General features: G+C 38.0%; 1 protein-coding gene and 4 pseudogenes across 10 annotated transcripts; 2 read left to right on the top strand and 3 right to left on the bottom strand.

Annotated features, from left to right (window-relative positions):
- The first annotated feature begins 47,117 nt into the window (after positions 1–47,117).
- On the top strand, positions 47,118–243,464 carry COBLL1 (cordon-bleu WH2 repeat protein like 1). 10 transcript variants are annotated; one of them, XM_053596894.1, is made up of 16 exons: positions 47,118–47,349; positions 48,025–48,142; positions 165,520–165,708; positions 188,895–189,096; positions 190,977–191,205; positions 192,279–192,317; positions 196,947–197,044; positions 197,145–197,381; positions 219,369–219,522; positions 220,231–220,293; positions 221,463–221,579; positions 223,648–223,882; positions 224,905–224,999; positions 231,255–232,816; positions 234,604–234,780; positions 242,228–243,464. In XM_053596894.1, the coding sequence occupies exons 1-16, from the start codon at positions 47,340–47,342 to the stop codon at positions 242,312–242,314; spliced, it is 3,612 nt and encodes a 1,203-aa protein (XP_053452869.1). In that variant the 5' UTR covers positions 47,118–47,339; the 3' UTR covers positions 242,315–243,464. The 10 variants fall into 10 exon arrangements, with proteins under 10 accessions (XP_053452869.1, XP_053452874.1, XP_053452868.1 ...); XM_053596899.1 differs by having other exon boundaries at positions 47,119–47,349; positions 223,780–223,882; positions 231,252–232,816; XM_053596893.1 differs by having other exon boundaries at positions 47,119–47,349; positions 231,252–232,816.
- On the bottom strand, positions 100,619–103,211 carry LOC128590401 (MAU2 chromatid cohesion factor homolog; annotated as a pseudogene).
- On the bottom strand, positions 107,738–108,340 carry LOC128589954 (thioredoxin-like; annotated as a pseudogene).
- LOC128590400 (40S ribosomal protein S27-like) lies at positions 114,885–121,369 on the bottom strand (annotated as a pseudogene).
- On the top strand, positions 122,578–122,993 carry LOC128590399 (40S ribosomal protein S20-like; annotated as a pseudogene).
- Positions 243,465–288,358: the final 44,894 nt, after the last annotated feature.

Here is a 288,358-nt window from a genome sequence, read left to right as displayed (position 1 = left end):
CAAATGTCTGAAAACATACTAGATTTTAAATGCTTTTCACCTTAATTCCTAAATAATTTCTCTTCAAAGATGTATCTCTTGAGGTGTCTCACATCTAGCACTCTGGGAGGCTGAGAGAGGTGGATTGCTTGAGCTCAGGTGTTCCAGACCAGCCTGAGCAAGACCAAAACCCTGTCTCTATTAAAAGTAGAAAAACTAGCCAGGCATTGTGGTGTGAAAACTAGTGACAATATCTGTGTCACCAGCAACTGACAAAATTAAAAATAGCAATGTTACAAAACTGTAAAAAAAGCTCAAGATTGGGAGCTAATGTGAAGTACTCAAAATGTAATCTGTCCACTGCACTCAGACTGTAATCAGGTTCGCATGCATACAACAAAGTTTCTGCAGATTATCAGATAAATAAAATTTGAGTTATTTTATGGTAGACTAGTCGGGATCGCAGGCTCACTATGGGTGAGTGAGGCTTGGGCTTTCCCTAAAAGATAATTCCTAGTTCCACTGTCACTCATGGAAAACGAGGACATGAAGCTTAAGCAAAAGAAGCCTTAGAATGGGGCGAGGGAAAAACAACTGGTCTTTTCCTAGAGCCCGTATTCTGTTTGGACTCTCTGGTTTATCAAGTCTTGCAAATTCTTGTGGTGAGAATGAACTGCCCTGGTCAGGAAGAGCCAGTAAAGAAAAAACTGGAAACCAGTGGGTCTGGACTGCAATCGTTGAAACATTCTGTGTATTTACGTTCCATTGCATAATGCTCTGCTTTTTTGTTGTTTTCTGTAGAAATATAATCTTGTCTCCACTGTACAATGAATAAGTAGAAAGATATCTGTGCTTCAGTATGGAATGGAGAGGTAATGAGAACAGCACGTCCTGTCTGGAGTGTGGAATGGGGAGCTCAGCCATAGCCACCTGAGGGATCCAGTCTCAGCTGCATCAGTAGTGGCAGCTTAGGGGAAAAAATGAGGGGAAACAATGGGGCAGAGCACAAAGGCAAGGCTTCCTTTTTAAGTAGCCCTATAACAATAAACTAAGAAATTCTCCAGAAGAGCCAGAGGTATCCGTGGGGACTCCAATCATTGCAGTTCCAGTTACATTTATGTCCACATCAAATTTAAAGAACATTGAAAATATTCCATCGAAGGTTCAGATAATATAGAAAGCTGCACAGTATATTTTATGGATGCCAATTCAACACCAGTAAACATTTGTCCAATGTCTTTATGTATGTGGAAGGAAAGAAACTACAGAATATATTATTAAGGAATTTACAGTCTACACTAAAAATTTCAAATGAAAATAAATCATAAGGGCCTTAAGAATAACTCAGAATTACGGAGAAGGGGGGATGGGTTCTCCCACTTAATGGGCACAATGTTAGGGTGTATGGCACACTTCTTGGAGGTGGACACAATTATAAGAATGACTCCATCTAACAAATGCAAACATTGTAACCTAATTCTTTGTACCCTCAAATTAACCTGAAATATAAATAAAAAAATAAAAAATTTTAAAAATATAAAAAAAGAATAACCCAGAATTATATGGGCATGCCAATGAAAGAAAAATATGTCTCTCTGCAATGGCTGTAAACTGGGGATTTAGGTAAGGTTGAATTTGCTTCATGAAGAAGCTTCAATGTGCTGGGCACAGTGGCTCACGCCTGTAATTCTAGCACTGTGGGAGGCTGAGGCAGGTGAATTGCTTGAGCTCACAAGTTTGAGACCAGCCTGAGCAAAAGTAAGACCCCATCTCTACTAAAAATAGAAAAACTGAGGCAAGAGGATCACTTGAGCCCAGGAGTTGGAGGTTGCTGTGAGCTGTGATGCCACAGCACTCTACCCATGGTGACAGCTTGAGACTCTGTCTCAAGAAAAAAAAAAGCAGCAGCAGCATTGATGGTTGATGTAGTCAAAAAAGCATCGGGGGCCATAGGCCTAAGTAGACGGGCCATGTCCATTATGTGCCAGGTGGGAACTGTGTTCAGGTGCTGGTCTGAAGGAACCAAGTTGAGTTTTATAGCCTTTTCACGCAATACGAATTTCTAGAATGATAGAGTGTGGCCCCGGCACCCCTGACATTTCAGGCTCACTTCGTCTTTTTGCTTGACTTTCCTGAGGGTTTGTCTCTCAACCTAACAGTCCCTGAAGAGTTTCCGCTTCTCCAGCGTCTCAACCCAGCTTCCTAAGGAATGGAGGGAAGGAAGAGACAAGGAGAAGGGGACAGAGCCAAAAGCAGGATGGTGAAATGTTCCCTTAATCCCCAGCAGGGTGCCAGTAAGTCTCCGAATAAGTCAGGTCACAAGGCCACTGGCTCCTTGCCTTAGAAGGGAGGCTGATGTGCAGTTTTTTGTTCATTTTTGTGTTAATGATGTTTAGCTGGTCACACTTTTACCTCCCACCCCAAATCAAGATTCTGCGATAGAGAAAAATGAAAAAAGGAGTTGGTAACTACCAAGATGTGCCACATACCAGTTTCCCCCCCAGTCTGAAATGGTGGTAATAACATCCTCCTAGGTGAGTAGGGGAGGATGAGAGATGGTCGCGTCCACCTCTCATGTTCAGCACGGTCCTGGCATTTTCAGAGCGCACAGTGAGGTATAGGTGCTGTGATTATTGGTTGGTTCATTGGTTGCTTGCATAGGAATTAAAGGAGTCAGATTTCATTAAGTAAATAGTAAACTACTAAGTTTTAGATGGAGGGAATAACATTGCAAAGACAAAGAATTAGGGAAGAAAACATTAGGAAATACAGTGTGTTGAGGAAATTTTGCATAGTTTGGTAAGACTATCGATCATACGAAAGAGAAGACACTAGATGGAAAAGCTGGAAAGTTAGTTTGGAATTGAGGGATAAGCCATGTTCGCAGTGGGGAGGGAGAGAGCCACGCCAAGGAGTTTGGATGCCCTTCAGCAGATAGTGGCGAGGCACCGAAGGTTTTGCGGGAGGAGAAAGTCCAAACGGTGCTTTATCACAAGGCAGCAATGCATGAAATATACTTGGGAATTAGAGAGAAACCAAAGCAAGGAGAGGATTAGGAAGCTAATTTATACCCAAGATAAACAACAAAAGGCTGAAGTCTGATGGTGGCAACAGAATCGAAAAGAGAGACTGAGTCAGGAGTCATTTTTGCCGCCATTAATTACAAAATTTGGCATCCAACAAAAAGTCAGAGAAAGGATGGTGCCAAGGTAGTGAGCTAAACTTTGAATTTAGTGGTGACATTTCCCAGGGTGGAGGGTAGAGAACAGGCCAAGGAGAAAAAAACCTCATTAAAAAAAGTGAAAGGAAAGAATGGAGAGGAAAGTTGAAAGGAGGGGAAGAGATGGAAAAATACTGAGAATAGAAATGTTTATTAGTAGGAAATAAAATGTATAAAAATGGTTACATTTTATGGGGTCACTTAATCCATAAAAGGCATTTTCTCAGGGAAATTAACCAGTAACACCTAGATGCCTAATCCTAGGTGTGTACTACTCAGGCTGGGAGGAACCACCCACATACACTTTAGACATTTATCTGCTCTTGCAACTACATTAGCATAGAAATAATTCAAAAGTATACAAAAGGGTTTCTGGAGGAAGTTCTCACTCCTGAGTTTTTCTGCTCTGATTAAAATGCAAAATTATTCATGTGGAAATATTTGGGCACAGTTTACCCTCTCTAGAGACAGAAGGATGAGTTAATTTACCTCTTTGGTGTCTCTTGCGATGTTCAGATCGTGTGACCAAGGGCTCTGGGCTCAGTTTCAGCAGTTAACGGTCACAAATGGAAACCCAACACTAAAGCAGACTGGGGAATCAGTGCTGGGATCAAGGCCCTTTGTCACGTTCAGAAGAACAGAGTAAGGAAAATAAGCAGTCTATTGATAAAGCTATTTGCTTATCATTTTTAGCACCAGACATTTAAAACTGGGCAGGAAACACCTTTGAAAAATGATAATCCCAAATATCCTAGAATTAATAGAGGGCTTTCTTCTCCATTTCTGGGATTTTTTTTGTCATTTGGATGTTGGCATCTTATACAGTCTCAAATTATGTAGATGTATTTCAAGGTGGCAGAAAGGAACAATTACATTTTAGAATTTTTGAAGAATTATTCATAAAACAATTTTAGTGAAAGATTTTATACAGCTATAATTATTTTCATTGACTATTTGGTATTATTTCAAGCAATCTATTTCATTAAATGTTAGTTCATTTTAAGCCTCAGAACTCCCTTTTAAAAATGTGATATGTTTTCTTCTAGTATTTTGGTGTGCCTTACAGGTAATTATTTCTCCTCTAAATGAAGTCACAGGGATTTATTGTAGTATTTAATTTGGTACTTATGCTAAGGCACTTACTTTGCATTGGTCAAATAAGGCAAAATTTTATTATGCTAAATTATCTCACATGTAATATATGATTAGGACTAGTTTCAGAAGTCAAAGTTTATAAATATCAATTTATAAATAAATTCACATTAGAGTGCAGAATAAATGGAAATCATGTTTTCTCATCTTCTTAAGTTTTATTATCTGTGAGTTTACAAGATCACATGAGCCAGGACACAATTCAGACGCAGTAAAAGTGCAAAGGTGGGTGTATACTAATATCCATAAATAGCCTTAGAACAGCAGGAGTTTGTGGTCCATTCTCCACTTGGCAGCTATTTTCTTTCCTCCTTCAAATTCATGAAGTATTCTGTTAGTCTTTGATTCTCATTCTGAAGTTCCCAACTGCTGAAATAATGTCTCGAAATGTATATAGGACCTTCCTTGTAGAGTTCATGGGCATAAATACCAATGAAGGAAACAGGATATATCTGTTATAATCTTCCACATTTCCATAACTACATGTTTTATAGACTTAAAAAGTAAGGGTTACATCAAGGTCATCCAGTTAGAGATTAATTTTTAACACTAAGTCTAGTGTTCATTCATTACCTTATCTTTATTAACTTAGAAGTCCCACTCGGCATGTATTATAAGTTTAAAGTTTGTAAAACACAGGTTAGTGTCTGAATCAAGGCATCATGCCTTCCGAACAGATTGTTTAATAAATCTGGCATTTGCTCAGAACTTAATGCCAAGTTAAAAGAATTCAAAGAACTCGGATTAGGTTGCTTTTAGTAGTTCTCATTACGACCCACTAAATTAAATTACAAATTGAAATGCAGCTGAAATAACTCTATAACGAATGTTGTTATGACTGATGAAAAGCTTTCAATGTCTAACACCCATCTCTGGAACATTTATTTTCATGATCGTGAGTTCCATTTGCCAAGTATGAGTGAGACATTTGTAAGGCTAAAACTTTGCGTTTCACTTCTTAAAAAAATCACAGCACCCAGCTCAGAGAAGTGTAGGATATAGATCAGGCGTCCTCAGACTTTTTAAACAGGGGGCCAATTCACTGTCCCTCAGACGGTTGGAGGGCCGGACTATAGTTTAAAAAAAAACAACTATGAACAAATTCCTATGCACACTGCGCATATCTTATTTTGAAGTAAAAAATAAAACGCGAACAAATACAATTCACACTGCTTCATGTGGCCTGCGGGCCGCAGTTTGAGGACGCCTGATATAGATGGTATTCTAATTAGTGTGATTTCAATTAGCACTGATTTTATTTAGTGCTATTGATTTTTTGCTACATGCCAGAGCCTATGATAGGTCTCTTTATGAACATTAGGACTTTGAATTCTCCCCCAGACATCATGGGACAGGCATGGCAATCCCAACATCACAAAGGCTTAAACTTCAGGATTCTAAGATTTAGTTTGTTTTGTCCCTTAGCTTAACATTAGCATAATAAGTAAATATTGTCAGCACCTTGCAATGAGGCCCAAGGAAAAACTAATAAATGAGGACATTGTAATTTTATTTAATTCAAATTTTGTCATTTGATTTATTTATAAATTAGGCTGACATTATTAGCAAACAAGTGAACTGAAACTGAAATAAAATGGAACTTTGGTGTGCTGCAGCAATGGAATAGATTCTGGAACTCTATGTAGTTATATTAATGTATAGTTTAACTGTTTGTTAGAGTAAATACTAGCTATAACTAAAAAAATTGAAATATAAGAAAATGTAAAGAGGATTTAATTAGATTTCTTTAAAATTTGTCAATATCTACTTATTTTAATTTGATGCTAGGTCTCCATGATGGTATGGTACGTATATTAATTATACTTACTACATGCTCTTTATGTCCTATATATCAACTCATTCAATCCTTGCAACAACTCATTGAGTTACAGATTGTTACTATTTCCATTCTGAGATATAGAAATTGTAGCACAGAGGGGCTAAGGAACTTTCCAAATATACACATCTAACATGCCTGTTGCTCAGTGAGTAGGGCAGCGGCCCCATATACCAAAGGTGGCAAGTTCAATCCCAGCCCTGGCCAAACTGCAACAACAACAAAAAAAGAGACACACAACCCAACTATTCTGTCTCTCTAATACAGGTACTGTAACCCTTACTCCCTTTTGCCCTGCATTCTGAACTCCCTATAGTCTAGTTCAATGACCTCTGCAGAAATATATAATTTTGATAGTGGTGCTTTGGTGCTGAAGTTCAAAATTCTTAATCCTTGACTTAGAATTAGAGAACCAGATCACTCTCAATACAGTTCAACACCTATTTATTGGTGGTCTGTCATGTGATAAATAATATTCTGGAGGCTTAAGGTAGTCTGGTTGCTTTTGTGCCACTGAAGTGGTAGAAGACAGAATCCAAAATTGTTTTGGATTCTACATGAAGTAGAGTCTGCAACAAAGTCTTAATAATGAAAATAGTTAATTTAGGAGTATGATCTCTGTGTCCAGGAGTTAGACACTGGGGGAGTGAAACAAAAATCATGGCAGAAAGATTTAAGGGATGCCCTGAATAAGCCACGACTATGTGAGGAGGTGTTCTATCCCACGTGACATTTTGTGAAAATCATTCCTCCTTACCTATTTGAACTCATTTTTTTGCTCTTTTCTTATTCCAAGAAAACATACTTCCTACCCTTAAGCCTTTGAAATTGCTAAATTGCTATTTTTCTCTGCCTGAAAGGATCTTTCCACCAGATATTGGATGACTAACTCCAAGTCCTGAAGACTTTTCTCGAAAGTCACTTTCTCAGTGAGGCCTTCCCTTCCCCACCAAGAATAGCACTTCATGGCTTGGTGCCTGTGGCTCAAGCCTCTAAGGCGCCAGCCACATACACCTGAGCTGGCGGGTTCAAATCCAACCTGGGCCCACCAGAAAACAACAAAAAATAGCCAGGTGTTGTGGTGGACGCCTGTAGTCCCAGCTACTTGGTAGGCGGAGGCAGAAGAATCGCTTGAGTCCAGGAGTTGGAAGTTGCTCTGAGCTGTGATGCCAGGGCACTGTACCCAGGGTGGCAGCTTGAGGCTCTGTCTCAAAAAAACAAAAAAAGAATAGCACTCCAATTGCCCTTCCCTCCTTCATTCTTTGTAGGGAGTCACCCCCACATGACCGGTGAGTGTCCCCAGTGTTTTGTGGTGATGAGGGAATGAGGAAAATAAAGACAAATTCTAGAAACAGACTAGAATTTATAGAGTGGGCCCAGGAGGTCAACACCCTTCGTGGGAGAGACAGTGAAGACCTGGAACTCTGGACGTACTTGGTTTTTATTATCTTTCTTGATTAGTTAATGGGTGTTTGTAATAACAATAATATATATTATTTTTGTGGGTTTTTGGTCTTAATTTTGTATTATTCACCCAATGCCCCTTTAGCTATTTTTTTATTTTTATTTTTTAAGAGCTCTATTAATTATAAACAGGATTATACAAAACAAAGGAAATGGCAGCATGGACTTTGGAGCTAGACGTCACCCAGAAACTGTATTTAGAGCACACAGACCTGGGGGCAACCAGTAGGCATAACCCATAATGTGGGATCTATAGCACCAACGAGGATTGAGACCGGATATACTTATGGAAAAACAATTAGGTTCTAACTTAAGACAAACAGTCCACTATTTCCTTGCCGTAGTTAATTTCCCTTTGTTTTTTGTAGGGCAGATTAATTGACCTATAGTGTGTTCTTTTTGGAGGCTCATGTCCTCTCTCATTTTCCTGCATATCTAACTCTGATCACAATCTTTTGTGTAATTATTTTATTAATTTAGCTGTCTTTTTATAATTTTTACTTTTCTTATGTTCACCCATAATTCTTCTCCTTGGTGTTTAACACTTTCTAATATTCTCCTCACCTGTCTTATTTATTGTTTCCCTCTAACCCACAGCCCCAGACTGTGCCAAGCACGTGAATCATGCTCAGGAAATTTTTGCTAAATGAAAAAATAAAGTTTCAGAGGCATCTATTTGCCTTCAAGATTGTTGGGATGATCTCAGCAGAGGTCCACAGAAAGGAAAACATTCACCTTTTAACAACTAAATGTAATTTTTAAGTATACACATAGTCAATAGGCTTCAATATCCAAAATTGCTCTGAAACAACATTTTCTCCAAATTTCTTTATCTCCAATTTATATATTAAGAACAACGTCAAGCAAATTGGATTGCAGGAGTTTTTGATAGACCACAGGGAAGAAGGAATCCATAATCTGATTCAGTAGATTTTTTTCAGAAAAAAAAAATCTGAGGAATAAAGAGCAGAAAAACTTTCCTTTCTGAGAATGGTGATAGTGTAAAGGAAGAGAGGATTAGACAACATGGGTTAAAATCATGGGAGGGTGGAATATTCGTTAGGTTGAGAGGAGAGCCCTAACTGAAAAGTGTGAGCCCGTCTGCTATGTGGTACCCAGGGTATAGGCAGCCAGGTGACAAGCCTCTCACACTGATGAGGATGGGGAGGGAGGAAATGACAGTGGGAAGGCAGGGGAGGGAGGTGGCAGTTACACCTCTGGCAGGATTCGTGGCTCCCTAAAGCCTGCACACAGCATGAAAGTGATCCAGAAGTCCTGTCTATTTCAAGAGAGTGTTACCAGTCTTTCAAAGTTGAGTTGGGTGCTCACCCAATGTGGTTACAATGAGGAGGTCAAAGTCCTCATACAGCCAAGGATTTACAGGTGAGCACACAGACCTGGGAGCAACCAGGAGCCCTAATGAGAACAAATGTGGGATCTATAGCACCAACTAGGATCGAGACAGGATATACTTACGGAAAAACAATTAGGTTCTAACCTACGACAAACAGCCCCTATTTCCTCGCCATAGATTTCATTCATGAACACCAGCAGAACACTCACAGATCAAACCAGACTGACCTCAGCGGCTGAGCCCAAGCATCACAGACCACCACGAGGTGCTCACCCTTCCCGAGAGACTCTAAAGCTTTCCACCGAGATGCCCTCTTATAAAGAAGGCAGGTGTAGGACAAAGAGTCCTAACGAAGAGTTGAACTTTAAATTGACTAAATGTTTACCCAGATTGTTTTAATTAAAAACAAATTGTCTAAACCAGGCGTCCTCAAACTGCGGCCCGCGGGCCACATGAGGTGGTGTGAATTCCTTAAAGTTTTGTTTTTTACTTCAAAATAAGATATGTGCAGTGTGCACAGGAATTTGTTCATAGTTTTTTTTCTTTTTAAACTATAGTCTGGCCCTCCAATGGTCTAAGGGACAGTGAATTGGCCCCCTGTTTAAAAAGTTTGAGGACGCCTGGTCTAAACGTTAAAAGTTGACATACCTTGATGGGCAATTTGAAGTTTTGAGCCCTACCCTCATTACCCCCACTGGTAAATTTAGGGCCCAAGAAAACGTTATACCACTTGCTATGAAAGAAGACAAAAATGTAAAGAAATTTTTATTAGTTACAAAGTCCACACCATATTTTCTCATCTATATAATAATCAGTGAATGTTCTATCCTACAACTATAGCATATACATCACCCTTTGCCTCCCTCAATAGTTCTGAACTGAAATGCTGTGACCCATCTCAAACCAAACAAGGCAATTTCCTATGTGCTACTTCACATTGATCCTTAATATGAAGGATTAATTAATCCTGCATTTCCACCATGTCCAGGATCTCAGAATCTGCTAATCTGAGAAGATACATAGAGAGGAAAAATAAGCGTTTATAATGATGGGAGTGTTGGCTCTCGATATAATCAGGAATATACTGAATATGAAAATACACAGGTAGAAAAAGACACATAGTCTACTTTCTTCTATCATGATTCCAAGGAGATTCAGACCAGACTTTCTTCCATATTAATCATTCAGTCAACTAATATCCAAAGCAGAAATTGACACTCTGAAGCGTGGTTTCCACGTGGAACACCAACCAAAAATGTTTCCATGTGACTTCAGTTAAAAAGAAGGAATCAAGACATCCCTTAACAAGCATAACAGTACTGAATGAAAAAAAATCTTGCTTTGATTTAATGGCAGTTTGTTCCTTTAACTCTGTTTATCTGAGAAAGACGACTTCCATATAATCTGGAGCAGGATCTCAGCTTCTGTACTGATCAGGTAATAAAGGAATTTAATCTAATCTGTGGTGAATCTAATTGCTATTTTTAAAATAAAAAGGAGCCACATCCTGTTGTTGTTTTTGCTTGTGGAGGAGAGTTTCCTAGCTAAATGATTAGGCTTATGACATAGCAATTATTTAAATTATAGATTCGAGTATAAGACTCACTGAAGACCTGTTGACTAACCAAGACCAGCTATTCTACTCATCTTATAAAATCTCTCTACAGAATAAGACCAGCAAGAATAACTGAAATATCATTTGACAACCTACCGTTTGGTCTAGGTACTTAAATCATTTTAAATACTGTAATTGGATTTAATGCATACACAAAATGAAATATTCTATAAGAAATCCAAAAGTAAAGTGAAATATATACACATACCATTTTTATATGTGATTTACTACAAATGGTTAATTTTCTCCATGAAAAACACTTTTTAAGAAAAATTTCTGTCTTCTCACTAATACTACTTTCTCTCTATTGCTCCTACTCATGACATTCTACACTTAATCATTAATATTTACTTCTTTTCCTCACTGTCAATTACAGTTCTCACTTACCCAATTACTGTTGCTCCTAGATGGTAGTACATTGTATTCCAAAGGCATTCTCACTAAGGTTTCTTTAAGGTAAAAATGACCAGAAGTGAATGTAGATATCAGAGTAGCAATGAATTCACTCATTGGAAAGTACTCCTGAAAGTTTAAGACAAATAAAGAAATAATAAATGATCAAGAAATAGATATGGTGATTTTTATGTTCAAACAGTAATAATTAACTAGCTGATTTAGAGAAATATGATCTTTTCCCCTCATTTAACATTTCAGAAATTTCTCAGACCAAGAGCATGGTAATCAACAAAGTAGAACAGAGTGTTTCCTTTAAGATTTAAAAAATTAATAGTTTGAGGGCGGCACCTGTGGCTCAGTCGGTAAGGTGCTGGCCCCATATACCGAGGGTGGCGGGTTCAAACCCGGCCCCGGCCGAACTGCAACAAAAAAATAGCCGGGTGTTGTGGCGGACACCTGTAGTCCCAGCTACTTGGGAGGCTGAGGCAAGAGAATCGCTTAAGCCCAGGAATTGGAGGTTGCTGTGAGCTATGTGATGCCATGGCACTCTACTGAGGGCCATAAAGTAAAACTCTGTCTCTACAAAAAAAAAAAAAAAATTAATAGTTTGAGAGGAAAAGTTAAACAGTGTTGGAATAAAATCTCAAAGTAAATACTATCAATCAAAATAAAATTATAAAAAGGTAGATGTGAGGGCGGCGCCTGTGGCTCAGTCGGTAGGGCACTGGCCCCATATACCGAGGGTGGCGCGTTCAGTCCCGGCCCCGGCCAAACTGCAACTAAAAAATAGCTGGGCATTGTGGCAGTCGCCTATAATCCCAGCTACTTGGGAGGCTGAGGCAAGAGAATCACTTAAGCCCAGGAGTTGGAGGTTGCTGTGAGCTGTGTGAGGCCACGGCACTCTACCGAGGGCCATAAAAGGAGACTCTGTTTCTACCGGAAAAAAAAAAAAAAAAAGGTAGATGTAAAACCTACACTGAGTTTCATTTTATTTTTTCATAATGTATCATTTTCAAAAAGTTGAAAACATGACTAATACAAGAATAAACATGTGTCAAAGTTTTATGCAGCTTATGTGTATGAATGAGGGAAACAGAGGATGCTAAAAGCATCCTCTTGTTTACAAAAGCAGAAGTACCCAAACCCAACATTCCAGATATCAAAACTTCTTTTCAGTTGGCATAAGACATTTTCCAATTCACTTAAGCTCACAAATACACAAACAGCAATAGCAACATATCCTTAAAGATTCTTGAAAACGAAAGGCTGGTCTCATTTTATCTTGACATGTGAGTGTGGCACAAGATGTTAATTAACCTCTTTGCCAAGGTCAGCACACATAGAGCTAATTAGTGTTGAACAACTACATAGGCCAGAAAATGAACATCTGTGAAGTTTCGTGAAGAATCTCAAATTGTGTGTTTAATAGCATTTACTATTCCAGATTTTAAAAATTGCTGTTTTGGGCTGTTTTAGTCTAAGAAACCAAACTCAAGAAATTCATCTCAACAAAATTCACCTGTAGTATCTATGAATTGGGGGTTATTCTTCACTACTCAAGGTACTTGGAGTACAAGGTGTCTGGCCTGCCAAGTGTGATGGTATTTACAGTTTATGAGCTCTCAAACACATGTCAGACCAATTTTCTGAGATTGTTTTATGAGCATAGGTTTTACCCATGAAGTGCAACCTTTGTTCCTTCATGGTGGGCTTGTCAGAACTTATGAAATGAAATATATTCCCACATATAACACTTCCAGGAATGGTCTTGGTTGCATAATCAATTTGCCTAATTAAGCCCTGGTCAAAAGGAGTACAGATTCTTAAGTTTTTACAATCAACAGTATTATTTAAAAAATAGCTAGAAGACTCGGGAAAGTGTTCCTTAACTCTGAAGCCTCAGGGAGAATAAGTTAGCATTTTAAGAGTGTTTCATTTCAACTTTAAAAAGTATATATAGCCCACTAAATTGAGGGTTAGAGAGAAATCCAGGAAAAAGGGAGGTTTTCTCATATACTCATTAAATAAAAGAAAAATAAACATAATGTCAGCAATTATATTTTCCTCCTCTATAAATACTAGTTAATAGGCCAGCAGTTTGTGTTCATGAGATTGTCCCCCTCAGAGCCAAATATAGTATTTAGAATCCTGACTTCGTCTTCTAGAACCATCTGACAGTCATCTAAGTGATGATACCTTAAGATGTATATCACAAAATCAGAAGTCTATATCTTAATGTATTAATAGTTAAGAGTGCACGGTATAGTCTTCATTAGTTTTCTGTTGCTGCATAACAAATGACCGCAATGTTAGCAGCTTCAAAGAACATCCACTTTTTATCTTACAGTTCTATGGGTCAGGAGTCCTGGTGAGCTCAATAAGGTTTAACGCTCAGGGTCTCACAATGCTGAAATCAAGGTGTTGGTTAGCTTGGAGGCTTGAAGAAGAATCCCACTTGCAAGCTCATTGATATTGGCTGAGCGCAGGTGCACGCAACTGTAGACCTGAGGTCTCCTTGCTTGCTGTCGCCTGGAGCCCACTCTCTCCTCCACCTAACAGTGGTTCTCAACTTTCCTAATGCCACAACCCTTTAATACAGTTCCGCATGTTGTGGTGACTCCCAACCATAAAATTATTTTTGTTGCTACTTCATAACTGTAATTTTGCTGCTGTTATGAATCGTAATGTAAATATCTGATATGCAGGATGTATATTCATTGCTACAAAGGGGTCGTGACCCACAGGTTGAGACCCGCTGACCTGGAGGCGTTCTGTCTGGCTTCTCACACGACCCTCTCCTTCTTGAAAGTAGCACCAGTTGACTGACTCCTACTTATGCTTCAGCTCTCCCTGATTTTCCCTGCAGCTTCCAGCTGGGGAAAACGTTCCTGCTTTCAAAGAGCCCCTGTGATTTAGATTAGGCCCACCTGGATATATATGCTCTCTGTTTTAGGATCAACTGATTAGTAAACTTTATACCTCAAGAATGTCCTTTGTCAGGAATACACCATAATCACACGCCTGATGTCTCACAGTTCCTGGGGGTCATAAGAGAAATCCTGAGGGAACGTGGCATTTCAGGACTCTACCACACTGTCCTTCCCAAAACCTCTGAGACTTTCTTTTTAGCCTTTAGTTTAGAACATAACCGTTAGGCAAGGAGGGAAGGAAAGGAGAAACCATGTATGGATCATGTGACTGAATTTTTCTATAACTAACAATATCAGAATAGGAAAGAATAAAATTCTCCACTAAGGTGTCGCTTATAACCCTTTCATATGGATTTGATCAATATTTCCCTCGAGAGAGAACATTCTATGGACTGTGTCCATTCTATGGACAGCATTGACAATTCTCTGGGGCCTTCCTGTAAAGTATAATCAATGAAATGTTTTAATAAATAACATTTAAGTATAACATAGTTACATTCATAGTATTTAGGGCAAGTACAGATTCTCTTTGCTATGCCAACTATTCCCAAGCGTATTTTATAATAGTATGGAATTACTTAAGATACGTAAAATATAACAAATAACTCTTGTGTAGCATCCTATTTTTATAAAGTAAAAGGAAAAGATTTTTGAATTGCCCATGGCCCTGGGAAATCTCCAAAATAGTTTAAGTTAAAATGTATATTAAAAATGATATTTTGTAAGTTGTGGGGTCTGATCTTGAGAAGGTAAAATAAAATGGGTTATCAGTAGACATTTGGTCACTTAAGAAAGGATTATAGATGCCTGAGATTAGTGAATGGTTTTAATCTGCTACCTATTAATCAAAGTGACAATAAGATATTTAATAAAAGATGAGCAAAGTTTGTTTTGTTTGTAAATGATCAAGGGCGTGAAAATGAAAACAGTAACACAAATTATCAAAAATTATTAAGGTGAGATAGCAAGCCTCTGTTCTCTGAATAGATTACACAGAAGAATAACTCTTTTTCTACATCTTGTTAAGAAAGACAGGATTCTGTAGCATTTCTTTGCAGTTTAAGAGGGCGTAAACCAGGCCAGGTGCGGTGGTTCACACTTGTAATTCTAGCACTCTGGGAGGCCAAGGCGGGTAGATTGCCTAAGCTCACGGGTTTGAGACCAGCCTGAGCAAGAGTGAGACTCTAAAAACAGCTGGGCATTGTGGCAGGCACCTGTAGTCCCAGCTACTTGGGAGGCTGAGACCAGAGAATCACTTGAGCCCGAGAGTTTGAGGTTGCTGTGAGCTATGATGCCATATCACTGTACCAAGGGCGATAAAGTGAGACTCTGTTTAAAAAAAAGAGGGAGTAAACTAAATTCTAGTTTTGCATAAATGTAATATTTGACAGCAACTCATTTACAAGCTTCTATTTTAAAAAATTATCTTATGAACAAATTCATTAAACCTGAGTAAATTTGCCAAAAGTTTAACACTTTGTTTTTTCAGACTTACTGTGTAAATTACAAACCAAAGCAAGTGAATTATAAAATTCACTTTCTACAAACCTTCCACAATTGCCTGTATCTATTCATACTTATTTTTCACTTTCTTTCATACTTTGGAACAAGCAGACATTTTACCTTAGGATAATACTACATTTCCTCTCTTTTTATCAACTAAAACATGCTCCATTATCTTGATCCACAGTCATTGTTCTCTGCCACAATTATTCCTACTACAGTTTCAGCCACTAATATTAATTATAACCTTAACCAAAGGTTAAGGTTTTAGTGCTGCTTGTAATTTACTCAGGATCCAAAGGAAGAAATACCTGGGCTTAAACAGTTCACGAGTTCTACTGCTTTCAATATTGTATGATATAAATGGTCCTGGTCAGTGAGTCCCTTTGGGCAACTCAGCGTGACAACTTCTAAAACTGTCAAAGTATAATTTTCAAAATATAACCAAACAAGGCATTCATATGAATACAGAATAAACATGTGTCAACATTTTATTTAAGTTATTAATGAGGTGGATAATAATTGTGATTTCAAGAGCACATGAGGAGACTAAAGAAAGAAAGAACATTGGAATAAAATGGCTAGGTTAGACACAAAACCAGTTAATGCCCTGTAGGACAGTCAAACAATCATTTGGGAGCTATCTTTTCTATTAGACTAATCCTTTGCATTTGTACCCAACCCACAAGTTAACAGGTAACATGGCAGTCCTTGATCTAATCAATAGTAAATAGTACATCAAACAAAGGGATATTCTCCCATGGGGTTAAATTATCTTCTAGGCAAAGCTCCAGTACAATATTGAAAGGATATGTAATCCTTTTTGCTCATTTCCAAGGTTTAAATAATTTTTCTTAACAATTTTAAGAGTTTCTGTGTCTTCAACTAATCCAAATATTAAAACTTAATTAGGTGTTTCTTTGAGACAAAATTCACAATGTTTTTCAAAAGTTCATACTAGCTGTTGTCAGATAATGTCAATGTGGCTTTCCTTGGAATCTTAGGGGTCAAGACAAAAAATTTGACCATGAGATTAGAGAGGGATCAAACTGATATGAATAATATTAGTTTTCAGAGAACAGAAAGAGCATCTTAAAAACCAGAATTTAACAATTGTTTTTCCCAGAGAGTAATATAGGGTACCAATTTAAGTCCAAGATGGAACTCAGTGATCCCCAGACATGTCTAACACATTTACTGCCATGTGAGTTGTATGTAACTCATGCTAGTTTTGAATCCAGGGACTTATGAAGCATATATAACTCGCATGTCTCTTGACCTTGGGAGCCGCATGGTGCACAGGTAACTCACACTGCCACATAATAACATACATGTTTCATTATGGGTGGCCCTCGGGGCAAAACTGCAAAGTTAATTCATGAAAATCTTGTCAATGTTCCTATTGTTATGATTAATATTAACAATTTAATTGTAAAACCATGGATTACATCAATAGAAATCAATAAATTGCAATTTTCTTTTTTCTTTTTTTCAATTCAAATTTATTATTTTTTTTTTTATTAAATCATAGCTGTGTACATTAATGCAATCATGGGGTACCATGTGCTGGTTTTATATACAATTGGAAATATTTTCATCACACTGGTTAGCCTAGCCTTTCTGGCTTTTTCTTAGTTATTGTAATTGGTGGGACCACACCTATGGTGCATTTTACAAGGGTACATGTGAAACTTACTAAATGTAGAATATGAATGTTTTAACACAATAAATTGCAATTTTCTATTTATGTTTACCTTGAAATTACACTTAAGCCTGACAAGTCAAGAGAAACACTTTACCCTTATGAACTACTTTTTAAGTTTTTGCATTACTTTTTACATTACTCATTTTCAAATTATTATATGACTTTTTTATTGATGCATGTTTAAGATTGTTTTGTTTTTAAACTTTTTATTCTGCTTTCATATTAATACAACATGGCCCCAAGGAAAACATTTTTTTCTAGTGTGGCAGTCAGTGTGCTAAAGAAGTAATCAGGCAGCCCACAGTTGACATCATGAGTCCCAGGGTAGGAAGAATTCTGAACAGAAGCTGAGGGAGTTTGAGAAATACAGGGATTAGAAGAGCCACTGTGGCCCATTGATGTAACACAAAGTTTGACCTTGGAGTATCGAAGACTCCAGGAATGGGCTCCTCCCTGGCATCTTGAGAATTTACAACTTTGACGGTACCAGTGATCAATTTCTACAATCCAGAGGGGTATGTGTTCATGGTGGGGCACTGCAGCAGAGGTTGTGGAGAGCTCTGGCCCTCAAGTCCTTTTGCAGGCAACAAGAATTCATAACGGAGAATCAGAGCTGAGTAACATAAGAAGACAATTCCTATTCACTAGCTCAGATCGAGTAGTTTCACCTCTAATCTGAAACTCTAAGAAAAATATGAGTAACAATTTGAGAGGCCAGAGCGACTGCATTAGCAAAGAGGCACCAAAATATGACTTATTAACAGTTAGGTGACCACTTTTACCCAAGGGTGGAGGGTCTAAGGGGAAAAAAAAGAGTTATGGAAAGAAAAATAGGTTGGGCCATTTCTGAGATTTGAGATTTAATGAAAAGTCAAACTTACATCAAAATCTAAGCTTTTTCTTTTAACTTGTGACCTAAAAAGGACCTCCATTGATGGGGTGTTGTGTTTTGTTTTGGAGGATATTTTTTAAACAAATGTCTGAAAGCATCTTATTATACCTCCTTTTCCTTATCTCTGCTGAGAACATTAAAAAAAAGAAAAAGGAAATAGGAACAAGAAAGGAAGTGATATTTGGAGTTGCCCAGATGATAAAATGGGTTGGAGTGTTATTGTTGCTGTTTCTGAGTTTATAGTTAGGTGAGTGGATGGAAAGTATGTTCCTCAGAATATTTGGGGTGAAGGCAGTCCCTGAAGGTGCTCCAATCTGGAGTATTTTTCAAACTATTCATCCCATTATTTTCAAAAGTAATTCCTGGGAGATTTTTGCGGTCAGGTATTTGTCATGCTCATCAGCTCATTTCCCTTGGGCCTTCACCACAATATTCTCTGTGCTCTGGATTGTTTGGTTGTACACACGATGGTGTTATCATTGTCTCTGGCCACCAATTCAACCCCTGACACACATGCACAGGTACAGTGCATACATAGAAACATTCTGTGACAAATACATTGCTACTCCATAATCTCATACTCAACACTCCTTATCCGGAAATGACATTTTCAAACCAGTTGGAGTCATGAAAGCATTTGTGTGGGAGATTCTTACATGTTTTGTATCTTCTTCAAACCTCTCAAATAACAAAGAGTTATCGAATACCAAACTTTTCCCCACTTGACAGTTTCTCTGATCCAGTATCACTTCTATTACTCCCACAAAAGTTTTTCAGAGAAAAACAATAAAGGTTCAGCTACACTCCATTTTTTTCTTTGCGTTCTTGCTGTTAGAGTTACACCAAATCACTATCTTCTTTTGAAAAACCAACCAGGTAATAACAATTTCTATTCTGGAATAGCTTTTTTTTATTAATAGAAAGAGGAAGTGGCCACCTGAAACTCCTATTCTTTTCTCTTTATTCCTTGTCTGTGTCTCTCATTTTTAATTCATACTTGCATTTACCCCTCCCTACATTATCCATAGAGCAAAAAAATGCCCTACATCACTGGAGAACAAATACTGTTACATTAGTTTTAAAGATCATTTAAAAATGTTTGAAATGCTCATGTTTACTAAGAGTCACAAGGTAAAAGTCATCACACACAAAAAGGTGCCATCTTTGTTTCTGAAGATGATGCTAGTAAGAACTGTCCATAGTACGTTCAAGAATACATTATTACTTCAATGGTGCTGATAAAATTACATAAATCATCTACAGCTTTATACTGTATATTTTTATACTGCTGTTAATATTCAACATGTAGGTGGGGTTCAAATCCAGAATTCACTGCCAAGGTAGAGATCAGGAAACAAAGTGATACACGCAAGAATCTGTAGTTTAGTAAAAGAGTATGAGGTGTTGGATTCATTCTTTTCATTGTCTTTCCCCCAGAAATGTATACTAATGTACGTTAAGAAAGAAAACTTGATATGGCACAGTGACAAGATAATTCACTGTACCAGTGCGGCGTAAAGACACGATAATTCACTCTATTAGCCAACTTTTTCTGTAAAGGGCAGACGGTGAATATTTTAGGTCTTCAGAACCCTCCAGTTTTCATTGCAGCAACTATTTGATTGTCTTGCAGCCATTGGCAACATGCAAACAAATGGGAATGTTTTTGTGGGACACTACAGCCCCCAAATTCCACCTTCCAGAGGGTTGATAAGGGTGAACTATAGTAAGTCAGTCATGCTGTTCTTGGGTGATTTTCTTACAGTGAAAGGTAAGAAAATGTTAGTGTTACACTAAATTTCGCCTGAGTCTGTCTATCTTAAATCCCTATTTAGGGAACTGCAACCTCAGATAGTACCTAAACAAACTGAAAATTCAATTTAGGAGTACATGTATTTTTCTAACAGTTAGCTGAGTCTCAGCCAATCACAGCTGCTAAATTTCAGCCAATCATAGGCTGCCAATTGATCAGCCCTTGTTCCCATAAGGCAAACACTGCGTGGTAACCAATCAGGGTGTTTCTGACCATCCGTGCAGCTCGCCCACCTTGCAGAGAGTTCTCTGAATTTCTTGTGCTTCTGAGGGCTGCTGGTTTTATAAATGCAAGTCATTCTTTGCTCAATTAAACTCCGTTAAATTTAAGTTGCCTAAAGTTTTTCTTTTCACATTAGTAATTGCTATTGTTATCTTGTTTGTCATTCACTCCCAAATATTTTAGCACTTACTATGTACAAATTACTGTGATAGGTACTTTGAGTGCTTGACATCTGGGAATATAGATACATTGAAAAGGAATAAGAGAAGTGCAAATAAAGGTAGTGCAAGACAGTATGGATTGCGAGACCATGCCGCTAATCGGGAGGTAAGGACACATCTGTTTGGGGTTGTGGTGTAGATTGTAAGGAAGGCTGCCTAAAGAAGGTAGGATTTGATGTGGACTTACAGGAGAGGTAAACTGTCAATAATAGATTTTGGGAAAAGGATCTTCTGGTTATAATTTGTCTAATGAAGCAGCGTAAAAAGCACCCTGCACATGTTCAAATCTCCTTTTTTCTTAATAAGTGTTATTTATCCACTAATCATCTGTGAACAACTCAAATTTCAGAAAGTACAAAGAGCAACACTTTAGGTATTCATTCCCCACAAAGCCCCCAAAACCTCTGTATGACTTTGAATGGGAGGTGGTCAACTATGGAGGTTCTACTATACTTAAGGTTTTCTCTAAATGTCTTATTATTACTAATTTACAGTTTTATTAAATATGAGTAGGGAATATAGTCTATGATTTCAAATCTTTTATTTATTTACTTTATCAGATCTTTTAAATATGTTGAGATTTGTTTCATAGCTCAGCATGTGATTTATGCTGGAGAATATACTCTGTGCATTTTATTTTATTTTTTTTCAAAATACATGCAAAAGCTAAGATTTATTTACTGTTTTCATTGTTTCATGTTAACTGAGGGTACAACAAATTAGGTTACATTGTTTGCATTTTTTTAAGTAAAGCTCCTCTTGTGTGCCACACACCCTAACATTGTGCCCACTAAGTTGGAGCACACCTACCCTGTGCGCTTGAAAAGATGTACTCTGCATTTGTTGTGCATAGTGTTCCATAAATGTCAATTAGGTCACAGTGGTTTACAGTGCCATACAGATTATCTAGTTCATTAGTGATTTTGTGCTGACTAGTTCATTAGTATTAAATGTGATATAATTCCTCCTTTTTGAACCAGGCAAGTTCTTATAAATGACATGTTTAAAAAGGAAAAAAGGGGGGGGGGAAGAGGGGGCAACAATGTAAGAAAGCTATACCTAGATTCAGAGGACTTTAGAACCAAAAGGGAAAAGAAGTGATTCATAGACCTGAAAAAGGCCTTTCTGGTTTCGTGGTTTCATTTTTTGGTAAGATACAGGCAACGGCTAGCATGTTTCTTAACTTTAAAGAAAATGCTAACAACCAAAGACATCAAAGAGAGCCACCCTTGCATTCTTAGCCAAATCTATCTCAGTTCATAGGCAGCTGAACTCTGTCAAGTTCATTTACAAGAAGATGCGCTGGAAGATGACAGAGAAAAAGTAGGAGGAGGATGAAATAGTTACACAGAATCAGAGGATTTGTTTTTACCAACTTTCTGACACTTTTTTCTCTCCCCAAACGAAGAGCAAGCAGTGGTTGATCATCCTTGTCTGCCCTGTCTAGAATAAGCTCATTCTGTTTGATGCCGCTGTGAGCTTAATGGAAGGACAGCTGAATCATTCTAACCCTCAGGAGCCCCCACTCTGTGGATGACCTGGCAGGGGAGTGGTGAGGTAATCTTGCTGATCCACGTATCACTTTTAAAATATTTATTCTCTTTCAGGCACATGTTCAGTTTTTCAGATTTTTATCTCTACAATGTGGCCTCCAGGCAGATAGGAGCTTATGTGAACTCATGGAGTAAAGGGACAGTGGTGCCCGAGAGCCACTCCTGTGCTGCCCTGTGCTGGGTTCTACGGCTGGGCCCATCCTGTACAGCTCTTGTTACATGAGCACATGTCATGCACTAGAGCTCTCCATCCTGACCTCAGGTCAGCCGCATCAGCCTTCCACTCGCTCACCTCCTTCTAGGAGCTTATGACCTGCACGAAGATAGAGACATCGTGTTGGATTTACTGTCTCACCCAGGCCACACCACAATGGGACATTCTGTGTGTCACCAAGCTGCGTCCTACTAGAGGCCTCAGGATTCAGGCCACACACTTCAGCCTTCTCATGCTACCTTCCACTTTTCTGAATGTTTCTGACACATTTTCCCTTTCTAGAAATGTCCAGAGGACACACACACACATCCCCCTTTCCCTCTGCCTCTATGAGTTTTCCCTGCCCACTCCCTCAGGCTGAGGAAGACCAGGTTTCTACTCTTCTTCCTCTCCCTCTCTGGCAAACACTTCAATCGCATTCTCTTTCCCTCAGGAATACTTAGCTTCCGGCAGGCTGCCCAGTGGAGGAAACTCTCAGACCTGGAGATCTCAGGCACATGCTCAAAATGCAAGAGGATCTGGAGATGACCATGCAGGAAGATATGCTGGTGTATTGCGCCAAATATAGTATCTCTGTGACAGATGTTTCAAGGTTTCTAACATCTGGAAACACCCCGACACACACACACACACACACTTCCTTTTTAAAGCAGGGTAAAAGGTTTATAAGGGAGACCATATACTTGATTCTTTTCCTCTAAAAACATGGATGAGGTTATAGATTGTGTGAAAGTGAGAGCTGTTTCGAGTAAATATGTATCAACATGCCTCAAATAGTTAAAGTCTACACCTTAGAAAAATCATGCTCACTCATTTAACAGACACTTATTGAGCATCTACCATGCTCCAGGGATTGTTCAGAACGTAAGAGATGGAACAGTGAAAAAAGCTTTCAGATTAGAGCCTTTGCATGTGAGCTTTCATCTGAGCCAGGGAGAGGTCCACCCAACAAGGGTGTAGGAATAAAATATAATGTCCTTAGAACTTCATTAGGCCACTCTAGGAGCCATACAGACATGAGTTCCCAGGTAATATTATTATATTTCCTTATAGGACATCAAGTAATCCTTTCAGTGGAGTGAAGTTTTTATCAAAAAATATTTTGTGAGTAATGGCTGCAATTACCTGATCAGGACCACAGACAGTCTCCCTGCAGATACTCGCAAAGGTTACGAGAGTGGTTTCTGCCTTTCACAGGGCAGGTTTTTCATCTGCGGCATGTGAGATGTGTGTTCTGCCTAAGAGGCATGGTCCAGGGGCAGAGCTAACTGGGTGTGGCGTCTCCACATCTCAGGATGCAGCTGGAGTGAGCCTGAGCAGGCAAGATGGCACTTAAAATCCTGCTGACGCTCCTGTTCTGCTCAAGCCTTGAGGACCAAGAAAACTCCTTCGCTATCAACAGCATCCAGACAGAGGCCCTGCCCAGCTGACAGGGAAAGACAGGCCAAACCTGACCCTGCAGCGCGTCATGGAGTCAGGGCCACCTCGCACCTGGGGCTGCCTTGCAAGGATGATGTGCATCTCTTCCATGGAGAACACAGAGGTGTTTATTTCCCAAGCCCAGATCTACGACTTGGGCGCTTACAGATTGACGGGGATTCTGAACAATGAGAAAACCACTCCAAAGTGCCAGCTGCCAGTGGAAGATGTGCTCAGTCCCAAGGTGACGCTTGACAAGAAGGAGGCCATGGAAGGTGGGGTGTGACAGTTGTTCTGTCCCAGAGGAAAAGGGCCCAATACATTTCACAACTGGAAAACTTGACCTAAATGCAAAGTTGTCAATCACAAAAGGGAGAAGAATTCTCAGGACCAGAGTTTTATGACGCTGAAATTCCCCATTGAGGATCAGGACTTTGTTTTAATATTCAGATGTTCAGCTAGGATCATTTTTAGGATCAACGCAGAAACCTCAAAATCCACCTTGAGTAAACTGGTCACGTGGAAGAGTCAGAGTCTTGTTGCCTTTCTCTTCATTCTTTGTGGTTTCTGGTTTGGTGTGAGAGAAAGAGTCCAGAACTGGAAAGGTGCCGGGCCTGCTGGCTGGGCTGTTGTTCTCAGAACATAATCCCTGTTCTTTATCATTTTAAGCCAGTACTTTTCAACATTTTTTTTTGACCCTTAAAGAGTTAAAATACATATAATTTAAAAAATTTTTGATGTCCTGTTTATAGTCAAGGAATGAAACTGCTAAGATGTCTTTTCTGACTGCTGCAATGATTATGAAGTCATTTTCTGTCTCAAGGTGAAGAAGCTGACATATATTTTTTGCTAAAATTAATTAAAAAACATCTTTGGAGATGCACACACTACAATAATAAATGTTTGTGAAATATTAGCTTCAATATTTGTTCAATGTCACCACATGCAGGGTGATTTGAACCAAACATTAATAGATTTAAGTACTAAATTGTGAAGTATTGCTGAGGATAGGAAAGTGTCAGCAAAAATGGATAAGAGATTGAAAAGATTGATAAGAAATGAAGACATTGGTTTCAAAAGGTGGGGATCTAAGTTATTCAAAAGATAGAGATTTATTTAATAGGAGAATTAGGAAAACAGCAATGAACTCAGATTTCAACTTGAGAACTTTCACAATTTAAATATGCAAAGACAGGTCTTATTGCATGTGGATATATAAAATTGGGAGAAATATTGGTGTAGCTTATGGAGTTATTAAAAACAGGTGTTAGTGAAGCTGTGAAAGTAGACAAACTTTCTCAAAAAGCATCCAAAGTATATAAAACTGAAAAATACTAAAGTATTAGGATTGAACTCATAAGTGAGAAAAATGAAGTCAGCAAAGATATTTTCAATCGTTTAGAAGTAAGTTTTTAACTGTCTGCCGGGTAGAGTTACTAAATATAAAATGTAGCAGGATAAATTATTAATAAATTAATTACCTTTCTCTGACAAGGACTCATCAGCAAAAAAAACATATACTTATTTTCACCTTCTCTCTCTCACAAGGAAGATTTCTAGGCTCTTTGGTTCCCAGTTGCAAACTTCCTGAGGTAGGGAGGGAGAGAATGCTGTAATTTTGCTCTGATAGGCTATGCCCATAAGAGACTTAATAGTGTTGTTCAACAAAGGGGAGGGAATGCGTGCTGGTAATTTGAGTTGAAGTGGATGCGTAGCCCATGCTCACTGGCCTCTAAACTAGGAGAGGGGCTTCGATTGTGAGATGTACTCAGGTGGCAGTAACCTGGGGGTTACTCAAGAATGTGATGCCATAGCCTTTGGGAGCACAGAAGTGCCAAAAGCAGAAAAACCTGCAGGTGAGTCCCCTAGCTTGCAGTGAGGAGCCACTGTCCTTGACAGCAAAGGCAGAAAGAAGCTCCAGTAACACCATTGACCAAAGCAAGCCCAGGATGAGCCCTTCCTAGTTGTCTTGAGTTGAAAGTCCTGTGTTCTGCTGCAATTACTGGGAGAGGCACAGGCATGAGACGGAAATTGACTGGTGGTAAGTTTCCCTCCAAGTTGGTTGCAGAAGGTTGGGAAAGGTTTAATTTGATTCATAAAAATTAAAGCAATGTAACTTTTTTGCACTTCATATAAGTTGCACAGTGAATTAAGATGCAGCCTCGGCCTTCAGACAAGTATGGCATCAGGACAAGTTTATGTCCAGTTAAGTATGGTGTGATAAATACTACGCACAGGATGCAGACGGAGAATGACATTGCTTAAGAAAAGTGAAAGGAAAACATCAAACACCAAAAACGATGGCACTTAATATTTTAAGTTTTAAAAATCTTGAAGTATTTAACTTTTAAAAAGGAATCAGCTTTTTCTGGCTAACTCACTCCATAGTCTTCTTGTCTACAAAAGTATTAGGAGTCAAAGAGACAAGGAAAATTTTGTCGTGACTGCACCTGCTCTTTGTAATCTTGAAACATGGCAACTAAGAACGCAAACACAAAGAGAAGTCACCTGTTCTAAATCACACCATGTTACTTAAGGGGATATCTGATAAGCAGGTAAAAAGTTCATTTAAAAAATATAATTCTAAACTTTGACCCCCATATCGTTTGCATCTTTCACATTCAAGAACTATAAATCTTTTAGATGTAACCTATGATTGTAAGCCCTGAAGCAAGAAGATAAGAATAAGAGGAAAAAGACTGGAAAGAAACATACTAAAGAACATTGCATAATGCTGTAAGAATAAGAGAAAATATGCAAGTTGAATCTTTCCATTTAAAAATTCCATAAATTGCACTGAGCAGATACTGACTCCCTTATAGACTAAAGAGATAAATTTCAGGTCTTGGCCAGGCATGGTGGCTCATGCCTATAATTCTAGCACTCTAGGAGGCTGAGATGGGGGACTGCTTGAGCTCAGGAGTCAGAGACCAGTCTGAGCAACAGTGAGAACCCACCTCTACTAAAAATAGAAAAAAATAGCTGAGTGTCATGGCAGGCACTCTCAGCTACTAGGGGAGCTGAAGCAAAAGGATCTCTGGAGCTCAGGAGTTTGAGGTTGCTGTGAGCTGTGATGATACCATGGCACTCGACCCAGGGCTACAGAGTGAGATGGTCTCAAAAAATTAAAAATGAATAAATAAATAAATAAATTCCAGGCCTCCCTCAACTCTGACCCTTTGCTCTATGGCAGGAGGGGATTGGTTTGGAGCTAATGGAGGGAGACCAAAGAGGAAAGTGTGCAAAGTGTTGATTTACCTGTTTTGTGTTCCAGAATATGATTACTTCTACCCCACCAAAGGCCTGGTATAGGATTATAGAGAAGGGACTTTAAGGAGCCTTAAATTTATAAGAAAATAATTAACCTCTATTGCCACTAGGGCTTACTTTATACCTATTTTTTATATAAATTGCAATATTAACATTGAAAAAAAGCTCAGCCACATGAGGCACTTTAAGCCCTCTGGTCTGAGAGACAATTTCCCAGTGCCACTGGGTGTTTTTGTTTCATTGATTTGTTGATTATTTTATCTTTATATACCACAGCAAAACTATATGATCAACTGGTCTCGAGATAGAGAAATTATCTAAACTGCAAGTCATCTCTTCTTGCTGTTGTTGCTGTGGTTACAAGATAAAATAAATAATTGACCTTAAACCAGGGTAAAGGACCTAAAAGTTTCAGGTCCTATACATATTTGCCATATATGTCCTAGATAGAAATATATATGTAATAAAATAAGCACCTGGCTTTGTCTGAACAGAATTCCAGTTTCATTCCTGCAAGAAGTAATAACTAAACAACTTAATAATTATTGTTGGGGAGACTATTATTCTAAACTATGGTTAAAGTTATACCAGGGTTAGGCTGTGGTTGTATTAGAGTCATTTACAGAGTAAACATTTACATAACCAGTGGGGAAACACAAGATTGGTTGTCTTAATTATACATGACACATATCAGAATTGGTCTGTTCTTCTCAGGTGACTTTCACATTTTGAATCATGATTATTCATAATTATGTTAAATACTGTAATCACAAGTTGGCAGGTAAAAATCAGTGGTGTGGTGACTATGATTCATTTTCATATGAACCTTGCATACAGCAAGAATCTTTTGGTGGAGCAAAATATTCAAGTTAGCAGAAAGGGGTTATTAAACTTGAGAATTAGAAATGCCTACCTAAATTTATCACTGACTTAACTTTATTTTTACTTTTCTCATGAATCCTTGATGTTATATACTCATTTATTGAGGGTAAAACAGTAAATATAAAGTAATATTGCCACAACTTTGCCTTCTCAAGTACATAAATACACATATGCTATAGCACTAAATAAAAAATCAGCTATCATCATCTTTCTCAGAGAAGGAAGTGGCTCTTTTATATGCATATAAAATGGTACACAAACCATTTTTTAAATAAATATTTTTAAATGAGAAGGATGATTGATATTACACATTTTCTCAGCAGGAAAAAATCATTAAAGGAGCAAAAAGGTATCTATATCTTTTTATTTGTTTGGGGAAGGAATCTTTAAGTAGAGATAAAAAATAAACAATTTCCTAAAATTAATGAGGCTTGCATTGAGACAAGTAGATAGAATTTGAGACAAATCTTGATCACAGAAGATCCCCGATCTTAGGGATAGATGAAAAGGATGAGGCCTCTCTGTCCAATATTGATTAATAATCTTGCTAATAAATCAATGCAAATAGAGACTACTTTGAAATTTTTCTTTGGACAACTTTGAACTTTACCCTACAGGAAAGTTAAAGGTTGGTCCAGTATGAAAACAGAAAGCTAAACTCATCTTATGGTACCTTAAGCCCAGAATTATGCAATAATGTTTAATTACATAGTTAATAAAAGTTGAAAAAGGATAAATGTTGACTTGGTGCCTATAGCACAGTGGTTAGGTAGGGTATCAGCCACATACACCAAGCCTGGTGGGTTCGAACCCAGCTTGGGCCAGCTAAACAACAATGACAACTGCAACCAAAAAATAGACCGGAATTGGGGCGGGTGCCTGTCCCAGCACCGTGGGAGGCTGAGGCAAGAGTATCGCTTAAGCCCAAGAATTGGAGGTTGCTGTGAACTGTGACACCACGGTACTCTACTGAGGGCGACATAATAAAACTGTCTCAAGAAAAAAAAAAAGGATCAATGTCATTCTTTTCCATTTTGTCTGGCCAATGCTTCCTTTATTTAAATGTCTTATACAAAGGCAATTATGCATATTTTATGGACATATACTTAAATAAGGTTGGGACAGAAATAAAAAAGAGTGGTAAAGAATTAGTCCTTCATTTGCTCATCACTGGCCGTGACCTTCTTTTCTTGATGAGAAATACTGAGTCATCTCTTACTATTTGTATATAAAATTGGCAGTATTTTCTAACAAGAGCCTATCATAGTATTGTGCTACCAAATTTCACATTTGACAAAAAGATACTAGCTCATCTTTGTTGTATTATAATATTCTGAAGCGGTTTTTGTAATAATGAATATAAGGTTTTTCATAAAATTAAGATAATAATGTTAACCATACCTTAGTTTTATAACTATTAAATGAGACAATGTCCATAAAGCACTCATAATACAGTGACTGGAACCTAGTTAGTCTTAAATATACGGTAGTTATTGCTATTATTTTCTTGGCTTCTTTACAGAAGACAGAGATGACGAGATTAAAAAGACTGCTTAAAAAGTGAACTGCAAAGAAGGCAACTTAGAAGATTTAAATAATCTTTGACTCTCGTCCTCCCCAGAGCTTGCTGGCACTGTCTAGTAGATTCATCATGTATTTGCACTGTTCATGGTTGCATCAGAGCTTTCTGTTCCTACACGCTGTTCTTCAATTGCCAAACCAGAGTTTCGCCCGGATCAGAGTTCTCTGAGTACAGCCTTCATCTGCTGATATAGAGCCAAGCAGGGGGGACAGGTCTGGGTTCTTTAAAGGAATCACAGCTTACAAAATTAGTTGAACTAAACTTGAATTTCTTCATGGAAAATTTAAATTACTTTTTCCAGTTTTCAAATATGACAAGGCAGTGATATCCAAGAAATAAGGCTTTTATGAAAATGGATTTGCTTCCCCCCACCCAATTTCTTCCCTAGGAATCATAGCTGTATAAATAACTTGGGCCTGAAACTATTATATGCATGCTGCTGCCTGTCTTAGCGTCAAGTTCATCACAATTTCTACAGATAAATTCTTTGCAGAGTTTACATGACTAGTTTCTAATATCCTGTAGTAACACAGTTTGTGCCTTCTGAGAGTGATTTTCAGGGCTGTTTCCATAGGTTTCTGTCCATGGCCGGCCAGAGAATAGAAATAAAACAGGCAAGTGTTATAATGGAAGAGACCCTGAGATAAGAAATGTAGGCCAAAGAATGTGAGGTAGAAAACTGTTACACAGCAAATCAATTTCTATTTTAAGGCATTTTGAAGATTGCTTTCTTTTCATTTCAACCAAGAAACACATAACAATGAAAATTCACTGGAAATTACATAATTCTGAATTTTGACCATTGGTAAGCATAAGTGGATACAAACAAAAAGGCTGGCATCATTTCGTTTCCTCCCAAATAGCCTGCTTTGGGAAGACAGCTATTTCCCTTTGACTTCTCTTGGGTGTATATGAAACTCTCAGTGCTGTATCCTGAATACTCACTCAGTTACCGATTTTTAAGATTATCACCTGCATTGGGTGGCGCCTGTGGCTCAGTGAGTAGGGTGCCGGCCCCATATGCCGAGGGTGGCGGGTTCAAACCCAGCCCCGGCCAAACTGCAACAACAACAAAAAATAGCCGGGCGTTGTGGCGGGCACCTGTAGTCCCAGCTGCTTGGGAGGCTGAGGCAAGAGAATCGTGTAAGCCCAAGAGTTAGAGGTTGCTGTGAGCCATGTGAAGCCACGGCACTCTACCGAAGGGCGGTACAGTGAGACTCTGTCTCTACAAAAAAAAAAAATTATCACCTGCAACATGAAGTTGACCTTTCACACGGTAGGTATACATTTCACACCCTGGTATTCAAGATCCTCCTGTAGCTTTGACAAGATTTTGTTCAATGTTCTAACAACAAATGCCCCTTTAGACTGGGCTTCTTGGAGCCTCTCACTCTGAGAGCTCATTCGAGCACTACACATTAGTCTATACTGTTTCCATACCAAGGAACGCTTTTCTATCTGCATTTTATCTCTCTACATTTACATCTGTCCAGATCTCTCTCCTGAACAAAGGCTTCACAGATTTCTTTTTTCTTAAAACTTCTTGAGCACTTGCTTTCTGAGCCCCATAAAGATGTATCTGTATACTGTTCTCATATCATGTGTATATGTCTCTCTACACTCATGAAAGGGAGCAATCTGCTCGAAGTCAGGAAACTTGTTTTATCCTTATTTTTTATATTGTCAATTCTAATAAACATATGATTCACCTTGTGCATATTAAACTCTGTGTTAAGCACTTGGAATACTGACATCCTTAGGAAGTTCTAGGTACAGACAGAATCTCGCAATCATCCAGTATAGTCTCCCAATTTCTGTTTCAACAGACAAATGAAGGGTAATAATTTTTTTTTTTGACTAATGCTTAGCTCATATTTTGGCTTGGAGGGGCAGGACTGGAGAGTATGTGTTGATTAGGAATCCATATTTTTAACTTATACACCAAACGGTTCTGCTGACCAGCCAGGTATGAAATCCTGTACCATTTATAAAGACCAAATATAGGAAATTTCACCAAATTATTAAATTTCATAATATGGCTTTATCTATTTGTTTCTTCTAACCACTGCTTTGAATAAGAATCTTTTAATATTATTAATGGCCAATGATAAAACATTTTAAATATATATTTAATTTTATTATTTCTACTTCTTATTCTGGAAGTCTAGGCATAGTGCATTATTTATCAGAGATTCAAATTGGGGATTAGAGTAGTGACCCTTCTGGATATTGGTCAACTGTATATTAATCTTGGAATTATTTACTGGTACAAATCACTATAGCAGGCATTTATTAAATACCAAACAATGTGTTTTGTTTAACTCTGAACATTAATTTTCTATGTACACATTTTTATTACATATCTAAATGGTAAATGTAAATAAATGCTAAGTGTAAATAAATATAAGTAAATAAATAGCAAATACTAAATACCTTAATACATGTTATGGCAATTAGTAATACTTAACATATTCTAACAACATAAAAATAGTTACCAGATCCTATTCCCCTCTACCAAAATAACAGTTCTCAATTTGATTGCTATATTCAGTAACAAAAAGCCCTGGGTACTTAATATGTCTCCTATCAGCTTTTACATAATATACTTTAAGTAAACTTAAATTAAGATAAATATTGTTTGTCTGTAAGTGCCATCTACCTATTAAGACAAATAATATGACAAAATTAAATAGCATTTTGATATGTTCCTTAAAGAATAATTTATCCTTTCAAAATTTCTTAAAGGATTTCAAAATACATAGTTTTTAGATTTTTCATTTTAAGATTTTCATTTTAAAATTTATTCTAAAGACTCAGTCTTTAAATCATCAGTATGTTTTAATTTTCTCATAAAATAGCACTTTGGATAATGTCCTCCTGGAATGATTAATCAAATCTCATGATTTGAGAAGTATGAAGAACATTTCAACCTGTTCCTCCTCCATTTTGTTGTTTTTATAGTTTGTTAATCATTACTAATTAGAATAACACTAATCTATTATAAAAATAACTGGAAAATAATTTTTTTTTAGTAATTTAAAAATAGTTCTGGTTATCATGCTTAATGTACTATGCTCTTTATTAAAAATGTGGAGACTTAGTAATACTCTTCCACAAATTTGTGTACACTTGGGCTAAAAATACAATAAATGTGAGTTGCATTTTGTTCATCTTTAAAATAAGAATAATTATGCATCCTTATCTTTAAGCATGTAGGAAGAATAAATTATATGCTTAAAAGAGCTCTTTCGGACCTTATAAGCAAATATACAATGAATACCACATGTGTTATTACTACAAATTGGTAAGAGACTTTCTTTATGACTTGCTTGAAGGCACTAGGTGTTATACTTTGTATTCTTAACAAAATATCTGCTATAGAATTTTTAAGTCTTTTATTTGATCTTACTTGATTATATTCTCTTGCTTCATATTTTTAAAGAATAATTTTACAAGATAAATTTATAGTTTATAATTAGCTACATCTCCTACTCTTCCTAAATAACACAACTCTTACAACAAAGATTTTTAGACTTGGAGTACAACGTATTTATTGGTCCATCTTCCCACTCTAAGTGGGCCTCATTTCTGTAACCTGCCTGATAAATTGTCTTCTAAATCCTACTTAACTATTTCTCAGGGACTACTGGAAAAATCAATGTATTACATTTTAAAAATTACAAAATAAACATCATGGAGACTATGCCAAAGGTTAGTTATTAAAAAGTCCTATAAAATTGATAAATATCTGGCAAGATTAATAAGAATAAAAATAGAAGATAGAAATAAATGCATTCGGAATGAAAAATGCAACATGTTTATAATTTGTTCAGAGACAAAAAAGTGGATACTATTATCAATTGTATCGGAATAATTTTGGAATATTATATGGTTAAATAAAATGAAAAAGATAAATTTACTCAAGGAGAAATGAAGATTTTAAAGAGTTTTGGGCCATAGTTAGCTCAGCAGGTCAGACCGACCCAAGAGCCCCAGCCTCAATTCCCAGGAAGGACAGCTCCCTAAGGGATAGCTCTGTGTCCTTCTCTGTAACTGAGGATGGTTGATTTACTAGCACTTTGGTGCTAAAATCTTGGCTATTTTAAAGTTACACCCAAAAGTGAATATAGGAAGTTTTTATCACCATATGGAAACATAACACATTATGTAATGATTAAAAAAAAGAAAGAGAAAGAAAGGAAGAAGGAAGGAAGAAAGGAAGGAAAGAGGGAGGGAGGGAGGGAGGAGGAAGGAAGGAAGGAAAGAAGAAAGAAAGGACAAGAAAGAAAAGAGCCTTGTTGTTGAAATGGAGAAAGTTGTAGTGGTCTGGATAGAATCCCAAATCAATCACCGCATTCTCTTCAGCCAAAGCCTAAGGTTCTAACTCTCTTCACTTCTATGATGCCTGAGAGAGGTAAGGAAGCTTCAGAAAAAAGTTCTAGCAGTTGATTTATAAAGTTTAAGGAAAGAAACCATCTCTGTAACATAAAGGTACAAGATAAAGCAACAAGTGCTTATGTAGATAAAAGCAAATTCTCCAGATCTAGCTAAGATCACTGATGAAGATGGCTGCACTGAACCATAGATTTTCAATGCCTTCTATGGGAAGAAGATGCCATGTAGGACTTTCATAGTTAGAGAGAAGTCAATGCCTAACAACAAAGCTTCAAGAGACAGGCTGACTCTCTTGTTAGGGATTAATGCAGTTGATAATATTAAATTAAAGCCAATGCTCGTTTATCATTTTGAAAATTCCAGAGCTGGGCAGCACCTGTATCTCAGTGGGTAGGGAGCCGCCCACATACCCTGAGGCTGGCAGGTTTGAACCCAGCCCAGGCAGCTAACCAATAATGACAACTACAACAACAACAACATAAAAATAGCCAGGTGTTGTGGTGGGCACCTGTAGTCCCAGCTACTTGGGAGACTGAGGCAAGAGAATTTCTTGAGCCCAAGAGTTTGAGGTTGCTGTGAGCTGTGATGCTACGGCACTCTACCGAGGGTGACATAGTGACACTCTGTCTTGGAAAAAAAAGAAGAAAAAAAAATGAAAGAAAATCCCAGAGCTTTTAAGAACTATGTTAAATTAAGTCTGCCTGTGCTCTATAACTGGAATAACAAAGCTTGGATGGCAGCACATCTGTTTATACCATAGTTTGCTAAGTATTTTGGGTCTACTGTTGAGACCTACTGCTCAGAAAAACAAATTCTTTCAAAATATTACTGCTATTGACAATTAAACTAATCACATAAGAGCTCTGATAAAGTTGTATAAGAAAATTATTATAATATTATTTTCATGTTTGCAAATACAGTATCCATTCTATAGCCCATGGATCAAGCAGTACTTCTGGTTTTCAAGTCTTTGTTAAGCAATATATTTTGTAAGATTACATCTGACATCTGATGGTTCTTGGTATAGTAAATTGAAAACCTTCTAGAAAAAATTCACCATCCTAGATGTCCTAGTAAGAATGTTCATACCAGGTACAGTGGCTCACACACATAATCTCAGAACTTTGGGAGGCCAAGGCAGGAGTATCACTTGAGGCCAGGATTTCAAGACCAGCTTGAGTGACATAGCAAACCCTTGTCTTTACCAAAAATAAAAAAAATCAGTGGGTGTGGTAGTATGCACCTGTAGTTCTAGCTTCTTGTGAGGTTGCTGCACATTGGAAGAAGAATAGTCTTAGACCATGTATTAAACACATAAATACTAACAAAAGCTGATTAGCAAAAAAAGGTCCATGCATAATTTTCATGATATCCAACATCATAAATAAGCAAAAAAACTCATCACAAAATCAGCAGCTGATCATTAGCATTTTTTAGAATAAAGTATTTTTAAATGAAGGTATATACTTTTTCTTAGGTATAATGCTATTGCAAACTTAATAGAGTGTAATGTAAACATAACTTTTGTATGCACTGGAAAACCAAAAAATTAATGTAACTTGCTGTATTTCAATATTCACTTTATTAGAGTGGTTTGGAACAAAACCTGGAATATCGGCAAGGTATGCCTGTATTCAGAAAATATGCCTGCTATTCAGTTCCAGTTAACAATGATTATCAGTAGGGCCACAGTTTTATTGGGGTGGGGAAGCTCTGATTTGTATATGAGAGCACCTTTCAAAGAAAGAATAAAGACATTCAGAGCATTGTAACTAGAGTCAATTAATTCTAAACTTTCTATTTGAAATAATTAGATGATTTTCAGTTTGTTATGAAACATGGCCATTTTTCTTTTCTAAAAAATGCTACTATATTACATCATCCATTGTAGGAATGATCTGCAAACTCTGTAATTGTTCAGTTTCTATTCTTGCATTAGCATATAATTTAGGTATATATTCTTTGAAAAGAATTATCATACCCCATAAAACTATAAAACTCCTAGAAGAAACATGGAGAAATAGTTCCTTGCCATTTGGCAATGGTTTTTCTTTGATATGATACCAAAGGCGCAGGCAACACAAACAAAAATAAACAAATATGACTACATCAAACTAAACAGCTTCTGCAAGGCTGGGTGTGGTAGCTCAGATCTATAATCCTGGCACTCTGGGAGACCAAGGCAGGTGGACTGCTTGAGCTCACTAGTTCAAAACCAGTCTAAGCAAGAGTGAGACCAGTCTTACTGAAAGTCAACAGACCAGGGGCATTGTGTTTTTTTTTTTTTTTTGAGACAGAGTCTCAAGCTGTCACTCTGGATAGAGCGCCGTGGCGTCACAGTTCACAGCAACCTCCAACTCCTGGGATTAAACGATTCTCTTGCCTCAGCCTCCCAAGTACTGGGACTACAGGCATCCACCACAATGCCTGGCTACTTTTTGGTTGTAGTTGCCATTGTTGTTTGGCAGGCCTGGGCTGGATTCAAACCCTCCAGCTCTGGTGTATGTGGCTGGCACCTTAGCGGCTTGAGCTACAGGTGCCAAGCCAAGACCAGGTGCATTGTGTCAGGCACCTGTAGTCCCAGCTACTTGGGAGTCTGAGGTAAAAGTATCACTTGAGTCCAGGAGTTTCAGGTTGCTGTGAGCTATGGACATGGCACTCTACTCAGGTTGACAGAGTGAGACATTGTGTCTCAAAAAAAAAAAAAGAAAGAAAGAAAGAAAAAATAAAGAAAAGAAAAGAAAAAGAGAAAGTAGCTTATGATTGGCAGAAAGTATCTATAAACCACCCATCTTATAAGTGGTTAATATCCAAAACATATAAGGAACTTATAGAAATCAATAGCAAAAAGAAAAAAAAAAAGAGAATCTGATTTAAAAATGTTCAAAGGCCTTAAACAGACATTTCTCAAAAAAAGACATAAAAATGGCCAACAAGTATATGAACAGATGCTCAAGATCATTACATATCAGGGAAATGTAAATCATTACAATAAAATATCATCTCACACCTGTTAAGTGTTATTCAAGAAATAATAAACATTGGCAAGGATGAATAGATAAGGGAACACTCATGGGAACACTTATACACTGTTGATAGGTATGTAGGTTGCTACAGCACTGTGGAAACAATATGGCAATTCCTGAAGAAATTAAAAATATAACTACCCCCAGCCCCGGCCAAAAAAAACTGCACACAAAAAAAAATAAATAAATAAAAATATAACTACCATGCGATCCAGTTATCCCTCTTCTGGGTATCTACTCAAGGAAATTAAAATCACTACCTTACAAAGCTATCTGCACTCCCATAGTCATTGTTGCAGTATTCACAATAGCCAAGATATGGAAGCAACCAAAGTATTTGTCAATGGATAAATAAAGAAAATGTGGAAAAAAAATAAAAAAAAGAAAATGTGGAATGGAATATTATTTGTCCTTAAAAAGTAAGTGAAATCAGCAAGACACAGAAATCAAATTACTGCATAATCTCACTTACAAGTAGAATCTTTAAATAAATCTAGTACATAGAAACAGAGAAGAGAATGACGGTTACCAGGGTTGGAGGGTGAGAGTGGGGAAGAAGTGAAAACGTACAAAGTTATGGTTATATAGGATGAATGAGTCTAGAGTTCATCATGTACAACATTAAGATGAAAAACAAAGAAATAAAAAGAATTACGATACCACTATAGGTAGGTAATATATAAGATATCCAGTTAAATTTGAATTTCAGATGGACAGCAAATAATTATTTGGTATAGGCAAATATTGCAGGGGACATACTTGGCCAAAAGTTATTCATTGTTCATCTGAAATCCAGTTCTAACTGGGAATTCTGTTTTTCATTTACTAAATTTGGCTATCCTATTTATAAGCCTTAGTTTTCTAATGTATATAATGTGGCGTGAGCATGTGATTCCTAAACTCTCAGATTTAACATAACATGATCTCTGTTACAGTCAGATATTTTTAACAAGGCATAATCATTTGCTGTAGTTATTCTTACATCAAATCCTCTGACACAAATGTCATACTATTGTATTACTGCTATTGATGAGTAAACTAGAAATGAAAAATTATTTTCCAAATTTTTTTCACATATGAGATGATGAATTCCCACTAATGAAACAATAACTGTAAAATGCCTAACTTCACTGAATTAACTTTGAAATTTAAAAGACATGTTGGGTGGCGCCTGTGGCTCAGTCGGTAAGGCGCCGGCCCCATATGCCGAGGGTGGCAGGTTCAAACCCGGCCCCGGACAAAACTGCAACCAAAAAAAAAAAAAAAAAAATAGCCAGGCGTTGTGGTGGGCGCCTGTAGTCCCAGCTACTCGGGAGGCTGAGGCAAGAGAATCGCTTAAGCCCAGGAGTTGGAGGTTGCTGTGAGCTGTGTGAGGCCACGGCACTCTACCGAGGGCCATAAAGTGAGACTCTGTCTCTACAAAAAAAAAAAAATAATAATAAAAAAAAAATAAAAGACATGTTAATGGGCTTGGCACCCATAGCTCAGTAGTTAGGGCACTAGCCATATACGCTGGGATGGCAGGTTTGAACCCGGCCCAAGCCTGCTAAACAACAATGACAACTACAACACAAAAATAGCCGGGAGTTGTGGCAGGCGCCTGTAGTTCCAGCTACTTGGGAGGCTGGGGCAAGAGAATCGCTTAAGCCCAAGAGTTGGAGGTTGCTGTGAGCTGTGACACCACAGCACTCTACTGAGGGCAACACAGTGAGACTCTGTCTCAAAAAAAAAAAGGACATGTTAATGCTGAAATAATTTAGATAATTTTTTGTTTTTTGCTAGATTTCTATAATATAATCCGTCAGTTGATATATAGAACACAAATGCAAAGACTGTGTTCAAAATACACCATCAGCACGATCCACCATCTTCTTAACATTCTCAACTTCCTCTAACATTGTTTTTTATAAAAAAGTGAGATATTTTAGAGAGAACTGGATGAAAGCTCTTGGATGTTGAAACAGTGTTCATGGCTCAGCTTGTTCTATGGTATTGACAGACTGCAAAATTTACAGCATGGATAAGAATCATGCCTGAAGTGATGAGGCAATACTTAATCCATGTCAAAATATATAGAGAAAGAAGGAACCTTGCATTTGTCAGATGTAAAACTATATTTTAGCATTGCTCCAAATTAAAAGTCACTGGTGATCGTAAATCATTTCTGTATCAGTGGTTCTCATGCTTCCTAATGCTGCGGCCCTTTAATACAGTTCCTGTGGGTCACCACCCACAGGTTGAGAACCACTGTTCTAATACAGTCAGGAAATTGAGAAGTTTCCTTTTAACACCCTCAGGAAAGAAAAAATCGTAATCCCATTTTCATTCCACAAAATAAGCATTTATTTACTTAGTGCATTCCCAGATTTCTGTATGAAAATATTTGTTCTTTGCTGATCAAAATAATTCATTTACGACAAAAGAAAATTATAAAGATCTAGACATATTATCCCTGAAATACATATTATCCCTGAAATATACATAGCAGCTCCTATAAATATGCAATCATATAAAAACATACCAAACAGAAAAATCATCTTACTCAAATAACCATATTTCATTACCTGCTTGTCTTATGATAGCTTTCTCCTATAAGCTCAGGAGAAAATATTTCAGTCAGCAGTGATTGGCACAGCTCTTTGTAGTACCTTGTTAATTGCAGACTTAGACCCATAAGCTAGAGCTGACCGAGTGTTCTCTATGTGTTATATACTCTCCTAAGTCTGTTCACCATGTTATCTTGTTAAATTTTCTCAACCACCTTATGAAACAGGTTAAATAGGTATTATTTTTCCCACTTACTAGATGAGCTTAACAAGGGCACACTTACATATATGCAATACGTTTGAAATGCCATCCTTTTTGCTTTTCTAAACACATCTTTCTCCTTCTACCAGTCAACAGGATAAAATAGGTACAATAGCCAATAATATTTTAAATAATTTCAAAATCATTTTATTTGTGCCCCAGATAGTAATTTCAACACATATCTAGGTCAACTTCTGACGGTGCACTTTTTTGATCCTACTATTAATAATCGAAATAGACATTTTGTGATTTATTTTTCTTGTCTGGCTGTTTCTGATATTTCTAGGTAGATTTTCTTGTTAGTAGAGGGGAATATGAGTATATAGTGTAATTACTTCCACTGCAAATCTCTCATGGGTGGGTCTTATGAGGAATACTGAGGGATCTGATTCAACTTAGCCCATTCTCAGTTTTCAGATACCTTGGGTAGCTATGAGTTGTTAATAAGAAGAATTCACATTTTATAGCTACCTTTTGTTCTTAATATGGTCAAAGTTAGTTCTTAGAGTGCTGATTGATCACCTCAGAATGCATCTGATTTTCTAGTCATGCCTAAGTTTTAGCCTCTATTTTGTCTCCCCAATCTTCATATTCTTTAGAAGAAACTGGATATAACTGCAACCTTAAAGTGTCCTGAGACTGAAGTGGGTCCTTTGGGACAAGGCAGGTTCAGGAAGACAGTACCTTTAAAGAATACCTAGGGTTCCGAGAAAGGAAAAAATAATATCATACTTACATGATAATATTTATTTGGCATGGAGTAACTTTTTTTAATGTGCTATGATTGAAACAAGGTAACTGTAATGTTACGGCAAAATAAAAAGTAAAAGTCAAAAGAAATAACATTTGATCCTAGTCTTGATACTTTACTAGTATTAAAGCTTTGGGAGAGCCATTTACTTTAATTTCCACAATGATAAAATAAGGATATGAGTGTCTATCTAGTCAAGCTCTTAAAATGCTCAAATTTGACTTAGTGAACATTCTTTGTAAAGGGTATCTTTGGCATCCTGTTATTAATAGTACATATGTATGAATTCAATAAAAACAAACCCAATGCTCTTGATTATTCATCATTGTGAGAAAAAGAAATCAAAGATCATAGAATATTTACAGATTTGATATATAGATAAGAAAATTGAGGATTGCACAATGGTGTGACTTGCCCAAGGTCATCACAGACAAGAAGCCAGAGGTCTCAGCGTGGAGCAGGATTTCTGCTCTACGGCTGAAGCCTTAACCAAGACACAGCAGACTTCCATTTGTAACATTTATTTTTTAAAAAAGGCTTCTCTAATTCTCATTGGACACTTATTCCCCCTTTACTGAACCCTTATTCTTTTTTTTTTTGGTTTTTGACCAGGGCTAGGTTTGAACCTGCCACCTCCAGCATACAGGACCAGCGCCCTTCTCCTTGAGCCACAGGCGCTGCCCTTGAACCCTTATTCTTTGCCAGCGTCAGTGACTTTCTTAATGTCACCCAGACAGTAAGAGTCAAATCCAGGGATGTGAACCCAAATCTGTCTGGCTCCACAGCCTGAGCTCTTAACCACTGTGGTACTTAGTTAACCACACACATGCTCAGCCTCCCAGAAGCAAAGGCAAAGCAGGGGGCAGGGAGCCCTGCCAGGGTGAAATATGCTGAGACTTGTTAGATTTTATGCCTGGAAAGACGAATCAGTGGCCACCTGGCTCCAAGGTGTACATTTTGAGATACACGGAAGAAGACAACCAGTTAAGAATTTAAGAAGCTCTTTAAGCTTATAAAGGAAGAAATGCAGCTCCCGGTTATAGGGGGAACTTAATAAGCAATATCAAAATACCAAGCTTTGGTTAATTTTATCATATTAAATAGATGAAATTTGATTTATTTTTTTTGTCCTTAGCCTGTGTTTTTTTCTTAAGAAATATCCATATTTGAACGGCATTTAAATTTTAAATCACCAGGGTACTTTTAACAAAATTGATTCCTTAAGGGGATAAAAGGGTTTAGTCACTTCCAATGAGTAAAAAAAATTATTGCCAACAGAACTATAGAATGTGAAAATAGAAATTCATTCTGACAAAGGACATCTTAAAGAAAGAATGAAAAAGTAAATTTTGGACAACTTGGTATTTGCCTGACTCTGAGCGTGAAATGTGAATGGGCACCGAGAACTCCGTCCCTTGCAGACCCAGGTGTCTGTGTGCCTGGGCACGTCTGTCTAGGCCTCGCCTCTGCTTTGGAATGCCTGCATGTTGATGAAGAGTCTTTGCCTACAATTGTCTATAATATTCAAGTATAGAACCATCTGTAAAAGACACAGCATAGTAAATGCAGGCATTTCTTCTTTTAATATTGTTTGAAAAAGTGTTTATGCTTTGGAAGAGAGATAGAGAGACCTACATGGATGACTGACCAATTTTCTTTAGATTTTTACTCACCTGAGAGCCACAAAGATAGTACTGATGAGTCCAGTGGTCTGTGAGCCCCTTAAGGGCAGAGACAATATCTTTGTGATCTTTACTTCTCTGCTCTAATGCTTAGAAAAACAGACATTGAATACGTACTCCTTTTATTGAAATAAAATTTAATTCATGAATATATAATTTCCTTGGAAATTGTGAGAAAATGTACAGTGATTTTCTATGTTTCAAAGTATAAAATATGATAAGTTAAAAACTCATTAAAATTGGCATTTCAGCACATCTATTTTGGTACTTTTAATCTCTAAAGTGCTTAGTTGTAAATTATCTCCAAAAAGAGAAAAAGAATAATACATTTTAAATTCCAAACGTAGGGCCATGGAAAATGGTTATATTTGTTCTTTAAAAATAGTATTGTTCTCTTGGCTTGGTGCATATAGCTCAAGCAACTAAGGCACCAGCCACATACACCAGAGCTGGCAGGTTTGAACCCAGCCCGGGCCTGCCAAACAACAATGACAATCATAACCAAAAAGTAGCCAGAAGTTGTGGCAGGCACCTGTAGTCCCAGCTACTTGGGAGGCTGAGGCAAGAGAATCGCTTAAGCCCAGGAGTTGGAGGTTGCTGTGAGCTGTGATGCCACAGCATTCTACGCAGGGCAACAGCTTGAGGCTCTGTCTCAAAAAAAAAAAAAGTATTGTTCTCATTTTATTTAAACTTTGATATAAGTAAATATTAAACTTTACACAGAAAAAATAGGGATTTACTTATATTTTAGGACCATATTAGCCAAATTTGGCTTCTCTTTCTTCTGTTAAATACTATAGAAATTACTATTTAAAATATCTTCCATACTCATTTGCCTGTCAAAAAAATACTTGTGACCCACAGTAAAACTTGACAATGTGAATAGCTATATCACCACTTCATTTGAGTATGTCATTTATTTAACATATTATAACAGATCTCATGAGAAAAAAATTGGCTATGACTACCACGGTTAACAAAAATTACATAAACAATACAGCCTTTAGTTATCATATTTGCTTTTAAAATTTATAATTAACAATTGTCCTTCAAGTAATTTGGGTAAGTAAAACTAACCTTACCAGTTTTTATTGTAATTGCATACATTGAGGATTATATTAAACATTCAACTCATTTAAAAGCTGTTCATGCTTTTTCATATTTTCATATTTTTCATATTTATGTTCTCAATGCAAAAAGGAAAAGGGTTTTTCAATGAATTAAAATCAAGAGAATTTTTCATAAATGGCTATTTCTGTATTAAAGAAACTATATTTTAGCACCCACAGCTAGAGTTTTTCACACTTAGCTATTTCTGTGTTAAAGAAACTATATTTCAGCACACATAGCTATCAAATTTATTATCACTTGTTAAACAATTGTTGGGAAGTTTGAAAACAGGCATCAGAATAAATTACAAACAGGAATAGGAAGAGAGGGAAAATCAGACATACCAATGAGAAAGATTCGGAGAGTAGTGATTAAGTATAAAATCGGGCCTAGGATTCCCAGCAACCAAAGGAAAAAATTTTTGGTACATAGGAATAAAGCTCTCTCATTGAGCATTTATACAGGGAACACTGAATTCTGACAACATTTTCTGTGGTTTAGCACATGTTGGAGAACTCTAATGTATAAAAGAACTATGGAAAGATGAAATTATAACCAATTATAAGGCATTCGTTAAAATTGACATGCAACAACTCCAATCTTGCTATTTAAAACCACACCCACACTATCTATGAAGACATAAAACAGGTACTTCCTCTAGGTTTTATTGTGCAAAGTGGAATGAATAGAAAGATATAAATTACCAATGAAGTGTGATTTTTCAGTTTCAAATAAATCTTTTCAGCACCACTTACAGCTAAATAAAAATATACTTAAACATTTAAGTTTTTTTCACTGTTCCAAATAATTTACAAAAGTATTTAGACAAACCCGAATTCTATTTTTCCAACAATTTTTTATGGCCTAATCAGTATTTGCTTGTTTTTAGAGGATGACATACGAGTATATATTTATTAAGCTTATAAACATGTAAACCTCTTTTCTTACTACTCTCCAGCAGGGAACTGAAACCTAGATTATAAAAGAGATATACAGCTAAAGGGACCTTCGTTCTACCTGTTGATTTTGGCACCAACCCTATCAGGTAACCATGTGGAGAGTTAAGTCTTTTCTCCATCATAGAACAAACTCACCTTCCATCTGTTCCATTTAGAATCGTCTACCAGCCCCTGTCTTAGAGCCCCCTTAGAGTCTAAGCATTCTCCTGAGTTGTAAAGGTTTCTTTAGAGTTTTCTTTATTCCTTTATTCAGTCTACAAATACTTACGGAGAGCCTTTTGTGTTCAGGCTACATTTCAGGAGACAAAGGATAAGGCATCCTTTGTTAAGCACAAACCCCCTCTAACTCTGCTATTGTGTAAACGAATAACTGAAACAAATTGTCATGGGGACTTGTCCCACTGCACAGAATCTACCGGGGGCTCAAGAAAGGAAAGGGTTACTTCTACCTATGCAGTCAGCATAGTCTTCCTAAGGTGATTATACCTGACCAATGTATTAAAAATTGGATAGCAGAGGGAGAGGGGAGGTTTCCAAATTGGGAAATTGAGCAAAATCTTGGAAACTTGATCATGTTTGAAACAGTTCTGCATAATTAGAGGGGAAGACTGGCAAGTGGAAGTTTTGTACCATTATGTGAAAAGATTTATAGTAACTGTGATTCCCATTTTGCTAATGAACTCTGTAACCAGCAGACTACAGTGAGGATAGTTTAGTATCACACGAGAGGAACATCAAGTCTAGTCTTGGTTCTGAAAGTTGTCAAACATGGCAATGCCCAAGGTAGGCTAAGTAATACTGGGCAACACACCATTCCAGGATTTCAGTGGTTTAGACCAGCGTAATCTTATTTCTTGCTTAGGCAGATTCTGTGGTGTGTCCTGGGACTCTCCAGGGTAGCTGTGCCAAGGGCAATGGTTTTACCATTCCAGCACTCTTGGGTCTTGTGCCACCTCCATTTTAATACATGCTTTCATTATTGCAGCAGCCGGGGAAAACAGCACTGGGACAGAAACACTGGCTTAACAGATTCTACCAGGAAATGAAATATTTCATGTCTGCTCACAATTCATTTACCAAAGTCACATGGTCTTACTTAATTCTAGTGAGGTGGAGCATATAATTCTCCCTTATGCCTAGGACAAGGAGGTGGACAGGAAATACCTTCAGCAGTTATGAAATGTTATGAAAATATTTTATGTTTACGATTAGCCTAATGGGGTCCATAGTATTACTAGTATGTCATAAATTAAAGTTGATACTAATTAAAGTTTTAAACTTGATCTTGTGATTGAAAGTTATAGGCTTTAAGTAGTTTCACTGTTACTCAATATTTGTAGCATTGTCTGGGTAACCAACTGTAAAAACTAGTCATTTAGAGGCATAAATGATTCATGAAATTGTTAACCTGAGTTATTGTTTGAAGACTAATCCATAGGCGTTAAAATAAGTTGCTTTGTTCTCAATAGTAGTTAAACTGTCTAAAAGTAGCCCTTTCTGATAGGGTTCCAATACTGTAATCCAAATAAGCCATTTTTTTTTGGTCCATGTTTAAGATATACTGAAAGGACTATATTAGGCACTGCAAAAATAATACATATTTAATGCCTGGGTATAACAGACAAATGGCACATACTATGCATTTAGTACAGCAGTCTGTTTGGTTGTTACAGTGGATAAATAGCTAAAGGAGCATTTAGCCAAGCATTGGTTCTGAACACCAATTAATTTTAAAATCTACTAAATGTTATTCTAGCAGGGTAAAGTGGCTAACACAGATCTGTTACTTGATCTTAATACTATAGCCCAGGTCCCCTTCAAGATGTTCTTTCATGTAAGATTCTCCACCAGTTCTTTCTTTGCTTTTTTTTTTTTTTTTTAAGACGAGTCTCACTCTGTAGTACTGGGTAGAGTGCCCTAGCATCATAGCTCACAGCATCCTCGGTCTCTTACCTCGGCTCCCAAGTAGCTGAAACTACAGGAACTTGCCAAACAACTGGCTAGTTTTTCAATTTTAGTAGAGATGGGGTCTTGTTCTTGCTCAAGCTGTTCTCAAACTCCTGAGCTCATGCAATCCACCTGCTTCTGCTTCCCAGCATTTTTTTTTTCCTTTTTGAGATACTGTTTCACTGTGTTGCCCAGGCTAGAGTGTAATGGCATCATCACAGTCTAGTTCAACTTCAAATTCCTCCTCTCAAGTGATCCTCTTCTCTCCTTCTCCAGAGTAGTTAGACTACAGGCCGGTTCCACCACCTGGACTAATTTTTTTATTTTTTGCAAAGATGAGGTCTCATTATATTACTCAAGCTAGATTTGACCTCTGGGCCTCAAGTAATCTTTCCACCTAGGCCTCCTAAAGTGCTAGAATTACAGGCTATAGCCACCTTGCACAGCCACCAAATATTATTTTTAAGCTATAGGTTGAAGTTAATTTTTAAATTTCACATGCTTTTCTGAAAGCACAATTCTGGACCCATCAAAGTGGCTGGCACCAATTGGTTGGTGCTAGTAAGATTATATTTGAGATACACAAATACAGTTGTCAGGTACAAAGAATCAACTGAACATCTTGCACGTGGAAACAAAGGCTTACAGGGAAGCATACAGATGTGTCTATGTGAGTCCTTTAGTATAACTTTCTTTTTTTTTTTCCTGCAGTTTTGGCCGGGACTAGGCTTGAACCCTCCACCCCCGGTATATGGGGCCGGCGCCCTACTCCTTGAGCCACAGGCGCCGCGCTAGTATAACTTTCAAGAGGTGAATAAAATCTGTATCATTCAATTCCTAGATTGTCATTAGACGTGATATTGTCCAGTCCTCACGTGGCAGCTGTTACAGACTTAACAGAACTATGCCTCTAAAGACAGGGCAAGCTTAAACCTGCCACCGATTAGAAACAGCGTAGTGTCACAGGTGCGCTTTTTAACAGAATAGCAACCTTAGCGGTCAAGTTGAAAACACAAATTGTAGAAAACAACCCATGCTGTGGAAGGTCAGATTGCAGGGAGGACAAGCCGCGGGCCCCCTCCTGCGAGTTTCTCTCCTCCCTTCCGCGGCGGCCGGTCCTGCCCTCTGGTTCTCGCGGGGCAGGAATCCTCCCTCCGTCCCTACCTGTCCGGCTGGGGCGCGCCAGCCTCCCCGACGCGGCGCCCTAGCGGTGGGAATGGGAACGCCTCTCCCGGGAGCTTCCTTTCGGTTCGGCTGGGGAAGCCGGACCCCAAGACCTCAAGCCCTGGGGGAGGAAATTCCGACTCGCTCGCGGCCCACCCCCGCCCCGTTCCTCTCCGCGGCTCGCTGACTCGCTCGCTCCGATGCGGCCGCGTTCGTCCCCACTTGTAGGCAGCCTGCGGCGGCGGCGGCGAGCTCCGGGGCTCTGGGCAGAGAGATGGGGCAGGGTGAGTGAGAGAGAGCAGGGTGAGAGAGGGCAGAAAGCAGGCTGGAGCAGAGGCCCCAGAGCCGGGCACCCCACCCACGGCGCGGGGAAGGCGCCGAGTCGGCCCGGCCGGCGCTGGGCGCGCTCGGAGAGGTTACCGCGCTCTCCCCCATTCAAGTCCCGGCCTGAGAGCCCAGCTGCGAGGGGAGGGCAGAGAGGAGAGGAAGCCGCCAGGAAACAGGCGAGCTACTGTCTCCTTCTGAAAAGAAAGTAGGAGTCCTGGGTGGGAAAGGAGAGATCAGCTCTCCCAACTTTTCTTTGGGAAAAGTTTACCCAGGGCGTTTTGTTTGTGCACACTCGGTCGCAGGAGCCCGGAGCGCGCTGCCGGCGTGGTGGCAGTGCCGGTGCGCCTGGCCCCGCTGCTCCTCCTCTCCTAGCTCGGGCCGCTCCTCTCCCTCCCGAGAGGCGCCAAATGGCTACCCAGTAAACCCACTGGGCGGGGGCTGCAGCGCCGCCTCCCGCTACCTCGGCTCCCGGCGCCGTGGGCTGGGAGTCGGGGCCCGCAGGTGGCAGGGCACCCGGGAGGCGGGCCGGCCGGACTGGGAGGCTCGGGCGGGCTTTTGACGCGCGGCCAGCCCAGCTCCGGCCGCGGGAAGGCGCGCGTCCCGCCCTGACCCGCCGGCCTCTCCCACCCCAGCAGTGACGCGCCGCCTCCGAGCTGGAGCCCGTGCAGCGCCCGGCAGGGCGATGGACCGCCGAGACCCGCTTCCGCAGGACGCCCCGGCGGTGCCCACGACGCTCGCCGCCCCGGCAGGGTAAGCCCAGCGCGCCGCGCCGCCGCTCCCGGGGAGGGCAAGGGCAGCGAGGCCTCAGCCGGGTTACCTGGCTGGCCACTGGCTGCCCTGCGGGAGGCCTGACTCCCTGGCCGCCCCGTACACGGCCGAAGAGGCTGCTTCCTCCCGGCCTTCCCGGGGACAGTCGGGGTGAGGTCTGGGGGAGATTTTTGATTGCTTTCCCACTGGGTCTGCCGTGGGTTGCGGAAGGCGAGCTGAATGCCAGGAATTGGGTGAGGAGTCCGGGAGCAAAAATTCTAACAAAGGGCCCCTTGTTGGGACTGAGGAGGAGCAGTGGACGGTACCTGTAAGTGAGCTCCTGGGAAGGGAGGAAAAAAGTTTCCTTGGCCAAGGGCCGAGGCCTAGGCAGGTGAGCAACGTCAAGGTGATTGTAAGGAAGGGGCTTTCTGGGAGCCGAGGGCGCCGAGAGGGTGTGCCAGCTGTCAGCCGGCCTGACAGTTCCGGGAGCGGGCGGGGTGCGCGCCTCGGATTGGGGGTGTGTGTGTGCCTGTGGCCAATTGCTGGGGCCACAACCAAGTACAAAGTGAGATTGCAAACGGCTGTACTTTTTACTTCTCACGTGTTTGAGGAGAGATTGGAGGGGAGGGGGCTGTCACATGGTAAGTTAATATTAAATGAAGCAAGTCTTCCTGCCAGATATGCTAATGAGCACCCGGCTAAGCATTTGTGTAAACAGTAATGAGAACAGGTAGTTCTGCAAGAGATGAGGAGATCCTGAAAATAACCTTGGTCTTGGTAAATAGTGCAGGAATGACTTGGGTGGTAGTTGAGCTTCTGAAGGGGGCAGCTTCTCAGATGTAGTTTGACGCCGTGTAACTTTTTCTTGCAAGTGTTCCCACAACTCAGTTTCTGTTATTTCTTAGTTAATCCGAATGCAGAAATGCCCTCACTAGAACATGAATGTTCCTCAAATAGAAATGTTAAGGGAAAATCGTTGTAACTAATGAATGAGAGTTGTACAGTTTTTTCTGATTTAAGGGCAGAGAAGTCATTTTTCCTTGGAACATGACAGGCGTTTCCTTAAAGCTAGTCACAGCATGTTTATTCATCAGACACCAGGCGAACATGGGCTCTTGTCTAGAGGAAACATGGAAAAGTCTGAAAGCAACATGACTAATCGAAAAGGTATTTTGTATACTGCCTACTTAGAGGAAACATATAGTGTATGAATTCTTTCATTTTGCTCCAGTTAGCTTTCTCCCCCCTGAAAATAGCCCGTTGCTGTAGACCTCAGTTCCTCCTGTTTTCCCAAGTTTTTCATCATTTAGGTATTCTCATCCATCCTTCCATATGTTCTCACATTATGTGGTATGAGTAAAGAAGTACAATGGTAGAAAGATGTATAGCATAAAAAAACAAGAGACCTCGATCGAAGGATAGTTATCAGAATACTGAAATGTAGGCTCAGCTCCCGTTGGTCTGTCGTTAGGGCGCTGGCCACATGCGGGGTTGATGGGTTAAAACCCAACTGGGCCTGCTAAACAGCAATGACAACAACAACAACAAAAATAGCTAGGCATTTTGGTGGGGGCCTGTAGTCACAGCTACTTGCGAGGCTGAAGCAAGAGAATCACTTAAGCCCAAGAGTTGGAGGTTGCTGTGAGTTGTGACACCACAGCACTCTACCAAGGGCAACATAGTGAGACTCTGTCTCAAAAAAAAATAATACTGAAATGTATACAGGTACCACAAAGTCAGAGAGAATTAAATTGGATTTGAAAAAAGATTAAGATACTATTTAAAAAAGATGCTCATGTACCCAACATACACCCATGGGTATTCAGAAATCAGATGATTTGAGGTGAGGTCAGGGGGCTCTGTGATGAAGAAATGGAAAGAAATTTTTAGTGACAAGCATTGCTATTGTAAGAGACTTTATATCTCACCTTTGAGAATTTAAAGGTTTAACTGACAAGTTCTTTGCTTTAAAAGAATGTACAAAGGTGCTCTGATTCTTTTTTTTTGGCCCGGGCTAGGTTTGAACCCGCCACCTCCGGCATATGGAACCGGCACCCTACTCCTTGAGCCACAGGCATTGCCCAAAAGCGCTCTAATTCTTAAGTATATTTTAAGGACTTTTGCCCTCCCCTCTCCAAATTTAAGTAGGGATATTTGGAAAAATACTTCAGCATCTTACCTAAAATAATACCACTACTGTCTCATTTTACCTTACATTATTCTATTCAGAGAAGATATCACTATCTAAACACAAAAAAGTACTTCTATATTTCCACATGTTTATATATTACTTAGGCATATTCCAAGTGCATGTTATATAGTATTTGTTGAATAATATTCAGTAATTTTGTTCTTTTTACAAAACCTAGAATATTAAAGTTTAATACTGGGGAAAAATAAGAGTATTTGGGAGGTGGCAGGGTACAATCATAATTTTAGATTTTGGAAGTAAATTTCTTACTGTGAAACTAATTATGACTTATTACTCTAATAGCCCATGAGGCCTAGTTTAGTCCTTACTATCTAGTATTACTGTTCCAAAGAATTCCTCTGTAATTTTCCTAGTTTTACATTGTTGTAACAAGTCATTTTAACATTTTAACAAGTTTGTTTCTTTTTTCTTTTTTTTTTTTTTTTTTTGAGACAGTCTCAAGCTGTTGCCCTAGGCATCACAGTTCACAGCAACCTCACACTCGTGGGTTTATGCTATTCTCGTGCCTCAGCCTCCCAACTAGCTGGGACTACAGGCACCTGCCACAACCCCGGCTATTTTTGTTGTTGTTGTTGTCATTGTTGTTTTAGCTGGCCTGGGCCAGGTTCGAACCTGCCAGCCTCAGTGTGTGTGGCCGACGCCCTCCCCATTGGGTAAGGCCCCCACCCCATCACGGGTTGAATATTTTACAAATGAGAATCTTGCATACTTTACAAATGAGAATCTGAAGCCTAGATAAGCACTGATTGACTGTTGAAGTCCCACAGCAAATTAGTAGCAAAACCAGACGAAGGAACTCAGGTCTTCAGATGCTTAGCTCATTGTGCTCATTGCTTGTACTCCTTTCTTGACCACTGTATGATATAATAATTTACATTTTAACGGATAATTTAGTTTTAATCATTAACTCACCATAGTACTTTCCCCCCCACACACACATTTCAGGTAAAATGTGGTTGATACCCTTCTTCTCACTTATAATTTCTTTGATAAATTAGCTAGAATGACTGATTATTTTAGGAAAAGTAATTGTTTTATTGACCTCAGCACTATGGCTTATCTAAAGATTCTATATAATTGAATTAATTGCAAGGGTTTAAAATTTTTCAATGCCTTTACACATTTAAATTACTTTTAGCATTATACGATATGGTAAATTGCCTGCAATAAATGGTATTTTCTTACATTTCAGTGGAGGCAACAGTACACACTTGTTGCCTTAGGGTCTTGTGCTGGCAAAGCCCCTGACCTCAAGAGGTCTAATCCAGTGATCGTTTTGAGTCTTTCATCTTGGCTTCCAATGCACTGCCTTAAAAACATTCTAGATTTCTAGGTTATATCTTCCCCCCTTGCTGTTTTTAAGAGATGGGATGGGGTCTTGGTATGTTGCTCAGGCTGACCTTGAACTTCTGGCTCAAGTGAGCCTCCTGTCTCATTCTCATGAGTAGCTGGGACCATGGTGCTGCTGTGCTCTGCTTTAGATCCCTTTATTAATATGCAAAAGTATCTACTTTGTTTGTTCTATATTTCATGGGTTTGTTCTTTGGCATTCATCATGAGGCTAAGCATTTAGACCTCAAAAGCCATTGAGTACAGTTTTGGTTTTCCTTTGAGATTAAAGTTTGCATGTAACTTTATGTGTTCATATATAATATATACATTCAAATATACATTCATATGTATTTTTATCTGATGCATGTATATGTTCTCACATATATGAAAGCTGACTGGCTAATTTGCATAGTTATTTGTACGAAAATTAAATTACTTTTATGTGTCATACTTGTTGCCTACAAAGTGGAAATACTAGGGTTGTTTTGTTGTTGTTTTTTGTCTTTTTAAGAGAACACCACCCTTGAAGAAACTGGCTGTAAAGTTCAAAGGCTGTTCTGGAGGGGAGGGTGGTGGCCAAAAGCGATTTCTTCCTCTGCTTTGGAAATTAGTGATGTTATCTAAGTGTTCTATCTTAGTAAAATTGGTTCAATCACTTAGAAAAAGCGACATAATTGCTGACATCATCCTGAGTGTATTACCTTTAGAACTACTAATGCTTTTGTATTCTTTGTCCAAACAGATGTTTTTTTCACTCTGAAAGTTAAATGTCAAAAACTTAATTGTCCTTGTTCTGAAGGATCTTAATATTTTAAATCTGAAAAAATTTTCAGGAATGAACAGGGGAGGAAAGGTCACTTTATAATTTTGAAACTTTGACTCTGTGGAGTTGATGATGTAATAAAAATTAAGTTATGATGTAGCAGCTGCTTTCTTGAGCTTTTATTTGGGTTCATTATTGGTTCTAAAGTTTTACAAATTGTATGAGCTTAGTTTTTGTTGGTAAACACTTATCACATAGTTTGAAGTTGAGTGACTTAGCTGAGGTCTCAAGATGAGAGTCCCCGGTGGTACTTTAATACCCATGTTTTCACACCCCTGCCCATTGTAGTTTTAATTGGCGTGGCTGGTTTTAAAATGCTGTTCAAGTGATTCCAATGTGCAACCAGATCTGAGAGTCATTGATTAGTAGATAGTAACAGCTAAGGCAGAGGAGATAATGCCAGAAATGGGATGGAGGCTGCTGCTAATCATTTGAAGGAAACTAAAGACTGTAACTTTGAGTGTTGTTTTGCCTTTCTGAAGTGCTTTACAGTATTTTAAATTTTTTTACTACCTTTTGAGGAAGTATATTAACTTCATTTACAATTAATGGAACTGAGGCTCAGAAAGCCTAAGACTGCATAGGGACACACGATTCTAAGAAATACAAAAGTATTAAAAGCAAGCTCTTATCTCAAACCTATGTCCACCAGGGCTATGTCACCCACAATATTTCCTACTGTGGATTACACTGAACAGCTAAAGATGATTTTTATTTAAAGTGGCTTTGTTGTTCTTGATTCTTTTTGAACTCATGCTTATATTTCATATTTTTAAACTACAAATTTCAATACATATTAACAATGTCTAACATTTAAAAGGAATTAAATATTTGGGTATGTCTTTAAAGTCAAATTTAACATTTTGATGTTTGGGACAATTTAACTCTTAGTAAGCTGACAGCCTTCTTTTGTCATATGACAAAGTCTGTACTTATTTTTGCTACTGGGCAGCTATTATAGCAACATTTCGAAAGTAGCAATTTTTTTTTTTTTTTTTTTTTTTTTTTGAGGCAAAGTCTCACTGTCGTCCTCAGTAGAGTGAATGTCATCACAGCTCACAGCAACCTCAAACCGCCACAATGCCCTGGCTATTTCTTTCTTGTAGTTGTTTAGCTGGTCCAGGACGGGTTCAAACCCACCAGCCCGGGTGCGTGTGGCCAGCGCCCTAACCACGAATTACGGGTGCTGAGCCAAAAAGTAACATTTTTGATTACTAAATAAGAAAAATGAAATGGTTTATATAAAGCAATGGTAGGCTTCTCCTTCGAAGTCTAATTTTCTTTCTTTCTTTCTTTCTTTTTTTTTTTTTTGAGACAGAGTCTCACTGTGTCGCTCTTGGTAGAGTGCTGTCGTGTCACAGCTCACAGCAACCTCAAACTCCTGGGCTTAAGCGATTCTCTTGCCTCAGCCTCCCGAGTAGCTGGGACTACAGGTGCCCACCACAACACCATCTATTTTTTGTTGTTGTTGCAGTTGTCATTGTTGTTCAGCTGGCCTGGGCTGGATTCGAACCTGGCCAACCAGATGTATGTGGCTGGCACCGTAACCTCTGTGCTATGAGCGCTGAGCCTGGAAGTCTAATTTCTTTTAAATGAGTTAGAGGATATTGAATAACAATACCATGACCTTACCTTTTTTACCGGGTGCCAGGTATATTTATGTAATAAATGGCAAGCTTCATGTTATTAAGACAACTGCTTTTCATTTAATTAGTCAAAAACTCATGAGCCCTCATTTTGTATGAAACAAGTTTTTTAGGGCACTGGGAAATTGGCTTTTATTAAGAGCTTTGCTAATGAAATTACCTATAACTGCAGGAAAAAAAGAAACATATTAATATAGAAATGGTACTTTGCTGGCTTAAAAAAATTATGTTGATGTTTAGAACTTAAAATGCAATAGCCTAACTCAAGTGTCAGCAAACTATGCCCTGAAGGGTCAAAATGGTCCTTTACCTGCTTAACCATCCCCCTTTCCAGTTCTTTTTTTTATGGTAGATAAAGATATATAACATAAGTTTTACCATCTTAACCATTTTTAAGCATACAGTTCAGTGCTGGTAAGCACATTCAACTTCTTCAACCATCAGCATCATCCACATTTACAACTTTTTTCACGTGGCATAACTGAAACTCTATACCCAATAGACAATAACCTCCCCTTCTCCCTCTTTTCAGCTTCTGGTAGCCACCAGTCTACTTTGTATGATTTTGACTACTCGAGGTAACTCTCATAAGTGAAATCATGTAGCCTGTCTTTTTTTGACTGGCATATTTCACACAGAATAATGTTATCAAGGTTCAGACATGGTGCAGCATCTATCCCTACTTTGTTTCTGTTTATAACTGAGCCTCAGTCCCATCAATTGTAAATGGAGTTTATATCCTTCCTCAAAAAGTAGCAAATACAGATATTTGTACCAGAATGTTTATTGCAGCCCAATTCGTAATTGCTAAGTCATGGAAGAAGCCCAAGTGCCCATCGACCAATGAATGGATTAATAAATTGTGGTATATGTACACCATGGAATATTATGCAGTCTTAAAAAATATACAGATTTTACCTCTTTCATGTTTACACGGATGGAGCTGGAACATACTCTTCTTAGCAAAGTATCTCAAGAATGGAAGAAAAAGTATCCAATGTACTCAGCCCTACTATGAAACCTCGTTATAGCTTTCATATGAAAGCTATAACCCAATTATAGCCCAAGAATATGGGGAAAGGGGAGAGGGAGGGGAGGGGGGAGGATGAGTGGAGGGAGGGAAATTGGTGGGACCACACCTTCGGTGCATCTTACAAGAGTACATGTGTGAAATTTACTAAATGTACAAGGGTACATGTAAAATTACTAAAGTCTTAACACAGTAACTAAGAAAATACTATTAAGGCTATGTTAACCAGTTAGATGAAAATATTTTTTTAAATTGTATTCAAAACCAGCACATTGTACCCCACAATTGCATTAATGTACATAGCTATGATTTAAAAAAAAAAGTAGCAAAAAATGTTAAAAATACTGTAAAGTACTTAAATGAAGTCTTCACAAAGGCAAAATAGTGTATGTATCAGCCACATTTTGTTTTTTCATTCATTCATCAATGGATATGTGCATTTTCATTGCTTCCACATTTTAGTTATTGTGAGTAGTGCAGCTATGAATGTGAGTGTAAAATACCTCTGGGAGACCCTCTGTTGAATTCCTTGGGGTATATAGTTAGGAGTAGAGCTGCAAAATCATATAGTGATTTTATTTTTAATATTTTGAGGAACTGCCATACTGGGTTTTCCACAGTGGGTGTCCCATTTTACATGCCCACCAGCAGTACACAGGGTTCCAGTTTCTCGTCGCTATTATGCTATTATTTTTCTAGCCCCTACTTCCCCCCAGTGGGCATCCTAATGGGTGTGATGCGATAGCTCAGTGTAGGTTTGATTTGTGTTTGCTTCATTAGTGATTTTGAGCATCTTGTCACTGGCTATTTTTGTATCTACTTTGGTGAAATGTCTCTTCAAGTCCTTTGCCCATTTTTGAATCTTTTTTTGGGGGGCAGGGGGGTTTGACTTTTAGGTCTCTGCGTGTTCTGGATATGAATCCCTTGTCCTCCACCTGTTTTCCTAAAGTTTTATTGGCAAACAGCCACACCTACTCATTTGCATACTATCCACAGCTGCTTTCACATTCTAGCTGAATAGTTCAGATAAAGACCATACGGTAAAAAAAACAAACAAACACATGGTCTGCAAAGTGAAAAATATTTGCTCTCTGGCTGTATACAGAAAAATGTTTGTTAAACTCCCCCCAAGCCTAATTTATGAAATCAGTAAATGAAGTAGTGATTATTTTGTTTGAAAATGTATTTAGTACAGGAGACTGCTAAGCATTGAACTTAAATCATTTAAGTCAGTTGGAACAAAATTTATACTATGTTTGCATGAAGTAAAATATGTTTGTAATAGAATATTTTTTAGAATGGCAATTGGTGATAGATTTCCTTTTCAGGTGACGACTAGGCTTGGCCCTTAAGCGAATATGTCACAATTTTAACGGAAGATACTGGAATTTATTTTAAAGAGAAGTCTAGACTTCTGTGCTGGTGAAACTGTCATGAAAAATTACTGATAGGGTTAAGATGTTTAGAAACAAATGTGCCCAGGAAGAAATGGACCAAAGGAGTTCCTATCCAGTTTGAGTCTAATCCTATATTACAAGTTAAATCAGTATAATTTCCAGCAGGTGTTTTTTATTGTTGTTGTTAAAGATAATTCATATGCTCAAGTGCCTAACATTAGTATGATAGCTGTATGAGGCTTTTTTTTTATGACTTTGTTTTGCTAAATTTTTCTTCCATCTGTTATAATAAAAACAAACTAAAAGTATGGGAGAAAGAAGTTTCCCATGACTATTTATAAAGGGCCAAATGTCTTCAGTTTTACTTATAAACTTCATATGAGAGGAATGAGTCCCTTGGAAAGAGTCTGAAAGACTGGCTAGCCTTTAGAAAAATGCTAGAGTGAGGTTGATTTTTTTTTTTTTCATATAATTTAAGTTCACAGTGCTGTTTACGGGTTTAAATATTTTGAAAGTCTTCACTTTAGATGTAAGAAATCTGCGGAGTTGAATTTTGGAGTATTTTGGCAAAGTGCTTTAATTGGGATGTTCATTATTAAGGCAGCAAAGAATGTAAAGGCAGGAGAAACGATCTGTTAAGTGCAGCTCCTAGAAAGTTGAAAAATAAGTTCTATTTGTAGCTTTTAATACATTTTAAATAGTAAAAACTTTACAAAATCAAAGCTACCAAGTTTCATAGGCAATAAATTAAGCTATTTGGGCCCCTAGTACTTGTGGTGGCCCATGCTGGGAATATCCTGATTTCCTACCTGCTTTTCCACATTAATATTTCCTTGGGGACATAGCTCAGAGACTATTCAGGAATAGGGGGGAGAAAGAATTGGTTCAGTTCCTTAATTTTGCCTACTTTCTAGAGAAAAAAATGTAGCATCGTTCAGGCTTTCCAGTCTGTGAATGTGAGGACGTGAGCACAGAGCTGCTGGGTTGGCGGGAAAATTACCTCCTGAATCCCTCACTCCCACCTCCCTCATTTCCCCTTGTTCTCCATTGGATTCCCTAGTTGAAATCAGAGCTTTGGGAATAATATAAACAATTTTTTTTAAAGAAATTATATGCTAATAGGACAGACATCTTCCCTTGTAATTACTTCAGACTTATGGAATATTCTTTTGGACATAATGATATAGAAATGCCTTACTTGGGAGGATTTAATTTTTGAAAATAGCTGAAGGGTTTCAGAAGCAAGCATTTGATGTGTGGTTGAATAAGAACATGAGTGATGATGGTCTGGGTTTAAACTATGGTTGTACTTATAAAATAAAGAGTCTGATATTTTTTGTATGGTGTCTTTAAATAGGACTGAATGACACAGACAGCATAATATGTCTTTAAAATGACAGCAACCATTGGAAAAAGGACATTTATTTTTACAGTGTGATTAATTTGAGAGGTCAAGACCAAGTAATTGGTAGGCCTTCTGGTACATTTATTAAAATTAAATATACCAATTCACTTTGTCAGCTAATATAATAGCTTCTGTACTCGCAGAATGATGTATTTGTAAGGGAATAGGTTAAGATGGTTGAACCTGTGTGACACATTTGTCACAGACTTGAGGACTTCCCCTCTCTCATCTGCCTTCGCATGCAGTTGCTATGAGTCCAAGGGGAGTAGTGGCGGCAGAAGCCAAAGTTTTAACAGCTGCTGCAGTTATGTATTGGTTCAAATGTGCTGGAAAAACAGGAAGCTGAGCTGCTGAATGTGAAAATGACTACTGTTCCACCATTCCCAGCCCTGATGGAGATGCCGTGGTTTCTAAGCCAACTGAGTCGACAGTAATTAAGATAATTATAGGAGTCATTGAATTTATTTTCTCCTTTGTGCTAAAGTGGATGTAAGTTATGTACAAAGAGGAAATGTCAGGGAGAGAAGTAACCCATTGTTTCTCTCCTGTCCTTTAATATGTGATAGTCACTTGCTGTATCACTGCTTTCATAGACTCTGGAGAGGGATAGGCTCCCTGTCTTACAGGACAGCACCTGTTTGCTGGTCTATAGCAGTGCCATTATTCTCAGGTATCCACGATTCAGTTATTAGTAGCAAAACTCCCGAGCAAAGTGTCCTACCAGCCTGCAGGAGTGGGCTTTTTCCTGCCTTTTGCTCTTACTAAGAAGGTGTGTTGCTCTCCCTTTTCAGAGAGCAGCTAGAGATGCTTTAAAGGAAAGTCATTATTGCTGTGCTTCGGAAGAAGAAAGTTTAAAGTGGTAATGAAGAAAATCAACAGGTGAAAAGAAGTGAATTTTTAAGTTCTGTGTTGTGATCCTGTGCTACCAGTCTTTAGTTTTCTTTCTCTAAAAGAGGGTAATTTTAATAATGATAGTTTATTACCTATGAACTTTTTTCCTCTCTAGGAGATTGAAATGGGACTTCATTTGAATGAAAAATATTTAACACTAGTGATGTGAAGGGGAAAATATACTCATTTGCTCTCATATTTTGAGACATATTTTATAGCTAGAACCTATTCTAACTTCTAGTTTATTCCAATTTACCATACATCATTTTTGAAATACAATCTGGTTTGAAAGGAACAGTGTTTAAGAGTAATTAATGCCTTCCATTTGTGATCCTAGGTATATGTAGACATACACAGGAAATTTACTCTTGGATGGTGTTAAGAAAGTGCAATCCTGACGTTTGTGCCAGTATCCCTGTGAAATCTGGGAATATGTTTTCAATACTACTTCAGTTCTATGGTTACAGACAGTATAGCTTTGAATTTATTTAGGGAAGTTTTTAGAGTTTCTATTCCATTCAAGATTTAACATACATATATGGGTTGCCATACTCTGGAATTTTCATTTATGGGGTATCATTTAATATTTAGGACACTCAGAAGATTATTCATGCTTGAATTAGTGGCAGTCCTACAAATTATCTGAAGGTATAGAATGAGTATTCACTATAATTTTTGATAACCCAAATCCATTCTTTCAGATATTAAGTACATCAAAAGTAAAATTGGCAGCAACAGAGAATTTGAAAGCCATGGATTTGAATCATTTACTGTTTGCTTTTATTATTGTAAAGCTTAGGCAGAGACCAAATTTCTGGAATAGATATTGGAATGGTTTGAGCATGTAGGTATCCCAGATACCTCATTGTATTATAGGAACAACTATGGGCACCAAGAAATGCTGTATCATGCTGAAGCCTGCACAGTTTAGGAGGCAGGGAGTAAGTAGCACAGCAAAAACAATTCAATTCCAGTCTCAACATCTTTTTACTACTTCTTTCACAAACTGAGGAACCCATCTCAACTGAGTTGCCACTCAGGTTCAAAGCCATTGTGGATAGGTTTGCACCTGTTATTTCTGTGGCTCTTGGACTCTTTCCTCAGAATGCTACACACCAGTGTGGACCTGTGTCAAACATTCCTCAGAAGTAGGGAGAGTCAGGAAACTGGAGGGCACTTAGGAGTTGAGAAGGGAGGTGTTTTTCTTCCTAAGCTTAGGGAACCAATGAGCTTCTTAACACTGCAGATGAGAAGCCGCTCTCTTTGATATATGTGTTTAGAGCTCTAAAATTGGTTGTCTCAAAAAGGCAATTTTTAAGTGTTTATTTTCAAAATAAATAGAAAAATTGGGGAATTTTTTTATTTTTTATTTTTATTTTTTTTTGAGACAGAGCTCAAGCTGTCACCCTGGGTAGAGGGCTATGGCATCACAGCTCATAGCAACCTCCAACCCCTGGCTTAAGCAATTCTCTTGCCTCAGCCTCCCAAATAGTTGGGAGTATAGACATCCACCAAAACACCTGGCTATTTTTTGGTTGTAGTTGTTGTTGTTGTTTGGCAGGCTTGGGATGGATTTGAACTTGCTAGCTCTGGTGTATGTGGCTGGCGCCTTAGCTGCTTGAGCTACAGGTGCCGAGCCCGGGAAATTTTGAGTAATACCCTGTTCATATACAATTTGATTTTTCATTTTATATATAAATCCATTAAGTGTATTTTAGTTGTGTATATAATAATTATTTCCTGTCTTTCCTTGAGATCTTTGTGATCTGTTTACATTTTTACACTCCTACTTCATGGAAAAAATTTAAATTTCATAGGGTTGTGAAGAGGAGAATTTTCTCCTTTTTCCTCCTTTGGTTAGTATGCTTTGCTAGTTGGTATTATAAAAATAATTAAATTTTCATTCGGAAATGAAGAAGGGGACCAGAAAACAAGCAAAATATATTCAGTGAATGGAAAAATGAAAAACAGAACAGTTCCTGATGGTGGAAGAGTAGGCAGCTGTGCTGATGCTAGACGGTGCTGCAGCCAGCAAGCAGCTTGAGGCTGGAAGGCTTCCGAATCTCCTGTTCACTTTTTTTTTTTGTAGAGACAGAGTCTTGCTGTACCGCCCTCTGGTAGAGTGTCATGATGTCGCAGGGCTCACAGCAACCTCCAGCTCTTGGGCTTACGCGATTCTCTTGCCTCAGCCTCCCGAGCAGCTGGGACTACAGGCGCCCGCCACAACCCCCCCGGCTATTTTTTTGTTGCAGTTTGGCTGGGGCTGGGTTTGAACCCGCCACCCTCGGCATATGGGGCAGATGCCCTAACTTACTGAGCCACAGGCGCCGCCCTCTCCTGTTCACTTTGTAACTCTCCTACTGTTTGTGGAACATCTCAGGGACTTAGGTTATTAGGAAATGTTTTCTGCCAAAGACTATATATATAACCCCCTTTAAAGGACTGTATATGATTTTGAAAGATTTTACCCCAAATCGATGGTTACACCAATGACAATTCTTTACGGTGGTGTTTATGGAGTCACGTTATTTATCCATTCATTTTTTTTCCTAATAGGCAGTATATTCAAATAGGACAAAAATCCAAAGAGGAAAAGGACAAAACAGGGAAACATCTCCTTCTAGCACCTGGGTTCTTGCCACCCACGTGTTCTCCCCAGATGTAATCAGTGTTACCAGTAATTTTGAATCTGGGCAGCACTGTCCAGTGGAAATGTAATATGAAACACAAATGAAATTTTAAATTTTCTAGGAGCCACATTAAAAACGTTAGCTTAAATAATATATCACGTTATACCGGGGTTAACATGATTATAAGTCTTCCAAAACAAATTAACAGAAAAATATTTTATACTAGGTCAGGTTTGAAATGCAAATTTACCAAATTAAAATGTTGGTCACTTAGTCATGCGAGCCACAGCTCCAGTGCTGAGGAGTGTCACTGGCTACCATAGGTGTAGTAAATTTTCGTACATGTGCTCCTGAGGAAATGAGTGTGTGGTTGTACACTGTTTCCCTCTCCTTATTTTCCTTTTTTAAGCAGATGCAAAATTCCCCTTCTTACATAATTATTATTGTTTTATGTTTTTAACTTTGTCTTAGTATTAATAGTTAACTCCATTACGTGAAGGACTTATTTCTTTTTCTAGCTGTATGTAATATCTTTGTAATGATGAACCATGATTTTTATAACTAGTCCCCTATTGATGGATATTTCAGCTCTTCTTTTCCCCACCCTTTGCTATTAAGTGGACATTTTAGCATCCTTTATGCAGTTTATAATTTCTTTTGAAATCCTAAAAGGGCAAGGACAGATTTTTGATTACTTCTTTGCTGTAAATTTCAGGATATAATTTAATTCCCTGAATATACCTAGACACGTAATAATCAGCTGTTAGATAGGTATTATTTCAACGTGTGAACTCAGGCTTGAGGTCAGGGTTGGAGACAGAGACAAGCCTGTCCATTGGCGTGGAAGAAGCTCAGTTATGCGGAGTATTGAGCTGAGCATTTAATATTCTTTTATACAGCCATTAACCAATGAATAATGTTGCTAAGACACCATTAAATGTTGCATCATTAAAATTGCTCATTTGAATTTCTCAGCACTCTATTATCAAGTTCTATTATTGATTTGAGATTCTTTTTAGCGTTATTCTTTGGTGTGGAGTTTATGAAAAAATATACACTTCATTAACTGAAAATCGAGTAACTGTTTTCCTTTTATGTCTAGAAACACTAAAAACTTTGGCCATTGCAGGCAGGGTCATTTAACAGGACATAAGAGCTATTGTACTCACCTGGGGATGGGGGGGTGGGGGAGCTGTTATTTTTTACAAGCTAAATACTCCTATACTGTAGCAGAGTAGCATTTGATTTATGGAACAGGTTACAGGTTTTGAGAGTGAAATAGTTACTAATTGTGTGATTATGTAGGAACTCTGACTCAGTTGTGCCAACACCCTGAAATCTAAATTGTCAACACTTTTCTATTTTGGTTCAGACCTCTGCTGTAGAGGACACTAGCCTTTTGATGAGAATAATAATGGGCTGAAGAATAAGACAAAATAATAAAGGGCGTTTTCTTTTAGCTCTTAAAAGAAGAGATGAGAATGTAGAGGTATTATGAATGCAAGAAATTGAATTGTCAAATAGGCACATTGGAAAGAAAAATGAGTATGAGTTCTAGTGTTTGTAGGTGTTATACTTCAAAATGGTTTCAAAATTGCAAATACTATAGAAGAAAACAAGTTTGTCCATTTTTTTCCTAAGAATTCATTTCTAAGAATGCCAACAAAATAGGCATTTTTTACCTTGTCCCAAAATAAGATGAAATTCCAAGCTAGAATTCATCATTTAAAAACCTTAAGGGATAGTTAAGATGCTCCAATATTCCATAAAGCATTTAAAGTAAGGCTAATGTTCTCCATTTAACTCAGCAGGCTGCCTTTCAGTTGGCTAATGTGATGAACTAGTGTACTTGGCTCTCTGGCATTAAATAGCATTGGTTTTGGTTTCAAATAAAACTGGTCCAGCCAGAGTCAGGTAGCACTTGGTAGGCAGCTATTGTAGAGTGGGCTGGGAGACGGAAGACCTGGAGCTCAGTCTCTGCCACTTGCTGGCTTAGGCACTTTGTTTCTCTTCCCCGAGCGGCAGTTTCCTCCATGGTGGAAGAGGATAATAATGCAGCAGTGTGGAAATAACACCGTATCTATCAGGCGTTAGTTTATGTTTGCTAAATCTGAAATACTATCTCCGTTGTCAGAAACAGCCTAATATAACACAATCATTATTGTATTAATTTGAAACCAAAAAGGGGCAGAGCATGCCTTGGTCTCATTTGCCTCTCCCAGGAAGTGGAGGACAGGTTTGGCTAGAAGGTTCATTAGTGCACTGTGAAGGTCCCTGTGCCGGATGCAGAGCACTTGTTCTTGGCATGCTGAATACAAAATGTGTGCTAATCTTAATGAAAATCACATTCCCTTTTAGAGGAGAAAAATGCCCCCTCTGAGATGAGGAATATGCTACCAAAGTGATTATAATTCCAGTTGTTTTCTCACTTCACCATTGTGGGAATTGCCTTACCTTTTAATGTTTCACTTTTCTCCTAGATGAGAGTGACTCTAACTACATGTCTTTGATTTTGTTACTACTGATACACAGTGACTGAACATTTTCTGTTGTAAGGTCATGCATACCAGCATCATTATTCAAAAGAGTGGGAACTTGAGACACCATTCTAATCATAGGTTATCACATATTGTAGAGAACTCTTTTTTAACACATAGATTAATCAGATCTATCTCCTGTAAACAAGAAATTGAAGCATTATAGTTTACCACAAATGCTCTAAAATTGTTGTTCTATAGATGTAATTTAGAGGAATCTATGGAGTCCTCTATCTTTCAGGATGACTGGGACCCCATCATTTCATACTGGGGATAAGAGCGGGCAGTATTTGTTGCACAGTGTTTAAAGCTGTAACTCTTTCAGCTCTGGCGGCAGCATGATGGCGTAGTCTGAAAATTAACCTTGTATATTCATGCCTAAAGTCTTTAATAGACTAAATACAATTAGATAGGTTTATTTATTGATTTTTTTTTTCTGGACTCTTTGTTGTAATATAGGAATATTTTTCATTTTCTTGTAAGTTTGAATGTTAAAGAATAAAGACACAATCAAAACTTCCACATGATTAAGAGCTATTTTTTTCTAAGTAGATGGAAATGGGAATTTTCAGATAGAATGAATTATACCCATGCATGAAGTCTGTACTGTTTTTGCTAGTTTTTATTACAAGATTAACATGCTTATCACGCAATATTTGAAATCAATATGAATATGTAAAGAAAACAATTATGCCATCTATAGAAAATAATGCAACTGATGTTCATTTTAGCATTTCCCAAGGTATATTCTGATTAAGATACAAGTTAACATTTTTTTCTGTAAAAACACTCTCTATAGTCAAATAATTTTGAGAAAGTGAAGGTTAAATAAAGTTACACTGATTTCTTCTCTAAAGTTCTTCCCAGAGACCCAGAGATTTTAATATGTGAATATGTATAAAGGACTTCAAAAATGGAAATTTAATCAGCAACATCGTCCCAATTGTTAGAAGAATACTGATTTATATCTTGAAATAAGTGTTCTTTCAGATATATTAATGCTGTGGCTAGAGTGCATCTTTCTGGACTTTTTTCTTTTTTTTTTTTTTTGAGACAGAGTCTTACTTTGTCACCCTGGTAGAGTGCTGTAGTGTCATAGCTTACAGCAACCTCTAACTCTTGGGCTCAAGTGATTCTCTTGCCTTAGCCTCCCAAGGAGCTGGTACTACAGGCACCTGCCAAAATGCCCGGCTGTTTTTAGAGATGGTGTCTCACTCTAGCCCAGGTTGGTCTTGAAACTGTGAGCTCAGGCATGAGCCATCACGTCCAGCCTTTTCTAGAAATAAGCATTTAGATATTTACATGTATGATTTTTATATTCATACTTTCCAGGATTTTATTGTAAGTTTTCAATTATTAAAAATTCTTTTAAAAATATTTTTTGAAACAGTAGCATAGCAAACTCTGTGTGTCTATTTGCATGTTTTTTTTTAGCCTTTCACCTGTTGAGCATTTGGGTTGTGTCCAGTGAAATCATTAAATGTGAAGATACATGAGTTAAGGCTTGGATGAAGTGATTCCAGAATTGAAAGACTGCAAGAGGCAGTGAGGAAGCTAGCCCCAGGGTTTGCACACAGCTAGAGACTGGGGAAACCTTTATAAGCTTCTGAGAAACCGTTATAAGCTTCTGGGGAGACCCAGGCCAAAGAAGGTACATTTCCTCGGGGGAAATAGGAGTAGTCAGTTATTAAGAATAATTTGGGAAGCTGGGTGTCTGTGTAATTACCTGTGTGGTTCAGAGATATGCATCTCTTCAAGTGCAGCCTGTGAGTCCCCCAGGCTGTGCTGGAGAAGGCTGTATACACGAGAAGTCTGTGGGAAAGGAGGGCAAGACATTTGGCAATTCTCAGTCTCCTTGGAAGGACAAAGAAGCAGGGACTGTGGACAGGGATATATTTGAGAAAGAGACTTAAACTTGAGTTGGTTGGAGAGAATTGGATTGGAAACTATTTACTAGTAACCTAGTGTAACAATAATAAGAAGAAATCTGAAATCTTCCTGATTGAATCAATAGTACATTGATTTAAAAAAAAAATTAACACATACTAAGAGTGAACTGCGTGTCATATACTGGGCTGGGCATTAGCAGCCAATTGTATTGAAAATATTACTGTAGTGTACATGGAAATTATACTTATGGAATAAAATCACTTTGCCCGGAATGAAAACATGTTTTGGTCTTATTAAAAGTACATCTTTGAACAATCTCCAAGGCACTGTAAACAATACTCTCTCTGTTTTAAAATAAGGAAAATCCAAATCTCTGAAATGCCAATTACTATGCAGTTTTAAAAACTTTTTTTTTTTTTTTTTTCCTCCTCTGCTGCTTGGATGAAATTGTGTTTGGTTCTCAAGATGGCTTAATGAACTTTTTCAGAAAGTTTACATGAATAAAGAATATGTTAATATTCATATGCTTTCTTCCTACCCCCATCAAAATTTTCCCTGAGTTAGCACTGACTTCTCTCTCTCTCTTTTTTTTTTTTTTTGTAGAGACAGAGTTTCACTTTATGGCCCCAGGTAGAGTGCCATGGCATCACATAGCTCACAGCAACCTCCAACTCCTGGGCTTAAGCGATTCTCTTGCCTTAGCCTCCCAAGTAGCTGGGACTACAGGTGCCTGCCACAACGCCCGGCTATTTTTTTGTTGCAGTTCGGCCGGGGCTGGGTTTGAACCCGCCACCCTTGGTATATGGGGCTGGCACCTTACCGACTGAGCCACAGGTGCCACCCAGCACTGACTTCTCTTGATCAGAACCAAGAATCAAAACTAGCTTTCCCAGCCTGAGATAATTAATGGCAAGACTGGTGAGATGCCAAAGGGGGAATTCCTAAATGGAATAGCCAACAACCCAGGAGGGATGAGAATTAGTGCTAGGGCTTTAAGAGGTGGCTGGTTTTGGCTTACTCCTTCCCTGCCTGAGGATCCCTCCAACCCCCACCCCACCTCACCTCATCAGGCAGAGGGCAGTGCTGCCAGTTTGCCATCAGGCAACAGTGGAGATTATTTTTCATCCACCAGACTCTAGTTGTCCCCTTTGTTGCCTTACACGTGTGACTTATTTATGTGAAGGGATGAGCAGGAGACACTGTGGCACTATAGGGAGACCTGTGGTTGACTCTTGGCTCAGCCTTTGAACAGTTATGAGACTTTGGACAAATTAATCTCTTCACACCTGTGTTTTTGTTTTCCTTTTCATCTGAAAATGAGGATAACCTCCCCCATCCCACAGGCTTATGGTTATTAATGGGGGGTGTTTATATGTAAAGCCACGAAACACTGGCAAAGTAATAAAACTCATTGACCGTGATTTTCATTTAACGATTAAATGTGGCTGACTTACCAAAGTTTTTAAACAACAGTCATATCCAAAATTCACAAGATTGGCTTAAGCTGCCCAGTCTTGGTTTCTATTTAGTGACTTAGTAGTTGATACTTGGTTTAAGATTATGGTTTCCCAAAATAAATTAGGTGGTTTTTAAAATGTATTAATTCATGGAACATAATTCTCTATGAGCAGGTTTTCTAGGCCTTAGGAATCATTAGAAAAGGCTCTTCTCAGTAAGATGTGGAGATAGTCAGAGCACAATGTGCATATTATGAAACTTCCCTCTTCCTTGAGCAAAGAAAATAACCAACTAACCAAATATGTTCTTTCCCTGGACTTCATTGCTGGCAGTGATTTCTAACAAAAAGACCTTATCTCTGAGTTTACAAAATAGACCCCTTGTGTAAAAAGATAGATTTTGTTTTGTGCCTCCCTTATCCATGACTCAGGTTCCATCCATGTACCTAGACTAGGAGCTGCTCACAACACAGCCTTCCAGCAGTCACATAATTTCCATATCTGTAAGTGAGAAACAGCCCCTTTGCATTACAAATAATATGTCAGAGGAGAACTACTTACTGATTGTTGATAACGCTTGTCTTGAAATTACGGTTCTGTTTAAATAGGTTATGCATTTTCTTTCTATTTTTTTAATCACTTAGTATTTTTTATTTTAAACTTTCTGAAAAAGCTTAGACTCCATTAAACATCAAGTTTTATAGTTTGTCATCGACCTATATACATGAAAAGCAAAATATTTTAAAAAGTGGCTACTTTTTTTTTATTGTGGGGGAGTCATTGAGGGTACAAGAAATGAGGTTACACTGATTGCATTTGTTAGGTAAAGTCCCTCTTATAATTGTCTTGCTCCCAAAAGGTGTGTCACACACCCACACCAAGACCCCTCCTCTCTTCCTCCTCCTTTCTCTCTCTGCTCTTCCCTTTCCCTACCCTCACCATGTCCTTCATTGTTATCAATTGTCCTCATATCAAAATTGAGTACACAGGATTCATGCTTCTCCATTCTTGTGATGCTTTACTAAGAATGTGTTCCATTTCCATCCAGGTTAATACAAAGGCTGTAAAGTCTCCATCTTTTTTAGTGGCTGAATAGTATTCCATGGTATACATATACCATGCCTTGTTAATCCTTTGCATTTTTTGATGAGATTCTCTTGACAGCACAAATTCTCTTGGGTACAGAGAGTGGAATGATACCTGTAAGGGGCTTTGAGCTTTGTGGTGCCGTCCTCATGGTCAGATGCATGTTCACGTGGCTACTCACCTAATTAAACACAAAATTGTCAATTTTCTGAAGCAAGGGAGATCATAATTTTAAAGAGCAGCTGCAGTTTTTTTCTCATATAAGTCATTCTAACTAGATTACCACTGCTGATAAACTACTGAAAATTGCTGAGCACCTCAAAGTCTTGGAGAAAAGAAGGCATGACCAGGGAGGAGGATAGCCTCCTAGACTGTGTTCACAGTTTGAACTGGTATGTTTCCTCCTAAATGCTGATATTCTCACTGAAACTAGCTGTTATTTGAATGATATGAATGCTTGTCATCTTTGTTTTGTGATTTCAGAACACCAAGTAATTTTGAAGCATCATTGAGTTTCCTGATAGCACTCATATTTTTATAAAAGTGTTAGCATTTTGCTCATTACAATAAGCTTTCCTGAATAGAGAAATTTGAGTTTATGAAGTTTAAAAAAAAAATCCAATGACAAAACTAGCTATTCCCCACATCCGAAAAAAATCTTTAAAAAATTTTTCTAGCTTTTTAAGTCAAGGACACACAGTAAATGAAAGTCAGAGAGAAACTGGCTTCAGGATTGTGAACAGTAGAAACATATCAAGTTTCTTAGCAGTTGTTTTCTGTACTTCAGATTCATTTTGTGTTTGACACTTTGGCACATTTCCTGACACCACTGAGACTTCATCCCATTTTTCCATTTTTCAGTTTGATTAAAAACAATCACTTTCTGAATTGTCACAACTTATAGTTTCCAACCTAATCAGAGGAAACCTAATCAGAGGAAGTATCTGATTATTTTTAAATTTGTATTTTTTAGGTGTTTGAAAAACTCTTGAAATATTCAGAGTTTGAGAATTCAAAATATTTTCATTTGTTTTTTCTCTTCATATTTACTTCATATCTTTTATATTCATTTCTTTCATGGATTTTTGTTAAAGCTCTTAATATGTAAAACTTAACTGATGCTTTATGTCCTATGTTCTAAATATTTAGTCAGTTTTATCATTTATCATGCAGCTTTGCTTATGGAAGCATTTTTAGCCTTCTGGTTTCATTATTATTTCAGAGACAATTCCACTTATTTTCTTTTTCTGGGGAAGGAAATGCCCACACTTTATAAGTCTTTAAAATATTCTTATCTTAAATTTATGATAATTGACTGAAACAAAATTAAGTATATTCTTATTTTACATTATATAGGTTCTAAATTTAAAAATAATTGCCTTAACATGACCTATTGCACATTGATTTTTTTCCTGTTTATTCAATAACAACTTTATAATATTTTGTATTCAATGATTATTACCAGGTTTTCCATTTAGCTCCATTATTTTTTTCCCCTTCATTTGTATCAGTCAATATATTTTACTTGAGGTGTGTTTACAGTATGTCTTAATGATCTGGTAGGTTTTGTTGTTGTTGTTGTTTGTTTGTTTTTGAGACAGAATTTCACTCTGTTGGCCCAGGCTGCGGTGCCCTGTCAGCCTTGTTCATAGCAACCTAAAACTCCTAGGTTCAAGTAGTTGATCCTCCTGACTCAGCCTCACAAGTAGCTGATATAATAGGTGCCAACCATGATGCCTGGCTAATTTTTTAATTATTAGTAGGGATAGGATCTCACTCTTGCTCAGGATGGTCTTGAACTCCTGAGCTCAAGGGATCCTTCTGCCTAGGCCTCCCAGAGTGCTCGGATTACAGACGTGAGCCACTGTGCCAGCCTGGTAGTATCTTTTAATGATCATATGGTCAACATTCTTTTTTAAACATTTTTTTCAGCATTCTCTTGGCTGTTCTCAGGCATTGTTTTTCTAAGAAGCATTCGTTTAGAATGAGAATTGATTAATTGCATTCAATTTGCAAGTGGTTTTAAGGAAGTTGGTATTCCTCTTGTATTGAATTCTCCCTTTTAGGAACATGTCTACAGCACTTTTACCCCCTTCTGTCTCACCTCTGTCCAGAACACCATTTTTCCATCAGGAAGGTATTTTTTTTTTTTTTTTTTTGTAGAGACAGAGTCTCACTTTATGGCCCTCTGTAGAGTGCTGTGGCCTCACACAGCTCACAGCAACCTCCAACTCCTGGGCTTAAGCGATTCTCTTGCCTCAGCCTCCCGAGTAGCTGGGACTACAGGCGCCCACCACAACGCCCTGCTATATTTTCGTTGCAGTTTGGCGGGGGCTGGGTTTGAACCCGCCACCCTCAGTATATGGAGCCCGTGCCTTACCGACTGAGCCATAGGCGCCGCCCAGGAAGGTATTTCTTCAGGGGTGCCCTCTGTTAAGAGCAAATCATCTTGAGGACTACTGAATTAATGAGATGTCTTTCAACTAAGCAAATAACTTTATCGTTATGGTATTGTAAAGTGCTTCTTAAAGTGTGGTCCCCAATTAGTAGTGTCAGTACCAGCCAGGACCCTGATGAAAATGCAGAGTCTCAGACCCACTCCAGATCTACTTAACCAGAAAGTCTGCGGGTAGATTCCAACTGTCTGGTTTAATAAGCCCTGCAGGTGATATTGATCATGCAGAAAGTTGAGAGCAATTAGTATAGTGGGTAGAGAATAGACTTTGGAGTAAGTTGAAATGAAATCCCAGTTTATGTCAATGTGTAACTTTGGGTAACTTATTTTTTATATATTTAAGTCTCAGCATCCTTATCTGTCATCTGGGCTGTTAGAATAATCTATCATAAGCAAAGGGTGTAGATACTTAGCAGCTATTGTCAGAGGGCTTTCTAACAACAGCGGAAGTAGTGTATAAATGAGTATTACAATGGTAGTGCCTGGGAAAGTGGAGAAAGGTCTAGAACAGGGGTCCTCAAACTGTGGCCCGTGGGCCACATGAGGCGGTGTGATCGTATTTGTTCCCGTTTTGTTTTTTTACTTCAAAATAAGATATGTGCAGTGTGCATAGGAATTTGTTCATAGTTTTCTTTTTTTTTTTTAAACTATGGTCCTGCCCTCCAACAGTCTGAGGGACAGTGAACTGGCCCCCTGTTTAAAAAGTTTGAGGACACCTAGTCTAGAAAGTAAGGGGTGTTGCAGGTTTTGATGGGTTCTAGATAATCGATGATGCCAAAAAGTGTATAAAAATTCCTGATATGGGATGGTGAGAATAAATACTTTCAGTTCTTGTTCAGAGTTCATACTAGTGAGCAGACACCCAGTAGCCTATTATAATGGGAAATCAGAAATCTATTTAAGGACATGTGTAAGATTATCAGAGTTCCACTGTTAAATTGAATGAAACACTTCTGTCAAAATTCTCTAATCTTGAAAAATTTGTCATAAATGACTAGTCCTTATCTAGGACTGATATCTTCATATTATAAAAATTAATATTAAAAAAGTTATTGAGTCCTGAAAACCTTATCAGTTACTGGAAAATTGGAAAAATACTGATCAAATTAGTCAACAAACATATTGATGAATTCCTTTTTTTTCTTTTCTTTTTTTTTTGAGAGAGAGTCTCTCCTTGTTGCTCAGGGGAGAGTGCTGTGGTGTCAGCCTACCTCACAGAAACCTCAAACTCCTGGGCTTAAGCAATCTTCTTGCCTCAGCCTCCTGAGTAGCTGAGACTATAGGCACTCGTCACCACACCAGGCTAATTTTTCTATTTTTAGTGGAGATGGAGTCTTGCTCTTGCTTAGGCTAGTCTCCAACTCCTGAGCTCAAGAGATCCTCCTGCTTCAGCCTCCCAGAGTGCTAGGATTACAGGCATGAGCCACCATGCCTGGCACTGACTGGGTGTGATGAATTACGTTATGCCGGAAACTGGGCTAAGTAGTAGGCATAGATGAATAAGATTTAGATGTGGCTTGTGAGGAGTTCATAACTCTTATGAAAAAATAGCCAAGTGATGTGATAATCTGTGGTTGAGCTAGTAATGCAGGCTGGCAGGGATGCCTGTGGAAGCCCTGAAGCTTCCTGGAGGAGGGGACTCTTGTACTGATCTTGGGAGACTGGTGGATCCTATCCCAGAAGAGGTATGTAGAAAATGCTGTAGGAATTCATTTAGTGATTAGTTATGCCTGAGGGCCCCCACCAGGGGTCTTACAGTGGAGGTGAAGAATATAATTGGGAGTTGCCAAGACAGAAAAGGGAGAGACTTTCAACTGGAGGCATTAAGATTGGAGAACATGCGGTAGTCTAGTGTAAGTACGACATCCGGGCTGGACTGGGGCAGGTGTGGTTACTAGTGAAACTAGGCCCAGTTGTGCAAGTTCTCCAGAGATGATGATAAACTGACAGACTTTCTGTTATATTTAATATTTGTCTTTTGTTTTTCTTTGAGAAACAATATTTTTATGTTTGTTGTGCTAAGTATCCATTTTTTTTCTTTTCTCTCGCTCTCTCTTTTTTTTTTTTTTGGTAAAGTAAACCATTATACCTATATAAGGGAACGTAAGAAGTTCAGAAAAACTTCTGTTACAAATTCATGTTCATACTTTCTAATTTTAGTTTGGGTTCTGTTCAGCTTTTCTTGGCATTGAAGACTTTCAACCGTTTGGTCAAAGTTGGTTAGTTTATCCAGGCAAACCCTTTTTGACCAGTGGGTGTGGCCTGGAGTTATTCTTGCTACTGGAAGCTCTGTTATCCAGTGAGTTCTCAACATCCATTTGCCCAGGGACTATGCTCTTTCCCACTGAGCCCAGAGGTGTTTGCTTATGCCTCACTAGAGTCCTGCCCTGAACTTCAGTCCATTTAGCTGGGCTCTGACTCCCTGGTGAGCTCTTGCTAATTTTTTCCTTTTGGGGCCTGGATCTCAATTTCTGTGGCCTCTTACTAGCTGGGATCCTGTATGTGTCAGAGAGACCCACCTAGAACTTTGACCCATCCTGACTTCAAAAAATATCACACACTGTGAGTGCCTTGAGACCTTGGCTATTGTATTTCATCTGCCAGATAGTACCTGTTTTGTACAGTGTACAAACCCATTATAACTAATATTGAACTTTCACTTAGCAACTCTTGGTGGGTATTTTGACTATTGGTCACACATGTTGGTCAGTTCCTCTTATCCTGGCCCCATTCAGCCAAGTCATTGATTTTTACCTGAATGGAAAAAAATGTACTCTTATACTATGCAGGCGTCAAACTTTTTAAACAGGGGGCCAATTCACTGTCCCTCAGACGGTTGGAGGGCCGGACTATAGTTTAAAAAAAAAACTATGAACAAATTCCTATGCACACTGCACATATCTTATTTTGAAGTAAAACAAAACAAATTACAAATACATGTATTAACTTGAACAAATTACATGAACAAATACAATCACACCGCCTCACGTGGCCTGCGGGCCTCAGTTCGAGGACCCCTGCTATAAGGTTTAAAAATTGCTGAATCCTGGGTGGTGCCTGTGGCTCAAGGAATAGGGCGCCAGTCCCATATGCTGGAGGTGGCGGGTTCAAACCCAGCCGTGGCCAAAAACCACAAAAAAAAAAAAATAAATAAATAAAATAAAAATTGCTAAATCCTGTGGATTCTTAATATCCTTTCAAATTTCCATTTTTTAAATGTGATTGTTTAGACTTGTGCTATCTTAATCTTTCTTGCCCTCTTTTATTTATTATTTTTTTAAGTGTACCACAAGGACAGTTCCAAATCACGGGTTAATTTATATCAAGCTCCACTTTCCAAAAAGGTCTTTGCTGCCTGTGCAATATAGGACAGATTCTGTGGTAGGCATCAGACTCTGTGAGGGCCTGGTCCTAACTTTCCTTTCTGGCCTGTCTCATGCTATCTCTTTCCAAACACATTCTTTTCAGACTTGAGGGGCCTGCTGTAGCTTCTCCTGAGTGCTGGGTAGTCTCTCCACCTCTCTGCCATTGCAAATTCAGTGTGGAATTCTACTGGCCCAATTCACTGCCCAGAGGAATCCACACATTTTTCAAGGCCCAGTTCCAAATTCCACCTTCTCCTTGAAGCTTTCACAGATCTTCAAGCAAGATTTATTTCCTCTTCCCTTTTTCTTTCCTGGTACTTAAACTCTAACTCTGTCAGAGCATGTATTAACTTCTATTTTTTATTTTTGTTTTGATTACAAGCTTGTTTTTTCACAAAATCATAACTTTCTTAAGAAGAAGATTATTCTTTTTTTTTTTAAATCCATAGTGACACTTGCTCACATCATTTTGTCCATAACGATTTTCAATAATTGCTGTTTTCATAATCAAGATTTTGATGGTCTAAGAAATTTTACTCTTTGCAAAGAAGGGTACAGTAGAGGAATTTGTCTTTGAAATAGTTGCCTATTTTTTCTAGCACTTTCTTTTGTACATGTAAACTAGAGGAAGCCAGGTGAGTGCTTGAGGGTACATGAAAAGAAATGGTGTAGTTTGAAGAGCAAAGACATCTCCATGGATCTTTAACCAATTAGAGCAGTTGTAGTGCTTTGTTTGAAAATTACTTGAAAATAGACCATAATCCTTATCTCTTACTGATATTTTTAATACCTGGTACTATGGCAGTGCTTTCACATGCACTGGCTCTTATAATCCTCGCAAGAACCCTATAGGGTATATGTTTTATCCCTTTTTAGGCAGGAGGAAACTGATGCCCATACAGTTTTCTTAACTGAGATTAAGTCAGAGATGGAGCCAGGTATTCATGTGAGATCTGATATCAGGGCCTATGTTCCTGTGCTCTCCTGCTCTACTTGGGCATTTGAAAAGTATGCATTTCTTAGCCGGGCCTTGTGGCGGGTGCCTGTAGTCCCAGCTACTCGGGAGGCTGAGGCAAGAGAATCGCCTAAGCCCAGGAGTTGGAGGTTGCTGTGAGCTGTGTGAGGCCACGGCACTCTACCGAGGGCCATAAAGTGAGACTCTGTCTCTACAAAAAAAAAAAAAAAGAAAGAAAAGTATGCATTTCTGACTCCACCTTTTTGCTACAGAGATCAAATCAAGTTCTTCAGCTTCAAGATCAGCTCATAGTACTAAAAGTGATTTCCTTGTGTGTCCAAATTAGCGCATCGGCTTATATATGGTTAACATGTCAACAGGTAAACTGACCTGTCAAATTGAATCATTAATAAGAGAAGCTAAAAATATTAGTTCAGAGACATTTTTGTTAAGTATAGTCAATCAACCCATGAAGAACTGATTTTAGCTCTTCCTTCTTTGTTGCATAAAGGGACAGGTAATTATCTGGTGTGTAGTGGAAGGTTTCAGAGCACAATGAGGATTTATATATTTTTCTAGAGCTGGAGGTAGTTCATTTTAAAATGAAGAAAAACTGAATTGAGGTATTTTTCATGTACATGTCAACCTGGTTTTTCTTTATATGATGTTTGGAAATTCTGTCTTTTCCCCTCTTTCTGTTTAACTGAGTGATTTCCTGTGAAAATCTTGTGTCTTCAGAAAACTTTTAAAAGGAATACCTTGTTGTTTTATTTTTCATCCATATGCATGTATTAAGTGTGACTGGAAAAAAATTCTTAGATGATTTAATTATTCAGTGACTATTGAGCATTTACTATGTGCCAAACTCTATCAAGACAAAGACTCAATGCCTTCCTCAGAGAGGTCTCAACAGGTGACCCAGCAGAGAGGAAAGAATTCTTTAATTTTGTGTATGAGAACAGGAATAATTGCATTAAAAATGACCAGCATTTAAATGACCTTGTTAGATGCGAGGTCTTATATTAAGTATGTTAAAAATGTTATGGCATTTTTCCCCTATAACACCTTTGTGTGAGAGAGATTAATGTTTCACTGTTTATCAGATGGAAAGAAAAAGAGACCATGAGAAATGAAACAACTTCTCGAAACTAACTTATTCTTGGAACCTTCCTGTTAGGATTCATCTATTCAAATTATATATTATTTTAGTATTTACCACGTGAACGACTTTATTTAGAAATTAATTTTTCCAAAACTTTATAAAAAGTAACATTCCTTGTGCCTGCTCTGATTTTTGTCACACAGACATGGATCGATATCAAGAATGTGTCATTTTCTTACTGGGTTACCTTGGACAAGCACTTAAATTCTCAGAGCCTCTGTCCCTAGCCTATTAAATGAGGATTAAAGCACATATCGCATATATGTGTAAAGCATAGCCTGGTAGGGCCATGAAATTTTATTTCCATTCTTTTTCTCCCTTTGCATTTCCATAAAATGGTTCATAAACAGCTGTTACTGACTTTTTCAATGGACCACAGTTTTTTCTTATTAACTCCTGGAGCCATTCCAGCAACCCAGTTAAGTTCAGTTGTAATGTTGGAGAGTAAACATTGGAGTTGAAATTGAAAGCCCTGTATTTACTTGGCTACTTGGTTCATTTCTGTTAAAGAGGAACAGAGATACTTTCATTTAATAATTAGCTCATGACTTTTTACTACTTGTTGATGCTTGAAAGGGCATCCAACTCTGCAGTCAGGCAAAGAGAAATAACTAACACCTTTGGTGTTCCATTTGGATGGTGGTGGTCATTTATGTAATGGGAATAATGCTATTTCTATTTCTTTAGCTAAATTAAGCAACCATGATTTTACAGATGCAATATTTCCTCACTGATAAGGTTTTTGAGGGCCCATTTTTACCTTAAAACTTTGTACCATTTGGTTACTCCTGTGACGTCTTTTGAGGGGTTCCTCGTTTTTTGTCTCATGATTACAGCAAATACGTGACTGAAATCTTTGATTAAACAAAGGTATCATATGATAGTGTGGATTTTCTGTAGTGTCAATATATTCTGTTTATCTGTGGTTAATAAAAGTATATTTAAAGTAGTAAGTAACTACAATGTAGATGTATTTATTCAGTGTTTCCATATGCATCAATCCGTTTGATATGAATCATAATTAGAAGTATATGTCACTTTATAAAATCTGATTCTAGAAAAGTTTGAAATCATTTTTTCTTAATTTGGAAATTTAATTTTTGGTCTAATGTGCTGAAAGAAGTTATGTGAAGGAATCAATGGTGAAATCTTTTTAGGTAAATAATCAAGTCTTAATTCATTTAAGGTTGCATAAATGAACTTTGGTTGTGTCATATCTAGGGGGAAAATCCAAAAAAGTAAATTTAAACATAATGCTTATTTAAACGTTGCTTTTTTTTCTTTTTATTAGAGACCATTCTATACTAAAATGAATTAGGGCTCTAATTTTTAATATAAGAATTAGCTAACAATTAGTATTTTATTATGCCTTGTACGAGGAGCTTAATCTGTATTTTATAATAATTCAGATGGTTGCTAAGATATTTCTTTTACAATTGGAAAGATCTAGGCAGAGAAAGGTGAGATCTTGCCGGAGTACAGATGTGGCATGTGGTGGGAGGAGCAGTCTGAAATGATTTACATTCACTTAACCAATAGTCTGTCCTTGCCTCGCTAGTATCACAAAAATGCTGTTCAACTTTTGGGGTGATTTCTTTCTTTTTTTTACTGTGTAAATGAAATTTATCTTTAATTTTTTCCCATGAATTTAAATTGATTAAATAATAGGGATTAACAAAGTAGGTTAAAAGGCAGGGACGATGTATAGGTCTTACCTACTTCACTACATGGATCACAGATACCTAGTATATAGTAGGAAACTTAATTAATTTTGAAATTGAATGAATTAAAATGCTTTTGTAGCAAATAGTGATATTGAAAAAATTACATTATTTCTTCAATTCCTGTTTTTTTGAGACAGGACCTTACTTTGTTGCCCATCCCCCTCCCCACCCCTGGCAGAATGCCATGGCATCACAGCTCACAGCAACCTCAGACTCTTGGGCTCAGGTGATTCTCTTGCCTCAACCTCTTAAGTAGTTGGGACTACAGGTGCCTGCCACAGTGCCCAGCTATTTTTAGAGATTGGGTCTCTTTCTAGCTCAGGCTGGTCTCCAGACCTCAGATGATCCGTCCACCTCAGCCTCCCAGATTACAGGTGTGAGCCACCTTGCCCAGCCCTATTTCAATTCTGTGTGTAAAACGTCCAAGTGTTCTTGATGACCTAGTTTCTTACCTAGTACAAGCGGTGTCAGAAATTAAAATGGTTTTATTCTCCTTTATTTGTTTTGCTAGATATTGGTAAAAATAGTGTAAGTCTCTAAATACCTTTAGCTACTTGTGATGTCAGAAACAAACATTTTTTTTAAAGGTTTAATTTGAAGTGGGTTGTCATGGTTACTATAAATTTGAATTTAACCAAGAGGGATCTGATGAGAAATCAAAAACATGCTATAAGTATTTTAGTATTAGAATGAAACCGAACATGTCTTGACATCTTAGCCTTTGAGACAGCCTCACTCTATTGCCCTGGGTAGAGTTTATTATTGGTAGTTGTATCTAGGTGATTCTAGAGTTTAACTTGGAAAATGAAAGCATTTGTGTGTGGGTGAACTTTTGCAACCTGTTGCTCAGGTTGATTCATTCTTAGTCTTAATTTGATGACAGAAATACTTTTTACATGTACCATTTTTTCATGTATCTCTTGTTGATTCATCCTTAATGTCTTTCAGATAAGGTTTTTTCTTTTTAAATGTAATTTTGATTTTCCTGGAAGTCCGAATACCATTTTAAAGTCAGTAGTCTTAGAAACTGATTCTCATGATTGCCTTTGGATATGGAAAGTCAAACCCAATATGATGGAATGTTAATATTAATAAACTTTTCCAATCTAAGATGCCATCAAATGTTAGATTCAATACTATTTTATATACCATTAAAAGGAAATCACTGCCAATTAAACTGATAGTGCTTTTAAAAATGATTTATTAATGTATAATTTTACATACAGTAAAATTTACCCTGATATAGGTCTCCAGGTTTTGACTCACACATGCAGTCCCAATACCACTATCAGGATTGAGATTATAGAACAATTCCATATACAGTCCATTATCTCTTAGTTTTTATATTATATTGCATTTAATGATATAGAAAGTGGTTTTAAATTAACTTGTCCCATTTTTGTCATACCATCCTTTGCAGTAATCATAAAAAGAACATACAAACAAAATGCAGTAGACCCTCTGTAATTTGAGCACACAAGAGACAGTAACAAATAACAACATATGGAAGTGGTCAACATAAGGAACTAGGCCCACTGTAGTGATGCATACATGTAGTATATATCTGGTCTATGAAAATCAGGTCAACTTGAGGTGGGCAACTATGGAGGTCCTACTGTAAATGGTTTTGAGGTATTTCTTAAACTTCATATTCAGATTCTAACTCTCCTTTTGAATACCCAGTTGTCAATGACTGTTAGTTCACTCAGTCTTACCCTTTATGCAGTCAGGAGTGTGCATGATACAACGTTTCTGTAATCAAAAGTGCTCTACTATTGTCCCTAGGATTTTCTTTCAAGTGAATTATGTGTATATGCAAATTTAGGCTACTTTTTTCTTTTCTTTTTTTTTTTTTTTGAAAAGGAGTCTCTGTCACCTTGGGTTGAGTGCCTTGTTGTCATAGCTCATAGCAATCTCTAACTCTTGGGCTCAAGTGATCCTCTTGCTTCAGTTTCCCAAGTAGCTGGGACTACAGGCACGGGCCACAACTTCCAGGTAGTATTTCTATTTTTAGTAGAGATAGGGTCTCACTGTTACTCAGGCTAATCTCAGAACTCCTGAGGTCAGGTAATCCACCTGCCCCGGCCTCCCAGAGTGCTAGGATCACAGGCATGAGCCACCGTGCCTGGCCTATTTTCTTATTTGACTAACTCAAGGTGTTTTTTTTAAGAGATGGAGTCTCACTTTATTGCCCTCAGTAGAGTGCTGTGGCGTTACAGCTCACAGCAACCTCCAGCTCCTGGGCTTAAGCCATTCTTTTGCCTCAGCCTCCTGAGTAGCTGGGACTACAGGCGCCTGCCACAATGGCAATTTTTTGTTAGAGTTTGGCCGGGGCCAGGTTCAAACCCACAACCCTCAGTTTACGGGGCCGGCACCCCACCCACTGAGCCACATGTGCTATCCTCAAGGTTTTTTTGTTTGTATTTTTCCCCGGTTGAGTAATACGTCACTTTATATTTCTTTTCTAACAACTTTGATTTAGGATAGAATTTTCTTTTTAAGGCTCTGATCTGAACCAGATCTATGACATCTAAATTCTCTTTAAAGAACTTGAATAAAATTCAAACTACTTTTCTCTCATATGTATAAAAGGCTTATCTTTTCTTAGTGGTAAGTTAAATTTTCTGAGCTTGCCAAAGTGAAACCAGATACATGATTTTTAATGAGCTATTTGACATTTACTTAAAAGATGACTTTTTGTTGTTAAAATTGTTTACTAAACAGTTTAAGTGAATAATGAACTAGAATTGTAAGGCTCCTTAAGCATAAAACTCTAGCAATGACTGACAGAAAGAGACCATCAATGACCCATAGAAGAAGGCAATATGGCCTGGAGGTGCGGAGAGGCCAGTGAAGGACCCACAGCCATTCAAATGGAGAGAGTATTTTATACCCCTACAGGCCTTTATATCTTGTCTCTCAGGCCTTTTCTCCTTCAGGAGAGGGATTCAACTCCAACTTTCTTTGGAAGTGCTCGAAACTTTCTCTCTGTTCTTCCTAAATAAAATCTCTGTTACCCTGATTAAAAAAATAAATAAATATATAATTCTAGTTCTATTATATCAATGCCATGTGAACTTTGAGTTTGGGTAATTTGGAAAATTATAAATTTTAAGAACATATTTATGTCATAAACAGTTAATTTGAGTGTTATCACAAAAGAATTATTTGGAACTCAAACTTTTAAATACAAATTTCCTAATAAACGCTGAGTGTGAAATATGGTACATAAGACAGATTTATATTTTTAGAACATGTTCCCCATTCCAAATACAATTTTTTTTGTGTGTGTGGTTTTTGGCCAGGGCTGGGTTTGAACCCGCCACCTCCAGCACATGGGACCTGCGCCCTACTCCTTGAGCCATAGGCGCCGCCCCCAAATACAATTTTCACATTTCTTATTTTAGAAAAAAAAATCTTGAATATATTTCAAATACCAGAAAGGAAAGTCTTACATAAGCAAGAACCTAAAGATATATTTATTTTCACTAGAAGAATAGGTAATAGAAAATCTTATAAGGCAATATTCACTTAGGTCAAGATCTGTAAAAGTGAATGTTATTTTTTTTTTCTTACCAAACACCATTTCTCACATACATATGAAAGATTTACCTTTTTCTAGTGATAAGTTAAATTTTGTGGATATCCAAAATTAAAAACAAGGTAGATGGTATTTTTATTAGCTACTTGATGTTTACTTAAAAGAAGACTTTTTGTTTTTAGCTTAAAATTGTTTTCTGAACAGTTTAAGTGAATAATTAACTAGAATTGTAAGGCTCTTTAAATATAAAATTCTAGTTGTATTATATGATACTAACCATGTGAATATATTTATTATTTAAAATTTTGAGCTTAAGTGTGTGTGGTACTTGTATTTGGAAAATTATGTGTCATGATTAGGACAATTCAAAATACTAAAAAGATGATGCTTTGTGTTTCAAGAGAAATAATTTTTTGTGGTATATTTAATGAAAATGAGTACTACAGTCATTTTCATTAGACAGTTTAGATACTTAAAAATGGTATTTGCATATAACAAAGTACAATTACGTAAGTTCAAGAATACTGCATGTGCTGTGTCCACTTCTACTGAAGGTACATCTATATATTTCTGTCTTAAATTGATAATAAGTGACAGGCTTTTAGATGAAAGAATTGTTAAGTTTTTTTTGTCACTATTCTGTAGAACCAAAAATATGAAATATCATAAGTGATAAAGTCAGTTAGAGGTTAGATATCTTCTTGTCATTGTTATCTTTGCATTATCTTAAGACTCTGAGATTTGGCTATTAGTTTCTAAAAGGCCAATTCTATAATTTCAAGCTGTTTGCAATTAGTTTAGGCAACTAGCCTATAGAATTTTAGAACCCAAATTATTTTTTGTACTATCTCTTGGTTTTATGGGTGAGAAGTAGCAGCTCTCAAATGACTTCAAACGCAGGGATTTTGTTGTCTAGGGACATTTTATTGCATGTTGTAGGAATATGAGCATCAGCTTTTTTTTTCATATTTCCTTTGTAGTTTGGTATTTTAAAAATGGCTTATGTGGGGCGGCGCCTGTGGCTAAAAGGAGTAGGGCACCAGCCCCATATGCCGGAAGTGGCAGGTTCAACCCAGCCCCAGACAAAAACTGCAAAAAAAAATAAAAGGCTTATGGGCTTATGTGAATGTTATTAAACATGTCTACCAGAATATTAAAATATATAAACTGCATATATCTTTCAACTGTGATTTCTACAGAAATGTGAGAACAAATTTCTGAAGGTAAATTACTCTCTAAAAATTCAAGTAAAAATTTTATTCATATCTAATTTTTAAATCATAGACTTTATCCTCTAAGTCAATAAAATACTGTTGTAGACAAGAATGGAAATATTTCAGCAGCCAAGTGCCCATCAATACATGAGTGGATTAATAAAATATGGTATATTAGTACCGTGGAGCACTACTCAACCATAAAAATAATAATACTTTTTTTTTTCTTTTTGAGACAGTGTATCACTTTGTCACTCTTGTCAGAGCTTACAGCAACCTCAAAATTTTGGGCTCAGGTGTTCCTTTGCCTCAGTCTCCCAAGTAGCTGGGACTACAAGCGTCCACTACAATGCCCAGCTATTTTTAGAGACAGGGTCTCTCATTCTTGTTCAGGCTGGTCTGAAACTCCTGAACTCAGGCAATCCACCTACCTCTGCCTCCCAGAGCGTTAGGATTGCAGGTGTGAGCCACTGCACCCGGTCAATGATACCTCTTGTAACTTTCATCCTTTAACCTTGATGGAACTGAAGACCATTCTCCTAAGGGAAGTATCACAAGAATGGGAAAACAAACACCACATATTCACTATTAAATTAGAAGTAATTGGTAAACGCTTTTGTGCACATATAGGAACTACATGCATTGGGAATCAAGCCAGAGAGGAGGAGGAGGGGAAGAGTAAATTCACACCTACCTAACACAGTGCCCGCTGTCTTATAACTTGGACTCAAACTGCACAAAGGCAATTTGTGAAACCAAAACATTTGTACGCCCACAATATTCTGAAATTAAAAAACCATATGCGAAATAAAAAGGGGAACATTTCAGCTACTTTATGGATTGGGATTTTTTTTGAGACATAGTTTGATGATTAAAGAATTCTAAGTGTTGGTCCACTTTAAGCTGCTCTCTAACATGCATTGAGACTATTTAGTGAATGTTGTAGAAAGTACCCCATTGTTTGGCTATAAAAAGAAACATTGTTCTTTTTAAGAGTATGTGAGTGGGACAATAAACCAGCTATTTCTGGTTGAAACAACTTCACTTTACTTAGCGATATTCTCTTTCAAATGCAGTGATATAGAAAGGATTATAAAATACTGTGGACCTGCATGTTATTTACTTAAAATTTTAAATTAAAAAATGCTGTAGTTTTTAAAATGTTTTTAAGTACTATTAAAATCAAGTTGAATTACACTGTTTCTTGGAAAACTGAACTGAAAACAAAGTAGTAAATACTGTCCAGATAGCTAAAGGAGGTATCCCAAAGTTCAAGTATTTTTTCTTAAAGAGGACTAACAGATTTTTTGTTTAAGCCTTATCAATTTTATTTAACATTTAATCCTAACATGTAGTTAATGTTATAACTATTAAAACTAAAGGCAAATGTTAGAAAGTGAACAGAATGAAAAGCCAACCTCTTTTATGAGTATAGATTTAAAACTGTAAAATAAAATTACTCGGTGGCTGAGTAAGATTATTTCAGGAATTCAAGTACGGCTTCGTTAGTAGAAAAGTATTCATGTATCAGTGATTAGTCAAGGGAAAATCGTGCTCAAGTTTACATCGTTTGTAAGTGGTAGTACCAGCTGTCAAACTCCTTTTCGTAGTAGACACTCACTATCCATCCCTAAGAAGTGACTGCCATTTCCTCTTACCAGTTAAAATGCTTATCTTAGGCTTGTCTGAGATTACTTACTCTGCTGTTTCCTCCAGTTTCGTCAAATCTCATCTCACTCTTGCTGAAGTGACCCAAGGCAAGGAGTTTACAATCTTCTTAGGCAATTAAGGTCCACAAGCAAGTGCTCAGTGAATGTTCTTATGGTGAATTAGATAACCTCCTCAAGGTCAGCCACTGTGCTAGTATCTATCTAAGGAGACAAAGTCCAAAAAGAGAGTTCCTGCCTGGCAAGTTTCCTGGTCTCTCAGAACTTTCAATACTGTAGTAGACTACACTGGAGAGGATATACTTCCCCCACCCCCCTTTTTTTCATGAGACAGAGTCTTACTTTGTCACCCTGAGTGTTACATAGCTCATAACAACCTCAAACTCAAGTGGTTCTCTTGCCTCAGCCTCCTGCGTAGCTGGGACTACAGGCACCTACCACAATATCTGGCTATATTTAGAGATGGGGTCTCACTCTGGCTCAGGCTGGTCTTGAACGCCTGAGCTTAAGCAATTTACCCACTTCATCCACCCAGAGTGGTAGGATTATAGACATGAGCCTCTGTGCCTGGCCATTCTTTTTTATTTTTTTTATGTCCATTTTTGTTCTAATATATTAGAGAATAGTATTGATCACTTTATGGGTTTGACATGCTGCTGAAAATAAAGACACTGATTAAAATATGTAAATAAATACATGATAGTACATCAATATAGCAAAACCTTGAAAGGAAACAAAGATAGGAAAAGATTGTATGGTATAATAAGCCAGCTCAGACAGTGAAAACATTCTTCTTTATGGAACCGAAGTGTATGTCCTCATCACTTGTGGTCTATAATTATGCATAGTTCACACACACACATATGTATATATATATATAATTCTGTTCTCCAGAGAGATAAAGTCTGCTCTTCCTGCCACTGAATGGCTCTTCTCAAAAGATGATAGAAAATTAAAAAGGTACCTAGAAATGAGAATGTTGAGTAAATGATTAAACAATATGTATATTAAGTCCGGGAGGCATCATAGGGAATGATGAAATATTAGTTGTTTTATCATTGAAATCAGGTGTGAGTTAAAAATACCTGCCATCATCATTACTATATAACCTGATGAAAGTTCTATTACATAAGAAATAGCAACACACATTTCAAAGGAGTATCTTGGCAGTATCTTTGTTCCTTTTCCTCCTTTTTTTTTGGTAGGTAAGCTATAGAACAATAAATCAAGGGAAAACACTTACAACCAATGAAAAGGTTTAAAAATTTTCTGGATATAGACGTTAATGTGTACACACCTATTAAAAAAGTGCTATAGCTTGTAGAAAATAATAGCACTAGAAGGAAAGCAAAGTAATTAGGCATTACCTAATATGATGAACACAACAGCATCCCCATATCAATATTATCAGTCAGTGGTTTGAATGCTCCACATAAAAGACATAGGTTGGCTGAAAAGATTAAAAAAACACAACTCAAGTCTCCAGGAAACACAGAAAACCCACAAGGACTTTCACAGCCTCGAGGTGAAGGGATGAAAAAAACCACTCCACACAATGGAAACCAAAAGAGAGTTGTCATAGCAATTCTTCTGTCAGATAAAATTAACTTTAAATCAACAATGGTAAATAAAGGCAGAGATGGTCATTATATAATTACCTGGTAAAGGGAGCAATTCAACAAGAAGACATTTTATCTTGAATATATATGCATCTAATTCAGAAGCTCCAAGATTCACAAAGCAAATAGATCTACTAGATCTAAGCAAAGAGATAAATAGTAGTATCTTAATTTTCGGTGGCTTCAGTCCCACAGTGACAGAGTGGGACAGATCCTTGAAGCAGGAAATAAACACTGGACATAAACAGGACTCTAGAACAAATAGAACGAACAGACATTTATTTATACAACACAGTACCCCCAAACTACTGAATATACATTCTTCTAACCAGCATATGTGAAAGATTTTCTACAAGATTGATCATATCTTAGTCCACAAAACATCTCTCAACAAATTAAAAAAAAAAAAATTGAAACCATATCATGTATTTTCTTGGACCCTAGTGGAATAAAACTAGAAATTAATTCCAAGGAACATACTCAAGTCTACAGAAAGTCATGGAAATTAACCTGCTACTGAATGATTCTTGGGTCAGTGATGAAATTAAGATGGACATCAAAAGATTCCTTGAACTGAAGGACAACGGGGGATACAAGCTGTCAAAATCTATGGGACTCAGCAAAAGCAGCCCTAAGTGGGAAATTCACAGCCTTAAATTTTTTTTTTTTTTTTTTTTTTTTGTAGAGACAGAGTCTCACTGTACCGCCCTCGGGTAGAGTGCCGTGGCGTCACATGGCTCACAGCAACCTCTAACTCTTGGGCTTACGCGATTCTCTTGCCTCAGCCTCCCGAGCAGCTGGGACTACAGGCGCCCACCACAACGCCCGGCTATTTTTTTGTTGCAGTTTGGCCGGGGCTGGGTTTGAACCCGCAACCCTCGGTATATGGAGCCGGCGCCCTACTCACTGAGCCACAGGTGCCGCCCAACCTTAAATTCTTGCATCCAAAAGATGGACCACAAATTAACAACCTAATGTCACATCATAAGGAACTAAAAAAAAGGAAGAGCAAAACAAACCCAAATCCAGTAGAAGAAAAGAAATGACAAAGCAAAAAAAAAAAAAAAGAAATGACAAAGCTCAGAGCTGAACTAAATGAAATGGAATCCCGGAAACAATACAAAATATCCAGGAAACAAAAAGCTCTTTGAAAAGACAAGATTGGGCGGTGCCTGTGGCTCAAGGAGTAGGGCGCCGGTCTCATATGCCAGAGGTGGCGGGTTCAAACCTAGCCCTGGCCAAAAACCACAAAAAAAAAAAAAAAAACAAAAAAAAAAAAAAAAGAAAAGACAAGATTGATAGACCTCTTACTAGATTAACCAGGAATAGAAAGGACAAATAAGGTCAACCAGAAATGAGAAGGGAAATAACACAAATGATGCCACAAAATATAAAATGTCATTTGTGAATAGTATAAAAATCTATATGCACACAAACTAGAAAATATAGAGGAAATGGACAAATTCCTGGAAACATACACCCTCCCAAGACTCAATCAAGAAGAAAATATAGGCTTGGCACCCGTAGCACAGTGGTTACGGCGCTGGCCACATGCACTGAGGCTGGCGGGTTCAAACCCAGTCTGGGTCAGCTAAACAACGACAACTGCAACAACAACAACAAAAAATAGCCGGGCATTGTGGTGAGTGCTTGTAGTCACAGCTACTTGGGAGGCTGAGGCAAGAGAATCACTTAAGCCCAAGAGTTGGAGGTTGCTGTGAGTTGCGCCACCACCGCACTCTACTGAGGGTGACATAGTGAGATTCTGTCTTGAAGAAAAAAAATATATATATATCATTTCTGCACAACCAATAACAAGCAATGAGATCAGGGCAGTAATAAATCTTCCAACAAAAAAGTCCTGCACCGGATGAATTCATAGCCAAATTCTACCAGACCTACAAAGAGGAGCTGATACCTGTCCTAGAGAAATTATTCCATACACATTCTTCTTGGTAAAGTATCATAAGAATAGAGAAACAAGAATCCAATGTACTCAATCCTAATATGAAGCCAGTAGGCAATCTAATACATGCCTTCACAAGATAAAAAATCAATTCAAGGTGGGGAGCAGGGGAATTATATGGGGAGGGGGGTTATGGTGTATGGCACACCTCTTGTGGGTGGGACACAATTATAAGAGGGACTTTACCTAACAAATGCAATCAGTGTGACCTGATTCTTTGTACCCTCAGTGAACCTGAAACAATAAAAAAGAAGGAATTATTCCATAATATTGAGAAGGAGGAAATCCTTCCTAACTCATTCTACAAAGCTAGTATCTATCACCTTGATACTAAAGCCAGGGAAGTACACAACCACAGTGACAAAGAAAAACAACCCCACAGACCAATACCCCTATGAATATACATGTAAAAATCCTCAACAAAGTATCAACCTAATCTAACAGCATAAAAGATAATTCACCATGACCATGTAGGCTTCATCTCAGGGATGCAAAGATGGCTCAGCACATATAAATCAATAAATGATTCACTTCATAAAGAGAAGCAAAACCAAAGATGCTATTATTATCTCAACAGATGTAGAAAAAGCATTTGTCAAAATCTAGCACTTTTCAAGATAAGAACCCTCAACTGGGTATAGCAGGAACATATCTCAAAATTATAAAAGCCATATATGACAAACCAACATCCTACTGAATAGGGAAAAGCTGAAAGCATTCTCCCTAGGAACCAGAACAAAACAGGATGCCCACTGTCACTACTGTTGTTCATTATCAGGGAAGAGAAAGAAATAATGGGTATCCAAATCAGGAAAGAGAAGGTCAAAGTATTGCTTTTCCTTGATGATAAGATCTTGTATCAGAGAATCCCAAGGACTCCACCAAAAGACTCCTACAATTGATCAATTCAGCAAAATCTCAAGTTACAAAGTCAATGTACATAAATCATTAGCATTTCTGTCTACTAATGCAGTCAAGCTGAGAGTCAAATCAAAGACTCAATAGCATTTACAGTAGCTACAAAGAAAGTGAAATACCTAAGAATATACTTAACCAAGGTTGTGAAAGATCTTTTCAAGAAGCATGATAAAACACTGAGGAAAGAAATTGCAGATGGCACAAACAAATGAAGAAATATATTATGCTTATCAATCAGTAGAATCAACATTGTTAAAGTGTTCATCCTGCCCAACATTGTTTTACAGATTCAGTGCAATCCCCATCGAAATGCCAATGTCATGTTTCACAGATCTAGAAAAAATAATTCTGTACTTCATTTGGAACCAAGAAAAAGCCTGAATAGCTGAAGCAATCTTAAACTAAAAGAACAAGTCTGGAAGCATCACATGACCAGACTTCAAATTATACTACAGGCTTTATAACCAAAACAGCATGGTATTGACACAAAAATAGAGACAGTGTCCAAAGGATCAGAACAGAGAACCCAGATCAAACCACCTGCCCAGAACCAACTGATCTTTGACAAGCAGATGATAACATATGCTAGGGAAAGGAAGCCTTATTCAACACATGCAGAAGCTACATTACCTTTTACAAAATTTAATTAAAGATGGGTAAAGGATGTAAATTGAAGGTGTGAAACCAGAAAATTCTAGAAGAAAATGTAGGAAAAACTCTTCTAGGCATCAACCTAGGCAAAGACTTCATGACTGCCCAAAGGCAATTATAGCAAGGACAAAATAAATGAATAATAGTGGTTTAAATTAAAAGGCTTCTGCATAGAAAGGAATTAATCAACAGAGTAAATAAATAAACACCCTACCTAAAGGGAGGAAATGTTTGCGCACTATTCGTTAAAGGGCTAATATCGACAACCTACAAAGAACTCAAATCAAGAACGAGCTACCCCATTAATAAACAGGCAAAAGATATGAACAGAAGTTTTTCAATAGAAGGGGTAGACAAATGGCCAATAACTTGAAAAAATATTCAAGGACAGTAATTATTAGAGAAATGCAAATAAAAACCACAATGAGATATCACCTTGCTTTTAACAGAATTATTAAAAAGTCCAAAAACAGTAGATGCTACTGTGGATCCAGAGGGAAAGGGATGTTTATACACTGTTGGTAGGACTGCAAATTCATACAAACTCTGTGGAAAGCAGTATGGAGATTACTCAAATAAATATAGACTTATCATTCTACCCAGCAACCTCACTACCAGGGGTTTCTACTCAAAGGAAAATAAGTCATTTTACCAAAGAGACACCTGCATTCCAATGTTCATTGTATCATAGTTAACAAAGATGTGGAATCACCTAAGTACTCATTAATTCATGAGTGGATTAACAAAATGTGATCTTTACATATACCATGGAATACTACTCAGCTATTAGAAAGGAATGAATTTGTGTCTTTTGCAGTAATCAAACTGGAGGCTCTTCTCCTAAGCCAAGTATATAGGAATGCAAGAACAAACATCACATGAACTCTCTGATCAATGGGGACGTGAGGGCACAGAGAGAAGTAAAAGTCATTGGAAACCAAGAAAGGGTGGGGGAAGAGAGTGGGGTTACAACCTATCTAATAGGTACAATGAACACTATCTGGGTGACGGATACTCTAATAGCCCTGACTTAAGCATTATAAAACTATTCATGTAAAAAAAAAAAAATCTCCTTAATATTTAATGTAAAAAAACCCCAAAGCCATTTAAGAAAGAAGGGATATGTGAACAAAGTGATATGGGAACAATTGATATTGTATATAATGCTAGTTAACAAAAGAGAGTATAACTTTTGATATACTCTAAGTTGTATCCTAAGATATATTAGATGATGGATTGTAAGCAATGCTGGTTTTGTTTGCCACACTTTGTTTCTTAAACCGTCTATGACTCTTTTAACACTTTTAAAATATATCACATATTATTACTAATAATACATTTATTAAGAGGCAAAGAAATGTGCAATTAACTTATAATTGTTAAAGTAAACGTTTCTAACTTCCCTTAAAAAAATTTGGTTCTTGCTCTTTGACCAAGTTTACAATCCATAGATTGCTAAGGTTTTAGATAGTGAACGTTTTTTTTCTTGTATTTAAGGAAATATTTATCATTAAACATGAATTAAAAGCCTATACTGTAACCATTATCTTAGAAGTGGTAATTTCTGTTCTTCAGAAAGGGAAGGACTGTTTAGCCCTGGTACCTGTGTTATGTTGCCTGGTTATTTGGTTTTGGACAACTTCTATTCATCTTTTTAAATTATTTTTCAGTTTCTCTCCCTTCCCTTCTTTCTTCCCCCTTTAAGTGTGAGTTTTAGTTTAATATGTTGCCACAATAGTAGAAAATTTTTTCCCTTAGGGCCACGGTGTTTTATTTGGTCAAGATAGTCAAGATAGTTGTGTTTGAACCCGCCATCCTTGGTATATGGGGCCGGCGCCCTACCCACTGAGCCACAGGTGTCGCCCTAAGATAGTCAAGAGATTTCTGTGCTATACATGTATATGCTTCACGGGCTCCTAATTAGCCCCATGCTCAAAACTAGCAGAAGTTTAATACAACTCCCGTGGCAGTTAATATGTTAAAATGTTACTCCCAACTTGTAAATCTAACTGCATATTTCTCAGGAAATTGGATAGACCTTCAAAAATAGTTATATATCAAAATGCTGGTATTTCAAAGAATAAAACTCTTAGTATTAAAATAAGCACTCTCAGAATTCTTCTTTAATTTGGGACAGATGTCCAATAACCTAAATCCCTGAACTTATTTATATTCTAACTTCCTCTGTCACATCATCCAGTGGACCTTATTTGGAAAGCTCATAGCCAACACCGTCTGGTGAATGAGTCAGTGGACCCTGGGCACACAGCCTTCTCTTGACATCAGTAAAACCCTCTCCCCTCCATCATTTGGCCAAGTGAACTCAGTTTTTCCATATCCATATTTTGGACATGTCTTGCCCCCACGTTTACTACTAGAAGGTGCTCATGCACATTTGCATGTGTGAATCGTTAAATCTTACTCCACCTTATAGATGAACATGTTTGATCTATAGACCTTATGTGGAACATTTCTGTTTAAAGATATCATGATACCTTATGAAATGATGATGGGTGCTTACCACGTGGCAGGCATGGCGCCAAATGCGGTAATGTCTACAAAAATAGAAGGCTTATACATTTTTTGCAGTTTTGTATCAATTTAAATTTTCCCACATGCATACTTTTTTTTGTCACTAGCATTCGTTTATGGATGCTAATCTTCTAGTTTGAGAGTTGATTGTACATACAAATATAAAAATGTTAAATATTTTACAACTTTTTTGGCTTAAATTTTGTTTTCATTGCTGACCTATTTCTAGGTTCTGAGCTAAAATGAAATTTCATATTTACCTCAAATATAGCTACAAAGAATCAGAAGATATATTACTATTGTGTTCTTTTTGCTTTTTTTTCTTTCAAGTACTCAAAAAATAAGACATGATTCAAATGATTAGATTTGTCTGTAGAAGTTTATTTTACGGCCCAATCTTTGAGCTTCTGGGTCCTATTCCATACAAATACATCTATGGCATATTCACTGATAATAGACGTAATTGTGTTTAGTCTGTCAGTGGTGTTTTTTTTATAGTTTAGGATAGTATTTGATGGTATGGATGTACTGTAGTTTGTTTTTCTATTCACTCATTAAATATTATTTAAATTGCTTCTAGTTTGATGTCATTATGAATACAACATTCAAGTACAGGTTTTTGTGGGAGCACTAGATTTTCATTTCTTTTGTGTACGACCCATGGGAGAGATAGCTGAATCATAAGGTATATATTTAATAAGGAACTCCCAGGCCATTTTTCAGAGTAGTCATACTATTTTGCACTCCACCAACAATGCCTAAGGGTTTTCTTTGCTTTGCCTGCTCACCAGCACCATTTTGTAACTATGTTAGCCATTCTGTCTAATACGTGCTGTGGTATCTCATTTTGTTCTTAACCTGCATTCCCCTGATGACATTTGATGTTGAAAAGTGTGCTTATTTGCCGTTTGTATCGCCTGCTTTAGATCATTGTTAAGTCCCTGGCTGATTTTTAAATTGGCTTGTTTTTTTAAATGTTGAATGTTCAGAGTTCTTTACATACTCAGGATACCAGTTCTTTGTCTGATAAATGATTTGCAAACATTTTCTCCTAGACTTTGCCTTTTTTTAAAATTCTGTTTTGTATTTATAGAGCAAAAGTTTTGATTTTGGTAAAATTCAATTTATAAACCTTTTTGTGTGTGTATTGTGCTTTGGTGTCTTGTCTAAGAACGTGTTGCCTAAAGATTGTGAAAATATTCTATTGTTAAGGTTTACAGCTTTTCATTTTGTATTTAGATGTATTATTTATTTTGAGGAAACTTTTTAAAATAGATATAAGTCATACCTAGATTCATTTTTAGCATGTAAATGTCCAATTCTAATATAATTTGCTGAAAATACTATCCATCCTCTAATGAATTGCTTTTGAGTTTGTCAAAAATTAGTTGTCCTGTCTGTGTGGCTCCATGTCTATCTAGACTCTGTGTTTCATTCCATTGATCTATACACGTGTCAGTCCAAACTGTATTGATTATTTTAGCTTTAAAGTGAGTCTTAAAATCAAGTGGTATCAGTTCCATAGCTTGTTCTTCTTTCTCAGAATTTAGCCTGACTCCATATTTTAGTATCACCTTGTTTATTTCCACAACACTCCTACTGAGGTTTTGACTGGAATTGTGTGAAATATATAGACGAATTTGCAAGTCATCTTTTACTGCCTCAAGTCTTTGAATCCATGAGCTTGATGTGCCCCCCCAGCCCATTTAATTAGATCTTCTTTGATTTCTTCCATCCCTGTTATATAGTTTTCAGAAGATAGATCCTGTATACACGTTGATGATGTTGATGGAGTTATGATCAAGTTTTTTTTTTTTTTTAATTGTTCCTTGCTATTATACAGAAATACTTTCAGTTTTTTACTCAAGAAAAGAAGAAGCGTATCTTCCCTTTGTGTATTTGGAGACCCTTTTCCTTGACCCTGACCTGGAGTGTTCTTCTTGTGCTCTCTCTGAGTCCGGGGCTGCCCCAAGTCTCAGCTAGGGTGTACTGGAGAAAGAAAATGGGTAAGTCCGCTGCTCTAACTCAGATGCTCCACTTTGCTTTTGTACCTCAAATTGCTGCTTCATATGTATTTTTTTTTTTTTTTTTTTTTTTTTTTTGGATTTTATAGCTGTGTTCTGTTGGAGAGAGAAGGTAGAGAGCGGTTACCCCTTTTTTTTTTTTTTTTTTTTTTTTTTTTTTTTGTGCTTTTTGGCCGGGGCTGGGTTTGAACCTGCCACCTCCGGCATATGGGACCGGTGCCCTATTCCTTGAGCCACAGGCGCCACCCGAGAGGTTACCCCTTTTAACTGAAATTGGAACCAAGACCAGTCTCGCTTGCTGTGACTGAAACTAAGTAATTTTTAAAACATTTAAAATTTGGTTTGCTGTTAGCAGGCAGTCTACCTCACTACTGCAGCTAATCTTCCCTCGTCCAGTCTCTGTCAGGAAATTCACAACTCTTTTCCCATCTCTGAATACCCAGCTCTGTTTATAGTCTTATAGTATTCATTAGGAAAAAATATAACATTTTTTGGCTTGAGTAGTTGTAATTGAGTATGTGATTATCAGAGTTGTGTGTGTGTGTGTGTGTGTGTTTTTTGAAACAGAGTCTCACTTTATTGCCCTCAGGAGAGTGCTGTGTCGGCACAGCTCACAGCAACCTCCAACTCCTGGGCTTAGGTGATTCTCGTGCCTCAGTCTCCCAAGTAACTGGGAGTACAGGCACCTGCCACAACACCTGGCTATTTTTTTAGTTGCAGTTTGGCCGAGGCTGGGTTCGAACTTGCCACCCTCAGTATATGGGACTGGTGCCCTAACCACTGAGCCACAGGCACTGCCCAATATATCAGAGTAATGCTTGCGACAGTTTTTTTCTTAAGGAAGTCATGATGTAGCTGAATAATTAGTTTTGAGTTATTTAAAATTATTTCTAGTGGCAGCCGTGGCAAACTGCAGAAAGGAGCGAAGAACTGATGTTTAAGAAACAAATTTTTGTGTGTGTGAGAAATTTGAGGTCACACAATTTAAAGATTTTATATTATTAAACAGTGAGAAAATATCTAAAGGCAGATATTTTAAAGAATATACTCCCTTCATTTACATGAGTCTCAGATTGTTTAAATTCATTGCTTAAAGACTGATGATTTCTCTAACCACAAATTCTGCAGTGAGAGAATTGAAAGCTTTTGTGTTGAAATTGGGGCAAATATATATTCTTTTAAATGTTTTGGCCACTTAATTGTGTCAGGTTTGTTTTAGATATGTTAAACACACATCAGTATAACTGTGGATTTCTAACCCAATTTCCTATAATAATCTTTTTGATGTAAGTTTTAATTATGTTCCACCCCCAACATAATAATATAGAGACAGTTATATAGTTTCAGTTCCAGTCTTATTTTCTCTGAAACTGGAAATATTTAGTAACATTTGTATCTGCTATTATGTATCTTTTGGGGGTGTGTGTGTAAGAAAACTTTTTTTGTTTGTGATAGAGCAGGGGTGTCCAACCTGCAGCCTGCGGGCCTCATGCTGATTTTGTGAGGATTTGCTTATCCATGATGTCAGGTATCACGCAAAGTAGGCATGGACTTTTTTTTTGCTAATCATTTAGTGTTTGTGTTTTTATTTTTTTTGGTTTTTGGCCGGGGCTGGGTTTGAACCCGCCGCCTCCGGCATATGGGACCGGCGCCCTACTCCTTGAGCCATAGGCGCCACCCTAGTGTTTGTGTTTTTAATGTGTGGCTCAAGATAACTCTTATTCTTCCAGTGTGTGGCAGAGAAAAAACACCCCTGTGATAGACTAAGGAGATTCTCAACCTGCTTTTTTTAAAATGAGTAAAAAGTGCTGTGTATCTCCCTATATTTGCTTCTTATTTTTCTTGGAAGGAATATATACAGTAGTCCAAATATATATAATCAGAACTAATTGAACCAACTAGCTGCTGACTATTTCAGTGATGCCTCATATTGGTGACATGGAGTCTGGTAGAAGGAGTGGGGACCTGGCCACGATAAAATGAAAGAGCACAGACTTTATCAGAAAGATGTGAGTTTGAATCTGAAAAATAGTGGCTGTGTTGATTAATAGTTCGGAGTTTCTTCTGTCTTCTCTTAGGTACAGTTGATTTACCTATTTAATTCATATGATTGTTTGGTGAGTTCAGCAAGGATGTTTGTAAAGGGACCCAAAACTATGCTTGACACATAGTGGCATAAATAAGAAAAAAATGGCTTCTTTGTACTATAGTTAGAGCCAAAGAGTAAGTAGTTTAATAGCAATTGGCTTTCTGAAAGATCACTTGCCAGTGTTCAACCTTCATGAGAAGCAAGGAAAATGATCTTATTTAACATGGGATTTAGTTTTGGTCCGGAGCACCCAGGTTCACTTACATGTAATTAGGGCTGAGATACTGAGTCAAGGCCCAAGGGTCCTCAAACTGCAGCCTGTGGGCCACGTGAGGCGGTATGGTTGTATTTGTTCCCGTTTTGTTTTTTAACTTCAAAATAAGATATGTGCAGTGTGCATAGGAATTTGTTCATATATATATATTTTTTTTAAATTATAGTCCGGCCCTCCAATGGTCTGAGGTCTGTTTAAAAAGTTTGAGGATGCCTGGTTAGGCTAGGGTTTGGTAGGGCAGTATTCTTGCACCTGTGATTTAGAGGCTCTTTTTTTCCCCCATCTACCTTTAATGTTTCTTTTTTAATGTACATGAATGCCCAGGTGAGACAAATGTGTTAAGCCCCAGCTCACCTTTATGGCATGATGAGATTATTAGAAGCCCATAGGTTCTCCAAGAGGGGGGAGCTGTTGGACTGGTAGGAGGCGTGGCAGTGTAAATAGTTTAATAGGCCACGTGATGTTTATGTGGGTTTCTCACTGCATGTACCTGAGAAAACTAACTTCATTATTTGGCTTCTGTAGGAGTATTCAATAAGGAGACAAGGACCACAAAGGAATTTAAACAAAGGATGCTTAATGTAAAGAATTATTAAATGTGATAAAAGAGTAACTGCCATATCTAAGGAAACATTATGTGATATTCCAAGGATGAGGCCAAGTAACCAAAGAAGGATGGACTTGTAAAGGCATTCAGACGTGGGAGAAGGTATGGTTTAGCCCTCTGGAGAAGCTTGCTGATGTAGCCAGGCTGAAGTGGGGCTGAAGCTGGAGTGCAGGTGAGGCGCGAGTAGTGACTGGCAGCATGCACGTGCTGTGGGGTGTGAGCACTGGAGGGGCAGAAGTCCTTCCCAGTGCACTGGACGGTGGGCACGTGGAGATACAGGTGATAGGAGGGAGAGTATGGAAGGAGCCACTGCCGAGCACAGGAACTTCCAGGCCACAGGCAGCTGGGTGCAGGCGCAAGGAGCCTTTTCAAGGGAGTCGAGATAACAGTACAGGGAAGAGGCCGTAAGAGCATTCAGCCTGCGTGAAGCCTCTGGTTTCTATGTCAAGAGTAAGGCAAAAGGGTATTTCCAGCCAAAGGTAGCACTGTGGTGTCCCTCTAGTGTTCTCTATAAGAAACCTTAATATCACGACAACTTGAAAGGAGAGAAGCTCAAAGAAATTCAGTTTATCACAGGGTGTACATTGAAGGGTACATTTGGAGCTAAAAGGCAATACATTGATAACTCACAGAGCTTCCTTCCATTTTAAAGAAGTGAGGAGTTGTGCTAGCATATTGAATTTGAAAATTATCCAAAATGTGAACTCTATACTCACTTTGCATTGCATACAACTTTGTCTTCTGATTTGCAAAACTTGTGAGAACTTAAATCATATGGATCAAAGATTGGCTGAACTTTGATCATGACATCCCTCAAATGTGCTGGGAGCTGTTTACATTTATAGCAGCTGGCCCCAAATGACTGAGGTTTTCATCGGGTATTCTGAGTTGTAGTGTAAGGGAGGAAGCTTGCAGCTCCATTTCCCCCTCTCCTTTAGCTTTTATTACCCCTTCTCCCACTTTCCCTTATAGATTTGAGGCAGCAGGGAAGACCAACATTGCTTAGCGTGGTAATGCCTGCATGTAAGAAAACTTTCATTCCACTGACATTTTATCTGTAATTGATGACATCAACAAAATTCCTAGAAGTAATGCCTCATTTTCCTTCTGTCCTTGTGAATAGCATTGACATTTTAAAGTTTCAAGGGCAATACCAAATGTGAAATGGTTTCAGTTTTTTTCCATCAGGCATTTTATTAACACTAAACTTCATTCCCTTCTGTTTTTAGGAAGCCACCAACTCCACTATTGTCATGCGCCATAAAATTTTATAAGAGATCGGTTGCCTGAACAGATTTTTTAATGTTTCTATTATAATAAATTTATATTAATAATACCTTGTTATAAACAACATATATCTATTGTAGAAAGTTAGGCAGTATCAATAAGCAATAGTACCATGAAACATCATTCTCTTATCTGGGGATTATTCCCACTTACGCTCCAAGGTATAGAATTTTAGATCTATTTATTTTATTTTATTTTTTTGAGTACTGAGTTTTTAATTGTAAACTTGAAGATCTCATCCTTAACTTTACATATACATAGATAACAAGGTGATCAAAAAAAGCACTTCAATATTGAGACAAATGTTAAGTTCTGAGGTTCTTTTTCCAATTGCTCTACATATAAAATGCCCTAGATAAAGCAAAACAAAACTTAAATAAATAGGCAGAGACAAACGTGATGTACAATGTGATCGAGTGACTATGAGTCTGGAGAGGTTGGGCACTGTGGGATGCAAGCTAGCAGGGGTAGACTGTAGAGATACAAGGGTGCCATCTCAGTGGTGGAGGGGAGGACCTGGGGGCTCCTTTGAGGTGGAGCAAGCAGAGGATATGGCTTAGGAAGACCTTATGGGGACAGCTTGTCAATCAGGGACACACACTCTTCTATTGGCCTCAAGGGTCTGGGGGTATTGGCTGAGGGGACAGGGCCTCAGGGCAGCATAGGGCAGGGGCTGGTTCTCCTTGGTGACCTAGATGCCAGGCAGTGGCCCAGTGAGAATGGGGGCTGTTGGTGGCCTGCTTGTGACTAAGGCATGCCCAGGCCTCAGAGCCCTGAGCAAGTCTAACATCCCTTCAGTGACAGGTACCAGCGCTCTGAGCAGTAGCCTTTACAGTGCCACGGTAACAAGGCATGAGACAACTATCTACCTTGCCCAGAGACCCCCCCCACCACCACTACCCTGCAGTAGGGAGATGGTCCCAGGCGCCAACAGCTGGAGAAGGTGATGTCTTGATCATTGATACTAGCTGCCACCATTCCCAATACCACTGTCACCTCTGTGATTATCCAAGAGCATAAAACCAAGCACTGCTCTTTGGGCCCAACAGAGGCTCCCTGGGGCCTGGCTTGGGGACTAGGTTTCAACACTGTCCCCCCAGAGTCCTGGCAGGGGAGTGGGGAGGTGTCTTCCTCTCTCCTGAGAGGAAGGTAGGAGACCAGGAGCCTGAGCTGCTGCCCACAGACATCCTCTGTACAGGAAGCTGTGGAGCTGCTAGGAAAAAGGCCCCTTTGCTCCAGGTCTGAGGGGGGGCCTGTGCCCTATACCGAAGTGAGGAGATGATCTTAAATTTGGGCAAGATGCCCTTCTCTTACTGCTGCCTTCCCTCAGCAGCCACACAATGGGGGAAGGTGGCTGGCACAAACAATTGGTCTCAGCTCCCAGCTCTATGAACCCCACATCCCCCCATACTGGTATTTACGATCACACGCAACCTCCCATGGCAGGATGGTGAATCCAGTCAGGGTGCAGGTGTTTACAAGCTGAGTTCATCCATCCCCAAGGGCCCCTGACCAAGGTTCTGGTACTAGAGAGAAAGGCAAGCTGGGAAAAGTGTTGGGATGTCAGCTTTTTCCCACATGTGGGCCATCACTTCTTTTTTTCTAAATTTGGGCCAGAAACTGGTATCTTGCCTTTATACTCTGGAAACTGCTTTGAGCAGAGGAAACATGCTGGCCCTTGCCTTGCATCAAGGCCCAGACGATGGAGGGTTAGGGGATGATGGCCCTGAGGTATGGCCCACCTGGCACACAGCATCAGGGCCTATACCCCAGACAAGTGCCCTGGCAGATGTGACTCAGATGTGGAAGTGGACTGACAGGTGAAGTCCACTTCAAAGGATGGCTCTGGAGAGTCAGCTCCAATGTCCCACCTGTAGGCCTCTGCACCAGGGTCTTGGCATAAGGTGGGAATGGCCAGCTGCACCCTCCTGGGAGGGCAGGAACTGGGCTCACACACTGGCCAGGACTTGGAAGTTCTAGAGACAGGCGGGAAGGAAGCACAATTCTGGGGAAAGCTCAAGGCTCAAGGGCCATCTGGGTAGAAGTTGGAGACATGTAGGGCCTTGAGGTGCTGGGTAGCCCTTCCAGGAGCCTCATAGGTGACTGGCAAGGCTGGTGTTGGGTCCATTCTGAGCTTGAAACTGCGCTGGGGGTGGGCTGTCTATCCATGTGATGAGGGTGTGTTTGGGGAGGCTTCGGGCCTCTACATGGTCTTGAAGCAGCTGCTACGAGAAGTTCTGGTGCATCTGGGCAGCTTCATGGGCATCCATGGCATTTCCACAGGCCTTACTCAGGTCTCAGCAGGGCCGATGACCACAGCTTCACTGACATGTCTTGGATCGTGCTGGCCAGTTGCATGGCAGGCACTACCATGTTGTTACTCTCCCTGTGGTTGTGGTTCCCTAGCACATAGAAGATGTGGCCCAGGAGAACAAGGCAGCAGGCTGTGAGCCAGTTCAGGTCCTCCGCATTGACATCTTCGGAGTTTCTCGTAGAAATCGTTTGGCTTCATTGTAGTGTCCCTGGAAGGAGTAGAGCCCTCGAATGTAGAAAGCCACTGCTTGGAGGCAGTGTGAGCTGACAGGGAAGCTGTGGTCTGGGTTTATCCTCTCCAACAAACTAGACAGTACCTCTTGGTGTCTTATTTCCTTCCCGTATATACACACTTGCCAGGTTGGTCCACAGCTCCTGGTGGTTGGTGAGCTGCAGGGCTGTGGTGAACTGGGCTTCGGCGTTGGCCATACAGTTGACAGAGACAAAATACAGGCCCAGCAGGGTGTGCAGCTGTGCTGGTGGTTGGAGGAGAGCCGGGGAGACTGCTGGGGGGCACAGCTGGCAGACCTGGGAGATCTCTCCCAGTGCTGTGGCCTTGTGCCCTGTGACGAGCCGGCACATGATGATGTGCTCCAGAAGGATCACTTGGAAGGAGGACAGAATGGGGCTGCAGTTGAGCATCTTGAGCTTCTCCAGCTGCACGAGGGCCTTGTCAGCGTACTTCTGTGCCTTTTCCAGGTAGCCAGCCTGCGTGGAGTGCATCACAGTCACCCAGTAGACAAGCACACATACGTGCTCCTTGGGCAGCCAAGGGAAGAGGTCAGCGGGGTTGCTGGGCAGGGTCTATCATCATGCAGCCTGGAGATGGTCTGGATGCACTGCTGCAGCTGCTTCAGGCACGGCTTCACGCTCTTCACCTGTCCCACATCCAGGTAGTGGGTCACCTGGAGCACTAGGAAGAAGACACACAGCGACTCCTTCTGGATGGGGTTCCCCTGCCAGTTCTCCACCATCTGTCCACGGAGGGTCAGCAGTGGGTGGACTTCCTGCAGCTTGCGCTCCATCAGCAACAACATCCCCTTGCTGAGGAGGAACAGCGCCCATAGGTACTAAGATCCCATCACCCGGGCATACTTTGCCCCCATGCCCAGGAGGTCGCAGGCTGACACCGGGTCTTTCTCAAGTGTGTGTAGTTGTGCAAGCGGGAAGAGCCGAGGACAGTGCCAGTATGGGGTCTGCTGAGGGATCTGGGTCGCTTTCCGCAGCAGTGGCTTTGCTGCATCCACAGAATTCTCTTGACAGTATAATTCAGATAACAAATTTGCTGTTTCAGATTTAACATCTTCAAACTGTGGGATTTGCTGTGATATTAACCACGCCTTTTCCAGGTGGCTGCGTGCCTGCTCACTGTTCTTGGTGTGGTGGTACAGAGCCCAGCGGCAGGTGCGTGTGGGCCTCCAGCTGTGAGGCTCGAAGGGGAACACGGCCTGCAGGCACTGTACACACAGGCAGATCTTAGGTGGACTGGAAGAGCGAAGTGCTCAGTGAAGACCAGAAGAGCCAGATACCACGACTCGGCCACCTCGGACTGCTGCAGCCATCTGAGTCGCCATTTTAGCCTCCAATGATCTATTTATTTTTTATATACATTTGTTTTTATCAAAACAAAATGCTGGTCTGGCTGCAGGTGGCTCATACCTATAATCCTGGCACTCTGGGAGGCTGAGGCTGGAGCATGGCTTGCAGCTCAAGAGTTTAGAGACCAGCCTGAGCAAGAGGAAGACTCCATCTCTAAAAATAGAAAAACTAGCTGGGTGTTGTGGTGGGTGCCTGTAGTCCCAGCTGTGTGGGAGGCCGAGGCAGGAGGATCCTAGGAGTTTGAGGTTGCTGTGAGCTAGTTGCTGCATGGTCCTTTAGCCTGGGCAACAGCGTGAGACTGCCTCAAAAGGGAAAGAATGCTGTTTTGGTCATGCTAGCTTAGCTGATTGTTTTCCATGAATGCTCTTTACCTTTCCATGCTGATTCATTGTCACTTTCCATAAGTCCATCCTCACATTATCATATGTACTTCACCATCCTCACATTGACTAAGTTCTCCCCCAAACATTCACAGGTATGTTGTCCTTATTAGAATCTAATCTGGGACTTTATTTTGCATCGGGTTATGTCCTAGAAACCTCAAGTAATATCTATTATGATTCCTTTTGAGGAGACCAAGCCAGTTGCCCTACAAAAGATTGTACTTTCTGGATGTTTCTGGTTGCTTCTTTGTGATGGTGTTGGCTTGTTCTTAAACTCTGTATATGCAAAAATTAGATGTAGGAAACGCAGATTCAAGTTAAATAGTTTTCTGCTAGAACATATTGTAGGTGGTATCATGCCAGCCACAGGATGTCCCTTGGGAGGGGGCATAGTGTCCAGAGGGGTCACCATTCATGGGGTGTAATTTCCAGACACAGTGTTAGTGCTGCTTTCTAAGTCTGATGAGCTTTTGTTTCTTATCTTATCACTACGTTTTGAAGAATCATAATTTTTCAGCCTGATGAGAACTTAAAACTAACCTGTAAAAGAAATGTTTAAAGTATAACTGTGAAATAACTATTTTTAAGAAAAATATACATTTTAAAGTTGTCAATATACTTTGCTTATCAAGGCTTTCTCTAAAACTAGCTAGCCACATAATATTTTAGACTTATTACTATGGAGTGTTTGGTCCTAGGAAAATAATATTCTTTTTTTTTTTTTTTCTTTTTAGAGACAGAGTCTCACTTTAGCACCCCCTGTAGAGTGAAGTAGCATCACAGCTCACAGCAACTTCCAAATCCTTGGCTTAGGCGATTCTCTTGCCTCAGCCTCCTGAGTAGCTGGGACTATAGGTGCCCACCACAGCACCTGACAATTTTTTGTTACAGTTAGGCTGGGGCTGGGTTCAAACCCACCACCCTCTGTATATGGGGCCAGTGCCCTACCCTTTGAGCCACAGTCACTGCCCAGTCCCAGGAAAATAATAAAACATCTTAGGTATTGTAGATACATGTTCTGTAACATTTTTTTCTTTTTTAAAGACAACAATTTAAAGACCCTAAGTGGCTATGGTGAAAATGTAGCTTATAATCCTGGAGAGAGTTAATTTAATTGAGAAGTTAATAATTAGTTTAGTTACTCTGGGGGTAAGAAAGGTTTAGATTTCAATGGTAAGTTTAATAAAATATAATTAATAAATAATAATTAATAAAAATATGTTTAATTGGTATTTAATTCACTAAATTTGAGGAAATCACATGTTTTCTTATCAAAAACAAAAAAAATTAATTTTGCCGTGTAATGGCTCTTTTCCCTCTGACTCTCCCACTCTGCTCAGATATATAATATTCCTCTTCTGACAAAGAATTTTTAGTTTATATCCTTTTAGCTTTGTGAAATGCTCAAAGTACTGTATTATTCTTTTAAAAAATAATTCTGTTAGAACGTTATTATAAAGGGGTAACTTTGAAAGAGACATTTAGGGTAGTTTCCCTTTCAGAATAGGCACATTTGATTGCTGGATCTGTGAAACCAACTTTCCCCAGAGGCAAAGATGAGAAGCCCTGGAAGGAAGTGGGCTTCATGGATGCTGGTCATTCTGATAAGCCTTTCTCACAATTCAGTTTTGTTTTTATTGGCTCCTGCCGTTGGTGTTGATTTAGAAGGTTTAAAAATTCACTTTGCTTTTCTTAGCAATACTCAGTCTTAAACACTAGTACTTGTTGGGTGGGGAGAGGATTTGTAAACCTAACAATGTCTTGCTCTTCTGTATAAAAGGCACGAATAGACAGCCCCAGGGGCGAGGGCGTCTACCTCTTTGAGCCTTCAGCCTTTGTGTGGGCAATGACTTTGCCTTGAGATTCCTGGGGAGTTCTAGTACTCTGCCTATGTATTGAGCCCTCCTGTTCTTTTTCTTTCCCTTCCCTGTGTTGTTCTGGAGCCTGCACCTGACTCAGGAGTGGAATTTGCCATAGGGTAGAATTTGCTGGGCCCTCGTTGTGCCTAGGAAAGGGTCACTAAAATGTCAGAAATTTAAAATACGGATTGTAGAATTCTTGAGGGATGTACCTGCATTCTCCCTCACCTGACTTTTTTCTCCCCTCTCTTCCTCACTTCATTCTGTTGCCTTCGCACCCCCTCCCGCAGTAACCCGAAATGAACTTTCATTTGTATATTTCTGAAAATGTTTATGAGGACCTTCCCCAGGTAGAAGGTACCTCCCAAACTCAGGGACATTCTTTTCATACTGTATGCATAGAATGTGGCAAATATAGTTTTACATCTCTGAAGTGATTTATGGTATGTTCAGCCTCACACTGACGCTGTCAGAGTAGGTGCTGCTATCACCAGGATACAGGTGAGCGGGCTGTGGCTCAACCTCTACCCCTTCAACTTTGAGGTTTGAGCATTTCTTTTAACAAAGAGAGCTCTGCTGTCATCTTCATGTTCCTTCTGGCTTTCCTAAGTATATCAGACATTCTGCTAAAAGTAGAAAAACACATGATTTGGTGGGGGTGTTGGGGTCCTACAAACTTTCCATAATATGAAATGAATATGGTATGGATTTTAAAACACATACCTCTAATCTGAAATTAAGAATTGCTTTTATGGCTTGGTGCCCGTGGCACAGAGGTTATGGCGCCAGCCACACACACTGTAGCTGGCGGGTTCGAACCTGGCCTGGGCCAGCTAAACAATAATGACAATTGCAAACAAAAAATAGCCGGGCATTGTGGCAGACACCTGTAGTCCGCTACTTGGGATGCTGAAGCAAGAGAATTGTTTAAGCCCAAGAGTTTGTGGTTGCTGTGAGCTATGATGCCACCCATAGCACTCTACCCAGGCCAACAGCTCAAACAAACAAACAAAAAAATTACTTTTCTAATAAGTGACCCTTTTAATTTCCATACTTTGTAACGGGTTATGGAGCAATATACTTACCGTCTTAATCAGCCTGCTGTAAAACAGGTGCTTATGCTTGGTTTGGAATTGTTGAACGGTTCCTCATACAAACGTCTTTCTTATTCTATGGCATACAAAGATGATTTCCCGCCCCCATTTTATTCTTTGTCCCTTATAGATGTGTTAAAAGAAATTTACATGGAACTTAACTGGAAGCTATTAACAACAGGTTTCTCAGGGTAGGACATGTTTTCATTTTCCTGGTGATTTCAATCATTTAGCTTACTAAAGATAGGAATAAGATCTAAGATAAGAATGTAGATAAATTAGGTCAAAACATTATCATAATCTCTTATTTGTTTTACCCTAGCATTTTTTTCAGCAAAGTAAAATATGGGTCAAAATGATGTGAAAATACTTGAAATTCAATTTTGCTAAAGAACTAAATTTGTCAATTTTGTAAAAGGTCTGGTTTTGCTAGTGTTGCAAATCTACCAGACTCCCCTCTTAAAAAAAAAAAAATGTTTTAAAGAAAAGGCTGAAACATTTTAAAAATAAGTTTATAAACCTCTGTCATGTAGCTGAGTTTTGTTCCAGCAAAAAAAAAAAAAAAAAAAAGTTCCCATTTATTTTTACAATTTAAATAGTGTAGAAGTAGACCCGCCTTCCCCAAATAAATTGGGTGTTTTGAAGTTCTGAAACATTCTGAGGAGAAGATCTGGCCCATAAGGGTAAATGTAAGAGTTTCTGCCTCTCAGTAGCATTCTAGACGCTGGTTATCTCAAGACTGTTTTGAAAGTTAAGAAGAAGAAGATAAGTATGTGGTTCTTTTCTTTCCCAGGCTGGGTAGTGATCCCTGATAGGAAGCTGAATGGAGTTTTGGGGTAGGAATGTTTATTGGTAGAAACTGTAGGGTGTGTCTTGTAATGGAATGTTCACTCCAAGGAGAGATTCCAGAATACAGTGGGCCAAGGAATGGAATTAATCCTAGGGTGGAGCAAAGTAGGCCACTTAATCATCCTACATATTGATTTCAGGACAAGTGTGTTTGAGGGGCAGTGTCTCTAGCGGGAAAAGGGTATGGGTAGGTGCTCAAAAGTGTTCTCTCTAGATACAAAGCATAAGTAACAACTGATATTACAACACAGGTATTCAAATAATGCTAGAAGTTTTGAGCCAAAGAACTTTCAGGTGTCTTAAAGAAGGAAAATGTTTTTTTTCTCTCGTGACATATAATGCTCAAGGCACTTTACATAAGTGATTTAATATAAATACTGTTCGGTACTGCTCAATTGGAAAATTGAGGAAATTGAAGCTTGCAGATTACGAGATTTGCTCAAGGTTACGTAGTGAGTAATGGAGGCTAAATTTGGCCCTAGGTCTATTGATCTTGGGCTATTTGTTTCTTCATAGGGATCCTATTGTGAAAAACTGGTCGTTTCTAATTATGGAATAGACAAAGCTCTAACTTCATTTTTTTTCAGGAGCCAGTGAAGTTTGGCTTAAGAAGTATATCTACTCCTTAATTAAAGCTTCTCTTTTGTGTTTATTAAAATTAAAATAATTGAGCACTCATGTGATCTGCTTTGATATTATAATATAAATGTGTATTAGTCATTTTTTAGTTTCAGAAAATGAGAAATGCTAGCTGTTATGTGTGTGTGTAGGAAGCTAGCTGTTTCTTTTTTAAGGGTCGAATTGATATTTTATTATTATTGTAATCAGATGGCAGTTGAGTATGTAGGCTCCATACTTCTTAACTTTTTGTAAATAAAAATAATTACAATTTTTAGGCTCGGCGCCTGTAGCTCAAGCGGCTAAGGTGCCAGCCACATACCAGAGCTGGCAGGTTCCAACCCAGCCCGGGCCTGCCAAACAACAATGACAACTACAACCAAAAAATAGCCGGGCGTTGTGGCGGGCGCCTGTAGTACCAGCTACTTGGGAAGCTGAGGCAATAGAATCGCTTGAGCCCAGGAGTTGGAAGTTACTGTGAGCTGTGGTGTCACAGCACTCTACCGAGGGCGACAGCTTTGAGGCTCTGTCTCAAAAAAAAAAAAAAAGTTACAGTTTTTAAATAGCCAAAGGCTGGTTATGTTTTCAGAAAACATGATTAGACTAATTCATTAATGGTGGCGTCAAGCTTTTCCTTATTAGCTCCAGAAAATTCACCCACCTTTTGTCCCTTTTTAAAAAACTAGAAAGTTGGTGTGCATTTGACGTCACACTCTGAAGCAACATCCTCACAGTTATCCACATCTACTTCAAGGAGCACCACAGTGGAATACTTTTCAGAGAGGGAATGAAAGAAAGGCTCGGTCATTTTGCAAGGCCCACACCTCGAGAAGTGTGTGACATCAGCTACCACAGGTTTACCTCCAGCATCATCCAAGGCCGCCCTAAAAGCAGACTCGCTCTCCATCTGCTTCCCCATCTTGGCTGTTGGGGGTCTCCTGAGGGACCCTAAGAACCTGTGCAAGTGGTTCCAAGGATCCAAACCGAGCTTCCAGATGCTAGCTGTTTTAAACAGAAAATAATTTAATGCAGGGAATTTGATGCTTATAAGAAGGTTGGCAGTTTGGGGCTGCAGGTCTGGGGACACCCTTTCTGGCCTGCTGGAGGCACTGCTGCTGCCACCACCGTCAGGAAGTTGGAGAAGCTTCCTCTGGAGCATGGTTGTGGTCCAGGAGTCACCAAGACACCACCACAAATGGTGGCTCAGAAGCCACCTTGTCCATATGGGATTTATCTGAGAAAAAAAAAAAAATGAGTGTCCCATACTTTACATTTTTATAACCATGAAATTTGTGATTGGGGGCGGCACCTGTGGCTCAGTTGGTAAGGTGCCGGCCCCATATACCGAGGGTGGTGGGTTCAAACCTGGCCCCGGGCGAACTGCAACCAAAAAATAGCTGGGCGTTGTGGTGGGCGCCTGTAGGCCCAGCTACTCGGGAGGCTGAGGCAAGAGAATCGCTTAAGCCCAGGAGTTGGAGGTTGCTGTGAGCTGTGTGAGGCCACGGCACTCTACCGAGGGCCATAAAGTGAGACTCTGTCTCTACAAAAAAAAAAAAAAGAAATTTGTGATTGGACAATGGATTGCTGCTACAAACCCTGTGACTGCTTAACTCACTTTTACTCAGTCCCATGCCTGCATATCTAATTAGCAGGGCCCTTGGCATAGGTAGTCTGGGGAGAGGAACGTTCAGTGCTTTGGCCTTGGTCATTCAGGCAGGAACACCTGATGGAAGTTGGTATGGAGGTTACTTCCCATACCATTAAAAAAACAAACAAACAAACAAAAAAAAACATAGCAATGGGATGAGGCCTTGATCTGTTTCCAGGGCCACATTTTCTGAACCCTCATTAAAATGTCACCTTTGGTTTTTCTGGTTATGTGTCTTCTGGACAATTTTTCAACTTTTCAGTGTTTTGTGTAGGTAGATGTATAGGTGATAATTTTTTTTAAAAACCATGCAATAGCCTCTCTAATAAGAGACTTTCTTGGTGAATATATACATTTAAAATAAATGTTTGGTTAATATATGTCATTAAAAATTTTTGAGAAGTTGGATATTATAATGGGGGGGGCAAGGGTGCTAGAGCTAAGCTCAGCTCTCAATCCTACACTAACAGCAAAAAGTCCTGCTCTGTTATATCTCTAGGAGAGTACTCTGCAGAGTCCCTTTTCAAAGATGGGCTGCAGAGAATCAAGTGTGTGTGTATAGCACACATAGTTATAGGTATATATTTATATACATCATTTTTCTGAGTGGAAAGTTAGAATGTGGGTTTTACTGGAACTTTTTGATGGAATTTGTCCTTTGGAGAGCACATTATAAGATATTTCAAAGTTATGCAGAAGTATGCAAAGGAAGGAAGTTATTTCTTAAGCTGGAGCAGTATCTTTTAGTATTATTTTTAGATTAGGTGCCTAAAATGCTTAAAAGTTTAATTGGTTTTGAGGGAGAGGTAGAGAGTCCTCAAAGCATTTTTCCTTTGATGATCAATGATGTAATATGTAAACTGTGTTTTCTATTCTGGAGTTCCTTCTGTAGTTTTTCAATTTACTTTCTTACCTTCTTAAAAGCTTGTCTGTTTAGTGGGCTTTGGATACTAGTGGATAACTTAAGGGAAACCATTGAATAAGAAGACTCTCAGTTGCTATTTAATTTCAAAGAGTATTTATCTCTCTTTTTTTTTTTTTAGACAGAATCTCATTCTATTCCCAGACTAGAGTGCCATGGCCTAATTCATAGCAACCTCAAACTCCTGAGCTCAAGCAATCTTTCTGCCTCAGCCTCCAAATACCCAGCTAATTTCTCTGTTTTTAGTAGAGACACACTTTCTCAGGCTGGTCTTGAACTTCTGCGCTCCAGCAGTCCTCCTGTCTCAGCCTTCCAGAGTGCGAGGGTTAGAGTATTTGTCTTTCAAAGTTTTTCTTTATACAATAAGTCTTGGCTTAACTTGACCAATAGATTTGTAGAAGCTGTGACTTTAAGCAAAATGATGTGATGACAAAACCAGGTTGTCTATAGGCTAATTTATAAAAAACAAGAGTTAAGTTTCTATAGTATATGTCTGGTCATAAAAATCACTAAACTTCTAAATAAATACCAAAATACTTCTAATATTAAACATTGAAATAAATGTGAGCTATACATACACTTAAGAGAAATTAGTAAAAACAAGTGAGGTAACGATTTACCCTCCTACCCCAGGTCAGGGCCTTAGGTGTCAGGAGGCTGTCTCGGAGGCTGAAGGCGGAGGCAGGAACAAATCCTGTATGGGCCTTTCCATCGTGGGGCAAACTCACACACCCACACTCACTCGAACTGGGACGGTGAAGATATACCAGTGAACTGAGTCTGAACATCTTTGGGATGTGGGAGGAAACCAGAGTCCCCAGAGAAGACCCATGCAGACATGGGGAGAAAGTGCAGACTCCACACAGACAGGGGGGCAGGTTCCAGCCAGGAATTGATTTCTTTTCTCGTCAATATTATAAAAAAATGATGTGGAACGAAACAGCATTGTTTAAGAACTCACTATATTTATATTGTTTTCTCCTTCATCTGTTTCTGCTCAATGCATCTGAGTGTAGGGAGAAAAAAAAAAAGGGATGCTAGAAAAACCATCTGGCTGTTTTGGAAGTATTCACGGTTATGTAATCAGTCCAATATGTGTAAAACAGTCATCAACTGAAGGGCAGAAAAGTAAGCTGTAGCTTCAGCTGAGAATTACCCGGTTGTACTCAATTATTACTTCATTTTGAAAATGCCCTTTAAAGGGGATAATTGCATGGAGAATCTCTGCAATTACGATCTAGGTTTTCACGCAAGAAATAGGCTTGCTGATTATAGGGTTTCAGGTAGAGAATTAAGTAGTTATTGAATCTTATATTCTCACCTATTCTGAATCTGATAGAAATAATATCTATGCTAAAAATAGGCTTTTGAGAGTTAATGGATTAGTTAAGTATTCAACTGTACCCTCTGATCCCCTGCTGTGTGCCAAATACAACTTGAGCTTCACACTTTCTTCTACTTGCCCACATTATTCTTATTCTTGAGAACATTGTATTTCCGTAGAGCAGTGGTTCTTAACCTTCCTAATGCCACGAGCCTTTAATACAGTTCCTGTGGGTCACGACCCACAGGTTGAGAACTGCTGCCTTGGAAGATGTTCATTCTCCTAGCATTGAGATAATATTGACTTTCCCCATCCCATGTTGTTATTCCATATTCTGTCAGGCTTGTAAGACAGGATATGTACAAGGAAAAATTCGGACTGCCTGGGAGGGTGCTATCACCTGGCTAAACACCTTTGACAACTCTCTTAGCTGTCATCTACCATCTACCAGCCTGGTCATTTTCTCCCTAAATCTTCCGTCCTCTACCAGCCTTTTCTCAGTCCCTATAACCTTCTGTCATTGTGGTCTTTATTAAAACGGTTGCATGCCAATGGGAGCGGGGAGTCAGGGACAGTGTGCTTTTGCATGTACATGACCTGCCTTACTGGTTTGCAGCTGTTTAATGGGCGTGTATGACTAATAGTACCCTCTCTTAATGTATTTTTTCTTTTTCTTTTTGTTTGCTATTCTAAGGTGGGATCTTTCTGTGTTGCCCTGGCTATACTTGGAACTCCTTGCCTCTTCAGTAGCTGGGATGTCAGACATACGTCACTATGCCCAGCGTAATGTGTTTGTTTGTTTTTTAAGCCGCTCACTCTTCAAACCATCTCTCTCATTGGGATTATTCTGTAATGGTGATCTCTAACTGGGATTACTGTGCCTCTAAAAAAAAATTTCAGGAATTTCACTCAGTTTACAAAATCTTATTTTCCTACCTTTCCTACTAAACCTTTTCTTCAACTTTGTACATCTTTGTACAACTTTGAACTTTTTTTTTAGTTGTCTGGCTTTTTGTGCATTTATTTCTATGTTTTGTCTAAATCCCAGCGTTGTCTTCAGTGGACAACCTGAAGGGTTATCTCTGGAGGGAGAAAGAGATCATCCGCGTGTATCTCATGTAATTTTCATAAGCTCTATGGAAGCTATTTTTATTACCACCTTCTAGATTAAAAAATACACAAAGTTGAGTTTGAACCCAGGCCTTCTGATGTGTGGTAGTACAATGGATGTAGCAGTTTCAAATTTCGTATGTGTACGTCAGTCTTTCTTAGAGAAGAAAATCTCTCTTCCTTTGTCAAATGAGACTTCTGCATTCTTCTGCACTTGCGATGGCCACGGTAGTGCCAGCTTCTAGTTGGTTTAGACTCGGGTTACTGCCAGTCATGATCATAAGGTGGTAAGATCTTGCTAGTAGGTTTAGCCCATCAGTGCCCTCTTTCTGGGGTAGGTTATGGGAATCAATTCCATCTAGTCACCCGGACTGCCAAACTGCAAGAAATATGAAATGGGCACCAGGGAAGCAGCGGGCAAATGTCTGTTATAAGACCTGATGTTTTTATTCACTATTTCACACATTTTCAAAATTTAATAGTTCTGTTTATTTATTTTATTTTTGAGATGGAGTCTTGCTTTGTTGCCCAGGCTACAGTATAGTGGCAGCATCATAGCTCACTGCAACCTCAAACTCCTGGGCTCAAGTGATATTCCTACTTTAGCTCTGGGTTGCTGGGACTCTAGGCCCACACCATCATGCCTGGCTAATTTTTCTTTCTTTCTTTTCTTTCTTTTTTGTAGATAATGAGTTCTTGTTCTTACTTAGGCTGGTCCTAAACTCCTGACTTCAATGATCCTCCTGCCTTAGCCTCCCAGAGTGCTAAGATTACAGGGATAAGTCACTGTGCCAGGCCTCAAATTCTAATAATTTATTTTAGGTTTCATTATAGAAATTCAGAAAGCCAACTCATAAAAGAAGACAGTATGAAATTAATAATGCAACAGTTTTAAAGAAGCCTTTACTTTCTTCAGAAGCCTTCTGTGAGCTTGGGGAAAGTATTATTATAGTAATTATAAGTTGGAGTTTCAAGAACTGTATAAGCTGGAAGATCAAAGATGCAAAGTAATTGGGGATGTAAGTGAAAAATAACTCTGGTGATTTACCAAATAGTGGTGGATGGCATGTAAATGAGGCTAGTGGTTTTATTTGAGGGCTTAAGGGCACAAGCAGGAAAGGGCTGCAGGACTGGAAAAGGTATATTAGTGCAATATTTAATGAGTTACGCTATCAGTACACTTGATAGTTTGGTATTTTTGATGTGGAGATGTTTCAGGCACTGACAGGGTCCCTGTTGTAATGGACCTGAATATGATCCCTGTAATTGACGGAGTATTACGGGAATAAGGAAGGATACGTTTACCATGAACAAACTGTCCAACTCCTTATGTCTGTAGAGGACAACTGGAAGTTAAATGATTTAATAATAGATAAAGTGGCATTATACCTGGATGCCAAGGCCCTTGGAGGAGGAGGGTGGTTGCTCATGAACTAGAATCGTACATTAGCTCAGAAGTTGCAGGAGGCATTCAGGAAAATGCTGACTTTGCTCCTTCCCTGCCTTGCAGAGGCTGGGGGAGAATGCACCAATTCCATTTGATGCCACACGATGGGGATGGAGCAATCAAGGAAAAGGCAAAACACATGAAGGCCAGCAAGTAGAGAGGAAGTCTTTATGGCAGACATTAGGAATGGTGTAACACACTTTTGGGAATTAGACAGCTGTTTCTGAAGTACAGTGGAAATCATCAGAAAGAAAGGGGTGTGGGTATAGACTGGGGAGAAAGAGCCTGGGAAAATGGCACATTAAGCCACTTTGGGCAGTGATCATGGATCTGGGGCCTACAGGAGACTGTTGGAAGGTGAAGACTATATTTAGGCTCTCTGTGGTGCTATTCCAGACTTTATTATTTTACTGTTACCACTGACTATTGCGTGAGTTCCTCCTCCTGGATCTCCCTTGAAAGTGAGTCCCAGCTACTTGGGAGGCTGAGGCAAGAGAATCGCTTGAGCCCAGGAGTTGGAAGTTGCTGTGAGCTGTGATGCCACAGCCCTCTACCCAGGGTAACAGCTTGAGGCTCTGTCTCAAAAAAAAAAAAAAGTCAGCTTCTTGCTGTTCTCCAAGCCATGCACTATTTCACTGGCCTCTGCTCATACATCCAGGTTTTTTTTAACTATAGAAATATCTCTCTCAGTCTATATAAGCATCTAAAGCCAATTTACCATAAAACCATGTCAGCCACCTCCTCCAGATCTGCCTCTAACCCTCTGCCCAGTTGTATACTCTGTTTTGTTTGGTGTGCCTTTTAAGATGCCTTGTTATTTTGTATGTATTTGTAGCAGGACTGCATATTTTAGTTTTAAGTGCTATCTACTAGGGTGCCTTATTCTTTACATGTGAAAAAATAACTTGTGGAATATGGGCAGTCAAAAGGGACTCCGGTCATAGTGTAAGAAAAGCACTCTATATTTGTGGAGTTTCAATTGACCCACGTATAAAAATGTTCTTAATTCATTTCTCCCTGTCAACTTTGTTAAGTAGAATTACTTTTATACTTAGAAAAGCTGTAAATTGATAATATATTCATCTGAAAAATTAGATTTACCATCTTTTCACGGTGCTTCATTTCTTTTTTGCTTTTTTAAAACAGAAATGTATTTACTGGGACAGTTTCCCATTTGTTCCAGCAGGGTCCTTTCAGTGCTGCTTCTGTCTGAAGGAACATCCTCTGTAAGCCTTGCTTTTCCTCTTGTAGGCTGGCAGAGGACAGTACAGCAACTGACACACAGAACTACTGTCTGTGCCTGGCTCCCCACCGTGCTGGTTTTATAGCATCCTGCGCATTTCACCTCCGTGAAGTGGGAACTGGGGCCCTGTACCAGCAGGCACTTCTTGTATTTCCTCTTCTCCTTTTCTACAGAGGGATGAAGGAGAGAGACCCTTTGTGAGAGTCATGTTCTTGTGTGGAGGCCGTCACTGCCGGAAAACATATTTCAATTTCTTTTTCTTTTTTTTTGGCCGGGGCTGGGTTTGAACCCGCCACCTCCGGCATATGGGGCTGGTGCCCTACCCCTTTGAGACACAGGCGCCACCCAATATATTTCAATTTCTTAATTGACTTCAGCTATCAATGTTATACCTTTTGGTAGGGAGAAAAATCCCCTTTTGTGCGGGAGGAGGATTTCCTGTAGTTATTCCTTGAGTATCAGCAGAGGCATCATCTATAGCCCACGTCCCTGAGTCAGCTTCCTATTTTCTTCTTGGATGATAAGCCTCCTGCGTCTTTTTTTTTCTTTTCCTTTCTTGGATAAAAACACCACTGAAAACCCCCAGTCAGCAGAAAGAATAGTTAGATAATGACTGGAATAGCTGTACAAGGTTTATTTGTGTTTCTATAGCAACTACATAGTCACATTGCCTCTCACTTTTGGAACTCCTAGCCCATATAAAAACGTTGGATATAACTTTCTGAATTTAACCCCTATGGGAAGGGAAATTATAGCTCTGTCCTCTGTCTCATTATGAAGGGTTTTGTTTGTTTTGAGACAGAGTCTCACTTTGTCACCTTGAGTAGAGTGTGGTGATGTCATAGCTCACAGCAACCTCAACTTCTTGGGTTCAAGAGATCCTCTTGCTTCAGCCTCCCATGTAGCTGGGACTGTAGGCATGCCACAATGCCTGGCTAGTTCTGAAGATTGAGTATCACTCTTGATCAAGCTGGTCTGGAACTCCTGAGCTCAAGCAAACCATCCCACCTCGGCCTCCCAGAATGGTGGGATTACAGGCGTGAGCCACTGTGTCCAGCCTATGAAGGGTTTTGCCTATTGTTTTTCTGGTAGGAAAACTAAAACCAAACAAAATACAACTATTTAGATCTTTGACTATGCTGATACAGGATTCCCCCACTCAGGGGTGGGCAAAGACCCCCCCATCCCATTCTCTAGGCCCAGGTGAGCTCAGAAATCAGACCCCCATCTCTAGGCACAAACAAGCTACCCTTTCCAGGCCACACCCTCTGGGTTCTAGCAAGGTCGTGAACAAAGCAGCCTGAAAAGTTTTGGGTGGTTCCACCTTGAGTAGAGAGCACACACCCTAATCCCTTCCCTGAGACAAAAACTGCACAGACCTAATAACAACCTTGCTGTAGTAGAGGGACTGCATTCATTCATTTTGTTAATACACTCGTTAACTTTGAAAAGGTGTTTTCCAACTACCAAGTCCTGGCCAAAATGCAATTCTCCAGACAATATACACCCCTAGACAAAGGACCCAGGTGAGACTTCTGACTTGGGTCTTCGCCTTTGCCAGAAGCTCTGGTGCTTTTCCACTCCTTATGTATTCCTTTCTGTCTAATCTGTGGTTCCTGGGTTCATTCTTCGAATCCCTGAAATCAAGGACCTATTGGAGAAAGAAATTCCGGTAACACTACTATTCATTCATGGGGTTATCTGGACGTTTCTTGCGAATGTCCAGAGTACCCTTCTGTCTTAGTCCATTTGTGCTGCCATTGAGAGAATACCACAAAGTGGGTAATTTATAAAGAATTGAAATTTATTTTTGCATAGTTGAGGGAGCTGAGAAATCCCAGATCAAGGCACTGTTCTCTGGCAAAATGTCCTTGCTGTGTGCTTACATGACAGGAGAAAAACCTGCAGCCTCAAATCCTTTTTATAATGGCATTAATCAATTTATGAGGATGACCTCATGACCTACAAACCTCCCATCAGACCTCACCTCTCAACACTGTTACAATGGGAATAGTTTCCAGTATCTGAATTTTGAGGGGAGAGGAACATATTCAAGCCATAGCACTTTTACTTTCTATGCATATTCGTCATTTAAAAATAATTTATTGACACTAGTACAGGCAGTCCTTGAATTACGAAGATCTGACTTACATAACTCACACTTAGAAATGGAGGCCATTACAGTGAGTGCTGAGTTACAAACATGATTGATGTTTGACTCTCCTTTATGAAAGGAGGCTATTACAGGTAATAGGTAAATGTAACTGCTCCAACTTACAGACAAATTCAGCTTAAGAGTAAACCTACAGAACATATCTCGTTCATAACCTGACGATTGTCTGTACCAAGGGAGTCCAAAAGGGCAATTTTTCTTTCCTAAGGGACTCTACAGTGTAAGAGAAGTAGATAACTGCATAAGTGCGTATTGAATAAAGCTCTTGCACCCTGAATACCCATGAATGGCTTCCTCCAAGTGGTTAGTGAACAGAGGACAGGGAAGCCAGTAGGAGGAGAGGGGAGAGATTAGGGATGGCTTTCAGAGCAATTAACATTAGAATTGGCCCTTGCAAGGGCGGTGCCTGTGGCTCAAGGAGTGGGACGCCGGCCCCATATACCAGAGGGCGTCCCACTCCTTTTTCAACCCAGCCCCGGCCAAAAACTGCAAAAAAAACCAAAAATAATAATAAAAATAATAATAATTATTAAAGAAAAATGAAAAAGAATGATTTAAAAAGAATTGGCCCTTGCAGGGACAACATGGAATTCACAGAAGCAGCCATGCAAAGTATATGTGGATCCAGGGATTTCTGTATGTTTTAGCAGTGTGTAAGGAACTTGAAAGATTAATGAAATATAGGGGCGGCACCTGTGGCTCAGTCGGTAAGGTGCCGGCCCCATATACCGAGGGTGGCGGGTTCAAACCCAGCCCCGGCTGAACTGCAACCAAAAAATAGCTGGGCGTTGTGGCGGGCGCCTGTAGTCCCAGCTACTCGGGAGGCTGAGGCAAGAGAATCGCTTCAGCCCAGGAGTTGGAGATTGCTGTGAGCTATGTGATGCCATGGCACTCTACTGAGGGCCATAAAAAGTGAGACTCTGTCTGTACAAAAAATAAAAATAAAAAAAAGATTAATGAAATATCCATGAACTATTCCTTAAAGAAAGGATCTTAAAATTTAGTTAGAGATTAAAAAATGCAGATACAAAAATAGAAGAATAAGGGATCTAGGATTCTATATGAAACAGGTGTGTGAGTGACTTCTGTGTGCTGCATATTGTGGTACTGTCCTACAGAATCCTAGCCTATTTGAGAATATAAAACGTGAATAAATGGACATTAGCATTTGATTCATTTTATAAAATTAATGTGAATGAAGTTAGAGCTAAATTCTGTGAACACTGAAATGAGAGAAATTATCATGAGAAGAAGAGAGAGAGGAAGGCTGAGAAGATGACAGTGGTCCACTTGGACCTGCTGCTTCTCCGGCCTGGACTCAGGTCTCCCTCCCACCTCCTCATGGCTTAGTTCAGCCCCTCTACAAAGAGTGTAACAATACCCACTTCCATCAGAAGTGTTTGATGGTTTTAACCTTATTCTTATCTCTTTTTTTTTTTTTACAATATTCAAATGTGAGACTGTTACTGGTAAACCTTGGATGAGATTCAGTGTGCAGAATGGAGGAGGACTTTGTAATGTGTGGTTCTGGTCAGCCCAGCTACGGCATGTGCTTCACACGGCTCTAATTCCTGGACTGCTTTTGTCAGGGCCACAGCCCAGGTCTCGAGGGGCATGCATCCTGCCTTGCTAAAAGACATGGGATTTCGGCCTTTATTCTTGGATTTATGCTGTGGCAATCCAAAAATATGTAGTCATCATAATCACATACTGAAGGCATAATTTACCTTTTACATAATAAAATTGCAAAAAAAAAAAAATGGAAAGCTAGGCAACCTACTGAACTATTGCTATTATAACATTTTATATATAACTATTTTATTTATTTTTTTGAGACAGAGTCTCACTATGTTGCTCTTGGTAGAGTGCTGTGGCATCACAGCTCACAGCAACTTCCAACTCTTGGGCTTAAGGGATTCTCTTGCCTTAGCCTCCCAAGTAGCTGGGACTACAGGTGCCTGCCACAAAGCCTGGGCTCAAGCAAGTCTCCTGCCTCCGCCTCCCAAGTAGCTGGGACTACAGGGGCCCGCCACCAATGTGCCCAGCTATTTTTGGTTATAGTTGTCATTGTTGTTTGGCGGGCCTGGACTGGATTCAAACCCGCCAGCTCCCATGTATGTGGCTGGCACCTTAGCTGCTTGAGCTACAGGCACCGAGCCTTTCTTGATATTTTGAACACTAAACTTTTGTCAAACATTATTTAATAAGTGACGTATTAACAGAATGCTATTTTCATATTCTAACTACTGTTATGAATTATAAATCCTTGACCAGAAACCTACTTGTTATATGTAGTATTAATAGTGGTCTTAAAATAGCTGGCTGTTTTTACTAAAACTGTAAAATACACAACATAAAATTTTGACCGTTTTGACGTGCATGCTACAGTAGCATTTAGTGCGTGTAGAGTGCTATTTAACCATTGCCACTGTCTGGCCCCAGAACATTTTCTTCATCATAAAGGGAATCCCTATCCATCAATCAGTCCCTCCCCATTCCTTCCTTCCCTAACCCTTGGCATCTACTATCTGCTTTCTGTTTGTTTGTTTTTATGAACAATTTGATGTCATAGCTTGCAAAATAATGGAAATAAACTGGTTTGATCTTTGTGGTTGAGTTTATAAAGTTAAACTTTATCTATTTATGTATGCTATTTTCTATTCAGTTTATTAGACTAACTTTCTAGACAAATGAATTTTTCTTTATAATTTACCAACACAGTGAGTTATTTTAGGAACGAACTGTTCTACCTTAGAAAGTTTTATTGAATATTAAAACATAAGTAATTTCACTAAAGGAGCAAATGAAACTCACAAAATTAAAAAGAAGTGATAGAATAAAGGTCAGGCTTAAGAAAAACAAACAAAAAAAGCTTTTGTAATACTAAGAATTAACTGCAAGAACCAAGCTAGCCATCAGTATTTTTCATATGTTGTAATCTGGGGAAATGTAAAATTGCAAAACATAAAAGTAAAAGTCAATTCGAAGTAATAGGGGAATGAGAAGTGTATACATGAAAAATGTCTTAAATTATTAGGATAAAAGTTTTCTTTTTTCTACTGGATAGTCTTTTGTGAGGCTAAAGAAAAAAATACCAAAAAATGCACAACTCTATTCATTTAAAAAATTTAAATACATTAATAATAATGTCATTAATTAAGGAAGCATATTTGCAGTTTCTTTCAAAAACAGTCTTGAGGTTTGACAACCTTGTTATTTTGAGATACAGAAAATCTACTTTACTGATTTTCTCTGTATGGTTTTCTTATGCTTTGTTTTGAGCACTTTTATAGGTAAGGCCCTTGAAACAAAATCAGGGTGGATGTTTTAATTTGGAGCGTATTTGGAATTAAATTTGACTTTAAGTGGACGCGAGTGTAGCTTCCAGACTCAGAGGGCTTAGGTTCAAGTCCTACCTCATAGGTGTAGGTGGATCTTGACTGATTCTCTAGTTCTTATATTTATATGTCCTGCAAATAAACAGAGTGCTTTCTTGTGGGGTTGTGGTAAGAAAGAAGACTTACTTGAGAAGACTACTTTAAGTGCCTGGCCTTCAGTAAGCAAATGTTAGCTGCTGCTTAAATAATGATACCAGACAACTATCTAAAAATTAAATGTTAGCCCAATGCCACTACAACTTGTTAGTAGCAATTTTATTTTTAGCAACTTTTTATAAAACTGTTCCAAACTCTGTCCATTAGTATTCACAAATTTTTTTCTTGGGCACAGGCCATTATTGTGCTGTCCTGTCATGTGGATGTGAGGCACCTAAAAATAAAAGCCTTTTTGATTAAGAAAAAGTCTAAAAACTTCAATTTAAAAAGATAAATGTTTTTCTTCATGTGGTATCATTACATTCTGTATAAAAAGTGTTGAATCTTATTTTCATGCTTTTGATTTTAAAGTGGTAAAAAACTAACTCATGTGATTAAAATGCAAGACTATGAACTTCAGAGTATTGCAGAGGAAAACACATTACTCACTGCTAGTAAAATTCTGGAGGGATATGTGTGTATTTAAAATTCTCCCATGATTAAGGCAACGCCCAGGGGAAAATATGCACATCACAGGCAAGGTATTCTTCAAGGGTGTCTGTTCTAAAGTTTGACTTAGTGGAAGAGCAAATTATTGGCTGAAAAGTATATTTACTTCTTGCCCAGAGACCTCACAGGGAGACAGCATGTCTCCATGAAAACACGGGTCTTCTCCCTGTGAGTTACCCAGTTAGATTTCCACTCGGCCAGCAGATGCACCGGCAGCATGGCCCAGGGCAAACATCATTTGGTTTCTAAATAAAGCACAAAGCTGGAAACACACAAAAGTGAGGTGGTTTTGAATAAAGGAGTACTGCAGCTCTTGTTCATACTTTGTGGGAACGGTATCTTTGTCTTCATAGAGCTTATAACCCAATATCCTGAGAGCCAAAGAAAATAATAATTAAAACAATTAATTGATTAGTGTTTATTCATTATTTTCCAAGAGGAAATCACACTAAAATGGTTGCTTTTGAAAAAAGCTCTCATGGGTACTACCTGTGGCTCAAAGGAGTAGGGCGCTGGCCCCATATGCCAGAGGTGGTGGGTTCAAACCCAGCCCCGGTTAAAAACTGGAAGAAAAAAAAACAACAAAAAACTAAAACTCTCATGAAAAATCTCAACACTTTGCTACATACATGATTGAGAAGCCTTAAAAAAAAACAAACAAAACCTAGCTGTATCTTTAAATTGGTAACTTTTACAAATTTAAACTTTTGTAAAATTTATATTTACAAAATTTAATATTCTCTTTTAGAATATTAGAGTATTTAATTCATGTTAGTTATTTCTATACATGAAACTTTATATGAACTTAATAAATTTTGCAGCAGTCCCCTGAGAACTTTATATGAACTTAAATTTTGCAGTAGTCTCCTGAGTCCTCATTATTACTGGTAGCCCCCTGTGTAAGTATTATTACTGGTGGCCCCCTGAGTAGGTGGTATTACCTTCCCACTTTACAGATGGGGATCTAAGGTAGAGTGAGATTAATAACTTGCTATAGGTGCCACAGCCAGCTAATGGCCATGCCAGGAATCAGGCCTGCCATTTTGCTGGACTGCCATACATACCGTTTTTTTTTTTAATATTAAAAAAAAATTGGTGCCTGTGGCTCAAGCAGCTAAGGCACCAGCCACATACACCTGAGCTGACAGGTTCAAATCCAGCCTGGGCCCGCCAAACAACAATGATGGCTGCAACCAAAAAATAACTGGGTGTTGTGGCGGGCTGTAGTCCCAGCTACTTGGGAGGCAGAGGCAAGAGAATCGCTTGAGCCCAGGAGTTGGAGGTTGCTGTGAGCTGTGATGCCACAGCACTCTACCCAGGGTGACAGCTTGAGGCTCTGTCTCAAAAAAAAAAAATTAATTCTTCTCGAGGAAGACACCGTCTCAGGTTCGGTGGAGGTGCGCTGTGCTAGCTTTCTTTGCTCCTGACTCACTGCTGTTCGCTCTAGCCGAGGAAGAAGTAGATCAGAAAACTGTGGGGCAGCCAGGGCTTTTAAAGATACCGGAAAAACACCTGTGGAGTCAGTGGTGGCGATTCAGCAAATTAGAATTACTCTCACCAGCCTCAACATAAAGTCCCTGGAAAAGGTGTGTGCTGACTTGATCAGAGGTGCAAAGGAGAAGGGTCTTAAAGTGCAAGGACCAGTGGGATGCCCACCAAGACTTTGAGAATCACTACCAGAGAAATTCCTGGTGGTGAAGGTTCCAAGACTTGGAATCACTTCTAGATGAGAATCTACAGGCCACTCATTGACCTGTGCAGCCCTTCTGAGAGGGTTAAGCAGATTATCTCCAAGAGTACTGAGCCAGGAGTTAAGGTTGAAGTCACCAGTGCAAAGGCTTAAATCAACTGTTTTAATAAATTGATGACCAGTTAAAAAAAAAAAAATTCATGTGGCAAACCTTGTTCTTGTTAGGCCCCATCATTTTTTTTTTAATTTTTATTATTTTTTTATTATCAAGTTAGGACCCATCTTAACCCCAGGTGCAATATGAGGACTTCCGCCAATGGAGACCTAACCCACATTTCATATTTGCACATTCCTTACCTTCTGTTTACTTTTGCATCTAAACTTATGAAGCTCTGTCCCCTTAAGTCTTCTCTTTCTTTCTAGACTGAGTTATTGGGACAGAGGCTGGTGAAGAATGTTCAGAAGGAAGGCCCTGAGCTGTGTTCTGTGTTACTGAGCTGAAGGGGCCTTTTGGTTGAGTGACTCAGAAAATGTTCCTGCACTAAGGAGGCTGCCCTGCCTGGGCTTGAGTATCCTTTGGAGGCTGAACAAGACCCTGCAGAAATAGGCTCCCTGCTCTGGGATGTAGCACGGCTGGGTCAAGGCTGGGCAGCTCTTCAAAAAGGAGGAGGCAGAACCCTTTATCTCCTGTAGCCTATGTGAAATTCTTTGAGTGATCCAAGATGTCATCAGAGTTGGTAATTACTCTTTAATATTATTATTAAGGCTGAAGGAAGCAGGAAAATAGAAGGCTACGATAGCTTAGATTCCTTTAGGAGATCAACAGAAAAGATAATTTTTTTCTTTTTGTATGTGATACAGAATATCACTCTGTCACCCTGGGTGGAGTGAGGTAGGGTCATAGTGTTGCAGGAAGACGAGGCCCAATGGAGAGAAAGAGCACCCAAACACCATGTTTATAAGAGGAAGGGCTTTATTTTAGCCTGCAGAGCAGGCTGAGCTCCCCAACTGGCTTGGTCTTTCCCTTTTTATCTCCAGTCAAAAAGTTCAGCCCACGAGTACCTTTCTCATTGGTCAGTTTGAATCAAGTGGGAGAAGCTGTTCCAGCCTCCACAAAACTACAGGATTTCACAGAAACAGAAATTTCCGGGTCCCAGGAAGTTGTCTACAAATTCTTAAGAGCTGAGTTACGATGGAGAGGACCCTGCAGGTGTATCTTGGGGTTTCTGTGCGAAGATCTCTGTTCTCCTAGACCTCACCCTTCCCGGGTATCCTCTCTCAATAACTCACAAAAGCCTCCAACTCCTGAGCTCAAGTGATCTTCTTGCCTGCAGGGACGTGCCACGACACCTGTGTAGTTTTTCTATTTTTAATAGAGATGGGGCCTCGCTCTTGCTCAGGTTGGTCTCAAACTCCTGAGCTCAAGCAGTCCTCCAGCCTGAGCCTTCTAGAGTTCTAAGATTATAGGCATGAGCCACTGCACCTGGCCAGAAAGCATAGTTCTGATGATAAGTTTCCTTGGCAAATAAAGTGACTTGGTCATGATTTGCATTATTTATCTTGTCTCTGGAAAAATCTACAATCTGAGGTAATGGAAATACATGTTTAGAAATTTCAGGGATCCTCAAACTTTTTAAACAGGGGGCCAGTTCACTGTCCCTCAGACAGTTAGAGGGCCCGACTATAGCTTAAAAAAAACAAAACTATGAACAAATTCCTATGCACACTGCACATATCTTATTTTGAAGTAAAAAAACAAAACAGGAACAAATACAATCATTCCACCACATGTGGCCCACAGGCCATAGTCTGAGGACCCCTGAATGGAAGACGAAATTTCTCTTAGGGATAGGAAAGTAGTAAATTGAATAGAAAAAACTACTAATAATTCATCTCAGTTGGAGGACACACAGTTTTTCCAGAATGAATTAATTTTTAGTGAAGTCTTCTGTAATTTCTATCCTGATTATTGGTCTCATCATTGACCAAATTATCATAGTCATACACTGGGATTTCTGCTGGATTTCCCACCTCCTCTTTTGCTAACCTCCGATTTGGTCACTAAATCTTTTGGTAACACTTAAATGTCTTTTTGCCCATTCTTTTCTCTCTCTTCTCAGTGGTACAAGGTCTTGGTACTTTTTACTGGGATTACTGATAATTGGTCTGCTTGTCACTTGTCTTGCTTCTTTAACAATTCTTCATAATTTTCTTAACAATTAACAGTTCTTCTTCATAATAGTCCCATATGCAAATATCGTATTCCTGCCCCATTTTACTGACTCCAAATTATCCAAGTTCTTCAGCACGGCCTGCATGACCTTCTTTGGATAGCCCTTGTCTTTGGACGGTTAAGACCTTTTTTCTCCCCTTGCATTTACAATTTATCCCAGGTGTAACCTTTTCTGACACATCCAAGTAGGAAGGCGAGCACTTTTCCCTGAAGGGGCTTTTCTTATGTATCTGAAGCTATTCCTGTTAGAGGCATCAGAATTATGTTTGTTTGCTTGTTACTGGCAGCCCTGGGCCACTGCCAGTGGAGCAGATAACAACAGTGGTGGGATCCAGCCATAGGCTTAGAGTTTTCAGCCTTTCTTCCAGGGCCACATAATGCAGTCTTAATTTAGCAGTGTGAATTATTTGGCAACATTGGGAAGCCAAGGCAGGAATATCTCTTGAGCTCAGGAGTTTGAGACCAGCATGAGCTAGAATGGGACCCCATCTCTACTAAAAAAAAACAAAAGTAACGTAATTACCAATTTTTTTTTTCAGGGGTTAATAGTATTGCCCCTTATATATATATATAAATTAATCTTGAAGTTTTTCCAGAGACACTTAGCCACAGTTAAGAAGTATATGTATTTTGGCTTGGCACCCGTAGCTCAGTGATTACAGCACTAGCCATATACACCGAAGTTGGTGGGTTTGAACCCAGCAAGCTAACCATCAATGACAACTGCAACAAAAAATAGCTGGGCATCGTGACGGGCACCTGTAGTCCTGTAGTTGGTGGGTTTGAACCCAGGCAACCTAACCATCAATGACAACTGCAACAAAAAATAGCTGGGCATCGTGGCGGGCACCTGTAGTCCCAGCTACTTGGGAGGCTAAGGCAGGAGAATCACTTAAGCCCAAGAGTTTGAGGTTGCTGTGAGATGTAACGCCACAGCACTCTACTGAGGGCCACATAGTGAGACTCTGTCCCCCCACCTCCAAAAAAAGGAGGTAGATGTATTTAAGTGGTTCAATTAACAAAAAAAAATATATTTCTCATAACCAACTCATTTATTTGACAAAGACTTGTTGATTTTGTAGTTTACAGGCATCAGGAAAAGACTGACAGAGTATCTCTTCTCAGAATTTAGATACCCACAGGGACAGAGTTTTGAAGGGGACAGCCATACAAACAAAATGAATTTTAAGAGGAACAGTGATAAATGCTTTGAAGAGAATAAAATAGGGTGATGGGATAGCAACTGGTGTGCTACCTTAGACAAGATCCCCAAGAGTCTTTGAAAAGGTAACATTTAAATTGAGATCTGACTATTTTTGGAGATGGGCTCTTGCTCCCCTATAGGCGTGAGCCATGGCTCACCTGTAGTCTCAGCTACTTGGGAGGCCGAGATAAGGGAATCACTTGAGCCCAAGAGTTTGAGGTTGCTGTGAACTGTGACGCCAAGGTACTCTACCAAGGGTGGACAGCTTGAGATTTTGTCTCAAAAAAAAAAAAAAAAAATTGAGATCTGAGGGATAGCGAAAACTCACAAGGCAACAGCAAAAGCAGAGCTTGGAAGACTGGGCAAGCTTATGGATATCAGACCAGAAAAAAAGCCAATGTTGCTGGAGCCCAGTGGGCCAATGAAAGGGGCTTGAGAATCAGATAGCATTTCAACCTTGCTGGGCTTTATTCAATAGGATGAAGAGTTGGGCATTTGTTTTAAGAGGAAAGCTTTGGAAAATTTAAAGCAAGGAATGAATTGATAGAGTTTATGTGACCGTGGAAGCTTTGTGGGAGAGACTGGATTGAGGTATGAGAAGAAAGGCAGGGGGACTGTTGGGGTAGTACTGGGAGAGGATGTTGTGTTGAATTGGACTTGTTGGTTGTAGTAGACATGATGTGTAGATTTAGCCTCTATTTTGGATTCACTGTGGGAAGTGAAGGAAAGAGGACTGAATCAAGGTAAAGTCTTACATGATTTTTGCTTCTACAGAGCTTTTGCTGACATGAGGAGGAGGAAGGCAGGAGAGGCGAGGAGTTCACTTTTGGTGTTATCAATCTGAGGTACCTAATGAAGCAGCCAAGAGGAGATGTGAAAAAATGGGTAATAAGGGGGCAGCGCCCGTAGCTCAGTGGGTAGGGCGCCGGCCACATACACCCAGGCTGGCCGGGTTGAACCCGGCCTGGGCCAACTAAACAACAAGGACAACTGCAACAGAAAATAGCTGGGCATTGTGGTGGCACCTATAGTCCCAGCTACTTGGGAGGTTGAGGCAAGACAATCGCTTAAGCCCAAGAGTTTGAGGTTGCTGTGAGCTGTGACACCACGGCACTCTACCCAGGTTGACACAGTAAGACTCTGTCTCAAAAAAAAAAAAAAAAAGGTAGTAACCCTCTAGGTTGGGGTGCCCTGATATAACTGAGTTTGCATCCTGGAGTACACTACCTTTGGCAGTAAAAGGGGCGGGAGCAGTGGGGCACTAAGAACTATCAAAGGGACAGCAGAGACTAATTGGGGTGGTCTCAGGCATATCAGAGTGTGCTCACAGGAGTCTGGTTCCGGATCAAGATTGGCAATATCAAATGTTTAGAGTGCTGTGAAGAAGTCAAGTGAGATAACATCAGAGAGGATTCCTGTTCTTCCCCATCTAGAGCGACGTAAGGTTTATTGGTGATAATGAAGATATGAGACAGCCTTTGCAGGGGTGGGGGTGGCAGCCAGATGGAGAGGGCTCATGACAGTGTATGAGACACAGAAAAGAGAAAAGTGGAAATAGAAAGTATGATCACCTCTTGTGAAAAAAAAAAAAAAATCTGAAGTATGCAATGTATGTTGTACATAGCAAAATCACTATTACAGTCAAGCAAATTAACATACCTTGTCACCTAGTTATCTTTTTTCTGTAGTAAGAACATTGAAATCTACTCTTGGAGCAAATGTCCCAGTGTACAGTGCAATTTTATTAGTGCTCTGTATTAGAGCTCTAGAGTTATTCTTATTAACTCAAAGAGGTTTTGTCATGGAGAGGGATGTAGGTACAAATAAGTAGAGCCGTAGAAAAGACAGTCGCATCTCCTAAGGGCTGGAAAGGAAGTGCCAGGAGAAGGTCTTATTTTCCAGGGGTGTCCAACCTGTGCCTTGCAGGTGGCATGTTGATTTCGTGAGGATTTTTTTTTTTTTTTTTTTTTTGCTTATTTGTTAGATTTCACAAAAAGTATGCTCAGGCGTTCGTTTTGCTAATTAGCCTTCCTCAGTGTCTGTGTATTTAAAGTGTGACCCACATATATCAAAGCAGTACCCTGAACCCCATAAATGTATCAGTGTACAAAGTTATGATTTAATAAAAAAATAATTTAAAAAAAATAATAAAGTGTGGCCCAAGACAACTCTCGTTCTTTCAGTGTGTGGCAGAGGAAAAAAAAGTTAGGCACCCCCGTAGGGTTGTAGCCGAGTCAATATTGTACATTTGGAAGTAATGGAACTTAATTTTGCACCAAAGTTTCTGTTGCACCTATTTTTTGGATAGTTTACATTTGATTTTGAGTATCCTGGAAAAATCTAATTTGTTACAAAGATGCACTTTGATTTATAAGAGGACTAGATTATAAAATCTAGCCTTTTGGATTCTGTTCTATTCTTATCAGGGCCTGTATGGTAGGGGTGAAGCCGGGAAGCTCAAGTACTGGCTTCCATTGGCTGCACTGAGGTTACCATGGTAGAAAATGGGGTTTGCCCAGGACTGATGAGGAGAAATCTTAGGGCATCTGCCAGGAAATTTACCTGTTTCCTTTTTCTTTATACAAAATTAAATGCCCCCTCTTTCCTCTGAATTTTATTTGCATATGCTCAGCTTTCCTTAGACTATCATCCTACAAACAATTTTAAAGTTTTTCTTTAATATCACACAGATGTACTTCTTAACATTAAAATCAAATGATAAATCAATCTAATAAGATGTTGCCTAAACATTAAAAAATATTTTATATGGGTTGAGAATTTGCAAGCATTTATAACTTTATAAAGGAGAAAAAGAATTGGATTCTCCAGTGTCTAAATTATTAGATAAGGAGCTGCTTTGTAAAATCACTGTGTAAGACACATACCCTTTAGAAAAAGGGCCTGTGAAAATGTTACGTGATCATTCCTGGAATGATTTTGTAAGACCAGTAAATTCCTTCTTTTACATATTTGCCAGAGGTAAGAAGTGCCTGGAGCAAACACACACACATACACACACACACCTGTAAACAGTAGAGTTAGTAATAGAACAGGACACTTAGTTTAGCATTCTCCAAAAGTAAATAGCTAAAGGAACGGTGCTCTTTCATAGAGGCTTTCTGGAAGAGTTGTAAGTATATATAATTTGTAAAACTTTTAAAATAATTTATCATTTTTTAGTATTCTGCTTTTTAAATGTGCAATATTTTCCTTTGAACTATTACTCAAACATTTTAATATATCTGAGGACTGTTTCTTAGCATTTTTGTAGAAACAGCTAAATAACTTACAGGTTTTGTGAATTAATGCTTTGGAGAGTAAATTACATAATTATTATTCTTGACACATTAAATGTATATGCAATTATGTAACTTATGCTTGTTGGGGAAGAAAAAATAGTTTAAATGTAATACTTCAGTAAAGTCTGTGTATATAAAATTAGTTACTGTTCATGATATTAAGACATGATAAAGTTCCTTTCAAATTACGGTGAACATTTCAGAAAACAGTGTGAAAAATTACACTTGTCTAGGGCTTTATCTTTCACAAAGAATAATCGTCTTTTTTAATACAAGAACCTTATAAGGCAGACTTTGTATGTTTTCTTCATTCAACATGAGCAAATAACTAAACTGAGATTCGGAGGCATTAAGTTACTTGATAGAGAAATTCAAACTGGAATTAAGCTTTTCAGTTCCTAGGTTGACCCTTTCCCCCCTATACTGTGCTGACATGGGCTGCTGCATTAACAACCCTGTAAGTAGTGAATAAAAGTTGTATTTGCCAAATTTACCTAAATTGAGATTTAAAAAACAAACAAACAAACAAAAAAAAAACCTTAGCACATGACTCTTCAAGCAAACCTTAAGTTTAATATTAACTCTGGCCGTATAAGCAGGTTGCTTTTGGAAATTCTGACATGGCTGGCATAGGACTACCTATGACTTTGCTGAACTAACTGAGGAGTACAGCCTGCCTCATCTCCTTGCTTATAGTACTGTGCTTTCTGTGCAATGTGTGTGCTAACACGTCATTCTTCATTTAAAGACCACATTTGTTCCATCCCTTCAATAGATGATTGGTATGGAATATTAGATGAATATGAAAATGAGTCCTTTTATGCATACTAAAATTTTTGTGTAGAATGCCTGTGGATGGTCTAAATACTCCCTTAAATTGAAATTCCAAAGGGTTAGTGATGAATGTTTGAGGTCTTAAGAAAATGAGCTAACATTGCCTTATGGTTTAAAGTATTTCATATAGCTAATTAGCGTTTAAAGAAGTCTTTCCAGAAGTGATAAGATTATAAAAACCTTATAGAATGAAGGTGAAGTAATGATTCTTTGTACTTAGGAGAGATTTCAAATGTTAAAATTATAAATCTGTTTGCTATTATAAAACATATCTAAAATCTGGAAAATAATTAGTGGATCAGTGGTTATATTTTTTAAAAAAGGGGTATATTTCAAATACCTTGTAGAAATCTGACCTACATAATTCAAATGTAAATTTCCCATAAAATAAATGTATGAGATTTATACTTTTCAAATTTTGCTCACAAATTTGATCATATTTAAAGCCCACATAAACCAAAATAGCCCAAACTGCAATATCACCATGTTTTATTGTGAAGATAATAAAGATAATAATCTAGTTACTATCTGTCACTGGTTAACTGCTACTAAGCACACACTGTGAGGATTAACAACTAAACAAATCTACTTATTCATGTAGGCCATGAGGTCAGATGGTCTGGACTATAAATAGGCAAACTTAATTATGTCATTAATAAGGAATAGAAGAATGTACCTCTGTCATTAATAAGGGAGAGGAGAATGTCTTGTTTACTCCCCCTAAGCATATGTTCTTTAGAAAACAAATTACTGAACCATATGGGATAAGGAAAAAAACCAAGGTGAGTAATAAAATTGTTTAACACTAACTCCTTACACAATCAATATTAGGAGTATAATCATATTTCAATTTCATGTTTGAAATAATTACTCATTAATCTTTAGAATTAAATTTGGGTGACTTTTCTATGGAATTTTGAAGTTGTATTGCTACAACTTTAAGCGGTGTGGTTAGATGCCTTTCTATCAGTATTTAACATAGTCAAAGGAAAGTGGGTGGTGATTCATATCTTTGTGTCTTTGTGTGAATAAATCTTTGTGTCCATAAACCACGTATGTGGGGATGTACAATTAGAAACTCTTTCTTTATAGATACATCTCAGCCTTCTCACAGTGCTCTGCCTGGTACTTGATGCCTTTTTGTTTTTTAACTTCAGCCAGTTGTCAAATGTCATACAACTCCTACATTATATGGATAAGTCCACTTAGGATTGTTGGGGTAATTGGTTAAAGATTTTCACTTTTGCAAGAATCACTTAATTCTAGTTTATTTTTATATTTTGTCTAATAGAAACATTCTAATCACCACACTTCAGTGCCTGAGTTGAAACAAAGTATAAGGTTTTATTTGTTTGTTAGTTTGTTTTAAGACACAGTCCCAAGCTGTCACCCTGGGTAGAGGGCTGTGGAATTATAGCTTGCAGGAACCTCAAATTCTTGGGCTCAAGCAATCCTTTTGCCTCAGTTTTTATATTTTTAGTAGAGATGGGGTCTCGCTTTTGCTCAGGCTGGTCTTGAACTGATGAGCTCAAGCTATTCATCCGCATTGGCCTCCCAGAGTGCAAGTATAGGTTTTTTTTTTTTTTTTTTTTTTTTTTTTTTTTTTTTTTTATCCAAAAAGAAACTCTAGATAACAATGTAATCCTGTTGTTAAAACCACAAAAAATATGAGTGGAATATGAAATTGATTGCCGATGACATGTATTATTTTTTGTTTTATTTAGGTTGCTCATGATAATTTTTCAGTTTTCATACTGAGTTAGAAAAAAAGGTTATTGGTCAAAGTTATCTGTAATTTCTTAAAGTACACAACAATTGTAGATATCAAATTCGTGAAAAGCAACAACCTCTCAAAGACAAATAGGATGCAGTAGTTTTGCTTGTGAGATAACATTTTTACTTTTTCTATTTTTTCTTAAGAAAAGTGGTAGAAGAAAATATGGTAAGAGCAATGTGAATGCAGCTTTTGAAAATTTGAGGATAAAATGTAGAATGTAATGATCACTGAGATCATAACAATAAACGTATCTGATTCATTTTTATTTCAGGATCAAAAAATGAATTTCGATTTAGCTCCTATATGTTAGCATTCATAATAACTGGACAACACCTATTATAACAGAATTCTTTTGCTAAAGAAATTATTATTAATATTTTATTATTATTTTTTTTTTTTTGCAGTTTTTGGCCAGGGCTGGGTTTGAACCCACCACCTCTGGCATATGGGGCTGGCACCCTACTCCATTGAGCCACAGGCGCCACCCTAAAGAAATTTTTTTAAATGACTTTGGTGTGTAAGAGCTATTTTTGAACAATCTTTTCTCAACTTTTGAGCTGCATTGACCACCACTGTTATTTGGCATGTTGTTCTATGCCTTTTTTTTTTTTTTTTTTTTTTGCAGTTTTTGGCCGGGGCTGGGTTTGAACCCGCCACCTCTGGCATATGGGGCCAGCGCCCTACTCACTGAGCCACAGGTGCTGCCCTGTTCTATGCTTTTGTTTCTAGATCCACCTATTTCCTCAGGGAAAGTTTTGTATAAATGAGACTACTGTATATTTCTTCGTCATTTCCTTCTCTTGTTTCTAGGGAGAAAGAATTGCAATGATTTTACTTTGTTTATATATGAAATTAGCGACCTTTCTATTAAAGTGAAAGATATGGTCGTTTGGAGGGCCAGGGGTTAATATTTTAGATTGTTTTAACTAGGCACGTGAAAACATTGTTTATGTTGTAGAATATGGGTGTTTTCCTTTGTTTGAAATGATTTAATATAGCTTTACAGATTATGAAAGGATAATTGTAATGAATTGCTATTTAGCATGTACGTATCTCATGGTTTTCTTCTGGTGAGTTAGTGTTTCATTTAGATGTCATTCCAGAGAAAATATTATTATAAATTGTATTTATTGGATAGGTTCATCTAATGTGTTTTTTGTGTCAATCTGTCATTCCACATGGAATTTTAAGAGCTCCGATTGGTGTTTCACCTGGTGCTGGGCATACAGAGTACGGCATACAGTAACAGAATGGCCTGGGATAATGAAAATGGGCCTTTGAAATGACCTGCCCTGTTTTAAACCTAGATCTGCAGTTGACTGTGAATGAGGACAAGTTAACTCCCTTCTTAGGATTTTGTTCCTTATCCTCCAAAATACACCACAACAACTCAGAGTGCTGTTATAATAATTAGCTTAATGCATGCATAGTTTTCTGTTTAATAAACTCCATTATTTATGTTGTTATGGGTGCTTCAAAAGTGCTCATTTATTGACCAAACTAAAGACGCCTAAAGAGAAAGGGAGAACAAGGTAACATTTGGGATTTTTATGGGTAGTTGATTAATGTAAAATAATAAATGTTGGTTCCTTGAATGCAGGAGCTGTTATATTCATTTCTCTATCCAAAGCCAGCATTGGTACTTGAAAAATGTTTATTGTGTGTGTTGGGGGTGAGGGAGTTTTGTGGCAAAGCCTGTTTTTTTTTTTTTTTTTTTTTTACCTCCTGGTTCAGAGTGTCTTCCCATGTATCTTTTATTTCTGTATAGTGAACTCTTAGATGAATTTGATCTTTCCACAAATGGGAATATAAAATATATTCTTATTTGCTGGTGGCTGGGGGAAGAATGTATATAAAATAATTTCTCAGCAGAGTTGTCAGACCAGCAGTGTGAAAGTACAAGTAAGAGGTAGATGATTGTACAGCACGTGTGAGGAGGAAGAGAAAACTGTTTCTGTGGGATATAGATGTTAGAAATTCCAAAGGTCGGGTGGTTATTGTTATGTATTGCTTAAAGACAACCAGATCGTTGTATGGCTGAGAATAACTTAGTTTTTGTGCATCATCTTCTTGTTTTCTTCTAAGAATCAGAGTCAAATGGTTGAAGGGAAACTTATTTCACACTAAGTACATGAAAATTATGTTTTTCAGAATTAGGAAAACATTTGAACACCAACCCAAGAATGTATATATCTGAAAGAAAGAGAATTTATTCATTCAACAATATTTTTTTTTAAATCTTTTTTTTTTAAGTGAACAAGCAAATACTTTTTTTATTTATTTATTTATCTTTTTTTTATTTATTTATTTTTTTTTTGTGGTTTTTGGCCGGGGCTGGGTTTGAACCCGCCACCTCCAGCATATGGGACTGGCGCCCTACTCCTTGAGCCACAGGCGCCGCCCGCATTCAACAATATTTTATTAAGCATTTTTTTTTGTGTTTAATATTCTAGATGCTACAGGATATAGGATTAAACCAGGGAGTTAAGATACCTAGACTCAGCAATCTTCCATTCACTAATCTGAATTAAAATAATTCAGAATTGTAAACATTTATGGTAAGCGCTTTGCTGGTTGCCTGTATGAAGAATGTATGCTGTGTAAACGGATTTCTTTGCTTAGTGTGGCATCATGTGCTTGCAATAAATAAATATCTAAAAACCAGGAAATAGGAAGGCCAATACTTTCACAGAGATCATTAGATAACTCTCTTTGCCAAATCATATTATTCTTTTCTAAATTTCATTGAGATTTTTCAGGTTATTTATTTTAAATTATTTACTGTGGGATGGATGAGAGTACTTAATTAATAGGAATGGGATAATTCTCAATCATTTCCTCTCAAATATAAGGGATTGTTTCTACAGAGCAATAAAAATGATGGCTTCTGGAGAACTAAGGTATTTGTATCTTAATACTGCTTAGATTATTATTTTACTGAGAGAACCGTTTGTATTCTTGCTGACATGTGTGAACTAACCCACAGCGTTCTCATTTTCTGCTATTTTTCTTACAAATTATGTAATTAATTAAGTGATGGCTGGTGGGGTTTTTTGTTGTGTTTTTTTTTTTTTTTTTGGAGAGGGTGGTTTTGTTTTCTTGGCTTGAAAGTGTTTGACTGAAAAAAATAGAGTTTTGAGTTATGATTTCTTAAAGAATTATCAGTTTTTGGGTCAAATAAGATTTCCAAATCCTTGGTAATACGGATAAACGGCCATCCTTGGCACCATGTGGGGGAACTTCTAAAGCTAGTTGGCGATGGGTGATATTCTAGTTAGGTTGTTACATTTTATCAGAATTTTGACTTGACTATTTCTTAACCTGTTAAGACCTGTTTTCATAATTAATTATTTAATCATGTTATTTTCTGAATATTATAAGTATACAATGTGAAAACAAGAGAATTGTTTTATAAAGCAAAGTTAAATACTTCAGAAAGAATCTGTGGAGCCACCTACCCTAACCCAAAACAACACGCTGTGGAATTATAATAGATGTGAAGGAGACAACTATGAGAATGAAATAAAATTGTAAAAATAAAGAAAATTGGTCCTCACATATCTTTGCAGGTGTTTTCAAATCTTTGGCCTACTTAAAAGAATTAGGTACGGGGACATCAAAGGTAAGCCTTTGCGTGCTGAATATGCAAGCTGGGCAGCATGAAAATTGCATCTGTGGGGACATTTGCAAAAAAACAGAACAAACAGACAAACGAAAAAACGCATTTCACACTACAATACATCATAGATCAGCGAATAAATTTATATCTGTGCATTTTCAGTTAAAATGTTTGAGGTTACGTGAATTTTTTATTTCCCACGTCACTGGACCTCTTCATAACCTACTAATTAGAAATATTAGAGCAGTGGGGCGGCGCCTGTGGCTCAAGGAGTAGGGCCCTGGCCCCATATACTGGAGGTGGCAGATTCAAACCCAGCCCCAGCCAAAAAAAAACTGAAAAAAAAAAAAAATATATATATATTTGAGGAGTTTGTTGTATTCGCCTTCTTCCTTGATCTTATTTCTAGGTCATTCTCCCCATCTGTTTCCATACGATAATAATGCTAATATCTGTTCTATATATCTTTTACAATCCTAGTGATTTTTTTTCCAAAATTAAACCGATTCAAATATTCTTTAATATAAAAAAGGTATGTAGTTTTATGTTTGAGTTCAGAAGTATTCTTTTGAACTGCACATTTTCGCATCAGTAACACTTGGAGTGGAATCCCACCCTTCTCTGGTTGGAGGCAGTGAAAGCAGTGTGTAAGTTAACTGCAGGTGTGCTGTGTCTTCATTGTACCAACTACCTTTTTCTTTACTAGATGTGTTAGGTTATTCCTTATACTAATTATATAATTAAATTTCTACCAATTTATTGATCTGTAGTTTAAAGAAGAATGACTTGATGGGAAAGCAGAATCTTATTTTTTTAAATTGTTCTAATCATAATCAAAATAGTTCATAAATAATTTGTGTCCAAAGCTGCTTTTTGTAGAGGTGTGGCTTATAGTTCTTGAATATCTGTTGGTCTTCCATGAGTATGTTATAATTTCAAAGGCTGGTTGGTGACTTCGAATAAGTTTGGGGAATCATGGCTTAAAACTATTTCTCTGCACGGGGAGGAAAGTGGGAGGAATTAAACTAGGAACGTACTGTATAAGCTATGTTGTACAGTCTTAATACTGGCATATGCAAAAATGTTACATGCAAAGACTTGGATGTAAATATTCCTAGTATCATTATTTACAATGGCCAAATAGCGGAAACCACCCAAATGTCTATCAATTGGTGAATGAATAAGTAAAGTGTAGTCTATTCAGACAATGGGATGCTTTTAGGCAATAAAAAGTAACAAAGCATGGATATATGCTGTAACATGGGTGGACCTCCGAAGCATTATGCCCAGTGGGAGAAGCTAGACAGAAAAGAACATGTATCACATGATTCCCTTTATGTGAAATATCCAAAAAGGCAAACATCTAGAGATAGAAGGTACATTTGTGGTTACCTGGGGCTGGGCGTGGGTTAGGGTTAGAGCAAAGAAATAGAAAGAAAAAAAAAATCAGTCATGTAAGTGTAAGGGGAGAGTGGAAGGGACTTTGAAGATCTTCCAGATAGCTTTGACTTTACACATGAAAAAACAGAAGTGATCCGTACTAAAGAGATCAATACTTTTAAAGGCATTTTGATTAGTAACTTCTTTTATTCCTACATGTTCAGTGTTTTGTTCATCTATACCACAGATTTATTTTTTACATTAGTAACTGTCAAACCCAAAAGGAGAAAGTAGTAGTCATTACTCACTATTACCTTAGCTTTGAAAATCACTTACCCTTTGTCAATTTTGCTTTAGCAATCCTTCTTCACTTTCTTCCTCTTTTTTTTTTTTTAAAGTATTTTTTTTTTTTTTATTGTTGGGGATTCATTGAGGGTACAATAAGCCAGTTACACTGATTGCAATTGTTAGGTAAAGTCCCTCTTGCAATCATGTCTTGCCCCCATAAAGTGTGACACACACCAAGGCCCCACCCACCTCCCTCCTTCCCTCTTTCTGTTTCCCCCCCCATAACCATAATTGTCATTAATTGTCCTCATATCAAAATTGAGTACATAGGATTCATGCTTCTCCATTCTTGTGATACTTTACTAAGAATAATGTCTTCCACTTCCATCCAAGTTAATACGAAGGATGTAAAGTCTCCATTTTTTTTAATAGCTGAATAGTATTCCATGGTATACATATACCACAGTTTGTTAATCCATTCCTGGGTTGGTGGGCATTTAGGCTGTTTCCACATTTTGGCGATTGTAAATTGAGCTGCAATAAACAGTCTACTACAAGTGTCCTTATGATAAAAGGATTTTTTTCCTTCTGGGTAGATGCCCAGTAATTGGATTGCAGTATCAAATGGGAGGTCTAGCTTGAGTGCTTTGAGGTTTTTCCATACTTCCTTCCAGAAAGGTTGTACTAGTTTGCAGTCCCACCAGCAGTGTCAAAGTGTTCCCTTCTCTCCACATCCACGCCAGCGTCTGCAGTTTTGAGATTTCGTGATGTGGGCCATTCTCACTGGGGTTAGATGATATCTCAGGGTTGTTTTGATTTGCATTTCTCTAATATATAGAGATGATGAACATTTTTTCATGTGTTTGTTAGCCATTCGTCTCTCGTCTTTAGAGAAAGTTCTATTCATGTCTCTTGCCCATTGATATAAGGGATTGTTGGCTTTTTTCATGTGGATTAATTTGAGTTCTCTATAGATCCTAGTTATCAAGCTTTTGTCTGATTGAAAATATGCAAATAATCCTTTCCCATTGTGTAGGTTGTCTCTTTGCTTTGGTTATTGTCTCCTTAGCTGTACAGAAGCTTTTCAGTTGAATGAAGTCCCATTTGTTTATTTTTGTTGTTGTTGCAATTGCCATGGCAGTCTTCTTCATGAAGTCTTCCCCCAGGCCAATATCTTCCAGTGTTTTTCCTATGCTTTCTTGGAGGATTTTTATTGTTTCATGCCTTAAGTTTAAGTCCTTTATCCATCTTGAATCAATTTTTGTGAGTGGGGAAAGGTGTGGGTCCAGTTTCAGTCTTTTACATGTAGACATCCAGTTCTCCCAACACCATTTATTGAATAGGGAGTCTTTCCCCCAAGGTATGTTCTTGTTTGGTTTATCGAAGATTAGGTGGTTGTAAGATGTTAGTTTCATTTCTTGGTTTTCAATTCGATTCCAAGTGTCTATGTCTCTGTTTTTGTGTCAGTACCATGCTGTCTTGACCACTGCCTTTGTAGTACAGACTAAAATCTGGTATGCTGATGCCCCTAGCCTTATTTTTGTTACTAAGAACTGCCTTAGCTATATGGGGTTTTTTCCGGTTCCATACAAAATGCAGAATCATTTTCTCCAAATCCTGAAAGTAAGATGTTGGTGTTTTGATAGGAATGGCATTGAATAGGTAGATTGCTTTGGGAAGTATAGACATTTTAACAATGTTGATTCTTCCCATCCATGAGCATGGTATGTTCTTCCATTTGTTAATATCCTCTGCTATTTCCTTTCTGAGGATTTCATAATTTTCTTTATAGAGGTCCTTCACTTCCTTGGTTAGGTATATTCCTAGGTATTTCATTTTCTTTGAAACTATGGTGAAGGGCGTTGTGTCCTTAATTAGCTTCTCATCTTGACTGTTATTGGTGTATACAAAGGCTACTGACTTGTGGACATTGATTTTATATCCTGAAACATTACTGTATTTTTTGATGACTTCTAGGAGTCTTGTGGTTGAGTCTTTGGGGTTCTCTAAGAATAAGATCATGTCGTCAGCAAAGAGGGAGAGTTTGACCTCCTGTGCTCCCATTTGGATTCCCTTTATTTCCTTGTCTTGCCTAATTGTATTGGCTAGAACTTCCAGCACTATGTTGAATAGTAAAGGTGACAGAGGACAACCTTGTCTGGTTCCAGTTCTAAGAGGAAAAGCTTTGAGTTTTACTCTATTCAGTAAAATATTGGCTGTGGGTTTGTCATAGATAGCTTCAATCAGTTTTAGAAATGTGCCACCTATGCCTATACTCTTCAGTGTTCTAATTAGAAAAGGATGCTGGATTTTATCAAATGCTTTTTCTGCATCTATTGAGAGGATCATGTGATCTTTATTTTTGCCTCTGTTAATATGGTGGATAACGTTTATGGACTTGCGTATGTTAAACCAGCCTTGCATCCCTGGGATGAAGCCTACTTGATCATGATGAATGACTTTTTTGATGATAAGCTGTAATCTATTGGCTAGGATTTTGTTGAGAATTTTTGCAACTATATTCATGAGTGAGATTGGTCTGAAATTCTCCTTTTTTGGGGGTCTTTTCCTGGTTTTGGTATCAGGGTGATGTTTGCTTCATAGAATGTGTTGGGGAAGATTCCTTCTTCCTCAATTTTTTGGAATAATTTCTGCAGTACAGGAATAAGCTCTTCCTTGAAGGTCTGATAGAATTCTGTGTGAAGCCATCTGGACCAGGGCATTTTTTGGTTGGAAGATTTTTTATTGTTTCTTTGATCTCAGTGCTTGAAATTAGTCTGTTCAGGACCTCTATTTCTTCCTGGGTAAGTCTAGGGAGAGGGTGTGATTCCAAATATTGATCCATTTCCTTCACATTGTCAAATTTCTGGGCATGGAGTTTCTGGTAGTATTCAGAGATGATCTCTTGTATCTCTGTGGGATCAGTTGTTATTTCCCCTTTATCATTTCTGATTGAGGTTACTAGAGATTTTACTTTTCTATTCCTCGTTAGTCTGGCCAATGGTTTATCTATTTTATTTATTTTTTCAAAAAACCAACTCCTTGTTTTATTAATTTTCTGAATGATTCTTTTGTTTTCAATTTCATTGATCTCTGATTTGATTTTGGATATTTCTTTTCTTCTACTGAGTTTAGGCTTCGATTGTTCTCCTTTTTCCAATTCCATAAGATGGCTTGTGAGATTGTTGATGCGCTCTCTTTCTGTTTTTCGAATGTAGGCATCTAAAGCGATGAATTTTCCTCTCAAAACTGCTTTTGCAGTATCCCACAGGTTTTGGTAGCTTGTGTCTTCATTGTTGTTATGCTCAAGGAAGTTAATGATTTCCTGTTTTATTTCTTCCTGCCCCCATCTGTTATTCAACAGAAGATTGTTTAATTTCCATGTCTTTCGGTGGGGTCGAGCGTTTTTGTTAGAGTTGAGTTCCACCCTTAGTGCCTTATGGTCTGAGAAGATACAAGGTAAAATTTCAATTCTTTTGATTCTGTTGATATTTGTTTTGTGTCCCAGGATATGATCAATTTTGGAGAATGTTCCATGGGGTGATGAGAAGAATGTATATTCTTTATCTTTGGGATGGAGTGTTCTATATGCGTCTATCAAGCACAGTTGTTCTAGGGTCTCATTTAAATCTCTTATATCTTTGTTTAATTTCTGTTTAGAGGATCTGTCCAACTCTGTAAGAGGAGTGTTAAAGTCCCCTGTCATTATGGTATTATCAGATATCATGTTGCTCAGATTGAGTAAGGTCTGTTTCAAGAATCTGGGAGCATTTAAATTGGGTGCATAAATATTTATAATTGAAACATCTTCTTGTTGTATTTTTCCCTTGACCAATATAAAGTGACCATCTTTGTCTTTTTTGACTTTAGTTGCTTTAAATCCACATGAATCTGAAAATAAGATTGCAACTCCTCTTTTCTTCTGAATTCCATTTGCGTGAAAAATTGTCTTCCAACCCTTGACTCGGAGCTTTAATTTGTCTTTTGAAGCCAGGTGTGTTTCTTGCAGACAGCAAATGGATGGCTTGTGTTTTTTAATCCAGTCAGCCAATCTATGTCTCTTCAGTGGGGAATTCAAGCCATTAACATTTATTGAGATAATTGATAAGTGTGGTAGTATTCTATTCGTCTTATTTTGTGAGAGTCCATTGCTTAGTTTTATCTTTTGCATCAGTGTGGAGGTTAGGTTCTGTCCTTTGATTTCTGAGTTCTTACTTTGCTGCTGATCCATTGTGGTGGTCAGTGTGCAGAACAGGTTGAAGTATTTCCTCTAGAGCTGGTCTTGTTGTGGCGAATTTCCTCAATGTTTGTATATCCGTAAATGATTTGATTTCTCCGTCAACTTTAAAGCTTAGCTTAGCAGGGTACAGAATTCTGGGCGGGAAATTGTTCTGTTTAAGTAGATTAAAGGTAGATGACCGTTGTCTTCTTGTTTGGAAAATTTCATTAGAGAAGTCTGCAGTCACTCTGATGGATTTGCCCCTGTAGGTCAACTGGCTCTTACTCCTGGCAGCTTGCAGAATTTTTTCTTTTGTCTTGACTTTGGACAGGTTCATCACAATGTGTCTTGGAGAAGCTCGGTTAGAGTTGAGGTGACCTGGGGTCCGATAGCCCTCTGAAAGCAGTGTGTCAGAATCTTTGGTGATATTTGGGAAATTTTCTTTTATAATATTCTCTAGTATGGCTTTCATTCCTCTGGGGCATTCTTCTTCCTCTTCTGGGATTCCTATAACCTATAAGTTGGAACGCTTCATAAAGTCCCATAATTCTGACAGTGAACGTTCTGCTTTCTCTCTCTTCTTTTCTGCCTCTTTTACTATCTGAGTTATCTCAAGAACTTTGTCTTCTACCTCTGAAATTCTTTCTTCTTTATGGTCTAACCTGTTGCTGATACTTTCCATTGCATCTTTAAGTTCCCTAATTGACTGTTTCAGTTCCTTCAGCTCTGCTATATCCTTTTTATATTCTTCATATTGTTCATCTCTTATTTGGTTCTGTTTTTGAATCTCCTTTTGGTTATTTTCCACTTTATTAGCAGTTTCCTTCATTATTTCCATCATTTCTTTCATTGTTTTCATCATGTGTATTCTAAATTCCCGTTCTGTCATTCCTAACATTTCTTTACAGGTGGAATCATCTGCAGTAGCTACCTCATGGTCCCTTGGCGGGGTTGTTCTGGACTGGTTCTTCATGTTGCCTGGAGTTTTCTGCTGATTCTTCCTCATGAATGATTTCTTTTATCTGTTTCCTTGCCCTAATTTTCCTTTCACTTCATCTTGGTCTTTAAGTTCTCGTGCAGATGCGGGTGGGTTTAGACCTATTGAACACACGTGACCACTTGCTGGTTTTCCACTGTTTTAGTCCTCCTCTTGGGGTCCAGAAGTCTCTTGCTGACTCTCTGTATCCTCGCAGGGGTGATGATAGGCAGATCCCACCAGCCAGAGATGCCTGGAGTCCTATCTCCCCAGACTCACGGTGCCCAGATGCAAGGAAGCTGTTACTCAACCGCCATCTTGCTCTCCTCTCTCTCTTCCTCTTTTTTTTAAGGAAGTGCTATCCATATCCATTTTACTCATAATATTTTGTAGTACATCTGTATCTGATAAGGGCTTTTTTAAACAAAATACTTTCTGTGGCATCATTGTGTCAGTTTATTACATTTGGTGGTTAGGTCCCTTGATCTCTCGCTCTGTTCCAGTTCTTGCCCACCTCATTCCCCTTTGTGCCCGCGTTTTGATCTGGTGGTTAAACTTGGTTGTTAGTCTCTTAGACTGTCCTATGTTCAGGATTTTGATGATTATGTTCTTGCGTTTGCATTATTTTTCAATTTCCTTAGTCCTTTGATTAGAATCAGATTAAATATTTTAGTGAGAATCCTTCGTGCGCGGTGCTGTCTGTTCTCTGTGGCAGTGTATCGTGAAGCACATCATGTATGTCCGGTATCTAGTGATGCTGAGTTTGAAGAGTAGGCTCAGATGGTATCTGTCTGATCCATCTCTCATAGTCCTAGTTCACTTTCACCTCATGGCTTAGAGTCCATTGATGAGCGGCTGCTTACTGCTATTTTTGATAAAAGGTTGACAGCAATTCCTCATTCCTTCTGTGTTTTATTAACTAGACTTTTTTTTTTTTTGAGATGTAATCTCTGAGCCTTGAGATGTAATCTCACTCTGTTGTCCAGGCTAGAGTGCCATGGTGTCATGATAGCTCACAGCAGCCTCAAGCTCTTGGGCTCAAGTGATTCTCTTTCCTCAGCCTCCTGGGTAGTTGAGACTACAGGCGTATGCTACCACATCCACCTAGTTTTTCTATTTTTAGTAGAGATGGGTTCTCAGATTATTTTCAAACTGCTGAGCTCAAGCAATCCAGTGGTCTTCCTTGGTCTCCCAGAGTGCTAGGATTATAGGCATGAGCCACCATACTTGGCCTAACTAGACTTCTTTAAAGAAAAGCCTTACTCCATCTAATGTTATATTTCTGTGAACTGTATTTCAGGCAGCATAAATGCTTCTTTCTTTTTCTAAATTGTCATAGTTCTAAGTGATACCCTTGCAGCCTTTGATGGTGAACATTTAGTTTATTATTAAGAGTTCATGGATTTTTATTAATTTTATGTTTTAGTACAGTGTAATTACTCTCTTAATGTTCAAATTACCCCATCTTAGGCCAAAGAGAGGCCCTTCCAATTGCCTGCCAACTGTTCATGCCATGACCTCAGTAGTCTGTGATAACTTTCCTATGATCCTGGAACATCTGTTTGCTAGAAAAGTCTTTTATGTGTGTGTGTCCACACCTGGAGTCAGCAGTTTTTCCAGGGAGCCCTGATACCTTTGGTAGAAAACGTATTTACCGATCATAAGGGCACTCATAACACTGGGTGATGACTGCTAAAATCAGCACTAATATTTTCAATGAAATTTTAAATTAGGGTTTTTTATTTAACTCCAATTTTATGTCTGTCTCTTTTTATGCAAAAAAAAAAAATAAAATCTTGGTTCCAAATACACACATACTTATTTCTTTATTGTACAATTATACGTATAATACTTTCAAAATAATAATGCTAATATTACTAATTGTAAGACAATAAATGCAGTTTTAAAATTCCCTGTATTTTTCTCTTTAGAATATATCCAATTAGGGGCATACAAAAATATTTGGTTTTTTTAAAAACATTTAATAATTCTAAAGACAAAATTATAAGCTGCGTTCACAAAATCTTACATTCATCCCTGGTCTTTTCCTCTTGTGTAAATAATCAGTTTTATTGATTAATTTATTTTGGTATCACACATTCACTTCTTTACAAAAGATAGTATACTAAAAACACTTATCTTCTTTCCCTCATTTGACTATATATATGTGTGTATATATATATATATATTTTTTTTTTTTTTTTTTGAGACAAGAGTCTCACTATGTTGCCCTGGGTAGAGTGTCATGGTGTCACAGCTCACAGCAACCTCCAACTCTTGGGCTTAAGTAATTCTCTTGCCTCAGCCTCCTCCCAAGTATCTGGGACTAAGGCACCCACCACAATGCCTGGCTATTTTCTTTTTTAATTTTTTTAATTGTTGGGGATTCATCGAGGGTACAAGAAACCAGGTTACACTGATTGCATTTGTTAGGTAAAGTCCCTCTTACAATCATGTCTTGCCCCGAAAAGTTGTGGCACACACCAAGACCCCACCTCCTCTCTCCTTCCATCTCTCTGCTCTCCCCTTCCCCCTCCCCATCGTGTCATTAATTGTCATTAATTGTCCTCATGTCAAAATTGAATACATAGGATTCATGCTTCTCCATTCTTGTGATGCTTTACTAAGAATAATGTGTTCTAAAAGGCTATAAAGTTTCCATTTTGTTTAATGGCTGAATGGTATTCCATGGTGTACATATACCACAGCTTGTTAATCCATTCCTGGGTTGGTGGGCATTTAGGCTGTTTCCACATTTTGATTCCTGGCTATTTTTTTATTGTTGGCACTTGTCATTGCTGTTTAACTGGCCCAGGCTGGGTTCAAACTAGCCAGCCTCGGTGTATGTGGCTGGTACTATAACCACTGTGTTATAGGCACCAAGCCCTTGACAATATATTTTGTAAAGGAATGCATGTAAATGATCTTACTGGCTTTTGTGACTGCATAATGCTTTGAGTAGGTGTACTATAATTTCACATAGTATACATTAATATTCAGTTTCTTTCTTGTCTTTTGATTTTAAAATTCTTCAAGATATAACTTTACATGTAAGTCATTTCACATGTTTTAGTTGGTGTGTCTTTGAGAGAGCTTCCTGGTAGTAGGATTACTGGGTCAAAAGATAACTACATGTTTGTTTGTGTAAATGACAGCCAAATCTTTCTTTTATAGGGAAAATTTCTCCATTTTGGAGAAATGACACCAACAGCAATGTATGGAAGTGCTTGTTTTCCTCATTATACCAATAGCGTATATTGTTAAAGTTTTGATATATTTTTTCAAATGAGACACGTGAGAAGTATATCTTTACTTCCAAGTGTATCTTTGCTTAAAACTGAGGATTTTTAAATTGTATAGTAACTTTTTTCTTTATCAGAAATGTGACCCCACCAGGGATTAGTAAGCTTTTTCTGTAAAATCCAGACCATGAACATTTTAGACATCGCAGGCCCCAAGGTCTCCATCACAACTTCTCAGCTTTGCTGCTGTTGTGTGAAAGCAGCCACAGACACCATGTAAACAAACACACGTGACTCTGTTCATGAAAATTTCATTTAAAAAATAGATGATGGGCTGAATTGGGCCTGTAGGCCATAGTTTGCTGACGCCTACTTTATGTCATCGCTAAAAACATCAATAGTTTAAAATCATCAGATACTTTTACCAGACTAGCTACTTTCTTACATAATAGACTGTACATTTAACATATTAATTGAGACAGCTGAACTCAGCTCAGCATGTTGGATCGATACTGATGTAGGAAAGTGGACCCCCAGACTGGGTCTATTGGAAAGGAGGGTGGGTTCTTGGCTTTGTGCAGGAAAGGATTCAACAGTAAGCCAACCTGATAAAGCAAAGCCAGTTTATTAAAGTAAGAAAAAAAACCCTGCCCCATAGGCAGGTGAGCTGCTATGTCTCAGCAACAAAGTGTAGCACCTTGTGAGTTTTGGGTGTCTTGTCTTACACATTATATGTATTTTTAGGCTAAGAAGAGGAAGGATTATTCATAAGATTTGGGGGAATGATGTAGGGAGTTCCTGGAATTGAGGGTTCCTCATCTTTTATACCATGTGGGGTAATTTCCAGGAGTTGCCATGGTATTTGCCATCTGTCATGGGGCTCCTGAGAGTTTCTTTTTGTTTGCTAATACATTTTTTTCTTTTAATAATTTTTTAAAAATCTCAGACTAATGTAGGGGTGTATACGATTAGGTAACATTGTTTATATTTGTTAGGTAAAGTCCAAGTTGCAGTTGAGCCCTTCACCCATGAGGCGTGCCATATACTCCTACGTTGTACCCATTAGGTAAGAGTTTACTAAGCCCCTTCTCCCATCCCTCCTTCTTGAATTTGTGTTTTTCTCTCATGTAGATGTATAGTTGGTCACGTACTATTTTTAAATTAGTGTTGAGTACATTGGATACTTGCTTTTCCATCTTGTGATACTTTGGAAGATGTTCTCTAAATCTTTCTAGATACATACAAAAGATGTAAAGTCTCCATATTTCTTTCATTTTTTTTTTTTTTTTTTGAAACAGAGTCTTACTTTGTTGCCCTCTATGAAGTGCTGTGGCGTTAAAGCTCATAGAAACCTTAAACTCTTGGGCTCAAGTGATTCTCTTGCCTCAGCCTCCCAAGTAGCTGGAACTACAGGTGCTCACCACAATGTCTGGCTATTTTTAGAGATGGGGTCTTGCTGTTGCTCTGGCAGGTCTTGAACTTCTGAGCTCAGGCAATCCACTGGCCTCAGCCTTGGCCTCCCAGAGTGCTAGGATTATAGGCGTGAGCCACTATGCCCAGCCATCTCCATCTTTCTTTATGGCTGGACAGCATTCCGTGGAATACATGTGCTATTGTTTATGTATCCATTCATGGGCTGATGGGCACTTGGATTATTTCCACATCTTGGTAATTGTGAATTGAACTATAATAAACATTCTAGTGCAAGTGTACTTACGATTTTTTTTCTTCTTTGTAGATACCTAGTAATGGGATTGCAGGATCAATTGGAAGGTCTACTTTTATCTCTTTGAGGAGTCTCCATATTTCTTTCTAAAAAGGCTGTATTAGTTTGCAATCTTGACCATAGTCTATAAGTGTTCCCTTCTCTGTGCACCCACATCAGCATCTGCAGCCTTGAGACTTTGTGATATGGGCTATTCTCACTGGGCTATTGAGTTCGGTAGTATCTCAAGGTGGTTTAATTTGCATTTCTCTGATGATTAGGGATGATGAGCATCTTTTCATGTCTTCTTGGGAGAAAGTTCTGTTTATGTCTCTTTACCCAATGATAAATGGGGTTGTTTGCTCTTTTCTTGTTGATTAATTTGAGTTCTCTGTAGACTCTAGTTATCAGCCCTTTGTCAGATTCATAACATGTGAATATCTTCTCCCATTTGGAAAGTTGTCTATTTGCTTTGATTGTTGTGTCCATAGCTGTGCAGAAGTTTTTTAGCTTGATCAGGTCCCAGTATGGTAATACATTATAGGCAGGATAGAGTGAGCAGTGAGGGTAATCTGAGGTTGCTTTCACAGCCATCTGGCTTCTAAATGTTTTTTGGCTGGTTTCTCTGCCATCTCTTATTTTGTCAGTAAGACCTCAGTGAGGGACTTATGAATTGTTTTTCTATCTCTGTACTAGAACTGAAGTCTAGTCTCTTGTACTACAGCACTCTTTTCCTAGCTGCGTGTTGTCCCTCCTGGTTGAGTAAGAACTGTATATTGGATAATTATGTTTCACCTGTGGTATGGGAGTTGCCACTGCTGGTCAATCTTACATGGAGAGTACTTGTGGAATTGATATAGACTTCTTGTCCTTCCGATGATTGTGCCCAGTGGCCTTGGTTTCACCCAGTAATGCTCAATTTTTGCTGGCTCAGTGGTTGGCATTAGCACCTGTGGCTGAGGAGTAGTGTTAGGTTAAATAGCCCTGTAAGGATTGCTCCTGTAATTAAGGATTCACTTGCAGCCAGTGTTAATTGGCTGAACTATTTGAGCATCATCAGAAAATGGCCATAATGTTTATCAATATGGATTTATTTTTCCACAGAGCTAAGAGCAAGTGAGTAGCAAACTGGTTAAGTTAGAGATAAATAGCCTTTCAGAAATGGTGCTTTAAGACTTGATTTCTTCTAATAAGGTGGCTGGGGAGTCCTTTGTGAAAAGAGGCCTGCTAAGTACTTGGCACAGGGACACCTAATGTTAATGTGAAAAACTGTGGGTTGGAGTTTGTAAATGTACCACCCTTACGTGTTTCTGTGGACAGTCTCTTAGGAAGAAATAATTGAATGAAGACCTGGCAGAGACTTCCTGGGTTTTAACTTTTTTTTTTTTTTTTTTTTTTCAGTTTTTGGCTGGAGCTGGGTTTGAACCTGCCGTCTCCGGCATATGGGGCCGGTGCCCTACTCCTTTGAGCCACAGGCGCCACCCCTGGGTTTTAACTTTTAACTTTTACTGTGTTGTATAGGATAATGTTTAGTTTACAAAATAAGCTTTTCAGATATCTTGGTGGTTATCTATGTGTCTGTGATTGACCAAAAATAATAATTTCATATAAAATCATAAGGAAGGATCTTTAAGTAACATTGAAATAGGTAACCCTGTGTCTTGTTGAGGATGTTTTCCCCCTACTCACTATTTTTTTAAAAGTGTGGGTTTTTTCTTATGTCAACATGTTCACTTCTGTATTGGTATTTGTGTTATGAATAATGGTATTTGTACTTTTAAGTAGATCAATAATTGATGTTGGCTGGGTGAGGTGGCTCACACCTATGAACCTAGCACTCTGGAAGTCCGAGTCAGGTGGATTGCTGAAACTCAGGAGTTCGAGACCAGTCTATTAAAAATAGAAAAGTTAGCTAGGCCTAGTAGTGCATGCCTGTAGTCCCAGTTACTCAGAGGCTGAGGCAAGAGGATAGCTCAAGCCCAGGATTTGAGATTGCTGTGAGCTGTGATGTCTTGACACTCTCCCCAGGGTGACAGAGTGTGACTTTGTCTCAAACAAAAAAACTGATGTCATTTACATGTCTTCCACTGTATCTGTAAATGAGAGCCTCTTGGCTCAGGAACAGTCTCTGAATGAGATTCTGGGGGGGTAGAAGGACTTCAGTAATTAGCCATCAAATAGAAACCAAGTTATTGATGGGCATCATTAGTTTTTTCTTTCTAATACCTTTGTCTTTATTTTAATGTTGGAGTTTATAAGTATCAATTACTTGAGTCTTGTATGCAGATTGAATTTAAATAGGTACTAAGTAGGGCCACCCAAGCAGACTTATAACAAGCTCCATATGTGATGAATGGCCATCAAATTTTGACAATCACTCTCTTAGATCTGTTTTTCTAGTAGCTTTTTACATTTCTTTTGCTTGAAAAGAAGTTCCAAAAATAGTGCAGAGACTTTCTCTGTGCCCTTCACTCAAATTTTCTCAAATTCTCAAATGATAAATACATAACTATGGTACATTGTTAAAACCAGTCCTATGAAGTTTCCCACCAGCCCTGTAGATTCATGTTATCTGGCTGTAGTCAAAATACAGAACTTTTCTACCACCACAAAGCAACTCCCTCATGTTGTCCCTTAATAATCACACCCTGCCTTTGACCCTGGCATTCATTGATCTGTTTCTGTGACCTTAGGTTCGTCACTTTGAGACTTTTGTATAAATAGAACCATACAGTATGCAACCTTTGAGACTCATGTTTTTCAGTTAGCATGATGCCCTTGAGGCCTATCCAGGTTGAGGGGATGAAGACTTTTGCTTCTGATTGCTGAGCAGTGTATAACAGATGCATCACAGTTTTTTATTCATTCTGCCATTAGAGCACATTTGGGTTGTTTCCAGTTTGAGGTCCTTATGAAGAAAACTGCCATAAATGTCTATGTATAGGTTTTGTGAGAACATGGTTTTTATTTTTCTTGTGTAAATACCTGGAAGTAGATTGCTGAGTCATACGGTGTGTGTATGTGTAGCTTCATTTGACACTGCTGAACTATTTTCCAGAGCGGTTTAAAAGCCACATATGAGAGAGCTACGTTCTCTATGTTCTTGTTTGCAATTGAAGTTTCCAATATTTCAAAATTTACATGTATGGTGGGTATTTCCTCGTAGCCTCATTTGCATTTTCCTAATGGATAATGATGTTGAATATCTTTTCGTGTGCCTGTTTGCCATTCAGATATCCTCTTTGGTAATGTGTTCAAACCTTTTTTCCATTCTACTTTGATTTTTTTTTTTCTGAATGTTGAGTTTAGAGGGGTCTCTGTATATATTAGATAGTATTGTGCATACCTGTAGTCCCAGTTGGATGTGTGATTTGCAAATATTTTCTCCTTTTGTATGGCTTGTCTTTTCATCTTCTTAACTGGGTCTTTGACAGAAAAAAAGTTATTTTTGATGAAACCCAATTTGTTAAGAGATATATATATATTATATATTAAATCTTTTCTGGATTGTGCCTTTGATGTCATATCTAAGGACTTTTTGCTAATCCTTAGTCTCCCTAGTTTCTTCTCTTAAGTTTTCATCTCTATATTTTATAAATTGTTTTACATTTAGATCAACTATAAGTTAATTTTTGTATAAGGTGCTACTTTACCTATTAATATTTCTAAACTCTGAGACATTATGATCAAGTAGTTCTAGCTAATATTTGTCAAAACCTCTAGCTAAGAAAATTATTTTGGAAAATTTATTTCAAGGAGTTTTTTTTTTCTTATCAGTACACAGTGAATGTTAATGCTTAAGTATGGTTTACTATAATACATACCATTTCCCAATACAGATTTAAAACTTTCACAGAGACTGACTCAGTGATGTTTAATATTTACCAGGGTTCATATTTGAGATTGTGACTTGACAGCAATCTTTGCTTTCATCCTTTGGCTGGCTAATATCCCTATGCCTGTTCGGCTGAATATGCATTCCTGATATTGATATGCATATATACAAATATTTTAATAATTCTCACATTTAATGTTTTTTTCAGTACATTTCCTAGCATGCTTTTGAAAACTGAAAAAATATTTCCGTTAAGAGCTTTTATAACTTGAGGTTGAAAGTTTCTCTCTTTCCATTCATTTTTTAAATCAGTGACTTTTTCTTTGAATTTTTATGAATAATTCAGCCCTTTTTTAAGAAGTGGAAATACTTATTTATCATAGGGCCTTTTATATTTAATTTTATGTGCCAAAGAAAAGAGAGGTCCAAGTTTTGCATAGTTCTTTCTCCCAACGTTTTTGTTAATCATTTTAAAGATTTTTAAATCATAGTGTCAGTCACATTTTTATTAACTTTTTAGCATTTTTTTTTTTTTTTTTTGTAGAGACAGAGTCTCACTTTATTGCCCTCAGTAGAGTACTATGGCATCACACAGCTCACAGCAACCTCCAACTCCTGGGCTTACGCGATTCTCTTGGCTCAGCCTCCCGAGTAGCTGGGACTACAGGCACCCGCCACAACACCCGGCTATCTGTTGTTGCAGTTTGGCTGGGGCCGGGTTTGAACCTGCCACCACTATGGGGCCGGTGCCCTACCCACTGAGCCACAGGTGCCATACTCATTTTTTTAAACCAGGGACTTTCCCATATATTGTACCTTCGTGGCAACAAACCAGAATTTATAAAAGAAGATTTCAGTACACAAGATAATGAGTCAGTTAGTTGCTACTGACACTTGTTACCTACAGGCAGAAATCTGTGCACAGAATCAGTGGAGTCATGTGAACACAGGGACATAGTTTCAGGGTTTCAGTTTGTTATTGAGAGAAATTATTTGGTAATTTCTATAAACATTTATAAATTATTTTAGGGTACATTTCAAAAAATACAGTATTTGTTAGGGGATTATTTAAGTAAGACACCCACTGCTAATAGTCCCTGCCTGCAACTGGACAGCATTCAATCAATTAAGGTAGGCTGTTTTGTTAGGGTCCTCTTAGAATATCTTTAACATTTTTTTTTAAATTAAAGTCATTTCCTTTTTAAGTTATTGGTATCCGAGGACCTCCCATGGCATTTCTTTAATCTACACTCTGTTTCTTTAAGTAGCTCTGAGCACACAGTGGCTGCCCAGCAAAGGCCGACTCTCTAGTGACTCATTGTAGATACTGATTTCAGGTCTGTTTTTCCACCTTGCTCATTTGTTTATATTTTATATCTATTTCTTTGATATATCCACCTCTACTAGAGGTTTTCCTCATCTTTCTTCTTGTTAATGTTTGACTTGAACTTTGCAAAAAAATAAACATTCCATTTAAGGCGTTTAGGAAAACCCAGAGACAAACTGAAAATGTGGCAACAATTATGGGACAGAGAAATTTAGTTTTTAGTTTGTCGATACAGTCCTCCTTCTATATTTTAGCGCATGTGGTAGTTCTTTAGAGAGAGAGAGAAAGGGTGTGTGTAAGCATGTATGCATATAAAATTCTATTCAATTGTATTTGCATTTTTCTGTATATAAATTATATTTCAGTAAAAAATATAAAGGGAATTTTTTTTTCCTTCTTTGATAAATGGGAGTGAGCAAAATATAATAGGGATTTAAATTTCGAAGCATTATTGCTAAAATTCTCGACTGCTTTTAAGGTTTGTTAGACGTATTGGTTCTGAGACCTTGCGGTTATATGAACACAATTGACTTAGGTAAGCAACCTTCAGGCAGTGTACTCGGTATCAGAGTTTACAAAGTTCCTATGAGGGCATATTATTAACCATAACTGAATATTTACTATGTGTCAGGCATTATGCTAGACCTGTTCTAGCATCATGTTCTCCAACTTAACTGCATTTTAGAATTGCTTGGGAAGATTTTAAAAATCCCTACAAGCCAATTAAATCAGAATTTCAGAGAGAGAGAGAGAGACCTAGGCTTCAGCATTTTCTTTACAGCCTCAAGTGAGTCTGTTGTGTAGCCAAGTTTAAGAACCATCGTGCTAGATGGACAATGAACATATATTACCCCCCCCCTTTTTTTTTGGCAGTTTTGGCTGGGGCTGGGTTTGAACCAGCCACCTCCGGCACATGGGGCCACCAGCACCCTACTCCTTTGAGCTACAGGCACCACTCCATATATTACCCTTTTAACTTGACTAGCAATCCTGTGAGGCAGGATATATTATCCAATTTGCAATTGAAGTTCCAATGAGGTAAAATAACTGGATAACTAATTAGTCAGACCCAGTCACGAACCAACATCTCTGCTTGAAGTCTTGAGGTCTGTGAACAACTCTTAGTGATTAATATGTGGGATGTTGTCCTTTTAATTGTAAATGCATGTCTTTTTTCCTGTTGCCCCCAACCTCTCTGGAGCTCCTTAACATTGTCACTGGAAGAATATAAGGTACATATTTAGGGAGCTAGGTATTTTTATTTCCGATCTGCTATGACACCCAGATGCTCCCCCCCATACCCCCCACCAAAGCAGTGAAAGCCTAATAATATATTTATTATCTAAAGAACTTATTTAAAAATATAGATAGAGATAGATACTGGGATAAAGAGTTCATTGACTTGGAAGTCCTTAGGAACAAACCATTAGCCTATCAACTTTCATAAGAGGTGATATATTGTGAAGTTTTTAATCTATTTCAGATGAGTAAACATAATGAAAACTATGAAACCAATCTTTTGGTGTTGAAAATATTATTAGGAAATCACTAAATATTGAAGAAATTTCCCCCCAAATTACCTGGTGATGAGTAGAGGGGCAGTGGAGAGAGAGGATTATATTAGTTAGCATCTTATTAGCTGACTATATAATGAATAATAATCTTTTCCTCATGGGAATTATTTAGGATATCTTATTTATTTTCTATTGGAATATATCTGCTTAAAATAGAATAAGAATTGCTTCATGAAAAATTTCTTGGCAAGTTAATTTGGAATATACCTCTAGGAAAAAGCCATAGAAAAATAAGTGCTAATTGTGGTGGTCACTCGCTCACTCCCTATGCACACGGAGTTTATTTATGTTTATTTATGTGTATGAATATGCATATATGTATTCACACAGGCTTGTAAATGTATATATGTATGAATACGTTTAAGGTAAGGTGAACAAAAGGTGTCCCTGTGTATAATAAAGATATGAAATTATAATTAAGCATGAGTCAGAAAAACTTCTAAAGTATATTTGGGAACTAACTTTACACTATAGTGTTTTTTTGTGTATACATGAAAAAGACAGCAGAATGATAAATATTGTCCATTTGTTTACACAATTTTAAAAGGGCATTTAGAAGCAACTGAAATACCTAACTTCATTTAAGAAATAGCAGGTTTTGAATTGAGACCTAAATTAAGTTAAAAACTGTCCCATCATTGCACACATGACCCTCTTATTGCATGAATTAGCATGTGGACCAGGTTATGTCTTTCTGGGTGTGTGACAACTAAATTATAACTAAAGCTTTATTTACAACAGAAGCACACGAGAGTGTATACGCCTCACATGTGCGATGCTAACCTTATCCTCGCATGCTGACCTTATCCTTGATGGCCTGGTGGTACAAAGGCCTTCTTTTGTGTTGCTGTGCCCTGCTTTATATAATTTCTATGTTCCTAAAAGCATTAAAAAGGGAAGATTTGAGAGAAGTAGTATAAAACAAAAAAATGCATCAACCTAATGAAACTGTATTTGAAAAGAAAAAGAAAAAAACCAAAAAGAAACTGTATTTGAGTCATTCTTTAAGAATTGCAAACAATAAAGTATTATTGTTGCAAAATGATAATACTTTTTATTATTAAATGCCAAAAAATGTGTTAATAGTTTCTGCCTCAAAAATTTTTTTCTGGAAGATAAGGTGATACACTCAGGAAACTATGCTACAAGACACTGGATTGTATTAGTCATGTGGCAGCTACCTGTACTCTGTCATTCTATAAATGTTAGAATGGAAGGCCTATATCTTTTTTATTTTTTAAAGATAGAATCCTACTCTGCCACATCCTTAGCTTCGCTCACAGGAACTTCAAACTCCTGGGCTCAAGCAGTCTTCCTGCCTCCGCCTCAGGAGCAGCTGGGACTACAGGTGCCTGCCACAATGCCTAACTAATTTTTCTATGTTTTGGTAGCAACAGGAGTCTCACTCTTACACAGGCTGGCCTCGAACTCCTGAGCTGAAGTGATCCTCTTGCTTCGGCCTTGCAGAGTGCTAGGATTACAGGCATGAGCCACTGTGCCTACTCAAGACCTGTGTCTTGTCTAAGGATTTGCTTTGCTTTGCTTTATCTAGACAGTGTGATGGGTGTGACAGATCATCCTTTTTATTGAAGGAAAGGATCTACAGGTATCTTATAAACATAGACAAGATACTCAAAGAATTTAAAGTAGATAAACTGGTAAAGCAAGAAAGGTTCTTCAGAGATTGAAGTGTCTGAAGAGAGATAGGGTTTTCACTGGTGGATTGCAAACGTGTCCTCCAAATGTAGATAGTGTCAGGAGCAGTGCTTTAAAGCACAGCAAGGATGTTGGATACCTTGAAGGTGAAACTGAGATACAGGATTCATGTAGACCTGTCATCCTCCAGCTGGCTAGTTGTTGCTGAGGCTGTTGTTTTGTTCTGTTTTGTTTTGTTTTGGTAGAGACAGAGTCTCACTGTACTGCCCTCCGGTAGAGTGCCGTGGCATTACACGGCTCACAGCAACCTCTAACTCTTGGGCTTACGCGATTCTCTTGCCTCAGCCTCCGGAGCAGCTGGGACTACAGGTGCCCACCACGACACCCGGCTATTTTTTTGTTGCAGTTTGGCCGGGGCTGGGTTTGAACCCGCCACCCTCAGCATATGGGGCCGGCGCCTTACACTGAGCCACAGGTGCCGCCCCTGCTGAGGCTGTTGTTAAGGTGTGGCCTGGGACCCAAGTCTTCACCAGGATGGGTCTTCCAAGTTTACCGTCATGGCTGTTGATCAGAGACATCAGTTGCCACATGGGCCTCTCCATGGGCTTCTCTCAAAGTAAGGCAGAGTCCCCAAAACAAACTCCACAGTCTTTTGGTAACCTAACTCAGAAGTGAAATCCCATCTCTATTACTGTTTTTTGTTCACTGGAACTGAGTCACTAAATCCACTCTACGTTCTAAGGAAGCAGATTCCCCAAGGAGGCAGGGTCATGGAGAGCTGCCTGCCATAGTAATATATTTCATTTAAATCAGTATATCAAAAATAGTATTTCAGGCTCAGCACCCGTAGCACAGTGGTTACAACGCCAGCCACATACACAAAGGGTGGTGGGTTCAAACCCAGCCTGGGCCAGCTAAACAACTGCAACAAAAAAAATAGCCAGGAACTGTGGCAAGGTGCCTGTAGTCCGAGCTACTCGGGAGTCTGAGGCAAGAGAATCACTTAAGCCCAAGAGTTTGAGGTTGCTGTGAGCTGTGATGCCACAGTACTCTGCCGAGGGTGACATAGTGAGATTGTCGCAAACAAACAAAAAAAAGTATTTCAATATTTAATCAATATACAAAAATTAATATCTATTTAATATGTTTTACTAAGTTTATGACACATAGTGTCTCTTTTACACTTGTAATATATCTTAAGATGGTATATTTGCATTGGAAACACTTGTTCTATATTTAGGTGACACAAAGTTTATAGTTAAAAAATTGGACCAATAGCCAGGCACGGTGGCTCAGACCTGTGATCTTAGCACTTAGGAGGCCGAGGAGGGTGGACTGCCTGAGCTCATAGGTTCAAGACCAGCCTGAGCAAGAGCGAGACCTCATCTCTAAAAAATAGCTGGGCATTGTGGCGGGTGCCTGTAGTCCCAGCTAATTGGGAGGCTGAGGCAAGAGAATTGCTTAAGCCCAAGAGCTTGAGGTTGCTATGACCTCACAACACTCTACTGAGGGTGACAAAGTAAGACTCTGTCTCAAAAAAAAAAAATTTAACCAGGCACGGTGGCTCACATCTTTAATCCTAGCACTCTGGGAGGCTGAGACAGGAGGATCACTTGAGCACAGGAGTTCAAGACCAGCCTGAGCAAAAGTAAGACCTCCATCTCTACTAAACATAGAAAAACTAGCTAGGCATGTGATCGGCACCTGTAGTCCCAGTTACTCTGGAGGCTGAAGCAGGAGGGTCACTTGAATCTAGGAATTTGAGGTTGCAGTGAGCTATGATGATGCCCTGGCACGCTTGCCTGGGCAGTAGAGTGAGTGAGACCCTGTCTCAGAAATTAAAAAAAAGAATGGATTTCTATACTCAAGTTGTTCCAAATGAACTTAAGCATTTTCCAATGGCTGAATCAAGTGTCAGATTTCAAATACAAATTAAATAAACAAAAAAATGTAGTTTTTCAATCATACTAGTCATGTTCCAACTGTTCAAGAACCACATGGCTACCATACTAGACAGCACAGTCCTAGAAATTTGGCTGCAAAATAAAGGAGGGGAAATAGTGCAGCACTTGGAAGGAGCAGGGAAATAGAAATTAAAATAACAGAACTCCAGGTTTTTGGGTGTGTGTGTGTGTGTATGTCTCCTAGGGAGAAAGAGATTTAAGATGATGGAAAAACATAGAGTATAATTAATATCTTTGGGTTGTTGGACACTTGAGTGGAGATGCCACAGGGGCAAATAACCTGAAGTGTGAATGGCTTATGGGTATTTCAGGTGTGGAAACTTAAAGGAATTGAGTGTGGGAGACCTAAACCAGAGCTTTGCAAAGTTTTCCCTCAGGTTCACTCTGTTCATCATTTTTTCCTGATATCGATGCCAAGAGAGAGAAAAGCACTTGGAACTGGAACCGTTTTCCAGGCCTTCCTTTTCCGGGAGTGTCAGAGGAGGCCCTTTCCTGACCAGGACCAGAGGTGTTCTCAGAATAGGAAGAGTTCCCTAGGAAGGGAATGGGCGTCCTAACCATGTGACACTGCCTCTAAGTGTTACTTGTAACTTAGCTCAGCCACCATGCACTGACTCCAGTCCTAACTATCTTGTGGGCATTTGCAGTTTCTGAGCAGAACTATTACAAATCTTTCTGCATTAGAGGCGAGGGGACCTGGGAGCATCTAGTCCAATACTGTATTTTGAAAACGAGGAAATGGAGGACTAGAGAAGTGAAGTGATTTACTTAATGGTAACACAAGTGGAAATTTGTGTTAGACACTCCCAGGCCTTTTGATTTCCAGTACATAGCTTCCCCAACATTACCCTAGGACGTAGTCACCTCTCTGCTGTGATTGGGGTCTGTACACCAATGGCACCTGCATTCTTATTTGAATAAGCAGTATATTTTAGTGGCCCTTGTTAAGATCACTGGGATTTCACCAGTGAACATGGACATATGATGTTCTGTGTGCTTTGGGACAAATTTCCCAACCTCTGTAAACTCTATTTAAGTGGCAGTGACAAATGCCTCATGGCATTAAATATGGACCAGAAAGCACCTGGTCCATATTTAGGCTAGGCAAATTGCTTAACCTCTACACCTCACCCTCATCTGAAATATGGAGGTGGCAGAACATATGTGAGGATATGAATTAGTACATGTAAAATTGGACAGTTTCTAACAGAGAATGAGACAGGCCAGGTCCCTGCTGTCCAAGAATTTTCATTCTACGATCAAATAATAAGCAAGTAAATAAATAAACAACAGGATGATTTCAGATAGTGATAAATATGGGTTATGTGAACAGGGTTCACAAAAACAGGGTTATGTGAAGGGTGAGCCAAAGTGGGTAGAGAGGGGCATTGATACCTCTTTTGAGTGGTTATTCTATTCTATTCTATAACACTGTAAATACTTTTTACAGGAGGGAATATTTTATCTGAATTCTAACTGAGCTCCAGGAACAGGTAATTTGAATTCCAGAGATAGAAGCATTTGGAGCATGGGGAAAATCTGCAAGGCCTTCAGATGTGAAGAGATTGGGTCTATTTGAGGAAAGAAAAGGATGCCAGGGTTAATTACTACATGAAATAGAAACTGGGAATAAGAGGGGAAGCTCAATGATTCTCAGAGTTTATCATGTATTAGAAATACTTTGAACATTGTCAAATGTGAGTTGCAAGGCCCTTTCCCCAGTGTTTCTGACTATGGAGGTTGCTGAGGCCTTTACAACTTGCATTTCTGGGCAGGTCTTGGGTGCTGCTACTGCTCTGAAACCACTTTAAGAACCATCAGGCTAGCTCATCTTCAGCCTTGTAAATCCAGGAAAAGAATTTTGGGTCTTACCAATGTATTGGATGGCCAGTGGAAGATCAGAGATGTGATGCGATCTAATTTACATATTTAAAAGGTCACTGTACTACAGAAGAGATTGGATTTTAAGGAACAAGAGGAGAAACGGGAAGGACCAGCGGGGAGTCTATCTCAGAGCAGTTCTGGCAAGAAATTAACTACCAGGGTGGTGGCATAAAAGTGAGTGAAAAATTTGTAAGTTCGAAACGTGTTTTTGAGTTAAGAGATGATTAGATTTAGAATAGATTGGAAGGTGGAGAGAAAGGACAGAGAGTAATCAATATTCCTGGGTTTTTTGCTTGATTTAACTGGATGGTAACTGGTGTCATTTGTACAGATGGGGCATAATGGGAGAAGTTTGGGTGAGAACAGGGAGTGGGGTGGAGAGGAGAGTCAAGAATTTTGGTTGTGTAAAATTTGAGACACCTAATGGGGCCCAGGGGTCTCCATGATCCAGAGATCACTGGGCATATAATCAGAGCTCAGTGTACAGGTGAGGGTTGGAGATGTGAATTTGAGAGCCATCAACATCAAGATGGTACTGAAAGCCGTGGGATTGATGAAAACACCATGGGGTGGGGGTTGTAGAAGGGGAAAAAAGGGCAGAGAACTGGCCCTGGGGTCCTCCAGCATTTAGAAATCAGCAGAGGAGGTGAAGGTAGTGTGGAGACTGAGTAATCACAGCGAAGAAGCAAGAAAACAGTAGATTATGTGGTCACAGAAGGCAAGGGAAGAGAATCCCAGGCAAGGGTCTTGGATAGCTGGCTATGAAACTGCTCACTGTGACCAAGATGAAATGGGTGATTGTTCAATTTGGACCCACACGTCTCTCCTCAAGGACCTACATTTTTGTCCTCAAGTTCCTCCTGTCAGTCAAGAACTATGTCTTGGGTCTCTCCTTGTTGATTTTCATTGTAGCTTATCTTTTAAAGCTACTCTGACATACGTGTATTCACTCTGATTTGGAATTAACAAAATCTTCTCTTGTTTTAGTAAAACTCCAGATAAACTGAAAAATTGTGTTGAGAAATGGGTCTCTATAATAGAACTGCATAGCTTAGGGACCATGAAAACATTGCCAGTTAGTTATTTAGAAGGCCTGCTTCATCAACACTTACCACAATGAATCTTACCTTTGAAAGCCTTCTGAGAGGCTTGCTGGTAAATGCTTTTTAGTCTTTAGATTGTAATACTTATAAAGCCTTTTGGGTTGTTTTCTTTTACGAACCCCATATCCACTGAAAAAGCCTATTGTTTTAAAACTTACATTTTAAAACATTTTTACATTTTTTTCTTAATATTGAAGCTATATTTTTGGATAGTGTTTCTCTGAATCGATAAGGCTACTGTATAAATTTGTTAAATACAATGAACCAATAAGATCTCATTGGACTTGAGTAACTTATTAAGAATCTAAGTATATCTTGGTCAAGCACAGTGGCTCTTGCTTGTAATCCTAGCATTCTGGGAGGCCAAGGTGGAAGAATCCCTTGAGGCCAGGAGTTGAAGCTTTTAAGTTTATCTCATCTAACATTTCAGAGCTTTTTTCTTTCAAACCAGGAAGTGTATTTGTTTTTTGTTTGTATTGTTTTGAGACAGAGTCTTACTTTGCCATCCTCATTAGCATGCTGACATCATAGCTCACAGCAACCTCAAACTCCTGGGTCCAAGTGATCTTCTTGCCTCAGCCTCCCAACTAGCTGGGACTACAGGTGTCCACCACAACTCCTGGGTATTTTTTTTTTTTTTGAGATAGGATCTTGCTCTTGCTCGGGCTGGTCTCAAATTCCTGACATCAGGCAATCTACCTGCTTGGACCACACAGAGTGCTAGGATTATAGGTATGAACCACTGCACCCAGCTAGGAAGTGATATTTGATTAGAATTCTGTTGTTTCTCTCTTTTATTCCCTCTTTACAGCTATTTTAAGGCTACTAATACTGACAGTAATGGAATAATGATTATAAAGGACACACAATGTTGAAGTGTTCTATCAATCAAAGTGATAAAAAGACCAATCCATTTAATAGCAGGATGCCAACTGAGGTCTGCACTAAAATGAAGTCATGATATTTTCAAACAGTATTATTAAATACTAACTTCTGCTTTAATTCTCATTATGAAAATTAAGTATCATATTGAGATAATTAAAAAATTATTTTATGTAAGTAATAACTTACTATAGGTTGTTCTTTTTAAGGCTTTATTAAAGGATTTTGCCCTGACTTGAGGAAGTTTTCTGTCTCAAATATCTTTTCAGTGTAACCTCCTTTCCACCCTCTCTCGTGTGAAATTTGCTGTTGTTAAGGGTAGCAGCCTCTGAGGAATAGACACTGATGGTAAAACTAGGCTGATGGCAAAAAAAAACTTATGTGAAAATCCGTTTAGCAGGAATCCTGGGGATCCCTGTTTGAAAGGAGATTAGGAGACTTCACTGGCAGTTACTGTGATTTTAAAATACTAATGAAAACTAGTATTCATAAGCAGTAAATTATTCTTGTTATTGACTGTTGATGTTACGTTTCTCTTTTTTTTCATTACCAGAATGTCCTGTATTTAGATTATGATATAACCTTTGATTATTTTCCTATACCTTTGACTCTGGATGACATCATTTATCTTTATTATGTTACTGCTTCAAAGCATCTAATCAAAAACTTAAGAGCACAAGGGGAGGTGTATATAGGTAAATGATAATTTTTAAATTTTGCTGCTGAATGGAAGGTGAAATAAGTGTACAAAGTCTTAAAGCTACTTAAGATTCGGGCCAAATCCAGGCCTCCGCCTAGTATTCTTTTCACTTTGAGCACATATTCCTAAATCTAATGTGAATGGATCACAATTGGGAACCAACATCTGACTGATCCTACGGGCTCTGCTTATCTCAGCTCTACTCTTCTTTCAGGAATGGAGTCCCTTGTCTCTCCTCTTTGAAGCACACCTATCCATGCTTACACAGCGCTGGCCGCGCTGGCTCTCACTGTCCTGAATTTTCAGTTACTCATTTGCTTTATAGCCACTCTTCTCTGCTTCATCTTTGTTGTTTCATGACACATCGCATCTTTCCTATTAGATCACAACTTCATCGTGGAAGGATCTTGGTCTCATTCACATGTGCTGTCCATTTTTCAGGAATGAAAGTGACAAATACTTTATTAATTGAAGTAATAATTGGGAACTTTAAAGTTCTATGTAAATAATTTTTCAACTATTGCTTTGTTCTGCTTCCTTTTTTTTTTTTTTAAATAGGTTTATCTTGAGTAATTAGAGATGGGGTTTCATCACAGACTCAAACTAACTTAGGAATAAGCCAGTCACACACACACAAATATCAAACCTCTGAATCAGAGGACTTCTTCTCTGCAGTGTAGAGGGCGGGGAAGACTTCCCCAGAACTGCAATGTGGTGTGGACTTTGAGGATAATAGATAATACACTAGGCAAAGATAGAGAGGATGGGCAGGGCGTTTCAAATGGAGACCAGGGAGAGCAACACATGGAGATGGGAAGGAGCCTGGAATGAGGCAGTGATCCCTGGGAGATCACCATGGCAGGCGGTGCCAGCTGTACCTTCCTTCACAGCCTCTCTCCTGAAAGCCAAGTCCACTGTGGACGAACTGTTCCTACTGTTTTACTTCCCTGCTGGTGACACTGGCTTCACTTTTGGCCTTCCTGATGACGCTGTTTTAAAACCCTAAGGAGCTCAGTTATCCCTTACTAATAAATCTAGTGTACAGTTTTCAATAATCTTTAAAAATTTTTTTTTTTTTATTTGAGACAGAGTCTTACTGTGTCAGCCTCAGTAGAGTACTGTAGCGTCACAGCTCACAGCTCACAGCAACCTCAAACTCGTGGGTTTAAGAGATTTTTTTTGTCTCAGCCTTCCAAGTAGCTGGGACTACAGGCACCCGCCACAATGCCAGGCTATTTTTTGTTGCAGTTGTCATTGTTTTAGCAAGCCCAGGATTCTTTTTTTTTTTATTGTTGGGGATTCATTGAGGGTACAATAAGCCAGGTTACACTGATTGCAATTGTTAGGTAAAGTCCCTCTTGCAATCATGTCTTGCCCCCATAAAGTGTAACACACACCAAGGCCCCAGGATTCTAACCGGCCGGCCTAGGTGTATGTGGCCGGTGCCCTAACTACTGAGCTGTGGGCACCGAGGCTAAAAATGCAACATTTTTTAAGTCCATAGATAATCCTGATTTAAAAATTCATTTTATTTTTTGACAGTAAGAACCTTTTTTCTTTCCTAATATATGCTTAGACAGTTCAACTTTTATGGAAAGGATTCATTGAATTTAGTTTTTTAGTAAATATGAGTATGTTCTGTGGGGCAGACATTGTTGCAGAGATTCTGGATCTGGAACCATGTGAGCTGGTGGTGGAGACCATGGAATTACTTACCCTATAAAAATGGAAGGAGAGACATAAGGATGTTACTGATTAACCATACATCAAAAATAAAGCAGAGGAAGAGAGGTGTGAGGTTAAGATCAGGAGCATTCTGTCAAGAGTCTTGTATTCTAGGTATGTTCAAGGAAAAGGCAAGATTCCTGGGACTGGAGGGTGTGAACCTAAGGAGAAAGTGGTGGGCAGGGGAGTCGAGAAGCCATGGGTGATGGAGGACAGATTACAGATAGTTCCCAATTCATAGTGGTTTGATTTACAATTTTCCAACTTTACTGTGGGCTTGCTGGTAATACAACCCCATTGTAAATTGAGGAACATCTAGATTTACAATGGTTCAATGTACAATTTTCTGTTCTACAATGGATTTATTAAGATATTAGATGCATTTTTTTGATGTAGGATGGATTTGCTGGGATGTACACCCACAGTAAGTAGTGGAACATCTGTGTAGGACTGTAGGTCTTATTCTGAGTAACATAAGAAACTGCTGGAGGACGTGGGTAGAGACCTGACTTGTATTTTTTAAAAAATCTCTCTGATTGCTATAGGTAGTTCATCATTCATTGGTAGGTGAAGTGGGAAATACATCCATCAGTATAGCATGCTTCTTTCTTGAAAGGAATTATAAAAGTAACACATGAAACTGGTATTCAGGGGAAATATAGAAAAAATATTGCATTTATGGAATCTGTTCAGTGTGCTACATCACTTCAACGAAGGAAGAAATTCTATTGGGGTGGGTATGTGAGGCAAGAGGGTAGATTTAGCTAGAAGGATAGGTAGGTATAGGATAAGTAGGATTTATCTGGATACAGAGAACATGTTCAATTGGAAACAAATGATTAAAAGGCCCAAAGGTAAGAGCCACTATGAGGTATGAAAGTGAGATATAGATGTTCATCCTGAGACATTAGGATTTTTACAGTTTATCAAAGAAAATAAATAATCCTCTTGATTTGGTACAATGAACACATAACTGATTGAACCTAATGGAGGTAAATATCAAATTGCATTATCATATGTCTCGTATTACTAAGTAATGTAGGCGTAATACTCAAAGTGTTTTCATGGGAAAAGGGAAAAAAAAATTCCCTTAGTTCTGCCATCCAACACTAACTGTTAACATTTTGGTGTGTTTTTTCTAGATGTGAATAAACAGCTATCTATACATTTGGGAATTTTGTGAATTAGATCATATTAGAACATTACCTTTAAAATATATGTATCCTATTTTTTGTGTTTGGTTTTTATTTTAGGAGAAAGCCGAAAGCCAAGGCACCGCTTCCTCCAGCTGAGACCAAACACGTTGATGTCGCTTCAGTTGCTAATTCTGTAGAATCTGCTGCTTTCAACATGGAACAGAAAGACAACACGATAGATAAAGATATTGAACTCTCAGTGGTCCTACCTGGGGATGTTATCAAATCAACTACTGTTCCTGGCAGGTACGGTGGAGCAAATGAAATACCAGGACTTCCCTTTCTTATTGCCGTTGAGACCTTTTGTGGTATAGACTGCTTGATATTTTTTCTTTGACAGAATACTTTATTCATCATTCAGTTCAGTTGCCTATTTTTAAAAATTACTTTAAAAATGTTGATATTTTTCTACCAGTGCTATGAACGCCACAAATCAGAGCTATGAATGCCACATTCATAAGTCATTTATTAAGTGACTCTTAAAATTTAGAACTATTACACATCTCTTGTTAGTTATTAAGTTTTTAGAATTAAACTTCCTAGAGCAGTGATTCCGAGCCAGGATCTTAGGTATGCCACAAAATTTTTAAAGGTACTTAAGTTATTTTCAAAAGAAGTTCAAAGCATGGTAAGTATATTCTTCTTTTTCTTTTTTTTTATACTTTTTTTGATCAGCATAATTTAACTATAAATAGTTTAACTACAAATTCAAATGTGCTGTGTGATTTAAAAAAAGGTTGAAAAACAGGGTCCTAGAGGAATGGCCATCAGTTGTATTTATTTTGTAAGGCAAGCTTACACATCAAGCCTGTTACCCACCCATAAGAAAATCCTTTCTTTTTCTCTCCAAATTGTTCCTCCCAGTTTAAGTTGCTGCTTTAAATTTGATTTGCAGACGTTACTAAATACTCTTAAAATAATTTCCTATTTATGAAAACAGATAACTAGGAAATTGGCAGCTTTTCTCTCTTCATTGAATGATTTACTTGATTAACTAAAAATGGGGTGAATTAAATAGAAATGTAAAATCAAACTTCTTAAACAATTTTGGACCAGCCAGGATGGGTGAGTAAAATCAAACTTTAAGCAAGCAAAAGGGAAGGTGTGATTTAGAAGACTGATATCTTTAAATACCTTCATGAAAATTAGAGAAGTGGAACAAAGCCAAGTGTAATTTTCCATTTCATTCTGAAGTGGAAAGTTACACAAACTGGATACTTGGTCCTGCTCCACCGTTCACCTTCACCTGCCCATGTGTTATCAGGAGTCTGTTTTAGAAATTTAAGCTGTTCTGACCTTAGGGGTGTCTGTGTGTGTGTAAGGAAAATGAATAAGCAGTATATTGTGTATTGCATTCATACAATCTGTTTTTGTCCCGAAAAACTCATTCAAGATAACCTTAATTGTAAGATTTATCATCAGAATCTTATAACTTTATAAATCATTGAAAGTAGATGAAAATAAAATAGTTCAGCTCTAGTGAATAAAACAGTGTGATGTAATAAATTCTCATCAAATTTGAGTAGGCTGCATTTTGCCATTTTTATTGAAAATTGCAGAGAGCACATGTGGAACCCTGTTTATGAGTTGGAGAAATCTGTGGCTATCCATGGTGGGCTACTGCCTGTACCTGTATTTTGCCTTCTCTAGGTGAGGACAGCATCCTGAAAGTTAGAGACTATGGTCATCATCTTCGATTCTTGAAATAGTATTGTTACTCCTTTTTTTTTTTGAGACATAATCTCACTCTGTCACCTTGGGTAGAGTGTTATGGTTGCTCACAGCAACCTCAAACCCTTGGGCTCAAGAGATCCTCCTGTCTCACTGTCTCAGCCTCCCAAGTAGCTGGGAATACAAACACTGCCACAACACCTGGCTAATTTTTTTTCTGTTTTTCGTAGAGATGGGGGTCTTAGTCTTGCTCAGGCTGGTCTTGAACTCTTGTGCTCAAGCAATCCACCCGCTTCAGATTCCCAGAATGCTAGGATTACAGGTGTGAGCCACTATCCTGGCTTTCTTGTTTTAAAATTATAATGGGTATGGCTGCGGGTAGTAAAGGCAATTCTTATTATTATCCCTGAATTTAAAGTCGGGTTTGTTTTTTTGTTTTGTTTTGTTTTCCTTTCTTTTTTTTTTTTTTTTTTTGAGGCAGAGTCTCGCTCTGTCACCCTGAGTAGAGTGAGTGCCTTGGTGCCACAGCTCACAGTAACCTCAAACTCCTGGGTTGGAGCAATCCTCTTGCCTTAGCCTCCCAAGTAGCTGGGACTATAGGCTCCTACCACAATGCCTGGCTAGTTTTTCTGTTTTTAGTAGAGATGGAGTCTTGCTTTTACTCAGGGTGGTCTCAAATAGTTGAGCACAGCCAATCCACTGGCCTTGGGCTCCCAGAGTGCTAGGATTATGTGTGTGAGCCACAGCACCTGGCCCATTTAAAGTCAGTTTTAAAAGAGTCAGCATTTTTCTCAGTCCTTCATGGTTGACACTGATTTCATCACAACTACTCCTCAAAATTTCTTCTCCAATGTGCCATTTCTCCTTTTTATAGCCATCTTCTCTGTTTCCCATCAATCAGCTTCTGGATTTTTTAGATATTATTTTTAGACTTTAATGACTCCAATATCAGAATCACGATTTTCTTCTCTATCCCGTCACCCATTATAACTATTTATTTTAGACTCTTCCACCTGCCACCCTTAGTTAACTTTTGTTTCCATAGCTCTGGAAACCTAGATCCACAGTCAGCCTCCTCTATCAACCAGGAAGTGGTGGGATCTCAGCACTTTAAAACCGTCCCATTTCTCAGGCCCTAAGGTTCCTTCTGTGAACAAAGCCTTCTGAACATCTAGCTTACCCACATTTTCTTCCTTACCTGCATTGGTTCTTCACATTCCTTATTAAGTCTAATTCGTGTCTGCTCTTTAGGTCGCTACATTGTTCTGCATGTCTCAATTTTCTTCACCTCTAATTTTTTTCATACCTACAGGATTCCCTCAGTCATATCTCCTGTGTTTGTGCTTGCAAGAACCCTTGATTGTTCTCCCTCTCCTGACCTTCCACCACGTTTGCTTCCCAGATCCCTAAACCTAAGTCATTTTCCTTTAATCAGCTTTTTGTTTCTGGGCCTTAACTGTTGTTGAATTGCTACAGTTTTCTTATCTATGAACATGTATTAGCTGAATTGTTGGGATTAAATAAGACATCATATATTTCCAGGATTAAATGAAACACTGTCAGCACCTGGCACATTGGCTTCCTCCATTTTTTTTTTTTTTATTAAATCATAGCTGTGTACATCAATATGATCATGGGGCACCATACACTTGGTTCATAGACCATTTGACACATTTTCATCACATTAGTTGACATAGCCCTCCTGGCATTTTCTTAGTTACTTTGCTAAGACATTTACATTCCACATTTACCAAGCCTCACATATACCCTTGCAAGATGCACCACAGGTGTGATCCTTTCAATCCCTCTCTCTCTACCCACCTCCCCACTCCCTCCCCACCCTTTCCCCCTTCCCCCTATTCTTAGGTTGTAACTGGGTTATAGCTTTCATGTGACAGTCCTAAATTAGTTTCATAGTAGGGGTGACTACATTGGATACTTTTTCTTCCATTCTCGAGACGCTTTACTGAGAAGAATATGTTCCAGCTCCATCCATGTAAACATGAAAGAGGTAAAGTCTCCATCTTTCTTCAAGGCTGCATGGTATTCCATGGTGTACATATACCACAATTTATTAATCCATTCGACTTCCTCCATTTTTTTACTGGGAACTGCTTTTTTTTCTTTCTTTCTTTCTTTTTTTTTTTTTTTTGTTGAGACAGAGTCTCACTATGTCACCCTTGGGGAATGGCATGGTGTCACAGCTCCAGCAACTTCCAACTCCTGCACTTAGGCAATTCTCTTGCCTCAGCCTCCTGAATAGCTGGGACTACAGATGCCCACCACAACACTCGGCTATTTTTTGTTGCAGTTTGGCCAGGGCTGGGTTCGAACCCGCCACCCTCGGTATATGGGGTCGGCGCCTTATCCACTGAGCCACAGGTGCTGCCCTGGAACTGCTTTTCTTAACCTTGGACTCTCTTCATTTACCTTGAACCCTTAGATTAATCTGGCTAAATACCTCTGGGGGGAAAAAAGAAGAAAGAATTCAAACTACAAAGCCTGAAGATTGGGATACCTTGTTTTCTTCTCCAAAGTTAAGTGGGCATTCCTGTCACCTACTTTGCTTTGTATTAATGTATCTTAGGCTTCACCACATGACATTGTCTAGAGATACTCTACTTCACCTTCACACCAGTATGAACTTCCCCCCAACCCTCTCATAAATTACCACCCTCACCCTCATTTTGTCCAGTTAGCTTATGTAGCTCAATTGGTATATTTTATACAATGGCTCCCTGATTTCCCCAGAGTCACTGTTGTCTCTGGCATACAAATTCTTTTTTTTTTTTTAATACAAATTCTTTTGACATTTTAGACCATGGTTATTACATATTGTCCTTTACATACATAATTTATATGTATGTCGTATTTTCTTAAACCATAAAAGTCATGAGGACATCATTACTTTTCTTCATACTGCTTTGCACAATTTCAAGCATTGTAGTAGACATGTAATAAGTTTATCAAAATGAATATACGTACATGGAGATAGAAACTTAAATGGTGCTTTGAAAAGGAAATTGGAACGGGCCCTAGTTGTTTTCCCAATATCTTTTAAGTAAAGTTATTTTCTTCACATACAGAACAAGGTAAGAATTCCCAGAACGAGAAGCTCCAAATTCTGATTGCTTTGAAAATTTTGTTTAGGGCTTAACAGTTTTTTCTGAGAGTAGAATTTATTTGCTATGTGTTTTTTTTTTTTTTTTGTAGAGACAGAGTTTCACTTTATGGCCCTGGGTAGAGTGCCGTGGCCTCACACAGCTCACAGCAACCTCCAACTCCTGGGCCTAGGCGATTCTCCTGCCTCAGCCTCCCAGGTAGCTGGGACTACAGGCACCCGCCACAACGCCTGGCTATTTTTTTGTTGCAGTTTGGCCGGGGCCGGGTTTGAACCCGCCACCCTCGGTATATGGGGCCGGCACCCTGCTCACTGAGCCACAGGCACCGCCCTGCTATGTGTTTTTACTATGGTATTTGATTTAGGAACTTTATTTTTCAATAGTTTTATCATAAGGGAAGACTTACAGGCTGGGTGTGGTGACTCACACCCGTAAGCCCAGCACTCTGGGAGGCTGTGAGTGGATTGCCTGAGCTCACAGAGTTGCAGACCAGCCTGAGCAAGAGCAAGTTCCTGTCTCTAAAAATAGCTGCGTGTAGTGGTAGGTGCCTGTAGTCCCAGCTACTTGGGAGGCTGAGGCAAGGGAATCACTTAAGCCCAGGAGGTTGGAGGTTGCTGTGAACTATGATGCCCCAGCACTCTACTGAGGGTAACAAAGTGAGACTCTGTCTCAAAAAAAAAAAAAAGAGAGAAAATAAAAGGATGACTTACAGGTGCGGTGGGTGACTAATGTTTTTTTGTAGGGTGGCCATAAAGTTTGTGTGCAATTTAAGATAGTAGAAAATAGTAGCTGTTTTAAATTGCACGTGATCTTTCTGACTACCTTACATTAATGGTTCATGATTTAAAGTTGTGTGATTCTGAATATCACAGAAATGTTATTCTAGATATTTGAGAGTGTGATTTGAAATATCTTTTTTTAATTTTTTTTATCGTTATATCATAGCTGTGTACATTAGTGCAATCAAGGGGTACAATGTGCTGGTTTCATATACAATCTGAAATATTTTCATCAAACTGTTCAACGTAGCCTTCATGGCATTTTCTTAGTTATTGTATGTAGACATTTGTATTCTGCATTTAGTAGGTTTCCCTATACCCATTCTAAGATGCACTGTAGGTGTGACCCCACGCATTACCCTCCCTCTACCCTAACCTCCCCCCTCCCTTTCCCTCCCTTGGCCTTTTCCCCATATTCTTATGCTATACTTGGGTTATAGCCTTCATATGAAAGCTATAAATTAGCTTCATAGTAGGGCTGAGTACATTGGATACTTTTTCTTCCATTCTTGAGATACTTTGCTAAGAAGAATATGTTCCAGCTCCATCCATGTAAACATGAAAGAGGTAAAGTCTTCATCTTTCTTTAAGGCTGCATAATATTCCATGGTATACATGTACCACAATTTGCTAGTCCATTCGTGGGTCGATGGGCATTTGGGCTTCTTCCATGACTTAGCAATTGTGAATTGGACTGCAATAAACATTCTGGTACAGATGTCTTTGTTATATTGTGATTTTTGGTCTTCTGGGTATATACCTAGTAAACGAATTATAGGATCGAATGGCAGGTCTATTTTTAGATCTCTAAGTATTCTCCAAACAAAAGGAATGTATTAGTGTGCATTCCCACCAACAGTGTAGGAGTGTGCCCTTTTCTCCACATCCACGCCAACATCTCTGGTTTGGGGATTTTGTTATATGGGCTACTCTTACTGGGGTTAGGTGATATCTGCATTTCTCTGATGATGAAGGATGATGAGGTTTTTTTCATGTGTTTATACATCATGTGTCTGTCTTCTTTAGAGAAGTTTTTCTTCAAATCCTTTGCCCACCCTGAGATGGGACCACTTGTTCTTTTCTTGCTAATACGTTTGAGTTCTCTGTGGATTCTGGTTATTAAATCTTTATCGGAGGTATAACGTGCAAATATTTTCTCCCATTCTGAGGGCAGTCTGCTTGTTTTACTTACTATGTTCTTGGCTGTCCAGAAGCTTTTAGTTTGATCAGGTCCCAGTAATGTATTTTTGATACTGCTTCAATTGCCTGGGGAGTCCTCCTCATAAAATATTCACCCAGGCCGATTCCTTCAAGAGTTTTCCCTGCACTTTCTTCAAGTATTTTTATAGTTTCATGTCTTAAGTTTAAATCTTTTATCCAGTGAGAGTCTATCTTAGTTAATGGTGAAAGGTGTGGGTCCAGTTTCAGTCTTTTACAGATCGCCAGACAGTTCACCCAGCACCATTTGTTAAATAGGGAACCTTTTCCCCACTGAATGTTTTTAATTGGCTTGTCAAAGATCAAATAATGGTAAGTAGCTGGATTCATCTCTTGGTTCTCTATTCTGTTCCAGACATCTACTTCTCTGTTTTTGTGCCAATACCTTGCTGTTTTGATCACTATCGATTTATAGTATAGTCTCAGGTCTGGTAGCGTGATTCCTCCTGCTTGGTTTTTATTTCTGAGTAAGGTTTTGGCTATTTGAGGTTTTTTGCTGATTCCATATAAAACAAAGTATTGTTTTTTCAAGATTTTTAAAATATGACAATGGAGCTTTAATAGGAATTGCATTAAAATTATATATTGCTTTTGGTAGTATAGACATTTTAATGATGTTGATTCTTCCCAGCCTTGAGCATGGTGTGTTTTTCCATTTGTTAACATCTTCAGCTATTTCTTTTCTTGAAGTTTCATAGTTCTCTTCATAGATCTCTTTATAAGAGATCTTTCATGTCCTTTGTTAGATAAACTCCCAAATATTTCATCATCTTTGTCCCTACTGTGAAAGGAATAGAATCCTTGAATGTTTTTTCAGCTTGGCTATTGTTGGTATATATAAAGGCTACAGATTTATGGGTGTTGATTTTGTAGCCTGAGACATTGTTGCATTCCTTGATCACTTCTAAAAATTTTATAGTAGAATCCCTAGTGTTTTCCAGATATACATACGATCATATCATCTACGAAGAGTGAAAGTTTGATCTCTTCTGACCCTATATGGATACCCTTGATTGCCTTTTCTTCCCTAATTGCAATGGCTAAAACTTCCATTACAATGTTAAAGAGCAATGGAGACAATGGGCAACCTTGCCTGGTTCCTGATCTAAGTGGACATGATTTCAATTTAACTCCATTCAATACGATATTGGCTGTTGGTTTGATGTAGATGGCCTCTATTAGTTTAAGAAATGTCCCTTCTATACCAATTTTCTTAAGTGTTCTGATCATGAAGGGATGCTGGATATTATCAAAAGCTTTTTCTGCATCAATTGAGAAAATCATATGGTCTTTATTTTTTAGTTTGTTTATGTGCTGAATTACATTTATAGATTCACATATATTGAACCAGCCTTGAGAGCCTGGGATAAATCCCACTTGGTCGTGGTGTATAATTTTTTTGATGTGTTGTTGGATTCTGTTCGTTAAGATCTTATTGAGTATTTTGCATCAATGTTCATTAGTGACATTGGTCTGTAATTTTCTTTTCTTGTTAGGTTTTTTTCCTGGTTTAGGGATCAAGGTGATGTTTGCTTCGTAGAATGTGTTGGGTAGTATTCCTTCTTTTTCCATATTTTGGAAGAGGTTTAGTAACATAGCTCTTCTTTAAAGGTTTGGTAGAATTCTGACGTAAAGCCATCTGGTCCTGGGCTTTTCTTTTTAGGGAGATTTTGTACTATTTCAGAACTTGATATAGTCCTGTTCAACATTTGTACTTCATTCTGGCTAAGTGTTGGTAGGTGGTATACTTCCAAGTATTGGTTGATTTCTTTCAGATTTTCATATTTCTGAGGTAAAGTTTCTTGTAATATTCGTTAAGGATTTTTTTTTAATTTCTGAGGGGTCTGTTGTTATTTCATCTTTACCATTTCTGATTGATGAAATTGGAGATTTTACTCTTTTTTTCCTGGTTAGGTTGGCCAGAGGTTTATCTATTTTCTTGATCTTTTCAAGAAACCAACTTTTGAATTTATTGATCTATTGTATAATTCTTTTGTTTTCAATTTCATTTAATTCTGCTCCGATTTTGGTTATTTCTTTTCTTCTACTGGGTTTGGGGTTATAATGTTCTTCCTTCTCCAGTTTCTTGAGATGTCCTATTAAGTTATTAACTTCCTCTCTTTCCATTTTCTTGAGGAAGGCTTGAAATTTCCCTCTTAGGATTGCCTTTGTAGTATCCCAGAGGTTCTGATAGTTCATGTCTTCATTGTTGTTTTGTTACAAAAATTTGGTGATTTCCTTCTTAATCTCATCTATAACCCATCTACCCTTCAGCATAAGGTTATTTAGCTTCCATGTTTTTGTATGGGTATGCAGATTCCTGTCATTATTGAGTTCAACTTTTATTCCATGATGGTCTGAGAAGATGCAAGGAATAATTTCTATTTCTTAAAATTTGCTGAGGTTAGATTTGTGGCCTAGGATGTGGTCGATTTTGGAGTATGTTCCATGGGCTGATGAGAAGAATGTGTATTCAGTTTTGTTGGGATGAAATGTTCTGTAGATGTCTGTTAATTCCTGATGTTGAATGGTTGAATTTAATCTAAAATTTCTTTGCTTAGCTTCTTTTTGGAGTATCTATCCAGCACTGCTAAAGGGGTGTTAAAATCTCCAACTACAATGGAACTGGAGGAAATCAAGTTGCTCAGGTCTGTTAGAGTTTCTCTTATAAATTGAGGTGCATTCTGGTTGGGTGCATAAATATTAATAATTGAAATCTCATCATATTGAGTATTACCTTTAACAAATATGAAGTGGCCATCCTTAGCCTTCCTTATTTTGGTTGGTTTCAAGCCTATTGCATCTGCGAATAGGATTACGATGTCTGCTTTTTTCTTCTTTCCATTTGCCTGGAGTATAGATGACCATCCCTTCACCTTGAGTCTATATTTGTCTTTTAATGTAAGGTGAGATTCTTGTATGCAGCAGATATCTGGCTTGAGATTCTTGTATGCAGCAGATATCTGGCTTGAGTTTTTGTATCCAGTCAGCCAACCTGTGCCTCTTTAGAGGACAATTTAAACCATTCACATTAATTGAGAATATTGATAAGTCTTTCCAGAGTCCGGTGGACATTTTTAATCCTTTTGCGACTGTGGAAGTTGGAATTTGATCACAATTTTCTGGGTGGGTTTACTTTTGTGGTGGAGGATTGCCTGGTCTTTATGGAGGTTAGGTCTGAGAATATCCTGGAGAGCTGGTTTAGTTATGGCAAATTTCTTCAACATGTTAATGTCATTGAAGTATTGAATTTCTCCATCATGAATGAAACTCAGTTTAGCTGGGTATAGGATCCTGGGTTGAAAGTTATTTTGTTTTAGGAGATTTAAAGTCGATGACCATCCTCTTCTAGCTTGAAAGGTTTCAGCAGAGAGATCTGCAGTTATTCTAATATTCTTGCCCTTGTAGGTGATGGTTTTCTTCTGTCTGGCTGCTTTCAGAATTTTCTCCTTCATATTAACATTAATGAAATTGATTATGATGTGTCTGGGGGATGTCTTATTCAGGTTGAGTCGTGCTGGAGTTCTGAAACTGCTGTGTGAATTTCAGAATCTCTTGGCATGTCTGGAAAGTTCTCTTGCAGAATCTCATGGAGAAGAGACTCTGTGCCTTGTGAAGCCTCTTCATTGATTTTGGGGATCCCTGTAAGACGAATATTGATTTTCTTCAAATTATCCCAGAGCTCTCTGAGAGAGTGATCTGTTTTTGCCCTCCATTTCTCTTCCTCTTGGAGATTTTGGGAGTGTTCGAAAGCGTTGTCTTCAATGTCAGAATTCCTTTTTTTCTGCTTGCTCCATTCTGTTACACAGGGATTCTACTGCGTTTCTCAGATCTTTGAGGGCTGCAACTTCTTATCGCAATGTGTCAAAATCTTTGGTTATTTGGTCTTTGAATTTGTTGAATTCTTTTTTTTTTGGTTTTTGGCCAGGGCTGGGTTTGAACTCGCCACCTCCGGCATATGGGACCGGCGCCCTATTCCTTGAGCCACAGGTGCCGCCCTGTTGAATTCTTGAGACATCTTTTGGGTTACTGCTTGGAATTTAATTCGATCTTATTTGCTATCCAGATTCTGAATTCAATTTCTGACATCTCAGCTATTTGTTTGTGCATTGGATCTTGTGCTGTGTCTGCCCCATTGTTCCTTGGGGGAGTTAATCTACTCTGATTATTCATATTGCCAGAGTATTTCTGTTGATTTCGTCTCACGATTGCCTTTCGCTGTTGCCTCTGGCCGTCCTCAGAGTTTGGGAGGTGTCTCTCCAAGATTAGACCCCAGTGGGATCACTCTATTGTTGCTGGATCTTTGTAGGGAGTGACCCTGTGTAGCTCCTCTGGGGTTGCCCCAGCTAGGAAGTTCTGGTTTTGAGAGCAGCTCCGGAGTGTGACACACCGGTATCCAGCAACAGCGCAGGGGGTGTTGCACATGGTTCTGAGAGTGCCTGGTGCCCAGTGACTTTGGCTCAGAGGGCCCAAAGCTCCAGCAGTCTCTGGCTGGGAGAAGGGCTCTGGCGCAGAGGCAGTGAGGGCCCCGGGTAGCTCGGCTACCAGAGTCCCTGGCCAGATGAGCGGGCGGTGTGGAGGCAGGAAGGGTTACAGGAGGGAGGATGTGGGGCTGCATGGCTCCCAGAGTTCCTGGTCAGGGCATGCGGAGGCCCTGCAGGTCGTGGCGCAACTCTTACCAGGGTCTGGGCTGGTGTCAATCGCGGGTTGCAGCGCAGCTTTTCCGGAGGTCTGGCCAGGCACTGATCACGGTTCCCGATGCAGCTCTTCTGGAGGTCCAGGTGGGCACCAATTGCCGGTCACGCTGCAGCTCTTCCCACGGTCTGTGCGGACACCGATCACGGGTTGTGGCGCAGCTCTTAGGGATTTGAAATATCTTAATACTGTGATTAGTGCTATCTTGAGTATTATACCTATTTCTGACCCACTGTTCAAAAAAAGTCTAACAATAATGACAACAAGAAGACATTAAAATAGAAATATATTTTCTATTCCTAAAATATGTGAGCTACCTAATATGAAGATTCATAATGACATAAGTAAAATTTCTTCATCCCTTGTTGCCACTGTATCAAAGGAGTAGGAAAAAATTCAACAGACTGACACAAGAATTTAGTGGAGGGCTAAAGAAAGTAATTTTAAATAAGTTTAAATTAAGTTCATGAAGATTTCTTAAATGGAGTTCCATATGTCACTCTGAAGCATCTCTAATACAAAATTTTGAGACCATCTTTTCTGAATTTGCTTAAATATTTCTTGTGTATTTATTTTGATCTTATTTATTGTGCCTTTACTGTGAAGAATAGTATCAAAGTTAGACCAAAATATGTATTTAGAAAACAGAAGTGTTTCACTTAACATTTCAGAAATACTTCCCCCCTCTCCCATAATGTATTCTTGAGGAGGATTTTTAGAAAGTCTACTTCTGTCTTCTCATGACTCTCATGCAGAGGTCTGCTTCATTTGCAGAAACGTGATTACACAGCGCTCCCTTCAGAAGAATGCACTTGTTTGTGCATTGATTTTTAGCTAAGAGCTTAGTCAGATTGGGGAACAAAGTAAGGTCAGAAGTGATCGTAGACTTTATGCACAGGCGGCAACTAAAATCTTGTTATTCTAAATTAGGTTGATAGCCTTCCGCTGGCTCAACCATTTTTACTACCAAAGCTTAGCAATGCCTTGTCTTTAATGACCTGAAGTTACCCTGTCTCTACCAACTTGCCTTTGTGAGCCCTTGCTTATGTTGAGGGTAGCTGTAACCCTAACTTGAAACTCTTGGACATTTCTGTATATCCTGTTATCATAGATGATTGGATTGAAGAAAAGAATGAAAGCATTTTATATATAACATAAAGTATACTCTACATATGTGTATGTGCATCGAGTCCCATCTGGGGTACCACTTGTCACGTCCTGGGACTGGCCAGGTCTCTGGCCCCAGTGGACCGCTGTGCTTTCTTGCTCAGGAACAATTACCTTAGGTACCTGAGGGCTATTCACCTTAGCAAAGGGAGAGAAAGAGAAAGACACTCTTTCAGGGATAGAAACAGACTTAATAGGAGAGTAAATCAGGGGCCGTCTGAGGTCTGCTCTCCCGCCCGACTGCCTTCTCCTGCAGCTTGTTATAGACGTGATCCCATGGCTACTTACACCACAGGGATAGTGACTGCCAATCACTGATGTTCTCATCTTGTGAACTCTTGTGTTAGGAGAGCCAAATCCCTCCCCCATACCCTTATCACCAAGGTGTTACATTACAGAGATGTTAGCAGTGTTTCTTATAATTACTGAGCTCTCCAAGCTTTGCTCTCACTTCTCCTTTCCATGAAGCTATATGGTCTGCTACGCATGTGTATGTATATACATGTGAGCACACATACACATATATAGGTTGAGTATCTGAAATCCACAATGCTCCAAAATGGGCCTGGCGAGTTGGTTCATGCCTGTAATCCTAGTACTCTGAAAGGCTAAGGCAGGGAATCACATGAGGTCAGGAGTTTAGATCAGGTGTAGCAAAGCAAGACCCCATCTCTGCTTAAAAAAAAATAAAGTGCAGGTTGGCATGCATCTGTAGTCCCAGCTATATGGGAGGCTGAGGCAGGAGGATCTCTTGAGCCTAGGAGTTTGAGGTTGCTGTGATCTAGGCTGACAGCATGGAATTGTAGCTCAGGTGACAGAGTGAGACTCTGTCTCAAAAAATAAAAAAAACTCCAAAATTGGGCGGTGCCTGTGGCTCAAGGAGTAGGGCGCCAGTCCTATATGCCAGAGGTGGCGGGTTCAAACCCAGCCCCGGCCAAAAATCACACACACACACAAAAAAAAAACCTCCAAAATTCCCAATCTTTTGAGTGCCGACATGATTCTAAAAGGAAATGCTCAATGGAGTCTTTCAGATTTTGGATTTCAGGATGAGGGCTATTCAACTGCTATAAGGCAAATATTCCAAAATCTGAAAAACTCCAAAATCTGAAATATTTTTGGCCCCAAGCATTTTGGATTAGGGATGTCCAACGTGTGTGTCTATAATTTATATAACTGGTAGGGTAAACATCCTTTTTCGTCCAAGCAGCTCTTTGCCCTATTAAAAGTTGTCATTAAAGGATACGACTTTTAGAGAATAAGGTGGTTGTTCTCCTCAGAAAATGCCATACTTTGCAATAGCAATTTTGATAGTACTTTGGGGGGAAAAAGTTGGGAAACAGTTCATTTTTAATGAAAATGAATTTATAGCCTAAAGAACTATAATAGATAATTGCATAGAATAAGGAACAGTATGAGTTCGTTTGTATATCATGTTAGGTCTTTATTTTATAGTCAGGTATCTGTTTATTTTATTTATTCCTCATGGTATAAGATTTGGGTTTTGTATCCTCTTTTCTCTGGTATATATTTTTAAAGCAGCATGCTTGGGAAATTTGATAAAAGATTAACATTAATCCTTTTCGTTAGTGAACAGGGAGAAAAATTTATTGCTATCTTTCTACACTTTTCTCTCCTACAAGGAGAAGGAAGGAATACCACTATACCAGAAGAGGATATTTCTCTCTTTTATGCCCCTACCAAAAATAGGATTTGTTTTGATTTGAGCAAATCTGTGGGTACTATGAATGAAAACATAAAGAATGCAGAGAACTTGAAGCTAAAAGTCTCAACTAGAAGTGAGAGTTGGCCCCAAACTTGCTGTGTGATCTCATGCAAGTCATCTCATCTTTCTGGTCTTTTTCTGTAAAATGACCCAGAAACATGTTGCCCATGACCTGTGTCCTGGTCATGATTTGCCTGTCTTGGGCCACCAGTTTATAGCAGTTAAGAGCCTATCATTTTGACTGGTGTAGGGTGACTCAGCTATGGATCTCAGAAACATTTTATGCGGAGTACAGCGCCACCTATTGGGAAAAATTGATTATGAAAAATGACAAGATAAAGCAGAATCAAAGGTAATTTTGTTTTTTAAAAAAAAGGGACAGTAAAACAGCAGTTCTTAGAAGAATTTCTGAAGTTCACACCATACTTACATTTATTGAAAGATGTAAAATGATGACAAAATATGTGGTAAATACACGACATGCTATTTAATTAAAAAAAAAACACTGCTAAAAATCTATAGCATGGCACAAATCATGTTTAAATCTACAAGAATGCCTAAATTTTAGTTTAGATCCTATTCAACTGTAGCTGTTTAAAACAAAAGTAGATTTTTTTTTCTTTTTTTATTTCAGGCTAATTTGAGGGTACAAAGAATTAGGTTACAATGTTTGCATTTGTTAGGTATAGTCCCTGTAGTTGTGTCCAAAGTCAAATTTTTAACTGTTAATACTGTAACAGTACTGCTTGAGTGTTTAATTGTGGAACTAGAAAATCCTATAATCTAAGCCCTGGTACCACTCTTTGTCCCTTACAGCCTCTGCTGGCTAACTGCTGCCCTGGTTGGAAAAGGAGTGATGGTATCCACAAAAAATTCTCTGAATGTTGTTCCTAGGAGTTCAGGAAAGCACTTCCCTTTGCTTTCCTGGCAACTATATCTTGTAACAGTGATCCTTTTTAATTTAAAATTTTCATTACAAATGCAAAAATTGGACATTTTAGAAGTTGAAAAATACAAGTCAGCCAAAAAAAGTTACAACATGTCATTACTAAGCAGGCAGGATATTAATAACTTTTAACACTGTGGGATCTAAACTTTTATTCCATACATGTATATACATTTGCACACATCCCTTGAACACATTATTTTTTTATACCAATATGGCATTATATTGTACCTGCTGTCTTGTAACCTGATTTTTTTTTCAGTTAATTATTTCCAATTTTCATATCAATAAAGCTTTATCTTTTGTCCATATTCAAATTGCCACAGTTACAGTAAAATATATTTGTAATAGTTTTGTTTTTGTAAATATTGTGTGTATTTTTTAGTAGACATATTTTTAAGTCATGGTTTTTATGAAGGTAATTATTGACAGCTCAGAATATAACATTCAAGATAGATGACCAGATAGACCTTAAAGTGGTGACTTTCTAAAATTTTTTTTTCACTTTCAGTAAAGTTTTTATTTTGTAAGAACTTTTATCAGTTTAGTAATGATCTGATCTATTATTTTCAAATCTTAATTCTCTGTGTTACTTTCTTTGAAATGTTTCTTATAATTCAATACACATTCTCAACTTCAAGATTAGATTTGGTTTTTTGTTACTAATACACTTGATTTTTTACACATAATTAAAGAGCACTGTTTTATTCCTGAACTCATTACTGAGGTAGGTGAGTTAATACAAGAAGGATAAATATCAATAGCAGAGAATATTCTAGAATTTTCATACTATCATTAATAAGTTCAACTGTGTTGTTGGTGTATATGGATATTTGTAAGGTACTGAGAGAAAAACAATTCAACTCAACTCAGTTTTGAGAATTTATTGAAAATGTGTAAAATACTTTATTATATACTATGGCAGATTTAAAGCCATACCAAGGAAGAAGTTTATTCTTAGAGTTCAATCAGATGCTCAAAATCCATTTATTCATAATCACTTACCGTTTTGTACCCCCCATTTTCCTAGAACAATCCCTGTCAAACCTTTTAGCCTTTTAGAGTAATTACTAATAGCAGCACTTTCAATCCCAGGTGTCCCAGATTGGATAAATTACATAGCCACTGTATTGGTGGGTGACTTTGTTTAAACAGCTACATGATTTGTAAGTTCACCAAGGCAGTTTTGGGCACTTTGCTAACCTGAAACCTCTTTAGCAATCAGCATTTTCAGTACCAAATTAGATGTTTAAAACACAGAAATGGCAGTGTTGTCTTACTTAGCAAGTAAAAAAACAAGGGAAAGCTTATACCTACTATGTTATGAATTCAGGAAAGCACCACTGTAGGATTTAGGAGTGGTTTAATGAGGTTAGCAGTATATGAACTTAGCCTGTTCCAAACCATCTTCCCCATTCTGATTGGCAGTATGTTAGTTATGCAGGTATGCAGTGTGCAGCTGAAGCATAGTAGATTGGGGGGGTGGGCAGGAGATTATTAATCCTGACTGTTGCCCAAATTCTATGTGTGGTCTCCATAATCTGATCATATATTCTCTCTAAGCTCGATATTTTCCCCATAAAGTAGGAGTAGCTTTGGTGGTGGTTGTGGGCTTAGATGAAATAATACATATGAAATTAATACAAAGAATTATTATTTATTTCTGAAAGGAAATGGGAAATCGCATAGGGCTTATTCATTTCAAAGAGTTTTTAAAGAGTCTTAAAAGTATCTGCTCTCCAGGAAATTATTATTTTAATGTTGCAAGAGAAAAAAATTGTAAGTAATACACTAAACCAAAACACAAAGTGATGTAATATAGAGAAGAGGCTACTTTTATTTGAATGAATGAGGAAGTGGTGATCAAGTTCAACCAATCCTTTAACAATTTGCCTCAGTTTTCAGGTGGATTGTTCACCTGTAGTCTTGCCAGGAAGACAGATACCTTTTTTGTGGTGATCCTGTGGTTGTACCTGTTAGCCAACTGCTGTTGGGCACATCAGCTCAGGATGATCATCCCAAACCAAAACTGTTGTCTTTGGCAGTCGTAGTTTGGCATCTAGGTGTATAATGCTCAGTGACTATAGTCAAGAGATGATTTAATTCTCCATGGGTGTACTTTGTGTGTGGTGAATAGCAGCAACAGTGCCTTGGTTGCACGCCCTGCTTAAAACTTAGTATCTTACTTTTATAGCGTTATAGCTGCTTTATCGTGGAGCTAGACAGTTATTCCCTCTCTTTTCTGTTCAGGGTCTGGGGGGTGGGGCTAACTGTATCCTTTGTGTCTTTTTTGTGGGAGGAAGGGGAGGAGAGTAAGGAGGGGAAGGTTCTTGTGTGGCGGTGTTAGGCTCCCCAGCAGATCATACCCAATAAGATGTGAATTTACCCACCCCCTTCTCTCCTCCTCCCAGCTTGATTTTCAATGAGATTGACTTCCATATGTGCACTTAAGTGTTGATCAGTCAATTTCAACCTGGTATTGGGTACACGCATTTGTTTCTTGGTTCCTGTGAGGTTTCACTTAGAAGTATGGCTTCCAGTTCCAACCAGTTTGTCATGAAAGATACTAGACGGCCATTTTTCTTTATGGCTGATTAATACCCCAAAGTATACATATACCAAATTTTATTAATCCATTCATGTATTCATGAGCACTTGGGTTGTAAATTTCTTCTTCTTTTGAAAGCCTTTCAAGCAAGATTTCACGCATCCTATTTTCACATGGTGGACTAACTTATTTTTTCCTTAAGCAGGTAAACTAGACCATACTCTTGCCTCAGGGCCCTTGTACTTGTGACTATATATGGTATACAGTTTTTCCAGATAGCTCATTCCTTTCAGGTTTCTAATCCAATGTCATTTCTTGTTTACGACATTCGTAACTTGTTCTGTAACTCTTTCCTTTTTTTTTTTTTTTTTTTTTTTTTTTTGGCCGGGGCCGGGTTTGAACCCACCACCTCCGGTATGTGGGGCCAGCACCCTACTCCTTTGAGCCACAGGTGCTGCCCTCTTTCCTTATTTTTTATCGTATCATTTATCACTATCTGATCTTCTATATAATTTATGAATTTCTTTTTCTTTTCTTTCTTTTTTTTTTTTTTTTTTGTAGAGAGGTCATTGTCTCATAAACCAGTTTCTCAAGTTTTACCAGTGCATCAGAATGGGCTGGGTGGGGCGCCTGTTAAAGCACAGATCTCTGTTCTCACCCTCAGAGTTTCTGATTCAGTGGTCTGGTGCCTGAGAGGTCCCAGCAGATGCCCAAACTGCTTATCCATGCATCACTCTTTGAGAACCAATAGCTACTCATCACGTGTGTCTATTTAAATTGAATTTAAATTCAAGTTAAAAGAAGATTAAAAATTCAGTTTTTTAGTCCATTGGTTCAGTGGTCACTGTCTTGGCCAGCACTGATATAGAACATTTCCATCATTGCAGAAAGTTCCACTGGGCATATTATAAAGTGTGAACTACACAAAAATGGATTTCTTGTTCTTTTTCTCCTCAGAGTTACAAGCTCATGTTTCTCTATCTAGTCCACCTGGAGCTTACCTTATTATAAGGAATCGGGATAGATATGTAACTTTTTAATTGGTTTTTCCAATGCTATTTATTGAAAATTCAGTTCTTCCCCCAGAAACTTGAAATACCACTATCATGCAGTATTAACCTCTCACATGTATTTGTGTCTATTGCAGAACTTTCTGGTCTTGTTACATTTATCTGTCTGGGAATAGGGATATTTTAAAGACCAAATTGGCTTCTGGATTATTAAACGAAGCATTGAACCTGGTGTTAGGAGAGAAAACTCAGTAGATGCTTCATGCAGGATAAGAAAGGGATTTCTGTAGGCCAAGATTGGGATATTTTAAAAGTATAAGTTCCTTTTGTCTGAGAGAGAGAGAGGGGGGACACAGAGAAAAGAGAGCAGGGAGATGGTGAGGCATCCGAAACAAAGAAGGGAAGGGAAGGAAAGGAAGGTAGAAAGCAAGCCCACAGTTGGGATCAAGGGGCCAGCTGAATTTAAGGTGAGCCAAAAAGGTAATTGCTGCTGAATTGATGAGGTGTTATGAATGTGAGTGCTGTGTCTGTTTTCTTTGGCAAGGTTGGAGACAAGTATTTCTCCAGGTGTTTTCAACCCTGAGGCCTTATATTCATATTCCATTGTTTGTCCAGGAGCTTTTCAGGGACGCATCCGAACAGGCAGATTTAGGGAATAGGTCTAGCATTATAGGGAAAATTCACATTTCCTTTTGGTCTGCTGGGTCAGGACCAGCCTGAGCAAGAGCGAGACCTCATCTCTCAAAAATAGCCGGGCGCTGTGGCGGGCGCCTGTGGTCCCAGCTACTGGTCTGAAGCAAGAGAATCACCTAAGCCCAAGAACTTGAGGTTGCTGTGAGCTATGATGCCATGGACCTCTTACCGAGGGCAACATAGTGAGACTCTGTCTCAAAAAATGAATAAATAAATAAATAAATAATAAATATAAAATAAGTAACTTTAATAAGTACATTTGTCTTAGTGTTTACTTGTAGAGTCTAAAGAACTATACCTTTAAGAAGTAAAAAATGTTTAAAAGTATAAGTTTCAGTGTTTTTACATTTATTATCACATTTATACAGAGAGAAACATAGAAATGTAACCTTCAAAAATCATTTACTCATAGAAAATAGCAGACAGCTATCCGTCCATTTGGTTGGCAATGAAAATTCTCTCCTCTTCCAGCTTCACTGCATTTGTAATTATATTTAATTTAGCCAGACATTACCTAATCCTTCTTAACTTTGTATACTATCAAAGAAAGTAAATAATGTGTACCATTTCCAAATCTAGAATTGGTGTATGGCATCAAATTGCTTTCACAGAGTACTCTATCACCAAACAAGAAACTTGTATAAGAACATTATGCCAGTCTCTCTCTGGATGAAATTTAAAATGTACTGTCTAAAACCAAAGTATGGGCGATTATAGATTTTTATATGGGCATAATCTGTAGATCAAGAGAAGAATGTAAAACTCATAAATGTGATTGTGCAAACATCTAATAAAGACATATGGAATGTATTTTAAGAATAGAAATGTATTCCCAAAATATTTTTTTATTGAAGGACTTAAAGTCTGGTATTTATTTATTTTTCTTGATATGTATCTAATCATACCTGAACTCAGGTTTTCCCACTCAGCTCTTGAAAGTCAATCTGGAAAAGCAAGAGTTGATGGAAAGAAAAGCAGGTTTATTCAAAAGCTGGCAACCTGAGGAGGTGGCGGACTAACATCCCAAAGACCGTCTCAAGTTCCTAGGGCTGACCAAAGGGTTATTAAAGGGGTCAGGGGTTGGGAAGCTGAGGGCAGGTAAACACGTTTGGTTCATATGGTTATTTTGAGCCTTCTGGCAGTGTCAGCTCCACTGCAATAGAATTGAAGGTTAACTGCTCAGCATTTTCTTCCAGGATAGAGTCCCACAATCTTGGTTCTATAGTAAACTGCTCAAGGCTAGTTCCTGAAATTCTTAGAAGCACACAATTGGCATTGTAAAAGAAAGTGATTCTTTGCTTCCAGATAGTGACTGCTGCTGGTATATAATGGAGTACTACCTGCTTGGGGGAGGGTGGAGAAGCCAAGTGTAAGGTACTGTTAAGAAACATGTTGATACTTTCTTATCACATAGAGACCGGGATGGCCTAGAAATAAGCAACAACTACAGAAGGTGAGGGTGAGATAGGGGCAGAGCATAGGGATGGTTTAAAAATCTATATAAAGTGTAATTTGACCTCAAGACCATTCAAGGTTAGCCAACAAATCCTTTCCTTCATCTGTAGGAGATGCCTTCTCTGAAAATTTTATGTATGTATTCAACATGAATATTTTTTTCACTTAGTTTTGTTTTGTTTTTATTTCTTTTTTCAGACAGAGTCTCACTTTGTTACCTTTGGTGGAGTGCCATGGCATCATAACTCACAGCAACCTCAAATTCTTGGGCTCAAGAGATCTTCTTGCCTCAGCCTCCCGAGTAGCTGGAATTACAGGCCCCACCACCACACCTGCCTAATTTTTTCTATTTTTAGTGGAGACAGGGTTTTGCTCTTTTTCAGTCTGGTCTCAAACTCCTGAGCTCAAGTAGTCCACCTGCCTTGGCCTCCCAGAGCACTAAGATCTCTGGAAGAAATAAATCAAGGCTACAGACTTGGGAACTCCACTTAGAAGAATAGGGGTAATCTGCCGTAAGAAAACAGATGTACTAATTAAAAATGGGATGCTGAATGGTGAGATTCCTAGCCTAATCTCCCTATCAAGCTCCTGAGAGCCAGGGGCCACATTTAGATCTTGTAAATAAATTGGAGAATCATTTTTTTGTTGATATTTACCTTTACCAGTAGGAAAAATGGCTGTCTGCCTTTTTACCCTTAAGTGAAGCCCAGGAACATTATGAACGTAGGATTTTTACACCATTTTAGTGTCTTATTCTTAAGAATCAATCAATACCTTAGGATTGCCTGACCTGTGAGGAAAGCACTTGATATAAAAGACTTTTTAGTGTGCTTTTTTTTTTTTTTTTTAAGAGATGGAGTCTCACTTTATCACCCTTGGTAGAGTGCCATGACATCACATCTTACAGCAACCTCCAACTCCTGGGTTTAGGCGATTCTCTTGCTTCAGCCTCCCCAGTAGCTGGGGCTACAGGCGCCTGCCACAATGTCCGGCTATTTTTTTTTTGTTGCAGTTTGGCCGGGGCTGGGTTTGAACCCACCACCATCAGTATATGGGGCTGGCACCCCACTCATTGAGCCACAGGCGCTGCCCTAGTGTGCTTTTTTAAAGGACTGACAAGGAAGACTGACAGACCACTTTACTCTGTTGATGGTGTGGGTGAAAATATAAGTCTGTGTGAATAATTGGAGTCAGTGGATGGGGGAGCAAAAATTAGAAATATCCCTGTATCTCAATTTTAATATGAAAGTTTCTTTAGAAATAGGTCCTTGTGGGGCTGCGCCTGTGGCTCAGTGAGTAGGGCGCCGGCCCCATATGCCAAGGGTGGTGAGTTCAAACCCAGCCCCGGCCAAACTGCAACAACAAAGAAATAGCCGGGCATTGTGGCGGGCGCCTGTAGTCCCAGCTGCTCGGGAGGCTGAGGAAGAGAATCACATAAGCCCAAGAGCTGGAGGTTGCTGTGAGCCATGTGACGCCACGGCACTCTACCGAGGGCAGTAAAGTGAGACTCTGTCTCTACAAAAAAAAAAAAAAAGAAAGAAATAGGTCCTTGTATTACCATTGGTATTTAAAACATTTGTCTACTGTTTGGAATTTTTATGCATTTATTTGATTACTTTTTATAACACAAGGGTCCATAAACTTTTTCTGTCAAGGGACAGATAGTAAAAAGATTAGGCTTTGTGGGCCATGTGGGCCATACAGTCTCAGTCACAACTACTTCAGTTTGCCTTTATAGCACAAAAGCAGCCTGAGACAATGTGTAAACAAATGAATATAGCTATGTCCCAATAAAACTTTATTTACAAAAACAGTCTCTGGGCCAACATTGATCTCCAGGTTGTAGTTTGCTGACAGTTGATCTATTCCATCTAATAGAATATTAGATCTATATCAGGTATACCATGATGCTTGTACTATGACTTCAGTAGCTAGAACAGATAAATAATATCTAATTTAAGACATTTATGCTACACTCTTGAGAATTTTGCTGGAATATAACCAGTTGATAGCTAAAGATTACCAGGACTGTATTCCAAATAATATTGTGAAGGAGCCTCTGCTAAACTTAGTGATTGTTCTTGGGGAAGGAAAGGATTCCTTCTCTTGAAATTTATAACGTGAAAACAATCTGTAAATAAAAACATATAGGTAGGTACTTGTTTAACACTTCAAGAAAGTATCCAAGCTTTCTTGAATACTACTCAAGATTCTTTAACCATTAGAATTTTTGACCACTTAAATATTTTATAGTTAGATTTTTAAGTTGCTTTCACAAATACTACTTTATAGCCTTGCTTTTGTGAATTGAAGATAATAGCATTCTAAAAAGAATCCTAAAAATGGTAACTTTCACAATTGTTTCATGTACCTTTATGATCAACATTACTCTTGTTTTACAGCAAACCTATGATGGACTTGTTGATATTCCTCTGTGCACAGTATCACTTGAATCCATCAAGTTACACAATTGATCTGCTGTCAGCCGAAAAGAACCACATTAAATTTAAGCCAAACACACCAGTAGGAATGTTGGAGGTAGAGAAGGTAATTTTGAAGCCAAAATTGTTGGATAAGAAAAAACCAACACCTATAATACCAGAGGTAAGAATTCCATTACAGATTTTTATGTCTTGTAGCTAAAATATTAAGTTGATTTTTTTCAGTCATTATTGGTAGCTCTTTACAAAAGAAATAAAAATGGACTTTATGGTCAAAATTTCATGTGAATGTGGCTATCCTGTTTTCCTAAGCCACACTGTTTAATATTCAGTTGGTTATCGATCCCTGGGTTAACCAGAATTGGAGGAATACTCAGATTTTAATGCTCAAAGTGATCAATATGACTGTGTAGGAATCATCTGCCAGTTATGAATGGCCTGTATTTTAAGCTACTCTTTAGAAAAGTGTTTTATTTTTATTTTTTTTATTTTTCTACATTTTTTCCCTGAAATTTATTTATTTTTATTTCAGCTTAATGTGAGGGCGCGGTGTTTGTATCTATTAGGTAGAGTCCCTCCTGTAGTTGTGCCGTGTTCGTAAGAGGTGTACCATATACCCTTACTTTGTGCTCATGAACTGGGAGCACACCAATCCTCCTCCCTCCTTCCTGCTCCCCCCCAAAAAGTATTTGATTTTTAAAGGCAGGTTTTAGCATCTTAATGAAAATTTATCTAAGAATTTATTAAAAGAATTTTTGGCTGCTCTATACTTGGTAAGCAGCAGTTGTAACTTATATCTAAGTTGTTAATTTTTTCTACACAATAGCTTATCTTTAAGCAAAAAAATTTAAGCATAATGATTCTAATATCATTCTTTACAAAATTGTTCTGTTACTGTAAGTTATGGGATAAAAGTTTTAAGAAATACTCTTCATTATGAACATTGACCACTTTTAAAGTATATAAAAGTTTGTATATTAAATTGGTATTTCATTTACATATGAATTGAAACCATACATTCTCATTATTTCTTCATATTGTTATGAAGCTTTTTATAAAAAGTTGACAGGGTTTTTTTTAATGATATTAAAACATTTGCTTTACACACTATGCAATGGAACATTAAATATTAAATAGGGTAGTGGGCTGCTTTCTGTCTAGGTGCTGTGTGTTACATAGTCATACTGTTTATCTGGACGGAAGTAGTTATGTTTATGCTATGGATAGGATTATGTGTAAGGTTTTAGTTTTATGAATAAATGTCTTTGAAGTTCTGCAAGCTGTAGATTTCACTTAGTGTGATCACATGTTTCTAAGTTCCATCTATATGGAGAATTCAATTACATCAAAATAATGAGATGCTTAAAATCTTTCTAATAATTTTGAATTATCAGTATTAGATATGTAAATAAGGGATATTTTAACATTTTTTATTAAAATAGTAACATTAGCCAACATAGTGACAACAAAAGCTAATCATAGTAGCTAATGTTTATTTATTGGTAATTGACTATGTGCCAGATACTATTACTAAACTCTTTATATGGGTTATCTCATTTATCTTGTTTCCAATAGAGAGAAACAAAAATGCTTATGATTTAGCCAAAATACCCCTTTTTTGTTGGGGAAAAAAAATCATTTGAAAGATAAATATTCCTTAAATAAAGGATAGGATAAAACACGTCTAATTTTGTATTATTATGTAATTTGCTAATTTTAATGTAAATATTTTAAGGATTGAAGTAAAAATATCAGTAATACTAGATAGGAAGTTATTTTGTTCCTTTTTAGGTCTAAATTTACTTAACACTGTGGCAAGGGTATGAATTTAATCTAAATTTAACAAACAGACTAATGATTATGTCTAAGAATTAGCTTTGGAGTTAGAAAGTAATATTAACCCGAAATAATTTTATATCAAAATAATTCCTATTATATGATTATGTAGCTGTAGATTAGACAGGTACATTCTAGACATTATTGTATAAAGTTTGTTTCAATAAATAAATTATGACGTAACTGTGGCTTTATTCTATTTTTCAGAAAACTGTGAGAGTAGTGATCAATTTTAAGAAAACACAGAAGACTATAGTGAGAGTTAGCCCACACGCATCACTGCAAGAACTTGTTCCTACTATATGTAGCAAATGTGAGTTTGATCCGTTTCATACAGTGTTATTAAAGGATTATCAATCTCAGGAGCCCCTGGATTTGACAAAATCTCTTAATGACCTGGGACTAAGAGAATTATATGCCATGGATGTCAGCAGAGGTAAATAAGGCTTTTGTTTTATTCATTTAGTAGGATGTGTATTTATGTGTGTGTGCGCTTCGTGTTTGTATATGGGTGTTCTCAAATTCATAATATCAAGTTAGTGAACCCTATAGAGAGAAGCAATTACATGGGATCAGGAATAAGAAGAGAAAATTAAATGTAAATAAATACTGTTATTGAAATTGGAATGAAAACTGATCTTTCCAGCTGTCATCTGCATTTTATGTTTGTCTATCAACTTATGAATTTTTCTGTTGGAATTTAACTCCGCTCTTTATGGATTTGAGACTTAAATAGAAAATAAAAATTTACATGTAAATTTATTGAAATCAAGTGTGAACCGACTGTAGTCTTACTATGGTTTTATATGCGTCTTAATTATTCAAATTTGCAAATTTCTTGCCAAATTTTTTTAAGGTCAACACTCAAAAAAGCTAGCTTATAATATAAAGCAAATCAATCTAATTCTATCCTTTTTTTTTTTTTTTTGCGATAGACTCTCACTATATCGCCCTCGGTAGAATGCCGTGGCTTCATAGCTCACAGCAACCTCAAACTCTTGGGCTTAAGCGATTCCCTTGCCTCAGCCTCCCAAGGAGCTGGGACTACATGCACCTGCCACAATGCCCAGCTAATTTTGTTGCAGTTGTCATTGTTGTTTAGCAGGCCTGGGCCAGGTTCAAACCCACCACCCTCAGTGTATGTGGCTGGAAACGTAACCACTGTGCTATGGGCACCGAGCCACATAAGTTTTTGAAATAGCTTACAGTGTTAATCTATAGAAATTATGTAATGTATTAAAACGTTGAGATCTTATATATGTTGATTGGTATGATATCTGATGGACAAATGCAAGCTTATATTTATTCTCCATGAATTTAGGATAAATATAAGTTTAGTGAAGGAGACGATTATTTACATACTCTGTGCGCAGAGAATTTCAGACTTCATCCTGAGGGTGTGGCTTGATGTAATCCATAGACTACTTTTCAACTCAGTGATGTTTTATGCTTGAATAAACATCATCTTTACAGTCAATTTACCCTTTTTTATGCCCCCTCCTTCTGTAGCCACTTCTGTTACTGCCTTCAGTAAGTCATCTTTACAAGGTAAGACCCATGAATCAGTAGAAACAAATTATAACATGAAATTGGGTAAATTGAAAATAAGCTTCTAATTTTACCTGTTTTCTTAACATTACTAATGTGTGTATTCTGTAAAATATTTTAACTTAGAAAATCTTAGTTTTTTTCTTTCTTAAGAAACAGTAAAGATCTCCCTGCCCCTTGATTTCTGAATTTAATTATAATAATTTCATTTCTAGAAATGTTTAAAAGTAATATCCTAATGGTGTGAGAAAACATATTTCTTACTCTCACACAAGAAAAAAATAATTGCTAGGATCTTTGTTGGGTACAAATACTAATAGTTGGATGGTACACCAGAAGGACCTTTGGTTATTTCCACTGAATGTAATTCATAATAATAATATTATATTCATCACTTGAAATTTTGCAGCCTTTAAATTGTGAATATTTTATAATAACGTGGAAAATGCTTGTGCTAAAATTAGCATGCAAATGATACAAATGTGTTTAATACAATGTGTAAAAAAATACTTTTACATGAAATTTCAGAAAGGAAATACATAAAAATTTTAATAGTGGTTACCTTTGGGTGGTAGGGTTATATGTGGGTTACTGTTGTCATATTTCTTCGCTTTATGTTACAGAATTTTATGAGAGGATGTATTACTTTCCTAGAGAAAAACTTTATTAAAATTTTTTAATAATAATAAATTCTGGAAATCTTTTTTCTCCTATTAAAAAAGATAGTCTCATATAATAACTGCAATAATCACCACATATCCTCCCCCCAAGAAAAAAAGAAAGAAAACCTTAACAAATTGTACACATTATGTGTTATTAGAATTTTCTTTGTCACAGTTTTCCCAAAGCACACTGATGCTCTCAATTCCAAGAATTAGGCCTATGTAAGTAATAGTGTGACTATTGTTGGTGACTATCAGTAAGACTAGCCTAGTCACAGACATTGAAAATTCTTCTGATCTTAAACTGCCTAAGAATCAGAAGATAGACTTTTTAAAATTCTGACAATATATTAGCTATTGAGCTAATTTAATGAGTTGATAGAGGCAATAGCTTTACCTGTCTGTATTTTTTTAACTTCTCTAATGGTAATAGATTGAAAAAAGTGGTCTCTGCATCTCTTTCTAGCATCAACATTTTGTTACTTGTACTTTGCTTTTCTCTGTATATATAACCCTAAGGAAATGTCATAATCTTTTAGTCCTAATTTTTAGGGTATTAAATGTACTGATCTCTAATATTCCTTCTAGCCATGGAAGTACATGGTTTATTCAGGGTATTAAATGTTGTGGCAGAACCTTCAGAGATTAGAATAGTAAAATTACGAAAATGCCTTTACAGTGTTAGTATTTACAAGGTCAATCCAAATTCTGTAAGTGCCTTCCTCCTTATCCTGTCTGATATTATCAAAAGGCTTGAAACTTTGTGTGCAGTTACTCTTAACTTCTCTTCTAGAAACAGGAAACTATAGTCTTTGAGTTACTTTCCTTTTTTTTGAGACAGAGCCTCAAGCTGTCGCCCTGGATAGAGTGCTGTGGCATCACAGCTCACAGCAACCTCCAACTCCTGGGCTCGAGCGATTCTCTTGCCTCTGCCTCCCAAGTGGCTGGGACTATAGGTGCCTGCCACAACGTCCAGCTATTTTTTGGTTGCAGCTGTCATTGTTGTTTGGTGGGCCCAGGCTGGATTCGAACCCGCCAGCTCTGGTATATGTGGCTGGCGTCTTAGCTGCTTGAGCCACAGGCATCTAGCCAGAGTTGCTTTTCTAAGTAAGCTCAAGGCTTCCCTGGTCTCAGTGTTTAACTATCTGTATCCCTGTATCCCTGACACAGACTTTTAAGTGAAGACTTAGATGATAACTTGTATGAAGGATCAACCATTGTCTAGAAATTGCTCTACCAAAATAACTATGTGAAACATTCTGGTTGTATCTATTGCATTGTGTGACCGTGTGAACTTTTCATCTATTATTCTAACTAAATTTAATTGTATATCTACATTCTATAAGTGATGAATTCCATCTTAAAGTGAAATAATGACATGTCTACCAAAAAAACTTATAGATATTATAAATCATCTTTAAATGGATATGAGTTTTTTTATATTTCTGACTTTTAATGCCAGTCTTTGTGCAAGTTACTAAAACTCTCCGGTCACTCAGTTCCTCAGATGTGTAATAGTGTGATACCATTGCTTTCATTCCTTACATCAGTCAGGGCTAATGAGTAAAAGGGCTGAAAGTGATAACTTGAGATACCTCCCTCCCAGGGTTGTGCTAAGAAATAAATGAGACACGTGAAAAAATCTTAAACCATAAAGCGTTATCCACATGTTCATTCATATTAGCTGTTAGCATTGTCAAATTCATTGTGCCAAATGCATGCCACTTATTTAATATTTGAATCATCATATTTAAAAGTTTTAGTAAAATACAATTTTCCTTCAATATGTTAATGAGGAACATTGCATTAGTGTGCTTATTCGTGTTAACTGGCTTTGCTTTCCCGAAGTAGCCCATTCTCTGCCATAATTTATGTCTTTTTCATTTTAGACATTTATTTCAGATAAAGTATCTAAGACTATACATTTACCCCCAAGGTTTAACTATACCTTGTAAGTTTCAATACATAGTATTTGTCTCAAATGTCATTAAGATTATATTGTGATTTACCATAAAACCCATATATTTCACAGAAGAAAGTTTTTTGAATTTTACAGATCCCTACTCCTTGTCATTATATCTTTAATTACTTTTTCAATTTGCTTTTCTTTAGTTTAAGAATCCAGGCAAATTGTCTGACAGTTTTCTACATTTAGAATTTTGTTGATTATATTCTGTGGTGGCATTTAATGTTTCTTCATCCCCTCTATTTTCTATAAATTTATGGTTAAATCTTGAGATTTCCTAAGAAATCTCAAGTGTACTTTTGGCAAGAACACTTCACGGGGATATTGCATACTTACTTTAGCAAACACACAATGACAAGTTATTTTTCTGATGTTAGCCATCTGTGATCATTGCCTGCCTCTTAATTAGGTGTTGAAAAATGGTGATAATCTATTACAAACATTTCTTTAATGATCAGCTCAGATACTTCTAAAAAAAGTAAACATTACTGTGTCAGCTATTTGACTATGAAGGTAGAATTCAGTTAGAAGGGCAGAATAAAATTTGATTCTTTTGCCTTCATCAGTTTTTAAAATAACAGACTAGTTCTCTAACATTACAAGAAGGCAGACAATGAGGATGAATTATTTTTTCAGTATCATTATGAATGTATAGCATTGAGCGAATGTGTTATGTTTCAAGTTAGTTACTTTTACAGTGCCTAAACTGGCATGATTTTTTGCCAGTAGAAACCATCTCAGGTTCCTGAGTACTTTTTAACATGACTCTAGTAGAGTTTGATATAATTGCTTCCTTCCTTGTGTGACAAGATAGTCCAAGCTTATATGTATTTCTATCATCAAAGGATCAACCATTCTCAAGAAATCATGGTTCCTTTTAGTGGAAAATGGAATTTGGAGACAGACTGGGCCAGGGTGGCTCAGTGCTACTAGATTTGTCATTGTTTTTAAGACCTGTTAAGTGAGTTCTAAGAAATTCCTTTTGGAAATTTTTTTGTTTGTTTGTTTTTTTTTTTTGTAGAGACAGTCTCACTTTATCGCCCTTACACATCACAGCAACCTCCAGTTCCTGGGCTTAGGCAATTCTCTTGCCACAAAGCCCAGCTATTTTTTTGTTGCAGTTCGGCCGGGGCCGGGTTTGAACCTGCCACCCTTGGTATATGGGACCGGTGCCCTACTCACTGAGCTACAGGCGCTGCCCTTTTCGGAAAATTTTAAAGAAGTATTACATATGCAACCTTAAGGTTTGACATTTGCCCTCCTAGTTAAAGTAGGGTTTCCTGATTTTTGCACTGTTAACATCTGAGGTCAGGTGATTGTTGTTGGGGCTGCCTTGCATTTGCACTGCGTTTAGCCTCATCGTTGCCCTCTCTCTACACAGTAAACGCCAGTAGCACTTTCTCCTAAGCCCCCTTCCAGTTATGACAACCAAACTTATCTCCAGAAATTATCCAAGCCCTTTAGAGGGCAAAATTGCACCCAATTGAGACCCACCAGATTAAAGAAATAACTATTATGAAACATTTAATGAAGTACTGAGTAATTATAATTATAAGGAGAACAAAATATTCCATGATAATTTGGCTTTAAAAATTATAATCAAACAAGGGACAAGCTGTATGATAGCAACTTCATATTCATTGAATTTGAAGTGTACCTTTTACTTCTCAAATACTGGTTATTATGTATAGAACACAGACTGTGACTCACCAAGCAGGGAGTGTATGCCCCAGCTCTGTTATTTCCTGAATGTGGGCCCTGATTATTTCTCTTCATTTCTTTGAGCTTCAGTTTCCTCTGCTGTGAAATAAGAATAATATTTGCTTGTTGCTTTTAGAATTTAATAGGCTTTAAGGTACTTAGCAGAGTTCCTGGTTTGTAGACTATAATTAGGAGCTTTTACTATTAGATACATTTTTAAAGGAAAAGTCAAAGAAGAAAATCTTGCAAGTGAACATTCAATCCTAGGTACAAAAGTAAGATGCTTTTCTTCTATTTTAGAATCCTGCCAGATATCTCAAAACTTAGACATTATGAAGGACAAGGAAAATAAAGGATTTTTCAGCTTTTTTCAACGCAGTAAGAAAAAGCGGGAGCAAGTAAGCATGTAACGTTTTATAAGATTCTTCAGATTTTTTTAGTGACAAGTGCTTTTTATCTGGAAATTACATACAGATTTTATCTTTAATTCTTTATTAGACTGCAAGTGCCCCTGCAACCCCACTAATAAATAAGCACCGCTCGACTTTTATGAGGTCCAATACCGTTTCGAAACCCTATGTGTCAAACACCCTGCCATCAGATGCACCCAAGAAGAGGCGTGCTCCGTTGCCCCCGATGCCAGCGTCTCAGAGTGCCCCCCAGGATCTCGCACACATCCAGGAGAGGCCGGCTTCCTGTGTAGTGAAATCCATGAGTGTGGATGAAACAGATAAGGTGCGTAGTTTGGTTCTTATCATTTTTTTTTTGTTGTTAAAGTTTTATTTCATTTCTAGTTATTGTGGATATGTAACAGTTGTACATATTTTGGGGGCGGGGGGTCCTGTGATGTTACGATACAGGTGTACCACACATAATGACCAAGTCAGAGTAACTGGGATGCCAGTACCTTCCGTGTTTATCATTCCTGTGTGTTAGCAACATTCCAATTCCACTCTTTCAGTTACTTTAAAAGGTACAGTAAATTATTGTCACCTGTAGTCACCCTGTTTCCTGCAGAATACTAGATCTACCTTTATTGTGTCCACCTAAATGAAGGCCATCTAGTTTTCCTGTTATCTAACTTGTCTTTTGCACATAAACTACTAAGAAATAGTCCTAATAACAGTAATTAGCTACAGTTACTAATATGTAACAAGGTGAATAACTAGTTATTAATAAGTTGGTATTGGGAAAGTCTTTTATATATATATGCCGTTCTGTGATGCAATAAAAAATGTCAATTTGAAGTAGCTTTCATATTCAAGCAAATAATTATCCATAAATCCAATGTCTTGATTTGCTAAGCCCCAAGCAGGGGCGCTTGCTTAATGTACACATTAGAAATGAAATATGGTGCTTGTTTTCAATAGTTTTCTTCTTTAAAAAAAAAAAACACCCACACAGTCTTTGTATTGTGTTCTTGAATTTCTAACTACATATATCTCCTTGACCAAACTCCTGATTTCTAGACCAGGCTCATGCCTATAATCCTACATATATCTCCTTGACCAAAATCCTGATTTCTAGACCAGGCTCATGCCTATAATCCTAGCACTTGGGAGGACAAGGCAGGTGGATTGCCTAAGCTCACAGGTTCAAGAACAGCATGAGCCAGCGAGGGACCTCGTCTTGAAAAAATAGCCAGGCATTGTGGCAGGGGCCTATAGTCCCAGCTCTTTGGGAGGCTGAAGCGAAAAAATTGCTTAAGCCCAAGAATTTGAGATTGCTTTGGGCTATACACCACGTTACTCTGCTGAGAGTGACAAAGTGAGACTCTATTTCAAAAAAGAAAGAAAAAAATCCTGATTTCTACCTGGTCCATAGATACTCTATAGTGAGAAAAGAAAATTAGCCTTTTAAAAATGTATTGCAGTTAACTTTTACAAACTTCTGTCTTCAAAGCACTGTTTTAGGTGTACCTTTTCATCAAAATTTCTTATTACCTTTAATTCCAAATTTTTTCCAAGTATGCAATTTTGCAGGGATCCATTTGCATACTACTTCTCAAGAGTAAGCAATCTATATGTCTTGCTTTATGTGAAATATAAATGAATTCTTAGGTAAATGTGATTCAACATAAGACCATATATTTTATTGTTTGTAATTGGGCAGCGTGTTTTAAGTAACTTTGAGAGCAAAATTTATTTTGAGGTATTTGAGAAACCGATGTGTTCCTGTGTCAAGTTGAAGGATTTCCCTCCCCACCCCTGCCTTGGAAGCTTAGTAAGTTCAATGCTCAGGTAAATTAACTCCTCCCAAGCACCTCATTAACACTTCGTGCCTCCATAACTTTTTTTTTTAAATTAAATCATAGCTGTGTACATTAATGTGATCATGGGGCACCATACACTGGTTTTATAGACTGTTTGACACATTTTCATCACACTGGTTAACATAGCCTTCCTGGCATTTTCTTAGTTATTGTGTTAAGACATTTACATTCTACATATACTAAGTTTCATATGTACCCTTGTAAGATGCACTGCAGGTATAATCCCACCAATCCCCCTCCCTCTACCCACCACCCCCCTCCCTCCCCTCCCTGTAACCCTTCCCCATATTCTTAGGTTATAGCTGGGTTATAGCTTTCATATGAAAGCCATAAATTAGTTTCATAGTAGGGCTGAGTACATTGGATACTTTTTCTTTCATTCTTGAGATACTTTACTAAGAAGAATATGTTCCAGCTCCATTCGTGTAAACATGAAAGAGGTAAAGTCTCCATCTTTCTTTAAGGCTGCATAATATTCCATGGTGTACATATACCACAATTTATTAATCCATTCGTGGATCGATGGGCACTTGGGCTTTTTCCATGACTTAGCAATTATGAATTGGACTGCAATAAACATTCTGGTACAAATATCTTTATTATGATGTGATTTTTGGTCTTCTGGGTATATGCCTAGTAGAGGAATTATAGGATTGAATGGCAGATCTATTTTTAGATGTCTAAGTGTTCTCCAAACATCTTTCCAAAAGGAATGTATTAATTTGCATTCCCACCAGCAGTGCAAAAGTGTTCTCTTTTCTCCACATCCACGCCAACATCTCTGGTCTTGGGATTTTGTGATATGGGCTAATCTTACTGGAGTTAGATGATATCTCAAAGTAATTTTGATTTGCATTTCTCTGATGATTAAAGATGATGAGCATTTTTTCATATGTCTGTGGCTGTGCGCCTGTCTTCTGCAGAGAAGTTTCTCTTCAAGTCCCTTGCCTACCCTGCGATGGGATCACTTGTTCTTTTCTTGCTTATACGTTTGAGTTCTCTGTGGATTCTGGTTATTAAACCTTTGTCAGAGACATAACCTGCAAATATCTTCTCCCATTCTGAGGGCTTTTTGCTTGCTTTACTTACTGTGTTCTTGGCTGTGCAAAAGCTTTTTAGTTTGATCAGGTCCTAGTAGTGTATTTTTGAAGCTGCTTCAATTGCCCGGGGGGTCCTCCTCATAAAATACTCGCCCAGACCGATTTCTTCAAGGGTTTTCCCTGCACTCTCTTCTAGTATTTTTATAGTTTGATGTCTTAAGTTTAAATCTTTAATCCAATGAGAGTCTATCTTAGTTAATGGTGAAAGGTGTGGGTCCAGTTTCAGTCTTCTACAGGTTGCCAGCCAGTTCACCCAGCACCATTTGTTAAATAGGGAATTTTTTCCCCACTGAATGTTTTTAATTGGCTTGTCAAAGATCAAATAACGGTAAGTAGCTGGATTCATCTCTTGGTTCTCTATTCTGTTCCAGACATCTACTTCTCTCTTTTTGTGCCAGTACCATGCTGTTTTGATCACTATCGATTTATAGTGAAGTCTGAGGTCTGGTAGCATGATTCCTCCTGCTTTCTTTTTATTTCTGAGTAATGTCTTGGCTATGGGAGGTTTTTCTGATTCCATATAAAATGAAGTATTATTTTTTCAAGATCTTTAAAGTATGAGAGTGGAGCTTGAATAGGGATTGCATTGAAATTGTATATTGCTTTGGGTAGTATGGACATTTTAACAATGTTGATTCTTCCCAGCCATGAGCATGGTATGTTTTTCCATTTGTTAACATTTTCAGCTATTTCTTTTCTTAGAATTTCATAGTTCTCTTTATAGAGATCTTTCACATCCTTTGTTAGATAGAGTCCCAAATATTTCATCTTCTTTGGCACTACTGTGAATGGAATAGAGTCGTTAAATGTTTTTTCAGCTTGACTATTGTTGGTATATATAAAGGCTACCGATTAATGAATGTTGATTTTGTAACCTGAGACGCTGCTGTATTCCTTGATCAGGTCTAAGAGTTTTGTAGAAGAATCCCTGGTGTTTTCCAGATATACAGTCATATCATCTGCGAAGAGCGAAAGTTTGATCTCTTCTGACCCTATGTGGATACCCTTGATCGCCTTTTCTTCCCTAATTGTGGTGGCTAAAACTTCCATTATAATGTTAAAGAGCAGTGGAGACAATAGGCAGCCCTGCCTGGTTCCTGATCTGAGTGGAAATGATTTCAGTTTAACTCCATTCAATACGATATTGGGTATGGGTTTGGTGTAGATTGCCTCTATCAGTTTAAGAAATGTCCCTTCTATACCAATTTTCTTAAGTGTTCTGATCATGAAGGGATGCTGTATATTATCAAAAGCTTTTTCTGCATCAATTGGGAGAATCATATGGTCTTTGTTTCTTAATTTGTTTATGTGCTGAATTATACTTATAGATTTACATATATTGAACCAGCCTTGAGACCCTGGGATAAAACCAACTTGGTCATGATGTATAATTTGTTTGATGTGTTGCTGGATTCTGATTGTTAGGATCTTGTTGAATAGTTTTGCATCTATATTCATTAGTGATATCAGTCTATAATTTTCTTTTCTTGTTGGGTCTTTTCCTGGTTTGGGGATCAAGGTGCTGTTTGCTTCATAGAACATGTTGGGTAGTCTTCCTTCTTTTTCTACATTTTGGAACATGTTGAGTAGTATAGGTACTAATTCCTGTTTAAAGGTTTGGTAGAATTCTGACGTGAAGCCATCTGGTCCCGGGCTTTTGTTTTTAGGGAGGTTGTGTATGGTGGATGCTATTTCTGAACTTGATATGGGCCTGTTCAACATTTCCACTTGATTCTGGCTAAGTCTTGGAAGGTGACATGCTTCCAAGTATTGGTCAATTTCCTTCAGATTTTAATATTTCTAAGAATAAAGTTTCTCGTAATATTCATTAAGGAGTTTTTTAATTTCTTTGAAGTTTGTTGTTATTTTGTCTTTGTCGTTTCTGATTGATGAGATTAGAGATTTTACTCTTTTTTTCCTGGTTAGATTAGCCAAAACTTTATCTATTTTATTGACCTTTTCAAAAAACCAACTTTTTGATTTATTGATCTGTTGTATAATTCTTTTGTTTGCAATTTCATTTAATTCTGCTCTAATTTTGGTTATTTCTTTTATTCTACTGTGTTTGGGATTGGAATGTTCTTCCTTTTCTGGTTGCTTGAGATGTCCCATTAGGTTGTTAACTTTCTCTCTTTCCATTCTCTTGAGGAAGGCTTGCAGTGCAATAAATTTCCCTCTTAGGACTGCCTTTGCAGTATCCCAAAGGTTCTAATAATTCATGTCTTCATTGTCGTTTTGTTCCAAAAGTTTGACAATTTCCTTCTTAATCTCATCTCTGACCCAGCTATCATTCAGCATAAGGTTATTTAACTTCCATGTTTTTGTATGAGTATGCAGATTCCTGTTGTTACTGAGTTCAACTTGCAGATGATGAAGGGAATAAATTCTATTCCTTTAAATTTACTGAGGTTAGACTTGTGACCTAAGATGTGGTCAATTTTGGAGTATGTTCCGTTGGCTAATTAGAAGTATGTGTATTCAGTTTTGTTGGGATGAAATGTTCTATAGATGTCTGCTAAATCCAAATGTTGGATGGTTAGGTTTAAATATAAAATTTCTTTGCTCAGCTTCTTATTGGAGGATCGATACAACACTGCCAAAGGAGTGTTGAACTCTCCAACTATTATGGAACTGGAGGAAATCAAGTTGCTCATGTCTGTTAGAGTTTCTCTTATAAATTAAGGTGCATTCTGGTTGGGTGCATAGATATTAATAATTGAAATCTCATCATATTGAGTATTACCCTTAACAAACATGAAGTGAGTTTTTTTTTTTTAATTTTTCTAATTTTTTCTTTTTTTTTTTTATTGTTGGGGATTCATCGAGGGTACAATAAGCCAGGTTACACTGATTGCAATTGTTAGGTAAAGTCCCTCTTGCAATCATGTCTTGCCCTCATAAAGTGTGACACACACCAAGGCCCCACCCCTCTCCCTCCGTCCCTCTTTCTGCTTCCCCCCCCATAACCTTAATTGTCATTAATTGTCTTCATATCAAAATTGAGTACATAGGATTCATGCTTCTCCATTCTTGTGATGCTTTACTAAGAATAATGTCTTCCACTTCCATCCAGGTTAATACGAAGGATGTAAAGTCTCCCTTTTTTATAATGGCTGAATAGTATTCCATGGTATACATATACCATAGCTTGTTAATCCATTCCTGGGTTAGTGGGCATTTGGGCTGTTTCCACATTTTGGTGATTGTAAATTGAGCTGCAATAAACAGTCTAGTACAAGTGTCCTTATGATAAAAGGATTTTTTTCCTTCTGGGTAGATGCGCAGTAATGGGATTGCAGGATCAAATGGGAGGTCTAGCTTGGAGAAACCTCGAAGTGACCATTTTTATACTTCCTTACTCTTATTGGTTTAAATCCTATTGTATCTGCAAATAGAACTGCAACACCTGCTTTTTTCTGATTACCATTTGTCTGAAATATGGATGACCATCTTTTCACCCTGAGTCTATGTTTATCTTTTAAGGTAAGATGCGACTCTTGTGTGCAGCAATATCTGGCCTGAGTTTTTGTATCCAGTCAGCTAACGTGTGCCTCTTTAGAGGACAGTTTAAGCCATTCACATTAATGGAGAATATTGATAAGTCTGGTAAAATTTTGGGTATCGAGTTTTTCGAAAGTCCAGTGGACATTTTTAATCCTTTTGCCAGTGTGGAAGTTGGAGTGTGATCAAAAGTTTCTGAGTGAGTTTACTTTTGTGGTAGAGGATTGGGCTGGTCATTATGGAGGATAGGTCTGAGAATATCCTGAAGAGCTCGTTTTGTTATGGCACATTTTTTCAACGTATGAATGTCATTAAAGTATTTAATTTCTCCATCATAAATGAAACTCAATTTAGCTGGATACAGGATCCGGGGTTGAAAGTTATTTTGTTTTAGGAGATTAAAAGTCGATGACCACCCTCTTCTGGCTTGAAAAGTTTCACCACAGAGATCTGCTGTCATTCTAATATTCTTTTCTTTGTAGGTAATGGATTTCTTCCCTCTGGCTGCTTTCAGAATTTTCTCCTTCATATTAACTTTAGTGAAGTTAATTATGATATGCCTGCAGGATGTCTTATTCAGATTGAGTCGTTCTGGGGTTCTGAAACTGTCTGCTATCTGAATTTCAGAATCTCTAGGCATGTCTGGAAAATTCTCTTTCATAATTTTATGGAGAAGGGCCTCTGTGCCTTGTGAGGCCACTTCATCACTTTCAGGGATTCAAATAAGGCGGATTTAGCCTTCTTCGAATTATCCCAGAGCTCTGAGATATGATCCATTTTTGCTCTCTATTTCTCTTCCTCTTTGAGAGTTTGGGAGCGTTCAAAGGCTTTGTCTTCAATGTCAGAAATCCTGTCTTCTGCTTGCTGCCTTTGTTACTGAGGGATTCTACTGTATTTTTCAGATCTTTGAGGGCTGCAAATTCTTGCTTCAGGGCATCAAAATCTTTGGTGGTTTGGCTTTAAATTCCTTAAATTCTTGAGACAACTTTTGAATTTCTCCTCAAGTTGCTAATTTCGACTTTTGAATTGTTCCTCGAATTTCTAATTCCAAATTTTCCTCCATTCTATTAATCTTTGCAATCCAAATTCCGAATTCGATTTCTGACATCTCGGCCAGCTGTTTATGAATGGGATCTTCAGTTACATCTGCCATATCTTTCCTTGGAGGGGTTGATCTATTCTGGTTATTCATGTTACCAGAGTTTTTCTGCTGATTCAGCCCCATGATTGTTTTACACTGTTTGATTTTTCCCCTGGAGCTTTGTCGAGGACCCATACAGTGCTATGGCCTGAGAAACAGCGGAGCTGTTTGGTGTGGTGGGGCTAAGTGGTTCTGTCTTGTTTCAGCTGGTCTCTGTTCAACTCTAGTGAAACAGTTACTCTGGGTTGAAGTCTCAGCTGTGGAGAAATACCAGCAATTAAGTCACCCCACCCCTGACAGGCAACAATTGGAAAAGGAAAATCAAACCTTCCTACAACCACACACCCAGGGCACCACCTGAATAGTCCTCTGGTGATTAACTCAGTTCAAAAGGTCCAAATCAGTTATCTCAGTCAGCACCTGTCTCAGGTGGAAGAGTTTAAAAGGTCTCTGGCAACTGGATCGCAGGGGTTTGTTGACTACTCTGATATGGCTTGCTCAGGTGGAGTCAGGAGGACCCCCCCCCAGCAAATAGATTAGTCTGGGAAGGTTGATGCCTCCTTCTCCACCTTGCACCTCTGTCATACCCCAGTCACTGATAGCCCAGCACGGCTATGACCCAGTTGCCTGTAGTGAACAGATACTCCAGGGGGTTGTACCTGCCTGAATCACAAGGAAATCTATTTCTGCTCAGTCAGGCTGCTGCACTCTGCCTCTATCTAGCAGGGGGAGGTGAGGCCTAACAATCTCAGGCGCTTGATGGAGGATGGGGGTGTTCACTCAATTCCAGCCCCGCCTCTGATTGATGTTACTGACAGAACAGAACAGAACAACTTTGTGGAAATTTGTTTATGTCCCTGCTAAATTCCCCTGCAGAAGAGAAGCTGTTTTGAGTTCCCAGAGACTGCACCTCAGGCCCTGTCTTTGCTCCTGCAGGTTTGTATTCGGTTATCTGTCAGTTCTAGCCTCCTATCTTCCTTTGTCTATAGGCTGATGATCCCCTGAGGGCTGGGTGCATCTTAGGCTCAGTAAAGCTGTCCTCCGGGTCAGCCCTGCCCTGGGAACTTCCCAGCTCTGCACGTGCGTTTCTAGTCCCCGCGCTCCATCCCGGCCAGTACCACCTCAGGCAAACCCTTTACTCACGGGGCCTGCGTTTCCGTCCCAGATCTGGTCAGTGGTGGTTGCCACCTGAGTAGATGCCCGGCCTCCTCTGGTTGCTCAGGGAAACAGGAGTTGTGGCTTTGGACTATCCGGGAGTGAGCCCTGTTGTTGCCAAAAGACGGCTGCTGCTCTGTGCCACAGGGTACCACCACTCCGGTGTGGTTCCCTCTCAGCCGATTGTCCTCTCCTCACTCCCATGCCGCGGAGTCAGCACTGACCAGGTGCAGTTTAGGCCCTGCCAACACCCCTCAAGGAATCACCCAGGAATCCGGACTCCTGGGGGACAGGCCTCCAGACCTCAGAGTGGGAGTGTAGGGGAGTGCTGGGAGCTTGGAGTTGCAGGTAGAGAATATATACAGTTTTATACAGTTTTATGCCTGACAGGAGAACTACCTAAGGGAGGTAGGTCCAGTTTTTAGAGGGTCTCTCCCGCGGTGTGTAGTGGGAGGACCTTTGAACTCTGCTCGTTTGTTTGTGGGGCACTCCGAGCCATTTTCATGGGGGAGGGGACTCCCGTCCACTTGGTGATGAATTTTGTACCTTTTGTTTGTATCCTTGGCGTCACAGCTCGCCTCAGCGGGGTTGATGTGCATTCTTCAACCTTCTTTCTTGGTACGGCTCTAATCCACCAGGTTACTTGCTAAATTTCTGTCCTTCAAATTTCCATCCCTCCTTCTGGATGGGAGCCTCTGTGGAAAGCTGGCTTCAGTCAGCCAACTTGTCTCCACCCCTGGTGCTTCGCCTCCATAACTTTTTTTTTTTTTTTTTGAGACAGTGTCTCACTCTGTCACCCTGGAAGGGTATCATCATAGCTTACAGCAACCTTAAGCTCTTGGTCTCAAGCAATCCTGTTTGCCTCAGCCTCCCGAGTAGGTAGGACTACAGGTGTGCACCACCATGCCAAGCTAATTTTTCTATTTTTGGTAGAAACAAGGTCTCTCTTCTGCTTAAACTTGTCTCAGACTCCTGAGCTCAAGCAATCCACTGGCCTTGGGCTCCCAGAGTGCTAGGATTACAGGCTTGAGCCACCACACCCAGCCCACTTACTTCCTTAATTTAGAAAAAAATTAACCATATTTTTGAATTTAGTTTATAAATGATCATGTACCCTTAGAAAGTAAATAGCAACTCAAAAACTACATAGAAATGAGTTTTAGAAATACTTAATCTCAGTAGTTGTTTGGAAATCATCTATGAAGCTATCTTATTAAGATTAATAATCTATTAATCTAAACAAAGATTTGTTGTTAAATGAAAGGCTCATTTACTGACAAAGTTTTCCAGGGTAACTGTTTGGTAGTTGGGTGAAGCTTCACAGGAGAGGTGATCCTTAAGTTCAGTCTTACAGTGTGTGCGGGTGTGCATCTGTTATGTAAAAAAACCCTGTTCAGAGATACAGGAATGTGGCAAGAACAAGAAATAGATTGAAACTTAGTGAGATAAGCAGGAGCAAGTCTAGGTCCCTAAGATTTCATTTTGTACTTGGAGCTCCTTTACTTTCTTCATAGTAAAGAGTAGTATTTTCAGGATTGTTTTATATTTTTAATTACCATAAAACTACATCTTAAGAGTATAAATTATTATACTACTGTGTAGCTATGAAAGTCTATCCTTTTTTTAATATAGAAATGAATCTTAGCCCCGCTCACAAGTCTATATACCAGCTGTCCCTATCCAATCCTTTCCAGTAAACTTACTTTGTGCCTGGATCCTCAGGGGGTCTATGTTGTCTTTCTAATAGTCTAAAATTCTGGGCTGTGCTAGCAGTGACCTCATCAAAGCTATTTCTTTTGATTTCTCACCCTCTGCTCTGTGACCACTGGGTGCCCTCATGTTAAGTAATGTTTTGTAAAAGTATGTTGCCTTTGGCAAATCACACATCTTTATACAATTTTCTAATTATTTTTTTCTTTTGATCTGGACATCTGGTTCTTTGATGTATTGTTCAGTAGGACCAAGAATTATTTGTTTTTCTCTAGAGAAGATGAAGAAGCATTTTTTTATTTATTCATTACAAAAATTCTTAATGGTTTAGCCGTGGGTCTGTTTGTATGTATGTGTGTGTGCATGTACATACATGAGTTCATCCCTTCCTAGGCATCCCAGCACTTCATTCCCTTAACTTCCTGGCCATGTTGATGTGAATAATCACTCCTGGGTCTTGATTTTCCTTTTTCCTTGGTCTTAATACTTTTCTTATGTCTCTACCCTCTTCATGTTTTGTTTGTTTTTTTTTTTTTCCTTTGCCACTACTTCCTTTACCTATTTTCTAAATCTGAAGATACTGAATCCTTGGTTCTCAGCCAGTATTTACTGCCCTCTTTCAAAGACATCTATTCTTTTTTGAGTTCATGGGCTAAAGGTTCTCCCCTATAGTGGTTTGAATAGTGTCTCTTGCCCTAGAAGATGTGTCCTAGTTCTAACCCCTCAGACCTGTGAGTGTGACCTTATTTAGAAATAGAGTTTTTTCAGATGTAATGAAGGTAAGGATCTAAAGATGAGATGATAAGATTAGGAGAGAAGACACACATGGGCACAGTGACGCAGAAGGTAAAGTCTGAGGTTGACCTCATGATGCCAGAGCTGAGGAATGCCGGGAGCCACAAAAAGATGGAAAGAGACAGGGGAGGATTTTCCCCTAAGATTTTCAAAAGGAGGAGGTCCTGCTGACACCTTGATTCAGACTTCTGGCTTTCAGAAACTGTGGAAGAATAAATTTCTGTCATTGGAGAAACCACCCAGTCATTGGAGGCAGCCCCAGGACCCTGATACATCAACTTTGTGTTTCTAATACCAATATTCTTCCAGTTGCAGTTGGAATCACCTGTGGCCTCATCACTACCTAAACTACAGCAGATTTTAAGATCAAACTATTTTTTTTTAAAGCGCAAGATTATCTTTGATGTCTTTTTTTTCTCACTTTTAATTAGAGACCAGTACTTTGTCCAGTCTTTCTTCATAAGGTCTTTCATTCCTTATGCTAAGTTATTCCTAAAGAAATCTAGGGCAGTTACTCTTATTGTGACATTTATATTTTTTGTGGGGTTTTTTTTTGTTTGTTTGTTTTTTGTAGAGACAGAGTCTCATTGTACCACCCTCAGTAGAGTGCCGTGGCGTCACACGGCTCACAGCAACCTCCAGCTCTTGGGCTTACGTGATTCTCTTGCCTCAGCCTCCCGAGCAGCTGGGACTACAGGTGCCCACCACAACGCCCGGCTATTTTTTTGTTGCAGTTTGGCCGGGGCTGGGTTTGAACCCGCCACCCTCGGTATATGGGGCCGGCGCCCTACTCACTGAGCCACAGGCACCGCCCTTATATTTTTAATTATCACTTCCCAATACGGAAACTTTGGAGAGCTGTCTGTGATTTTGGGGGGCCTTCAAGTTACTCTACAAACTAACCACACTTTTACTTTTAAAAGTTAATTCCTCATCATTTTTAGGATGTTTCTAACTAAAGCCAGAAGACTTGATTCATTGTGGTTAATGCAAAATCTTGCTTCCTACCTTTTTGGAATGGAATGATCCCACCTACATCTTTCCAGAGATAATATATGTGTGTATAAGCCAATATTCATGGTACATACTATTTTTTGCTAGGTGTTCATATACTATATATATTGCAATACCTCACTTTTTGGAGCGGAATGATTTGATTTGGATATCCTTATCACTGTATAAAAGGCTTCCCCTTTTTAATGGTTGCATAATATTATGTTGATAGATATAATATGATTTATTTGCCTAATCCTCTAAAGATAAATTAGGGTTATATTATTGTTTAAGCTTTGTAGCTTTATTTAATTTTTGTGTTTTTCCTCTCCTCAGAGGACAGGAATTGTGTTCCCCAACAAAATTCTACAACATAGTTAGTGTTCAAGGGAATTGATAAGTAACTATTAACCACAGTTTTCATGTAGTATATATAATGAAAATGTCTGTCATATTTATATCATAATATTTTAGTATTTCATTTGTATATCTGGTTAATTTTCAGAAGTTCCTAGGTAACTTAAATATGTTTATATTTCCTTTTGTAGTTATAAAACCACATAATTTTAGGTGTATTTTTCTTAAGATTTTACAGAAAAGTCAGAATTTTGGTAAGGTTATGTTGAAAAGTTGAATCATCAATAATTAAAACATGCTACATATTACATAATGCATATAAATATATGTGACCTTTGAAATTGTTTATAACAAATTTAGAAATTCAGGAAATTCAACTAAATAATATAAATTTATAGGTGAATTTTAATTTATTGCTTGTTTTAAATTTAAAGTCAAAGGTAGTTATTATCACTAAAAATACATCCATTTTAACAATTTAGTTTTGAGTTTGAAATTTTAAAAAGTCACTATATTTAGTGATTGAAAGTACCAACATGTCAGGAAAAATCAAACTGGAAGGGAAAAAAAATATATAACCAAATCAGTTCTAGTTACATGAAGAAATTTTGGATAAAGTTTTATCCTGTGATTTTTTTTTTATTTGTTTAGGATGCAGCATAAACCACAAGGGTGCGCTGTTTAACAGAAGTATAGCTTTCTGATTTTTCTGTTTCTTCCCCTCAAAGCATCCTTTAATAAACCAAAAAGAAAATAATAGAAATAATTATATCATATTAGAAATAGAAAATGCTTATTTCATGTGGGCAAAGAGACCAAAAATATTAATGCATGGCAAAGTTATTTATAATTAGCAGTTTTATTCATTTTGAGCTTTTCCTTCATTTGGGTGTTTTTTTTAAGTAGCCACTGACACTGTGTTTGCTTTAGTCAAGGTTTACTGAGAAGTCAGTCTATCTACAGCTTGGAGAAAACTTTGTGAACTATACTATTTTACGATACTTGGCTGTCTACATTTGATTATTTGCCTCATTGCTCTAAGATGTTTCTCAATACTGACAATTTAAGGCATTTGGATAATGATTTTGAAGCTTACACTGAGAATACACATATTCAGTTCAAAGGCTGTTGATTTGCTGAGCTAATTTTGACTGCTGATTGTACCATTTCAAAAGAAGATTCAATAAACAGCCAAATTAGTGAAATAACTTAACCTTTTTAGGAATATTTCTGCATCTAACATTATTTTCTCCATCTAAAGAGTAAATTTTAAAAAATGAATATTTCACTATCATTGCTGTAGTATCCTTTTCAAGTTCCTAAATTTCTCTGTACTCTTTCATGTGATTTCAAGCCAATGTCACTTTCCCTATAATAGTGAATATGTGGTCTTCCATGAAAATGTTCATTCAGAAAAGAAAACTTCCTATTAGAAAATCTCTGGCAGTTTGCAGAGGGTACTTTTTGAACATTTTGTGACTATGATGCTGCCTAAGGATTTGAAATACTACTTGTGAAATAAGATATATAATAATCATCTCATTCTGTTATTCACATGAGCCATATTACATGCATTACGATATAAAATGTGTTGATACATAGTTCTTTACAATAAGATTATCATTTGTAAAGCAGGAAATCAGAAATGCAATGACATTGGCTTAAATTTGAAAGCTACTTAGAATTCTGGGATAAACTGCATTCACAAAGCCAGTTTCTGAACCATATCTGCAGACCATACCGTATCTGAAGAACACAATTAATAAAGTCAGTGGGGTCAAATGTCCTGATGTTATTGACAAATTATTCTCTTAAGCCTATTTTATATTTGAAAAAGTGTTAAAAAGAAGTTGTGGGTAATCTTAACCTATAGAATTCACACAATTTTTTGGAGAATTTTTCATTTGGTACATTTGGTGTGGCTTTGCTGCTTGGAATTGTGTATATATAACAGCAAGCAGCCTTTTCTCCTGGCTTCAATGGATCACGGTATATTCTTTCCTTTTTCTTTCTTTCTTTTTTAAAGACAGACTCAAGCTGTTGCCTCAGGCTAAAGGGTCCTGGGGTCAGCCTAACTCACAGCATCCACAAACTCATGGGCTAAAGTTATCCTTCTGGCTCAGCCTCTGGAATCGCTGGGACTACAGGCACCTGACACAATGCCTGGCTGATTTTTTTTTTCCTAATTTTAATAGAGACGGAGTCTCACTCTTATTCAGGCTGGTCTTGAACTCCTGAGATCAAGTGATTCTCCCACCTCTGCTTCCCAGAGTGTTATGATGACGGGTGGGTGTGAGCCCACACCTGGCCCATCATTTGCTTTAGAATATTTCTTTAGAATGCTGGTTGTGGTTTGGTCAGGAATAATCTTCATTGAACATTTGTTTTGGTCTCATTTTGCATTCTGCTGCAGACACTCAGATATTGAGAAATGGAAAGGTTTTGCCATCTAGCATTATGCAAGTGAAATTTGATACTCAGAGTGTTAGTTTTTTAACGACTGACTTAATTTTTAAAAAATATTTTACATTGTTCACCTTTTACTCAGTTTTATCATTATTATATAACATGGTTTACAAGCAGATAAGTTGATTTATGACCACATATTTTTGAAATAAACAGGTATATATTCTTATTTTACTTAATTACTCTGTTTAAAACACGTAGGATTAATATTAAGGTTGTATTTATGTAGTTGTAATCTTTAAGAAATGTATCTCTTTTTAGATTTTTATCCAGGTTATCACATAGCATTTTATTTTCCCCTTCGCTTTCCTCTTACATTTATTATATAGAAAGTGGACCATACACTTATTTCCACAATTGCTTAGGAACAGTGGTTACCATGGCATTTGCAGTTTGATATACGGAATACAGCTGTCTGTATTTCCAAAAATATGACTGGCTTCATTCAGTTAGGGAATGTATTAGTACGGTATAATATTTAATCTGCTTCCATTTTTAAGGCTATTCCAGATATAATACGTACTTTGTCATTGTAGTTTTCATCAGATTTTCAGAGAGTCATAATCACAATAACCAAAGCAGTGGTGATTGCTTACATAATGCTGATTAGTGTCCTGGACAGGGTTCTAAGAACACCATTCATTTAATCCTCATAAAAATCCTCTGAGCCATTGCTTTTTAGGTTTCCATCAGTTTTACCTCTGACCTAAAAATGAAAAACTATTTTTCATTATAACGTTGTTGAACTTTAAAGAAACATATTATTCAAAGAACAGTCAGCCTTTTGTGAAATTAATGTGGATTTCTCTTCTTTATCTATTAGTATGCATAATGTTGTACCTGTCTGAAATAGCATACTGAGTTATAATAATAAAATAGCATTAAAAATAATCAGTGTGAGGAGGCTTCCTTTACCAGTCCACGTAGTATGAGGTTTACTTAGCTTCTCTCTACCTCTGTGATATTTGAGAGCTCATGGGGATACTTGCTTCTCTGTGTTAACAGAGGCCAGGGCAGAGAGGAAGTGGGTCTCTTTTCCAGGAGTTACAGTGATAAGCTTATAAAGTCACTTGGATAATCCCTGCCTACCTCAAGTCCTTTTCTGGAGGAACTGTATTGGTCTCATTTTGTTCCCTTGATTGAAATTTCGCTCTCGTTTTGGCCCTAAACTCAGTTAACCTGTGGATGTTTTGTAATCTAGCCTGTCCCTAGAAACACCTCTCTCTACTCTCAATGTGAGAAGCATGGTTACCGCCATTACCTGTCTTTTAAACTTGATCCTGGGCTATGCTTTCTTCTGGTTCAGCCTGTCTTTTTTCATCCAAGATTACTTCTGAGGTAGGCCACCATCTTTGGACTTTTTGTTGTTGTTGTTGTTGTTGTTGCTTTACTTGTTGTAATTTGTTACACAGCAATTGATAACAAAACCCCTAAAACATGTGACCTGACAATCCACTTAACAAAGAAAATATCTAATTTATACATACAAATCTTCAATCTTGGTGCGCTTTTTGGATGCAGAGTTTGTGCAACCTTTCTAAAAGGTAATTTGATCCAGAGATTTAACTTGTAGGCATTCCTCCTAAGGAAAGAATCCAATAAGGGCACAATGATCTATGTGTGAAGATGTTTTCTGCAGAGTATATAAATTAGAGAAAATAGAGTCTGAATGGTCATCAGCATAGGACTGGTTAAATAAAATACACACACCCCTCCAATGACATTGTATGTATCTATTAGAAGGGATGCCTGGAAGATGTAAATCAAATTAGTTGCAATGTTTATCTCTGAAGTCTAGAATTATGTGTGATTTTCACTTTATGCTTTACATTTCTTTTGTCCTCCTTATCATGTGTTACTTTTATAAATTAAAAATATAAAGACATAATTGTTCATTTTATTTTGTTTTGTTTTAGGATTTTTAAATTTTTTTTTATTTTTGGACTTTTAATTTAAAAACTGTGATAAGCAAAGATGACACCTGGTTAAGACTTGGTTTTATGCTATCTCGATGTTTTAGAGTTGATAAAATGAAAGCACAGATTCCCTCAGGAGGAGTGAGGGAAAAGCCTTTCAGAGGCCAACGCAGGTTTTTAAACCCATGTTGGTTTTTCGCCCCCCTCCTGGTTTCCATGGAGAAGGGCTGGAAAGGAAGTCCATTGTGGTGAGGAAGCCCAGGGATAGACCTGGCTTCCGCTAATAGGTCTATTATGTTCTGTGTTGTTGTAATTTTTTCTTTTATCCTCTTTTTTCATCTTCATCAAACTTTGTGTGGCTTTGTTTTCTCCTCTGTTGAATAAGATTTTATAACTAAATTTCTCAAAGTCTCTTCCAACTCTAGTATTTTAAAGTTGTATTTTTTTTTTTTTTTATCTTTTAAAGTTGGCCTTTCACGGATTACGTACGTTAGCATGTGAACTTTTGGTTTTGATGAGTATTAGCCAGGTACTGGGATGCCTAGTCCTGGTGTTGCTCTTCTGAGGATTTCCGAAACCAAAAGGACCATAAGCAAAATATAACGTGGAAGAACTGACATTTTCCTTCCTGAACTCCATTTGTAACACAAAAGCCGACATAGAGGGGCATCGCTGAAAAGGCATAGGAGACTCGAAGTATGGTGAAGACAGAATCAGGTTAAGGAGTTTGTTAACCAGAGGATAAAAAAGTTACCTGATGAATAATGTTTTAAAGTAGATGATTTTGAGAGAAATATAGTGGTGAGCTTGGACACTCAGAATCCTCTGAAGGGCTTTAATTTTGATTAGTAATCAAAAAGGTGCCACCTCCTAGTGGTAGTGACATTTAGAACATCTGTAATTGAATCCAGCGTTAATCTCATTGCTCCTTTTCATAGTACTATTTCAGCAGTTTGATCGGAGCAGCGTTAAAATTGGCTGCACAAATGACAGCCCATGTAGTGTAGATTTTCAAGCTCCAGTCCCTGATACTACTGTCCTATTTCTCCCTTCTCTTTTGTAATTGTTTGTGACCCCATGTGGTCCCCCATCACTTTGATGCGATTTTCTTTTTTTTTAGACACCATCTTGCTTTGTTGCCTGAGTTAAAGTGTCAGGGCCTCAGCCTAGTTCACAGCAAACTCAAACTCCTGGGCTCAAATAATCCTTCCACCTCAGCCTCCCAGTGTGCTAGGAGTACAGGCATCAAAAATAAACTTGTCCTGCTCACATTTGATTAAAAAAAAAAAAACTTAACAACAAAGAAATTGATTTGTCTGCTTTCATCCAAAATAAGCCAAAGTGTGCACGTGTGCTTGCAGAAGCATGTTGTACCTATGTGTGTAGGAAGTATACACGTAAGCCACTCTGTACTCAAGACTTCTATGAGGTAACCTATGTTTGTTAGGATTTACAATGATTTTCTTTTTTTTTCTCATCTGTATCTGTATTGTTTGTATCTCATGCAAGATTATGCTAGTTATATCATCAAATCAACCCTGAAACTGTCATTTGAAAGCAGTAAGAAACTTACCTTCACAGATTTGCAAGTTCAATACTGGATACATCTATATTACGTTCATTATAGTATAATAATTATATGTATAATCTTGACACTTAATAAAATGTATTATTTAAGCTATAAAATTATTTTAAGATTCTTTCGTCAGGCTAAGGCAGGTAGATTACCTGAGCTCAGGAGTTCAAGACCAGCCTGAGCCAGAGTAAGACCTCATCTCTAAAAATAATCAGGTGTTGTGGCGAGCACCTGTAGTCCCAGCTACCCTGTTTCCCCGAGAATAAGACAGTGTCTTATTTTAAGGTGTGCTCCCAAAGATGCGCCAGGTCTTATTTTCAGAGGATGTCTTATCTTTCCTATAAGTAGGTCTTATTTTCAGAGGATGTCTTATTTTGGGGAAAACAGGGTACTTGAGAGGCTGAGGCAGGAGGATCACTTGAGCTGAGCAGTTTGAAGTTGCTGTGAGCTGTGATGCTACGGCACTTGGTTACTGAGGGGGACAAAGTGAAACTCTGTCCGGAAAAAAAAAATTCTTTCATCAGGAGTTAAGACTTAAAATTTGAACCTTAGATACATGCAAAGTTCAGTCACTGGCACACAATTCATAGTCAATTAGGTAAGCCTGATGTCAATTCTAAGATATTTTATACTATTTCATAGTATTAACTGCAAATGTCCAGGTTGAAAAAATATGATATGAGGCTGAGGCTTTCCTTTAAGGAAAAAAATAAGAAGGATTTCATGATGGGGGGAAATACAGGGGAGAAAAAAGGGGAGGATATTAAGACAGTTTCAAGGGATAATTTATATTTTCTCCACTAACCCCAGCATCCCTACCTGTGAAAATAGTATTATAAATAACCCCAAATCTATGTTTTAAGTGACTTTGTAAAATTTTTTTTTAAAAACCTTCTATTAGAAATATTTAACATTATTCAAGTTAAGCCATATTGTTTCTGTACCTTAAGTCCATTTATAATTTTTCTATTTATATATTTTCATTTAACTCTTATCCAGGATACATCGATTTCAATTATCTGTATCTTAACAGTTCAACTATGATTAAGTGATCTAATAACTATTACAGAGTTAGCATGAAGTAAACCTATTGAATGCCATTCAAGTCTATTTTCTTCAGCTAAATTTACTTTCATTTTGAATCAGTGAATTCTGATCAGGGTGTGAATTCTAGGGGATTAATTATCTGGCATGGTTTTCAACCTGACCTTGCCACTTTCACTAGTGTATTCTGTTTCTCCTTACAGTATTTCCCTTTCCACAGACCATAAAATTGGATGATGTGCATTCCTGGTAGAGGTTTGAGTTTTCATTAGTGGTAGGCAGACTTATCAGTGACGGCTAACTAACGTAAATAATTGACTATTTCTAATGATTAGCCAAAGCAGTTTCCCCCAGTAAGTAGAAAGCTCACTGTTTTCTCACTTTGTAAACATTTTTGACTTAAAAATAATTTAACCTCGACCTTTTTTTTTTTTTTTTATAATGTTATAATTTGACCAAAGGAAATTCCTCTTGTTGGTTAAAGCTGGAGACATTTATGAACTGTTTTTTAATTTTAATTCTTCACATTGAATTTCTTATGAAATATTTCAGATTTACACATCCATGTATTCATCACTAGGATTTAACAAACTAGTGTTAAATATTTAACTTTTATTAAAATCCTTTAAGGTATGATGACGCAACCTGGGTTGACATAGAGGGGGGGATTTTTAGACATGCAATGAATGTTTATGCGCTGGACTAAGCACCGGTTCCTGAGCACTGGGCACTATTGAGTTTTAAGGTTAATCCTTACTGGGACTGGTTTCAATAAGACTCCCACCCCCACTATCATTAGTATATGCAAGGGTAGTATATCATTCTTCATTTTCATTCACTCCACAAATACATAATGAGAAACTTCTGGGAGCCAAACGTTGTTCTGGAGATCTAGCAGTGAGAAAAATAGAAAGGGAAAAAGATCTCCACCCTCATAGTCAACCCTAGTGGAAGCAGATAATGAGCAAGGCAAGTAAATCAACTATCTAGTAATGCTAGAGAGCTATTAAATGCTGATCATAAAAATAAAACCAGGAAGGGAGCTAGGAAGTGTTGGGAGTCAAGAACTAGTTCATTGAAAAGATGAAGTTTGAATGACCTGAAGAAAATCATGGAGTAAGACTTAGAGTTATCAAAAGAAGGAACATTCCAGGCACATGGAACAGCAAGGATGGCTGCCCTGAAGTGAGAGCTCTCCTGACATGTTTCAGGAGCAATGAAAAGGCCTGTGTGGCTGAGCCCCTCCACAATCAAGGAAGGAGGTGGTCAGAGAGCTCGAGGAGCCAGGTAGTCGATGGCCTGATAAAGGAAACCATTAGTGGGTCTTTAACTGATGCATCCAAATTTGACTTACATTGTAACAGGATCCTTTTGCTGCTATGGTGAGAAAGGATCATAGGAAGCAATGTGGAAGCAGAGGGTCCAATTAGGAGCTTCTTGATGATGATTCAAGTCTAGCTAGATGTTCTGTAAGAAAGAAGCCAAAGGGGTGGACTCTGTGAGGTGGGAGAGAGGAGATGGGGGCACATGGAAAGGTGACCTGCTCTTTACTGAGACAGGGACTACAGTGAGAACAGGATTTTGAAGGGAGTGGTAAAGAGGGATTATCAGGATTCAGTTGTAGACATGCTAAATTAAAATAGCCTTAGACAGCAAGGGGTGATCAGAACAGAAGTCCAGGATAGAGATAAAAATTTAGAATTCATCAGCATATAAATAAGACTTAAAAACAAGAGAATAGATGAGATCACCAGGAGAGTGAGCAGAAATGGAAGACTGGAAGACTGAGCCAGGGCAATGTTTATCAATAGAGGGAAAAAAAGAAAACCAGACATGGAAAGCAATAGCTGGAGAGTAAGAAATGGGTATCCTGGAAGAAAAAGAAGACATTTTAGGAGGGTGGTCAATTGTGTTTAATGTTGCTAACAGGTCACATAAATGAGTTCTGAGAAGTGAGCAACTGATTTATTCATGGTCAAAGTCATGATGACTTTGATTGATGACTTTAATGGATCAAAGGCTGAAAAAAAATTAACTGGAAGGGTTCAAGTAGGAAAAAGAAATTCGAGACACAAACTGTGAACAACTATTACAAATGGTTTTGTTGTAAAGAGAAAGAACAAAGATGATGGGCCAATAGGCCAGAAGGCACTGGTTAGTGTGGGGAGGCAGGATTGCCTTAGAGTCCGCTGACAGTCACCTGCTGTGTGTGAGAGCAGTAGCTGTTGGTGATTGTTGAGTTCAAAGGACTGTGCCTTGGGTAGATGTGTGGATTTTTGCAATGTTTTTCACTGATGCGTTGGTGCTAAAAAGAGAGATTCACCAAGCCAGCTGCTAATGTGCCAATAATGTTTTATTTTATATCCAATAATTTTTCCAGATTTTTCTTTAAAAGTTAGTTTTTAACTATTTTGCTTATGAGTTCTCTACATTACAGCTAGTTGTTTGCACATGAGTCTCCCATCCTAGCCTGTTTCTTGAGAGAGTCTATATGATTTTTCTTTAAATATCCATCTCATAGGCCAGCTCTTACATGTAGCAAATGTTCCATAAATGGTTTTAATGAGTGACTATTATGCTCCATTTTGGTATGTGATGTATTTGACATAAAGTTCAATGTCTCCCTAAAGTTTTCTTTTAATTTCTAAATATAGGGTTGTGTTTGGTGGTTTTTTTTTTTTTTTTTTTTCCCATAGAGCCCCCATGGAGCAGGCATGGTGAGAACAGGCTCATTGCAGCTCAAGGGCACATCTGCAGGGAATTCGTCTTTGAGAAGGACAAAGCGGAAAGCACCTTCCCCACCCTCTAAACTCCCCCCACATCAGAGTGAGGAAAGCGGTCCTGTGATGGGTAATGTTGCTTTTCCCGTTGAATTTGTGTTGTGGTGTTTTTGTTGAATACAGACAGTAGAAATGATACAGATTATAAGTCATAACTTTTTAATTTTGTAATAACAGAATAATATACATACCTAGGTTTTTAAAATAATCCCGTATGGCTCAGCGCTTGTGGCTCAAGTGGCTAAGGTGCTAGCCACATACACCAGAGCTGGCAGGTTCAAATCCAGCCCGGACCTGCCAAACAACAATGACAACTACAACCAAAAAATAGCTGGGTGTTGTGGTGGGCGCCTGTGGTCCCAGTTACTTGGGAGGCTGAGGCAAGAGAATCGCTTAAGCCCAGGAGTTGGAGCTGTGAGCTGTGATGCACCAGCACTCTACCCAGGGTGACAGCTTGAGGCCCTGTCTCAAAAATAATAATAATAATAATCCCATTGTCTCAGATGCCTTTTGAAAATATGCAAAATAACAAAACAGCAAAATTGTACAGGTCCATTATTCTGAATTTATTCAGAAAGATCTTGCCATTTCAGGATTGACTACCCATAGGAAGAGGAATCAAAGTGTATTTAAGTTGTTTCACAGCTGGATAGTAAAATGGCTTCTAGCAAGCTTAGAGCTCATTTCCTTCTGTACTATAAAAATAAGTCCGACTGTTAAGGAATTGACTCATTTGCCAATGTGGCTTTGTAAGTTCTATCATTTCTTTCTTTGTAAGTAGATGGAATTTCTCCGGACAGTGTTTCAGAAGCAAACTCTGCTGAGGGGCTACCCAGCCCAGGTATGGCACCTTTATTCCATGTTACATGATCACTAAAAGAGAACCTTCCTGATACTTGAGAAATAAGTTCAATTGTAATACTCTGTTTATGAAAGCGATACAAGTTCTTTGGCCCCATCTCCCAGTTCTCTCCTTTCTCTCTCTACCAGGACTAGACGATGAAACTGGCAGTGAGCAAAGTTTTCGTTCTGGAATTACACCTTGAATACTTTCCCTGTTTGGTCCCCCGTTTTCCTTATGCAATATCAGGTTAACATTTATTAACCTCCTTCCCAAGAGTAATGACGCATCCTAGTGAGGAATGCACCTTTCTTCTGCATGTGCAGAAGGAAACTTACATGGAGGTGTAAGCATAGCTTCTTTATGTAACTGTTCTAGATATTAATTCAACATAAGAACTATCCTACTCTTAATGAGAAAAGTTTGTTACTATGAAAATATTTTCTATTGCAGTGTCTGGCTCTTGATTGAAATTCCAGTAAATATAAAATAATTCTACGTAATACTTTAGCCAAGGTTCTCGATAGCTATTTAGTAACGGTTATAAGAGTGAGTATGATAAAATTTCTTAATCTTTAGACTTAAGGTTAGACATAAATGAGTGTTATAGACTAGTGATATCATACCAAAATAGAATATGGTTATGCTAGTACTTTTGCTTGGGATAATTTGATAAGGATGAAAATTGCTTACTATGGCTCTACCTAATTTTTGTAATTAATATTCACAAATATAGGGCACATTTAGAAGCACTCAAATGCTCTTTGAATCTTTCATCTTTACATGATATTTTAGGGATGTGGAATTTGAACATACCTTACACATAGAAGACTTCTTCACTCTTCTGTGATGGAAATATTACTGTTAGATAAAGAGGAATGATTTCAATGACATCCTTTTGTTCCACGAAGAAATTTACTGACTAATGTTAGCAACTACAGCTATATAGTAAAATTAGAAGATTCTGAAGTGTTAGGAAAAGGTGTGCGTGCCGTTGAAGCACTGCTTAATACCTGTTCCCCTCTCATTTTCCATCCTACCTCTTCTCATCTAACACAGGCATAATAGTGAGCTAACAAATCCGATTTCTTCCCAAGTGCTTTGTGCTCTCTTCTTGCCTTAACTCTGTTGTTTAAGTGCCATTTCCACAGATTCTCCTTCTTTGACAGAAGCCTCCCTTGGCTCTGGGCTCCTCGGTGAAGAATGCTCCACCCCCAAACTGACAGAGGAAAGCTCTTTCTCTGAGTGTCCTGGAACACCTGAGGCAGCAGTAGCATCAGTGACATGTAGGTGGTTGCCTTTCCTGGCTGGTGTTTTGTGTCACACAGATTAAGATGTCATCCAGTGTAGATTTGGTTACTTTTTGAAATCTTGTATAAAAATGTTTCATAAAGAAATAGGAGTTTCTCCTTTTCACTTGAAATTTGATTCAGATTTGGAGTTTGCTGTTTTCCCTAACCATATAGATGACTGTGACAGAGTCTGATATTTCAGTGGTTCTGAAAGATTTTAGTTTTTGTTCTATTTGGCTTTCAACTGTTTTTTTTTTTTTTGGGGGGGGGGCTGGGGGGTGGCTTGGTACCCATAGCACATACATCGAGGCTGGTGGGTTCAAACCTAGCCTGGGCCAGCTAAACAACAATGACAACTGCAACAAAAAATAGCCAGGCATTGTGGCAGACACCTGTAGTCCCAGCTACTTGGGAGGCTGAGGCAAGAGAATTGCTGAAGCCCAAGAGTTTGACGTTGCTGTGAGCTGTGATGCAACAGCACCCTACCCAGGGCAACATAGTAAGACTCTGTCTCCAAAAAAAAAAAAAAAAAACTTTTGGGGGGAACTGATCTTTATTATTTTCAATGTATAACTATATAATATGTATGTAAAAGAACATTTACATATATATTCTTTATTGAACTACTCCTTTGTTACCTATGCATGGCTTTTTAAAATATAATAGTGTTTTTAATATTGTGGGGTTTTTTTAGAGGTTGAGTCTCTCTCTGTCACCCTGGGCAGACAGCACTGGCACCATCATAGCTCAGTGCAACCTCAAACTCCTGGGCTAATGCAGTCCTCTTCCTCAGCCTCTCAAGTAGCTGGGACTACAAGCATGCACCACAATACGCAGCTAATTTTTCTATTTTTAGTAAAGACAGGGTCTTACTCTTGCTTAGGCTGGTCTTGAACGCCTGACCTCAAGTAATCCTCCCATCTCCCGGAGTGCTAGGATTACAGATATGATCCACTGCACCCAGCCTCAGTAATCTTATTTTAAAATTATTGGAATTATTTTCTTTTGAGAAGACAAAGCTTTATATTTATGTAATACTTAAATTTGATCAAAATTTTGCCCAATTTTTTCTTGACTCAGAAAGAATCTTTATCACCTCAAACCAGTTGTTTGAAATTAGTTTACAATTATACTATCCCACATTATTTGTCTCATTCTCTGGTATTTTCTCAAACAAAACCAGAGTTCTTGCACATACAAAAGCCTGCATGTGAGATGTCATAGTGTTTTTGTTCATAATTTTCAAAATTGGTAAACAACGCAAATGTCCCTATAGTGAGGGATGGTAAACGCACTGATTTATTCTTAGCCGTAAAAGGAGCGAATAACTGATCCGTGCTACTGCACGACTGAATCTTGAATGTGTGATGTTAAATGCAGAAGCCAGACTCCAAGGTCTAGATGTTGTATGATTTCATTCATATGACATTCTTGCAAAAGGCAAAACTGTACAGATAACGGTTGTTAAAGGCTGATTCCTGTTAGCAGCAGGAATTGATTACCAAGAAGCATGGAAGAATTTAGGGGGTTGACAGAATTCTTCTATATCTTGATCATGGTGGGGGTTATGCAACTGTCAAAATTCAAAGAACTATGTTCCCAAAATGCTAAAGTTTACTCAACACAAATTGTACCTCATTTTCAAAAGGTGAGGGAAAAAAAAAAAAAAAACCCACACAGCTCTAGCAGCAACTACGATAGTGTTTGACACAGCGAGTATTTTTTGAATGAATGAATAAGAAGAAAAAGTAGTACGGTACAATAGATTCAATTTAATACAATTCTCTTTTAACAAAGAATAGTATTTGTCTGGCAATTTTGCCATTTTGGTGAACCCTAGGAAAGATATATCAGTTAATTCCAGACATCCTTGTGAAATTTTAAGCTTTTAATAACTTTCCAAGTAAAATGCTGTAGATTTACCATACATACAATGCATTTTCTGAAGTTCTGTGTAAAAGAATCTAGCTAATTATTATTTTAGAAGTTTCTTTCTTGCCAGGATTGCATAGGAAGAATGAGACAAATTAATATCTAGGATTGTATCTGCATTTCTTTGTAGCTAGAATAAATTCTGATTATGGCCTTGAAGAGATAGATGAAAAGGAAGAACTGAGTGAAGTACCCAAAGATGAGGCTGAAAATATGTCTCTGAAGTCACAAGATATTTCGTCTGTATCTACTGATATAATAGATGCACTAAAAAATGACCCTGACTCAGCCCTTGGCAATGAGAGTGCAAAGTCCTCACAAAACTCCAAGGAAGAGAAACATGAAACTCGATGCACAGATGGACAGTAAGTAGTCTGGGTGCCAGAGGTGGTCGTTTGTTTAATTAATACTAATCTTCTGAAATATAGATCTAATATTTTAAACACAAATACAGTGTTTATACCCCAACCCTTTTACCGTCATGATAAAATTATTAATAAAATACCTAATTTCACCTAATTATGTTTAAAAAAAGTCAAATTCAACAGTTCTACTGTCCCTATGCCAGATAAACCGGAACAGGGAGTTAATTTGTATGACTCAAAAGTTAAAGTTTATGTGTCTGTTTTGCCTATTACCTATATGAACTAAGTGTAACATTTAATTTTCAATTTTCATCACATACTCCTGAAGGATTTTCACTAACTGGTGTATGAAAACAATTCCACACTTGGTCTTAGCCAAAAGGCCAAGAAGCTATGCAGACAATTCTGTATATTAAAGTATGATGAATCACCAGTATTGTTTTTGCAGTCAACTTTATAATCCGGTCAACTTTCCACTTGATACTAAGAATGGAAATCTGTAGTGTAGTCTACTTGTATTATGTTTGAGATGCAACAGCCTGAATAAAGGTGAAATCCACCAAGCAAAATAAACTATCTTCATGAGATGTTTACTATAATTAGCGTGGGATGGTCGCCAAATTGAACTGTACTATCACCATGAAAAATATCAGTGAGATCAGTCCACATTCTGACTTGCCAGATGCAAAACTTAAATGTTTCCTTTAATTTCCTTCAAAAGACAAATAACTTTAAAAGAACAAATAACTGAACAAAGATACTTTTGGAAAGATGTCCATTTTACCAAGCTGCTTACATTTTTCTTTATAATAGGACCACCGTACAAAAGCTAATGTTTCATAGCAGCATTTCCTCTCAGCTGTATTTTTTTTTTTTTTTTTTTTTTGCTATTAGGTTTCCAGAATTTGGCAGAAAAAGATGATTATTTTAGTCCATCTGTCTTTGTAAATTATTGCCTGTTTTCTAATTGTGTGTGTGTTTGAACAGTATCAATGTATAACATACAATATCATATCTTTCAGAGGACCACCCAGCGTAGTGTATGATACAAGCAATAAAGAGTTGGCAGTTGGTAGTATAAGTAATTCAAAGTCTTTGGACCAAAACCAAGAGAATGGTAAGTTATATCAACCACTAATAGCTAACACTTTCATAATACTATTATGTGCCAAGGACTGTTCTTAACACTTTATATGTATTAACTTATGTAATCTCATATATTGACCTGCTTTATGAGTATTATGGGGTATTATCAATTTTAGTCCCAATTAACAATGATTGTACTGCAGAAATGTTAAATAACAGCTGAGGTCCCGCAACTAGGAACTGTTGGACCTAATTCAGTCAATATTAGAAAAAAAAAATCTTTATCAATGTCGCTCTGAAGGATGCTCCACTATGTATACTACTTCTGTTTTTATGATATCTTAGCGATTATCTAATTCAGATTTGGGATCTTAAAAATGCATTCTCTGTTGATCTATCTGTGGTCTATTTCTCTTTTTCTTGTCTGACTCCCTAGTCCATGCCTGTTTTACTTCATATTCAAGTTGCTACATTTTTTTTTTTTTTTGAGACAGAGCCTCAATCTGTCACCCTGGGTAGAGTGCCGTGGCATCATAGCCCACAGCAACCTCCAACTCCTGAGCTTAAGCTATTCTCTTGCCTCAGCCTCCCAAGTAGCTGGGACTACAGGTGTGCACCACAACACCTGGCTATTTTTTGGTTGCAGCCATCATTATTGTTTGGCAGGCCAGGGCTGGATTCGAACCCTCCAGCTCAGGTGTATGTAGCTGGTGCCGTAGCCACTTGAGCCACAGGTGCCGAGCCATCAAGTTGCTGACAAAACTTATCTGTGTAATTTTTAAGGCCCAGACCATCTAATTATGTAACCTATCCACCACTATGTCCCAATTCCTATCCCCAAATCAAAACATTTTTCTTCTTATGATACAATTCATTCAGTTTTACCATTAGACCTATGTTATCTCTTTGCATGGAAAAAAATTTTCCATCTGCTTTGCCTATTCAATTTCTATTCAAATCCTAACATTTCTTTTTTTTTTTTAACTCCATTATTAGAAGCCATGCAATCCTGTATTTCTGACTGCTCAACTGAATTGGACAGTCTTGGATCAGAGAAACTTCAGGGCTTTGTTTGAATTCCCTATAGCACCTAAAAGAATACTGAGATATTCTTTTTTTTTTTTTAATATTAAATCATAGCTGTGTACATCAATGCGATCTTGGGGCACCTTATACTGGTTTTATAAACAGTTTGACACATTTTCATCACACTGGTTAACATAGCCTTCCTGGCATTTTCTTAGTTATTGTGTTAAGACACCTTATATTCTACATTTACTAAGTTTCACACGTACCCTTGTAAGATGCATTGCAGGTGTAGTCCCACCAATCACCCTCCCTTTACCCATCCTCTCCCCTCCCTCCCTCCCCATCCCACTTCCCCATATTCTTAGGTTATAACTGGGTTATAGCTTTCATATGAAAGCCATAAATTAGTTTCATAGTAGGGCTGAGTACATTGGATACTTTTTCTTCCATTCTTGAAATACTTTACTAAGAAGAATATGTTCCAGCTCCATCCATGTAAACATGAAAGAGGTAAAGTCTCCATCTTTCTTTAAGGCTGCATAATATTCCATGGTGTACATATACCACAATTTATTAATCCATTCGTGGATTGATGGGCACTTGGGCTTTTTCCATGACTTAGCAATTATGAATTGAGCTACAATAAACATTCTGGTACAAATATCTTTATTATGATGTGATTTTTGGTCTTCTGGGTATATGCCTAGTAGAGAAGTTATAGGATTGAATGGCAGATCTATTTTTAGATGTCTAAGTGTTCTCCAAACATCTTTCCAAAAGGAATTTATTAATTTGCATTCCCACCAGCAGTGTAGAAGTGTTCCCTTTTCTCCACATCAGCGCCAACATCTCTGGTCTTGGGATTTTGTGATATGGACTAATCTTACTGGAGTTAGATGATATCTCAAAGTAGTTTTGATTTGCATTTCTCTGATGATTAAAGATGATGAGCATTTTTTCATATGTCTGGTAGGCCGTGCACCTGTCTTGTTCAGAGAAGTTTCTCTTCAAGTCCCTTGCCCAGCCTGTGATGGGGTCACTTGTTCTTTTTTTGCTTATACGTTTGAGTTCTCTGTGGATTCTGGTTATTGAACCTTTGTCAGAGACATAACCTGCAAATATCTTCTCCCATTCTGAGTGCTGTCTGCTTGCTTTACTTACTGTGTTCTTGGCTGTGCAGGAGCTTTTTAGTTTGATCAGGTCCCAGTAGTGTATTTTTGAAGCTGCTTCAATTGCCCAGGGGGTCCTCCTCATAAAATACTCACCCAGGCCAATTCCTTTAGGGGTATTCCCTGTACGAGAGTATTCCCCTCTTCTAGCTGGCAACCTGTAGAAGACTGAAACTGGACTCACACCTTTCACCATTAACTAAGATAGACTCTCAATGGATTAACAATTTAAACTTAAGACGTGAAACTATAAAAATACTAGAAGAGATATTCCTAAAATATACACTTAGGATGGAATTTCAGAAAATACAATCCTATACAAGTTGAATGTTCAAGGAATACACAGTGGTATTTTAAGGTGATAAGGAAATGGCTTATGAATTCTCATAGTCCTATCTACTATGTTAATATAAAAAACTTGGTTAAGATTCCCGGGAAACATAGGAATATAATATTCATATTTGGATAAGTCATGGACAATCCCCAAATTTTATATGTGTGTGATATGTGTTTGTTGACTTACTGTGTAGGCCTATGATTCATTTTCCCACACGGTCCAAACCATTGTGAGTTACCATATCGTACTGAGAAGGTCTAAAAGTAAATTTCCCTATTTTTTCCTCTTGATTTAGTTTTTCACATACTATGATGGCATGATGGCAATAGCATCATAGAAATCATGGTTTATTTATTTCCTGTTGAGAAATCATGATTTAAAATCTACTCTTTCTCCTTAAAATAATAGTCAAATTGAGTGGGTTTTGTTAAGATTTTGACACCAGGTTAATGCCTGAATCACAGATACCTTTATGTAATATTTATTTTGATTTGTATATGGATTGCAATGACCTTTGTTTTTTGTTTACTTAAGGTTTTTTTTTTTTTTTGGAGATAGATTCTCACTGTGTCACCCTCAGTAGAATGCCATGGCATCACAGCAACCTCAAACTCCTGGGCTTAAGTGATTTTCTTGCCTCAGCCTCCCAATTAGCTGGGACTATAGGCTCCCACCACAGCACCTGGCTATTTTTTTGTTGTAGTTGTCATTGTTTGGCAGGCCTAGGCCGGGTTCGAACCCACCAGCCCCCGTGTATGTGGCTGGCGCCCTAACCACTGAGCTATGAGCGCTGAACCTTCATGTGTTTTTTTTAAATAATTTACATTATTCTTAAATTAGTTTCATTCTGTTTCCTTTTTTACCTACCCTTATCTAAATCACTTAATCTAAATCACCTACACTTAATCTAAATCATTCATTCTTCATGTGGCAGATGTCAGTGTCCATTTTGGGTAGGGGTGTGGGTACAAAAGCACCTTCTTCCTCTACTGACCGTCCCTGTAAAGTGGCCTAGCCATTCGTAGACACTTGTCAGATATGTCTCATTGTCAGGTGTGTGTGAGGGTGGATTCGAACTTCACAGGCCTGACAGTCATTGGGAATAATTGTGACATGTTGATGACAAATTCAGAGCTAGACAGTGGTAAAGTGGGTAACCCACCACAAAATATGAAAAAAGGAAACTGAGAGTTCCAAAAGCCATAAATTAGGATTTGTGATAGGGGTATTGTTTTCATATCTATTTCTACATTAATATGCTTTCTTTGGAAAATGTTTCTGTTGTGTAAACTGGGAAATACTTATATTCAGTGAAAAATGAGAAAAAGCAAGAGAGAAGAAAATACATTTAGGATCATTTCCTGCTTCCAGGGACCATTACTTAACTTTTTTTTTTTGGCTGGGGCTGGGTTTGAACCCGCCACCTCCAGTATATGGGGCCGGTGCCCTACTCCTTGAGCCACAGGCACCGCCCTACTTAACTTTTTTTATGCTCATAATAGGGTTCTGAGTATCACAGAGAGATTAAAAAGTATTTTTACAGCAAGTAAATTAAGAGAAAAAGAAGAGTGTGCCTCTTCTATAGCTCCTTATCAGAAGTGTCCTTCATGTTGTAAATCAAAAAAGTTGATATTTATTGGTCATTGAAAAGAAGTCACTGTACTTTGATGATTGGGAAAGAATAAAAATGAACTTCATTTTGAATTTCATATTTAATGAATTTTGCAATATAATATGGAATATTAACTATCATGACCAAAATCTGTGCAAATAAGCAGAGTTTAATAAGGCAAAGATATTTAAAAACTTGTTCAGGGCAGCGCCTGTGGCTCAGTGGATAGGGCACCGGCCCCATATACCAAGGATGGTGGGTTCAAACCCAGCCCCAGCCAAACTGCAACAAAATAAATAAATAAATAAACGTGTTAATATACAAATTTCCCTGACAACATGATTTTTTGGGTATGCATGTGTACCTTTTTTGTTTTGTTTTGTTTTTACCAGAAAAAGGCAGTGCATTGATTTAACCTTTTTAAATTATAGATATATAATTTCAAAATTATATGTAACCAAAATTTTAAAATTATTATGTAACCAAAACGTGTACCCCTATATATTTCAGAGTATTATAAGGGTACACACGTTTTGGTTACATAATTTGCTTTGCACATTTTAAGTCAAAGTTATAAGTGTGCCCCTCACTCAGAAAGTGTGCCTTGTACCAATTAGGTGTGAAATTACCATTCCCTCCTCCCTCTACCCACCATTTCTTCTAAGTTTTGGTTCCATATGTGCATGTAAGTATTAATTGACTAACTCCAACTTAGTTGAGTATATGTGGTGTGTATTTTTCCATTCTTGTGATACTTCACTTAGAAGAATGATCTCCAGATCCATCCAGCTTGTTACAAAAGCTGGGTGGATTTTTTTAATGGCTGGATCTCATCTTCTTATAGGTAATAGTAGTTGATGATACAATTACAGAGAAATACTTGCCATCCTTTTTTTTTTTTTTGAGACAGAGTCTCATTCTGTCACCCTGGGTAGAGTGCGGTGACGTCACAGCTCACAGCAGCTTTCAACTCTTGGACTTAAGCAATTCTCTTGCCTCAGCCTCCTGAGTAGCTGGAACTAGAGATGCCTGCCACAACGCCCAGCTATTTTTTTGTTGTTGTTGTTGCAGTTGCCACTGCTGTCTTAGCTGGCCGGGGCCAGGTTGGAACCCACTACCCTCGGTATATGGGGCCAGAGCCCTCCCACTGATCCTCAGGTGCCGCCCTCATTTGCCATCTTTTAATGACTTGACATTTCTCTTGTGCTGTGCAGACTACAGTATCTGCAAGGAAGGCCACTAAGGTTTTGAAGATAAAGGTAGTGGTCATGGAGGAGGCCTGATTCTTCAGGTGTTTGTTCCTAAGCCTGTGTTACCTTCCAGATGCCTCATACCAGTGCTTGGACATCACGTTGTTGACTGGAGGCTGTTTTGTTAACCTAGATACTGAAAAGGGATTTTCATTTTGGGGAAGTCTGAATTAGAATCAAGGAGAAAAGTAGTATAGAGCAGTCTCTGCTTTAACACTGACTCTGGAATAAGGATACCTTTTTCCTACAGAGAAAAATCACGATGAACATGACTGTTTTAATGTACTTGAAATCACTTTTGTTATGACTAAAAATAGAGTTCTTTAAAAGTCTTTAAGGACACTTAATTAACAAGACAATCAGATTCTGTTTTTACTTCAGATCTAAAAGTTAATATTTTCTGTTATATGTCTTAATTAAAATTGACAACCTTTGCTGGGATTGTTTCTCTTTTAACGTTATATTTAATGAAATATACTAGGGCTATAAAAGACAGAGTCAAAATGGAAAAATAGAAAAAATAGGTTTGGAGAAGTCAGTTTCTTTCCTTTATTGTTATTAACAATGACTGAAAATTTGATGTTTTCACTTCTAAGAAGAAACAGTTTCTGTGGAGCACTTGCTCTGGCCAGTACTCTGTCCTGTGAGCTTCCTGTGTAACTGACAAGTGTAATGTAAAATGTCTATTTTCATCCATTTACATCACAGCATATGAAGGCACAGAGGGGTTAATTAACATGATGTAGGCCACTGGCTGCTTTTGTGAGTTAATGAGTTGAAAATTATCTGTAGAGTTCAACCTATTTCAGATTGAGGGGAGGTAGGCATTGAAAACTTGAGGTTTTCTACTTTTTTCCTACACTTAACTTGATCTTTTTTCTTTCAGTAGTTCAAAATGAAATAATTGTTCCAAAGAATACAGAAGATAATGTGAAAAATGGAGCAAGGAAGACAGACATCAACGTTGGAGGTGTTACCAACACGTCCAACAATATGGATGTGGAAGTTGACAGACTATCAAACTCTCTGGCATGTGAAACTGGTATTATTATGAGTGACACAGAAAACCATCTATCAGCTTTATCAGTACCAGATCAAAAACTGAATCAACCCAGTGCAGACAAGACAAAAATGCAAGATGCAGCAATTCAGACAATCCCTTCCTGTGACAGTTTTTACAGGAATCACCAAGATCATAATTTGCCTGACCTCAAAGTCAATGAAAGTATACAAACTTCACAGAATAACAAATCAACTCAACACTCATTCTTAAGCCCACAAGATTCTGTAGATACTTCAAGGGAACGTAGGATTCAGGGCACCCTAATTACACATTCAGAAGATCAACTCATCGTGAAAAATCCAGTTTCTGCCCATGGTCATGATGATCTTTTGCCTCCTGTAGATGAAATTGACAAAAATTCAACTGTTTCTTACCTAAAAAATTATCCATTTTACAGACAGGACTATAATCCCAAGCCAAAACCTTCAAACGAAATTACAAGAGAGTATATACCTAAAATTGGAATGACTACATATAAAATAGTGCCTCCCAGATCCTTGGAAATAGTGAAAGACTGTGAATCAGAAACCATAGGGCATAAAAATGACCCAGAGATACATACTTTGGGAAAACCCTCTCCCGAGAATGTGAAAGAAACTGCCATCCAAATGGAAGATCCTGTTATTTCCGAAGGTCCAAAGGAGTCAGCAGTGGACCTTAAACCTAACTTGAGAACCGACCATCAGGTACCCAGTGCGCTGAGCTCACCTGATGGTGCCACAGTTAATTCCCTGAAACCTCCTTCCAAAGTGATGAGGCACACTGGCACAGCTCTTTTTGCACCAAATTTGGAAGACATTAACAATATTTTGGAGTCAAAATTTAAATCACGGGTTTCAAATCCCCAGGCCAAACCAAGCTCTTTTTTCTTGCAGATGCAGAAGAGAGTATCAGGTCACTATGTGACGTCTGCAGCCGCCAAAAGTGTCCATGCTGCCCCTAATCCAACACCAAAAGACCTAACAAGTAAAGATGCAGAAAGGGATGTGCTGCCTCCTCCAGAGCAGACCCTTTCTTCCTTAAGTCAAACAACCCACTCTGTCCCACAACCCCGTATTAAAAAAACTGATGATGATCTCATCAGTCCGCAGCCTGCTGAAACCTCTCCTCCTCCCACGGCCCCGAAACCCGCAGCACTACCTGCTAGCCAGGTGGCAGCACTAAATCTGAAGACACTGAAAACTTTTGGTGCCCCACGACCGTACTCAAGCTCTGCTCCTTCACCCTTTGCCCTTGCTGTGGTGAAAAGGTCCCAGTCTTTCAGTAAAGCCCGTACTGAATCACCCAGTGACGGTGCACCTGCCCACCCTCCAGCCGACACGGAGGACGGGAAGACTCCCTCGCGAAATATGTCTGTGGACAGTCCACAACTCAGTGTGACTGACAAGGTAAATGTTACCTTTTAAAAAGAGGGATTCAGATTTAATAATATGGTAAAATGGAGGTTAACAAGCATGTCGGTGTGTTTGTGCGCTGCTCAACTATGAAGCCATGTTAATCTGATTATAAAGCTGTTATCGGGAAAAGAGAGAGGCAATACATGGAATCTCTTATTAACTCTAAGAATTCTTATAATACATATAATTGATTTGGATATCTCTATAAGGTTGTCATTATATATACATTGTGCCATTAGTAAATGTTTTAAAATTTCTGTGCTTATATATTTGTATGACATACTAGTTTATGCTTTTGTTTAGCTGTGTTTTCTTATCTTGATTTGTTTTTAACTATTTAGCAAATCAGTTTTAATATAGAAACATAAATAGTATCAGAAGCTAGATAAAGTAATCAAGCAGCTCTCAGTTAAGCATTTTCCATTCAACCTCAGTTTATCAAATATTGTTGTATATAAATAATTTATATTAAAAGAGTTTTAAAATGTAATTTTAATTCCCATTTTGTCAATTCAGTGTCACCTTTTCCAATTGTAATATGTATGCTGACAAAAATATCCTCTGACCACTCTGTAACTTCGTGTATGGCCAACTGAATGTTGTATTTTGCTAGGTTCTGTTAATCAAAGGGAAGGACGAAATTTACAACATGACTCTTGATAATCCTCATGTAATTTTTAAGAAATACTTTGTGTACTTTTACCCTGATAGTGTTTAAAAAATACTTTTCATATTTATGTGACAGTTCCGAAAGTATTTAATAGTACTTTTTCAAACATTCCTAGAGTAAGAGAACATTAACCATATTGCCAAGTAAAGATTTTTCCATAATTGTAAAGCAATATTTATCTGGAATAGTGCTTCATATATTTTACATTCATCTCTGTTACATTGATATATCATCAGGACAGGATGTATGATATAGAGATTAATTATTGAGAACAAAGCCTGTGGTTTTTCTTGGAATGGAGTATCATTCCTAAACAATGGAAGCTTGGTTTAGATAATACCATTTTTGAATCATTGCCTGAGTCCTGTTTAGCTCACTTTTTGTAAAGATATTTATTTGGCTGTTTGAAAAAAACTTACGATTACTGGATAACATATACCAGTTAAATCATTTGCAGATTATTCCTTCTTAGGAGTTTAATTAAATTTTTGATTCTTCAGTTTAGAATTTCCTATTTTTTATTTTTAGTTGCACGGAAGAAATAAAATATGGTCAGCCCTTAGCCTCTGACTTTCAGAAACACAAAAGAAGCTATTAAGTTAGCATAGTAATTAGTATTCCTGTACTATTAGTATTTCTATAGTAGTAGAAGATATAATAGATTCAACAAATGTGAAATTTCTGGTATGTATTTGTTTTGTACAATTAAAAATAGGAATTTCTCAGCCTAATATGTCGGAACTGTGAAATGGGTTATTTTGTTTATGAACATTTTTTATTAATTTGGCTCTTCTAGCCTACTCCATGTATTGGCAAAGCCAGCTTTTTTTTTTTTTTTTTTTTACTCAAGCCACAGTAAAATTACCATTGTACTAAAGAAACAAAGAGAGGTACCACTTTCCTTTTTAGCCTTCTGAGTTCAAAAGATTACACAATACCTTCATCTTCCAACTTAATTAGAGATAAAGCAGTGGAAGAAGCTGTGTTTAAAGCATCAGCATGGCAAATGGTGATACTTAAAGAACTATTGATGATGAAACTTGTTTTTGTCAAAATGGTCTGTTCTTCTTTTGTTAGTCATAGAAACGTTTTGCATTTATTTTTATAGGAAAATAGTCCTGCATATAATGAACAGAACTCCCCAATCCTGACTCCAGCTGGCTGCCCATCATTCACCCTTAAGAGACAAAGTTCTTTAACATTCCAAAGCTCTGACCCAGAACAGATCCGACAGAGTTTGCTGACTGCAATCCGTTCTGGAGAGGCTGCTGCCAAATTGAAAAGGGTAAGTTTTCTCTATCAGATGGTGACAGTGGGTTTATTTTCAACATTGTCAAGCTAACACTTAGGAAAAAAGATGTTTCTAGGGTTTAAGTCTAACTTGGGATCCAAAAGTTACTCTTATGTCAGAGGTCATTTTTGAAGTATAAGCTGACAGAGTCCAGAGTCTTACATATCCTTAAAAATATGTTGGGTCTGTATTCCACAACATAGGCCAGGTGTAGAAAATAGGTTTTGTTCATTCTTACATAAATATGTAGAGAACGTGCCCTGGACTCTTATTTTAAGGGATTATGTTGACACAGCAAGAAAGATTCTTTTGAAAATAACCTCTCTATTTCAGATGAAGTGGATGAGATGATAGGAACCTGTAAGTTTTCAGTCATAGCTTCTGCAGTAATTAAAGTTACTGCCGTATGTGGAGGGTAGCAGCAAGTTTTATAGGTTAATAAAAAAGAAAACCTAGAGTTTAGATGAGAGTTGAGAGCTAATGCAGAAATTTAAGTCTTAGTAATGTCCTGCCAAAGTGTCTCAGACCTCCTCACTGAGGGGTGAGGAGGGCATCAGGAGAAGAGGTGTGTCTGTTTGCAAGGCAAACACCAAACAAGAGTCACTGAGAATTCTTGCAGGCACATTTCCTCTGTGTCCCCTTCATCCACTGACAGAAGGTGTGCTGAAGCGTTGAGCAAGGCACCGTCCCTCAGACTCCCTAGAGGCTGCCATCACCCTAAACCTCTGTTCTCTTCTTCCCTTTATCCTCCTGGTTGGAAAGCACCCCAACATCCAAGACAATACGAGTATTTATTATCCCCCTGGCTCCCTGTGCAGCTCATTTTGTGCATTCTTTCCCTGGTCATTTTAGAAGCCATTTAGAGTAAGAGACTTGTTGAGCGAAAAAGTTGAGTGAACAGAAATGAAATCTGCAAGGAACAGGAATGCCACAAAGATAGAGAAAAATGGGTAAAGGCTTTCTGCGCCTTTCAGCCACACCGGTATTGGATGGACTTGACTGCTCAAGCTAGTTTTCTTAGTGTGTTTAGGTGGAACCATGAATGCTATCCATTCCCTCCCAGAGGACTTGGCATTCCCATCTGATCAAACAGAGACAAGGCAAAATATTGGGTGCTGTCAAAAGTGGAGGAAACAGGAAGGAGTCATTCAGGGGATTAGGACTGAATTGTGTAGATTATTGTAAAGTCTGTATTTAGGTGCCAGGCTGTATAAATATTTGGAGTAGCTTTGAATTTTGAATTTTGAATGTCACAAATGATGGCAAATGTATATTTTTAGGGGGTGATATATGCCCATGTCAATAAAATGTGCATTCTCACTTAGAAAGAGTTTTCTATTTCTGATCTTGTAAATTAAGGATGAGTCTCAGACCATTCACTACTGGTTTCTCAGTTTAATAAATCTGACCAACATTTTTTAAGCATAAAAGTACCATACTAAATACTGGGGATGCAAAAATGAATAAAATCAAGCCTGTGCCACTGTGCACACCCAGACTGAGCCTGAGGTACATTGGTGTGTCAGGACCATGTAACTATTCAAAACAGATTACAATGCCTTTGTACTAAGACAGTGAACTAATTTCAGAAGACAGTGTATTGAAAATGCCTTTTAGGCCAACAGTACTGTATAGGCCCAGCACCCATGTACTTGCTTTAATGTGGGCCCTCACTTGGCAGTCCATTCTCAGAGAAAAAGCTCATTGCTTCGAGAATGAGCTGGTTGTGAATCAACACAGAAGGCATGCCCTAAATGATGATCTCCTAGTCCCATTCAGTTTAAAATTTTGTCTTTAAGTAGGAGGTTATTGATAGCTGTACATCTATATAGTGTCAGCTCCTACATTTGGGGAGTTTTCTGAGACAGGTGACTGGTAGAGTCACCCCTGGTAGAGTGCTCTGCTGTCATAGCTCACAGCAACCTCTAAACCTTGGGCTCAAGTGATTCTCTTGCCTCAGCCTCCTGAGTAGCTGGGACTACAGGCACCTGTGCCAAGGCCCAGCTAATTTTTTAGAGACAGGGTCTTGCTCTTGCTCAGGCTGGTCTCGAACTTGGGAGCTCAGATGATCTGCCCATCTTGGCCTCCCAAAGTGCTGGGATTATAGGCGTGAGCCACCACACCTGGCCCAGCTCCTAAATTTTTTAAATGAAAATTCCATAATCTACTTCATTTCACTGGAAGTGGACATGGGCTCTAATCAAGAGTTACAGAATCTCTGTGACTCTTGCCCACCCTTCATGACCAGGATTTTTACATTTAGTTACATATTCTAAAAATTGTGATTTTTGCATGTTATAATTTACACATGTAAAAATTTTCATGGGATATTATTTACAATAACTCCCAGTTATAATTAGCAGAATAAATAATATATTCAAAGAATTGACTATCACAATAAAATGGACAAAACCAAAAGACACATAATATGAACAGAAACACAAAAATATATATGTGTAAAGTTTGACAACATACAAACAACTTACTGATGCATGTACAAGTGGCATTTATTTTTAAAAGTAAGCAAATTATTATAAAAATCATGATAGTGGGCTCAGCACCTGTAGCTCAGGCGTTAGGGTGCCAGCCACATACACCAGAGCTGGGGGATTTGAACCCAGCCCAGGCCTGCCGAACAACAATGACAACTATAACAAAAAAATAGCCAGACATTGTGGAAGGCGCCTGTAGTCCCAGCTTCTTGGGAGGCTGAGACAAGAGAATTGCTTAAGCCCAAGAGTTAGAGGTTGCTGTGTGCTATGACACCATGGCACTCTACCAAGGGTGATATAGTGAGACTCTGGCTCCAAAAAAAGAAAAAAAGAAAATCATGATAGTAGTTACCTCCCAGGGAAGGGTTATTGAGAACCTACTGAGGTGGGGCAGGTGTACAATTTAAAGGGTGATCAAAAAACTCAGTAATTATGATAAATGTTATTTAATACAATAGGTTTAAAATATCCAAATTAATGCCAAAATCTATGATTAAGGAAATATCAAAATTTTAATGAAGTCCAGACAAGTAAGGGGCTGAAGGCACTCTTTGTCTTTCTGGGTGGTGGGTGTGTGCACGTTTGTTTTCTTTCATTGGATGGTATATTTATGTTCAATCGACGTTTTCCATACACATATTGCATTTTAGAAAACTGAAAAAAGTGGCAGTAACGAACACAAACAAGCTCTTCTTTTCTTGTGACCTTTGTTTAAATCCAGTGCTTCTGTCCTTTACTGAAGATATCTTAGTTTTTAAAAAATTTCTGACTTTTTTTTTATAAAACAACAATTACATTGCCAAATAAAATCTCTAGTGATTTTGACAGTGGGTTTAGATTGTTCATCAGAAACTTGGCACCGTGTTCGCCTGTATGTTGGCAACCAAATGTTCATTTAACTGCAGGTACTAACTTGCCTTATGGCTCTGTTTCAGACTGAGCAATTAACCTTCATTATAATGGTTGGTTCACATTAGAACAATTATCTAGCTGGTTGCTCTAATGTAAAAGTCAGCCATGAATGTGCCATATGTTTTTCAAGTTTCTGGTGGGGGCAGAGGGTTATACCTAATCCACTCAACCCCCACACAGGCACAGAAACTAGTCTTGTTTTCATATAAAGCATTAATCTAGCTCATTGTTTTATAAATTGTTTGAGGTTAAGATTCATATATGAAATAGCAAATTATATACAGAGAATAAGAGCAATTAATCTATTATCATTGGCCTATATTGATACAGAACTACTTTGGCTGCTGTCAGCCCTTCACAGTGCCTTAGTTACTAAAAATCAAGTTATCACACTGTTATAAATAAAATATAGGTTGGTAAAAACAACACCTGAAAAAAGAAAAAACTAACGAATCCTGTTTAACACTACATATTACTTATTTTCTCATAATTAAAATTTATTTATTCAACAGAAGCCTGGGGGAAGGGGAGGAAAAATGGGATAAGTCATTCAGAATCATTCTTGGTTAATTTAATCATTCTGCTTGTATTCATACTCCCTTGGTTTGAATTTGAACAACCAAAGGGTTTCAGGTTGACACCTATTTCCATTTATTTTAAAAGTAAAAATAAATGATAGAAAATTTTATCGTTATGTTCCTTATGGAAATAAGAAAGCTATGTGTAAGTTTTGAAAATTCTTTAAACTTCAAAGGTAGATAATTACATCAATATGTATTCACATCAGTAAGTTCTTATATGTTATTTTTAAAGTATTAGAATATGTTCCTTGTTCAAAAAATTAAGTAATATTTTATAAATGTTCATAAAAAAATATCATATTAAAGAAATGTTCATTGAGCATTGTAATGTGTCAGGCACTAAAATAAACAATGCCTTATAAGGTAGGTATAAAGTAGAATTATAATAGGTAAGATCTCTGCGCTCAGAATATTACTCTATTGATATCTTTTTTTTTAGTTTAATAAACAATTTTAAAATATCAAAGGAAATGCAATTTATCTCCAAAAGTAACTGCTCTTAATAGATTGCTATTTAACTTTCTAGACCATTTTTGTAATGTGTAAACATTAATTTACAAAAATGGGGTTTTCCACAGATCATAAAGATGTATCTCTGAAGCTTTCATTCTGATTACATATAAATGTACACATGCATTATTAACTACTACATAGTGTTTAACTATATGAATACAACATAGCCTACTAGCTCCTTATTGGTGGACATTTAACTGGATCCTCTTTATGGTATTGGAATGAGTGTTTTTAATTGTAGATTAATTATTTAGAGTTTAAATATCAATATGTTTCTTAAGTGCCTAAAACAAAATATCTCTTTACAAAAAAATTACAGGAACTATAGTTTTGGCAAGAATTACAAAAGTAATTCTTCTAGACACAGAGAATTGGGTTTCACAATGAAAAGTTGTTACCTGTTGTTAGTTGTCTATATATGGAAAGAAATCCCATTGTGAATAGCAAACAGGGTGCAGACTGCTGGGGTCCTGACCCAGGGGCAGGGTCCATTAATACCTGTGGGTCTGGCCGCGACTGATTGAAGAAATGCTAAGTTAGAGGAGAAAGAAAGAGACAAGAAACACCAAATAGAACTTTTAAAGGTAGGAACTCAGGACCACTGCCCACTTGTGGGGTTCTGGTGGTGGCCCTGAGTGTCAGTTTCACTCAGCTTTTCTTGAAGGCTATTTGCCCATTAGCCCAAAGGGTAAACTGAGGGAGGGAACAAAGATACCAGCAGTTTCCCTGAGTGAGCATATCAGCTCCTGTTGTTTCCGTAATCATTAACTTTAAGGGTCTGAGCAGTCTTAAGAAATCCTGAACCTTGTGCAGGGGCAGCCTCCTGTCTGAGTTCACACACACAGATTCCTAGGGAGGTGTTAAACTCTGCTAGTTTACTGTGGAGTGAAATGCCGCGGGCATCTATTGCCTCTGAAGAACTGGTGGGAGAGAAATTTTCCCTGCATCCCCACCACAAAGGGTCTTCCTTTGCAATAAGGGATATAAGCCCTCCTACCCATATTTCAGGGCTTGAGCTGTTCCCTTGATCTGTGCCCCAGCCCAATACAAATCTCCACAATGCGTATTTGCTTTGTCTGTTTACTGGGCAGGAATGGGCCTAGTTACTGTATCTTTCCGGGTCTTGCCATAGCGTCTTCTGTGGCCATTATTCCTCAGAGTGTTTACAGACCCAGCAGGGATGTTAGTAAGCTGTATCCCCAATAGGCCAGAGCTCTGGGAAAAGCAGGACACTTGCTCAGATAAGAAATCTATCAGCGGCTGGTGTAAAGATAAACTAGCTGACTTTTCTTTGTTCTGTCTCCCTCAGCTTACTGTTTATTTTTCCCTTTTTCTGGGGGTATTTTCCCTTGCCAAGACTGGGGTCTTCAGTCCCCATTCAGGTGGGGATGCACAGGTGAGGTCTTCCTTGTGCTGGTGGCAAATCCTCTTCTTGGCCATTGTGTGTTGGGTTGTGGCGTCAGCCACTCTGCTCCATCCTGATTAATAAGACCATCCACAAAACTCGTTAGTTTAGATGACCATTTAGCAAAAAGCAGACTATGAAGCAGGCGTCCTCAAACTTTTTAAACAGGGGGCCAATTCACTGTCCCTCAGACCGCTGGAGGGCTGGACTATAGTTTAAAAAAAAACAACTGTGAACAAATTCCTATGCACACTGCACATATCTATTTTTAAGTAAAAAACAAAACGGGAACAAATACAATTTACACCGCTTCATGTGGCCTGCGGGCCGCAGTTTGAGGACACCTGCTATGAAGCATAAGGAAACCAAATCCAAGCTACATTCGCCAATTTCCCCAAAATTAACTGCTTGTTGCCATGAATTATTTTCCTTGCCACTAAATTTGCTCCGTTAAATTAGTGTGACCATTTATACTTTAGTTCTCTTCTTATGAGAAGTGTTTAGTTATGAGTCTAAATTAGTCAAATTATAATCTAGAGATAAACTTAAAATATCTTCATTATTTGTTTAATATTTCAAAATGTCATACGTATGTATTATTCAGGATACAGATGATTTTTCTTTACATTCTTCTAAAGTTAGACATTCAAGCTATTTAGGAAATTCTCATTGTAGTGTTTCTAGTCACTTACAGTTTACAAATAGAAGACACTGCCATAGAATTTTGTTTATTTTTTTTTTTTTTGTGGTTTTTTTTTTTTGGCCGGGGCTGGGTTTGAACCCGCCACCTCCGGCATACGGGACTGGTGCCCTACTCCTTGAGCCACAGGCGCCGCCCAGAATGCTGTTTTTTTTTTTTGTTGTTGTTGTTGTTGCAGTTTGGCCGGGGCTGGGTTTGAACCCGCTACCCTTGGTATATGGGGCCGGCGCCCTACTCACTGAGCCACATGCGCCGCCCCGCCATAGAATTTTGAACCTTAGAAGTTTATTTACACACACAAAAGAAAACTTTTTATTCTGCAATATTTTGGCATAACACTCAGGAGGTTTTTTTTAAGCCCTTCCTATGAAAGCACTTTAAAACCCAAAAGCTGTTTATTTTGTTTTAAATAAGGGGTCAGTGGGAGGGAAACTTCAAGTTAATATATAGCATTAATGCAAAAATTGTAAAATTTGTTACTTTGTGGAATTAACCTTAATTTCTTACGTTCTCGAAAGCACTCCTGGGGAGCCAGAATGAATCTAGCTAAAAATGCTCTTTAACAGCTTGGCCTGCAGTCTGTTTGTGCTTTTATCCTTTGTGTTGATTTGGTAATTTTGTAAAGACTAAAATGTGTTAATGGATTATTTAACTTGTTTGTTGTGGAAATAACAACTCTCTCAATTTTAAGGTAGGGTGAACATTTATTCATTATTTGTAATTTATTGGATAATAAATACTAAATGCTAGCATTTATAATTAAGCAGAACTTAAAACGTGATAATTGTTGAAAACTAAAAATTAGATAGCTGTCCTGCTTTACCTTGTTTTCTCTTAGGTTACTGTTCCGTCAAATACAGTATCTGTGAATGGAAGGTCAAGACTCAGCCGTTCCTTGTCTTCTGATGCCCAGGATGGCCCTTGAAGGTTGCCCTGCCGTACTGCACTTCACCGTTTTCCCTTCCCAGACTGACTTCATCCTAATGGAAAAAGTGGCAAATGTATATCCAGATGTACACTAATATATTTTCTGTTAAAGTATAAGAATTTGTACTGTGGCTTTTAATGCCACAAGAATTACCAGAATTTATAATTTATAATAATTTGTTCATATTTTTTGCCTTAAGAGCTGAATATGCTGCTTTAGAACTTTACAATGTTGTGTAAATGACTTTCATTTTTTTTTTCAAATAAGAAATAATCACTGTTTACTGACTTCACTTACTGACACATTCTGTACAATGGCGACTTAGACAAAAGTATAAATTAAGATTGATAGACAGGTATTCGTCTGACACATGAAGAGCTAGGCAAACAGATCTGACAATTGCTGCCTCAATGTTACTATTTAATTGGAAACATTTGTAAGTTATATTAAGGCCTATTTTGTGCTAAAAAGAAGGAATTTTCTTCTTTTAGAAGAAAAGTAGTGATAGTGAATAAGTATATTCCATTCAAAAATTATTTTCCATTATGAATCACTTAGTGCAAAAGACTTATTTTGTGCATTCTTTATGAATTTATAAATCAGTGTCAAACTTCTAGGACGCTCAAGGTATTTTAATATTTTATTAACATGGAACACTTGGTTTTTTAATCTTTAGAACTTAAATTGCACAAGGATAATTTTAAGTATTTTCTGTATATAATTATGATGTTGTCAAACAGATATTACACATTTTATGTGCCAGAAGCCTTAAAAATCTTTCTGTGAAAATGTTGATATATTGTGACAGTTATTTCACATTTGATATGTAGAGAAGAATAGGGGTTAGTTTATGTCCATATTGGAAAACTTAAAAGACTATCTGGAAGTCAGAAATCCTGGTTTTAATTCAAGTACGATTAAATAGCCATTATATAGTTTAGATGATATTCTAAATAATATATATTTACATTAAAGCTAAAACTATTAAGCAAAATATGCCTAATTTGTTGGCCTTTAACTACTCTGGGATCTAGGGCTTGTTGTGGTTCTGTCTCTACATTAAGAATTTAATTGCTCACTTATTCTAAAAGCTTTGTTCAAACAAGCTGATACTGTTCGTTTCTATTAAAGCTACTAGGATATCTGCCTCTGTGGAAATGCGTTGCTTTTTTTTTCCCTGTTAATTAAAAGCAAGTTATATATTTGGGATACTATTTTAAAAAATGTAGTTTGTGTCAACCAGGATATTTTTGTACCTCACATGATGCACACAGTTCTATCAACCAGTGTACAAATAAGTAATAGTAAGACCTACCATTTATCAGGGCTCCCTAATGCACATTTAAGCCCTGACATTCTGGTCTGAGCATGTGAAATGCTTTGTATAGTTCCTGACTGGCAAGGGCATATCAAATGCTGAATGTTGCTGCTGCTTCCCTTGAATCAGAGTAGGAGAGACCCTCAGACCAGAGTCTGACAATGAAGTTTGTGAACTCATCCTAGAAAAAAGTGCTACATACCTTATTGCTGAATATGACTATTTTCACCTTGGAAGGACTGCCCTTGGGAAGCTATCTGTGCACTGATGCCAGCACCTAGTCCCCCCTTCAAAGCAATTTTGGAACTCTTTTTCTAGAATGACCATCAGAGCTGCTGTTGTACAAAGGTCTGACAATTAAGTTTGCGAACTCGCCTCCAGGTTGGCTGCACTGTACAAACAACTCAGTAGGGTTTCATAACTTTGGGGTATCAGTGTCTCACCCCTGTGCTCATGTCAACATGTAGCAGTGTCTTGCTGAGTGGCGTTATTATGGTTGCATGTTTTTGTGTACCATACAACAACAGCCCTGATGCTTCTTCCAGAAAGAGTTCTAAAATTGCCTTAAAGGGTGGATGAGGTGCAGTGTTGATGCATAGCTTCCTAGGGGACTACTTTGAAGGTGACTGTAGTGGTATTCGTCAATGAGATATGTAGCACTTTTTCTACAATAAGTTTGCAAACTTAATTGTCCGATCCATATATACATATTTAAGTTATATCCTTATAAGCCAGTAGAAAAACAAGGGAATTTTTTAAAAGTTGTACAATTGATTATTCCCTTAGAAAAAACTAAATTTGGGTCTCTACTTAAAACTTTAAATATATTCGGTTTAGATCGAAGATTATCTTTTAAAAGTATCTTTAAAACTTAGAAGAATATATTCAATATTTTCAGACCTTAGCAAATGAAAAATTAAGACACAAAGGCACAATCATAAAAGATAAATATAACATTTAAATACACTAAAATTTAATAAATCTGCCATTCAATCCTGTAATCCTTCTACTGGGCATATACCCAGAAGACCAAAAAGCACATCATAACAAAGATATTTGTACCAGAATGTTTATTGCAGCTCAATTCATAATTGCTAAGTCATGGAAGAAGCCCAAGTGCCCATCGATCCACAAATGGACTGATAAATTGTAGTACCTGAACACCATGGAATATTATGCAGCCTTAAAGAAAGATGGAGACTTTACCTCTTTCATGTTTACATGGATGGAGCTGGAACATATTCTTCTTAGTAAAGTCTCTCAAGAATGGAAGAAAAAGTATCCAATGTACTCAGCCCTCCTATGAAACTAATTTAGGGTTTTCACATGAAAGCTATAACCCAGTTACAACGTAAGAATAGGGGGAAGGGGGAAAGGGAGGGGAGGGTGGGGGGAGGTGGGTAGAGGGAGGAGGATTGGTGGGATTATACCAGCGGTGCATCTTACAAGGGTATATGTGAAACTTGATAAACGGTCTGTAAAGCTAGTGAATGATGCCCCATGATCATATCAATGTAAACAGCTATGATTTAATTAAAAAAATTTTTAAAACATGTTTATAAGTACAATAAAAGCTAGAAGATAAACCAAAGTAAGATATTTTCATTTCAACCATATATGAATGGTTTAATTTGTGGAAATATAAAAATTCTTATAACTTACAAAAGACTACTCAGTAGAAATCTGAGCACACTAAAAGTATTTCATAACAGAGGAAATCTAAAGGCTAACCTAGAGAAAATACTCTTCACTGATCATGGAAATATGAGTTAAAAATTCAGGGAAAGTACCACATCAAATTGGCAATAATATCTTTTGAAATAGCAAGTTTTGTCAAGAACATGAACCAGTGGGAAAACATACTGGCACAATATATACCATCAAGTCTGCATTATCCACTAGTAACATTGAAGATCTTTCATCATGTCACCTGAAAGAACCTAACACATGTGCATAAGGAGACGTCTGCAGAGATGTTCATGGCAGCCATGCATACGAGCAGAAAGGGGTCCTAACCACTGCTCCACACTGGGAATGCATAGTCATATGGTAGGCTTCTTCCCAGCAGTCAACGTGAACAAGGTAGGGTTATGTGTGTCAGTACGGATACATTTCAAACATAAGTGAGAACAAGTTGTGGAGCAACATGTTTTATATGATACCAGTTACATAAAGCATGCAAAATGACACTATAAATTATGGCTGATGACATACAGAGAAATACATTTACTGGTGATTACCTGTGGGCACCGAGAATGATTGGACTGAGGAAACTTATAGGAGGTGTCAGTTGTGTTTATAGTGTTATATAAGCTGCTGTTTACAAAACAAGTGCTTGCTATAGGTGCTAATATACTTAAAATAGCTGATATTTAAGAGTACATGGACCTTAGGGGGTTATGTATATAAGCCCCTAGTATACATACATGGTTCTGAAAAGTTGCCCTAATCCATAGCATTTTAGGAAAACATAGCATCCTCTGGACTGGGGAAGGAGATTTGAGGCAAGTATTCCTAAATAATAACAAAAGGAAGATGTAGGAATGATCTAGGATGAATTGTGACTTTGATATTTAATTTTTGGGATTTAGGCATTTCACTTTTTTTCTCAGATTATTTCTTTGTAATACAGGATGTCCCAGCTTGGCACCTGTAGCTCAGCAGCTAGGGTGCCAGCCACATACACCAGAGTTGGTGGGTTCGAATCCAGCTCGGGCCTGCCAAACAACAATGATGACAACTGTAAGCAAAAAATAGCCAGGCATTGTAGTGGGCGCCTGTAGTCCCAGCTACTTGGGAGGCTGAGGCAAGACAATTGCTTAAGCCCAGGAGTTTGAGGTTGCTGTGAGCTGTGACAGCACATCACTCTACAGAGGGCAACATAGTCTCTGTCTCAAAAAAAAAAATAATAATACAGGGTGTCCCAAAAGTCACCCCTAAATTCACTGTACATAGAGAAAATAGGGAATTGTAGCTAAATGCACCTATATTTACAAAATATTCATTACACAATTTCACAAAAAGGTAGCCAATATGTAGAGAATATTTTGTAAATATTTTGTAAAATTTTATAATTCTATTTAATAACTTGCCTTTTATACCAGCAATGTTCTGGAAGAGCTTCGCTTTTTGCACAGATTGATCTTTATCACATTTCAGTTAGCTGGCCTCATATTATTTGTTTTTCACTGTGATCCACAGTGTTGGCTACAGGCTAAGTGCTTGAGTTCAAATCACAAGCCTACCAGTCCCTTACGTCATGAGATCTTGGGGCAATTCCTGTTTTCTCCGTTTCTCATTTCATCCTCTGAAAAGAATGATTAATAGGAATAAAATATCAATAAAAGTGAATTAGCAATACCTCAAGGGAGTGGTTGTAAGGATTAAATGAATTTTAAGTGTTCGGTACCCAGAATTCATGTTTAAGAATTACCAATTTTTCAAGCTACTGTTGGCGAACAGGCATTATTTGTAAATGTGCTCATTCTTCTAAGGGAGGCGTTCTCCCTGCCCTTCCACCTCTTCGTATACGCCAGATCTGGCTTTAGCCACCAGACATTGGCAACAGAAGCCACACTCTGCTGCCTTATCCGGGTCCTTGAAATGAGACCTTTTAACGGAAACCTAAATTTGCTTATACATACTTGAAACTGAAAGAATGCCAATTGCTGCAATTATTTAGCTAATGTTGGTTTACTACCCACTACTAGTAGAGAAAATAAGTACAAAAGAGCTAAAAATCAATACATCAATAATGGATACATTAGCATTTACAAAAGGATTTTTGTTATTTGATTCACATCTGAAACAAAATGAACAGAGATCACTACTTTACAAAGGTCACACAACCAGACAAGTCTCTCAATCCCACATCTGATTTCTGGTCTGCTCTTTCCAATGACTAAACTTAGCAAATGATGTTGAAGAAAATAGTGCAAGATTTCAAGGGACACCAGAATAGTAACCTGCTTGTGCTGGCTCTTCCGTTGGCCTCTCTTTTCTCTAAAGGCTACCAATTCCCTTCAAATTTCCATTCTTAATCTTTCAGGCTTTTCTTTTTTATTTATTTATTTTTTTTTTTTGGTGAGGGCTGGGTTTGAACCTGCCACCTCTGGTATATGGGGCTGGCGCCTAACTTTTTGAGCCATAGGCGCTGCCCCTTTCAGGCTTTTCATAGAGATGATATCTTGTTTATGACAAGAATGCCACCCCATGTTCACTTCGAAGAACTTTCTGTACAAGTATTTTGAGAAGAATTGTGGAACATTCAGGCAGTCTGTCTAGCACTCTCCTCGCCACCCCTTGTAGTACAGCGATGGCCCCAACTCCTTCCTTCTCGGGCATCCGTGCCTTTTGCTGTGCGACTCACAGTGCTTCTCAACAAACAGGTGTAACCCATTTCACCTCCCATAGAAGTAGGTTCTGTGACTCATAGAATGACGTGAAAATGACACTGTGCCCATAATGAGGCCAGGCCTCAATGGTTTGCATGTTTATGCTTGCTTCGTGGCATTTAAAATGTTGCTATGAGAAAGACAGCTCTGGGCTAGCTGAGTGGTTCTAAGAAAGGATGAGAGATGCTGTAGAGCTCCCACGGAGACCACCCTGGACCATTCAATAGCCAGACCCCCAGCTCGCTCTGACATGTGAGCAGGAAACACTCACCTCCAAGGTCTTATGGTTGTTGGAGAGCATTAGTAATAATTAGCACGATAAGTGCAATATACCCTATCAAACAACTCACACGGGACTCTCATCCTAACCATAAATTTATTCAATCAGTCAAGTTAACACACACTGTTTCCCCCAGAGTCCTACGTACTATTTACTAAATCCAACACAGATACACCTCAGACTCTGTCTAGTTTCCAGCCAGTTAAAAGCACGTCTATATATTCTTTTCTCAGTTGTTGTACAGAAGTGTTTTCTCTCTCTTTCTATTGCTCGTTTTGATTTCAGACCCGGACACATAAAAGCCCATATCTCAAAGTCACTTATGGTCACCTCAGAAAGTCTTTGGACTTGTCTGTTTCATAGGTCTGTGGTCTATTTCATTTAAAATACAAAATTCCCAGTTAAATTTGAATTTCAGATAAACAGCGAATTACTTTTATAGAATAAGTATATGTCCCATGCAATATTTAGGGCATATTTATATTTAAAAAATTGTTTACCTGAAATCTGGGTATCCTGTATTTTTCTTTGCTAAATCTGGCAATACTGCTATGTCATTGAAAATGTGGAAGGTGTGCAAAGAAGCGTCTGTTATATGAGGAAAAGAGAGAAGAGAGGAGGCCCGGACCAGTTAATTAAGGAACCAAGAGGTGGCTCGCCTTTTGTGCTTCTAGATATTTCGCCATCAGAGAGACCCTCATGTTATGCCTAAGGAAAGGGTCGCTAAAGAGTTTCTAGTGAAGAAATCCTTTGGATGACTTCTGCTGGTGGGTTTTAGATACCTTTAAGCAATCAGAAAATAATAGACGTCTAGGAAACTCTGCTAATTTCCTCATTAACCTCAGTCTTATTCTGACAATTATAACAATTGTTAAATCTAGATGAGTTATAAATTCATCATTTTTAACTTTTATGCACATTTGAAATTATTAGTAATCAGTGAAATATTGGAACAGTGATTTTAGTTACTGCATTGTGTGCATGTGGGTAGGTAGAGAGAGAATCATGGTAGATGATGTGAGGCAAGTGGCAAGCTGGCAAAATCATGTCTCTACAGTGAACTTTATTGAAGGCTGTTATGATTCAGTCATAACAACCAAAAACTATAAATTCATGCCAAGTAAGAGGACAGAGAGAAGTAAAGGCAATAAAGTGTAAGTAGCACTGATGCACCATGTCCTCTGCCAGGTGCCCTTTGAGGTGGGCTTTCTCACCCATTTTACATAGGAAGCCCAGAGCAGCTAGACAGCTTGCCAGGGTAGTGCTGCGGTTGGACACAGACATATGATCCCAGGCCCTATTCTTGTCCTCTATACTCTGCTGCCTCAGGCCAGTCAACAGTGTGTATCTGAACAATCTTCAATTTTTTTTTTCCCTTTGCAATAAGAACCTCTTACAGATGACATTTCTGAGGTGGTTATAACCTGGTTTCTATTGGCTGAACCTGGGAACAATCATAACAAGGTGAGCAATATTTCTCAGAGACCTGTTCTTCCACCATTCTGAAACATGATTTGATGAATGGCTGGTAATTTGTACTGGGTGTTGGTCCATATTGTTAACAAATGTTAATTGAGCACCTTACAGAATTGTCCTGGTCACTGCACTTTTTAAGAAGCATCTGGTCCTTCCCTCAAGGAGTTTAGAATCTAAGTCAGAGGAGACACGAGGAAGTATAGAGTGTCTGACAGTTGAGTCAGTGACTGGGATGTGCTGAAGAAACAGCTGGTCGGTGTCAGAGGTGAGAAGACTTTATGGTGTAAAGGGACGGCTGATCTGGACTTCCAAAGATGGATGGATGGGAATTACTAATGTGAATATAGAGATGAAGTATGGTCATAAAAGAAAAATAGGCTGGAAACTTAAGTTGCCCATTTTTCTGCTAGGCGATTTGTCTCTTTTCAAAAAACTTCTTTATGTAATTTGCTATAATTATTACATGAATGGCAGATGTCTTCTTCATGTTTGTTGCCTCTTGTTTCCTGTTCTTTAGCTGGTCTTTTAAGGAAAAATTATTTTTGAAGAAATTGGATACATTGATATTTTATTATAAAGACTTTTTATATCATATTTAAGAAATCCCTTCCCAGAGGTCAGAAAGGAGTATTCATTGGTATTTCATTCTGAAAGTTTTAATGTTTTGTTTTTTAAATATAAGGTCTGAATTTTTCTGCGGCTCAATTTTTGTATGGTATGAAAGAGCAATCCATTGTTCTCTTTGCCCCCCAGCTCTGTTATTTGAATAATCATGCCTTTCCTCAGTAACATGACATATTATCTTTATCATTTTTTGATGATCCCTGAATTCATGTTTATTTGGAGGCTCTTTTTTCTGTTCCACTGGTGAAGATATGTATACTTGCACCAATATTACACTATCTTAATTACCATAGCTTTATACTAAGCCTTTATATCTTGAATGAAAGTTGTTCCTTTTTATTCTCCTTCAGAAATTTCTTGGCTATTTTTGGCTCTTGGCTTTTCTATATAAATTTTAGGACAAGCTTAACTTCTGGGAATTTTATAGTAACGTATATGGCTATTATGCACGCAGACTAGTTCAGCATCTTCAGTTAATTGAACAAATACAAATCAAGACCACAAGGAGTTACCATTTGAATCTGTTGACAAAAATGAAGAAATCTAGTAATATTAAGAGTTGGAGAGGATAGGAACCAATATAATCTCTTACCCACTACTAGTGTATCAATTGGTATAAACATTTTGGAAAACAAGATGGAATTACATAATATTTAACATTTGCACATGCCCATTTACCTCTGTAAGTCTTGTTCCCAGCCTTCTCTACTCTTTGTCCTTGGAAGTTGATCATCAATGGCTTCCTTGCATTCTGGCTTCTGATTAGGTTCAGCCAATGAAAGACTATGGCAAGACATTTGAGAGAAGGGTAGAGAGTCAGGCCAAAGTTCTTAGTGAGATCAGCTCTCTCTCTCTGCCAGGGTGTTAGTTAGCTGAGTTGTACAGAAAACTAGAGCTTTGTTGGGTAATCCTCTCCTGCCACTGTTGCTACCCTCTTGAGATTCAGTAATTATTCCCTCATCTTGCCTCTTCAGGGGTAAGGATGGTTGAGGTTCCCTACCCTTACTAATCCTAGCACATTTCATTGTCCAATGTCTCTCAACTACACAATTTGATCTTGTTCCTGTCAGTACCACCGTTGGTACAACCTAAAACTCAACAGTTTCACTCTTAGACATATACGCAAGAGAAACTCAAACAGGAGAATGTTTTCCAGGAGACATGTTCAAAAATGTCTTTGGAAACACACTTTGGAAATAGCAGGAAGGGGGGGAGGAGAAGAAAAGAAATAAAGGGAAAGAAACAATCCAGATGTCTATTGACAAATAAATGAATATTTGGGTAGTATGTAGTAGCTCAACATAACCTCACATAAAGGTAAAAATCAACCGTTCCCCCATACAATGACATAGACAAATGTCAGTAAGTAAACGTCAAGGGAAAAGTTTTGAAACAGCCACAGAAGGAAAATATAATGTAAATATTTTAATAAAACTATTTCTATATACATATCTGTGCTAAAAGTTCTTAAAAATGAAGCATGATGAGTATCATATTTTGGGGAACTGTTATCTCTGTTATGTCTGAGAAGGAGATGGAGGTAGGATTAGGGTAGGCAAGGAGCACATAGGTAATATTAGTGATGTTTATTAGTCTGTTATGAATTGTTTATAGTGAATGTTTATTATATAAATTGGCTAAATTAAAAATGCATAATTGATCACTGTTCAAAATGAAAACCAGGGTTAGAGAGTCTAGAATTTCTCTTATCTTCGGAAGTGTGGAGCAGAAAAGTGACATAATGATTAACTGATATTAATCTGCTACAACTGGCCCAAAGCAGAAATTCAGGAGTTAAAGATGCTTTGCCAAAATCCAAGTGTGAACTGATGGGATTCTTGTCCTGGATTCATGGTAGTGTTGTTGGAAGAGAAAGAGAAGGAAAGAAGCAGACCTAAGAATGAATAGTATTTTTAGGTGGAAATACAGAAGGCAAAGCTAGATACTTCTGGAATATCAGGCCAAATTTAATAATCTGAAACATATTTTCCATCCCAGAATTATTGAAACTAGCATTTTAAATATTGTCGTTTAAGGACATATAAAGAATGGTAAAATATTGGACACTCATTGATACTTCTCTGTAGTGGCTTACTTTCTGCTAAATGATACAGAATGCCTCCATTCCTGGGAGTTGAATGCAAAACCAAAGCCATGACACTCCAAAAAAGGTAGGATTTTAGGTACTTCTGCTAGATCAAATGTGTATGTTTTATGTATAGGTGTGTGTTTATAATGGAAGGAAAACCATCGAAAGATACAAAGGGACATCCCAGCTAAAAAGGGTAAAGGATGTGTATTCCAAATCATAGTATAAATCATCATTGCTTGACCATCAGTCATTCTTAAATTCAGAAAACACACCTCTAGCCAACATTTATCTTAAACATTGAAATGGCATTCTCTTCTCTGCACAAATCTTATTAGTGAATTCAGTCCTGTGAGTTGAGTTGTTAATCCCAGGACTCTATTTTTACAATTATTTTTCAAGTTTATTTCCTATTTTTATCTTGTCCTTCAACTGCAGTGTAGTTCAGGGTTGCCTATTTTTAGTGCACTCAAGTACCACACCCTGGAAAGGCTTTTACAGTTCACTGTACGACCACGGCAGTCCTGGATTGCACCTTGCCTGGCAGCAGTCAGCCAGCGCTTGTGTCCTTTGTGTCTTCCAATTTAAAGGGCGAATTTCAAGTGTTCTATTCACCTACTATAAAGAACATCCATGTTGTTGCAAGTGGGGGGGAACAATAAAACATTTGTATTACCCCTGTGTTTTAGAAGAGACCTCAAAAATCTTGTCTAAAAATAAGACATTTAATACAAATGCCAAAAGTAAAGTAATCATTTTTTTAGTTACCCTTGGACTTTTGGCTCACTTTTTTGTCCAATCTAGATTTGGGGAATCCTAAAATCATTTTATTTTTTTAAGAAAAGAAAAATCAGAGAAATGTACCTGACTTCTTGAGGATTCTTTGACAACTTTCTTTTTAAAATCCTTGTCTAGATGAGCTGTCTGCAGCACAAACCTACATTCATTTAAATAGAAATTTGAAATTTGTGCCTCAAATATTTTCAGTATCTGAGTTGGGACTAAAATGGCACATGCAATTGGTGATATCTGGTTAATATTTTTGCAAGTTATCCAAACCAGCTCACTTCTAGAAGACTGAGAAGTGGGATAAGGAGAAGAAAGGAAATGAATATGTACTTATGGAGTGGTGTTGAGGAATCAGACAAGGGTGGTGGGTGTTGGGGGTGCAGGTTTCCTCCTGCCTAACCATCATCTGTCAGTGCCATCTGTTGCATAACAGGAACAACTGAGCCTCATCTTCAACAAATACTGCCAGTTGGTCTTTTCATTTCTTCCCATAAGTACTTGTCTTTATCAGGACAAAGGTGTCTGGAGCATCACAGTAATCTGTGCCTTAAGGGCTGTAGCAAAACGAAATTAGGATTGCTTTCTTGAAACTTTAAGTGGTCAAAAAGAAATGCAAAGAAGAACAGAAAAATAAATGTTGCTGAGGAAGTCTACCATCACAAGGTTTCTGATATGAAACTTCACTTGCTCTTCACTTGAAATGATGCTATTTACCATAGAAATATCAAAGATTTCAAGATTCACTCACCAGAATGTGGAATAGCAATATAAAATGTAGCTTCTCTTGGTTCCAACAGATAAGAAAATCATACGTGCACACTGGGAAAGAATTTTGATTGTATCTAATTTACTCAAAATTGTTTTAATTTTCACTGAAACCTATACTGCCATAATATACACAAATACATTACAAAGCTCAGAACTCTTTCATAATGCTTGTGAAAATGGCTTACAAACTTAGGAATTCCTGTTGACTTCATTAGTTGATTTTAGAGACATTCACTGAGTGTCCACAGTGGAAAGTAATATGGTTCTAACCACTCTCCACTTTTCCCTCAAGCCTTTATTCTTTTTATAGAGAATCACTCTGGCCATATTCTCTCCATTTATTTATGTTATACATTTTAAGCTTGGTTTGATTATTACTTGTTTCCATTTTAGCAGATTTCCACAAAGAAACAAATTTCATTATTTCATTAATAATAAACTTCTTATAAGAATCATAAGGAATAGCATATTAATTATGTGTACTTATAAATATGTTTGCTTATTCCAGAATCCTATTTTATGATAAAAGTTTGGTTGAGGAGACTTTTTTTTTTTTTTTTTTTTTGCTTTTGCTAGAATTGGTTTCATTCAGGACTGCACAGGGGCTCTAGTAACACAGTGAGGGAGTCGTAGTCCAGGGTGCCAGAGACCTGGGTTATAGTCCTGGGGAGCCTATCAATTTACCGGGAGGCTTTATCTAAGTAGCTTCATTTCTCAGAGCCTCTAGTCCTTTATCTGTAATACTAAGGTTCTTTCAAGATCCCCTTCTCTCTTCCAGAAAACATATTACAATGAGTCATCACACCAATACAGTCAATTTAGCACTGACATTTTTTTTTTTTTAACTAACTGTTTTTTAAGGGTGGGAGGAACCCTGTTCTTTCTTAAAAATCTAGACTCCATATAAGTGATACTGTTTCTCTGTGAAGAAGCAGAATGAGCTATGATGAAGTGATTTGTGTAAATGATCTCATTCAGGAGGCACTGAGGGGACAGAAACTTGTCATTGCCAAGTAAGGCACATTTAAATTCCCTCAAGCCTTGAGAAATAATGTGAGGGAAAGTGCAAAAATAGCACAGTCATTCCTTTGGACTAAGTCAACTCCTGGGCCTCCTGAGAGCACTGTGGCTGTGTGTTCATCTATATGCAAAGAGAAATAGTAAGAATCACCTATATTTGGCATGTGGCACTTTCCTATATACCTGTGCACTTTCTATCAATTCATTTGATGCTGAGCCTTTCAGGAAGGAAAGAGCCGCCATGCACACTGCCCTGTACGCGGCTATGTGCACGTATTGAAGGTGCTTTTTCCCCCTGCAATACAGAAAATTGCATGAGCTCATAGCCACACTAAACCAACCAGAAGGAAACTAGAGGCAGCTGTATCTGATTGAAACCATAGTGAGAACTGAGATTGACAGACTTGCAGGGCTGGGAGGTTAATGAGTCCATAGTCCTGCCTCCAGGCAGAACTGTCCTGAACGATTCCAGGCAAATGACAGCTCAGCCTCTTAGAAAAAAAGAAACCATCATAACGTGCTTCAGTAACCTATTCCATTGTCTCACTGCCCTTATCCTCATAACGTTCTAAAAGCAATAGAAGTCTACACTCGCTTCTGTGTGATCTCTATGTTGACAGATTTACAAAATAATAAATTGACAGAAATGTCAAAAATGATGAGCCTGAGAGATGGGTCATGGAATTGGTTATCATCACCTCACCACAGGCCTTAAAGGAGAGAGTAATTAGCAAGTCTGCTGGGGATTGTGCTTCTAGTTACAGTCATATTACGCGTCCAATTGTTTGTTTTTGTAAATAAGATACATTTATCACGAGTGACTAAGTGAACTTTTGCCATACATTTCATCGCAAGGACTATAGGTTAAGCAAACACTCTCCTGAGCTGAAACATGACATCGAAGAATAGAGTCTTACATTAAAAGATGTAATGACAGATGCTTAAGGAAACTAAATGACTTGCAAAGGGAGGGCAGAACTAGTATGCAAATAGACCCATATTTCTTAATTTTCTAATTTTTTTCTTTGTCACAATATTCCAATTAATGGCTAGAAATGCTTTTAATAATAGATGACTGCATGCCCTTTACTCCTGGGGATGGGAATGATGAAGGTATTGGGAGCCTTATATGGAGAAAGAGTAGATTTGAAGACCAGAGTTCCAATCCCTTGTCTGCTGCTGATCATCCCTATGGGCTCCAGAACACTGCTTGGTCTCTGGGCTTCCCGGCCCTCACCTGTAAGGTGTGGCTAATAATACTCCTCCACACTGATCCTAGAGGATGAAATGGAATATGGTAAAAGCATCAAGAAACTAGCGGGCACTAAGCATAAATTTCAGTGGACCATGAATTTGATCAGTCCCACTGCCTTTCTCTCCTTTTCTCCATTCCTTATAATTCTGAAGAGTAATTGAGTGAGGGACAAACCTGCCTCCTCTGAGACTGTCACTAAGCTGGCTTCCTGCTTCCATGTGGCTCCACTTTCCTGTTGCAAACTCACGGGAGGATTTCCCATAGGTATATAAGGGGCAAGAGCAAGGAGCCTGTCTCATCCCAACCTGAAACTGATGTTGAATTTTAACTTCAATTCTTAAAAACCTGCACTTATTACATTCTTGCTAGGATAAAGTAGATGGAACTCTGGTTCTGAAACACTATATTCATTTTTAGAAATCCACAACAGAACTGCTTTGTGCAAAAGATAAAGAGACTGATTCAAAGACAGCTGACTTTTTAGTTCACAAGAGTGAGCATAAGAGTAACTATTATTTATTGTTAACTAAAAATACTATTATCTTCACTGTTAGGAACAAATTTAAGTAACTTATTATCAGAGAAATCATAAAAGAGATAAATGTAGAGTTTTTTAAAAACATCATTCCTAATTTTATGATCCAGAGACAACCACTGATAATATATAAGCAGATTTTCTCCTTTTTCTGCACATATTCTGACAGAACCACTTTCAAGTTCAAGTTCTGTTGCTTATTATCTTGATCTTCAGTAAGTCATTTAGTTTTCTTAAGCATCTGTCACTGCCTCTGAAAACTGGTACCAATTACAAAGAACTATTATAAGGATTAATTAGATAATGCATATAAAACACTTAAAAGCTGTGTGTGGTACGTAGTAACATTTCAACAATGTCAGCTACTGTTATGATCTTTATTATCTCTATTATGTTTTAAATGGAAAAATGACAATTCAGGGAGAAGAAATGAAGGTCACTAGCAAGCTATTTTAACTTGGGGTTTTGGAGCCTGTGTGGTACAGAAAGTCAGATTTCTCAGAAAACATCAATAAAAAAAAAAGATGATTTGTTTAATGCTTTTCTTTGTCAGTCCAGATACTATGATTCCATAACTCATTTAATCCTTACAAGAGACCTATGAAACATTATTATTTCCATTTTACAAATGAGTAAACAGAGTTACAGACAGGCTAAAACCAGGATTTGACTGCAATCCATCTATATCCAGAGTCCATTTTGGTAAATAAAAGAGTTTAACATTTGGCTGGTATATTTGTAAATAATATGATAAGTCAAACATTCTAAAAAAGATATGATTTACACATAATTAGAAAAGGACAAGACAAATAGCATCAAAAGAATTAGATAGATGCCTGCCTTTTCAGAAAGAATGTTTTGCAGTGTTCCAATTGGCCTTGCCTGCCCATCCACCATAATCATAGGGCCTCACATTCAGTCCATTTCTTCTGAACTTTGTGAGTAGCTCGCAGTCGTTGGGCAGCAAGCAGTGTTCTTGGTAAAATAGATTTGTATTACTCTTGAAAACAGACTGTGTTGCAAGAAAATCTTTGGCATAAAACAAGGCTGAGTATGCACAGTTGTCTCTCACATGGCGTTGGTTTGGAAACATAAGTAGGCAAGATAAACCCTATAAGTTTCCCTTTTCCTTTGAATTGAATTCTGGAATGTGTTTTTACACTTGAACTTAGCCAAAAGGCTGTGAAGTGATCAAATTGTGTTTTTTATGTCACTATGTAGCATTCCTGTTTATCATTATTTATTCTTGGATAATATTTCATTGAGTGGATGTAACAAAGGCTAGTGAATGAAAACAACAAGATTCTTCAGCCATTCCAAATGGAATAATTTGAAAGTTTTTTCCATGCTGTCTGAGTTCATCAACTTCATTTTGGATAGTGAGGAAAAAAGATAGAAAAAGCCATCCAAAACCTCCAGGGTGGATAATTGATAGAGCATAACTGCTGTCAACTTTTGGGGAAAACTACTACATTCAGGTATTACTAAGGAAAGTATAAGTTGGTACATTCCTCTTAGAAAACAATTTGGCAGGATTTGAAATCCTGCAAACATTCATACCCTTTGTTGCAGTTTTCCCATTTATCCTAAAGCAATAATTTAAAACACACACACACACACACACACACACACACGAGAATTCGAATGCAGTGTTACCTATAAATGAAACCTAAAGAGCAAATTGATTGTTTAAACCACAGGCAAACAGATAAACATCCACTGAATATTTTGCTCCCTCACATATTTATAAATATGAACTATATAATAAGATATAAAAATAAAAAGTTAAGAGAGAAAGGAACAAATAATCTGTATACAGGCATTCCACCTTTTATTGTGCTTTGCTTTATTGCACTTCATGGATACTATATTTTTTACAACTTGAAGGTTAGTGACACACTGCACCAAGCAAGTTGATTGGCATCACGTTTCCAATGGTTTGTGCTCACTTTGGGTCTCTGTGTCACACTTTGGTAATTCTCATAATATTTCAAACTTTTTTATTATCATTACATCTGCCGTGATAATCTGTGGTTAGTGATCACTGATGTTAATTGCTAATTGTTTTGAGGCACCATGAAGGGAAACCATATAAGGTGACAAGCTTAATTAAGAAACATATGTGTTCTGACCACTCCAGCAGCCAGCCATTCCCCCAACTCTCTCTTTCTCCTTGGGCCTTCCTATTCTCTGAGATTTAACAATACTGAAATTAAGCCAGTAATTCTGAGTGTTTAAGTGAAAGGAATAGTCACAAAACTCTCATTTTAAATAAAAATCTAGAAATAAGCTTAGTGAGGAAGACACGTTGAAAGCTGAGATAGGTCGAAAGCTAGGACTCTTGGGCCAGTTAGCCAAGTTGTGGCTGCAAAGGAAAAGTCTTGAAGGAAATTAAAGGTGCTACACCAGTGAACACATAGATGATAAGAAAGCAAAGCAGCTTATTGATGATATGGAGAATGTTTTAGTGGTTTGGATAAAAGATCAAACCAGTCACAACATTCCCTTAAGCCAAAACCTAATCCAGAGCAAGACTTTGACTGTCTTCAATTCTATGAAGGCTGTAGAAGTAAGTCTGTAGTAATAGTAATAAGCTGTAGGAGAAAAGTTTGAAGCTAGCAGAGTTCGGTTCATGGGTTTTAAGGGAAGTAGCTATCTCCACAACATGAAAGTGCAAGGAGAAACAACAAGTGCTGATGTAGAAGTAACTAATTATCCAGAATATCTAGTTAGGATAATTGATGAACAGATTTTTAATATAGGCAAAACAGCCTGGCATTTGGGACTTTCATAGCTAGAGAAGAGAAGTCAATTTCTGCTTCGATGCCCAGGTCACTTCATGTTGAAACCAGTGTTCATTTACCATTCTAAACTCTTAGGGTCCCTAGGAATTATGCTCAATCTACTCTGCCTGTGTTCTGTGTTCTGTGGAAGTAACAAAGCCTATATGACAGCACATCTCTTTACAACACAGAGAGATCTACTTATTAAGAATTTTCTTTTCTTTTCAAAATACTACTGCTCATGGAAAATGTACCCAGTTACCCAAGAGTTCTGATGAAGATGTATGAGAGATTAATCTTTTCATGCCTACTAACACAACATCCGTTCTGTGTCCCATGGATCATGGAGTAATTATGACCTTCAAGTCTTACTATTTAAGAAATAAATTTTGTAGTGCTCTTGCTGCCAACGATAGTGATGGCTTTGATCAATCTTGGAAAAGTAAATGGAAAGCCTTCTGGAGATGATTTCGTAATTCTACCATTAATAACATTCATGGTTCATGGAAGAAGGTCCAAATATCAACATAAACAAAAGTTTGGAAGAAGTTGATTGCAGCCCTCATGGATGACTTTGAGAGGTCAAGACTTCAGTGAGGGAAGTAAATGTAGATGTGGTAGAAATACCAAGAGAAGAACTGGAGACTGAAGATGTGACGAATTGCTGCCATCTCATGATCAAACTTTAATGGATGAAGACTTACTTCTTTGTTTGTTTGTTTTACATACCAGGAGCAGGTAGGAGAGTTATTTCTTACAGATGATCAAAGGAAGTACTTTCTTAAGGTGGAATCAGCCTCTGTTGAAGATATTGTGAACATTGTTGAAATGACAGCAAAGGATTTAGAACACTGAATAACTTTGTTGATAAAGCAGCTGCAGGGTTTGAGAGGATTGACTACAGTTTTGTTTTTATTTTTGAGAATTTTTTAATTATTGTTAAATCATAGCTGTGTACATTAGTACAATCAAGGGGTACAATGTGCTGTTTTCATATACAATCTGAAATATTCTCATCTAACTGTTCAACATAGCCTTCCTGGCATTTTCTTAGTACTTGTATGTAGACATTTGTAATCTGCATTTAATAAGTTTCACCTGTACCCATTCAAAGATGCACCATAGGTGTGGCCCCACCCATTACCCTCTTTCCACCCTAACCTTTCCCTCCTAACCTCCCCCCTCCCTTCCCCTTCCTTGGCCCTTTCCTCATAGTCTTGTGCTATAGTTGGGTTATAGCCTTCATGTGAAAGCTATAAATTAGCTTCATACTAGGGCTGAATACATTGGATACTTTTTTTTCCATTCCTGAGATACTTTGCTTAGAAGGGTATGTTCCAGCTCCATCCGTGTAAACATGAAAGAGGTAAAGTCTCCATCTTTCTTTAAGGCTGCATAATTCCATGGTATACATGTACCACAATTTGCTAGTCCATTTGTGGGTGGATGGGCACTTGGGCTTCTTCCATGACTTAGCAATTGTGAATTGGGCTGAAATAAACATTCTGGTACAGATGCCTTTGTTTTAATGTGATTTTTGGTCTTCTGGGTATAAACCTAGTAAAGGAATTATAGGATCGAATGGCAGGTCTATTTTTAGGTCCCTAAGTAATCTCCAAACATACTTCCAGAAGGAACGTATTAGTGTGCATTCCCACCAGCAGTGTAGAAGTGTGCCCTTTCCTCCACATCCATGCCAACATCTCTGGTTTTGGGATTTTGTTATGTGGGCTGCTCTTACTGGGGTTAGGTGATATCTCAAAGTAGTTTTGATTTGCATTTCTCTGATGATTAAGGATGATGAGATTTTTTTCATGTGTTTGTAGATCGTGTGTCTGCCTTCTTTAGAGAAGTTTCTCTTCAAGTCCCTTGCCCACCCTGGGATAGGATCACTTGTTCTTTTCTTGCTAATATGTTTGAGTTCTCGGTGAATTCTGGTTATTAAATTTTTATCAGAGGTATAACCTGCAAATATTTTCTCCCAATCTGAGGGCTATCTGCTTGCTTTACTTACTATGTTCTCGGCTGTGCAAAAGCTTTTTAGTTTGGTCAGGTCCCAGCAATGTATTTTTGATACTGCTTCAATTGCCTGGGGAGTCCTCCTCATAAAATATTCACCCAGGCCGATTCCTTCAAGAGTTGTCCCTGCACTTTCTTCAAGTATTTTTATAGATTCATGTCTTAAATTTAAATCTTTTATCCAGTGAGAGTCTATCTTAGTTAATGGTGAAAGGTGTGGGTCCAGTTTCAGTCCTTTACAGATCACCAGCCAGTTCATCCAGCACCATTTGTTAAATAGGGAATATTTTCCCCACTGAATGTTTTTAATTGGCTGTCAAAGATCAAATAAGTAGCTATAGAGCCTCCAGAAAGAAGCTAAGCAAAGAAATTTTAGATTTAAACTTAACCATTCAACGTCTGGACTTAACAGACATCTACAGAATATTTCATCCCAACAAAACTGAATACACATTCTTCTCATCAGCCCACAGAACATACTCCAAAATTGACCACATCCTAGGCCACAAATCTAACCTCAGAAAATTTTAAAAAATAGAAATTATTCCTTGCGTCTTCTCATACGATCATGGAATAAAATTTAGGCTCAATAACAACAGGAATCTGCATACCCATACAAAAACATGGAAGCTAAACAACCTTATGCTGAGGGATAAATGGGTTATAGACAAGATTAAGAAGGAAATCACCAAATTTTTGGAACAAAACAACATAAAGACATGAATTATCAGAACCTCTGGGATACTGCAAAGGCAGTCCTAAGAGGGAAATTTATGGCACTGGAAGCCTTACTCAAGAAAACGGAAAGAAAATAACTTAATGGGACATCTCAAGCAAGTGGAGAAGGAAGAACATTCCAACCTCAAACCCAGCAGAAGAAAAGAAATAACCAAAATCAAAGCAGAATTGAATGAAATTGAAAACAAAAGAATTAAACAACAGATCAATAAATCCAAAAGTTGGTTTTTTGAAAAGATCAAGAAAATAGATAAACCTTTGGCCAACCTAACCAGGAAAAAAAGAGTAAAATCCCTAATTTCATCAATAAAAATGGTAACAAGGAAATAACAACAGACCCCTCAGAAATTCAAAAAATCCTTAACAAATACTACAAGAAACTCTACTCTCAAAAATATGAAAATCTGAAAGAAATCGACCAATACCTGGAAGTACACCACCTACCAAGACTTAGCCAGAACAAAGTGGAAATGTTGAACAGGCCTATATCAAGTTCTGAAATAGCATCAACTATACAAAATCTCCCAAAAAGAAAAGCCCAGGACCACATGGCTTTACATCAGAATTCTACCAAACCTTTAAAGAAAAACTAGTACCTATATTACTAAACCTCTTCCAAAATATAGAAAAAGAAGGAATATTACCCAACACATTCTACGAAGCAAACATCACCTTGATCCCTAAACCGGGGAAAGACCCAACAAAAAAAGAAAATTATAGGCCAATATTACTAATGAATATTGATGCAAAATACTCAATAAGATCTTAACGAACAGAATCCAACAACACATCAAAAAAATTATACACCACGACCAAGTGGGATTTATCCCAGGCTCTCAAGGCTGGTTCAATATACGTAAATCTATAAATGTAACTCAGCACATAAACAAACTAAAAAATAAAGACCATATGATTTTCTCAATTGATGCAGAAAAAGCTTTTGATAATATCCAGCATCCCTTCATGATCAGAACACTTAAGAAAATTGGTATAGAAGGGACATTTCTTAAACTAATAGAGGCCATCTACAGCAAACCAACAGCCAATATCATATTGAATGGAGTTAAATTGAAATCATTTCCACTTAGATCAGGAACCAGGCAAGGTTGCCCATTGTCTCCATTGCTCTTTAACATTGTAATGGAAGTTTTAGCCATTGCAATTAGGGAAGAAAAGGCAATCAAGGGTATCCATATAGGGTCAGAAGAGATCAAACTTTCACTCTTCGTAGATGATATGATCGTTATGTATATCTGGAAAACACTAGGGATGCTAGAGAAAGCTTTGTCTTCAATGTCAGAAATCCTTTCTTCTGCTTGCTCCATTCTGTTACTGAGGGATTCTACTGTATTTCTCAGATCTTTGAGGGCTGCAACTTCTTGTCTCAATGTGTCAAAATCTTAGGTCATTTGGTCTTTGAATTCATTGAATTCTTGAGACATATTTTCGGTTACTGTTTGGAATTCTAATGTGATCTTATTTGTTATCCAGATTCTGAATTCAATTTCTGACATTTCGGCTATTTGTTTGTGCCTGGAATCTTGCGCTGTGTCTGTCTTATTGTTCATTAAGGGAGTTGACTACTCTGATTATTCATATTGCCAGAGTTTTTTCATTGATTTCGCCTCATGATTGTTTTTCACCTTTGCCTCTGGCTGTTCTCAGAGTTGGGGAGGTGTCTCTCCAAGATTAGACCCCAGTGGGATCACTCTATTGTTGCTGGATCTTTGTAGGGAGTGACCCTGTGTAGCTCCTCTGGGGCTGCCCTCGCCAGGGAGTTCTGGTTGTGGGAGCAGCTCTGGAGTGTAACACACCCGTATCTGGCAACATGGCGGGGGGTGGTGGGGGTGGTGTACATGGTTTTGGGAGTGCCTGTTGCCTGGTGACTTTGGCACAGAGAGCCCAAGGCTCCAGCAATCTCTGGCCAGGAGAAGGGCTCTGCACAGAGGCAGGGAGGACTCTGGAGGGCGTGGCTACCAGACAAATGGGCTGGTGTGGAGACAGGAAAGGTACAGGAGGGAGGACACGTGTTGCAGGGCTCCTGGAGTTCCTGGCCAGGAACGAGTCCCTGGCCAGGCGAGTCCCTGGCCGGGCGGGTGTACGGAGGTCTGGGTGGGCACTGGGCACAAGGCCACACAGTTGCTGGCGGAGATCTGGGCGGGGGAGCTTGGTGCAGCCCCCAGAGTCTATTGCTGAGGGGGCGCTTAGTCCGGCAGACCGGAAGGTGGGGGCACTGCTCAAGAACCTCCTCTCAGTCTCAGCAGGGGTTAGGCTTCTGGTTCATCAGGTAAGGGAGGAAGGGCGTACTGGAAGTTCAGAATGGCAGGAAAGATCTTAGTTCGATATTTCTGCCTTGCAAGGGAGTGTTCAGAGTCACAGCAGGGTCCCTCTGAGGAAGTAGTCCCCACTTCCCGGAGCGCTAACCCATGGGGTGAGGCAAGAGGTCCACAGTTCACCGCTTGTCCATAGAAAACACGCAGGAGCAAATGAAGAGAGAAAAGAAAGCAGACAGAAAAACAAAGAAAAACCACAGCTTTCTTGGGGTAGGGGATGGACACTCCTCCTTCCAGATGAATTTTGTACCTGAAGCTTGGTTTCTTGGAATCGCAGCTTGCCTTAGCCAAGGTGACCTGTAGTATCATCTAGGTCTCAGCTGGGCTCACAGTCTTCAGCTTAATTGGGCTGTTTCTGGACATTATCTTTCCTTTTGCACAGAAGCCTCCCTCGGAAGCTGCTCTCAGTCGGCCAGCTTTCTGAGGTTCTCTAACATCACATCTCTATACATATTCTGCTGAGCAGGGTCCAGGAATTCCCACTCCTCTGCAGTAAATTCTATGGTAGTATCTCTGAATGTCACTAGTTCCATTTCCCAGCTTCCGGGTTGTCCAAGCATCCTCCTTACAGATTTTTCAGTACTTGCAGTCATAGCGTTACAGAGCACATGGCACACACACCCAGACTTTCCATGGAGAACAGGAAGGAGCAATGATCTTCGTTTCGATTGACTATAGCTTTGAGAGCATTTCCACAATGGGTAAAATGACGTGAGACAGCATCACACACTAAAGAAAAGTTTTTTGTGAGAGTCAATAAATATGGCGACCTTCATTTTGCCTTATTTGAAGAAATTGCCACAGCCACTCTAACCTTCCCCAACTACCCCGATCAGTCAACAGCTGCCAAGCATAGTGGCAAGACCCTTCACCAGCAAAAAGATTGGGACTCTTGGACAGTTCGGATGGGATCATTAGCAATACAATATTTCTAAAATAAAGTATATACATTTTTTAGATGTAATGCTATTGCACATTTAATATACTAGAGTATAATGTAAACATACCTTTTATAAGAACTAGGAAACACAAAAAAATTCACATGGCTTGCTTTATTGCAATATTCTAGTTTACAGGAGGTAGCATTGAATAATGGATGCAATGGTGTTAAAATATGGACTTTTATGTAATTTTTTTCTTAAATTGTTTTCAGTATTGTTTAAGAAATACAAAAGAGTTAATAAGATAAATAAATGGATGAAGGGATATTTTTGTCATTAGAAGAGCAAGTCAATCTGCTTCTTCCCACTTCCAGTGACAAAAACAAACTGAACAAACACATCAAAAGCTACAGGCTTTGCCATTTGCCTTCATGGAGAGCTGGAATGTTTAGAACTTACCTATGAATTAGCCACCCCAGTAAGAAAAGAGATTTAACATAAACTTCTGGAGTAGGGTCTTCAATTTACAGTAAAATTTCACTATAAATATTAGATTATAAAAGCTGAGAAGCAAATCAAGGACACAATAACTCTCATAGTAGCTCAAAGAAAATGAAATACCTGGGACTATATCTAACGGGGAAAGTGAGAGAGAATTATGAAGCCCTGAGAAAAGAAATTGCAGAAGACATTAACAAATGGAAGAACATACTTCTCTTGGCAGGGAAGAATCAACATTGCTAAAATGTCTATACTACCCAGAACAATGTACAGACTTAATGCAATACCCATTAAAATACTAATGTCATACTTTAAAGAACTTGAAAAAATAGTTCTTCATTTTGTATGGAACCAGGAAAGAACCATATAGCCAAGGCAATTCTTAGTAATAAAAACAAAGCCGGAGGCATCACTCTGCCAGATTTCAGGATATACGACAAATCAACAGGGATCAAAACAGCATGTATTGGCAAAAGTAGAGACATAGACATATGGAACGGAATAGAAAACCCATAGATGAAACCAGCCTCTTATTGCCATCTGATCTTCAATAAACTGGACAAAAGCATATGCTGGCAAAAAAAAAAAAAAAATCTCCATTCAATAAATGGTGCTGGGAGAACTGGATAAACACATGTAAAAGACTGAAACTGTATCCTCATCTTTCACCACTTACAACAATTGATTCACAATGGATAAAAGATCTAAACCTAAGACACAAAATGATAAAAATTTAGAAGAAAGCCCCCAAACTCTAGATGATAGGGGCCTAGGGAAAGATTTTATGAAGAAGACTTCAGATTTACATCTTGTATTAACATGAATAGAGTTGGAGAACCTTCTGTTTAATAAAGTATCACAAGAGTGGAAGAGAAAGTATCCAATGTATTCCTTACTAATATGAAGCCAGTAGATGAACTAATACAAGCCAACACAAGAGAAAAAGTCAATTTAATTCGAGTTGGGGCGAGGGGGAGGAGAGGAGAAAGAGGAAAGCAGGAGGGAGATTGGTGTGCTGTCACCTGAAATGTACAATGTAAGGGTTAAGGGTTCTTGGCACATCTCCTGGGTGAGGGGCACAACTACAACAGGGACCTTACCTAACAAATGCAAACATTGTAACTTCAGTGTTTTTATACTTATATTAATCTGAAATTTGAAAAAAAAAAAAAAAGCAACAATATTGCATTATACTGTGTCTTCTTTTTAAAGTACACTAGACACGGAGGTTACTTGTTTCTTCTTCCCTGTTTCTGATCACTTTCCTTCATTGTCACTATGGCTTTCAGGCTCCCTGATTAGAAGTAATTCATATTTCTTTTTTTTTTTTTGCAGTTTTTGGCTGAGGCTGGGTTTGAACCCACCACCTCTGGCATATGGGGCTGGTGCCCCACCTCTTTGAGCCACAGGTGCCACCCATCATCTTTTTTTCTTTACCAGCCATCGTGATATGACCAGTGTATCTTCTATTTCTACTTGTTATTCACAATTGATTCTCTAATGTACTTATTTTTGGTTTTTTTTTTTGAGACAGAGTCTCAAGCTGTCACTCTGGGTAGAGTGCTGTGGTGTCATAGCACACAGCAACCTCCAACTCTTGTGCTCATGCAATGCTCTTGCCTCAGTTTTTCTATTTTTAGTAGACACAGGGTCTCACTTTTGCTCAGGCTGGTCTCAAACTCGTGAGCTCAAGCACCCACTTCAGCCTCCCAGAATGCTAGGATTAGAGGTGTGAGCCACTGTGCCCAGCCTCTAATGTATTTTTTTACTCTCATCTTGTTTTTTGTTTCATTTAAAGTTATCTTGGCTAACCAGATGTGTTTTCATTTTCAATCCTGGACACAAAGTTTAATTCAGAATAGCACTATATTTGATTAAATGATTTCTCAGAAAAGCTAAATGGTCATAGCTTTGTGTCACTAAGAATATCTTCTAATTCTGTCTTGTATTCAAGTTCTCTCTTGTGAACAGAGAAAATGCTTTAAATTTCTTTATATGTATTTGGTATAAATAGATGTATTTTGAAGAAATTAACTTCTTTTTCACCTTTTATTAAAAGTTTCGACATGGAGTTTACATAGTTTCATCTTACAGTTGAATAGTGTTTATATTTTTCAGTCATGGTGAGGTACACTGGCTAGTAATCCACTGACTTTGTCTGTCTGTAGTAATTATATCTTCATTTGGTGTTGCTGGTGACTGATTTTTTTTAAGTTATTCATATGGAAATATTTTCTTTCCTAAGTGGATCATTGCCCTCAGGCACTTTTCAACTTAATAAATATAAGAATAAATCAGACTTTTCATTTTGTCATGAAGTCTTGAAGGTAGGCAAGGACTTTAATTTGACTCCTTTCTTTATCTGTGGCCTTTTAACCTCTGAAAACACCAGATACTAGCAAAAAAACTTCCTCTTCTCAAAACGGGAATGTAATACCAGTGGATGATTCCTCTGTTTTTGTAGGTAATATGTTAGTGCACTTCTAAGGCATAATTTCCCATCATAAATGATCACTTGAGCAGGGGCATCATAGAATAATACACACATATTTTGGCATCATTTAACCATACTCAATGGCATACTGTAAGAAGCAAAACCTCATCCCTCTCTGAATCCCAGCGTCTTCCCCTGAAAAATGGAAACTATTACTTTATCTCTAAGGCCTCTTCTAGGTACAAAGTCTCCAATAAATCTGATTCGTTTTATTTCAAGAATCATGAAAGACTACATGTTTTAGTACAAGTAAAAAAGAATTTTTTAAAATAAAACTATTTTAGGCTCGGTGCTGGTAGCACAGTGGTTACGGCGCCAGACACCTTACACTAAGGCAGCTGGGTTCGAACCTGACCCAGGTCAGCTGAACAACAATGACAACTGCAATAAAAAATAGCAGGGCATTGTGGCGGGTGCCTGTAGTCCCAGCTACCTGGGAGGCTGAGGCAAGAGAATCCCTTAAGCCCAAGAGTTACAGGTTGCTGTTAGCTGTGACGCCACAGCACTCTACCAAGGGCGATAATGTGAGACTCTGTCTCTAAATAAATAAATAAATAAAAATAGTTCAATGTGGCATGGTGGTTATAGTGCCAGCCACATACCCTGAGGCTGGCGAGTTCGAACCCAACCAGGGCCACGTAAACAACAATGACAACTGCAACAAAAAAATACCCAGGCATTGGGCGTGTGTGTGGGGGCTGTAGTCCCAGCTACCTGGGAGGCTGAGGCAAGAGAATTGCTTAAGCCCAAGAGTTAGAGGTTACTGTGAGCTGTGATGCCATAGCACTCTACCAAGGGCGACATAGTGAGACACTGTCTCAAAATAAATTAATTAATAGATAAAACTATTTTAAGTGATTCATGGTTCAGTTAAAGCTTACCATGGAAGAGAATAACTGGTGAATATTAGGAATATATTTGATTACAGGTACAGATATGTATATTTATATCTTTAAATATATGTGCATTAAACAAAGGTTTATTTACTTTTTAAATTTCAGATTAAGATGAGGGTACAAACCATTAGGTTACAGTGTTTGAGTTTGTTAGGTAAGGTCCCTATTGTAGTTGAGGGGCGCCACACCCTCACACTGTGCCTTTTAGGTGGGAGCACACCAATCTCCCTCCCTCCTCCTCCATCCTTCCCCCCTCTGTTCGTCCCTCCCCTTGTTCGCCTTCTTCCACTCCCTCCCTTCAACTTGAATTAATTTGACTTTTTCTCTTGTGTGGGCCTGTATTATTTCATCTACTAGCTTCATATTGGTGTTGAATACCCTGGATACTTGCTTTTCCATTTTTGTGATACTTTACTAAAGAGAATTGAACAAAGAAATTTAAACGTTCAGGTTGCCCTATGGAGTCAGAAAATCAAACAAAGGCAATAAAACATGGCAAACCAAAGCAAAGTAGAAGTTAGAAGTTTTTAAGTGTACACTAAAACCTTGCCCTGAAAAATTCAATGCACACATTTAATATTTCTCCTGCCATGATACTGAGATGAATGGATGGCCCTATGAATTATAAGCTGACACTTCAAAAAACCTAATATTAAAAATTCCAAAGGCATAAGACAAGTCTGTTTATTAGTTCTTTGTTACCCAGGAGTCACTTACAGGTTTTCTTTAAAAGGAGACAATTTATTCACCTTCTACTAGTGCATGTATAACATTATTCCATGTGTGAAATTTCCATTTCCACAGTTTCTCAGCAATAAATATATTGTGTAAAGCATGATCTACTTGTAATCTTCGTGAACTTTACTAAGCAAGGCGAGGTAGCCTCAAGGTCATTCAGACTAGCTTTTGGCTTTTGTGAGAAGACAGCCCTAAGCTATTTAAGGAATATCTGACTGCTGGAGAGCTTGGAGCCAAATTTGCAGCTCATCACTAGCAAGTGTATGTTTTTCAGATACTAAAGTAACCCAACTCCTGGCTCCATCTAACTTTTCTCTTCTTATTTTTCCTTTACCTCATTTAAAAATACTTCTTAAAAAAATTAAATCTTTCTGTATTTTTAAAAAACCCTCAGTAATCTGCCTTAAATTGCTTTTGATGCCTACATGTACATATATTTTTAAAAATAAGGGCTAACTAATTTGTGTGACTATTACAAAGCCCAAAAGATCAAAATTATGAAATACTCCATTGCCTTCATTATTTTTATGCTAGATCAGAAAGTGAATAAATAACCCTAAAAAAGCACATCTTCTTAACAGACAACTCATGGGCTGACAGACACAAAGAGCTAAATATGACTTGTGTTAAATATGTGGGTTTAGTTGAAGTAACCCTAATACTACAGTACTATTTGTAAATTCCAAACAGCATCTGAATTTGCATAAATAGATGATGACATTTTGAAAACTCTATTTCAATCTTTAAAATGGTACATTGAAGTTAATTTGCAGTGTGACCCTCATGAAAATACCTATGCCATCTACATTAATACACAGCGAAAGGATAGTAATCAGTGAAAATTCTGTGATTTCCACATGAATCAACAGTGCTACATTGCTTAATGTAACATTCAATTACATCATGTTTAATTTATGTGGAAACGTTTGGATATGCTTAAAATGTCTGTGGTAAATCATTTCTGAGTCTTAATTGAACATTTTTCTGTGCTAAATTGCACTATAAAAACTGAAATAATATTCCTACATAACTACCAATTTAATTTTGAAAGACTCCAACCCCAAATCATTATATTTTCTTCTTTGTGTGATCCAAAGCTGTATCTTTCAGGAATTCATTTTTCCTGTCTTGTGGCAAATAATTCTAACATTTGTAGAATGCTTATTTCTTTCTCATATCTGATTATCGCTTTTATTAACTCAAAATATTTAAATGTTAATATATTGGGTATCAGAGTCAGCCATAGTCTCTCCAGTGATGATAAATGCTTAAACTTTGACATTCTTTTCCCCAATAGTAGGCTACTGAATTTAACATTCTAAAATAATAATGTTCTGCTTCCAAACTCAATTACTTTATTATCAAGAATATTTTCAAAAGTAGTTCAATTTCATGGAAGAAACCTGATGAAATGTCATTCTGATCATTGGTACAGGAAAGATTTTATGGGAAGCTGAGAAATAAATATTTTTGTTTCATAAAAATATTATCTAAAAATCAATAACTTCCTAGGTAAAGTCTCTCCAACTATAAAATCTAGGAAATGAGAATTCCTCTAGGACTTAAATCACTACCTGATGAAAAGTTTCAAAAAATAAACCATTTTGAAATTTTTATATGCCCACTTACTTGAAATAAAATGCTATGGGTACTTTAAATGATTTAATTAAAGTAGATGAAAATTTTTATAAATTCAATAAGATATAGATTTAAAATTGGGCTTTTGCTTTTTGAATTATTTTCCAGAAAAAAAATGAGTGAACAACCAATCAGAATACTGCCCCCGTCATTTGTTGGTTGCAAGCAAATAAACAGAAACAAAAACAAGGCAACCCAGTACAATACAGCAAGGAAGGAATATGTGTGCTACAGGGCTTGTTCTTTAGTGAGGCCTAAATGGAATTTTATGGCTCCCCTCCTATACTATACATTTCTTTGCCTTCAGTTTGAATCTCTGTGCTTTAGGATTTTTTTCATTCAGTGAGATAAGGGATCTGAGCTCCCGGTGGCCTTGCCTGAATTGGGCTGCAGTATAATTTCATTGACATTTCCTTTCTATCTGTGAGTGTAGGAGTAATTCTACTTTCTTGTAAGGTGAAAAAACAAGCAACAGTCACTTTTTTTTTTTTTTGGCTGCTTACATAGGAGACAAAGAACCTGAATGTGTCAGGTGTGGCCTTGGCTTCCAATTCAATGGAATACTCTTTTGTTCCCTGGTGAATGAATTCCTCTTCTCTTGGCGCTATTCTATCAGAGTCCAAAATCAGAAAGAAAACAATTAGCAAGAGAGTCAGTAAGTGTAATCTCAAAACCCTCAATCCCAATTTCCAAGTCTAAAATTCCAGTGCTGTATGTTCTAGCCGAGGAGGAAAAGAACTCCAAGCAGTGGTAATTTGTTTAGAACAGAAAATAAATTCTTCAAGCTAGCACCTCAAACTCTTAAGCTGATGAACTCTCAGTAAAGCTTGTCTAAGTCTTCAATGACTACTTTTTTCTGAGTAATGGGGTATGTAATAATACCAATGAATCCTTTGAACATTAGCCCATTGCCTTGTTTCTCTAGAAAATTAGTTCCTTTAAATTGAAACAATTTTATGTGAAATACCATGGCCTTGCATAAGGCAGTCAATTAATTCATGAATGGTATAATACCAGAGAAAGATGATCAGAAAAAGGAAAAGCTACCGAATAAGTATCTATTGCAACAAGAAAAAATTGCTACTTCCCATCCCCAAAGATGGTAGTTAACCATGAGGTAGCAGGGAGAGGGGAGGTGGGAGGAGGATGGGGGTCACTGTGTATGGTACACCTCTTGGCGAGACACAAGTATATGAGGACTTTATCTAACACATGCAATCAGTGTAACCTAATTCTTTGTACCCTCAGTGAATCCCAAACAATTAAAAAAACAAAGATGATCGTTAACCAATCTAAATAACCTGACACCAAGTAGTTCTTTGGTTCCTCCAGGTATAATGCTTATGGGAGCTTATGATGGGTTATTGCTACTAGAAAATGAAGCATTCATCAAGGTCATAGTCCGATTGCCATTGATGAAAATTCCCTGTTATTGAAACCATGAAAAGTATTCATTCCTTCCATGATGAACATTTGTTTCATGAATCTATTGGCATTGCTGAGGGACAAGGTTGACCCATCTGTATTGAGTGGATTACCCTATTCACACTAGAGGATCTATGGTGACTAAAGAGCTTCCAAGAAATATATTCACATTTGGGGCTCATTACAAGAGGTCACACCCCTTTAATATGTCCTTTCCCTAAACTCCGTCCACAATCCTCCAATTCCACTCTGTTCAAATGTCTGGTTATATAACTGAATTGGTGTAGGTCAGTACTGGTCCATCAGTAGCTTGAACAGCTTAGTGCCTTAAAAACAACAATTTTATTATAATCATGGATTCTGTAAGTAAGGAATTCAGGTGGTGCAGAGTACATATGACTTATTTTTTGCTCTATGATATCTGTGACCTTAGCTGGGAAGGCCTGAATCTTGGGGGATGACTTGATTGTGGGATGGAACCATCTGAAACCTGGTCCATTCACATCTCTGGTGTGTAGACTTGGATGACTCACAGAGTAGGCCTGGGGACTAGAGCACCTACACATGACCTCTCATGGCAACCAGGCCCTATGACAACTGCAGGGTAGCAGGATTTCATTTCAGATAGCCAGAGGAAATAATTTAATTAGCTATTTTATTTCTTTTTTTTAATTGTTTGGGATTCATTGAGTGTACAAAGAATTTGGTTATACTGATTGCATTTATTAGGTAAAGTCCCTCTCATAATTGTGTCCGGCCTCCAAGAGGCGTTCCATACACCATGACCCCCGTCCCCTCATTCTCCCTCCCATTTTATTTCTGAATGTTAGGATCAGCTAGATCAGAATTCTATCCCTAACATAATAAGGATTTTGAATTTCTTCAGCTTCAACAAGGTTGGATAAGAACCCTAGATTCCACCTGTTTCACTGAGGCTCTATGCTGCAACTCGCTACTTACTCGTAACAATTTCTCTTTACATCAGAGTCTTGATTGCTTAAGAAAAAATTCTTTTCTACTAAACCAGAAAAGAATTACATTGGAAGAAATAGATTAGCAAAGATAGTCCATACAAGGTTAGTAAAGATAGTCCAAAGAACCAAGCTTAGGAAATGGGCCTGAAATAGAGATTGGGAAGAGAAAATGTATCTAAACTCTTAACTCAGGAGCAGCCTGATAGGACAGTACCACTCACAGTCCTACCACTGGATTCTCCCTGCTGCTGCTGGCATGAAATATCACTATCATGGCTGCTCAGCTGAACTGCTCTGGTTTCTCCAGAACAATCCCTAAATACGCCTGATCAGCACTTACAGCAAATCCAACATTCCTGCATAGCATCCTGTTGGCCAAAGTTGGGTGACATGCTTGCATCTACTTTGTTGAGGTGAAAAGAGGGGAAGAATGTTCTTTCCAGTTCTAGAGGAAAATGGGGCTTTGCCTAACCACATCTATGCTATAGAATTCCTCTTAAATATAAAAGGGGCTTAGATTGTACATAGACAAAAGTAAAGCAAATACCCATTGGACATGCATAATCTGATTATTTAACAATTAAAATGACTGAATGAGTGAATTAACTGTAAGATTTAGTTAGTTAAGCAACCACTTTAATAAAAAAGATCCACAAGGGTCAAGCTTTAGTGGTGTTTTTAGTGGTGTCCCATTTATAAAATAAAGGTTTGAACTCTGATCTCTGATATTATAACTTTAACTTCCCCCTTCTATTTTTTTTTTTTAATTATCATCAGTGTTATTTGCAGAAACTCATCCACATGGTGGAGCCATATGCCTAGGACTTGGCAGTACCCACTGCACTAGTTTAATGAAACTCCCAATGAACCAAATTGGCTAACTTTTTTGAAGTTCCAATGGCTTGTTTTATGTGTACATATAAACAGGTATAATTATAGATGATTGACCAAAGTTGGTTAGCTGTAATGACCAGGCATCCAATTTTCCATTGTGTGAGCAGAAATTTGGCAATTATTTTTACACAGTCTCATTTTACTTTCTGAACTCCAACATAGCATGATCATACTCTAGGGATACCCCATAGCTTAGAAAATCAGGAAAATCAGGACACATCTTTCCCAAGAAGGCATGGGATCTAGAAACAGAAATCTTCTCATGAAAGAATAGGTTCCAAGGTTCTCTATAAGAAAATTTAGGGACTTTCTGTTCAATTAACCTCATCTGAGTCATTCTTTCAGTGGCCTAGATGTCACCTCTAAGGATGATTTGGCCTTTTTAAGCCAACACAAAATCTTCACTCTCCCCTTTAGGAAAGTTCGCAAGTAGTCTTAAAGGAAAAGGTGATGGTACTCCAGAATTGGCGGCTTTCCGTTTCCCTGTGTATTTACTGTGCTGTTCCCCAAGGGAAATGCTTACAGGAAACCTCCCTGGTTCTTATAGCCAACACCAGACCAAGCCCAGATCTTCAGAGAAGTTTTCACTTGCTATGGCCCTGAAAGTCAGTTTTATTATTTGTAAAATTTGGAGTAATAACAGTGCTGGTTGTGAAGATAGAGGGAGATAAGTTTAGAACAGCACAGAGCTCACTGTGAGCACTAGAAAACGTGTTATACTCTTATTGTTCCGTGTGACATGCAAATTCCTCTGTAAAACATTTTCAGCACTCTGCATAATCTTGTTCCAGCTTTCCTGTCTGGCTTTAACTCTCCTCACTCTCCACACCATTCTCTCCCTGGCACCAGCAACCTCTGCTCTACTCTTACTCCTTACTTAACTACTTATAGTTATTTTGAGCCCTTTACTCCTCCCTGTTCAGGGCTTTGCACATGCAGCACTTTCTTGTTCTGCATATCTGGAGCATCCCACCCCGAACATTTGCAGATTAAATTCTATTCATTCATGGTCATCTTCTTTGCAAAGGCTTTTCTGGTCTCCAAACTTGGGCTAGTACCCTTTTCTTGCCAGATGCTCTTTAGCCAGTCTCAGTCCATTCAGGCATCTATAACAAAGTACAATGAACTGGGTGGCTAACCAACAACAGAAATTTATTTCTCACAGTTCTTAAGGCTAGGCAGTCCAAGACCAGGGTGCTGGCAGATTGAGTGTTTGATGAGGGCCCGCTTTCTAGCTCATAGATAATGCCTTGTGTGTTTGTGTGTGTGTGGGGGGTGTCGGGCATTAAGGATCTCTTTTGTAAAGGCACCAATCCCATACATGGGGCTCTGCCCTCATGATGTAATCATCTCCCCCAAACTCTACCGTCTAACATCATCATTTTGAGGTATTCAGCATTCTGATCATAATAAAGACCCCTTGTTTACTCTTGCTTTTGTAAAGTTCATTGTAACGACTTGATTCTTTGGCTATCTCCCATTTGTCCATGAGATTCTTGAAGGCAGAATTTCCTAATGGCAGGGATTATCACAGTGCCTGGCACATAGTATACTTGTAATAAATAAATAGTGAATAAACAGTAGTGAATAAATCGTTATGGCATGATGGAGCCGTTATTTCAAAACTGAAACAAAGTAGAGAAAGATATATTGGTGGCAATTATACAAACATCCTATATGTCTTCTCCTCAAAATATTCAACATAAGTAGATGAGGTATTTGAAGTATAAATATCTCTTTTTCAAAATGGAAATTTGTAACTATTGAATGTTAAACATTTAAACAAAGGTATTATAAAAATACACTTAATGCTGTAATCAAATTATTGTACCAGATAGAAATATCAGATTGGTAAATTGATTAATTATGTTTCTAATTATTTATTACCTTTTGGGTTTTGTATTGCAGTTGGAGCCTCTGCCTTACGTTGAAATAAACATGTTCACTAATCCTGGCTTACTGAACTACAATCCAGTACCTACTGAATTGAACTACACTGTGAAATACACGTATATTTTTATTCATCATGGCAGATGCTCTTTGAAACTTGAATTGTGAGGACAGAAGTTCAATTTATGTATTTCCCATTTGTTCTCCTGACAGATAGAAGCCAAGTGACACAATGAAAAGATCTTCGACTAAGTGTCAAGAGAAAAGCTAGTGTTCTAAAGTCCTCTTTGCCACTTAAAATAGTCTTGTGATTATAAACGTGTCATCTAACATCTCTGAAATTTAGAAATGAAAAAGAAAGACATTTTGTAAGTAGCCTAGCATGGTGGTAGAAAAAGCCACAAATCAAGAGGTATCCATGGAATCTTGTCTTTGTCATTTTTACTTAGGTGACCACTGACCCGTTTGTTTCCATTTTCTTTCTCTTCATTTAACATACATTTAGTGCTTTACATAAATGACACCGTGTTAAGGGGTTCAAAAGTGAAATAAGTGGTTCTTATCTAGAGGAACTCAGTTTAGTGTAAAAGACAGACATCCAAATCTCTGATAATGATAATGTGGTCAATAGCAGCTCTTCACAAATTTTTATGTGCATCGGAACAACTTAGGGAATTTGAAAAATGCAGATTGTGGTTCAATAGGCCTGGACTGAAACCTGGGATTCAGCATTTCCCATAAGCTATGGGATCCCCCAGGCTGGGGATCATAGCTTAAGGGGCAAGTGCACTGAGATATAAACAGAGAGGTGCTGATAGGAGTGCAGAAGAAAAGAAACTGACTCACTGGGGAAGCCTCCACAGAGGAAGTGAGGGGGTTAAAGGACGAGGAACAGAGGTGAAAATGAGGTATTCAGTGCAATTGAGTAAAGGGAATATTTTATATAGGAAAAAGTGTGAATGGCTATGGTGTGGGTGCGGAAACATGAGCCCCGGAGGAGTCATTTGGCAGGGAGTCCAATTCCCAAGGAAGAACAAGAATCTACATGGGAGATGAAGACCTGAATAACTTTACTGTACTCACCTTATTATTCATATTTGAGTTTTATACATTGTGTAGTGGAAAAGGCCTAATGAAAGAGGAGAACAGTGAGGATGGAAAAAGAGAAAATCTATTTCTCCCAATAAAAAATGATAGGACACAATCCCTGACTGCATGTTTCTGAGGGTAAAAGAGGAGATATGCAGGAATGTTTGTAGCTCATGTGACTGGACAGCCCCTATGTCCACTAAAAATAGAAAAGTTACACTCTCGGAGGCCAAAGTGGGTGAATTGCTTGAGCTCAGGAGTTCAAGACCAGCCTGAATAAGAGCAAGACCCCATCTCTAAAAAGAGCTGGGCATTGTGGTGGGTGCCTATAGTCCCAATTAGTCAAGAGCCTGAGGCAAGGGGATTGCTTGTGCCCAAGAATTTGAGGTTGCTATGAGCTATGATGCCATGGCACTGTACCAAGGACGACAAAGTAAGACTGGTAAGACTGTCTCAAAAAAACAAAAACAAGGAAGGAAGGAGGAAGGAAGGAAGGAAGGAAGGAAGGAAGGAAGGAAGGAAGGAAGGAAGGAAGGAAGATTATGCAGGCATTGTGGTGAGTGCCTACAGTCCTAGCTACTCTGGAGGCTGAGGCAGAAGGATTGCTTGAACCTAAGAGTGTGAGGTTGCTGTGATTGACATCACAGCACTCTAGTCTGAGCAACCAAGTGAGACACTGTTTTGTAGACAAAACCCAAAAAACCAGTAATTGATCTCCTATTAGTAAGACTATTATTCTTGAATGCTGCATAGTGTTTCTCATTTCATTTAGTAATAAATTAAAAAAAAAACAATGTTGAGAAAGAATTAACATTTTAACATCATTTCATGAGTGCTTTCAGGAATTTTCTTTTCTCACGTATAAATTATCTTTGTGTATGCCTTACAGTTGATCGTTAGGACTTTTAATAGTATTAGGAGTGACGTCACCAAAATGACAGAAGGAATGCCCCAACTTTGCTGCCCTACAAAAACACTGACTTAAAAGCAATATACTATCCAAAGAAACTTTATGAAAATGCTAGAAGTCAGTTAGGAATTTGAAGTACCATAGGCTAGCACAAAGTTTAGGACAGTCTCATGGAAAAGAAAAGCAGCTATTTTTCCAAAGCTAGTACAATAATCTGTGTGAAAAGTGCAATGTGCAGCTTCTTCTTTTGGAGGAAAAGAGAAAATAACAATGTATGTCCAACATGCTAGCTTTTGGGGGAGTTGCCCAACGAACTGATTTCTGTCTCTCCTAAGTCGAAATGTTGATGTGGAACTAGTATCATTTGAGGACAACCTCTGAGGACAAAAGAGAGCCCAGTGGATTGGGACAATGCCAGAGAACCTACAGTACTTTAGACAGACACCAGAGAGAGTGAAAGATTGCAAGCTCCTGCATAAGAAACCGGCAAACTTCTCTCACTGGGCTAGGACATGCACTAATCCAGAGAAGATACATCCCCATAAAACATTTGTGAGGATTTCAAAATCCCTATCCAGGCTGATTGGTATAGGTCTTCCCCTGTACAAAATTAGTCCATAAGGATTGGAAGAAGTCACTATGTTTAAAATATAAAAACCAAAACAAAAATTAAGGCACATGAAAAATTGAGGAAACGTGGCTAAGTCAAAGGAATAAAATAAATTTCCAAAAGCCAACCCTAAAGCAACATATATCTGTGAATCAGCTCACGAATATTTCAAAACAATCATTTTAAAGAAGATACATGTGTTACCAGAGAAGATAGATAAAGAAAATCAGGAAAATGATGATGCACAAAATGAGCATGCCATCAAAAAAATAGAAACTATAAAAAAGATCAAATAGAAATTCTGGAGCAGGAGATTAAAATAATTAAATCGAAAAATTCACTAGAAGGGATGAATAGCAGATCTGATCAAGCAGGAGAAAGAACCAATGAATTAAAAAACAGATTATTTGAAATTGAGTAAGAGGAACAATAACAAGAACAGATTGAAGAAAGGTCAAAGCCTAGTGGACTTCACGGAGCACCATTAAGCAGATGAATACATCCATTGTGAACATCCCAGAAGGAACAGAGTGAAGGAATAAGGAAGAGAGCTTATTTGAAGAAGTAATGGCTGAAAACTTCCCAAATCTAAGAAAGGACAGGGACATCTACATTTGAAAAGCTCAAAGGGCTCTAACATTCATGAATCCAAAGAGGCCTACACTGAGACATATTATAAACTGGCAAAAGTCAAAGACAAGGAGAGAATCTTAAAAGCAGCAAGAGAGAAGCAACTTATCACATACAAAGGAGCTCCCAAAAGATTATAAGTGGATTTCCCAGTGGGCCCTTGCACTAATCCAAACTTTACAGAACAAGTCCCTTTATTAAAAGTCCTTTTAATAAAGTTCTTTTAATGAAGTCTGTAATATTTGGATTCAGTCAAAAGGTTGCACTTAAAGATACCGAAGGCTACATGTGGCCCCAAGGCTGCAGGTCCTCTCCCAGCCCCCAAATGGCTGAATGGACTAAGAAAAGAAAGATCAAACTATATGCTATGTGTGTAAGAGACTAACTTCAGATAATAAAACATAAACAGGTTGAAAGTAAAAATATGGGAAAATTATTCCATGCAAAAATTACTTAAAAGAGAGCAGGGGTGTCCACTCATTTATCAGAAAAAGTTGAGTAAAAAGTGGTCACAAGAGATAGGGAAGGACAAAAGGGTCAGTTCAATAGGAATATATAACAATTATACATATATATGCACCTAGCGCAAGAACAACCAAATATATGAAACACATAAATGAAAGAGAGAAATAGTAACATAATAATTGTAGGAGATTTCAATGCAAATATATGACTTTCAATAAAGGATAGATCAAAGAGACAGAAGATCAATAAGGAAACAGAGAACTTGGAAAACACTATAGACCAACTGGGCTTAACAAACACTGTACAGAGCAGGCAACCCAACAACAACAGTATAGACATTCTTTTCAAGTGTACATGGAATCTTCTAGGATAGATCACCTGTTAGACCATGAAACTAGTCTTAAGAAATTTGATAATAGGATTGAAATCATATGAAATATCTTTTCAGGCGACAGTGAAATGAACCTAGAAATCAATAGCAAATGGAAAACTGGAAAACTCACAATTATGTGGAATTAAAATGGCACACTCTCAGAAATCAATGGGATCAAAGAAGAGATCATAGGGGAACTAGACAATATCCCGAGATAAACAGAAAATGAAAACACAACATACCAAACCTTACGAGTTACATCAAAATCAGTCCTGAAAGGGAAGGTTACAGTGGAAAACACAACATACATTAAAAAAAAAAAAAGATCTCAAATCATCAATCTAAGTTTATACTTGGTTAATAAATATTACACATTTACCAGGTTCCAGTTACTAGACCAGGCACAATTATGATTAAAAAAAAAAAATCCCTTTCCTCAAGAAATTTACTGTTTGAACAGCCGTTCTAATACAGTACTTTGGTTATGGGGGAGTCATGCTGACTGCTATGAGAAGACAGGGAGAGGATTTAATACCAATGAGAGACTGGGGAAACTGTCACAGAAAGAGTGAAATGTCAGCTGATCTATCTCACTATTAGTGTACAACAAAACTAAGATTCAAACCGAAACCTCTTTCTACCTTACCACTCTGGTTTTTCATCTGCAAAGAGAGAATAATATTACTCCTTAAAGCTTTTGTGGAGATTAAAAAGATATATAATGGTCATGAAAGACCTTACTGGTGCTCACCAGAATCTAATTCTCCTCCATGTCCTGGATACATGGAAATCCACATTGCCCAGAGTCCTCCTTGCAATTATGTGGAGCATGTTACCATTTCTGGCCAATGTGTCAAAGCACATAAAAGCCAGTGTGTGATTTTTCACGTTTGTATCCCCTTGCAGGGGACTAAGGAGGCCATGTGTAGATTGTAGAGCTGTAGATTATGACATTTGTGTCAGCTGAATGCTCCAGCAACTATGTGGAATAGGACCTCTGCCAAGCAGTGATGAAAATAAATCTTTGTTTTGTTTAGCCACTGAGATCCGAGAGTAAATTTTTGACAGCAACTTTTAGTCTCTCCTCACTAATACACTGATCCATAATGCATGCTCTTCAAATGTCACTTTTCTTCTTTCCTTAGACAATAATTTACAAATAGCCTTTAAATTAAAGGAAATAAAACTTAGGCTGAATGTGATCCAGCTGTTTACAATATTCTTACTCCAGATCCCAAGATGAGGCAAAAGCTACTATGATAACTGAGAAAGTAACTGTGTCTGAAGCTGAAATAAAAAATCCATTCCTTGTCAGAAAAAAGTTTCTTCTTATTGAAGATTATTTCTCTCATTTCTCAAAACTAAATTATTTAAGTTTAAAAACAGCAGGACATTATGGGAAAAAAAGCAACATATAAATGCAAAAATCTCAGCTTGAAGTTTCAGCCACTATTCTTAATATACTTTTAAGCATGTTTTGACTGTCATTACTCCAAATATCAGACTTTCAGGAAGGAATCATTCAATAAAAAAGAAGTATTTTATTTTCTCTACAAATTGGGACATGGGGGAAATGATGAGAGTAAATACAATTCTAAGTTTTACGCTCAAACAAATCTAAATGTTTTTGCCTTGATGATATGTTCTCCTTTGCTAACCAACCTCATTTCCCACTTTTTTCCCAGCATAGACTCCATTTTATTTGGGTCTCCTCAAAGTCCACAAACAAATTCACATTCATTCTATCTTTATATTCCTATATCCATTTGCCTGAAATACCCTTCTCTGTTACTTGGTGAATGATCCCTGTACCTGCTTCCTATGGTTGTATTTTGTCCTTTAGGATTCAATTATTTTTATGCCTAGTAATTTTTTTTCTTTTATGGACTATAAGCTCTTCAAGAATAGGAATAAATATTTTATTTTGTTTACACTTCACCTCCTTATCCACAAAGTTCTGGCATAGTACTTGAACATACCACCCACCAACAGTAAATAAATTCTTCTTGGTTGATTGGTTCGTGAGTGTGGGTGGGGCTGGATGGGTAATGGAGTGGGAACAGGGAGGGTGGAACATTGAAGTGGGTCTAGCAGAAGAGCTAAAAACTGAAGGGGAAGTCACTCTGCAAGCAGGGAGGACTTGAAAATCATCTTCTGCAGTTTTATTTTTTTTTAAAGGCTGAATATTACCAATTAGTGAGCATTTAACAGTAGGCTTACCACAACCACCCCACATAGAATGAAAGTATGCAGTGGGGTACTTCAAAAACTTTCCTGCTTGGAAATAGCTGTATGTGACTGGAGAAAGAGGCCCTATGAATGATACTGTTCATATTTTAAATATTAAACACCGTATTCCCTGCTATTGCCTCTATTTTCGAGAAGCAAATACATGATCACTGGATACAATGGCTGTTTTATATGTCATTTCACCCAACTGTCACCCAAGCTATAGATGCAGCACAAAGAGCTTTTATGTAACAATGGAGATTTATTAGTTAATAATGTTGTGATACATACTCTTAGTATCAATAACTAAAAAGACTGAAGATGTTTGGGTGGGTTTTTCTCCCCTCCCTAGTTATACAACAAAATATTGTATCCAGTCAAGACTGTTATTTTGTGAATATATTATGTTAAAATAAGTGCTGAATTAGATCTGATAAAATAAGTGCTGATTAGATCTGCCCTTCTACAAAGGGCAGGTCACCTAGTGGAGTTAGGGCCACAAACTGAACTGCTTGGGTGGAAGTTGAGGAGAACAGTGAAGCCCAGTTTGTTCATTTGGTTAAGCGCTTCTGGAAGGCACTGAGAGCTACAGGTAAACCAGACAGACTTGCTTTCTGTGACCATGCAGCACATATTCCATTTGGAGAAATAGGTAATAAGCAGATAATGATCAAGAGAACTTCAGGAAACAGTAAATGCTGCGAAGAAAATTAAAAGGGTGTTGTACCAGGGTGGCAAGGGAAGGGTTACTGAGGAAAGGCTCTATGGGGAAGTGACACAAGGCCTCAGTGACACAAAGGAGACAGCTTTTCCCAATGTCAGGGAAGGAGTGTCCCTGCACAGGCCTTTTGGCTTTTAATAGAGAGCTTAGTATGCTTGTGTTCGAGGAAAGGTAGGACGGCCTCATGACGAAGGACAGAGGGAGTGTGACGCCGAGGCTGTGATGGGGACTGGGCCCCACTTCCTTGGCTGTGGACTGTGGTCACGCCTGTGCATATGCTCCCCTCACTGCTCACCTGTTCCCATTTAGCAGCTTCAGGTGCATGTTTTCTCCCTGTTCTGGTCCTGGCATCTGTCGTGAGGAATTCATTACCTTTTAAACAGGAAGGCTTCATGTCTTTGAGCGATTATTTGGAGAAAACACATATTCTATGTCTCATTCGCCGTTCCTTATAAAGCATACCTAGTCCTCACATGTAACTATCTTGCAACAAATAGTGTACTAGTTATGAAACCAAAATCTAAATATGAAGATGAGTAGGGGTTGGGAGCAATGGCTTATACCTGTATTCCTAGGTCTCTGGAAGGCCGAGGTGAGTGGATTGTTTGAGCTCAGGAGTTCAAGACCAGCCTGAGCAAGAGCAAGACCTCATCTCTACTAAAAATAGAAAAACTAGCTGGGCGAGGCAGGAGTCTGTAGTCCCACCTACTCAGAAAGCTGAGGCAAGAGGACTGTTTGAGCCCAAGAGATTGAGGTTGCTGTGAGTTATGACGCCATGGCCCTCTACCCAGGGTAACGACGTGAGACTCTGTCTCAAAAAACAAAACAAAACAAAGATATGAACATGGATAAAGTGGCGTGACTTTAGAAATGGGTGATGTTGGTGCCTGGAGTGGCCCAGTAGGCCTGATGCCTTGGGCCCACGATACTTATAGCGGTATATACAAATTTTTAAATTTCTTTTAAAATAAGGAGAAAGAGATTTAGGTTGAAGAAAACAAGTAATATTAATATATTCACCTTTATTCTATGTGTAGTCATAAATATAATTTTAAATATTTTTACTTAGGAAGGGGGCCTACAAAGCCAAACGTTTCTAGAGCCTGGAAAGTCAGAATGCCACCTTTGTTGGTGCTTATATGGTAACAGAGACTATGGTACTGTATGCTCTTCAATACAATTATTTTTATCACAGAAATACATTCTATTTTGTTCACTCTAGCTTATTAAATTAGTGGACTCTAAACTCTTTGAATAATAAACTCCTAATAGTGGAAAAGTTCTGTGTATGCCATAGGTATATATTTAGTTATAATATATATACACCTCTACTACTATGCTATTATATTGTATGCAGTATAACATATACACAGTTATGAATACAGAGAGTTTAAAGACTAGATTAAAGGTAAAAAATAAATTTAAATAATTTTAAGTTATTAATAACAAAATCTCCTTTGTGCTTAATAAAATTATTAATTCTTTGTGTAAGCAATATAATTGCATAAGCTGAATTTCTATGAAAGTCTTTTTTTTTTAAGATTTGATGATCTGAGAGTTAAGTTGAAGGTTTAGCTTCTTTTTATTTATTTTTATTTTTTGAGTATTTTTTTTTTTTCAAATTAATAGGAGGGTACAATTTTTAGGTTACATTGTTTTCACTTCCAGGGTAAAGTTCCTTTTGTAGAAGAGCAAGGTTTAGCTTCTGAAACTGTGATTTAAAGGTTATCACAGTTGAAAATAATACTTCCCCCAAATCTGAATATTCTAATGGGAAGAGTACATTAAGGGTAGCACTTCATAAACCATGATACTAAATTTTCAATTCTATCTACCAGTGATGCAAATGTTTTGTTGAAATTCATCAACTTAATGTCTTCTTGGATACTAACCAAGAAGTTTTTAACACCTAATGAGAAGCATTGTTACATTTTCAACAGTGAGCTCAAGATTCACTGGAAATCTTCTTTCAGAAGATTTTTAAATAGGTAAAAAATGTAACCAAGTTTTTCGTTATTGTTTGGCTTCGTGTTTGTTTGTTTTTGGAGAGTAGGTCTCACTGTCTGGCCCAGGCTGAACTTGAACTGCTGAGCAAGCGATCCTCTCATCTCAGCCTCTTAAGAGTAGCCAGGACTACTGGGACAGATGTATGCCACTGTGCATGGCTTAAGTTGTTAAATTATTTTAAATTAAGGACCAGTTAAGAGAATGTTTATAGGTAACATATTTATACATGCTGCTAAAATGGAGTAAAATCATATGATAATGGAAATGTTTCTTAAGATTCATTTTCAAAATGAATCTTGTGAGGTTTTCTCAAAACGCAGTGAATCATTTATTGATAAAATACTAGCTCTATCTTGATGATATGGATTAAAATGTCTTTTTTTTTAAACATATCTGAAAAATAGCGTTCTTTGGAGAGCCACCTGTCACAGCAGCAAGATTCAGCACATTTGGAGTACTTATCTAATTACTAGAGGAAAAATGTATAACTCATCTTTTTTTAAAATTCATTTTTATTTTTGTCTTTGCTAAACAACCAGATAAGTGTATAACTCATCTTTTATTTCAACAACTGCTTCAAGTACAAGATAACCAGTAGAATACCGTATTTTGCAGTCACTATTATCCTCATGACAAGAATTTAAAGGTTACAGCAATGAAAATAACAAATTTTCAAATGTACTTACTGGGACAGGGAAACGGAAATATAAAACAAACAAACAAACAAACAACAACAACAAAAAAAACCCCAAGAGTGAAAAGGAACTCAAGGGTTATGGAGTAATTCTCAAAGAGCTTTGACTCTCTTAATAGGCCCTCAGAATACCACATACCCTTGATATATCTAAGCCTTCCTAATATTCACAGAAACTGAGGTTGTCATTGTTGATATCTATGTTAATGAACAGTTAAAGCTTAATTGATTTTCTATTTTTTTAGGCAATAAATAATCGCAAATAGCAGGCTTGATATTTTTATCTTGAGCTATAGCAAGTTATTTTATTTTGGAGACCACTCTGTTAAATTGCCATTGGGTATTTCCCATCTTTTTTTTTTTAATTATTTATCTAGTTCTCTTCTTCCAACAGGATAGCTACTATGATACTGATTCCTTTTCTTATTTCTGCCAAACAAAATGTTCTTTAATGATAACAACTTAATTTTAAATCATCTGTGCATTATGCAGATCATTTTCATGGTTTCTTGTATCAATAGAAATTAATAATAAAAGGTAGTTAAAATTATTTCTGCAGTTAAAAATTAATTTTACAAATCCTGTTATTCAGAATAAACAACCTAGATTAAAAGAAAATATTCAGAAAGCTATGAAATTATGTAATCTCATTAAGACTAAGTAAGTTCTAATTTTCATCAATGAAGTTTCTTTTTTCACTTTTTTTCCCTAATGAAAGAATCACATACTGAAGTAATGGGCATGTGTTGTATGCTTATCAACCAAAAATGTCCAAAGATAGAAGAGTATTTCCATGTCTTTAGCATTATACAAAGTTGGAAAAACTAATATTCTTTGTGTTAAACTGGGATTTTTTTAAAGTAAAATGACATTTACATATTAAAAATAGAAAACCAAAAGGCAAAGAGGGATTAGTATTTCCAAGACAAAACACTGCAAAATAAGAGTACTGTAATAGTTGAGATAAACTCATACAGTTTATTGACTTTATTTTTGATTCAAAGTCTACTATACCTCCAATTGCTAGTAATTCAATTTACATTTGAAGCAAGTCTGAAACTTGGCTTAGAAGTATGTTTCCAAATGTTTTTTAGTAATAATTTACTAGAAATCCATTGTCCATGAGTATTGCCTAGGCTTTGCCAACCTACTTTTATTCAAAAAGGATGTGGGAAGTCTGGTAAAATAAGCCAAGTTTCAAGCAGCATTTTACAAATGGTTAAAACCTTTGTAGAAGAGCTTTTAAGTCAATGGTCGCCAAAAAATTCTCTTCAGCTCATTAAATGTGCCTTGGCCTAAACCATATTTACTGACTTATTCCTCCTAGCTATTTTCATCATCTTCTATCATTAAACTAAGACAGTAGTTCTCAGTCTTGAACTAGCAGAAATAACCGCTTGAGGGAAGTAATAACTACCTACCGCTCAGACCACGCCTTCTCTGTCCACTTTGAGGCTTCTTCTTCCTCCTCTGCCTTCTGAATGTTCCTGCCTGAAGTTTGCTCAAGTCTTTACTTTTCATACTCCTGCCTCTGATAATCTCATTTACTCTATGACTTCAA

Source organism: Nycticebus coucang, chromosome 7 (assembly GCF_027406575.1).
Source record: "Nycticebus coucang isolate mNycCou1 chromosome 7, mNycCou1.pri, whole genome shotgun sequence".
NCBI classification, from domain to species: domain Eukaryota; kingdom Metazoa; phylum Chordata; class Mammalia; order Primates; family Lorisidae; genus Nycticebus; species Nycticebus coucang.
This window is presented reverse-complemented; position numbering and strand designations above follow the sequence as displayed.

Bases quoted from the DNA above. Each gene is read 5' to 3' on its own strand.
- COBLL1 (XM_053596893.1), top strand. The intron at 48,143-165,519 runs GTAAGCCCAGCG...TTTTTATTTTAG, and splicing joins ACGCTCGCCGCCCCGGCAGG to GAGAAAGCCGAAAGCCAAGG. The intron at 197,382-219,368 runs GTGCGTAGTTTG...TTTTTCCCATAG, and splicing joins GTGTGGATGAAACAGATAAG to AGCCCCCATGGAGCAGGCAT.